The 277,047-nt window shown below is 41.7% G+C and overlaps 4 protein-coding genes across 14 annotated transcripts; 3 read left to right on the plus strand and 1 right to left on the minus strand.

Annotated features, from left to right (window-relative positions):
• The first annotated feature begins 45,110 nt into the window (after window positions 1–45,110).
• LSM6 (LSM6 homolog, U6 small nuclear RNA and mRNA degradation associated) lies at window positions 45,111–51,741 on the plus strand. Of its 2 annotated transcripts, none has more exons than XM_074867417.1 (4): window positions 45,111–45,155; window positions 46,371–46,483; window positions 49,950–50,063; window positions 51,565–51,741. In XM_074867417.1, the coding sequence occupies exons 2-4, from the start codon at window positions 46,390–46,392 to the stop codon at window positions 51,597–51,599; spliced, it is 243 nt and encodes an 80-aa protein (XP_074723518.1). In that variant the 5' UTR covers window positions 45,111–45,155; window positions 46,371–46,389; the 3' UTR covers window positions 51,600–51,741. The 2 variants fall into 2 exon arrangements, with proteins under 2 accessions (XP_074723518.1, XP_074723519.1); XM_074867418.1 differs by lacking the exon at window positions 45,111–45,155 and adding an exon at window positions 45,880–46,013.
• A 10,329-nt stretch (window positions 51,742–62,070) lies between these two features.
• On the plus strand, window positions 62,071–69,189 carry REELD1 (reeler domain containing 1). Its single transcript, XM_074865174.1, has 5 exons — window positions 62,071–62,410; window positions 64,005–64,162; window positions 64,888–65,188; window positions 65,876–65,939; window positions 68,585–69,189. The coding sequence occupies exons 1-5, from the start codon at window positions 62,103–62,105 to the stop codon at window positions 69,158–69,160; spliced, it is 1,407 nt and encodes a 468-aa protein (XP_074721275.1). The 5' UTR covers window positions 62,071–62,102; the 3' UTR covers window positions 69,161–69,189.
• A 10,716-nt stretch (window positions 69,190–79,905) lies between these two features.
• Window positions 79,906–236,757, minus strand: SLC10A7 (solute carrier family 10 member 7). 10 transcript variants are annotated; one of them, XM_074867420.1, is made up of 13 exons: window positions 236,499–236,738; window positions 234,976–235,062; window positions 232,712–232,794; window positions 227,811–227,947; window positions 219,662–219,737; window positions 181,447–181,485; window positions 134,069–134,104; window positions 120,489–120,572; window positions 109,491–109,656; window positions 105,849–105,900; window positions 104,235–104,308; window positions 86,870–87,015; window positions 79,906–83,619 (listed from the first exon to the last, which is right to left on the minus strand). In XM_074867420.1, exons 1-13 carry the CDS (start codon window positions 236,596–236,598, stop codon window positions 83,575–83,577), a joined length of 1,125 nt encoding a protein of 374 aa, XP_074723521.1. In that variant the 5' UTR covers window positions 236,599–236,738; the 3' UTR covers window positions 79,906–83,574. The 10 variants fall into 10 exon arrangements, 9 of the variants coding, with proteins under 9 accessions (XP_074723521.1, XP_074723526.1, XP_074723528.1 ...); XM_074867419.1 differs by lacking the exon at window positions 79,906–83,619 and adding an exon at window positions 84,319–84,395 and having other exon boundaries at window positions 236,499–236,747; XM_074867428.1 differs by lacking the exons at window positions 79,906–83,619; window positions 236,499–236,738 and adding exons at window positions 84,319–84,395; window positions 236,027–236,243.
• A 28,676-nt stretch (window positions 236,758–265,433) lies between these two features.
• Window positions 265,434–267,889, plus strand: POU4F2 (POU class 4 homeobox 2). The gene is made up of 2 exons (XM_074865175.1): window positions 265,434–266,303; window positions 266,809–267,889. The coding sequence occupies exons 1-2, from the start codon at window positions 265,995–265,997 to the stop codon at window positions 267,748–267,750; spliced, it is 1,251 nt and encodes a 416-aa protein (XP_074721276.1). The 5' UTR covers window positions 265,434–265,994; the 3' UTR covers window positions 267,751–267,889.
• The last annotated feature ends 9,158 nt before the right edge of the window (window positions 267,890–277,047 follow it).

The raw sequence follows: 277,047 nt of genomic DNA on the forward strand, positions 1-277,047 counted from the left end.
ATCATTCAGATGGGTTCCCAAAGACCCCACAAACAGCACCTCTAAAGCAGAAAACAAGGGCTGCCTACCACTGAATGGCCTTTAAAGCCGTGCCGGGTAAGACCACACACTTTGCCTGCAGTCCCCTAGGCTGTTGTACACTATTAAGCATTTCACTCTATTCTTTCTCCATGCAGATCCCCATCTCTTAAGAAAAGACTAACACCTCCCCCCCCCACCTTACTACACTGTTGTGACCCTAAATATATTACGTATCACGAGCTGTTAATGTGTATGTTATTGCATACGCTCTGTAAGTATGTACACAAGAAGAGCAACAGTATCAGAAGCCCACCTGCTAGTCTCTCTTCCCATACCAAATCTGTCCCTTCCAGTTGCTCAGCACACAAGGCAAGTTCCGCAAAGGTCTATTTGTTCACAAATTTGTTATCAGAATTAACAGTTACTGTGTTTGCTAACAATGCTTTGAGAGGCTTCTGTCGTAGATCAGACTTCTACAGGGAACGTACTAGACGCACCACAACCAGAAGGCCAATACTACAGAAACTTCAGCTGCCACGTCCAGTAGATTTTCGGGACCGATGAATCCTAGTAAATACTCAGTGAAACAGCTGATTTCCTCAGATAAGAAGAGCAGGAAAGGTTGCAAATATCCTAGTACGGTGTCTTGAGCAATTATACTTTCAGGTAAGATATTGATTTCTAGCCTGGTCCTGGAGGTCAGTTCTACCGAGCTTTAGGGTTTCTCAGGCCAGATAAAGAGGATGCCTTTACCCCTCTGCACCCCCAAGATGCAATTAGGTAACTTGCAAGTTTCTTGATTGGAATAAATCTATCACTGTTTCTTGCTGAAGAATCCTCTTCTCGCTGCAGCCATGCTGTACTAGCAGGCTGCTTCTACCTCCAGCAGAGATCAGGTAGCATAGCCTCACCCGTGAATTCCCAGATTATAAGTGAGATTATAATATAAAAAGGGAAAAAACAAACACCAAAGTGTTTCACAGGATGATGACTGGTACACTCAGCTATAGCAACCTCCTCTCAGACCCTGACACTAAGCCAAGGCTTAGTTTGGTTGTGATGAGCCTGAGCCTTCTGACAGAAAGGCCCCCACCAGTACCAGTGCCACTTGCTGCCCCAGAAATTCTGCACTGATCTGTATCTTTCTGCCTCATTTGCACAGCCGCAGACCTCACCCTCTGTTGTAACCTGTTACGCCACCTTCTGCTCCAGCCGTTCCATAACACTTACACAAGCTATTCTACTCCGTCTGGCTCTGCCGTTAAGAGCAGTTTACTTCTTGCATCAGACTCTTACAAAGACAGCTTTTGCTCCCTTCAGCCCCCCGTGGGGCAGGAGAAAGATCTGCTTCAGCAGTTTCCAAACTGGAAGGTCACAGGTCAGCTGAGCGACCTTGGAGGAGTAGGAATGTAAAGAGTAGGATGTTCTGCATCCATCGCACTGTATCCCCATTTACAGTTTCTGTGAATTCAGTTTGCCACCTGACTAAGTGCATTCCTGAAAGTTGCTAGAGCAACCCTCTCTGCAAATTAAAATGATACCTGTCACTAGCGATGAAGCTAAAGATAACAGAAGAGAAAGTAAAGGGGAAAAAAAATCCAGTATTTACATATTATAAATACTTTGCCTGTCCTTTTCTCCCTCATTTGTGTTACTACTTGTTTTGTGTTGGATTATTTGGCAAAAATTCTAGAGGGTCCTACATACCTTTCCCTGCTCTGATGAACTGAAACAAGTTGGAGGACTTAGTGTTCTACTAAGCAACATTCTTCACACTTTGGTGTAAAGCACATTTAGAGGAAATGTAAATAAGCTAATCAATACTTTATACCTCAGTTAAATTACCGTAAGACAAAATGTGGTTCTGATTCTCTTTCTCTTCAGCTTGGACCCAATCAGTGAGGAACTTAAGGCAGAGCAGAAAAAGCTTTGAGTTTTGAGTTTTTATATTGTTGGTTTACATCTTCTACCCTTCTTTACAGTGAAAGATTAAAAAAGAGGGTAGAGCTTGTTTTTTGCCGCAGTCTCTGGATGGTGTTTTGAAATGTTTAAATAACATACCATGCAAAACAATATAAATCAGACTGACCATCTGTTTTTCATTGGCTAAAGTAATGAAAAAAAATGTAATGGTAAAGATAATGAAGGCTGGGATTAAAGAGGCCTAAAGTTAATGACAGGCTGAAGTTCAACTGTCATGTAATCGAAAATGTTTGAGAATGGACAATAATAAAAGTCAAGCAAAGGATGAAGCCCAGATTATTATAATGAGATATGATATGTTCTTCAGACTATTTGGAGGTTAATGTTACTTGGTTTCATATGGTTACGGGTAAGTAAGTACTGTACTACTATATAGTAAAAATAATGTAACTGGATACAGTCTGCTTCACAGTGACCCAAGGTTAATGGTAGTTGCTCTTAGTATATTTAAAAGGTTTAAAAGAGATGTAACAACTTCAGCATTACAAATCTAGTGCAATGGCACTAGAAAATGGCACTGAACAGGCTAGTATAATACTGGTGTTCTTGGTTCCACGAAAACAGCTTCCAGTGTAATGTATGTTGGCTTTTATCTGTATAATCATACTGAAAATGTCCAGGAATTCTTTCATTCCTGAATGGCACCACCTTTTGAGTAATAGATCATTGGTATGCATCACTCTGATAAGGTATTACACTAATATATCATTAAGGCAACAGATGTATTAGTGTAATACATCACTGGGACAAAGCACTCTGATGATGAAGTATTCCTGAAAAGATGACACCATACAGAGAAGATGAGGCCCAGGAGAAGACTTTTGCTCAGTTTAATAGAATAAAAGGTATGCCTTCCTGGCACAAAAATGTGATGCTCCCTATAAAGGTATGGCACCAATATTAATTGTATTCCCATTTGTATTCGTAATTTGAGGATCATATGGCTTGGAAAAAAATTTACTGTGGTTGAGAAAAAGATATAATTTAAAAACATAACCTATCAGACTATTTCACAATCTTTTCCCATACTATTTGATCCCCTCAGCCTTCCAAACGCCTCATCAAAAACCTCACTGTGTTGAAAGCCTCAAGTTGTCTAGCCTGTTCTGGAGCAATGAGGAACAGTTCAGAGAGGTTGGTGATAACACGGCCTTGTGGAGTTCACCTGAGGAATGGGCTCATCTAGACAAACAGGCAGAGGCCAGGGAAATCCACTCATCTGGCTGACCCACTGCTTCTGAGAGGAGGGATTATGCCACAGCCCCCATGCCAGCCAGCACAGGAGTTGTACTTCAATAGTTAAGAGAGCCACATGCAGCTGAAGAGGCACAGACGGGCCAGTTCTGTTCCAACCTCTGTGTATGAGCCTGCCTCAAGACCTCCTGCAGCCAGTGAATCACATTCAAGCTTATGTAAAGCCAAGGTGCTTTTTGGGGTGAGTCAAATAAAAGAATACATACTTTGAAAAAGGTTTCGGGAAGCTAAATAGTAGCAATCCAGTCAATAGCATGTACAAAAAAATTCTCAGGATTCCAGAAGTCCCAGGTTATTTCACTTACCAGGATGTGTATCTGGGTAGGGAGTTCAGGGATATACTCCCTGGACCATGTTATTTCAAAGGAATTTCACATGTTAATTACAAAAGGGGCATGCTGATGTATGAAACAAGTTGAGGGCTATGAACAATTAGTCCTCTGAAGCAGCCATTCTTTGTGTTTCAGTCCATAAACTTTTCATACAAATTACAATTCAAAGATAAATGAATTAATCTGAAAAATCTTTAAAATAATTGTTTCAACACAAAGATCCAGATTGCAATACCTTTAGTCATGCAGAGTTGTGCTGTATTCCCTAGCTCTCGCAAGGCAAAGGAGTGTTCAGATTCAGTGGCGATCACAGCTGGTTCCTAAATGAAATGGATTCTAGATGTAATAGTGAGTATATTGGCTATTTTCAAAATAACTCTGAACAACTGGTATATTAAGGGGTAAGAGCATGGTAGCTATGCAGAAAGAAAAAGGAAGAGAAAAATCAGCATAAAGAATGAAAATAAAAGTGGTGTAAAGAAAGGAAACAAAACCTAAGAGAAGAGTTGGAGTGGGGAGGATAGAAGAAAAAGGGGCAGAATTACCTCCCCAATTTACACTGTTGACTTCAGTATGCAATTGTTTTACTGTATCAGTTCTAGGCATACACACGCACACGCACAGACACACACACACGTGTGATTTTTGATGTATAATAGAAGCAAATGGGCCCACTGGACCTGTTTTTACCATCTTACCTTGGTGGGGACACTAACACTTATACAAAGAAGGTATAATGTCTTACCAGATTAACACCACAAAGTTTTGCAGGGCCAAAATGACTTACTCAAGGGGTGAGGCAGATGGCAATCAGGATCATGAAGTTTTGGAAAACTTTATTCTAGCGGTGTGGTATTGTTTCTCTTGAAAGGTTTTAAATTCAAAATTATAAAGTGATAAGTCAGTGGAATTAAGATAAAAAATAGTCTAACTGGATGTCTCTCTCTTAATAGGACTGATATGTGATGGGACTATATGTTAGTGCTGTCACAGTCAGGCCTACATGCTCTAGTCGGGAAAGTGTGTGATGTAAAATAATTAATGTGTGGCATGTCTTCATATATTTTAGCTTTAGAGTCTAATATCTAATAGATATTAGATAATCGCCTATTATCTAATTCTTCTCTTCACCAAATGCTCTCCAGCAACCTTCTGTTATTTTATCAGAAATATTTGCATAGTTGATAGATAGCAAAAGATACAGGGTTGGTTTTGTCTGTTTGGTTTTTTTTTTTTGTTTTAAATGAAGTTCATTTATTTCTCACATACAAAATACAGCACCAAATTCTCACTCCCTTTAGGTGAAATTGTCTTTAATAGACCTGTGTTGATTTATTGTAAATTAAGATCTGTTTCACAATGTGGCATTTGATTGGTATCAGAGAAAGGGAAACAGATGCATTCGTTATTTCAGTACAGTAGCACCTGGGAATCACAAAAGATAAGCACAGTTATCCTTATTAGGTCCTGAAGAAACAAAAAATACAAAACTACTTCCTGACACGTAAGCCTCAACATCCAGGATTTTGGTTTTGTTTGTGACCCGCTTTCACAAATGATGACAACTCAGTGCCTTGCAAGTCTGAGCTGAACAGATGTACCCTGGGGGGAGATCACGTTTAATATTTGGAGCCTTTCCTCTGCTTTTCTAAACAGAGGAGCATCTGTCTAAAAACTTAAGTCCCAAAGTCAGCTATGCATTGTACAATTACTCAGCTCTATAAAAGAAATATTACTACAGCATGGTCATTGGTATTATAGTCTGGTCTGTCACCATGCAGATTTGCTCTTACCTTGCAGAAAGAATCTAGAAACAGGTAAGTTCCAAGATGATATCTTTTCTGTAGTGGTTATCAACCTGTGGTTTGCAGAACTCAGGGAGAAATAAGGGATCTGCAAAACGAAATTAAAGAAGCAAACTTAGTCTAAGTAGGTTAAATTTGCCATACACCTACACTGGAAATCAAAAAGGATTAAAAAGCACTGATTTATGTAAGATACAGCTTTACATTCTTATATCCATCCTAAATATTTCCCGTAGCAGTTTCTTCCATGTATTGCTTGTCTTCTATCCAATACCCTATACTCTCCTCTCTGTTGGAAACTGAGACTGTGCTTTAAAGGTTTTTTAACACAGAAACAAACTATGCAGTAACCCTCTGTAGAACCTGTCACAACTCTTTCCTTGAATTCCAGGATGGCCAAGAATGCCTCCAATAAAAGAGCATTCAAACGTAAGAAACACCCTCTGGGGTAAGACCAATGATCCATCCAGCCTGGTATTGTGTCTCTGACAGCAGGAAAAAGAACAGGGAGGAGGGGGTGTTTTGGCAACTGTTTCCATTTTTTCATCCCTGGTGCTCTAGTAGGCACACCTGGGTGCTTTTCTCCGTGTTTCCCTCCACTTCCTTATCCATATGTTATTGATACTCTGACCCTCATACCCCTTCCCTTTTTTTAGCTCTTGCACCATGAGTTGTCGTTGCATCCTGTCCTGATCCAATGTCAGGGGAGGTTTCGATACGATCCCAAGAGCAAGATTAAGACACAAGCGAGGTCAAATGCCGTACACCCAAAACAGGTTTTTATTATTAAAGAAGTGAAGAGGGGTAGCGATAGGACAGAATGGAAGGAAAAGGCAGAAATAAAGCAAGGATGTGGGATAGGGCTGCAAGAATAGCCACCACCATGGATCCAGCGGCGTCCCGTTGGTCCTCAGTCTTCAGTTCTTCGGTGGTGGGTGCACACGGACCTGGCTTCGATGGTGGGTGCACTCTGAGCAAAATATTCTGCTGCCTTTTTAAGTTCATCATATCCACTGATCAGCATATCTGCCCACCTTTAGTTTTTTTTCTCTGGTCCCACAGGTTTTGTTGCATCTGGCTTCAGGGCAGGAAGGTTTGCCTCTATCAGTTCATTAGCAATGCAGGCATGGGGTCTGGCCTACACAATAGGGCTACAAATGGCTACAGGATGGGGCCAGCTCAGTACACGTCTGCCCCTTTGAGGCTTGTCTAAAGAGTCTGGACAATGCAACCGCAAAGAAATGGGAGGGTGCATCCTTCAATACACTCCCGCTTCTCTGGGCGACATCCCCCCAGACCAATTCACAGGCCGCAGCAGCTGCTCTTGGAAGTTTGCACAGACACAGGCAAGCTCTGAGACAGTCATATGACATTGCAGTCTCTCACACATCCTCAAATAGTTTTGGTTTTTTTCACCTTTATTTACTTTTCCCTTAGATCCTTCTCCCTGGAAAGTTTTGGGGGGGTTTGGCTAATGCCTGGCCCACAGTGGAGAAGCAGCCAGTGGGTATAATGACAAAAGGAAAAGCTATTTAGGGAGAGCATATGAATTTCGCAACTATTGGCAATGCATTGCCCTTGTACTGCTCCAGCATCCGCTATTGTTGTAAAGATTTTAGAGGTTACCTTCCCATGTAGGCATTCTAGTATCCTTTCATGCACATCCTGTCCATGCAGTTGTCTAATTCCTTTCTGAGCTTTCTGATACTGGTAAGATTCAGCTCATCCATCACACCTGTGATTTTGTGAACCTTTATCACATCTTCCCTCACCCAACTGAACCCCAAACCTCTCCAAACTGAAGAATATCAGCTTTTTTAGTTTCTCCTCACAAGGCTGTTGCTCCATCATCACAAGCATTTTGACTGACCTTCTCTGCATCTTCTTTAATTCCACTGCCCCCTTCTTGAGATGTGGAAACCAGAACTGCACGTATGTGGGTGCATCACAGCTTTGTATGGTGACAAAATATCATCTCTTGTACTCAGTACTTTCCTTGGTGGTTGGGGGTTTGTTTTTGTTTTGGTTTTTTGTTTTGGTTTTTTCTTTTTGCTGGCACAGCACCTCAAGCTCATGATTTCAGAGAAGTGACAGCAATAACTCCAAGATCTTTTTCCTGAATTCAGGAGCTCAGCACCTCAGTTCTAAGTTCAGCATCATGTAGGTAGGGATTAGATTATTTTTCATTAGATCACTTTTATCTACACTAAAACCTGTGATGCAAAATCTGTTAATATCACTTGCAAACCCAAAGATTTCACTGTACATTCCCTTCTTCAGCTCTTTGATGAAAATACTGGATGAAACTGGTCCCAGGACCAATTCGTGGGGGACCTTACTGCTGTCTCTTCTCCATCCTGAGAAATGCCCACTAAGCCTTACTCTTTCTTTCCCATCCTTTGTCCAGTTTTCAGTCCATACAAGGACCTTTCCTCCAGTCTTACTGCAATTTACTTTCTTCAATAACCTTGGGCAGCTGGATCAGATGATGCAGGTCCCTTTCCAGCTGGAACTACGGAACTATTCAATTCTATTTTATTCTTTGGAACCTTGGCAAATGCATTATGAATATCTAAATATTGTCAAATGGATCCCCTTTATCCACACTCTTATTGTCATCATCAAAGAACTTCAGCTTAGTGAGGCAGGATTTCCCATTACAGAAGCCAATCTGACTCCTTCTCAACAAGCCAAGTCTATCCATGTGCTCACTGATCTTATTCCTTATCATTATTATTAGAGATTACCATTATGCTAGGAATCAGTAAGGCTCACTGGTCTGTAGTTCCCAAGATCCCACCCAGCACCCTTTTGGTAGATGGAAGTTGCAATTTTGTAGAAGGCCACACACCCGCCCTCCAGCATGGTGGCTCTGTGTTATTACATCACACATCACGGCCAGCAGTTCTGCAATTTCATACTGGAGTTCCTTTAGGATTCCTGGGTGGATGTTATCCAGTCCTGGTGACTTACTGACATTGGACTTGTCCATTTGGACCAATACATCCTGTGTATTGACTTCAAATTGATCTTTTTTTTCTGACTTACCTGCTACAAAGAATGCATCAGAACTGGGAATTGGACAGCTTCTGCTGTAAAAAACATCTCCGAGAGTTCACTGAGCTTCCTTCACCTGCTGCAGCCCCTTCTACACATTGGCCATTGTGTGGTTCCGCTACTCCTCAGCTGGCTTCCTGCTTTTGGTGTATTTACAGAATTATCTACTATCAGCTTCAGCATTCTTTGCAAGGCTCTTCTCAAATTCTTTTTAGCTTTCTTAATTTCTAGGGGGTTTTATGGGCCATTTTTATGAGCTTTCCTGTTCTTATTTGAGCAAGCTTTCCATTTCTTAAAAGCCTTCCTTTTTCTTTTGATGGACTACTCATTTTCACATTGAGCCATGCGGGGGATTTTTGGACTCTTTTGTTTTCTTTTTGAATTGTGGCACAGTTTTTACCTAGGCTTCTAACACAGTAACTTTTAACAGCCTTTAGGGTGCTTTTAGGTTTCTTGCTTTTCACACTGCTCCTTATAAGGTGGTTGTTTTTGAGAATGTGCCTCATTTTTATATAGTTCCCTGTCCTTAAACTGAAAATCTGTGTACTGAATTTATTTAGCTTTCTCTCTCCCACTATAATCTTAAGGTTGATTATATTGTGGCTGCAGCTATCCCACTATTATTTCTTGAATTAAGTGTTGCGTACACTCAAGACCAAATACAGAATGCCATCTTTTTCTTGCTTTCTGCTCTATTATTTTATATTCAACTTCTTATAACTTGACCAAATGTTAAGTGATTGAGCTGAAATTTTCCATGTCAGATGACTACCTTGTTCTGCTCTTTCTGAGAACGAGACTTGCAAAAAATATATTGCAAATTATGTTTGAGACTTTTGTTTTGAAATATTCTATATATCCTCAGGCTCTGGAACAGAAAATCATTATTTGCAAGGTAGAACTGTTAGAACTTAAACACCTAAAACCTCAGAAAATTCCAACCTCATTGCATGCTTGAAATTAGAGGGCTGACCAGAGAACTCATACTATGGAGTATATGACCACAGTGCAGCCCTAACACCTATGGCAGCCCAAAAGGACATACTTTATAATGGCCACTCTCAGCTTGCTGGACACCAGAACTGAAAACAGGCTCCTGGTCACATCACTGACTTATAGGAATCCATGTAGTAGATAAGAGGAAACTGTCTAATTAAAACACATATCAAAGACTAGATCCATAGAAAAATGGGGAATGGATTGGGAGAAATATGCCTGGGTGTGACAAGCAAGTGGGTGGATGTCAGGAGAAGACTCTGAAAGGAGACCCAGAAGACAAACTAGGTCTGGCTTGATAAAGAGACTGGGATTAGGATGACAAGCCTCAGAAGTTAAGGTTAAGCAAAAAGAACAGGAAAGGAGGCCACGAATGGAAAAGTGACAAGGTTGGGACAGGGACAACTTACAGAGAGTGAGACAAGCAGGGGCTGAAGTTTGTTAAACTTGCCTGTGTGCACTTTGGTCTGGTGCTGACCACTGCCCAGAGCTGAACTTGAGTTTCCACTGATTTCCACTGCAATATTGGTGTTCCTTTGCTGCATCCCACTGCAAAAAATAAGAACCATATAACTGAAGATTATCATAAAGCATACATGCCCAAGGGCCTGATGTAAGGTTGTATTGCAGCATTGGTACTGGCAATTCCTAAATCCTGAAGGCTTAATTCTGGACTCTAACTGAATATTCTTTTAACATAGCTTTCTGTGTGTTGCAGAAGTGGAAGCTGTGGAAGACTAAGGTTGCACTGCTCTACCTACTGAAATGAGCCAGACCAAGCTGCTGATAAAGGACCAGCTCTGGTATGGTTGTTGCTGAGCAATCAGCCATTTGAAGAACTGGGCTGTGCCTGCTCTGAAAGGGTCGCTCCCAGTTTGGAAGTGAAGTACAAATTTTAAGGCACAATTAGGCTTCTTGCCAAAGTTGCAGCATAACTGTCAGACTTCAAGATGGAAAGAGGAACACCCTGTAATTACACCAGTGCTTGCAACCTTGTTTGTTTTTTTTTTTTCTCCACCTGTCTTGAACCAACTGTTTCCTGCATGCTCACCTTCATTTACTTATCTTTAATTATTAATTTAATTTTTAACTAAAACTACATTATAAATATAAATTGCCACCTTTTTTTTTCTTACTTTGGCATGATGTGAGTATCTGTGTGGATATGACATCTTTACAGAGATCTTAAGTAATCTGTTGGAGGGCTTTCTTTTCTCTTTTTGATTTTTGTATCAGAAATGAAGTGAATTAAAATGAGAAACCTCCAGACGTTAGTTACGTAATTTTGAGGATTCACATATATGCACATACTATACTTTGTAAGTTCTGTTATAAATACAGTGCAAAGTTCATTCTAAAGTATGTAATCTTTCAGTGATTTATATTTTACTAATGTATACATTTAAGGCAATGCACATTAAAATGGGATGCCTCCTTGGTGAAGACTTGAGAGAAATAAAATAGCAGCAATGGTTCCTTGACCTTTTTTCTTATTTAAAGATTAAATAGAAACTATATTGCTCTTTTGGAAGCCTCTCTACGTCTTTCCCAGTGGCACAAGAGGTCAGTACAATCACCAGGACCCTGACATCCTTTCCTCTGTAATGAAAAATCCTTAATAATATGTATAGTTAATAAAATCTAATTGCATAATTCAACTGTAATTTCAGTCACGGTACTTGTCAGCATGTCAAACCCATCTTTCATAATATATGCTTCTATGACATAAGCCCCCCAACTCTATTCAGCTTCCTCATGAATAAGAGTATACACTTTTGAATATTCAGTAATTGTAGGTTCTTGTCTAAATCCAGCCAAATTTGGCACACTGTAATAAAGTGAAAGGTCATTTCTCAGTTGCTGCTTCTCTGAAGGTGACATTTCTTTGGTCGAGCTTCCTGACACTGTGTAATTCCTTCTTCTGTTTATTTTACTGCTCTGGTACCTCATTAGCCATTGCAGAAATGGGATTTCTTTGACTGTGGTTTGCACAGAGGACAGAACATATTGATATGCACTTAAAGAGTGTTAAAATGCAGACTATGTAAAAGCCAGTGTTTAGGGACAACCTGTAAATGTAACTTAATGAACCAACAGACCATAGCAGTTTCAAAGCACTGAAAATGTAAGAACAGAATCGATACTGTGACACAGGATTGTTAGTAGGTTACTTTCATTCTTCTGCAAGGAACACAGTTGATTTCATTACTCCTAAATTCTTCTTACTAGAGACATACCAAATCTCACCTCAACCATAGCTAAGACAGCTATTTCTGCACTCCCTTGACAGCCCCTTCTAGTTCTACAGAAATAAAGTGGGGCCAGAGTCAAACTGTACCTGCCAGATCTGGTGAAAACTGCCTCAGTCTCCTGTGGATTCAGAAGAAGGAAAACCAGGTAATTAGATTTTGCTGGCTAGGGACAGCTTTGGGGTACCAGCCCAAAAACCCCATGGCATGAGTGTTGTTCTCCTTCTGCCCCCCAAGCTGAACTCCTGGTGCCCTCCTTTGCCAGCTTGAGTTGAAAGACAGAAGGTGACTGTCTGCCACCACAAAGTCCTTACCCCAACACTCAACCTTCTACCTGGTCTTCTCTGGCATAACCCTCGGATGGAGCTAGCCTTAACATACCAGCTACATCTACACCTAGATCTACAGTTTAGACTGAACTTGTCCTGTTCTTCTTCACTGGTAAGACTGAGCCTGTAAGACTGAGCCCACTTTTCCTTATAACATCCCTTTTTAGTTATTTTAAAAATTATTATGTCTCACTTCAGCTTTGTTTTTTCTAGCCAGACCATGCCAAAATTTCTTAGCCTCTTTTCATAGGCCTCATTTTTCAACTTTTTGGTATTTTTGTTGCTGTCAGCTGAAGTCTTTCCAACATACTGAGGTAATTTTCAAACCTGGTGCCCACAACTGAACTAAACCTTGCAAATGAGGCTTGCACAGGACTGTCAAATAGAATAATTACCTTGCTTGTCTCTGTATATAATTCATTATCAAAACCTGTACAATAGTAGGCTTTTAATGACAATGTCTTGTTTTCAATTCATGGTTAGATGGTGGCATGTCTGCGGTATACAAGACCTTTAGTTTGTCTTTGCTTAAGTAAAATTTTAAAAGCTGGATGGGTGGCAGTAATAATTTCCTGTGAAAAGTGATGAATCTCAAGGTGCTGGAAATGTGGGCCAGGATTAGACGTTACTGTCTGCTTCAGCAATGTCAAGAAATGAAGCTGGTCAAGGAATATGCAGTGAAGGCGGTAAGCAATAGCCAGGCCAGAGCGGTGAAGCTGGAGATGCCTCAAGCCCTGGGAGGAGAGGAGCAAGCAGGCCTGGCAGGACAGAACCACAGCCGCAGTGGGAGATAGCAAGAGCTGCAGCCCAGAGCTTGGCACTCATAGGTGGTCTGAAAAGCCATGAGGCTGAAGGGGGTAGTTGACAGCCATGAAGTGAATTAATTCGAAAGTTGGACTCTCCAGCTTCAACTCAGTCTGATGTTTGACTTCCCATTAGATGCTAGGGGAACTGGGCACCACTGGCATGGGGCTGGCCAGTGCCCAATGGCCATCTCATAGCCGCCTGCAGAAAAAGGCATAGTTTTTACACTAGGGGGTGTCTATTTATAAAAAACACTGTTTTCTTGATTTAGCATAAATTTTCATTTAATTTTATCCTACTTTTTTGTCTCAATTTCTTTTCAAGACATGTCAAACAGTAACAAAACAATTATATCTTTAGCTCTTTTCCTCAGTAATTTTCTTTTCTTCTATTTCTACTCTCCTCTGTTGCCCCCCGTTAAGCCTCCCACATGTCTAACACTTAATCTCTACATTAATTTCACCTCCTGACAATATACAATGTCACATATAGAGTCAATGAAAAACATTGAAAAGGGAAGGAAAGCACAGTGGATGGAGTGGAAGAAAAATCACTATAATTTTCTGTAAACTTTCTGCAAAATGAAAACTTTCTTTTCCATTTCAAAATTGGGCAGGAGGGATAATTGAAGAAAAAAGTGATACTTCCTTTTACTTACACTTGGTTTTATTCAGAAAAGCAGCCTTTCCATACTTCTCCAGTGGGGGAAAAAGCTAAAAATCCAAACAAACAAAACACAGAGCAATGGGATTAAAAAAAAATAATCTTTCATGCTTCCATTAGAGAGAAACTCAAACCACAAATTTTAAAACTAGAAAATAATAACCTGTTAGTTTTTCAAATTTCAGGTCATATTAAAAAGAAAATATAAAGTTTTCCTCATGCACACCTTTTCCCTTCCAAAAAAGGCAAGGCAAAAAACCCCCAAACAAACAAAAACCAGACAAGAGGTCTGTTTAATTTGCAGCTGGCAAATTTTTTTTTAAAAAAAGTTACAAAATTTCAGTATTTCTTAAGAGATATTAATTTAGATTTTCTGGGTGGGATGGAAATAGGAAATGTAAAAAAACCCCAACATTTTGGTGGTCAAAGAGAACAACCACCTTGTCTTTTGTTGTTTAACAGAATAGCTTGCAGTGAAATGGAACTACTGAAGAATGGTTGGAGATTTATCTTTTATGATCTGATTCCTACATTGCAGGTCAAAGCTGAAGACTACTGTGTATCATTGCCTTTAAAAGTAAAATGGGGTCTATAAAAATACATTGTAATTAGCAGGCTCAGCTCTACCTATCTTGACTTCCACGACATGTCTATCATTGCAGACACCAGAGGAAAGCTCAAATGAGGCATGCCACCTTAGAGACTCTCCTATTGCTCTTTGTGGTTTGTAATAAGTAAAGGTTAATTGTTATCCTTTGTATTTCCCAAGAGAGACCAAAGAAACATAGAGACGTTCAGGTGTCTGTAAACACAGAAGTGTTTGGAAACCTATGGCAAAGGTGGTTATTTTGCTAGCCTTATCCTTTGTGTCCTGTAGTTCTTAGCACTGTCCTTCTGACAACAGCCCCTGAAGTATTCATAAAATTATTTCACAGGACAACGGCGTGTCACAGAGGCTAATTGACTTGTGCTGCTGCAATGATCCATGGCTGTATACATACAGACAGCATTGTTTCCAGCCAGATGTATACATACATCTGCAAGTGGAAATTGGGATTTGAATTCATAACCTTTAGCTCCTAAAATTCAGGTCTTTATCCAGAGAGTTAAAAGAGCTGCTGTAGTCACATGAAAATACTGATATTCATGACCATGTTTACTCTGTTGAGGTAAAGAGTAGCAGTGCATTTTCACTTCGGCCAAAGTGACGTATTTCCCAGGGAAAACTACTTCTGGAAAAATGCCATGGTTCCTTTACAGGTTTGGTTTTTTTTTTTTTTTATCTGTGCCTGGCTACTATTGAACAGACACTGGAGTCAGACTGAACTGTTTCAGTATTTGTCTCTGTGCCCCAGTTCCTGGTCTTTCCTTGTACGCCCTACTCTTCTACCCCCATGCCATGTTTTGTCTGGCTTGTCTACTAGCCAGAAATACAGTTTAAAAGTATATTAACACTGTTTAAATTTAAGTACAAGGCGCACTACTCACAGTACCATTACTAATATTTAGTTAATAAAGAGAACGTGTTCATAATTGTAACGTAGGTTCTAGTAACAATTAATTTCTGAGCTTTCTATCTAGTGTAATACTCCAGTCTAAGGATATCCTTTAGGATTTAAATATGTATTTAGAAGGATTTTCAATGCTTATACTTCTTTAATTATATAATTAGGGATGTGGAGGATGTGTTTGCAAAAACTTTCTGAAGGATTATATTAACATACTCTCTGTTGAGGCAAGATAGCCTCACCTGCCACACCACCTGAATAAGAAAATCCCTGTAGTTACAGAAGCAACACTGGTTACCTTCCGTCACTTTTTCAGAAACCAGGAGAGCTATTTCTACAGGGCAAAAATTATGTAAGAAGTGTTTCAAGAGTCTTTTAAACAACAACTCAAAGCATTTACTCCAGTTTTAGCACAACTATTCTATGGTTTGGGGGAAAACAGGATTACCATAAAAACGCCTTACAGGACTAAATGGCTGATGTCCAAGGATCTCCATCCCAGGAGCAAACAAGAGGCATTTGCTCATTTCAACTCATTTTCACCTCTGCGCACAGCCCAAGACTCACACTTGAAAACAAGATGTCCCCATTTCTTCACATGGAGGCACAGAGATGCAGGATTTTAGTGACCTGAATGACATCTGTTGTGGTGACGTGACCCAAGGTAAAACAAAATCCTACAGCCACTGCAAAGAGGTGGTGCCATTTCTTTCATGCTTTCCTCAATACAGTAGTTAGGGACGTAGTGGGAAAGAAAAGGATTTAATGTGGCTTTCTGATGTGAAATACTGCATAGCCAAACCAGAACACAGGTTGTGACACTGTAACACGACACAGAGATGTCAGAAATGAAGCATGAATCCACATCTTACTAACACTGCTGATATAGCCACAGTCATGCAAGACTAGTGCTGAACAAAAGAAAAAAGAAAATGAGGAAAGTAAAAATCAGCATAAATACAGACCCATCCCAAATAATCAAATCCTTTCAATATAAAAAATTGATTGTATGCTGATTTTTATATTTTGCAAACACAGAACAGCTACAGTTCTTTTAAAAGCACTCAAGGAGATGAGTCGGATTCCTTCAGAGTGTTGTTATTCCTATTTTTAATAAAAATGCCATAGCATGAAGTGCACATATCTTAGTTTTGCTTCCTCACAGTATAAACACAGAATAACAATCATGAAATTAAATTGTGCTTGCTAGCTTTTATTGCCTTTCATTTCTAAATAACCCAAAGCATTTTATACATCAGAAGGGTCAGTAAGACCAGGAACTCAGGAACTGTCAGTGTGAAGCTGCATGTAGTGACACAAAGCTGCTCAGGACAGGAAGCGCAAATGTCATAGTCAACCGATACTGAAATTCATGAAGATAGAATTTAATTACCTAAAAAGGCTTGAGAAGGGGTAGGACTGCTACTCTTACAAAGAACCTTATCGGCCCAAAATGACACCTCTAACAGCACAACCCACTTCACAGCTAAGACTGCCAGGTATTTGTTAATTCCTTTTACCTCCTGTTGTACATGTATATGTTGTGATGATCTACCATTCAAATACAAACCTTTTCCAGCTTAACAAAGTCCAGACTGACCACAGCACCAAGGTGGTGCCAGCTCACAAAATACAACTTTGGCTCTTTTTTCTTCAAATAAAGGGCAAAAGGCTCTACTCGTACCTAACACCAAATACCGTATTCAGTACTGGATCAGTTATTTTACTGAGGTATTTTCTGAATGCGATGCCTATCCCCACTGCATCATGATTTTGGCTTTTGACTGTTGTTTACAAGTAATGGTACTAATGCATTGCGTAGCTCTTCTATAAGCACTGGAAAGTGTAGCTAAATACCAGCTATTAGGATGTAACAAATGAAGTTAGAAATGGGGAGAAGGAGTGGGGGGAAGAAATTGCGAAAAGAAAAAAATAATCAATTTTAAGAATAGCTTGACAATTACAATTAAATAATCCAAAGCTCAAGCTGAGCATTTTTGTTACACACTGCATGAATGATGTTTGTACTCTGGAACCTTTAAAATATTTAAGCAGAGAAGAAATGAAATGAACTGCAACCAGTTAAGGTCATCCATTTAGGACAAAATTGATAAAATATTAAAATGAAAGAAATAAATTTTCAAACAGAGATACTAAGGCTTCATAGAGATGTATTATTCAAAGCAGAGGAACATGTGTGACCTCTAGGCTATTACATAATGGAGAGAGGATATGACAGTTCAAATGAGCAGGAACTATAGGCAGCAGAGACAGAGAGGGAAGATGGATTAACCATTCCGTAAGCCGGTGCTTTGCTTCCAGAGTACTGAGACTGGACCCCTGTATTCAAACATTACATTCTCAGAGCCAGCTCTTGGTCCCCACTACTATATTGGGCTTTAAAACTTTGGAAAGATCATGGATTTTAACTACAGATGGATTTTGCATCTAGCTGAGTTCATTCATTCTCAGAGGCTGGTATTTAAAGCAGGGGTGGTCCCAGGCTATTGAGTTTCATTGCCTCAGCTTCTTCCAATCACAACTTTGCCCTCACACGTCTTTTGTAGAACGGCCTGCAGTCAGGACGGCACAGGCTGGCCGAGGTATAGTGCATCATACTTCTCTCTTTCTGTGGTCAGCTTTGCTGGCTGACAGCCAACCTTCTCCTCATTCATCTCTGCCCTATCAGGTCTTGAAGATGCCCAGTTTATGCTTTGGACATCTTCAAGAAAAGTAGTCTTAAACTCTAGCCATAAATTCTCCTTTTTTAATTTAAGGCCAGGGCCAGTATTTATAATACAGATTTTATTATAAAATGGGTTTTTCCAAAGGATCCCAGCTCTCTTGTATCTGAGGTCCTTGGGATAAATCTCCCCTAAATGAAGAAGTATCTGCCTGAAACAAGAAGTATCTTGAAGTCCCAGTGAAATTTGTGTAAGAGTAGAGACTTTGCTCCTTTGAAAAATTAATTTCCACCTAGCAGAGGACCCTTGCCTCCAAGCTGAGTCTTCTGATGCAACTTCATTGCTGTCCTGTTGGCTAAAGGTATTCAATATTCATACAGCCAGAAATACTGTGCCTAACGTAAGGTTTTGAACTGCACATCAGGGGCCAGGCATCAAAAAGTTAGGTAACGTAATGCCAAAACTTTTTCTTGGATGTAGATTAGCCTCCCTAGAGGATATACAAAAAGCATCTAAAATATTAAGGAAAACAAGTGCCACTGACAGTCATTTGTGATCTAAATTTTTTTGACTGTCTTCCCATTTTTACTCAGTTGCAATTACTCCATGTGAAAAATAAATCTTCGCATTTGCAGAACAAGCATTTATTTCTAACTCTCAAAGCTCCTTCCAAAACTAAGTATAAATGTTATTAGCTTGATTTTATAGCTGTCCTAAGTGGAGAGATAGGGACCGTTTACAAATGAGGTTCTGTCAAGGATGTAGGCGTAACCTATGATACCAGTTTTCTGTTCCTGGCACTGCAGCAGGCTTCTCTAGTGACCCTTGGCAAGACGTTCAGTTACCTCACTGGAAAACGGGGATAATGGAATGGGTCTGACCTTTGGAAATGGTATGAACACAGTCCTCATAAGGCCTAGGGAGGATGGAGAATTTCAGTAGCAGAACTGAGACATGAGTTCTGGGCCTGGCCCTGTACCTCAGGAACATTTTGGAAGAGAATGGCCATCGATTATATCCTAGAGTTCTCTTTAAATTTTCAAAGATATTTTTAAAACTTTTTTTTTTAGAAGAAGAGATCAGCAGAGCTCAGTAACAAAACCTACCTTTTTTCACCATATTCACACAAATGAAGAGAGACCTACTCATAAAAATAACCACAATTTCTTAAAAAATCTCTACCCTTGCCCTTTATGGATGTCTTACATTTCAGTCTGTAGTAGTATAATTTTCAGAAATACAAAGAAATAGGAAGTGCTTAGGAAAAAAGTAAACCAGAAATCTTCAGGCTCTTAATCTGACAAAGTATTCCCTCAAAGAATGCAAAAGTTTCAGATTACAGTTTATTTGTCAATATTTTACCCTAGAAGCTGAAAATATGACCATGTTCCTTTTCCTTGTAATTGTCACAGAATCACAGAATCATTCAGGTTGGAAAAGACCCTTGGGATCATCGAGTCCAACCATCAGCCCGACTCTACAAGTTCTCCCCTACACCATATCCCCCAACATCTCATCTAAACGACTGTTAAACACATCCAGGGACGGTGACTCCACCACCTCCCTGGACAGCCTATTCCACTGTCTGACCACTTTTCCTGTGAAAAATTTTTTCCTAATGTCCAGTCTGAATCTCCCCTGTTGGAGTTTAAAGCCGTTCCCCCTTGTTCTGTCACTAATCACCTGTGAGAAGAGACCAGCACCAAACTCTCTACAATGTCCTTTCAGGTAGCTGTAGAGAGTGATGAGGTCTCCCCTCAGCCTTCTCTTCCTCACACTAAACAGTCCCAGCTCCTTCAATCGCTCCTCACAGGATTTATTCTCCAGGCCCTTCACCAGCTTCATTGCCCTCTGCACTCGCTCCAGCACCTCGAGATCTCTCTCGTATTGAGGTGCCCAAAACTGGACACAATACTCCAGGTGTGGCCTCACCAGTGCAGAGCACAGGGGGACTATCACCTCCCTACTTCTGCTGGTCACACTATTTCTGATACAAGCCAGGATGCCGTTGGCTTTCTTGGCCACCTGGGCACACTGCCAGCTCATGTTCAGCTGCTTGTCAATTAGAACCCCCAGATCCTTCTCTTCCAGACAGCTCCAGCCACACCTCCCCAAGCCTGTAGCCATGCATGGGGTTGTTGTGGCCCAAGTGCAGGACCTGGCACTTGGCCTTGTTGAAGCTCATCCCGTTGACATTGGCCCATGGATCCAATCTATCCAAGTCTCTCTGTAGAGCCTCCCTATATTCATGCAGATCAACACTCCTGCTTAATTTGGTGTCATCTGCGAACTTACTGATGATACACTCTATGTCCTTATCAAAATCATCAATAAAGATGTTGAACAGAAATGGTCCCAACACCGAGCCCTGAGGAACACCACTTGTGACCGGCTGACAGCTGGATTTACCTCCATTGACCACCACTCTCTGGGACCGTCAAAAGGGATTATAGAATATGAAGAATATAACAGAACTGTTCTGTGTATCAAACGAAACAGAAAGACTGAATTTCTAGTGTGATTGATTAAAAAGCTGTTGCCACAGTTCTAAAATCATAGAATCATAGAATGGTTTGCATTGGAAGGTAACTTAAAGATCATCTAGTTCCAACTCCCCCTGCCACAGGCAGGGACACCTTCCACTAGATCAGAATGCTTTTTCTGTTGAGCCAAAGTGATTTTTTTTGTTGACATAACCAAGACTGGCCATATTGACCAAATGAAAGGTCCATGCCACCTTTCCTCCAGCAGAAGCCAATAGCAAATGCCTAAGGAAGTGAGTAAGAAGGGGCAAACATACAGTGACACAGACTCAGTATAGTCCTATAGTTTTTAGTGATCTATGATTCAAGGATTTTTTTTTAAGTAGAGTTACTATCTGTGTATTTGAAAGTCCCTGATAGGTTTTTCTCTCATGAAGTTGTTTGATTACATTTTCAATATATACAAAAAAGTGAGATTCACAAAATCCTGTAGCAATGAGTACCACAGTTTGATTACAGGTTGTGTGAAAAAAATGCTCATGATTTTTCCAGATTTCAGCTAAGCAACATGTGCTGGTATTCCTATTCCTGCTAAATCCAGCAGAAAAAAATCCATTGATATCGGTGTGTGGGAGACTGGGCTCAGAACTACCTAGAATAAAAACAATAAATACCTTTTAATTGAAGCCAATCTATCTTCCTCAAAAATCCAGTAAAAGGGATTTATATGGCAAGACTGAAGAAGAAGTGAGCTACCCTTTTCAGTAAAACTGCCTAAATACCCTTTTCAAATAATGGAGGAAAAAACCTAGAATTGGATAACTTGAAAAACTCACACTAACTTTATTGAAATTTTGCAGAAACAATCTGCTATGTTTTCGGTGCAGACAGAGAAATTTTGTAGCCAACGTAATTTTTAAAACTGAGATAAGTATGTGTGTTGGGGGGAGGGGATAATAGAGCTTTCTATTAATGGAAAGCAGTCTGGCTGCAGCCTGAACCGTGGTGTCTTCCCTCCCCATAATCATGGCATTAATTACCTCATAGGTCAAATTATGTTTCTGTTTGAGAGTTTGGCCATCTACGTGAATCAGGGCATGCATATTTAGATCTACTGTATCCTCTAGTGTGGGCTTTTATTCTTGTTTGATGCATGTAGGCTACTAATTTAGTTTTCCATTGAAGATGGATCTCTTTTTTTCTCTCCCGCACAATGGCAGTCTGGTTCCAAAATATATAGAACAAGTCCACATTAATTGAATCTGAGGACAAGTATACTTCCTCCTTTGACCATATGGACAGGATTTTTCTTTAAAATAAAAAGGCCAAAAAGTGACTGGAACAATGCCCAAAGGGGAGAATAAAGACAGACATTTAAAGGTGAGCTCACTAGATTTATAATAGCAGGGGACACTATCATCCTTTCCAGCCAGCTACCCAGTTAGCAGTAATGCTTATATCACAAGAAAGGCCCAGGAGATTCTTCTTTAGAAAATAATGGATACAGCTATTAATATACTGAGGAAGCTGCAGCAATCCACTTCAGATATTGATAATAAATTACACTGTTCGGATATGAGATTACATAATCCAGGCAGACAATCAGAAGAGCATTTTTTGTGTATCAGTGTTATTTAGAAGAGCAGCTTGGAAAAGTTTTATGGAATTAGAGTGCTTCTGTCCAAAAAGAATAGCCAAGAGCTTTGAACAAAAATACTTCTCATCATTTAAGCATATGAAGAGCCTGGATGAGATAGTAGCTCAGGGTTCACAGGGAAGGTGTTGCTTATTACATTAACCTGATCCCACTGTTTGTGGGAACAGCTTGTGAAATGATTTTGAATGTATCAGAAGCAGCAGAGAAAACACCAACATATTATAACACATAGCAGGGCTTGCTCAATCGATGAAAGCCCTTCCACAGTAGGCATTAGTACCACCTCTAAGAGGGCCAGTAGTGATCCAGCAGCCTACCCACTAAGAACTATATCAAGACAAGCAGTCTTCTTCTCAGAATTGTTTAGAGGATTAGCTTATTCCCATGTGCAAAAAGATGTAGGAATTTTGTTGTCCAAAACTTAAACTAGGAAGCACAACGGGAAAAGAGGAAATAAGCCTGAAAATCCCAAGACGAGATAAATGGATTCAATGTTTTTACATTTTTCTCAGTCACAAAGGTTAGACATTTGTTTGTTTGTATAATGATAGCAAACATCCTTGCATTACCACAGCTATGGGAGCTGAGAGTTGTGGAAGCCCTTAAAAATCATGACCTTGTGATAAGGTTGTGAGTGTTGCCATGAGTGGACTCAAAAGACATTTCTGAACCCTGCACAAGCTCCCTCTCTTCTTCCGATTTCTGACTGAGCATATAGTACAAGAATTCCCACTGAAGCCAACAGAAGTTAAAATCCCTTTCACTTGAGATGCTTGGTGATTTGTAGGATCAGAGCATAAGCAAGGCTTACAAATTAATACAATCAGAGTGATTTTTTTTTTAAAAACTGTATAGCAATCTTTACCACCACCTTTTAAAGAAAGTCTGACTCTAAGAGGATAAGCATAATACAGCAAGTTTGAAAAATTCCCTGACTCCCTGGCACCACAGATTCAAGTCTCGGGGTCACTGAACCCTTCACCTTTCTCAGATAGATAAGATGACTACTGCAATATTTAATACAAGATAAGCCACACAAGCATTTGACTGGATTTGACCTCTCAGACAGCTTACAAACCCAAGAGCTTGTGTAACCTGAACCTCTGCAAGGAAATGGATATTTCTGCATTCTCCCATAACTCCAAGAACTGGTGACTTTGGAAACATCAAATATCATAAAACGTGCTAAAGTTGTCAACCAGCAACACTACTGAAGACATTTATTTAACTGTATCCTCTATTATCAACAGCCAAAGCTTCCGTTCACCCAGGTATGACCATCAGGCTGAGCTCTAGGTGTCCATACATCTGCAAAGCTCCATTCCAGAAGCAGCAGCACACCAGAGGTAAATGGTAAGTATGTAAGAACACCAGCCAGCTCTACTACGTCAGACCAAGGGCCACCTTGCCCAGTTCCATGTCCCCAGCAGTGGCCAAAGGGAAAAGCAGACTAATAACAGAGCTAACTGGTCCTTGTTACGGCGTGCATGCTGCCAGAGACTGCTCTGGCCTCTGACAATTTACGACTCATCCTTCCTGTGAGCCAAAGGTACTTTCTGCCTCCTTAACAACCATGTGCTCTCTCCTTTGAGCTTTCATTACCCACCACATCTGTGCCAAGTGGTGCCACAAAGCTTGCCTAGGTATCACATGAAGAATTGCCACAACTTCTTTGTTTTGACCTGCCATGTGTTGCCTTCCTTTGATACTAGCTCTTGTATTGAAACAACGATCAACCAACCCTTACTGGCTCTTCTCATGCCAGTCATGATTTTATAAACAGCTAATATACCCCCTCTCTGCCATCCTTCTTCCAGACCAAAATGTCTTAATGGCTGATGCTTATACCCTTGACTGTCACCGCTGGGTTTTGGGTATCTTCTCTGGCAGGAGGAGGCACTGACATGTCACCGACTGAGGCAGCAACCAGCTAACCATTGGTCAGGTGAGGGCCAGCAGCCAGAAAGCCAGCGTAAGCCTTGGGTGGGGAAGAAAACCAGCACGCCATGAGCAGCCAATGCTGACAGGCCCCAGGCTGGCTGCCCGCAGTGGCAGGTGCCTGATCAACCTGCTGCCTTGGGAAGTCACAAAACATGTGCTTCTGAGCTACTGGTAAGGGTAACAAGGACCATGCTGTGGTATCAAGCTTGCATTCAGAAATTATTTTGCATTCCCCACTTGCGTTACATCAGCCTCACCCATGACACTTCCTTTTCTAACAACCCCTCATGTGTAATTTGCCTTCTCTTTTTTTTTGATTTGCTGCTCAGCATTGAGCTGATATTTTCATTAATGACGTGCTATAGCCCTAAGATCCTGCTCCCAAGTGACAATAGGCTGCTCAGAAACAATTATTTTGTATGGGAAGTCTAGATGAGTTCTCTGTTGTCCCAGGTGCATCACTCTATTTGTATGTAACTTGGTAGTGTGGCAAGCACCCTTCCTGTTTGGTCAGATAGATATACAAACACAAAATTATTTTCTTCATTAGAAAATGAAACCAGAATAAACCCAGATAGCCAAGAACATCCATCTCGCGTTATTTTCCTGTCCAAGCTTTGTTCTGGTGGCATTTTGGGTAAACGCAAGCTCTGATCCACCAGAGAAGTAGGGCAGGAGAAGACGGGAAGCTGCAGGTGCGCAGCAGGACAGCCACAGGCCTGGCCATGCTCTCCTGTTCTCTCTTAACCAGTTGGCCAGGAGTCCTTAGATTTTCATACAGCTTCTGTACAAGTGTTTCTATTCACATGAAGTACATCTAGTTTTAGAGTACATTAACCCTGTCTTCCCATGTGACAAGGTTTCTCATAGTGGCTACTGTCACAAAAGCAATGCCTGAGGAAGAGAGGTACTTACAGCTTTGCCTGCCAGCTTAGCTCAGGCTACGGTACTCCTGAGGTACCAGCAGATGCTGTCATTCATATTACTGTGTCATCCAAATCTGCTCTGAAAAAGGTTGTTATCTGTTGGTAAAGGCACAAATGGCTTGCCTACAGTTGAGGCTCTGGTAGTGCTACATGTAGACTGGTAATAGTGGAAAATTCCCAAGTGCAGACAATCTAAAACAGTCACAGAAATAATCCACCAAATTCCAATAAACTTATGCAAAGCATTCTTATTTCAGAAGCAGTAATTCCTTATGAAAGTATTTCCATTTCTACTTTTGTACTTCAGGGTGCACTTCAAATGCCTCTGAAAGTTCAGGACAAAGATTCTTGTCTTAATCCAAATGTCCTCTAAATAGCAATGGAACTTTGAAGTTGCCTGTAAATTGTCAGAAACTTGGGGATTTTTTTTCCCCCTTCTGTTGTGGCATCAACAGAAACTACAGATGACAAAAATTCAAACTGCATAGTTGGAACTAACATTCTCATCCCTAACCAAGTTTTAAACAGCAAAGATATGTCTCTTGTTTAGCATGATTTATGAAAGCTTCTGGAGAAGCCAAGACCACTTCAAACCACTTTGACTAAGAAAAGAGGGGAAAAAAAAAATCACTACTAAAAAAATTTTAGGAAAAAGTACTGTATGTAAATTAATGAAGAATTTTGATGTTCTTAACCCTATACTTATAGGATAAAAAGAAAAAATAATTAGAAAATCTTTCATTTCCACTATTATAACATTTGTCTACACAAATAAATTAATTCCTGTTCCAATTTGGTCCTAACACAGACAGGACTGTTTCTACGAGCAAGAAGCAGGAAAATACATGTAACTGTTTGTGACTGAGGCTATCTAATCAAGGACATATTTCTGGTACTGAAAACAAGTACAGCAATAGAGTTTTATCTAGCCCACATTTTTTTTGTAAGAAGGGAAACTATGGTACACTACAGATCACATCTGGTTATGATGAACTGGAATAAACTATTCAGGTGTTTTTCTTTTTACTAAATGATTGTCAATGTAGGCTATTTTTCCTCGTTCTGACTGCAGTTGCATGAACTCTTCCATGTGTTATTGCAAGTTGATTCAAACATTTTTGTCCAAACCACTTCACACTACACAGCTCAACATTTGAAAGATCTGAGATCAAGCTAATTTATTGCTTTTGTTCTATTAAACTTGATGCTAACCAGCACAGTCCCAAACCTGAAAACACTTGACTTAAACCATGCAAATAGTCACAGTTACTTCAGTGGGTCTACTGACATACTTAAAATGTGTGGTTTCAGGCTCAGGAATCTAGCAAGTCTTCACCAGCTCTTTGCCTATGCATCCTGCAGGTGTATATTGGCTGCAAAACGCTCCTGCAGAGTAAGAGGTGAAATCCACAGGCTGGACAACTGCTTGCAAGATGGATAAATATAATCATCTTGCCAGAGGAACTTCCTTTGTGTCAGATTGTTGCACACAAAAAGGTTTGACAACCTGTGCCTTCAAAAACAACAATTCAAGGTGGCTAAGATCAGTTTCCTCAATCTGACATAATCAGGTATTAGGTATTATTTTCATGACAGAGGCAATGAGATGACCTAGATTCAGATGAAAAGGTTATTTATGTGTAAATGTTACATATATTACTAAAGTTACAGGCAGCTTTTAAAATTAAAATTAGTATTGCATAGTAATGGTTCCAAATATGTGTGTAATGAACAATAAGTTGCCCGTATGATCCACTGACCCTGACAGCAGTGACAGTAAACTGCTGCTGCTATAGTCCAGGCTGACAAAGGGACGAATATGATGTAGCTAGCAACAAGTCACCTGCTCTCTTCTTGTCACCTATAAGCCAGCACTAACTGGGTGTTACTGATGAATATGTAAATGCTGTGCTTTTTATAGAAATACATACGTGAATGTACATATATTTCATGTATATAATACACACACACATACTTACATGAAACAAAATATTCTAGATGAGGATTCCTTGGCCTTCTAGAATTTGCAGACCCCTCATTGCCTTCTTCCAGAACACACAGCTCTGAGTTCATTGCTTTCATTAATTTTACCCATGCAGAGCTTTTCTTTCACTTTTGCTTTAGCAATTTTTTGAGCCAAGCTTCTCAGTAAAGTTTGTTCCAGTCATGGATAAACCAGTTGCAGTTAAATATCTTACCTTTCCATGAGCTGCTACTGTACGGATTACTCATCGCATTGATCTTGGTGGATGGAGGCCAGTACGGTGACTGAGTTCCTGTGATAGCAGAAGACAAGGTATTACTGAGGTAATTTCTATTGTGCTCCTCACTGGAGAGTGGTGAACTAATGTTTGAGCTGATGGTGGTTCTTCTCCTGTAAACATATTTTAAATGGCAAGAGAGAATGCTTCCAACCCTTTGTTGCGACGGGCTTCTTACACTAAGGTTTCATTTTGAAATATTTCATATTAAATCAGTGACTGACATACTAGACTTCTTATTGTGTGGTGTTGGGACTTTATATTCTGTGATGTGCTATATTATCTTAAACCCTTTCCCTTTTGAGCAAGCTGGTTATGGAAATATTAATAAGCTGCTGACACCTCAGAACTGTGTCTCCTTTTCCCTTCTTACTTAGTCTGCATGCAACAAGTGGTATATATTAAAAATAAAGAAGAAATCCACTTTTAAACATTGCATTAGGATGTTCAGCTAAAACAATGTTTTTCTGGAGAAACTGGATGATAACTTTAATATGATGGCAAGATTGGAGGAAGTTAGTGATCATTTGATTTTACAGTGGCTAATAGTAGCTAAATATTTCAATGTAGACATACTACATTTTAATGTAGACATTAAATAGACATGTTTCCTGTACTGAGGTCATAAAACAGAGAAGGGAAAGACAACTATGAAGAAGATTTCAAAAGTTCAGAGTGACATTTAGATGAGCGGCTTTTGTGAATGTTGAATATTTTTGTACCTTTGGCTATTCCTCCCTTCATAAAATAATTGTGATTTTTTTTCAGGTATTCAGAAGTGTTAATAGTCATGTAAATTAATTTAAATTGGCATTTGCTTATTGAAAAATTAACATATGTAGTCTTGCTATGGTTAATAATATGCTCTGGGGAGCAAATTGAAGGAGGCAAGGGAAATGTTTGTGCAAAGAGGGTCAAGAGCATGGAAGTTCTCTTGGACAAGAGCATTCTAGTGGAACCAGCTCAAGCAGTCAGGAGCACAGAAGGAGACAACCTGATGTAACTTGTCCCATGTTTTCACTCTCAGTAAGAAGGGTTCAAACATAATGTGAATCAGTGAACAGAAGCTTCAAAATATTTACACATATCCAGACAGAGGAAAAAAGCTCACATCCATAATTAACAGTTATTTAAAAAAAAAAAAAAAAGAAAAAGCAAAAGCTGAAGCAGATTCTCTAGGCCAAGCTGAATTTAAACCAGAGCTGACTACAGCTGCATTTGACAGTTGAGTTCAAAAATTGGCTCACCTCTAGTTAAAGCATAATCTGACAGACACCCTCTTTTTATTACAACTCTCTGCTGAATCATTCAGTTTGGGGAAGAAGCTTGATTCTGGCATTGTATCTTAAATTTTGAAAATTATGAGACCATTCTTATAATGTAAACGGGTAATATCAGGCTCATTTATTTATCTCCACAGTTTGCCCAGGATATTGTTTGTCCAGGAAACATACATGTTACAATGCTTAGCATCCTGTAAGACTTATAGTAGTAGTACTCTTACAGTTGCCTTCTCAAAAAACTCTTGCAGGGTGTGTAACCTTGTTAACTTTCCTTTTTTACTCCATTTTACAGATGGAAAAACCTAGAAGGGTTATGACACTGACAAGCTTGTAAAGTGTTCAAACTTGTCAATGGCATAAAGGAGTGGTTCCCAAACTGTGATGCACATACAAGGAGTTGGACATAAACTACTTCTGGGTGGTATATGATGTAAAGTTGCCAACGAATGGATCCTCTGAGACAGTGGTCTCCAAAGTGGGGTGCACACAAGACTACCCATTGGAATGAGGAAAGAAATTTTTTGTGTGTGTCATTAATAAATAATAAAAAAAATTAATATCATCTATTTCATCTTTGGCTCATCCTTTTTTGATTTCTATTTTGTGTACATTTTAAAATGTACATAATATATTAGTACAGTAGTACATGTATATAATCTATAAATAAATGATTACACATATACTGGGGGTGCACACTCAAAATTTTTTCACTGATAGGGGTGCACGATCTGAAAAGTTTGGAGACCACCATTTTAAGGCTCACTCCCTAAGTGACCAAAGTGGGACACCAATAATTTGACAATTGTCCCCTAAAAAATTGCAAATGTCTCTTGGGACTTCATGCAAAGATCACTGAAATAAATGGAAGCCTTTCCAAAAACTTCAAGTGGGTTTGGATCAGGCCCATAGGAATTACAGCAGCAGAGGTAAGAGTAGGTATGTGGCATTCCTGATTCCTGTTCATACAGCCCTGCTGACATTGCACCCCATGTAGTATTGTATAGATGCAGAGGAAGGAAAAAGTAGTTATGTGTAATTCTGCATAGCAAGAGAGTAGTTTTATGGTGAATACGTAGATAAATATGCAAATCAAGTATTGATATGGGGCAAGAGGAACACTTTGTGGATAACAGTAAAGGGTATAGATAGCAGAACTTAAATTTAGCTGTTAGCTATGTACTTTTTCTAGTGTTACACAACATAATCATAAAAAGCAGAACACTTGACACTGCTATTGTAAAATAACCAAATACACAGCCCACAAGTTTTGACAAACAACTGCATTCTATCATCCTAAAAACGGATGCCATCTTATTCCTCAGCCCATGAGTTGTCCACTCAGGAACACGCATTGCTGCTAACAAGAGGCGCTTTGTGGTACGAGACAACAATCCTTTTCTGTCATGGATTTCTTTTATTATTGACGGCTATGTTTAGGTGGCATTGATCAGCACTGGTTTCTCACTGACCACAGTGCCACAGCTTTAACAGGAGGTGTGCTTATACTTGATGCCAATCACACTGTCCCTCAAGCAGTTCAAAGGCACGTTCTTTTCTGGGATCTGAATGATCAAGAAGGGCACCTGAAATATAGCTCCTGCTGCTGCACTCTAGAAATGTTGCAATGTAATGCACCAGAACACTTTTATGCAAAACACTTTTATGCACCAGAAACAATTCTATCACCATAAAAAAAGGTAGGCGCATTTATTCAAACATCTAAAATCAATCATCAGCTGTCAGGAATACATCATGTCTAAAAAGCTATTGCTTATCCTCCTCAGTTTAATAGTAACTCCACTGTAGGCCTGTCCCTAACTGGCGCAAGAGAATGGGAGGATCAGAATGAGGAAGCTTAGAGCATCAGCATGTTTTTCTTGCTGTGGACTTCACTCCACTAATGTAAACTTCTTTCAGGATCTCTCATCTGGCTTTCAAGCTCCACGCAGAGTTACTGCAGCCCTTCCCAATGAAACTTTGCATTGTTCTAGATGCAAAAGGATGACTGACGCTTCCAGAACATCCTTAATTGAATAAAACACATGGTTATTAATAATATTTAACTATAGGGGATATCATTTCAATTACATTAGCCCTGGAAGAATGCGCAAATATGAAACCAGGGCAACATTTTAGCACTGGCACTCCACTACTCAACTTTTGTTAGTATGATCAGTGGCACATTGACTGATGTGTCTGCGCTGGGCTGTTCTCTAGGTACTGCCACACTTGTGCTGTGGCTGCTGCTGTAATTTCAATCTATACACAAGGGAGGGACTCAAGCGATTTCAGAGGGTGAAGAAGGGCTCATTCATTAGTCTGGCCTTATAAAAGCTTACTCTACTGCAGACATGTAACTGGCTACGCCTATTTTAATGTAATTAAAAGACTGCATAAATCAATGTTGCAACAAGTATCCCGCTTTAGATACCCACTAATGATCTTAGCTCTTAGGAGAGGACTTTCCTTTCCTCAGTGTGAAGTCACAACATCTGGTGGGCCTTCCAGTACAGCAGAGGCAGCAGAAGCCAGTAGCCTGGACAGCCCAGCAGCTACAAGGGCTCTCTGGCACCACCAAGCTTTTGTAGCCTTGGCTGCTGCTCAACAGACCAGCTTGCTTCTGCATTCCTGGCAGAGCAGGCAATGCTCATATGCCTGCATCTCTCTGCTGTCCTGCCTCAAAGATCACTGCTATTGTTAGCATAGCAAAGAGGCCCTGTCGCTTCCTCCAAGCACTTTACAATGACAGTGTATTTTCTTAGGGTAAGTCCCATTATGCCTTTTTTATAAAAGGGGAAGCTGAGTCACAAAATGTTTAGGTGGCTTATCCACGATTACAAAGCAGCATCAAAGTGGTAATTCTTATGTAACTCTTGGGGAAAGCAGCATATTTCACTGAATCATGCTTCCTCCCGACCATAAATAATGATACTTAGATTCAGCACTTTCAGATCTCTGAGCTATTCCGTCCCTGACTGATGGCTAACAGAATCAAGTGCTTTCATCCTCCAAAACCTGAAGAGAAGTAGGGTATATTTCAAGCTTATTTTATGAGTGAGCCCATTGTGGAACAGATAACAAGGTGGTGGTTCCCAGGAAGCTTTGCATTATAAGCTTAAATAGGTAATTTTCTGGAGACATGCATATAATATTTAAAAACAGAAACCCCAAGGGAGCACAGACTGGCAAAAGCACTCCATGCAGAAAAGGACTAGGTCAAACTCATATATCCCCGTTCACAACCAACAGCCCTCACAAAAGCCTTTGGGCTCGCACATTAGGTAGGGCAAGGTTGCTGAGGCTTTTGAAGGCAGTCTGTCAGACAGACAGGCGGACCCGAAAGCACTCAGTATCCAGGTTCATCCTCTTCGCCAACAGCACCCCATGCGGCAGTTCACAGAGGTGAACAAGGGGAAGGGCACGAAGCCTACTGTACACCTTTGTAAGCTTTATGTTTATCTGAACATGGTTTCTATTGTTGTTTTATAGTCTGGAGCATGTCAACAGGAGATAAAGAGGAAAGATGGCCAAGGAATTAAATTATCTGTAGTGCTGAGCAAGCCTATTTTTGGTCCACTGTGGTTTAAATTTGCCACCTGACACGATAAGGTAGAAAAGGTTATGCTACTCTTCAGCTCAAAATGCACCTGTCTGGGAAGCCCTAACATCCCTCATTAAAAGGGATAGTGCATGACCTAGCATTGAGGTTAATACTAATATGTTCCCCTGGAGCCATGACTGTGGTCCCTCATTACCATTATCCTCTGAATGTTGTTCTAAACACTGGCACCCTAATTGATAAACAGACTCAGCCCGTTTCAGACCTCAGACAAGCAACTAGAATTTGAGATAGCTATCCTTTGAAACAGGCAAGGAGAGGAATCTTTTTTTTTTTTTGCATTAGGTGTCTGCAGAACTTTAATCAATCTTCATGTGATGCCAATAGTTCACAGATAGAGCTACGGTGCTTGAAGGAAATAGGTTATCTTTTCCCACTGTGACCTGCTATTTCTGAGGAGCATTTGATGCGAGTCTAAAGTAACCGTGCAATCTGAATTTGAAAGGACCATTAACCAGGAAAAATTAACAAAATACATAGAAATGACTGAGCTCGGATGGCCAGTTTCCCAGCTATGACCTTTAATTCTCCATAAAGAGAAGGTGCTTTAAAAAGTCAAACATTCTCACCAATCTGGTTATTTAAACAGAATGATGAATGATGACGCATGCGTGAAAGAAATCCAAAAGCAGTTTGGGTGAAAGAAAAAAATCGTAGTTATAACTCAGACTCATTTAAAGATGAAAAATTAATATTTAAGCACATGATATATTATTTCATGAATCTTATACCATGAGACTACTGTGAATATGTAATTGCATTAAATTACATATAAATAAAAACAAACTGTGAATGAAATCTATTTTTCTCCAAAAAATCTATCAGAATACCCAACATATACATATACACATATTTAGGGAGAGAGTGTAAGCATGCAAACAAGGTCTTAAACAACTTGCAAGCCATATTAAGTTACTTTTATGAGACTCAAACATCAAAAATTCAGCTCAAATACAGGCTTTATTCCAGAGGTGCATAGGGTCCAAACCGGTTTGCTTGTTTCAGACTGCCTGAACTGAGTACATGACAACTTTCAATACAGTATGTGCTCACTCAGACTAAACGTTTGCTTGAATCATGGCCAGAGCAAACAGATGAGTTGAACTTCATGCACCACCTATCCATGAACCAGTACTTACATTCATAGGCAAAAAAAATTCACCCCTACAGGAAGTGTTCTTTCCCTCCACTATCTAAATTTTATTAAACGCACAGAGATTTCTAACCCATCTGAGGGTACAATCCTCATCTCTGAAAGGCATCGTATGACTGCTGAATAAGTGAAGAACATAACTATCTTCCAAGTTTTCTAAAAAAGACGCTAATGACAACAAAACAAGTTGCTAATCATGTATATGTTTAAAACCAAGGGTTTTCAAAGCAGGAATTTGAGCGTTATACATTCTGTTATACATTTATTTTAAAATTGCATTATCATAGCACCAAGTCATGGGCCATCACTCTCTTCCACTTGGCACTGTACAAGCACACACAGAAGGAAAGTACATTCCCCAGATAGTTTAAAATTCAGTTATAAACAAAAATACAATAGAGGGATACCGCATGGAAAGCACGAACAATGAGATTGGTTGATGTAATGCAGTAGATTGAAAAATGTTGCTTTGATGTGTCTCTTCCACATTTCTACCTTCCAAGAGTTATTAAAAATAGCTAAAATCCCTTAATTTCTTCCCTAATAGTACTTTCCCAGGTGACCATATGCCACAGGGATACTACACGATCACAAATGGGAAAAATACCAAAGATCGTTAGGGGCATGACTCATGTAGTGAGACATGTTCTAAAAATATTTACAAATCCTTAGTTAGAAAAAAAGAGGCTGTTGCAAATGACACTTCTTGGGCAACAGGATTCTTTGTGTGGACAAACGGCACATGTGACATAACAAATGGCAAGCTTTTCATGTGAGACCAATTTTCAAAGTGCTTACAAATGTCTCTCTGCTGAATCTCTTCCTCAATTTTTGCTTAAACTACCCTGAGTCTTACATATGGAGAAAGAACAAGCTTAATCGGGGCAACTGTAAGCCTTTCATCAATTCAATTATCCGTTTAAGGACTCACTCATTGAACCTAGCCATAAAATGTTAGAGTTGCCGTGCTGCTCCTGTCTATCAGCTTGTGTGCCTGAATTCTTTGTACCCTTAGGGATGTTTTATCTTTTGAGGAATGTGACAGTCTGCCTTTTGAGACTGGCCTCAGCAGAGCTCCATAACCAATACATTGACAGACATAAGGTAGCACGGAAAGTGAAGCAGTTCACAACTTGTGTCTGTCAAGCTGCTTTCGTCTCCAGACACAGGATCTTTTAAAACTATTACGGGACCTTTCAAACCATTAACTTACATTAATGGCATCTGACTTTTATTTTTTTTTTTCCCAGGGATCTATGGATCTACAGCAGTATCACATCATACCTTATTTCCCAGTAATTTCACTTTTTGGAAAATATAGTTAGAATATTACCATATCTCCAAGCATACACAGGGCTTATCTTTGAAATGTTCCTTTGCTGTCAGAAGAACAGGCTCAAAATGGGGAGAAGAATTCACTGATACTGCCAATATTTCTGACAATTTCTACTGAAATGTGAGTTGATTATTTCTATATGTAAACTTGAATTTGCGGTTTATTTTCCCTCCATTTTGAAGAGGGGTGAAGAGAGACAGCTGTTTCAAAGTAAATTAAAACAAATCACGTCACCTCTAAGAGCATACTAATTTATAAGAATTAAATTCAGAACAATACAGGACTAGCTGTGAATATTACAGACATTTTCATGAGGTCAACCATCATTTCTGGTTTTGCAGGACACACAGATATGCAGTTGTATTGACATCAACACTGCCTTTTGGGGATAACACTATAGAGGTTGGCCAACGCCGTGATCTCCTCCTTGTTTTACCTTACCTGAATATTACTGTTTCAGTGCCCTGGCACCCCGGGTAGGAGAACATGATAGTTCAGATACTGCTGAAAAGTGTTTTCTTTTAAAATTAAGATTTCTGTAAAGACAATAGAAAACAACAGAATTATTTCTTACGTTGCTCTTTTCATCCCTTAGTACATTCCTTCAAGATCAAACCACCAAAATACCAAAAGACATGATATTCAAAGTGGATTTTCTTGAATTTTTGTTTAGAGGAAGTGAATTGCTTGAGGAGATATGTATCTAGATAGATACAGATATAGATACATAGATGTATATAATTTCCTGGTTTTAATCAAAGTCACCAGCCTAATGCTAACAAAAAATACTTTTTGGACCTTGAGATTTCTTGCCATTTTATGGCGTTTTCTTGTATGCAAGGTTTAAGAATGGTGCAGTTTCAGAATTACATCTTTCAGTCAGGAACTGGAAGAACATTCAAGAAGGGACATTTTAAACCAGACCTTAACATCACAGGCAAATATTTCCTAGACAAAGTAGTAAATTCATTGGTCTAATGTAGAATGAAAGACCCAGGATTTGGTACTGGGTTGCTGTCCTCTCTCTCAGTGAAATAATCATGTGTCCAACTAATGGTAGACTATATATTGCTGTCAATATCACTTTCAAGTTATTAGGTCCAATCAATGCTGGATAAAAGGAAAAAAGGTGGTCAACAGGCAATCTAGCTTTCAGTTTAACACTCCCTTGAGGATTTTCATTATCCTCTCCTTTTCTGTTCTCAAGGTTAGCTCTAGCTAGACTATTTCTAGCTTCAACTTCCTGGAGATAATGCACATCCACAATAGCCTTGCTCCTCCAACGTCAGTGTGCCCTTCCACCTGAGTAAGCAGAGTCCCGTCTTTTTTCTATTATTTGTGACCTTTTCCTGGGTTAAAAGGCCACTCCTGAAGCAGACAGGTTTCACTTCTTATGGTGATTGCAGTGCAAAAAGCAGGCTTCTACCTTGTTAGAAGTGACATCACTGTACATTAAAGACATCATATCTCCTTTCATATTAAAATGCCTGTCAGTTCTGCTGCTCGCAGGCTGTAAATCTGCCACAGTATCCTGTGCTTGGGAGCTTTCATTATGAAAATATGGAAGATAAGCACTCTGCTTTACTGTCAAAAGGAAAAAGTAGTCTCGTAGTAATGAGGTTACTTTAAAAATAAATACACAATTTCTTAAACACGGACTATTTAATGTGGGGTAATTTTTGAAAGCAATCCTTTTTATTTCAATTCCTAAAAAAATTCAGGCTTAAAACCTAGTATGAGTAAAGCATGAATACACAGTCCTGTAGAATTTATTAATGCATAGATTTTGCACTTGCTGTGCAGTAAATCATTAGATTTTCCCTTTGACTTTGGCCCTCCAGCCTTGAGAGAAATGACATACCAGAATTTAACCTGTTTTTCATCTTTTTATCATATAGATACAAAAAGACTTGTATGTTCTGAAAGAAAGTGACAACATTCAGCTGTTATGCATATGACTTTAGAAAACATAGGCAGTAGAAAATTACCTCCTAAACAGCAAAGAAAAATACAAACAATTATTAACAATTTTATCTCATGGTATTATTAGGATATTAATAATATCTTGCTATTACATAAAGCTTTTCATCCATTGACCTAAAAGCACTTCAGATACATCATTCTTCTTGTTTTACAGAAAAGAAACTGAGGCATGGACAGGTGAGATGACCTGTCTTATCATTTGAGAGCAGCTCAGCAGCAGAAGTGAGAACAGACCTTATATCTCTAGACTAGCCTGTCCAATACTTGATTTGCTTACTTCAAACTGAAAATTTGCATTCTTTGCTGGTGTACCCCTGAATTGTTCACACAGCACATGATTATTCATTTATTATTCATTATTCATTAATGGGCTAAAATGATCATATATATTTCTTTATTATAAAAAAAAAATAAATCTCCTGATCCATTTTGTGCAAAAATACTAATCCACTGCTATTCCTCATTCCCATTAGAATTCCCTCCAGTTGAGGAAACTTCAGCATGTGAGCATAGCATGTGTGTTTTCAAATTTCCAAATGACATACTCCATTGTTGATAGTCTGTCTGAAGAGCTGAAATGGGTGGCTCAAGAGTTATTTATGGACGATGAAGCCTTTCACCTCCAAGGCATTGATTTTAATGTCTGAACCCTACATCCAGAGACAGAATTATATTTATGCTGTGCTGTGTGCATTATGTGAAATCAATTGGTAGTGTCAGCTCCAAGTAGACAAGCATCCAGGTAAAAACCATGGGGAAAAAAAACCCAACCCAAAATGCAACAAAAAAACCCCAAACAAAATTATTTGGATGAGGAAGGTGAATGTACAGGAAAAACGTAGTAGCTGAGGAGACAACGTGGTTGGGATATGGTTTGATGAGGTGAGACCAGAGGATTCTGGAGGAAACTAGAGCATGTGTCACTCCATGGAGCTGGAAGTGCAATGAAACCGGAAACCAAAGAAAAGTGATGCATGGTACGAGCTCAGGTTGCTTCTTCACCTTCTGGTTTCTCCTGAATGCAGAGGGGATTTTCTTCCTCTTCTTTGTAGAATGAAGTCCTCTGTTTATGTAGAGCAGAGCAGAGTGAAGTAATGAGAGCTGTAGTTCTTTAATGATCCAAGTCATAAGGATTTATAACCCATTTTACAGCAATGTTGCCAACACCTTCCTAGTCACAAAAGCCTGCAAGGACTACTGATCAGGCTCTTGTATCACCTCTTTTCTCCTCAGAAGAGCCTTTTGAACCTTTTCAGTTTCACGGTCACAAGTCTTGTCTATGCTGAGTGTTTTCTTAGCATTCTCCATTGTTTCAACATCCATGCAGGTCCACTGGCAGTAGCAAGGGTGCAATTTTTAATGACAGGTGGTCTGGATAGCTACAGGCACTTTATGCTATTGCCCTCTAAATTTTCTGGGTAGGATTAGGTGAGTGAGGAAACATGGGTGTTGTTTTTGCCCTAAAGCTCCTACAATTCCTAGGACTAGTAGAGCTGCACTGATAGCACAGATGGCAGTTTTGCCTGAAAGCCGAAAAACAGACCACGGAACAGTGAGTCAGTTGCCCTGCATCATTCCCCTCTCCTAGAAGATAATATTTTCGTACCTGTTATCGCAGATCTGGAAGAGTTAGTATGTAACTTTCAACATTGTTCTACATAATTTTTTCAGTAATATATTTTTTCTTGTAAAAGCAGTCAAGACTAAAGTATATAAGAATATTTTCTTGCATGTGTGAGCACCAGGGAATCAGATCTGAACATCATGTTTGAGGTTATACTCAAGTGTAGGCCCTGGGGATTGGGTCACAGGCAGTCACACCATATTGACACATCTATATTTATAGGTAGCATCTTTATTTTTGCTAGCGTATCCACTGAAATTAAAATAAAGCTAGAAAGACAAGAGAGCTGTATAATGTACTCAGTTAAAAAATAACTTTTTACTTAATATGAAACTTTATGCTTTTGTTCTATTCCTAATGAAACTGTTTATCCTGCATATATACAGTTTCTAGTCCTCCCTTTTGATTTTAGCTGTTTTTGTTGTTACGTTACAAAATAATCATATTCCATTTTGTTCCCTTAAACTCAGAAATAATGATTTTGTAGTCAATGGCCAAGAATCGAGGCCACTGGAAAATACCAGCTCACAAATGCTCTAGGAGTGACCTAACACTGACATTAAATCACACTTCATTTCTAAAGAAATTGAGCTCTCCAGTTAGTAAAGGCACAGAAAGAACAGAGTCATTATACCACAATCTCCATTGTTTTAAATACTTAATTGTTTCACTTCCTGGATTAACAGTAGATTAAATATTTATGTTTAAAATTACTGAAACTACGAATATTTGAGATTTTTCTACATATATCTTCCCTATTTTCCCTCCACTTCAAGAATCATTTATACTAATAAAAATAGCTTCTTCCATCTAATCAAATTTCTGTTAATTGAATGTGGGAACTGAGCCACTGAGGATGTGATTCACCCAAGGTCACTCCAGAGGCCTCTGGCAGAGGCATATGAGAACCCAGGTATTCTGAGTTACAACAAACACCATCACTTTCGGCTGTTTCCAGTATCCTCACAACAGTAACATGTTTCAGCAAACACTGACCTGGCAGACTCCACATGTGCCACATGTGACTAATATACAGGAAGGTGCTCCTCACGTAAACAAACCAAATCATCTCTGTATACTTATTTTCTCTCTAACATTTGATTATTATCTCTTTATTTGCATTTCAGTAATGTCTAAGGAGGTTCTGCATACCATACAAATATACAATAGCAACAAAAACAAAGGTTTGCAAGTGCACAGCTTGAAACCTTGATCTCTTTTTTCATGTCTTCATTTTCCAGTATTTTTTCTTGGTATGTGTCAGCAAATGCTTTGAATTTCACAGAGTTATCTACACTTCTTTTTTATATAATGTTGTGGCCTGTGTCAATACAACTCAATTTGCTACTATTACAACTATTACTTAAACTGTGCTAGCTGCTCCATACAGTGAAGTAGCAGTGCTGGGTTCAGGCTTATGTCTTACAATTTCTGGAAGACCGAAGTGTGTGGATGGCAAAAAATACCACTCAATTTATTTTAGGCTTGATCCCTAATCCCCTGCTTGCTAAAGTCCATGGAAAGCCTCTTGGGATCTTTCTGAGGAGAGGCAAACGCAAATTTTCCCCATATATGAAATACCTGCGGAGGGTCAGATAAACGGAAAAATTGGGTTGAGAGGCGGGAAGAAGTCAGGTGATGGCAGATCCAGTCAGTTCCCAGAAAGAGACTTAATTGTCCTATGAGTCCAGGATACTTCTTCCCTAGAGCATCAGCTGGATCCTGAAGTGGAAAGGGTCAGAGCGGGACAGAAAGCTGGCTGAACACTTTTTAATCTTCCTTCTTTACTGAATTTCAGAACATGGTATGGATTGTTTTCACCACGCTACAAATTAGAGTTGCCTCATGTTTACTTCATATCCCCAGGTCTGTGTCAGAAGCGTTTCTGTGGAGCTGAGAACTCACCTTGCAGATGCTTTACACCAGCAGGTCAATTTAAAGTAACCACTTCACCCCGTGTCTGTGCTTAAACATGACACCAGAGTTTTCAACCTGAAGTACTGAATTAGCATCATTGAACTGGCTATGGAAGAGTTTGCATTGAAATGTCATCTGGAATTGATATTCCACACTGGAAAAAATAGGCAACGTGTGCTTCTTTGATGTAAATATTTTAGAAAGTCTAAACACAAAAGGCTGTGTCTGATTCCATTGTATTTTGGATAGACTCTAGGTAAGTGTTGCAGAATAGAATCAAGTAGGGCTTCCAGCCTTTATTCAATAGAAAGCACAAATTTCACATGATCTGTCAAACTATATTTTAACAGGACAGAAAGTAGGAGAGACAAACATGTGACAAAAGGTTATGATGTCACTTAATCCATATAGGAGGACATGAACAACCCAAGGTGGTGAGCACAATGTAAGAACTTGAAGAAGACAGAATTTTATTAGGCTCCTCTATCTAAAATCTGTAGCACAAACCCAGTATTTTTTGATTAAGGTCCAATTTAAAAATGCATTAACTTTTTAATTGAGAACATGGCTCAGAATCAGCAGTTCTGATGATCTTAGCATAGCATGGAAAATAATGTTGTATAACTAAGCCTGCATTTAAGCAGAAAAAAACCTTTGATCTTTTACTGCATAGGCACAGATGGACTATCATTCAAATGATGAAAGGCTTGAACTCTCCCATCCAAATGCATGCAAAGGGGGTGTCAAACCTCTCAAGGCTCGTGAAAAAGCTTGTCCCTTGGGGAAGCCAAAGAGAGCACTCTCAGGAACTCGGAGGGAGTTAAGTGAACTCTGAAAGCTTCTGGAGATCTTCCCTCTCTTTTGTACAGACCTGAAAGTCTAGGAGACAGAGAGAAAGCCTCAGGCTGAGTTCTCACATTATTCTCCCCAGCTCCCTGAAGACCTGCTGACAGCTCCCTGTTTACCAGGAAGTTTGCTGAGGAGGAAAAGGAGGGAGGTCCTAATACTTCCTTTCTACTGCTTCTTCCTGCACCCTTCAATTCCTTAATGTCCTATTCCTCACCCTCACAGCATCAGACGAAGACTTCTAAGAAGCACAAATCATAGCGAAAGAACACAGCTCCAGAAGAATAAAAGAAAGGGACAGAGGGCACGGAGGTTATGCCAACTCCAAGAGAGTCGCGAGGTCAGCTTCAGCGTCCTGTGCCAAAGTGCAAATCTGGCACCGATCTATTCTCTGAACACAGCACAGCCTCTGACACTGCAAAGAGAGACACAGAGCCCTCAGCAAATCACACCCACTAGATTGCTCTCAGACAACAGCCTGGGGGTCCACAGCAATGAGGGGCAGCTAGTCCCCACTCTTCTGGCACAGGAGTTGTTTCAGGACTGAAAAGCAGACAGGCCACTTGGGTTGCAAAAGCCTTCTTGTCCTGAGGTTCTCACTTAGGAATCCTGTGGGATAGCTGTGGAAAAAGCATGTATGGTGATTTCTCGATCCAAAGTGGATGGATAGGATCTGCAGCCTAAGAGTCTTATCCTGCATCAACTGGAGGAGTTTTGGATGAGGTCAGTGGGCTAACTGGTTCTTCAGCAGCTGGGATCCATTGTTGAGAAGTTTCTAAAACCAATCTGTGACAACTGTCACTCTAACAGTTATATTTTTGGTACCAGCTCATTGAGATGGATTTTTTTTTTTTTAAATTTCAGGTGTATTTTCTATAATTTATAGAGGCATCCTTAGTACAGAGAAGTAATTAGCAAAACTTCCACTGGCTTCATGGGAGCAGAATCTCACCTTCCACTTCTCAAACTCCAGAAATGTAGTATCATGTTTACTTCAGGGCCCTGAGGAAACCCTGCAATAACAGTGCTAATCTTGAATTGCAGAGCTTCTCCATCTCAACACTATTTCATGAGGCTGACATCTCCTTCTGCCCCCACACTCTCAGAGGCTCTGAAGAAGAAAAGTTATCCTGTATTTGGAACTTGTTCTTGGCCTCTTATTTCATAATTTTCAAATCTTTTTTTTTTTCCCCTTTTCTTTTTAATCTAGAAGGCACCAAAGTCGATTGCTAAAATCATGGGGTATGCTGTGATTGTGGCCAGAATGGGTTTTTCCTCTTTGACACAATTTTCAGGTGAGGATTGTTTAACATGTCTTCTTTATTTCATCTACTGGTTGTAGCTGGGGATTATTTAGGTTGAATTCAAAATCTGCCACAGACAATCTTTTGTCATCTGGATTGTTGTTCTTCTGCATTTAACTTACATAAATGGTGTGGACTTCACAAGAAATAGAAAAATTGGACACTCCTTTTAACACATTCTGTGTTATATAGCCACCTCACTCTATGGAAATGCTTTTATTTCAAGTAGCTGGGAGAGAAAAACCTTCCTAACTTTGAAGTGGTTTTTATTGCATTAAAGAGAGAGAAAGAGAGACTGTCAAATCCCATTTCATTTTTAAAGTTAACTGTAAAGTTTTAATTAGGTCCTCTGAACAAGGATTCTGCGATGCTTTATGTTGAAGAGTTAGCAATAGTACACTATCCACCGACTTCCATTATTAAGTTCAATTGACAAAGGCCAACACAACTCTTTTCTTTGTAACTTTGTAACCATTTATGTTTGAGGTGAAGATGTTAACACGGAAATTTTGTGAGCTGGGAACGACTACGAACTCTATCATTGTAATTTATGACCTTTCATCTAAGGCCAAATGTAAAGGCAATGGCAATTGTTCTATATCTCAAGGCCAGCACATAGCAGATGTATGAAATTTGGAGTGTTAGACATAAACTTTTATTACCAAATTATAAATAATTTCTACCACTTACAATGTTCACCTTTCAAGTTCATCTTGATTAAAACGCAAGGGCAGCATCTTGCTGATTTCCATGAGTTATACAGCTGAAAAAGCTCCATCGTAGTACACTGCGAAAGGATAAAGCAATGCAGTATTTAAAAGAATCTACTGATAGCAAGGTATATGACATTTTAGATCAAAATCCTTTTTCATTTAGATGATAAACAAACAAGCAGAAGAGAATCATTAGCCAATGATGCCTTAATTTCATTTTCACTCTCGAAGCTTTGAAATATTTAAGGAGTCCACTGAATGTGAATTACTTCAGTCCTTTGAAGACCACCTTCCTGAGGTCACTGGGTTTTTTTCACTCAGGAAATAACACATTCTTTAGGTTGTCTACTAACAGATGTGATGACATAATCTTCCTGAACGTACAAGATGGGAATTGTCTTCCCAGGTGTGAATCACACTACATTAAAGTGCTCGACAACATATGCCTTCCTTCATGAAGGTTAATTTACCACTAGGAACAGCACGCGAGACTGCTTTGAGACCTATGGCAAACCAAGGAAAATTACCTAAGATTTGGATTCATGACTTGGTCTCAAACCATGAAAGATGGGAGCTAAGGATACAAAACTTGCCAATCTCAATGCCCGTGATTCAAAATAGATGTGTTTGTGAGGTTAATAGGGTATGAAGCAGGAAAGTAGAAGAATTTTGTTGACTGACATCAAACAACCAAAATATCTACACACATAGAAACTGTAACTAAATATACGCCTAAGCTAGCTAGAAAGCAGCCTGTTGAGCAGAAGGCAAAATAGCTCATCAGGTTCTGATGGCTAGCAAAAAAAAGAAATACAAGCTACAAAGGCAAACTTGTAAGAAATAAAACAAAGAGGAAAGGTCCCAAGCCATAAAATATCCCTAGTTGGACTTGCAAAATTGTCATGAATATTTACTAGTCCAAGCATGAAAAATCTACTTGCCCAGTCTTCATCACAGAGATTGGTAATGATGAAAACCAGAATATTCCCTTATCAAAATATTACGTACTGAAGCCACGCGGCCAAATAAAACTTTGCAAGCCTGCTCCCTGGAGTAACTATTTTACGTTCCTTTTCTGCTTCAAGTACTAGGTATAATCAAGCACAGTTGGATGCTCCTGATTAACATGATGGTTGCCTGGAAACATGGGCACAATGTGGCCCAACTTTCCTGGCCGTTCCTGTGCTTGAACTCTGGGACAGTCAGGTGAACTTGGTCGGGTTTGCAAACCTCGACTCTTAAAGCCTTTTAGCCTAAGCTTGGGGGAAAAAAAAGTTACTGGGTACATGTTCAAAAAGAGAAGATAAACAATTCTGGAAGGAAGGAAGGAAGAATACAAATCTGTGTTCTGAAAAGCCATAGCACAAGAATTTCTTCATATCACAAGAATTAAAGAGTTTCAGCAAGATACTAAATCAATACTGGAAGGAAAAAATCCAGTCTAGAAGCTTTCACAGCTGATTAACTCCTGTCACGGTACTAAATCCCTTAAAAAAAATAAAGTTTCCAGACATCAGGGGGTAGCTGGGGAAAAGGGGAAAAGGTGGGTGAAAAGATGAGGAGAAGCAGAAGACAACAGTTTAGCTTCCTGTTGTGCCGTGTTCTTTCCAGGTGACATTTGAAAAAAATCTCTTCAATTCTATGTCCGCTAACCCACCTGTGAAACAAATTGAGCACCACTTCCCAGTCCAGCTCTGGCAGGGACATCGACACCGCAGCCTGTGAGACACTCATTTATTTCTCCGATAAGGCCCACATAAGACAAGATCAGTTTGGGATTAATAGGATCTCATTAGGGTAGAATATAATTACATACTGGATTGTATAATTGTTCCATAAGAAATCGATGTGACATTATTGTGGGTGTAAGTGTAAGCAAGCCATAAAAATATGCATTTCCGTGAAGAAATCGGGAGTTTGGCTAAGGAAGGGTCTGCGGATCCCACAGGTGAACCCCTGGCAGCACAGCCTGACAGCTTTTGGGGAGTCAGATGAGAAACCAATCTGCTTTTGAGTGGCCAGAGTGCCAAACCAGCCTCCCCAGCCCGAGCGCGGGAGAGGGGAGGGTGGCACCCAGCCACCCCCCCACCCGAAACCACGCACTCGCGTGGGAGACGCGACCCAGGAGCTGCGGGGCAGCGACCTGCACACGCCACCAGGGCCGGAGGGCGGAGGGCGGGCAGTTTGAGGGCATGGGGCGGGCAGGGCTGCGGCGGGAGGAGGCGGACGAAGAGGAGTAGGAGGAGGAGGAGGAGGAGGAGGCGGCGGCGGCGGGGGAGCGGCCCGCCCCGCCCCAGGCCCCGCCCTGCGCGTTCTCGCGCCCGGCGCGGTTTGTCCCTGCCGCCGCGCCGTAGCGGGGCGGCGCTGATTGGGCGCGAGCGCGGCGGGCGGCGGGCGCTGGGCCGGGGCAGCGGCGGCGGCGGGGTGAGTGTGGGGCGGGCCCGCCTGGGCCGCCGGGCCGGGGAGCGGGGGCTGCCCGGTGATGTGGGCGGGGGGCTCCCGTGTGGCGCGGGTGATCCCCCGCCGCCTGCGGCAGCTGTTGCTTCTGCCTTTTTTTTTTTCTTTTCCCCCCGTTTTCTTTTCTTTTTTTAAGCAAGCGGCAGTAAAGCTTCACACCGCGTCTGGGGTTTCTGTCAGGGGCGTTTGTCAAAACCCGTTTCGCGCCGTTTTAGCAGGTTTTGAACCGCAGCTTTCGCAGCGGCACGTGAAACCAGGGCGTGTTTACCTTGCGGGGGTGCGGGGGGGGCAGCCCCGGCAGCCTAAAACGTGCTTGTTTTTCAGGAAAGCTTAGGCTCTAAAGTGCTGCGCTGCCGAGCCCCGCGGTGTGTGTTGATAGGGACCATCCCCGCCCGGCTGGAGCGGCTTATTGCAGGTTGCCACAGAAAGCAAGCAACAGCAAAAAGTTGACAGTGTGCTGGGTGTCAGCGTTAGCACTGTATTCTCCCAGTGATTTAAAATGCAGGATATTACTTAGACAGAGGGACGTTAAAGCAGAAGTTAAGCTGTTTTACTGACTGAGGGAGGGTCTCATACCAAACCGGTATTGTGCAGTGTCTGCTGCACTGTGAGTTTCTAGATTGCAGCATCTCTTCAGCTCTCTGTACAGCTTAATCACAAGCCTTAATTCTAAACTTAATCTAATTTAACTGATTCACATGAAGGCATCCTTTCAAATTTGTTCTTTGCTCATATTTGTGAGCCAAGATCAAAAATCCTCTTGCTGTTCCAGCACAGACTTCTGTGTATAGAGCATGTACTGGCGTCTCCCTCCACCCGCTAAAGGTATCAACCACTTATTACGGCTTAGCTCTCTAATTTTAGTAAAACTATTTTAGCAAAATGTGTTACAGAGATGATGAGGCCTTTGGCTCTGTTGGAAGTTTACAAAATGCACAGCGTGGCAAACAAGGATTCTTATTTTTCAGAAGTTACAAAAATGCCAAAGGGAAAGTTGAATGCTATGGCTCTGGGAATGCTGTCTCTTCACCTCCACCCTTCAAGTTTTGCTTTTATTTCCTTCAATATTTTCTCCTACTGGAAGTATTAAGAGTCAGGGGACTGCCTGTCTATACTGAGTGTTTAAAGACCGTATGTGAGGGTGTTGCTTACCCAGATTTTTTTTCTCCCTTCTTTTCCTAGCTTACCAGACAAGATCAAGATGAGTCTACGGAAACAAACCCCTAGTGACTTCCTAAAACAAATCATTGGAAGGCCAGTTGTGGTAAAATTAAATTCTGGTGTTGATTATCGAGGTAAGTTCTCCATCTGTCTCTCACACTGAGTAAAGTAATTGTTTGGGGAGGCTGGAACAGATGCATTGCTTTTGAAAAGCAAAACAGCGTGATTCAGAATCTTGGAGTATGTAAATGTAGATCTTAGAATGGTGACATTAAAAATAGAAAATCAACTCTGGAGAAACTGATGAAAAGGAGGTTAATGGTGGATTTAGAGATTAAAATTACTTATCTAAATCACTAGTGTCCGTAGTCACAGATGGTTAGACTGGAGTCTCGGGATGATTCTGAGTTTCTAAACTGATATTTGTAAAGATTGGCTGGAATTACAATTCCTGAAATGGCCAGGCAGTCCCTTTTTCAGTGCTCTGATAGCAGCCCTTGTCGGAACTACCCTGTTCTTCACCTTCCTGTTCTCTGACTCCTAGTATAGACCTTGGTCCAGAAAAGCTTCAAACAGTGAACTGTGCCGTAGGTCATAAGCCTACTCTTACACGAGGGATGAAAGAGTTATTTACATTCTTGGTTAAACAACTGCCTAGACACTTTTGAATCAAGACTCACAGAGGTACAGAAGAATGCCTAGTCTGCCTTTTGCTGCTACATGCCCAGTTCATTTTAGCACAGTCCAGCAGTTTTATTCCAGAACTCTTCAGCCTATCTTTATGCCTTCACGCACTGCATGTAGGATTATAGGGGTTTTTAACCAGTAAATTAAATTTATCTGTTCAGCAAAATGTCCTGGTCCTACTCCCATTAGGATAAGACTCTCAGCCTGTCCAATGTTTTTAGCAGTATCTGAAGTTAATTAAAACTATCATGTATCTCCTAGTGTGCCCAATTTAGACATTTTATCTGGAATGACTTAAACATTATGGTTCTGCTCCAGATCACTGCTTCAGATAGGTTTAATTCCATTGGCTCAGCTTAGCACTTGTGAGAGGAGACTTGTTTGTGCTGTGACAAGGAATCTGTATTGTGACAGTTTTAAATTGTTATTGTTCACTGACAGAGCAAGAAGTGCCACCTTGTCCCTTCCTGTTCCTCTTTAGTGTCTCTCAGCTGACAGAATTTGCAAACTGTCATTTCTTTGAGAAACATTTTGTGAGCACTTCAGGTAGGGTTGGTGGCTTAAAAACTTCACTGCTCCTCATTGGTCTTTGGCCTCTGTAAATTCTTTCTTGCAGGAGAATGTAGCGACAGCTCATTAGAGTCAATTAAAGGAAGTCCTCATTTACCTAAAGGTACACTCAAGGTGGGCCAAACCAGATGTGGTTTTTAGATGCACTGTTTTCTTTGAGAACATTGGTACCTTCTGCTCGGTAAGATCCATTTGTAACTGCAGATAAACTACTCAACTTGCCCCTCAAAGCTAGTTTAACATGCCTACAGTCAGACCTACCTGAAATTGAACCATAGTTCCTTTGAACACCCTTATTTGTTACTGGATTTTTCCCCCTCCCTTCCTTATTTCCCTCTGCTCTCCTTCCTTCACACTTGATGTGATCCTGCTGTTAAAAACCTGTATACTGTTCTCCTTTGAAAAATATTCACTCAGTTCATTTTCTGCAGAAATTTGACCAGCATTTGTAAAAGCCAAACATGAAAAAAGCCAGCATCTCAGGCTTTTGTTGCAGACCTGTCTAGATCCTCCCTCTAGGCCGTGTTGCTAATTTTGTGTCTGTACCTCCATGCTCTGAGCCACCGTACACACAAACGTGGCCTAATACAAGTGTTGATGTGTAACTGTGAAATGTCTTGATTCGCTGCCAAGTGCTGTGCACATCTAAGGGAAGAAGCCCTGGGAAAGTATCAGTGATAAATTAATATGTATGATTTCTGTGTGTAGAGAGGGGTATGTACATTAAAACATCTCTACGTGTAGATCAAACAGATCAAATATTAGCCAGGATGGGCAGTGACAATATTTAATGCCACTAGCGGCCTGAGAGTAAACACAGAGAAAAGGAGGAAGAGAATGAAACGACCATGAATGCACTCCAGGAACAAGAGAGTTTGAAAATACTGCGTTTATGGTAGCTTAATAAAATCCACACAGTCCAATTTTAATTCTAAACAAATATTTTTTGTTTTCTATTGTTATGTGGAGCACTCAGGATTACTGGAGTGAAAAAGAGCTCTAACTTTTGTTTGGAATTTTTACTGCAAATTTAGTAACACTTTGTGAGTAGTCGGTTCTTCCTATTTGTGTGGAAACAGGGAAGAAAAACAAAGGAAAATAATCATCCTCAACCATTACAAGTTGGCAGGACAACTTGAATTCCTACTTATTTAATGGAAGATATTACTGTAACACTTCTGGAAAATGAGAACGTGTCCTAGAGGAGCTTTCTCAGACTGGAGTTTTCTCTCTCCCCAAGTACTGCCAGTACACTGTATTTCGAGTTTTAATGCCAGGTAAATAAATTAGGTGTTTTTCCATTTATTTTAGTAATATTGTCTGTGTGTGCAAGGATGAAGTCAGGAAAACACACATGCAAGGTGGAGATAATTAATACAGCTTTTTTACAAGTTGTTTTATGTGCATGATTAACAAATCAGATTGCATTCTCTGTGCAATTCTTTACACCTGTTAATCCCCACATTCAGTTCCTTACATGAACAGTCTGAGATGGCCATGGTTCTGATCTTAAGGGTGGGTGTAGATGCCGAGGAGTGATTTTGAATGAAAAAATGCCGTTGTGCCGCCAGCACACAGGAAGTACTGCGTGAACAAGGCACAGCCTTCAACCGGGGCTATGAGAAGCAAGAGCGTAAATATTTGGCTAAAATGAGTGCTACACAAATGTGTCTTTCCCTGATCAAAAGAACATCTAATATTACAAGTGGCAGAGATTTTTTTCTTGAGTCGTATTGAATAAACAGTGTGATTTTTATTTTTGTGGGAAGATTTCAGTGTCATTTGAAAACCCTTTGTTGAAAATGATGTAGAATTTTGTTTACATCAAAACAGCCAATTGCAGCCTTCTAGATCTGTAAGCATGAAGATAAATAGGAAAAAGCGTGTATGGTGTCCTCCTGTATTAAAAGGGCTGTTTTTCAGCTATATCCTTCACAAGTTTTGATGAAAACTCAATTTTCGTAGCCTTGTCCTTAGGTTATCCAGTTACACTTAATGCCACAGGTTCTTTTCAGGTGTGTGGCTTAAAACACAAGTGAGAAGGGACAACTTAAACTTTCAAAGTAGAAATTGTCAATCTTTTGAAAGTCATGACTTAATGATTTCTTTTTCCCCCCAACTTTTACATCAACTGATAAAATTGCTACCTGAGTGCCTGGGGTTCCTCACTCCCAGCTTAATTCTTTGAAGAATACTCTGATGTACTGACTCATCTGGCCAAGCCTGGGCTTTTAGTTTGTTCTGAAGATACAGGTTTTTTCAGTGCTAGTCAAACACAATGTGGTGGTGTTCATTTTAAAATAAGTTTAAGCTGATTCACTTTTAAACTCTCACTGTCTTCAGGTGTCCTGGCTTGCCTGGATGGGTATATGAATATAGCTCTGGAACAGACGGAAGAATATGTAAATGGACAGTTAAAGAACAAGTACGGGGATGCGTTTATCCGAGGAAATAATGGTAACTCCTCCTCCTTATGTTACGCTCATTAGAAGATTGTGTTTTGATATTTACTTCTGAATTTAAGGAGTGGCTGAGATGTAAGCAAGCTGCCTGTAAGAATATTAGTTTTAGGCTTTCTTGGAAACCTTAACATGTTTGCTTTTTACAGTTTCACTTCTCAGTGTCTGTGTTTTTCTGCATTCCTGTGACCTCTGAACTTGAAGTTCATTCTGAGGAGCATGCTCTTTTCTAGCCTTCCTTAGAGCTTATTTCCTGTCATTTAACACGTTTACTCTTTTGCCCTTACTGCCTGCTCAGATGGCCTCTGCTCCATAGAAGTTTCTGTGTTTTGCTAGGCAAACTACCACGTAAATTTATGATACAGTACAAATATTGATGACCCTAATATTTTCTTGTGATGTAATTGTCCAGACCTGAATGAATGCTGTTCATTAGTACTGGAGGCTATTTTCATCTTTATGAGTAAAGATTTTACCACCAGTCAAGAAAATCACTTGTACTTTACTATTGAGCCTTTGAATATCCCAGTGCAGTAGGTGGATTTTAATGCACTTCAAGGACAATCCCAGGCTCCTGAAATGACACTGTGGTACCAGTTAGGCTGTAATAGCAGGACATGCCAGGGAGAAGAATAGCTAAAAATAGAAAGGGTTCACAAGTCAGATGTGAAGAGACTTGTGGAGAAGGTAAATGAAGCAGAGTTTGACCAAGTTCCTTGAGAAGCAGATGGCGAACAGGAAAGAGGGAGGGCATAAAAAGAAAACAAGAACAGAAAGAGTCAAAGAAAACATGGCACCAGTGTGAAAGAGTGTTTTGGGAGGAGAAATAATCCTTGAGTGAGGCCAGATGCTTTTTGCAATGTATTTGGATTATTATGCTAAGGAGTGCAGTGACATCGCAGCTGGAGAATCAATTATGGAAATAAGAATCTATTCTAAAAGTCAAAACAAATGGATGAGAGGCAGGAGGCTGAAGAACAGGCTGAGCAGAGAACTTCAAACATCCCAGGTTTAGGAGCACGATGCAGTTTCATGTTGTGCGTGGATCTGTTCCAGGGATATCACCAGCCAAGCGGGTGGAAGGTGTCTGCTGCTTCATAGGTAATTGTTAGCTTTGCCTTATGTGCTTGTGATTTCCGGCTTTTGTTGAAAGATCTTAGTGCTAGTGTCTGACACCTGTAACTCTGCTGCTTAGAAACTCTCATGCTTCCCTCAGTAATGCTACGGGATAGCTGGCTTCATTCTCCCTCTGTTCAGCCTGCTGGAGTGTAGTTTGGCTATGAATACGATAAATACTGAACCAAAGTAATACCTAGTGTGTAAATTCGACAGCATTTCTTAAAACCTGGACTTAAGTGTTTTCTAACTTTGTTCATGCTGAATGGGATTCACTACACCATTGTTTTACAAGCCCTGGAAATAAGATGTTTTAAATAAACAGGCTCCTGCACGTTATTTACCAGGGCCCGCTCATGTGTGCCGCTTTCTCCTTTTCACAGTACTGTACATAAGCACACAGAAGAGGAGGATGTGAAGATGCCAGAAGGAGGCTGTTTTGTACTTGTGAACCTCTTCGAAGTGATAAGCCCTATTTGATTTGTATTTAGTAATCCACAGGTGAAATACACAAATGTTTAAATTTTTTTTTTTAAATAAATAAGTGTAAACTTCCTGAATGTTTTTTGTTTCCACGCATTGCTTTGTTCCACTGCACAGAAGAAAATAAATAAGAGAAGCATGTAATACTGCCGCAAGACTAATTCAAAACAACAGCTTGCTTAATTATGCTAACAGTTACAGAAATACCGATTGGAAAGTAAGCAGGCGTGGAGTAATTGCATATCACAGCCTTGTATTGATGGCAAAACAATAGTTTAACTGATATTGGGAAGGGAAATGCTAATGTTTTGGTGACAGTGATCTGTCCCTTTTGGAAAACACAGGGTCAGCTTTATATGCCAATCTAGTACGAGTCATGGGGTAAAAAGTTCAGCTGTCCAAAAAATTTTGAATTGTGGATTGAATCAAGGGCTGTAACAGTGACACCTCAACAATCAGGGGTGGGGAAAGAATTGAATCAAATGGAAGAAAAACCTGAGGGTGAGAAGAAAGCTGTGTGCCAGCTGGGGAAGTCAGCCACAGGTGAAAAGCTCTCAGTTGGTGTGCCAATGCAGCCAGTAGCTGCTGCACCTCCTGCCTCTGTACCCCCCACCCTACCCCAACTTGCAGTTACCCTTTTTTCCTGCATCTCTACCAAACACGATGGACTTCTTCAATAAAAAGCAGTTGTAACTAGTATCTAAATTACTCCTGAAAACAGACAGGGAATCTAAAGCTTTTGTACACGTGCCATACGTATCCTCTTAAGACAGTTCACTCTTTCTCCCATCCACTGCCCCCCCAACCTCGTACCATCTATATGTCCTCTTTCTTTACATGCTCGCCAGAAACAAGAACAAATACATTAAGCTTATAGTATGGGATATGTGTTAAGGGAGGGGGAACCGCTGTGCAGGCATTGGAGTCAGAACTTGTTTAATATTTTGCAACAATTCTCCCAGATAATCAAAGCCCAGAGAGTAAATCCAGCTCAGCTTACATGGATACATACCAATTTATAAAATATCTTTTCTCCTTTTACATGTAGTCAGGCAAGGAAAAAAAACCTGAATGTTCAGGTATCTCTTAGTCTGAGTGTTACTGCATTTAACATCCAGATACTCAGCGTGTACAAAGTTATAAGTTAGGGTAATGTACCTCATGGTGAGGTTATTTAGCAAATTTTTTAAATGAGTTTTCTGAAGCCCTGCTTTATTCTTTGGGCAGTTTTTAGTGCCTTCAGGAACAAAAATACTTGTGGATGGATGAACACAAGACAATTGTGTGAATGTAACATTGGCCTATTCTTCCCAAGTACCAGTAGCTCTAGTGCAAGCAGGGAATAGTAACATTTCAACTACCAAAGGGACAGAATGTGGGTTGCAAATTTTCAATTTTTTTTAAGAACAAAGAATAATTCTAAATTATTTTACAATCAGCAGTTAACCTTTCCACATTAAACACTTCAGAAGCCACGACAGAACACAGAAGTAGAGATGCTACTTTATAATATGCTTCAATAATTTATCATTTTATGATAAGGGGTGAGAAGGGTCTAAGATGTAAGTACAAATCACCAACTTGCTCTTCTGTAAGTGACTTCTTTTAAAAAAAAGCTGTACCTCCAAATGGAGCATGCAGTTTCTCCTTTGTCATCTATATGCAGCTGGCTGGTTATTGTGTGCTTTCATTCCTGGAGATTGTCTGGGTTTGGTTTTTTTTTTTTAATTTTAGTGTGAGGTTAGGTTTTTCCCCTCTTCCTTCACCTTTCTCCCCTCCTCCACCTACCCACCTATAGCAGCACATTTTGCACAGACTTTGATTTACTCTCAAGAGTTTTCATCGCTAACTTTTTAACTGCAGTTCTGTTTCTACAAGTCTAGTTACAGAACATTTTTCAGTTGTGATCTGCTACTTCAGATGGTCTAATCATATCCTAAACTCTGAGCTTAGAAAATACTATATGTAGTTTACATGCTGAAGGCTTTTTAATGTATTCTAAATCATGAAGTCACTATTTACTATGTGAGGTAGATAGGGAAATTTGCATTAAAGATGAGCTGTTGTAATTCACAGTCAAATTTCAAAGGTAGCTAAAGAAATTAAACATTTAATTCCCACGATCACTGACCTTTATGTACATTTTACAAGATTTTTCCTCCTTAATTCAGTTTTCAGCCCCTATGTTTAAATCAAGTGAACTTTTAAGCTCGACTTCAGTTAGGCAGTCCAGTGTTTGGATGTTGTCTGTTCTGAGTTGGATAAAATATTCATCTTGGATTTATTTTACTTTTAGATTTTAAGTTAACCATATTTCTGTAGGACAACATGCCAGTTGCAAGTAAATCTGGCACTGGCCAGACAGCTTTCAGAATAGCACATGGAATGCTATCCAAAGTTTTAAGTTTTAAGGTGAGGCATCCCATTATACATGTATGTAAACATCAAAGTAGAATGGTATATTTCACAAACTCTTGATGCTTAAAAATTACTCAACCTAATTTATAAGCTCTTTATCCCATTGGGAGATACAAATACACACTTACAATATATCTTCACAGTCAAAAGACTGTATTAGATACTAATGCTCATGTCCTTCATGTTACCTCATTTACCATATCGTAATGCTCTTGCCCCAGTACCTGTGTATAAAACAGTTTTACTTGTGGATTAAGCTCATCTAGATCAGGACTGACAATGAAACTTGAGCAACTTACAAGTGTTTGACCATCACTTGTCTTAGAACGCACCCAAAATGAAGTAATCCAAAACTAACAAATAAAAATGAATCAAATTTCAAAGACTAAAGCTGCATTCACGTACATAGTTCATACTTCTGTGCCATGACTTCATGAAACCAAGGCCCCTACCTCACCCCCACTCCCTTCCACACCTTCAATTCACAGACAGACTCTAAGAAGAGCAGTAACTTTGGATTTGCTACATCCCCGCACAGAAAGTGTAAGTTTCTTGCACTTGAAAAGCCAAACTAAGCCACATCTCCTTAGAAGCCTGTCTGGGAGCTGCAGCGCAGTGAATCCTGCAGAAACTAGAGAGAGCAAATCTGGAGGAGGGAGGTAAGTACTCTCTGCGTGCTGAGGCAGCCAGAAGCCAGGTTACTACTAAAGCCTGCAAGGCCCTAGAGTGCCCCTTTATAAGGGGAGCAGAGCATGCCAGGAAAGTTTTGCTTTAAAGGTGTGCACTGATGACCACGCTGTTTCACAGTTTGTTGACACCTGGTTCCCAGTTCAAAGGGAATCTAACCCAAACCACTCTGAATGTTATTTATTTGAGTTCTTTCTATCTTTCTCCTCATGTTACAATGACAGAACAGCTACCCAGAGCCCTCCTGGGTATGACTTGCCCGTTAAGTCCTAAGGCTCTTACCCAGCTCCGAAAACCAGCTCTGCCCCACAGCTGCAGGTTTTGGCTGTGTTGTTCATGGTAGTCAAGAAAGCATGAAAGTGTTTGCAGTCAACGACCTTCGAATGTTTGACTGATGGTGCCAAAGCAGTTCCACCAGCTCATCGTAACATCGGAGCTCACGGGCAGCTCCCACTTGGTGCTGTGATTGCACCACATGCCTGGCCTTGCCTTTATCTAACAGAGCAGCAACAAGTTCTCATGAGAACATCCTTTAGAAGGAGGGTTGTTTTCTTGTAAGGAAATAGTAAAATAGCTCAAGTAATGAAAAGGGAGAGCTGCTCTCCAGGGACGGGGTTGCACCTGCTCTGCGCAGCGCACCATGGGAGAATCCATCTGGGCTCTGGCCGATGCTGTGTGAATGTGGGGTGCCCAGCAGCGGAAGGGATGTACAATTTGCTTGCTGTCTGTATTCCTCATCTTATTTTGTCTGATTAAAGCAGTGATTAAGCTATTTGTTGCTGGGCCTTTTTTACTGAGATCCAGAAAGAGCCATGCACCATTTCTCTCTCTCCTCCACCCCCTCCTCTAGTGCAGAACAGCTGCCCAGCTTGCAGTAGTTACCAAACAAAATAAAGGGTTGTTTGGGATTTTTTTACTCTGAATTTGTAAGGGAGGGAGGCTCACATTATATATTGCACATGTGTATGTGTCAGTTCATTCCCAGCAGCCACATTTGAATCCACTGTCACACTTCAGAAAGTGTGAAAGGAATCGCAAGAATAGTCAACTGAATAGAAATGGAAGGACCTGCCAGTACTTCTGCCAAGCTTCTGCCTAACTAGACGTCAGTGAGACATCCTCTTTCCCCTGGTCTCCCCAAGCACAGAGCCACAGGCATGCACAGGTCAACACTGAGATGCCAGTTTGTAGGTATCATTCTCCATTCTCCCTGTGGACTACCCTGTGTTTTTACTGCTCTCCTGCTGTGGGTTTTTAGCCACTCTTCTTGCAGTTGGCCACTGCAACACTGCTCTTCTTGTTTTAAAGATGACCTGAAATAGTCTTAAATAGGATGGTGCTGCCAGCTTTGTTGATTTAACGATCAGTTCCTTGTGATCTGGACTCAACTAACTGTTGCCACCTTCAAGCTTTCTACTTGATCAACCTGCCTGCTCTTCTCTAACCCCACCCCAACGTTGTTCACAGGACTCAAGTTACTGCTAGCTGACTGGGAAGGACTTCTAATTCGTTATAACCCTTATTGTCTTGCCATAGCAAAGCATTTCTCACCCTGTCAATGAAGCAACCAGCTTGCTCCAGAGTGTCAGCTCTGCGTTGCTTACACCGATCTCCACTGCAGCCGCTCCACGGCTGCTGCGCCTCTTGTGCCCCAACCATGTGGAGATGTAGAAGCAATCTGCAAGAAGGAGAAAGTCACTGCATCAAAGGGCCTGGTATGTTACTGGGTTTACAATCTTTCTGTGCACTATGTCGATGAAATTTCAAGTTATATGGTTTATAGTCTATCTTAATTATCAAGCTATTACAGAGCATGCACAGTTTTCCCTAGTGCTGTTTTAAAATCCCAACTGTGGCATTTTTTTCTTCTACAAATCCACTACAGAAATGCTGCTGAGAAAACAACAGGCAGGGTGTAAGTTGTTCTCCTTGCCAGCTTCCTACTAACAAAGAAATTTATGACAGGAAAAAGGCAAACCTCTCTTTGATGACAGCAGGGCCATGTGGTCTTCTCATGTCTGCCTGGGCCCCATCATCAGAGTGATACGCAGAGCCTGGCTGAGCTCAAGTGACTCCAGCAGGTCAAAGCTCTGGCCAGAGAAGGCTGAGGCAATGCTGTCCTCGTGGGTGATGCAACCAGAGGCTATGGAGAGGGTTGTATTTCTTATTGGAAACATCTGCCTGTCACTTGGCATTTGAATGTGCAGTTGGAGGCTGCTGATAGGTGCTTGTGTCATGGTAATGACTGCGACAGGCTTTTTCCATCTCTAAAGAGGAGATGGTTGTGACATTTGGTTTGAGTGTGGTTTTGAAGTCACTGAGTTCCTCTGCTTGAGCGCAGGCAGCTAGGATGAACTGGGCGCAAGGCTGTATTTCCAATCAGCCCAGCAGTTAATGCTGTGTCTGGGCAGCACCGTGCAGCTATGCTGACTGGTGCTGCTAAACCTGCTCACAGCACCCCCCTCGGCAGCGCGTCCTGCCCTCCCAGAGACTGTCACCAGCTTTGCGAGCCAGCAGAGCCAGCTCAGCCCTGCGGTGTGTCCTATGCTCTTACAGATGGGCTGGGTCCGGGTCTTATTTTTTTGAAACCCTTCTCCCCATAGCTTTGCACCGCGCTCCAGGGAGCACCTGACACTGCTGTTTCAGGGGCTGCACTCTGCTGCTTTTCCCCTTTTTTCAGCCAGTGGAGAAATGGTCCTCACCGGAGCTGGCATAAGGAAAATGCGTGCCCACTCAATGCGTGACAGCAGCTGATGAGGACCGTGCAATTCTATAACACCGTGCCGTGATGCAAAGACCTATACCTACCTGGAATACTGTTTTCAGACCTGGCCACTGTGCCAGAAGGGCTGTGACATCTTTGGCGTTTCCCCTGAAGATTGTCAGAGGTCTGGAGCTGCTGCTTTATTACTCTGGAATTATAAGCATTTAGCTTAGGAATACGTTAGTAAGGAAAAGCCTGAAGAGACCAGCTGGTTTCAGGAAAGGATTAGTCATTAATATAGCATACAGGTACTTTCTTTTGTATATAGAGTATGGGAAATTACAAACTGGAACAGCAGCAATAATGCGAACTTTTCCACCCTTTCCCTGAACTACTCTCTGCTGCCACTGACAAAAGGAAAGAAAACTATAAGACTTACATTGTATCTTGAAATGCAGTGACTATAAAGCCTCTTCCAAATGCAGAGGAGAGCAGGCTACTGAGAGCCCAGTACCACCAGTTCCCATGCTTTCAAACCAGTTAAACAGATGAGAGCTGGGCTGTCAGCAGCAGTACCTCAGTGCCTGCCCAGCACCTTGTTTCACTTCTGAAGGACAGACTGTAAAGCAGGGCGGTCTGATGGGAACAGCACTAATAAGTGGGGCATCAGCAAGCCTGCCACCAGTTTCCAGGGGGCTCCCCGGGCAGAGGTCACCACAGTGCCCGCTCTGGACAGACTCCCACACTAGTCAGACCCCAAACAAGATCAAATGGAGCTGCAGAAACAGAACGCGACGGTGTCACCTATGTGTTGGTGTATCTCCTTTAGTCATGGGACAGGACAGAGCTTAGTGGTGTCCAGCAAGGAGAGTGGCCTGAGCACCAGCATGAACTCATTCAGCCCTCAGACACACATTTATCCGAGGAGGAGGAAGACTAAAGGGCACCAAGCGTTCTTTTGCCCCTCCATCTTTAATAGCTTTCCTGCACCACAGGGCCATCCCCGGGTCCCGATGGCCCTGGGACATCTGATGCTGCCTCTTAAGGGTCTGCTGGCTGAAGAAAAGCCAGCCAGTCAATGGAGTTGTTGCTCCATTCCTCTAGCCCTACTCGGGGCTGCAAGCTGCCAGCAGTTTGTTCAGGATTCCCTGATGGCAGCTCTAAATTGGACCCTAATTTCCATCTGTTGCGAGCAAGGAGCTGGTGTCAGGCAGCAGAATGAGCCTGGTGACAGTGGCCAGGGTCATCTGAGAGTCCCGATCACCAGAGCAGTCTGCAGTGACAAGGCAGATCTGAGGAGGAGCTGGGAAGCCCAAGGACAGGATCGGCTCCGTGGCCAGGCACCAGCATGGCTGTAGTGTAGCTCTGTCAAGGAGCAGGGGTGACAGCCTGGACTTAAATGCAGCTCCTGTGCTGGGGGACAGTCACGCATATCAGGTGTGTAGTCCCCTGTGCCAGCTCTGGTGGGTTTGTGGAGTGTTGATGGCTCCTCCTGGCAGGGCTGGTGTGTGGGATGCACCTTCCCAGCCTTTCTAGCAAAATTCTGCTTTTACTGCCAAAATAACTCCCACGTAAGTGTGAGAGACAAGGGCACACCGCTCGGGGGTCAGGGACTAGAGGGAGCTGATGTGGCTTTGCTTTGCAAATTTTCAGCATGGAAGGGGGGGAGTGTGGGGAGGGTAACAGGACAAGCAACAGTCTGATCCCCCTGCACCTCTGCAAAGGAGCCCCGGGGTGTCCCACCCAAACCCCACGGCTTGCTGCTGCCCCCCGCCCCCCCTGGTTGCCTTTGTTTTCATTGCAGAAGCTTGGAGATTAAAAAAAAAAAAAAAAAGTGGGTGGGATGTGAAGAGGAAAACTAATATGATTAAGGCAGGATTTGGGCACTGGCACAGAGCTGCCGTAGGTGGTGGGTATTAGCAGTAACAGCTGCTGCGCTTCCCATTAGAGGAAAAAGAGAAGAAGGTCCCTGAAAGGATGGGTCTGCGGCAGGCCGGGAGGGCAGTGGCGGCAGCGAGCCCGGCAGCATACGTGTCCCGAGGTAAGCGACGGCGGCACCGGCAGCCCCAGCCCGGGCGACCCTGGGGAGCACAGCCCCACATGCGCCCCGCACCCGAGCGGTGAGGGGCACAGGCGGGAGGCCGGGGGATGGATGGGAAACAGCGGCACAGCCTGGGAAACACCCCAGGGAAAGAGCTGCTGCTCAGGAGTCCTTCCACCAGCTCCTGCGAGAAATCGTATCCAGCAAGGGAGATTGCCCTCCTCCTCAAGGGGAGGCCGACTCCACGAGGAGGAGGCACCCTGCCGCGGGTCCTGCAGGCCCTGGGTTGTTTAGCAAAGGCTGCCGTGACTCCCACAAGCATCTTCTGGTGTGTAAGTGCTTGGAGCGGCACGATGGTCGGCCGTGAAACCTTAACTGCATCCGTCTGCTCCCTGCTTCAGGCTGGGCACGACCTGCTGCGCGTGCAGTGGTGGTTTGTCAGTCAGCTGGCAAGTTTCAGAAGTGCTAGAGATGGAGGTGTAAGCTAGACCTCCCCAGCCTCTGGTTTCCTTTGATTTATTTACATCTACTTATTGACTAAATGTAATGAAAGCTAAGCCAGGAAAAGCTGCGTGTTGAAAAGATGTTAGAAAGTGCTACGTTAAAAGCAGGCCTACCTGCCTTATAATATCCATTACAACAAATACTGCACGCTTCTTCTCCAGCTTCACTTTCATTCTGAAAAATCAGAATAACACAGTACTCCAGCTAATCTGGAAATGTGTTTTCTGCCAGCCACCAAAGCTGAGAGGTACTAAAGACACAGCATACCCAATATTAAACGTCAACCGTGTCAAGAAAAAGTACTTGCTTGGATTAAAAACTGTAGAATAAGGAGAAATCTTGGCATTAGCCAAAACGGCTGCCCATTTATCCCAGGCTTCCAATGCTGACTTCAAAGATAGCATCGCTGCCATTCTGTCAGCAACAGCAAGCCCTGACCGAGAAGGACAAGCCAAAATGCTGCTGGCCGGCCAGGGATGGGTCTGGTGGTCACAAACAGCCCAGCGTCTCCCAGCCGCGACACGTGGGCCACTAAAAGGTGCTCCCGCTGGCCAGAGCGAGGGGCAGCCACATGCTTTCCCTGCGGGGACACGACTCCCCGCCCACTGGGACGGGGCCTGCAGCAGCTCTGCAGGTCTAAGGGTAGATGTTTTCCCCCATTGATCAGGTTGTACATTTGGGCTGGGAGTGGTGGAGCGTGCTGAATGCGGTTGTACAGAGCCGCCTTCTCCTCCTAAATGTCACTTTTTAGAGCAAATCTTCCTCAAACGCCCTCTCCATGGGCAACTTCACAAGAAATGCATCCTCTTGCGGGGCCTCTCCCCTCCCAGCCTCAACAATTTACTTCAAAATGTGAAATGCTGCGGATTACCTAAGCCGCTCCACGTGCCACAGAGATCATTTATTCTCCTTCATTTAACGGCTGCGGGAAGGGCAGCTCTGGAGCTCAGCTCATTCAAAGGCACCAGACAGGCTCACAGGCTGCTGAAGCCGCTGCTTGGAAATAAACCTGTCTGTTGTTTTCCACCATAGGATGGAGGACAGCAGAGGAGCCCGCATCACTGTTGTGGGCTGGGCGTACACAACCCTGTGCTTGGTCTCCTCCGCAGCTGCCTTCTCGCACGGCGCGAGCCTCTCTGCCTGTGCTGACATGACGCCCAGGCACCTGAGAGTGCAGCTGCACAGCCCCAGCAACAACTACATTACTGTCCACACCAACGTGTCCTTCTACTCCCCAGGTGACAGGGTTCCAGGTAAGAAACAGCTTCTCCTTTCTGCATTTGAAAAATACAGGATAACTGATCTCAAGTGATGGTGTTAATCTTTGTGAGGGCTGGGAAGAAGGATAACTGCTCCGAGTGAGCTACGCCACCTCTCTTGTCATGAGGAAACGAATGTATTTACAGAAGGATTCTGTTTGCAGCACTTGACCTAAGGTTTCTTAAATAATGGCTGGCTTCAGGTTTTCACCACATTGCAGACCAACTGTTTGCAGCCAGTAAGTCTGGATGCTTTGGGTGGGATTCATTTCTCTCAGCTGTGCCTCAACCATACAGGACCTCGTTACCTGTGATGGCACATGAGAGGCACCTCCAGAGGGTGAAGTCGCCTTCCCTGCTCCTCTGCACTGCACAAAGGGGTCTGGGTGACTCGGCTGACTCTTCAGTACAGGTGGGCAGCATGTCCCGTCCCCAGCACCGTTGCTCCTGAGGCAGATGCAGATAGAGCTAAGAGGCAGCGCTCCCCAGCCTGGCTGCTTGTCTGCTCATCCCCATGCAAAATAAAACCCCTCCAAGGGCAGTGCACAAGCTTATGCATATGTACAGGGTGATACCCAAAGCTTCTTCCTTAAAAATGGCTGCATGCTGCCTAACGCAATGTGGTTAGCAGCTTAGAATCGGGGGGGGGGGGGGGGGGGGGGGGGCGGTGTGTGTAGAAAAGACTCAAGCAAATTTTGTGTGCAATCACACACTGCAAAGTTAAAGTCTGGCCTCCTGCATCCAGCATGTCCAAGACAGACCAAGTGAAGACAAACACAGTAAGATGTTTTTGTTGTTGTTGCACGGGGTTTTCTTTTAGTTTCAATGCTCACACTGGAAACTCCATTGCAAACAATTGACCCCGTAACTACAAGGCAAATCCCTTCGTGTCCCATGTTTTGTCTTGCAGTGACAGTGAGGAGCACCCGGGATTTTATGGGCTTTTTGCTTCAAGCTCGCAAAGTGTCTAACGATGAAATTGCTGGCACATTTGTCTTCATCCCTCCTGGTTCCAAGCTGCTGACTTGTTTCGAAGATGGTGACACTGTCACCCACTCAGACAAGTCACTGAAGAGAAATCTGTCCTTTGTATGGAAAGCACCAGACCAACCCATTGGAGATATCAAGTTTTTGTAAGAACATGCTGGTTCCTAGCGAAAATTTGTGTCTTCTCAGCCTGGCTTTATTTTTCCATTGCACTTGTCCAGCACAGTGGTTTATATATCTTGAACCCCATATAGCTAAACACTTATCAAATGCTGCAACAGTATCCCAGCTGGTATATAAATCACCACTTATATCTGCTGAGTAGTGCTGCTTTTTATTTACATGGTCACTATTTTCTCAGAATAAATACATTGAAAGATGACAGCCTAAGCACTTAGGAAATAGAAATATTAAGGCATAAAGAGAGAACTGTGGTCATGTTGCCTGTCTTTCTAAATAACATAGCCCACAGGACTTCCCTGCCTACAGAATAATCTTGTATATTACTCCTTAAAAAAAAAAAAAATTAAAAATGAGTGGTTTTAAAAACAGTTAAATGTAAACAGAATTATTCACAGTAGGAAGAGAAAGTGAGCACTGGGTCAACACTTGACATCTCTGTTTGCACCAAAGTCCCAAACTGTCCAAGCATTTTGGTTCTGATTTGGAATGAAATTAAACGTCTTCTAACTGGCTGTCTTAGAGGAAGCACAGCGGCTTTTCATTTTGGAAGAGATTATATTGTCAAGTTTTGACTTTACAAAACCACTTAGAAGCTGCTTGGCCAGATCCTTGGCTGCTTCCCAAAACATAAGCGTTCTGGTGAGTGCCGTGGTTTGTGCATCTCATTGTGATTCAACACAAATTCATTGAAACAGAAATACTGCTGCTTGGCACTTTGAATTTTTGCCCATTGTTTTAGATTGGGAAATACTATTAAAAACACATAAAACTCAAGCAACTGAATAAACCCAACCCAAACCCGACACCTATTCCTAGCTACCTGTTTTGAAGCGTCCTTCATCCTCTGGATTTTGCCCCTCCAAGCTGATTTCTGATAGCTTCTCCCTTTTCTCCCTACCACAGCACCCGCAAAAACTCCTTGTTAGGCTTAAAAATGGCTTATAAGGGTCATCTGGCACAGGCAGACCCGGGTTGGTTTCCCCTTAGCTAATTCTCAGAAGCAGCTGAGCAATCTGAACTGAAATTCTCCTAAAATCTCCAGCTTAAATAAGACTCTCTGGGTGAACAGTTAAAGGTTGGCCAATGCAGTTTTGGCACCTGACAAAAAGCAGAGGGTTAGGCAGGCTCAAATATCAGAGGGCTGAGAAGACAGACTTTTTTCTTTTTTTCATACCTATTCTGCTGTTTGTACAAGTTACATTGACTTGTTTTAATTAGTAAATACCACTGTTGTTTCCCTGCCTACGGAAGATTATAAGCAGAGCTAGTCCAAGTTTTCCAAATGAACGTCTATCCACACAGCAAATATAATAGCTTTTTTTTTTTTTAATTTAAGTTCCCACACTTTTTTTGGTTGATCTTAATTATGAGTGGTGACTCTTCACCCCATATTGGGACCTGGTATCTTGTATTTGTAATATAAAATGTGTGATGGTCTAATCCTTTAAAATACTTTTGCGTTGCTTCTGTCTTCAGATCCTTGTGATTAGCTAAACAGTTGGATGTTTTGTTAACGCTATAGAGCCAGTAAATTCTTCCCTAATTATGTTTTAACAGCATCTCCATAGTCCAGTCGTACTTTGTTTACTGGGCAAAGATCGAATCTGCTATCGTGGCTCAGCGAGGGCAAAACAAAACACTTGCTGGCAGCAGCAAGAAGCCCGACCCTGTAACCCCCGTGCCCTTGCAGGGACCAGCTGACCCACACCCCACAGGTACGGCAAGCAAAGGTACAGGTTTGTTACCGACCGCTTCCCACAGAGTAGTTTTACAGCTTATTCCAGGCAAGCGTTGAGCACAAGTGACCCAAGCAAGCTGGAGGGACTCATTTAACTCCTGTGGCCGTTGGGGAGATCAGCGATGGCTGTGGCAAACTCCTTGAAGTAAGGGCATGGGTCAGCATTCAAGGTGATGGAGCCAGCTCCAAGGAGGGTACCAGAAAGATAAACAGGGTTGCCAGATCTTATGATTTCAATGCAAACCCTAAAATGCAGCATACTTGACCTAAAACCTCAGCTCCTGAAGACAAGCAAGTGCAATTAGCAATGCTGTCTAAATAAATGAATACATTTGTTTCTAAATGTGACTATTGCCCATCACGTATGTGTTTAGTTGTATTTATGTGGCCTTTGGTCAGCAAAAGGCTCCAAGAATTTTCTTATCCCAAATCAGATGGGTGTCTCAGCATTTTTGGTATGGCACCAAGACTGAGTTTTAATTATCTTACTTGACCATAATTTAGGCAGTGGGCTTTGCTGCTTTACTTTCCATCTGGGTTCCCACTTCAAATTAAGTGGCATGAAAATAAAAAAAAAAAGGCACTATTACGATGCTTCCTGGCAAATGTTAGCACCAAGAGGGATTTGAAATAAACAAACCAAAGGCAATAGACTTCTGCTCCTCTCTCTCTGCTTCTTGTTTTGTCTCCCTGCTGGACAAGGTCCCACCTCACCCGCGGCTGCCACCGGCTCCCCCCTGCACCCCCCCATACCACCGGCCAACCCCACTGGCATCGCAGCAACGCCAGCACCAGAGCCAGGTTTCGGTGTCGGGTCAGACGCCCGTCTCGTTGCTGAGCTGAAGCAGCTGGCTTGGCCTTCGCAGGCTGCGTCCGGCGGGAGCAACGAGCCCAGAGGCCAGGGGCTGGAGCCATCCCTCCCCACCCGAGACCCCAGCACGGCAGACCCCTTGCAAGGTTTCCTCTCCCGAGACAACGCCTCCAGCTACAGCACCTCCAAGGGGTAAACTAGGCGGTGGGAAGAGTTATTTCTCCAGCCCTTCTGGGAATGGAAAATAGCACTGGTTTTCCTGCGGATGAGCGAGGGTCTGTGTAGGAAGGTGTCTGTGGCTGGGGGGGGGGGCAGGCAAGAGGGTGTTTGCTTCAGGAAATTTTGAGAAATAATCCTTTGGAGATTGTATGTGACAGACAGCAACAGGGAGAAAATCCGAAACACTTAAAAACCCGACCTTGTGCTGCTCAGCCTAGCAGAGGACTGGCCAGGTGACTGAAAAATGTGATTTAAAAACTATTTACTGCTACATTATTTTTTTAAAAGCGCACGCAAATATGCAGTGAAAAGGTGAACGCAGCAGACGTATTTCTCTGTCTGCAGGGAAAAGGAAGAAAGAATTCAAAGCAATTATGAAATCTGGGCTTGAGGATATCTGCTCAGGAGTCTTAGAGGGTTTGGGCCGCATGAGCTTTCATGCAACATTTCATATTGTGGGTGAAAATGATGGGGATAGGAATAAATGATCGGGTGTTATTAAAAATACAGCTCTGTACAGTCTTGCATTGACTGCGTGCATCCCGAGGCCGCTCTAGGGAGCAGGATGCTTCTCCAGTGGAGCAGAGCCAGGGATTCCTGCGTGAGCAGCAGCAACAGGCCTCACTTACTAACCCTGCCTTTCCTCTCTCCGTATCTTAGAGCAGAAAGCATCGCCAGCGCTGCCACCCCACACTTGTGTTTGGTGTGTAAAGAAGACCGGCAGGTAAGCAACAGGGATGGGGAGGATGACAAAAAGGTCTAAGAGAAGATGAGGATAAAACTGCTCTACTACATCACAGCGCCAAGCAGCCCACATAAGTCTCATAAGTGACTAAAACTACATTTGAGACTGTTAAAAGAGTTTTAGTTTTTTTACTTTAACCGGCAATTGGGTTTTATACCTCTTTTTTGTTTTCCTTTTGAGCCTGCTGCCTGGGTTTTTATGAGTCCCACTGTAAAAACAATCCAAAACAACTTTTCCGTATGGCTACACGGCTACAGGCTGCTGGATGTTACTGGGTCGGAAACACGTGGTTTATTCCCATGGAAGGCTGAGATGTTCCTCTGCAGAGGTGCTGGATAGGTACCAGCCATGGCATTCACCAGAGGTCGAAGACTTCATCTTTCCTGGGGACGGCCAAGGAAGCTGTGTGCTTCCTGAGGGCAGGGTCAGCCTGGGAGGATGGACCAGAAAGGCAGAGGTGGTGGTGGTGGTGGTGGTGGTGGTGGTGATGGTGGGGTTAGCCACAGGCGTCGGGTGCACCCACCAGAGACCACTGGAAGAGCGGGAGCTGGCAGACGGGATGAGCGGGTGGGAGCGCCTTTTGGGAAGGGGTGACCTCAGGAGAGGAAGCCCAGAAAGGTGTGAAAGGACCACAGCCTCAGAGGGGTGGCTGTACAGATGGAAGGAGATGTGGGAGCTGGAAAGGGCATGCGAGGAATTAGGTAGAAAAAGAAAAGGACAGCAAGAGGAGGGACAGCAAGAGGAGGGAGAGAAACTGGAGAATACCAGGGCTGCAAGGAGAGAGGAGAATGGTCAGGTGGGAATTAGTGGAGAAGGTGGAAAGCAGGGATAGCTTAGAGGCATGGGGTACAGAGTTAGCAGGGGAAGCCCCATACACAGGGGATGGAGAGAATTAAAATACAATGAAAATAAAGAACTAGATCTGGGTTGCAGGATGCCACAGGAGTAAGAGAAGTAATCTCACAGAAAATAAAAGAGGAAGGGGCTGTACAGCAGAGAATAAGGCAGAAATATTTAGGAAGGAGCAGAGGACAGAGAACAAGTAGAATCATGTAATGTAAGCATCTGGCGTAGCCATGGAGAGAAGTGGAGAAATGGTAGAAGATGGTAACCAAAGGAAAGGAGGAGTTACTGCACAGGGCAAGACCAGAAGAGCGTAACAAAATAAAAATGTTGAGAAATTAGGAAAGAAAGGAAAACAGAAGTACAAAAAGAAAGGAGAAATGAGGTGAGATAGGGCAAGGACTTGCGAGGCAATTCCATTTTCTATCTCAAAGTCCCAAATCCTGCAGTATATCCCTACAGTATGACCTTTGCATTTTGAGGGTAAGTGATCCAAACACATGCAATCCTAACTTTGCCAGCCAGCTACTTTACAGTTTGCAGTTCAGCCACTGAAAGTCTTTTATTTACTACTGTATTTTACTAGCACCTTCATAAACCGTCTCCTCCACAAAGGATGCTCTGACCCTCCCCTACTTTGCTTCACAGCTTGCCAGGGCTCCTACCTCAGCTTTGTGCTCCTGTCACACGGCCTTCCCAGCAAGCTTTATAAATTGCTAAGGATGGTAGAGGGTGAGAGTTTCTCTGGTGTAATTAATGGATGTGTGAAAAAGCCTGCTGGGCTGGACACGCTGGAGAGGTGCCAGCTACTTGAGGGCCAGATACAAATCTCAGTGGAGCCAAAGAAAGAACTCCAGTACATTTTGCAGGTTTTGGATGGGGATCCAGGTGCACAGTGGGAATGGAAAAATTCATTGGGGGCCTCCTAAACTGTATGATTGTTTCACAGTTAGCCTTGGATGATTTCTGCAGCAAAGCCTGGGCTGCAGAACTGGCATGGAGTGGCTATCATTTGGGGACGGGTAAAATACAGTGTGTGGCAGCAGGCAGAGCCCCTAGAAACAGGAGCACTCAACAGTCATTCCCACTAAAGTGGGTAGTCAAGCAACACTGAGAAGCAGCCAGTTTCAAACTGGCTGTGTAGACTGAGAAAGCAAGATGGGCTTTGGGGAGAGTTCACAAGTTGTACGTGAGTGCCCCAAAACCACTGATGTCAGAGGCCATCCCAAGCCTCCTGGGTCCCTCCACTCCCTGGTTCGATCCACAGCCTCAGCAGGGCAATACTGAATCCCAGCGGGCCCAGTGTGACCCTAAACATGAAGCCTGGCCAGGAAGAGCACTCCTGTCCTTTCACCATGACCCTGGCATCACTCAAGGTGGGAATTGTGATTATTTTCTGTGATAACGATGCCTGGGAAAAATGCCACCACCACCACCACCATGGGAGTTGCAGACCTTTCCTTAGGCAAAGCAGTGACCTTCCTCTCCGCCTGCGCCCTTCACCTCTCCCCCTCCAGCCTGCTCTGCCTTGCCCCGCAGGAACTAGCTCCCAGTGTCTTGTCCCTCCCACGGCAATTCCAGTACGGATGGAGTGGGGCTGAATCTGCCTCATTTTCTAAAAGCTACTGAGTAACCTGGGGATGGAGCAGGGTTATTCCAAGGCCAGTGGGACACCTGGGTGCCAGAAATACAGAGGTCTACCACAACACAGGTAGTGAGAATCTAATCGGCCCCCTTTCTCTTCCCTCACTGCACATCTCATCCTGTTCTTGCTTTTGAAGGCCAGTACTGAGAGCAGGGCTGTCTTGAAGGCCTCCCGGCATGCAACAGCGTCTCCTGCCCTGCACGTACATGCTCACCTGGGGGACACTGCTGCGACAATAGCCTGGTTTGGCGATGCCAATGCAGCTGGCAATTTGTCATCGGCTTCAAGGCAAATGGCAGAAAGAAAGCCGGCACCGCAGCCGGAGGAGGCAGGCGCCGGGGGCGAGGAGGCGGCGGCGGGTGGGAACACCCCGCCATGGGTGACCAGACCAGCTCCCAAATCTGCCATTCCCGGGAAAGGGGAAGACCCTGGCAGAGGGACTCGGCTCCTGGCAGCCCAACTTGGGATCCTCCTGGTCTGCACCGCCGCCCTGGGCCTGGCGCTGGCAGCTGCTGTGCGCTGTGTCTGCGCCCAGCATTGCCACAAGCGGACGGAGGTCTCCTTCAGCGAGCCAGACCCCGACGTCATCACCGTCAGAGAAAACGGGGAGGTGATGCGCTTCCGAAAGATCCGGGAGAACAGCTTCGTCCTGGTGCAAGCCGAGTACAACTGGGTCAGCCCCTCAAGCAGCGGGAAGAAGACAATCATCTGAACATCTGCGACGCCGAAAGCAGCGCTACGGTGGCCGGTGTAGGAGAGGATAGACCAGACTGCACAGCACAGGTCACAGCAAGACGTGGTGGAGTTCCCTTACGTGCTGCCATATAGGCAAACAAACTCAAAGCAGCCAGTTCAGACAGAGCTGTTAGTCAGAATTATCTAAGCTACAGCTGCTAAGAAAATAGAAGTTGATAGATCGTTCAGTGTGTTACACTCACCGCAATTAATATTGTATATCTGCTCATTAGCTGTCACTGCTGCCATGACATACGCTTCCTCTGTTGCCTTAAGGGTGTAGCCAAAAATAGAAATTCTTCCTCCGCACTGTAGCGTTGTATCCTGTTTAATCTCAGCAAAAGTTTCTAGTTTTATATTTCTTTCTAGGAACTACAAAACCCTGATATAAACCCAACCATTCTCATTTAGGAGCTTACAGGTTTGATTCTGTACTCTTGGTATCTCTCAGTTGACAAAATATTTGCCAGTAGATTTTAAGTTCCAATCTGAAAATAAAAAGCAATTAATTCATTAGTGGAGAACATTGATTCAAAGAACACTGAATTGATCTACGGGAACAAAACACAGGGTGGCGGACACAGCTTTTGGGGAGAAACATGCCTCCTCATCAGGTGCAAATGGATGAAAACCTTTCCTGTCCATTTGCACCTGATGAGGAAGCTTGTTGAAGCCTCACAGCCACCATTTACTTAGTCTTTTACTTCAAGTCAGCTCAGTAACACTCTGTGCAGAAACATGCACTGAGAAGTACCCTTCCCAGGTCACTCTGGAGATCCCCAGCAAAGGCTGCGTGGAAAGTTAACAGCATCCTCGCGCTCTGAGTTTGTGCAAACTTCTCTCCAACCATGTGGTTTTCTGCAGGAAGCCACTAAAACAGCCCTTGGAAAACATGAAGGTCCTTGACACCTTCTAAGAAGGAGAGGTGACGACAGCAAGGGTAAAGGTTTATTTTACTGCAGCTTTGAAAGAGCCAGAAATAGGCCTGATAATGATCCTCTTAAGATGTACGTTTTAGAGCCCTTCAGAGAGCAGGAGTCACCTCTTCTGGTGTCCTTTTCCAAGGTGAAAGGGCTTAGATGGTCCCCAAGCTGTGTAATGGGGAACAGACTTAAACTTTGGTGCTGCAGCTTATTTCACAGCCCACAGCAATCCCCCTTGAGCTAAGCCGATAATGATGGGACCCTGATGGCTCACACATCCTCCCTGGTGACAACTTCCCCCTCTGTCAGGAGGGCTCTGTGGCCACCTCCAACTAGCTGGCCATCTTCACGCTTGACAGTCTGCTCTCATGTCCTCCCTCACCTTGCCATTGACTTCAGAGGAGACAGGTGGGACATAGATGAGTTCACCTATTCAAGCCCCTGCAGCGTGATGAGCGTAGCGCATCTTTTGCTAACAGTGCCTTCTCTTAGCGTTCAGAAAGAGCTGGTTTCTGACCATTGTACTGTGATTAGTGACGTGATGCTTTGCACTACACCCATGGCCCAATTTCTGTCCAGTTAACTTCTAGGCCTAGTAAGCCTTGGGCAAAATAAATGAGTAAGAAGTGTACTCACAAATGCATCTTGCAGAGATGAGCTTGATGGTCTTAACCACTGCACTTTGATGAGAAGGGCGGCCGCACCATGGCCGCTCCCTTCCACTTCCACTCCCTTTCACTGCTGTAATTGAAAGGACATTTGTTTTAGGACTCAAACGGATGCTAGGTGAATGGTTTTATGTTCAGTAAATTGAGCTTAAGCACTACCTACTAGGAGGTCTACAGGTTTTTAAGTCCTGGTTTGTAAGTCTAGACACCTACAATGGAATTCCTCTCCTGTGTCATGTGCCTTAGAAAGAAAACACATTTCTGTAACCCAGTGTAGCTGAATTGTGTAGCGACTAGGGCAGACTGCATTCAAGTCATTGTTAATGCAGCCAAAAAAATCCTAATTAACTGAGAAAATAGGTCAACAAAATCTTAAATATTTAAAGAACTATCACATACTATTTTAAAAAGTGTCTTATGATGGCATAGCTGTTTATGAATAAATTACAAATATCTATGGCCCCTTCCACTATCTCTCTAGGTTTAATGTTGCCAGATTCTACAGCTATAAACCCATAACCTTCCCCTCCCCAGCTCTTGCCCCACGACCCAGCACCGCTTCTTGCCAGGCTGACAAGTGAAGGCCTCATGGAGGTGTCTGATTAGGATAGTGGCACTTCAACACCACTCTCCCTTCTGCCAGACTCTGCCTTCTGTTAAATTTATGCAGCTCCAGTATTACTAGTAATAAAACCAGTAACGGTGAGCTCTGAGGGACACAGATCCTTTGAATTAGTAATGAGTTTCTCCTACTTTGTGGACTTGGCCGAGACCTAAAGTGCTTCTGTTTTTTTTCTTGACTTCTGAATGATGTTTCGTTTATTGTAGTTGCCATGACAAGAGGGATGGAGGTTTTATCTCTTCTTAAGGCTGGTAAAACCATGAGCACTGATTAATTTATTAAAAGGCAAACCATTCAAACACCCCCTATCTTAAGTTACTCACTTTGTATGGAAATTCATCCGTGCTCATATTTGGAACAGATTTAGGAGAAAAAAATGACAGAATTAGGAAAAGAAAGGCACCAACCATTCTAATATTTACCGGAGGGACAAGTGAGACTTGCCTTGTTTCCCTCTCCAGGTGCATGGCTGTGTTGGGCACAGAGGTTCTGATGGAATCGTGGGATCTCAGTTCCTCCAGCACGGGTCAGCCTGCAACCGTCAGTGGCCCACGCTGGGCTGCCATCCCTCAGCAAAGGGACAGGGCTTTTTATGTTCAATAAGTTGAGCTTAAGCACTACCTACTAAGAAGTCTACAGTACAATTCTAGTAAAGTACAAGTCTAGACACTTACAGTTTGGTCACCATTACTGACCAAAGGTGTGGAAAGCAGCTCACATTGAGCTCTGATGCACACCTATCCCGAGTCTGTCTCCCCACCAGCCAAACAGGCATCAAACGCAGTTTTGGCAGTAAAAACCCCTATGGGTTAAATCCTCTGATGCCATTAAGATGCTCGAGCTATCCTAACTAAAAAAAAGAAAAAATTTAGAAATAACTAACTTGCATACAGACGTGCCTGTTCATCATGTCTTTACTTGCATACTCATTTTCCCATCTCACGTCACTGAGATTCCTGCGTTCCCTCTGCTCCACAAAAATATAAACCACTGCTCCATAACCATCAGTCCAGCATGTTGAGTGTATAACACCATCGCTGATTCTTACCACTTTCCCATGGTATCTGAAATCAGTTTGGTTTTGTCCATCATCAAGCCCTTCCATAAATCTGTTCCCCCTCTGCTTCGGAGATGTTGTCTCATGCAATGCTGTATCTGCTCTACTAACCCCAACTGCAGTTAGCAGAGGATGGCAGCCCTCTGATACATCAGTGGCACTAAACGCTATGTGGAGAGGTTGCATTAAGCGACGCCATTGGCCCAAAGCTTGGTTAACTCATCATGGACATTTCCTGCATTGGTTGAGTTACGGAATCACAGAATCATCCAGGTTGGAAAAGACCTTGCAGATCACCTAGTCCAACCATTAACCTCACACTGACCGTTTCCAACTCCACCAGATCCCTCAGCGCTGGGTCAACCCGACTCTTCAACCCCTCCAGGGATGGGGACTCCCCCCCTGCCCTGGGCAGCCCATTCCAACGCCCAGCAACCCCTTCTGGAAAGAAATACTTCCTAATATCCAGTCTAAACCTTCCCTGGCGCAGCTTGAGGCCATTCCCTCTTGTCCTATCGCTTGTTACTTGGTTTAAGAGACTCATCCCCAGTTCTCTGCAACCTCCTTTCAGGTAGTTGTAGAGGGCGATGAGGTCTCCCCTCAGCCTCCTCTTCTTCAGACTAAACCCCCCCAGTTCCCTCAGCCACTCCTCGTACAACATGTCCTCCATGTCATTAGCAAGCAAAAAAGCCAAACAGGTACTGATTTGGTCAGCTCCAGAATGGGTGACAATAGTCACAGGAGAAGACACAAGGGCCCAGCTCTCATGGTCAGCAGGGATGGGCAAGCTCAGGCTCTCAGCAGAGGCAGCGCTCTCCCCAGAACAGTGCGGGAGGAGGCCCCGGGCATTACGGAGATCTGGGTGGGTGGCTTGGCCAGCCCTTTTGGCACAGTTTCTGCAGCTGCTTAAGATCACACAAACCACAGGAGGCAAAGCAGCAAGGCCAGGAACCCAGAGAGTAAAACACTCAGCACATCCTCCAGCAAATTGAGCACGGAGAGATGACGCCTGGGTGCTTTTTTGAGGGGTGAGGATTCATCACCTCCCTCACTCCTTGAGGGTTGCCCCTGCTTTAGCCAGCAACTTGGCAGAGCTGCAGAAGCCTGTGGTATTTATTCACTTAAATTTAAACAACAATGAGAAAAGCCTGTAAAAAAGATGAGGAGATGCTCTAATGATTCCTGCAAGGTTCAGCTGCAAAAAGACAGCTGTTTACTAGAAAAACCAGTGACAAAACAGTGACCTGGCCTGCCGGGCTGGTGAACAGCAGAACAAGCCCTCTCGCTCCTCCTGGCAAGCCAGACCCCCTCCGCTGCCCCAGCCACGGTCTCAAGGCCCAGTCTGCCAGTCATCACGTCTGGACAGCTCTGCAGGGCTGCCTTACCTTCCTCCCCATCCTGTCTCTCCTGCCAGCTCCTCTGAGGCACCACATCACCTACGAGAGGGCAGAGAAGGACCTGGGGAGTCACGACTGCCCTTGGACCACAAGCTGCTCAGGGATCTCTCCCGGCTCCCCCCACCCCCACCGCCACCAAATCGTTTCCCCTTTGCAGGTCTCATCGCAGCAGCCCTCTTTCCTCATTAGCGCGTGTGCGACTCTCAATAAAGCATTTTGTTACATGATGTATGAAGGATCGTGTCTCAGACCACATTTTACTGTATATTTAAGTGCGTGTTTTGCTGATTTACTGCTGTTCTAGAGAACGTCTCCCTTCCTGAGCAGGGCAGGCCCATAAAGGATATATCAGCTCTGACTAATGATTATTAGTACATCCCAAGGTTATGTACCACAATCAAATAACGTGTAGGAGGGAAGAGAGACTCCAGCTTGCTCGGCTGAGGACAAAGATCACCGATAGTCTCTTTGAATCTTCAGATTGCAATATCCATTACAGATGGCCACCTTCTAATGTCAAAGTCTAATTTGTTGTTGAGAAAATGTGTCGCTATTTCAAAGGCGAGTCAAAGATCAGGCTGGCTGTATATCAGCGGGCGCTGATGTACATTAGGAAGCGACGGACAGGTACCGAGGACGTTCGGCTGCTGGTACGGAGGGAGAGGCAGGAGACGGGACTTGCTGCTCTTTATTATGCGAAAGTGGAAAAAAATTTAGCCCAGCCAAGCAGCGCGCCCCCAGGAATTCCCAGTGCCTAAAGCAGCCCAACACCGCGGGCAGACGCCTGAACCGCCACCCCCCACCGCGGCAAAGGCCGGGCGGGAAGGGTCGGGGGCGCGGCCGCAGGCGGGCAACGCCTCGGCGGGGAGAGGGCGGCCTCCGCCGCCGGCCCCGGCCCCTTCCCGGCGAGAGGCGAAATCCCGCCGGGCCGAGCGCGTCCCCGCGGCCCCCGCGCCGCCGGCAGGGGGCAGTCTTGCCCCGGCGATGGCAGCGGAGCGCAGCCCCGCCGCCCGGCCCCTACCGCCGGGGCTCAGGCCCGGCCGCTTCCTCCCCGCCGCACGGTCTGCCCGGGCGCCGCCATCTTGGCACGGGGGGCGCGACGCGGCTGCCCCGCAGGGCACGGCCCCGCCTGCGAGCGTCAGCGGGCCCGAGGGTCGGCGCGGGGTGGGGGGCTGGCACCGGTCACTCCGCGTGCTGCTGCCGGGGGACTGCCGGGGCTAGGACACACACACCCGGACAGACAGACACCCGGACAGACAGACAGACACCCGGGCAGACTCACACACCCGGACAGAAAGACAGACACCCGGACAGACAGACACGCTGACAGACACAACCTAGACAGACAGACACGCTGACAGCCACACACCCAGACAGACAGACACACTGACAGCCACACACCCGGACAGACAGACACGCTGACAGACATCTGGACAGACAGACACACTGACAGCCACACCCCCGGACAGACAGACACACTGAGACACACACACACCTGGATAGACACACATCCCCGGACAGACAGACATGCTGACAGACACACTCGGACAGACAGACAGACACAGAGGGACAGAAGCAACGTGCAGAAGCTGAACTCGGCTGGCGGCTGGTGGCCAGCCTGGCTGCAGCCCATCACCTGGGGCAGGGAAGAGCCGAGCCGTTCCTCGGTACGCACCAGTTACCTCCAGTCCCAGCTGCGGTCCAGCTGCCAAATCCCTGATAAAGCCAAGGGTGCAGAGACACGGCGAGTTGAAGGAACCAACTCACAGATCCCTAGAAGCGAAGAATCCGCGCTCACCAGCTCTTGTGTCATTTTCTGAACTGCAAAAAAAAAGGGCCCAACACAACCATCGGTCCAAATTTTTCAAGTCCAAGGCCTGATTTGACTTTTGATTTTCAGAGGACAACTATCATGTTTTTAAAGCAATAATATGCAGAAAAGAGGAATAGCACACTTGGTGATCTGCATGATTTATTTGGCCAAGCAAATTAATAATAATTTTTATCTGTTTGTCAGCGGGAATTTAATGTAGGCTAACAAGTCATTGCGAGTTTTCTTCAGATGGAAGCCTGTTCAAAACAGAACAAAAAAGATGAATTTGAGAAAAAAGCTTAATAAAGTCTTCTTTAAACGAAAACCGCTCAAGGCTTGGCTGTTAATCAAAAGAACACTTTTGATTACTTACCTTACTCAGCATCTTGAAACCAGAATCTGGCAGCAAGTTTTAAAAAGAAACCCTTTTCTCTTTCTTTACAGTCATCATTTATAACAGCTGAATTATTGGCTATAAATACTCTTTTCCTTCTGCTAATGTATTGTGCTTCTGGGATTGTTCAGAGCAAACATTCTGTTGCTAAGACAATAAACTCCTAAATTGGGGCTTCTGAAAAAAAATTTCAAGCACATTCCAAGCAGCAGCTATTCAAAGAATACCACTATGCCATCTTAACAGACTCAAGTTTTATTTTCACTGGTACTGAAAAATACTGAAATTTCTCACTGAATTTATTTTTTAAACATAGAAAGCTGCTGCTTTTGCAATACATGGGCACATATTTTTGTATATACCAAAGCTAAAAATTCAAACGGGATGAATTAGCAGAGAGGTTGCTGTTAGAAATAAAGAGCTTGACAAGCAAAATAGGCTTAAATGCACGTAAAATATTATAGAACATAGAAGATAATGGTTTAATATACATCCTGTTACACATGGAGAACAGTTTTTCTACATGTAATATGCACCTTAAAAAAAAAAAAAAGCTACCTAAAAGTCTTCCAAAAAACTAGTACTGGCAAGATTTGAGTTTTCTTGTTTAAACAATGTCCCGATAGATAATTTACATGAGATTATTTGGGAATATTGGTATGCAATAGTATAGCTATATACAACTCTTTACGCCCTTTATCATCACAGAGGTTACACGTTAGTGTTACGTATCACAAATACGTGTTACCTGATCAGCAACATGATAAAAGTCAGGCTCCACAGCCTGCAGTGCTTTTATTCTGTTCCCCTGACTCACACAAAAATCTCACGTATCACAACTCGGCTCTGTTTTTACATTGGAGGGGCCAGAAAGAGGGGAAGTTTGCAAGCACTGGGTGGCAAAACCCCCGGCGCCCTGGGGAAGTGCTGCTCCCACGCTGCTGCTCACACGGCTGCCAGATTTGGCTCCAGCTTGGGGAGAGATCTGTGCGCGACGCTTGTGGACAGCCGAGCTGAAAAGATACAGGCTTCCCGCATTAACACTCCGTGAGCTACATCAAATAGAGTTATCATATTAGCTGGCTGAAATTGTGTCATACTCTTTTATTTTTAGTATGCTATTATGCCTCTGGGATATATTTTATTTATCAGGGAATTGGACCTAAACAGATGTTGTAGCAGTTTTCTAAAGGGGGCTGGCTTTAGGCAACTTGCTGTGAGGTACCTGAAAGACTACACGTGTGTGTTTTGGCGAAGGGGCAGAATGAAAGCATGAGCCATGCAGATGTACACGCATCTTTTTTAGTCCCGAGCCACTGTTTGGAAATTACAGTTATTTTTTCAGACAGAGCGATCTAAAATATTTCACTGAAAAAAAAATTTTTGCCATAAAGAAAAATAGTGAGGTTCTCCCCAAATTTCTCGTCATTTAAAGCAATATTATGAAACAGAACAAGATATCACACAGCACTATGGGATTGCCCAAAGGACCAATAGCGACTATAATGGGTACAGCGGTGAGCTGCAGGCCCACGTGCACATGGGCATTCCCATCCAGGGGAGCTGCGAGTCCTAATGAGGAACACGAGAACTGTAATTTTCATGGGTAAAGTTCTTCAGTGTCAGCACAAAAGCTGACTTCTGCTTCCCCAAGCAAGCAGCATCTTGGAAAGCTGCCCTGGTTTCTTGGTCGCGGTTATCCTGTCATGCTGCTACGGGATGGGGTCTCTAAGAGATGCTCTCCGACATTTTATCACTTATTTCATCAAAGACTGTTGACAAGAAGCAGCAAAACTACATGGGGAAGGAACCAGGAAATAAGATAGAATTTTTTTAACGTCTTGGGTATAGGCTGTGCAGCAGACAAAGGACACTGATGGGGAAGGACCGCTGTCACAACGCTAAGAGATGGAGCTCAGAATTGCAAAAGCTTCTGTCAATAGAATTTCATACCCAATTATTGGCACGGGACTCCCAAATTTTATTTCCTGCAATTCTTCTGGCAAAAGGGCAGTTCTCACATGACCTCTATAATTTTTTTAATCCTATCAATGAAATAGTCTTTCCTTTGGGGCAGCCCATTTTCTCCGCTTTCAAAAGAGCTGATTTCCCTTAGCATCTGGAACTGTTTCATCGGAAAACTGACCATAAATAGTAAGTTTTCTCTTACAGAGATGAACTAACATCAGCATGTGAACATCTGCAAGCCTTTGATTTTGTTATAGTTATACTAGATGAGCCCACCCACAGAGGATGCCATCCAAACAGGCTTTTTTCCTTCTTAACCGGGCGAAAAATGGTCGTGCCAGGTGGCAAGTTTGAACACGCGTAAAGAGCGGACAATACGCACCAGCACAGGATTCTTGGGAGATGCATGCAGCTGCTGGGTATCGGCTGTCTCTCTGAGCAGGGATCACAACCAGTTTCTAATCTCACGCCTGCTTCTGGTCTGGGTTAGCAACACAGAGTCAGAGATGACTTGAACCTACCGGATAGGCTAAGAATTAACAGGTTATTTTATTATTTAACAAATCTAGGTGTTGGGAGCAACTCAGTGCAGCTCTTTTCTGTGTGAGAATGTCAAAGGTCTTTGATCTACCTGCCCTCCCTGCCCAGAACTGCAGCCAGTAGGGTAGGTGGGAGGGAGCAGAGCCTGATTCAACAGCAGCTACTGATCATTTTCTTGTCACTCTGTAGGTCACTGGCTGGCAGAAATCTCTGCAGAAACGCATCTAAAAATATTCTGAAAACTTGGCCTCTGCTGATGAGTAAATTGTGGTGACTCACGCTCCCATCAGCTCCAGACTTGATTACTGCAATTTGATGGACTGAGAAGCTGATATTCCACTGAGACTGCAATTTGCTTAGGGGAGCAGCCGAGAGGCCTCATTGGCACCAATTGCTTCCAACACATCTCTCTTGTTCTTTTAATCACTAACAAATTTAATTTCATTTCTCACTGAAGATCTCACTCTGCACCTTTCTGGCAAGAGAACAATTCAGAGGCTGCTTTCGTGACCTCTGCTACAGCTCTAGATGCCGGCATGAAGCAGACCCGCCTGTAGCGACGCCTCTCACCTGCTATTTCCCGGCATTGCTTTCTCTAGTCCTGCACATCTAAAGCCACTGGACAGTCCTTGTCCATGCTGCTCTGGAAGATTACTTACCAGCTCTGTTGAAGGAGAATTTTACAGGGACTGTACACATAAACTTCGAAGACTTTAATTCAAAATGCCTCCTGAAAGAAGCCGCAGTCTAATGATCACAAGTGATAATGTGGTTTAAGCAAGAAAACGGCAAAGAGGAGACAACCTCCCTCTTCTGACACTGTTCTGATACGATGCTGTAGTTTTGGTCTGGGAGACTGGGGCTACCCGTGGAAACAGGGACAAAAGAGATTCTGTTTGTTAGATGCTGGAAAGGGCAGGCCATCAAATCTAAAGTAAAATACTCTTCATTTACGCTCCTCATGTGCTACATTATCACCAGGCTTTGTTAGAACAATGGCAGGGCTTTTCAAACGGCTTCCCTAGGGAGACCCTTTGCAGCTTAACAGCCCTTTCACTGGAGATGTGCAAGTGTAACCAAGGGCAGAATTTAGTCTCTTGTCTATTTAACGCGTTTGCGAGGGACTGTGTGTGTTTCTGGCACTTTATAATAATAGTAATATAAATGCATTTGGATTATAACAAAATGGAGAAACTATGATTTAGCCCTTTACTGTGTTGTAATTCCCAAATGCATCAACATCTATTTAAGTGCAAAATAGTCTACAGTTTACAAATACAATGCTGCGATTGTCTGCTGTAAAGGTTCTGTATGAGATTATGATTCAATACAAAACACAATTCAGTGTCTGAAATTCCATTTTTAATGTCAGAATAACATCAAAAAAGTAGCTCTTTCTCCATATGCAGTCTTGAAAAAAAAATGTATACCAGAGACTTGGTCCTTTCTAGTGACTTCTACATACATAACTGCTCATCTCTTATGCACGTATGCACTTGCACAAAAATAAATGTGCTTGCAGACAGACAATATTTCATCTTGCCTTCTAACCTCCTGCTGTCAAGGTATTTCCACAGAAAACCGTACACAAATAAAACTAACAGCTCCTCTTTTCCTAACTGCCAGAATAACGTTAGGGGACTACTTCTGTAAAACCAAACTGCTGGATTACTCTCCTTTTGCTCTGTGAACAAGCACAACCGTGCAGCTTCTGCTGAGATTGCCTTTTCTGTCATATAACCTATTCACATTAACTAAAGGATCTGTAAGAAAAAACACAACACAATTTTGATTTTAACTACATAAAAAATTATTTATCTTGGACCTATTACTGGGGTCATCAAAAGCTTCTCAATTTAGTGCACAAAACAGGCAATAAAATGTTTGACTAAACACAAAGTGCTAAGATTCCCTGTGACCTCTGAATCTGAAGTGCTCTTTTATTGTCTGGGCATTTTTTTCCTCTGCTATCATTAGATGGGATTATAGATATGCAGAAGATAAGAAGTGTTGATAATCATTAAAACCCTTATGTTTTCACATGGGCAAAGTTCTCGTTCGCCATCGGTTTTGCCTGATGATGCTCAGTACCAGATATCTCTCAGTTAAATTTAAAGATAGGAAGTTGAAAAGATTCAGAACTGTTCTAACCCTCTACTGAAAAACTGGTAGAGTTCAATAAATTGATTTTCGGTTGATGACAATTTGCAATATTCTAGGACTTTCTTTCCCCAAGTTTAGTTCATAAAATATTTCCATATAGCTCACAGATTTTTTTTTTTTAAAGAACAAGCAAACAGTTTAAAAGCTTACCCACAAAAGAACAAAACATAGGTAACAGAGGATAACCTGGAGGATAAGTAATTTTATCTTGTTTTCCTATTAAAATTAAATTTAAAACCACTCTGTTTATTAAAGACATATAGGCATAATAACAAGTCATAAAACAAACATCTTAACAGTCTTTAAACATAACAGAACTGATATGCATAATTAATTTTCATTAAGTATGGATTTAACATATGTATTTCAGTTTTGCTTCATATTCCCTTTAGACCAACACCTCCAACACTCATACACAATATTTAGGCTGCCCCAAGCAATCAACAAGGACTTTGTAAAGGTTCTAACAAAACTCCATCTTAAAACAGTTTGAAATATTTGTAAATGTAGAAAAAAATTAACAAAGGAAAAAGGATGTGTTCAGTGGAACCTAAGCAAGTTGTTGGATGTACTGAAAGTCGGAGATTCAGTACGTAGAGGTAGCTCAGTAAGGGTACTTGCAGTGTTCTGACTATCTAGCATTGATGCAAGCATAGTAAGTTACTGTATGCTTGAATTCTTCCTATATATTTTAAAAAAATGAGCACTCTTTCTGGGCCTGTTGCTTTGCCATTCAAAACCAACACAAAGATTTATCGAATTCAGTGGGATTGGGATTAAGTCCTTATATACTCTGGAAGTTCAGGTTTATGGAAACAGAACGAAAAAAACCTGTCCTGAGTCTGAACTCTCAGCTGCAGGCAGGGTTTTTAAGCGCAGACAAAGGAATTTTTTCCCATGTGGAGCCTGTTACCAGTGAGCACGCTTAAGGAAGGGGAACCTTGAATTTGGTCCAAGAACACGCATGCTGTTCTCCAGTTACCTCGCAGGTTGGCCTGTTGGTGGATCTGACCATACTACCTAAGGATGCGCTGATCGAAACTGTGAGCTCACCGCTCGCTGCCCTTTGCAGAGCACAGCCCTGGGGGACATGGGTGGTGGACAGTGTCCCCAGCCCTCCTGCCTTCTCAGGCCCCTCCTGGGAATGAAAGAATTCAGCATGTTGCCACCTCACGTACCTTTGTTACATGGTGGTTTTAACGGTGATGACAATTCTGAGCAAGGTGATGCTGCCAGCTCCCAGGAGTTTCTCAAACAGAGCAGTCTTGCACTGACTGACCATCAGGTAAAGCACCCATGATTGGTACCAGACTACTTTCCTGTTGTTCACAGGAATAACAGGCTAGGAATAACAGACTAGGTAAACCAAACACAGTATTTTTCACTAAGGCTTTAAAAAGGATATGAATTTAATATGCCTATTGTCATACGCAAGATCTTTATCTTGTGTAAATGGCTACAGCCTTATCAGAGCTATGATAATTTACATCTGCTAAAGATCTGCTCCTAGGCATCTGCGCTCAGTTGCGCCAATGCAATGTTAACCATGGCACACATGAAACTTCTCCATTTATATTGATCCCAGTTTGACCTATTTCTTTCATTCAGTTTAATGTTTTAATGCACAATTGCCAGCACAGTTTTTGCAGATGGGTACAGAGTCTGGACTAGAGTACACTTCTGAAATCATAATCTCCCAGACAAGATGCAGTGCTGGCTCTATGTTTAAATACATGCCTGTGTTCCTTTCTCTTCGTCTTAGAAATAGTATTTTGTATTCCTTTTTATGTAAGTTTATTAAAAAGAGTAACATTTTATTTTTAAAAAAGTTGTGACTGATTGTCAAATTAGCTAAGAGCGTTTCTCTTACTATAACCTTTTAATTGGAAAAAAAATAATTGTCAACTTTCTTGTCCTCACAAGCTATTATTCACTACCAATGCAGCAATATAGAAAACATAGCTTGGCTTACTACAATAAAGGCTCTGTTTCAATATTAGCATCCTAAATTCTGTCACCGCAGATCTCCGTGCATTGCACCAGGGGAAGGAAAAGAAAAAAGAAAAACAAAAATCTGTGTTCTTCAGGGGTAAATTATAAAAGATCTCCTAGCTGCAAACACAAATACTTCACTCATAACCCAAGCACCAGACCATTTGTTTGAAGAAGCTTATGAGGCATTTAAGATATACAATGGCACAATATCATACAATGGAATTGAAAGAATTTTTTTGAGAAACCATTAACTTTGAAGGAATGTCTAGACAACTGTGTCAACAAATGCAAATAATTCATGCTTCTCAGCTTCTATCCAATGGATGGCCCCATGCTGAGTATACACAAACTCAGAAGAAAAAGGCATGTCACAGTCATATGACTAGGGAGTGTAACAGAGTCACACAGAAATTCAAGTCAATCTTGGAAAAAAAGAACCTTCAGAAAGCTCTTCCCCAGGGTAAGCCAGCAGTGGGATAGGCTTCTGGTCATTTTGGCTACTTTAAAACAGAGACTTACATCTGGTGCACCCTGGCTTCAAAGCAGGGGCAATGGAAGAAACAGCTGATAGTCATGACCATTCACTCAGTTAGAAAAATAAAAACTAAAGGACTCCAAAATACTGTACAACCTCTTGCAGTAACCAACAAAGTGGCTTCTGGAAACAATGCTTTTGCCAAAAATGTATCTGTAAGGCACTTAACAGGTATCTTTTTAATATATATATATATATATATATAAAAATAAAATATGCACTGAAGCAACATTCACAAATACCCAGTTGTCTCAATTGTCTGTGTGTACAGTATAGTACATATATACATTCACTGTGACACAGGCCATCTCCATATTTATACCTTCACGGGTGTTTTGGGCTGCCTGGTTAACTTCAGTGCCTGTGAACAGTAAACAAAACAGTCACTTTTTCATATTCTTAAAAGAACCAACAGCACAAGACAAGATTTATATTTACTAGGGGCAACAAAATGCTGCATGCACTTCTGGGAGGCTAAGTGAGGAGTCAGCACGCAGCTGCCAGGCCACTCTGGCGTTTGTGACGATGGTTTTATCTCTAATAGCCCACCATACCTCCTCACGTACAGATAGCCTTAACAGAGGAACCCCAAGGAATACGGCTGCAGCGTCAGTGAAGGAAGCAGAGGTGGATCTCAGATGTCTTTTAGAAAGCAACTATTTGGACCCCACTGAAACCACCTGTGGCACAGACACAAGAGCTTCTGACCCACTTAGGGAAAGACTGAACAAAATTTCTGCCAACCCCTCTGTGCTCCCTGGCCTCCTTCCCTGTGGCTCGAAGCCTGCTCAGAGTATAGTCACTGCTGCAGTGGTGAATGTCACACCCCTCTGATGTTTATACCTCCCTTTCTGAGATGATCTTTGTAGCTCTAGTCTACTCTTACTGAGGAGGAGAGGAACCACACACCTTCATTTGATGGCAGGGCCCAGCTGGCCAACTATGGTTGCTGAACTATCTATTCAGCGTGTGACAGAAGTCCTACTTGAACGATAGGTGATCACGCTTCTAGTCTGGCAGGAAGCAGCCTCTCTAACTTAGAGCAGGTAAATGTGACAGGCTTAAAAGCTGTTAGGTTTTCAGCTGCTTCTGTACAGCAATGCGGTCACTGTGAAGGATGCCTCTTGTTGGTGTGCTCTGCAACAAAAAAGTTCAGTGCTTTCTTGTGCAGAACAAATCGGCCTGAGTGAGAGCGAAATGAATGAAATTTGCAAATTCCTGAAATTTGGAACCTCTGTTTTCCTTAGCCTTTTGGGTGAAGTGCCCTGACAGACCAGCATTTGCCTGCTGAGTGAGAGACTTATCATTTCCAGAGGCTTGACTAAATAAACAATTTTTAGTCTGAGAGATGTTTGATGGGTCTTCTTATTGTAGATATTAACCTTTAATATTGTACATTTAGAGCTTGTAAGCACTGCTTGAAAAACACTCCAGCTACAAATGTAAATCCTTAAAAAAATCCAAACCTTTAAAAATAAATAGGCTATATTCCCCTCAGAAACACCAGCTTTCAGAAATACCAGCATTTAACTATTGTTAAATCTACCCATTTGAGATGAGTCTTTTGGATATTATTCAGCAGGAGACTTTGGAGAGAGGCATCGTTCCACATTTTGGGGAAACAGTTTTTTAACTTTGTAGTCTGGCAGATTCTGCTTCCATATTTACAAACTAGAGATACCTTAGTGTAGATGAACCTCTAAATATTTAAATTCAATTTCATACAACCAGATCACATGTACTATCATAATTAAGTAAGAATGTCACTGCAGTTGAGTGCTGTGACTAGGTAACCGCCTCCCCCTGCAAAAGAGATGCCAAAATGAAGCCAAGGTGTTTATAGAAAATAAACATCAAGGGTGATGATGACATGTTTATTTTCAAAGCGGGAGACCATTATCGAGTCACAACATTCACTTCTATTATACTTATTGCAACTGTACGAGACCCAACCTCATTGATTTTTTTCAAAGAGTAATTAAAATAACATTTGTGAATAATACAGAAGACCAACTGAAGAAACTGCTGCAACAGAACAACAATCCCCCAAAGTGGTTCTGCAGTAGCATTACAGTCTGATTAACACAGGAGGTTTATCTGATGCTTAATGAATAAGAAACTAGTGCTGATGAAGTGTAAATCTCTCCAGTAGTGGTTGACTTTTCTGATGCCCTGTTTAAAGGCTGTGTTAACTTGCAGTGACTGACAGCAGCCCCTCAAGGCCATTACCACCCCTGAGGATCAGGGAGGTCTGGAGGAGCTCCAGCTCCACCCCTGGTTTTGGCAGCAGAGAACAGTTAGACGCTGAAGGGGAGCCAGCACTGCATGGATCATTCTGTCACTGGTAGTGTCAACTTTAGGCTATCTTTCTGCAGGAATAGCACGGAATTTTCTTTACATAACCAGCAGTGTCCCCTGATAATTTCTGATTTAAAAAAAACATGACTTTCAGACTGATGGAGAAATGACGTATGATTCTCAAATTTTCATTTTTGGATGCTAAGTTTGTCTTAACAAGGTCTGATTTCTGGACTCAGTTCCTGAAAATTGAGAATTGTAAAAATCCTGCTTTTTACTATTCACGTAGCCAAAAGTGGAGCCACATACAAATCACTGATTTGGGGAATTTTAGCATTTAAGATAGCAAGGTGATTTCAGTGGAGTGAAGCTACTAAAATGGCAGCCTGTTGGGTTTTGCTGAAAATTGGAAACATGGAAGTTATCAAAAAAAATTTCTCCACTGATGAGTGGAGAATGCAGGGTACTGGTGGCGCTGGGCTTCCCACAGTAGGTGCCAACCTTCACCTAAAATAGCTGTCAAAGACTGCTTCAGTTGCCACATCTTCTTGATCCATATTATCTCAGAACATTAAACGCAGCATTAAAATCAGTTACATGGACTAGCTTTCTGCAAGGTGGTTACTACTGTTCCGAGTACCTGACGAAAACCATTGCAGTTACTTCATACAGATCACAGAATGGCTGTCAGATGTCAATAGCTTCACTTCATACTGAAATAAGCATAATTTGAATCACTGATGTCAATGTAAAAACCTCTAGGTTACAGTCTATAATCCTACAAGCTATCCCATGCCATAATTTTGGCATGAAATGTGATGCACCAGACTCGTGTAGACTTCTTGCTATTGTAAAGGGTGACCCAAGCAGAAAAAAATTAAAAAGTTTTCATCCTGCTTCAATTCAGTTCAGGAAGTGCCCTCATTTTACCTGATTTCCCCAACTCCCATGCCAGTGGACAGATCTTTGTCACTTCTCTATAAAGGAGATCCAAAGCTGTGATTATTAGCTAAAGATGGAGCCATTCTTATTGGGCATAATCTGAATTAATAATTTGAATGAATTCATAATTTGAAGTAACCATAGAGGTCTAACTTCAAGATTTGAACCTTTCCAGAGCCAAGGGGGGATATAGTTCAGCATTTTTAATTTGATACTACTGTGACTATCGCTGTCATAAAGGAAGTAAAGAAACAGAAAAATCCCTACCATGGGATCTCCAAGAAGGAACCTGAGGAGTTTAAGACATGTGTTTAGGTATTTTTTTCCTCATAGCACACTTCCCATTATAAATCAAAACCAGCAATTCTTACCTTTTGCCTAGAAACCATCCAAGATTTTATTGTTGGTACCAACAGACTGCCAAGAAGAATCTGAGCAGGATGATAGATGAGTAAGGGGACAGAAATTAAGGACAGGTGCTCATAACCCGCAAATACTATCTTCAGCATTGGAATCCCTGCAGGCAGAAAAACAGGAGACAGACTCTCACCTCAGACTTTGAACTCCAGATAAAAACAAAGCATTTTATGTTGCATTGACGTTTCACAAAAAAAAGAAAACCAAAAGAAACAAAATGAAGACTCAGAAGTTTTATATAAAAAAAATCAACCCAAATAAACCAGCAAGGACATGAACAAAAAAATACACAGCAGAGAAAGTTCTGTGGCAGAAAGGAAGGAGTAGGGGAATGCCATAAAAGATCTTTTCTAATTATGCTAATAGCTGTCAAACTCCTGCTGAAGACTTCATATAAAATACATTCTGCTATAGCATGACTGTTCGGTTGCTGAGCATAGCTCTGTGCTGCTCATTTACTGCTTCCTCTCACTGTGCTCTGTTTTGTGTTTTCATGATTGTCCTCCATCCAGCTTGCCTGACTCCTGCTTGTAACCCTTCTTCAGCCCATTCACTGCTGGAGGAGGGTTGCGTTTTCCTGGCATGCTCCCTGCCAGTTGGTGAGTCCCCAAATGACAGCCTTTCCTGCTTGCACTGGTTCATGCAGTCATGGTAGAGAGTCAAGGACTCTGCAGGTGAGCGCTCATGTGTTAGAGAACAAAACTCTCTGCTCAGCCTGCATGTTTCAGAAGAGATGCAGCATGAGAGAGAAAAGGTTCAGTGAACTGAGTGAGCAATATGAAGTGATCGTGCCTATGAAGAGTTAGGGAGCAGCTGGCGTACAGAAGTTGCTAAATGCTGGAAGAAGTGAGTGTTAAGAGCTAGAGATGGCCCATTTTTCCCAAGAGCTGGAATTCGCACTCAAATTTGATGATGTGACATGTAAAATTAAATTTGATTTCGTTTTGCAGTAATGACACCCATGATGTTTACTTTGAACATGTTATTGATCAAAATTATCCATTTACATCTTGGAACTTTGCTACCATACTCCACAAAGCATAGGGGTGGGCAAAACTTGCAACCATCTCCGTCTTGCCCGACCAGACATTTGCACAGTTGCCAACAAGAGCAGCTGCGATTCCTCAGGAGCCCCCTGAGAACATACATTATTTTCTCCCTCATCTTAAGTGTCATTCTAGGAATCTTCTGCCAGCATCAACCTTGCAGAGAAGCAGACTACACAGAGCTCATCTGTGTGTCTCCTGTCTTAGCAATGACAAAAAGCTCAGCTTTGTGTCACATGCCCTCCATTCCCCCATCAGTAGATGTTTCAGGTCAGCCAAAGTTGCCATGTTTACATAAACTTTTCTCTATGTCTTGGATAAATTGCCGTTCTCAACCTTTCAGGTTTTCCTTAATAAAAGCTGCCTCCTCCCTATGTGAGGAAAGAGCTTATTTGTTGAGTATGACCGCTCCACCCGCTATTGCTGACCCATGTCTAGGCTTCCTGAAATCTTCATGATGTTTCCACAGCACCATTTCTTGTATTATTTTGATTAGCTTCATCACATTACACCACTAACAATCTCATCCCCATACTAGTAGCTTTTACTTATGTAGATATTTCCAGGGAAAGATTAAATCAAATAAATAAAGGCTTGCATGCTTAATTTCAATATTATAATTACCTTCAAAACAACATCACGGACCTATCACAATAGAGCTGCTTATTGTTAATACTAATTTCTGGGGTTTGGGAATAGATAGCATTTGGTTAGAAATTAAATGGGCGTGTACATTGCATTAAGGAGTGTAATTTACTTCAAATGCCTATCATACTGGTTTTGTAAACAGGTAAAGGTTTTATTGCCTGTTTCCAAGTCTCAATCCTTGCGGGTCCTTCTCTGTTCTCTAACCACAGAAAAATAAACTAGAGTCCCATGCTATGAACAGGCTATATTAACGTTCAGTACCTGGTGTTTTGGTAGTGCAATTTCATCCATAGATCCAAAACACTTTAGTAAGCTGAACAGGACTCCTACAGAGAATCAGAGAACACTAAAATGACTAGCCTAAGATCACACAGAAAACTAACAGCAGAGACGTGAACAGAATGGATCCAAAGTGACTGAGACATGCTTTAAATTACTGCACCTTTTCTGAAAGAAAAGATGAGAAATTCCAGCCTAAAAGGTAAATTCTCTAGAGGAAAGCTATTTCAGTAAACTAGGAAAAGAAAATTAAAGTTGTCAAATATAAATACAAAATACTATAATTAGTGTGACAATATAATTAGATCACTGGGTGGAAAGAGGTTCTTAATTCACAGCTTGTTTAAATACATGTCACAACAATAGCTTCCTGTAAGCGACTGATGTGCAATTAAAGTTCCTGTTATTTATCGGGAAAAACTAACTGGTGAAAAGAAGAAATAATACTCATTTTTGCAGGTAAGCATTACTTCAATGGAAAGAAAAGGTCCTGTTGCCTTTTTCTGCACTTTCTGATTTTTATACTTCCAACTTTGCCAGTATGCAACTCTCTCAGAAAATATTTCATGACAGAAATCCACAGACTACAGTCACAAATGCTTGTGTCAGCAATATTACCTACCACAAAGCTAAACAAAACAGCAGGGGTTTTATTTATTTTTTAAAATGTCGTCTAAACTTTTTCTGTAGCAATACATAGTAACTGCAAGCATCAGTGTGACTGCTAATGTTTTCCAAATACATAAAACCCATGCAAATTCCTAATTAGGAAAAACATATTTTAATAGCTACTTTTACCTCTCTCAAAAAAAAACCAAACCAAACCCTGTATTTTCAATACAAACATATAAAACACTTGGGGGGGAAAAAAAACCCAAACAAAATTAAAACCAAATCCTAGCCAAAGGAAGAAAAGTGACGTTAAAATGCCTGGGCTTCTGCTGTATGCTGAATCTTAGTCTGTAATGCATTTTCAAAATGAGATTATGAACTAGCGCTAAGAGAAGCTGTAACAGAAACACTGACTGAAATGGTAGTGACATGAACAGGTGCAGTTATAATAAAACTAATACAGTGAGTGAGATGAGTTTAAGTCTTTCAGATAGATAGCAAGGGATGAAGGTGGTAAGCAAAATGGATATGGTTATCTCTATTTTGGGCTGTCCACTCCTCTTTTCCTCATCTTTGATAGCATATAGCTTCCGGTGCTAATGCAGTATGATAGCTACACTAAGTCTAAGATAAATAAAATTTTGCACAGGATCAAATCACAGATATTAAAACCCAGACCACTACCTTAGTCTTAAGTTTCCTCAAAGGACACAGCAGCTTCTCCCTCTCCCCACCCCCCAATATTACTAGGGTATTTATTTGCCATCTGGAGGGAGCATTAAGGCTTCACACATATGAAGAATAATGCCTGTGAGGATTTTTCGTTTTGTTTTCATGGAGCCATTAATCATGCTTTTCTGCATTTCAGGGTAATTGGACTGACTTCTATGGGTCTTCACCTTGATTGACACTGGAGGAGGAACACTGGCATTATCAGTTTATAGACAATCTTTTCGTTAAGTTTTAAGACTGCTGTCATGGTCTGAAGGCTCATGCCACAAACACCCATTCACGTTGCTGTGGTTTATGAAGTTACAGGCTTCCAGCAGCTTGGTTCAACTCCTCTGCCAAAGACCCTCACTCACTACCTATCATGAAAACTGAATGACAAAGTGCTCCTCTGTGGTTTGGTGCCAACTTGGGCAGCTTTGCTCAAAGTAGGGGTGTAACACTGTCGAGTTGCCAAAAATCTTTCAAACAGCTTTACTGCATGAATGTGTGTCCAACTCCTGGATCAGAGTTGACCAGACACTGCGATAGGTGCAAATCAGGGGTCTATCCCATCCTCCTCCAAAGAAAAAGGGAATGTGGTACCCAGCTGGGTGAGAAAACAGCACCTCACCTGGCCAGGACTAGAGGGCTGTAGCAGAAGGGAGGAAGCACTGAGATCATCCCACAGATATCCCTTACACACAAGGATCACTGCTATTCCCAAGCTTTCTACCCTGAATTTCCCTTTTCTCCTTTGTTTGGCTACGTTTCTCCTACCAGTGCTCCCCTGTGTTCCAATCTTCCTCCTTGCTTTTCGGCTTAGGTATTCAGAGGTTATTTTTCTTTTTCTGTTTGTATTTTCTCCCTTCCTCCTTCTTCCTCCTTTTCTCCACTCCCATGACGCTTCTAGCCTGCTTGGTTTTGCTTCCCAAGACCTTTGATTCTGCTCACTTGCAGCAGGGTAAATTTTGTGTACTTCCACTAAAATCACTAAGCTCCAATGTGGGCACTAAAACCAGTCCGCTGAAACCGAGAGAAGTTGAGTTAGGCCTGTGATACAGAGTACATTTCATTTTTTCTCCCTGTTTGCATCCTCACTCAGCCCATTTCACGTGAGACCTTTGCAAATCTGAGGAAGAGCTAGCAAGAGAAGAGCTGTTTATCTGTGACCTTCAACAATGACAAGGAAGAGTGAGAGGACTGCTCTCACAGACTGGTATAGGAAAGCCCTGTTTGCTCTCCACTGCTCCAGGGTATTCCAGTTTGGCTCCAAGGCTGGGGGTTTATCAGCCCTGGTCAAAGGCCAGTGTTTAGTAGCCTGCAAAACTGAAAGCTATTTATCCTTCCTCCAGGTTTGCACCCAGTACAATCTCCCACATCCTCCCCTTTCCCCTTTGCCACTTTCACATTTCGTAGTCACCTTCTTAAAAGGCCCATGAAAATATTATGCTGCACTTCACTACATTTACTTAACTGTAAAATAATAATAATAAAAAATCCTAAAACATTTGAAGGTATTTTTAAGAGAATTTAAATATAGGGCTCTTTTCATCTAGCTATCACTGCAGTAATATAAATGAAGCAAATTAATTTTAATGCTCCAAGGTACTGATTCTGTGTCACTGTCACTGACAGGATCCAACTAGACTTTATGAGATGGCATTTGACTTTATGGAAGTGAGCACTGTGCACGCATTTACAATTTTACAGGGACTTTAAGCTGTCATGCTGAAAAATGTTTATAAAACATTAATCAAAAAATGCCTCTTTAATACAATGCATTGTCTGAAAGATGTTAGAAGGCACATATTGTAAATGGATTCTTTTTCTGACTAAAGTAATTTCTACCAAAAGCCTTTCCCCACTGCTATACAAGTACACAGTGTGGAGAGATAAAGAGCACTTTCTCAGCACATTACTACCTGATCCAAACACTTGGGAAATCACTAATGTACAGCATGCCATATTTCCATGTCACACATGACACATTTGTCTAAAATTACCCAACAGAGTTTGACATTGCAGCATATTCCATAGCAGAGCTTTCAACTGACATCTGCCAAGTAAGAACTTCAAGTAGGAGCTTTCTTCTTCTAACAAGCAAGTAAGAGTTTTCTTTTATCCTATACCCACGATGGAAGTGATAAAACAATAAGTACTGAAAATCAGGGTTTTTTTCTATTTTAGTATGTTTATTTTATGCTCACTGAATGTGTAAGCTCCCCTTAAAGCACTGTTTCATCATTTGCTGTTTTCTATCACATTGCAGTGGGTTCAGGGAACTTAATAGAACATTTTTATTACCACCGAAACATAGGCCATTATCTCTCACACCCAAAGCAGAATTATTGCTAGATGCTCTACTTACATACTTTACTGTATAGGTTTTCCCCCTTCAGTGTCTTCATAACAAACAATTTATCCTAAAACTTTATTGCTTACATTACTGAAACACATTCCAAATCACAAAACACTGCAGCATTTCTTCTTAGGAAAAGAGGTTTGGGGCAAAACAAAGAGGTCATCACTAGGGCTATGGAACCACCAGGCATTCAGGAATCAGAATGCCAAACAACCCTCACACAGAGGCAGTGGAAATACTTTGAAGAAAAGCCTTAGCCTCTGGATTTTCAGTTCTCCCGGCTACTCCTCTATACATTTCAGAACTCTCAATTGGCATAATCTTCAAGTGCAATACACAAAATGAATCAAGTGTATGATGGTAGCTTCTCCGACACTCTTCATGCTACTCTCTTTCTGAAGGATCCTCTCAGGGGTTGATGTGAAGGCAACATTAGTAGGTCAAATAACTATTTCTTTTTTTTCAACTGAGAAAAGGCGTGTAAGAAGGGGCATATATTGCATTAAACCCCTCCTAAGGTGCCAGAGCAGGGGGTTTCTGAGCTTATCCCTGTGAAGACAATGCCAAATGAGCACCTGAAATTTTACCGCCAAGTTTCAGAATAGTATCGCACGCAGCCCAGTGACTGCACGGTGGGAAGGGGTGGTGAGATCTAGGCAAAATCCAGTTTAGAGGATTAGGAGAAGGCTGTTCATGCAGACAGCTACCAGAATGGTAACATGCTGCTAATCTCTTGTTTGAAAACTTTCTTAAGGGTTTCCCTGTTTCTTCCCAGGCAAATCACATTGCTGTGGTTAGTTTTGAGGAGACAGAAGTCTATATACTATGCCTATCCTCAGTGAAGGCTAGCCAGGGATAGGAGACGTTTCTTTCCCTTTTTCAGACTCTGTTATGACATACTGAGATCACAATAGGAGATACTTTCAACAAATTAACTGGTTAAGGATTCTTTTTCCTACCTGCATGCCCTTTCCAAAGCATGCACTGAACTCAAGTTAAATGCTCTTCCATCAGGTCCAGCTTTTTTCAGGTATGGGAGTAGCTGAATGATATCTGACAACCCCTAACAATACAAATATTCACTTGCTATTGAGTATTCCCATTTCAGCTGAAGAAAGCACCTTTCAAAGTAATACAAAATCACATTACATTGGAGGGAGAACAGATTATTTGACGCTGAGCCTAAAACAGGCAGCCAAGCTCTTCCCCTGGTGAAAAATTCCTCAGAGGAAAATTTGGTAGTTCTTTTCCAGCCCCACTCCAGTTTTAACTTTGAGATTTCTTTTGCTCTTAGCCCTAACCAAAAGATCCTAGACCTTACAGTCATTTTGTACTCTGCAAAGGAATCAAGGCTGAGAGAAGTAATAGACAACCTTTGCTACTCTCTTGTCCAGAAGGAAGTAAGTGTCAAGGTAAGATTCCATCTGCAGTGGTTGGACAATGGTTTACAACGGTACAATGGTTTGTGGCACTTTTGGTTCAATCACACCTCAGTGACAAAGACTACTATTACCATGGAAATTTGACTTTTGCCAGTACGCATAAAGAGATCATCCATCAGCACAACCACAACTGCCTCCAGGTGACATGACAGTCTCTGATTGGGAAGGATCTGCAATGTTTGCAGCAGTTGAGACTACATTCCCCTTGCCTTTTTGCCCACATAAATGCTGTATGAAGACTTGTGCTTAAAATATTTTCAGGGAAAAAAGACAATTTTTTCAGTACATTTTCACATTTCAGGTCAGTGATAAGTGTAATGGAAAGCAAAAAACAGGCTCACAGAGTGGTGAAAACAAACATCTGAGGGGGAGGTTTTACAAGGGACTGGTGAGATGTTAAGGGAGTCTGGAAGAGCTGCAGGGGAAAACTGCAAAATGGAGGGCTATGGAGGTCTGCGTGGACTCTAAAATCTTCAAAGACATTTTCACTGTTGTCCCTCTTCTTGGGGAAGAACAATGATTTACCAGAATATTCAACAAGCCCTCGCTTCAGACTAAATGACTTACCTGAGGACTAAAGCTATTGGGAAGGCTCTGTACTGAATCAGAGCTGTGTGGTCACATATTGGCCATATAGTTATGCTAGGACACAAGAATTTTGCTGAGACCCACACTATTGTTGTAAGAGACTGGACTGGTCTAATATTTAAGTAAAGAAGGAGAAGGAGGAAGAGAAATGAATGAGAAATAAGATATTGCTTTTGCCATAACTCTAACAAGAATAAAAAAAGAAGAAAACCTAATATGCTTTGAATGCTTTTACTAATTCTTGTTCTTCAGGTAACTGGCTCACTATACTCATCACAGAAATCAGTAATTTAAGTGCAATGTAAGTACAGTTACTAGGAAACAGCACATCTTGATATTATCAAAGTTTTAAGTAAATAAAAATGTAAAAGCTGTGAGGAAAAGAAAGAAAGTACAGTTTGTCTACTTCTGGGTTTTCAATGGGTGCATTCAGATTGGAAGTGATGTTTAATGAACAACATAGGCAATCTTACCAGCTGCTAACAACGAAACATTTAACACCAACAACTGAAGACTAGTGCCTTAGACACCAAAACACCTCCACCTGTCTGACAATATGGTAGTAGTAATTAGTTAACAGGGAATTCAAGAATGAATTGAACCACCATAAGTCATATTTTAAATGTGACTTATCCTTAATTTGACACCACAAGGCAGGCATAGCAATGATGTAAGCTGATCCTCACACTTCAGTGCTTTTTTTATTGCTTGGTTATCAGTTCACTCTTCATTCACGTAACATGCTCAAGGCGCAGGGTAAATTCTTCCTTGTAATTCACTAGCAATATCTAAGCTATAAAGTTTAGATATTAAATAAATATATCTTATTTAGATAAGAACGGAATTTAAACACTTCCTTCCCTTCTCTAGAATTCTTGTAGACAACACTTTTTGAAGGTTTAATTGGTTAGACCTACCAACAAAAGAAATTCTGGACAAAGAGATTGACAGATGTCCTAAGAACATAAAACTGAGATTTGATTATTTCCTTGAACATTACTGTCCTTTCCACACATAACTGAGGCTAAGATTTCTCAGCATTAAAAGTTTTAATTGCATGGATCTTATTTACACATATTATTAAAAAAGACATTATAAATTCTGGACAAAGAGATTGACAGATGTCCTAAAAACACGAAGCTGAGATTCGATTATTTTGATTATTTCCTTAACATTACTACCCTTTCCACACATAACTGAGGCTAAGATTTCTCAGCATTAAAGTTCTGATTATGTGGATCTTATTTACACATATTATTAAAAAAGACATTACAAACGTGGTTTATAGTTGTTCTCACTATATTGGTAAACACAAGCAGGAAAGGATTATTCTCCAAGCTGTTTCATACTATCTTTTAATTAGATTTTTTTAAATCTTTTTTTCTCCTGGAACCTTGATGTAAAGGAAAACATGATACACAAATTCATTATAAATGGTAAAAACAATGAAACACTTCTTTTCATAAAGAAAAAAACATTTGTTAGCAATACTAGCATAATTTTTCCTTTATTCCTCTCTTCATCTGATTTCTATGGCAAAGAAAAGAAGATATGAGGCCAGAAAAGCTTCAGTGCCCCACTTATTTGGGAAGGCATTTTGAGAAAACAGCTCACTACCTGGAAATACTAGGATACTATTTCCTATTCTAAAAGTCTATGGACTAGGGCTATGTGCTTGTAGTGGTCATGGCAGCTTTTAGAGGATGATCCCTCTTCCAGATTCCCAAGACTACCCTGTAATAGGAGATTTCTAAAATTTGCTGCTGCTGTTGATTTTTCACATCTTTGCACCCACCGTTTTAGAAGTGTCTGGAGTCAGCAGCTCAGACTGGCTGCCAGAAGGTGCACTGAGAGAGCAAATGTAGATGCAACTCTCTCAGGGAGACTCAACATCATCTTCAATACTCGCCAGCTTTAGTATGGGTGACACTTGTAGCCTCTGCCAGCTTGAGGTAAAAAAAAAAACCCAACTTGAGTCATGTCCAAACGAGGATCTTCCCAAGGGTAACCTGTCAGCTGTCTGCTGAATATAATGATGTTTCTTAAAGTAGGTAAATTAACTGTAACTGGTTTTGGTGGGGAGGGAGGGCTCTTGTGTCATCATCATTTTACAGATGGGTATGTGTGTTTATTTTTATTTTTTTTATTATAGAGAGGTATGAGCTCGCTGTCATTAAAAACCTGCGATCTGGTTTTTAGTGTCTGATCCAATTACGTGTACATCTGGGAAGACACACAACCAAATAAATAATTGGAGAGGTGCAACTCTGAAATGACAATTGTTATTCATCGATCTCTTTCTGCAAGTCGAGATTGAGAGATGTAAACTTCAAGTGAATGAGATCTCCTGGGTGAGATTCTTCAGTTCAAACACAGTAAACAACTGTTGTCCTCTGATGCACATTTTAGTACTGCTGGAGGCAAACTTTCTAAATATTAATAAAAAACCTACTACTGGCAGAGTATACAGATGAAAAGGAAGCCCTGGGAGCTGGTACAGAATTTCTTGCCACATTCTAGGTCTAAGCAAAGAAATGTTTCAGGTCAGAAAGGAAGGGAGATTCCCTAATTTAGTCTAGTATTTTGGAATCACAAAGAGGTCAAAATTGAGTAAACTGCAATAGATTAGACATGCTATATTGTGAATCTTGTGATTAAAAAACAAGGGAGAATCAGCTACTCTGTGTCCAAAAGCCACTGTAACTCACTGAACCATTTCCTGCTTTCAGATTGGCCTGCCAGAACATTTCCTTCCTGAAAGTAGAGTCCCTAGGGATGCTCTGGTCTGAAGGAGACAAACGGGGTGCTTGCCCAGCCACGTATATGAGTAGCAAGGGAAAATAAAAGAGATGCTCTGGCACAGACTATCTCAGTGACCACAGGCTACGCAAAACTGTCAGTTTGACTTCTTGTGGAGATAGACCCTTCACGTGAGCGGTGGCCTCAGTATTATAGAAATGTTTACACACATGCAAAATGGCATCTCACCTTGGGTAGGTTTGTCTGTGCAAGAAGGAAACATTCATACTATTCCCAGTTACAGAAATCTTCAGTCTATGTTTGGTTTTGCTAATATTCTGATATGGCAGCTGTACAGGAAATAGCAGCATTTCCCAGGCATTCTTTGGGGTCTACTGAGAAAGAAGCCATGCCAATCACGTGGTAATAACCTGACTGATAATGTTGTTTGGTAAGAACCAAACATTGGCTCTAGAAGACTGTCAAGCTATGAAAGGCGATCCACCTGCCCCCTCAAGTTTGGCTACAAGAAAAGATGCTAACATGAGAAAAGTGCAGTAGATCCAGGTGCTTCTGCTCTCCCTGCTATCAACTCACATAATACGAATCCCTCAGTTCATATTTTCCAGAGACAGAGGACAAAAAGAAGGGGAATCACAGAGCAGAGGAAAAAGCCCAGCCAATCACTTGCTGCTTCTTTCAAGCAAATGCTGGGTGAAGACTGAAGAGATGAGAAAAACTTCATTTTGGCCTAAAGAATCACCATATCAAAACTCATTAAAGGTTCCAGCAACCACTAAGCCCCCTGGGATCTCAGAAGCAGGAATGGAAGAGAGTTTCTAACGCTCTGGTAGCAGTGAGGGGTACATAGTGTCCCAGACACAGCCTCCACAAGACACACATTCTTTCAAGCATATTCTTCCCATCAGCTTCCCTTCTACCCCAAGGGTCAGCACCCACCAATTCTAGGCAGAGGAGTAGTCAGATCATTTGTTACTTACATCACTCTATCAGACACCTGGGGAAGAAATGAGACTAAAACTCGGTAACAGGCAAGAAAATACACAAATTCAAGCACTAATAACACCAAGAATTATGACATGATACCAGCAGTAATGTCTCCCGTTCAACACTCATAGGAAAATTCTGAAAGTAAAAGAGACAGTATCAAAAGTCTTACTCTTGAAGACTTTCAGAGAGCAATTAACCAGGATTATTTTCTAGATCTTTATGTAAAAGTCAGAGGAATTATTCACACATCTATAGCTAGTCACAGTTAGTACCTTGATGAATAATTGCCTTAGAGGACAATTCTCTGCCTGGAGCAGAAAAAACCCACCACATTTCAAAACCACTGCAGAGTATAGCCTGAATACTCACTTAGGGCAATGCTCCCGATTTTACCATCTTACTTTCTATTACAGAATTATTAAGAGATGCCTCCTTTTTAAAATCAAAATGATCTACCTTTTATCTTAACACAAGTTAGAACATTTTGGCATTTTTCTATATAAAGGAGAAAGGTGATTATCACCACACAATAGGAAGAGTCTGTGCTTGATTAGCACTGCATTTCACAAAGTTTGTGCATAGGAAAAAACAGATGAAGCAAAAACCCAGCTAATATGAAACAGCAGTGGTTTAGGCTGTGCAAATATATTATTTATCTCTGAAAACTCTTGTAAGGAGTATCTGTAGAAAACACGAGCGAACTATAGATAGCTGTGAGCAGATTGGAGCTATACATGAGCACGATGAACTCTGTCACACTGTGCAGCTGGGGAACTCGGGAGAAGGCGTGGGCTGATTAATCCGTAGCTGAGATGATTCACTCACAGACAACTGAGTTGTCTGTGAATCTACTACAGCAGGCTTTTAAGAATTGTTCAGATACAATTAGTTCTGTACTCACGCAGTAAGAAGCCGAGTATTTAAAAAATAAATTTGAATGAAATTAAAACAATACAAAAGAAAGTTAGCACTTTGGCTTTTATTTGCAAATCAAACTCTATTCTTTCCTGAAAGTATTTTGTAGCCTAGAAACTTTGATTGCATTACTTTAAGAATTCCATAGTGAAAGAACTGCCACAGTGATAAATCCAAATGAGGAAAAATGCACTCTGTATCATAAACAATACCTTGATTTTATTAAGGTGGGGTTATTTTTGTTGTTTTGGGCTATTTTTACCAATCTGCTGTTCATCATACCTACAGCACTAACATTTGCACTTGTGGTAGCCAAAACAGGTGGCAGTACTCCCATTTTTTGCTGATAAAATAATTTTACCTAGTAAATACAAAGAATTAAAGTGAAAATATTTTTTGACAATCCTGCATTTTACTTTTGGAGTTGTAACTTCTAGCTAGCAATTCGCTCTCCGCAAAAACCAAAATAATGTTCTGCACTTGGCTGCAACTTTTGTGTAAATGCAAGCAACAACTGCAGTATTTTTTTAGATGAGACACACTGATAGCTTTGCACTTCCTTGAGGCCTCTTCTCTTCTCGCTGAATGAACTCCAGGGAATGGCATCATGTCGGGCTTTCCAGATGGATTATGTGAAGCCATAGCTCAATGTCATTTTCAATAGCAAGGCTCATAATTAAAGGTCAAATAGTCACTTCATCTGCAATCAATCAATAGAAGAAGTACTAATACTAAGTACTAATCAATCAATGGCAAACGCACTAATAAAAGCCATGCATCAAATGTCTGCATATGTGTGTGCTCACATGTACTGTGCATATATGTGAGCAGGGGGAAGGAGAGAAAGAGAACAAAGTGTGGGTGAATATGCCAGAGGGCATTGTGAATACTATATTTATCTTTGCTCCTTGTAAGTTTATATCCTGTTTCACTCATTAAATGACATACAAATAAACATTAGTTTTTCTACAAATGTGATGCACTGTATTCAAAAAACTGCCAGAGCACCCACCTCTATGCAGAAATATCGGCTTGTGTTCCTAACTAAGAAACACAAAGGCACCTACCCTGTGTAATTTGTCCTTACACAAACATGCCCTGCACTCTGATCTTTGAGACAAAAAGTGTGTCAACTGTTCTGTCTACAAAATAAAACCCAGCATATGGGAACAGCACTCATCTCCGTGAAGAGCAAGCACTTATTCATGGATTCAACAGTGGAAGTGGCAGTTGGCCTCATGAGCATGCACTGCATGGGAATTAGCTGGTTTCATAATATGGTGTGGGAGAAAGTGACTTATAAAAGTCTTCTCATGCCTCTCCTATTACCACTTCTAAAGCTTTAAAGCTGTCAGCTCTTCTCCCACTTTAGTCGGTGCCATTTTAAGCTCCCCAGGGAATGGGCCAGACATACCTATTTGGAGTTTCACCTGCCAAGCTGAGAGAAATCAGTTTCAAAGCGAAAGAACAAGTGTTGGGGGGTCATTTATACACTACCACTGGAATCTTGAAGACAAACAAAGCAGAGCTCCACAATGCATGGGAAACCAGACCCTGAGCTGTTTGTGCTTTCAGGCATTGTAATGACAGAGGGAGAGGGAAAAACTCTCTCCGCTACAAGAGAACAGAAGGTTTCTCATTGCCTGGTTTATAGTAAACACCTCTGGACAAGTAGAAATGTGACAGAACAACAAAAGAGTAAGGGCCAAAATGCCAATGTCTGGTCCTGTTTCCGCTAAGATCAGGGTGGACAAGACTGTGGTGTGGATAGATTTAACCGTCATTCAGAAATGGCTGATCCTTAAAAACAGATTAGATCTACTCTGCTTCCACCTTCAGGGAGGGAATAAATGCTAGCTGCTCTGGTTAACATTCCTGTTTACATCATCAGCTCAGGGGTATGCCTCATCACACTACAGCTTTATAAAACTCAATCCTCCCTATTTACATAGAAATGTTTATGCAGCTCCATCTTATCTGGACCTGGTACTAATACCGAACAGAGTAAAATACCAAGTGGTCTCAAAACCAGCCAGCTTGAAACTGATACACAGCAGGCACGCCTGCGCAGTGCACACACTCTATGGGGTGCACACAAGAGCAGTGGGGCCCCCAGGCTTACCAAAGACGGGCTCCCGGGGATTGCCAAAAAGAGCATTTCCCCATCAGGGGTGGTGCTTAATTCAGGACACGCTGATGCTGGCCCCATGCAAGACAAGCCTGGGAGCCTTGAAAAGAAACCTTGGCAAAGCTGAGCCCCAGAGATGGAATGCAGCAAGGGAAGCACAGGTCCCAACCACCCAGCGATCTCAACGCGGGCCCTGAGCAGTAAGAAAAGGGACCATCCAAGTGCAAAGCCTAAGAATGAATTACATCTTGTGACTAGCCTCCTAGGAGGCAAACTCGCTTGCCATGAGACACTGGCTCTTCAACAATGAAGGTAGTCTGTCCTGAAGCTGACAAACGGAACGGCCTGTAGCCAAGAAGTAGTGCCGCAATACTGCGTTCCACCATCTACCTACCTGTTTCATCTCAACTTGCATATTTATCCATTAGACATCTGTATTTGCAGAGTAAAAGTATGTATGGCTGGGGAGAAGCTCTAGGAGTCCTTGAAGTTGAGGTGGCCAAAGTATTTTTGTTTGTGTGCTTGGGCAAAGAAAGCTGCAAAATTCGAGGCCTGACGTATTGCGCTGTGCTAATGAGAGCAGTAACATGGAATTGGGAAAATGCAAGCCAAAAAGTCAAGCAAGCTAGGAACCTCAAACTAAGTTCTTCTAAAGGAGAAACTGAAATATAAAAAGAAGAGTGTACTAGCAGAAGAAAAGTGAACCGACTCAGCTGTGTGATAGGGTGCAGGTCAAGACAGGCTGCATGAGAATGCTTGATAAAGTGGCTAAAAGAAAGGAAGAGTCCTTATTTTATTCTGGGTGATGGCAAGCCTCTCTAGGACTTAATTATTAGAAAAAGGCTTTGTGCTTATTTTCTTAGTGCCATGGAAAGCTGCAGAAGCATTCAACAGAGCATATATAAAACTGTTTTCACTGGGGAGGGAAGACGTACACATTTGTGCTGTTAAATACAATCAGCTTCTCTTCTGTAGTATCACAGTTGTGTCCTAAGTTTATGTGCACCTCCAAGTAGCAAGTACAGTACTGTGTTATGACTTACGTGTGTCATAAATACAAGTGTAACTATCCTCCTAAACACAAGCTCATTTATTAGTTGAAGCTTCAGTTTCATAGAACATTTGGCTGAAAAAGACCTGATGTCATTTATTCTATGTTCTGCTCCAAGGCAGGACCAACTCTAGCTATCTAATTCCTGTCTGAGGCTTGTCTACAATGATAGAAGATTCAGGACATCAATAGGCAACATATTCCAAAGCTAAAATGTTTTATATTAGGCAAGTTTCCCCGATTGTTAGCTTAAATCATCATCATTGTAACAAAGTCCTTCCCTTTTCAAAGTCCACTATGAAAGATTTACTTTTTTCCTTCCTTGCATCAACCTTTTATGCATTTGAAGATCACTACTGTTTTTCAGCTGTCTTCTCTCAACATTCCCAATTGTTTTAACCTTCCTCCGGGGTCACATTTTTGAGATCTATGATCATTCATGGCACTCTCCTCCGATCTCTTTCCAGTTGGGCCTCATAATTTTTGATTTGTGAAGCCCAAAACATCATGCAAATGTCAAAAGCCATAAGGCTCTCAAGCCATACAACTTCTGCTACTTCTCTGCAATCCACAGGACCTTGTGTGAAAGGAAATTAAATTAGTTTGGTATGATATACATTTGACAAATCTACGGGGCTGTTACTCATTTCCTTGTTTCTTCCTAACTGTTAAAATTATTTATTTATTTATTTGTTTCAGTAGTTTTCTACAAAATGAAGTTAAACTCACTGATCTATAATTCCTCGTCCCCTCCTCGTTTCCACTGTGAGAAAGAGGCATTATGTTTGCCTTTTTCTTGTCTTCCAGGAACTCCTTCACTTCCCACAGACTTTCAAGGGCACTTGCTAACAGTTCTGCAGTACAGCCCTGGCTGAAGCAAAGAACCCTGAGATGAGTTTCGCTATATCAAACTGACTTGGAAAACATCTCACCTAAGTCCCGATTTGTTCTCCCCCTGTTTCAGGCTGAGTTCTTACCTTTGTTATTGACACTAGCTGTGTTTCTCTTTGACAGATACAGTCTTGAAAAGTTGTATATTCAGTCACGTATGCTTTATCTAACACATGTTTTCATATTTTGAAAAACTGAAAATATTCAAGTACTAGTTGTTTCACTGGCTGAACATAATGGATGAAGCAGTAGCAAGCGGCTGTAAGCATAACTGATTTAGCAGTATTTTGTGAATTTCCATCTGAACATCTTATTATCACTAAGGGGTCGTAAGTGACAAATATCTCAATGATGTTTTGATAAATGAATTCTAATAAATAAAACTATCCAAACTATCTGCAGACTTAAAACAAACACATACATTTTGCTCATGTTAAGCAAAAGACAGTATTGTCTATTTGTGGTTTCTGAATACACTGCGTGCTTTGATTTTCACTTGTACATCCCAGCTTTTAGGTGTAAGATTTCACTGTGAGACTGGGCAGACATACCTTACAATCTTTTCAGTAACAAACCTGAAATTTTATCAATATTGGATTAGGCAACAGAACAGAATAAGAACAGAAAGAAAAATCCAGCTTTCCATAAATAAGGTGGTCTTACTGTATAACCACTAAATTCTCATCTGAGAAGACTGTGTTTTCTGTCCTGTAATAAATATTTTATTTGTGCAAGAATATTATCCGACTATTAGTATCATACTGGTAGCATTACTTGTCACACTAAAACCAAAACATTTAAGCAGAAAAGCCAGCAACCAACAACATTTTTTTTTCCAACACAGCACAGTATGAATGTTACTGTTGTTTTGCTCAAAAGCTTATCTCCTGACTTACCCAGGGTGAGGGATTTGTGTGTGGAACAGAAGATGATAGCCACTGTGTCTGCTGGTGTGAAACTAGAGTTATTCCTAGAAAAGAAAGAGTTTTAATAACCTCTGATAGCAAAAACCTTCTTAAAACATCATCAATCAAATATATTACTCTGAGGATCCATATGCACATTCACATCACTTTGATCAGGTCTAGTGACAGAAATAATTCTACCCACAAATGAACAGTAGCTTTTTTTTTTTTTTTTTAAAAAAAGCAGAATTGTTTCTCAGTTGTGGCAAACTCTCTAATGAATACACTCCCATGTGAAGGAAAGGAATTCCGAACACATGGTATGTAGGACACAACTTTATTCCAGCTGAGGTTATTTTTGCAAACATGTTCTATCACAGCAGTGGTCAGCTTGCCTCTGTAAAAAAAGAGAATGACCTACGATTTCTTTTCCTAGTATGTAATGTTAACAAAATGCTTGATTTAGGTAGTACATTGAGACTACACTATAAACACTGCTTAGAATATGTAGTCATCTTCCACTTCAGAGAAAAACTGCATCTAAGTGTTTACACACTGGGAGTTAAGGCCAGGAAGGGTGGAAAAATAACATACAGAGAGAGGCATATGACTGGCCAATGGATCACCCTTTGGTCTAAATCAGGAATCATTTTAGGAGATTCTAAATATTTACATACTGTCCAAGTTGGTTACTACTTACAGCATTTTAGATTTTACAGTTGGGACATACCTTTCCCCCAGGTTAGGTTTAGCAGTTCAAAAGTTATTTAAAAATGTCTTCTAAGGTCAGGGCATGATCTTGCCACAGAGAAGTTTTCTTGTGGCACTAAAAAAGCATAAGTAGCTCTAAGACGTTGCACCCTTCTTTGTGATTCTCACTTACAGATATTGTATAATTTATATAAAGTATATATATACAGCGTGAAGTCTGCTGTATCGTGGCACTTCCCATTCAGCAGTGTTGCTAAGGAAAATACTCCTGTAGGCCTAAGGAAGAGGACAATAGTGGATACTCTGACCAGGTGAAGTGATGCACTAAGCCGTGGGCTAACACCATTTTCACGGTACTATTTTCTGAGAAGTGAATGTACAACTGTTCTTCCTGGTTGATATTTAAAAAGAAAAAAAACAGCTCTACCAAACATTAGTTCAGGACAATTGTCTTTTAAGAATCACCATATAAACATAACAAATTTGACATATACAGAGAAGAGCGAATTGCCAGCCCAGCAAATGTATCTTGAGATGTAAAAAGTCAAACTGAGTTCTCTCTCTCATATGTCATCAGCATGTCTGCAGGGCAAATTATACCTTCAGTAACATCTGTGCAAATCCATTTTTTTCAGTGGCTGAGGTATAGCAGTGATTGATTGAGATTTAACAACTCTGTAATTAACACACAAGAAAGGACAGAATTCAGGTCCTGCTCTCTTAGCCTATGAAACTCTAACAGAGAAAATGCAGTAAGAACAATATGAAATACCAAAATGAGGTCACCCCTATTCAGAAACCTGCCCTTACACATTTGCATTAACTGTATCACCCAAACCAAAGATATCACACAAAACAAATATTCAAAGGCTCTGATTCAGCACATTCAATTACCTTGTAGAGAAGAGAAAAGTCAAAAACATGAAGCTCATCTGAACAGAAAATACTGGAAGAGAAACAAGTTAAAATTAGACTTAAATCACAGAAGTAAAGATCACTTAAATCTCTTCAATTGCTGTCTACATGCCTTTTGCCCCCATACAACAGATCAGAAGCTAGTCTGGACCAAGTCTATCCAGCGAAATCCAATGACAGACAACCTTTAAAGACTGTCTGGAAGAACAATACATATCATTACATCCAAGAAAGCTAGAGCTGATACTGTGGCTACACAAGTTCTTTCTGAGGTAACTCTTCTGAATCAAGTATTTCTTGACACGATGAATGGCAGGGAAGTTCACTAGTGCATGCTGCACATCTATTTGCACTAGTTTTGCTTATTGGGTTCAAAACATAAAATCTCTCAGACATGCTCTGGTTGCCAAGTGTTTAAATTTAGCCCCTTTCTATTTAACAGGAGAAGGTACAATGTGTAAGCGTGATCACAATAAATATTCTCACACACTGGGTATATTACTCTCCCGATAAATGATCACTATTAATAGAAGATCACCATGGATGTTTTAATTCCCTCTGAGACAAAAGCTAATTCCTGAATGGGGCAGCATACATCAGTGTGGTGGTTTGACCTTGGCTAAATGCCAGGTACCCACCAAGTCGCTCTATCACTTCCCCCCCTTCCCCCTTTTTTCTCAACAGGGCAAAGAGGGGAAAGAAAATAACATAGGAAAAAAACCCCAACCCTTGTGGGTAAAACAAAAGCAGTTTTAATATAAGCAAAGCGAAGCAAAGGTTCGCACATGGAAGCAAAAAGAAAACAGATTTATTCTCTACTTCCCATTAACAGGCGATGTCGGGCCTTCTCAGGAAGCAGGGCTCCAATATGCATAGTGGTTGCCTTGGAGGACCAAGGGTGACACACACACCCCCCCCCACACCCCCCCCCTTCCTCCTTTTTCCCAGCTTTATACTCGAGCAGACAGCATATGGTCTGGAATATCCCTTTGGTCAGTTTGGGTCAGCTGTCCTGGCTGTGTCCCCTCCCAAGATCTTGCCCACCCCGTCCCACTGTGGGGGGGAAATGTTGGAAAGAGTCTTGGTGCTGTGTAAGCACTACTCAGCAGTAGCCACAACACCAGGGTGCTATCAACACCCTGCCAGCTCCCAACATAAGACACAGCACCATGAGGGCTGCTATAGGGGAAAACCAATTCTGGCTCAGCCAGACCCAGTACAATCAGACAGAGCAGCTTTTGTTCAGGCTCACTCAGCTTTGTAAGTACGGACTTACAAAGTTTTTGAGCATCCTGAGGGGAGCTCTCCTCTCTGCCAGCTCTCCCAACATCCGCAGGGGTTGTGGGGTGCACAGAGCCCACCCTTGGTCTGCGGAGATGTGGGGAGAAGCAGGCGGCTTCCCCGCTGTGCTGTGAGTAGCTGCTAGAGCTACAGAGATCGAGCATCATGCTGGAGCGCAGGAACTCCCCTCAGAGCTGGAGAAGAAACCCTGTGACCTGCACAGACCTTTTCTGGGTGTTTGTGGGTTATGGGGCTTTTACTTGCAGCAGAATCTGGGATGGGTCCTCTCCCTTTTCCTTGCAAAACTTGTGAATGCAGTAAGGCTAATGTGTCCCATAGGGTAGTGCAAACCAAGACAATACCTTTGATTTTGACCCCAGTTTACAACTGGGAAACGTGGCAGGGATATTAGCTATTACCAGTGACATTTTCCATTCTCTTACATACATTTCCTAGGAAGCATAAATGTCACCTTAGCATGCACTTAATTCTTCCTTCATGAACTAAGGAAGCAATCCATTGTTCCTGAATTACAATTTTTCTGCAAGTAAGTACATTAATTTAATATGCACAGAAAAAAAAATCCCTTAATACGTATAATTCTGTAAAGCGATAAGCATGGGTTGCTACCAATTATCCCTTGTGCATATTTTGCTGTGGCTAGAATATTAACATAAAAACATTAATCATCAGAATAATAAATGCAGTTTCATCTCAAACTCCTCGTGCTAATTTGACATCCTGGTATAACACTATGCACACATCCAGCCAACACATCCAGTGGCAGTACAGAAACTTTTTCTGTAATATAGTGTGCATATCCATTTCCACACCTTCCTTTTTTTTTGTTTTATAAATATTTAAGAAAAAAACAAATGTCGAATATGTTCCAAGCGGTTTCAATGATTATGTTAATATTCGTACTAATAAACTCCAGTTATGCACACTGGCAATGAAAATGTATATATAATGATTGTCAGTGTATTGCACCGCAAGTGGTACATATAATTACACATGGCACAAACGCAGAGTTGTCTCGCAGAGAAATAAAAGAAAGAACAAGAAAGGCAATGGAAGCAACCACTCTGTATCAAGTGTTCAAGGAAGAACGTGCCTTTTTAACTAAAAAAGTAGCAGCCAGCACAGTAACATAAAATTATTTCATTCTGAGTTTCTCTGTATGTTAAGTCAGAGTTGAAAATTTCCATATCCCTCTCTCTTGCTGACAACTCTGCACTGACTTAAGTGCATCTGGGATGTGGTCCTTCTCAGGTGCCTACGCGAACAAGTATTTCCTCCATTTTGATAAAAACCTCTTTAGCATGGCTTCCTTTTTCTTTGCTTTCAGAATAAAGTATTTATACAGTACCTTTTATAATTTTACACACGTATAGTGTTTCATAATCCAAAAAACTGCCACAATTAGGACAGAATATGAACTGACTCACAAAGGGCAGGGGCAAATTTCCTACTGACTTTAGTGGAGGTTGGATTTATAGAAGATACATTATTTTTATTAGACAGAAACATGTGCACATACACACACTCCAAGGTAGGTGATGTATTGATTTCTTGAAATCTAACAGTTTTAGAGTGTATGAGATGTGATTTATACTGTAGTATACTGTAGTTACCTCTCCCCCAAGCAAATTGAAACTCCTGGCTCTGGACAGTCTGAAGCAAGATGGAATTCCCTACTGGGAGAGGAGACAGTGCCTGTACACCACTGCCTTTCCCTGGGAGGTAGTGATCTGCAAGTGTGTTTTTAACTGATGGCAAGGATACCAGCAGTCTATTCTCATGTGTATGTTATTTATGGCTGAATGACTAGAGTGCTTCTAAAACAAACTCTGCAAGAAATGTGTTCATCCACAGAAATATATCAACATTCAAACTCCCGACTAGTTTCCAGGTTTATAATACGGTAAGGAAGAACTATTTAAAAGTCATAACAGTGCTTCTGATGTGCAGCTGAAACCCAGATCTTTCCTTTTTGTTTGGAATGCAACATCTGTGCCTTTATGGTTGCTTAATAACAAAGAAGCCAAAACAGAATGGTTGTAAACAGTTGGAAAGTAATACCATGCCCCTTTAGAAAGGAAGGGCCACTGAGCAATCTCAGGCACACCTAAATAGAAGGGTTCATCCCCCTCTAAATGCTTACTCAAACATCTGAAAGCATCCAGCCCCTAAGAAGTCTGGTAATCTGATTTACCAGACGGATTAAAACTACAAGCTCTAGCCCCATGCCAGTATCCCGCAGCCCCACCCTTTCCAGTACATACAGCTCATTACACACCCAAAACACAGATAAAAGAGATGCTTTAAGGCTGAACTTACTTATGAACACTATTATAATCAAGCTAAATTTATCAAGGTCAATATTTGGATTGGCGAAAGTATCACAGAACGTTGTGTAGATGATCATCAGGAGCACAGAGCTGCTGATAGCGCCAAATGGAGGCTTCTTCCTTTCAAGCCAGTCCTTGATGTATCTTCGGACAATCTGAAACACAGAAACCAACAGGTTGCCTCTTTTCAAAGATGCAGGGAGCCAAGTTGGGCATCACAAAGTGAATGTGACAGCGGAAAGACACAAAGAGAAGAGAGTAATTTGGATGACGGCCACAGTGGATTTCAAAGCTTCCCTGCCACACAACTCTTCTTCTGGGGAATTTAACATTTGTAGTGCAACTTCCACTGGGCGTCCATAATGAGAGTATATTTTCAAGTACATTCAAATCCATCCTTAATCATGCCAAATGTTCTTTGCTAGCTGTCACTGAGACATGCCCATTAAGCCTCCCCAAAGTTTATCTCCTCTGCTGATACTAATGGATGTATGTAATTATCACAGTCCCCTTTGCATCAACAGACAATTCCAAGTGCAACTTTGGGAATCTTAAAAATCTGACATCTTCAGGAATTTCATGACGGTAGATAATCGAAAGTGATCCATGGAACATTTTAATATTTAAATAGCTAGCGATGCACCAGAAGTTTTTAATTAAATTATAACTCAAGCTTGAAAAGCAAAAGTGCATGTGTTGTGGGAGTTTAAATAATTCAAACTCTGAATATCTAGAGTTTTTGTAAATCCAAAGACAAATGCCATTTGCACGCTTTTAGAATACCAGAATTAACACATGAAAACAAGGAAACCTGCTGTACTTAGCGGAACTTTTGCACTTTCAGGAAACAAAATCTGAAGTTGTTTTTCAAGAATTTTTAGAAACAACGATAAATTTTAAAGTAACTTCAACTTTCACATTATGCCAAATGCTACAGGACTAAGCCTCAGCAGATACAATGCATCTATTTCAGCCCTGCCTGGGGAGTTGCTTTTAGGTTTTTTTCTTTACTTTATACAGTTTGAAAAAACTTTTTAAAGCTTTTATCACACAACTGCGACTTGTGTTAATTTTTCAGCAATCACATTATCTTGCCTAATTTCTCCCGAGACCTCCTGATGCTCTGTTACCATGCTCTTTCAGAAATAATAGCAAGAGATCCTGAAACATTTCTACCAGAGGGCTCTAAAGGTGACTCGTTACCTTCCCATAGTGGTACCATTAATAAACATCACCACTATGGGTTTAATAATACAGAACATTTTAGAGGTGTTCAAGATTGATATCAAAGCAGCATCGCCAACGCTACCATAGGACCTTTTCACACACTTAACTGCCAAAACTGTGGGATTGACCTCACAGCTGTCAGTTTTCCTCACTGCCTTCCCAGTTTGTTTGCAAATCTCTCAGCAGGGAAGTCCTAGAAGCAGCTATCCCACTCACCACAGCAAACAAACTTCACTGGCCACGTGGCAGGGCACATCCTAAAAATTTGGCACACGGGTGTCACGCAGAGCTAAGCAGGCTGAAGACCAGCACTTACCTCCCGGCACTTCTAAGCTTCCCACTGATGAACAATAATAGATTTACAGGAAACCATGGAAAGGAATGCTCAACACCCCAGTGAAAACACTCAACTTTAAAAATTTCACACTTGTCAGATGTGAAAGAGGGAACACAACTCAGAATATACGGCCAAACTTCTGAAAAAGCATACAATGGAGCTCCTTCAGCCACCTCCTTATAAGCCACTGGGTAGGAATAAGCCACAGCACTGACGAAAGAGAAGCAAGAAAGCTGAGTGAAGACATTTAGTGTGCAGTGTGAAAGACATCAAATGGGAAGACCAGATTAGTCTAATCTGAGCAGATTTGGGACTTTGTTATTATGAGAAGCAAAACACAAAGTTTTTCATCTCTACAGTGAGTGTTTTCAAAGGAAGTTTAAAAAAAATCCTATTATCCCCTAAATTAAGGTCACATCAGGGAAATAGAAAAGCTACTTAAAAACCACCTATTTATTTATGGTCCTTCCAGAAGATTTATACTGAAAGTAACAAGATATTGAAAGAGAAAAGTGATGGTTAATTACGCCACAGTACAACTTATACTGGAGGTATTTATTATAAACACTATAACCTTGTGTCTGTGCAAGGTATAATTATAACATACATGACAATAATAATTTATACATATATTTATCATGGACTGACATATAAGAGAAAGAAAAAACATTTTAAAAATGAAACTGCAAGCTGTATTTCCTCAAAATTTTCAATCGGCTGATATCTTCTTTAAATATCTACCTCTATCTAGTCTGGAACTATTGTGAATCAACAACCATAAATACCAGTACGGCTTCCTACAGCACATTGTGGGGTTTTTTTTAAATGACATAGTCAGACCCTGAAGAACTACATTGTGGCTTCAGGAAATCTTCTAATCAACCCAGTGTCATGCTAAACGTATACTGTAAAACCACAAACAAAATACATGCTCTCTAGCACAGAATGCCATACACTTTGATCTTCTCTCAAGGTTCAAGAAGATCTGTAATTTCAGAGGTTGCTTCAGCCTATGATCATTGATTCAAGGTAATCTAAATTCTTGCATAACTTAAGAGGGAAGAAATATAACCCTACAGGTTATCTTTAAATCTCAACGAGATTTTTCACAGGGAAGCTCATATCAGCTGATTCATTTTGACTGAAAAACAATCCATTTGTTACTTATTCATGCCCTGAAGAGTTGTTTCAGGACAAGGATGCTTTGAAAGCCTTTTAATTCTTAACCCAATTCTCTAACTTTTCAGGGTTAACACAGAACTTTAAAAAATTGTGAAGATTTGTAGTGAAATAATAATAGTGAAATAATAAAGTGAAATAAATCCCACAAATACAATAAAGACAACACACAATAAAGTACAGAGCCAGTCAGCCAACGAACCTTGTTTGTTCTGTGGTGCCGGCACTCTCTGACAGAGAGTCTAATAGAGGTTGAAAAGCCATGAGCAACACAGATTGAAACGATTAAATAAAGAATCTCATAGGTAATTCGGAGCCTGGACAGAGATATTAAGCTTCATTTGTCTGCACACATAGCAAAAGCTAACAGATTCATTTTTTGCATGTTACGACCTGTATGAGGGATGCCAGACTTGGGCACCATACCTGTGTGCCACTTCTTAGTTGAAATAACAGAGTCCAGTATTTTGAAGTACATACCAGCACAAAAGGGGACAAGGGAGGGATAAGCACCAGAGAAACAAGCAGTTGAAAAAACGTCTGAACTGATACTCCTGTGAAAAGATGAACTGGGGTAGAAATATGAACGACTGACATCCAAAATAGATGCATCAGACTGGCACACTGATGGAAAAAAGCAAAAAGGGGAGTACTCTTCAAATGCAATAATTCCACAGTTCCTAGTGAAAGGGAATTCCTCACCCAAAAAAATGCAATTAAAAATACCATCTTGGGGGGGTGGTGTAGGGAGAGAGAGGCAGAGATGTTGGAAGAATAATCATGTAAAACATAAAAGCACTTTAAAATGTACTTTACAGAGGGAAATGCTGCAGGATGCTACCATGTTGCAGAGAACATATGCCCAATTTTTAAGGTACAAATCTCAAGGTACAAAGACCTCGCAACCCGTATCCCTGCTGAGACTCCTGCAGAATTACTTGTGCAAGGAGGGTTTTGGGGCTTCTGGTCCTATGATAGTGATCACATTAAGTACAATGAACTGTAAAGATTTTCGTGCAGATTTAAATGCTAGCCTCAAAGAGCAGGGAATTCCTGATGGCTGACCTGGAGGTTGCACATGGAAGAACAGTGCATGGTGAATCCTTCCCTCAAACTGTGGTTTAGTGGAGAGAAGAGAGGAAGAGAAGCAAAACTTTGCAGTAGGTGATTATAAATAACCTGCGTGATGAAAGATGCCAAAAAGTTATACAATAAAAGAACATGAACATGTCCATCAAGCAACTACTTCCTGGTGACTACATCCTGGCAATCTCCAGAGGTTTTTGGAAAGGCATCAGCTCAAATTTTCTTCAAAACACAGTTCCAGGCTCAAACTTTCCTCTTGCACAGGATTTAATTTTTAACAATGAAGGAATGTAATTACACATGAATTAACAGTAGTGTTGCCTTTTCAATGCAGTTCTTCTACCAGACCGGTTACATCCAGAGTATTTTTCCTCCAGACTGCTCTGTATCCTGCCATAACCTCTTGGTCTCAGCACCATCCTCCCTAAGCAAATGGGCTAACTGCTCATATGCTTAATTCATTTAACATCCCCTGTACAAAGAAACATGATCTGCTATTCCAGGAATGCAAGGAAATAATGCTCATCTGTTATAAGATCATACATCAAAATAGCAGAAAACATACTCCAGAAAAACAATTCACTTATCTAATGGTACCTTCGTAACAGTCACACCATATACCCAGAGAAATTGGTCAGTAAAATAGAGCAGGCAGGTGGAAACCTGCTGGATATACAAGATAAAAAATGTAATAAACAACATATTTCATTAATGTTCATTATTAATTATAGGGCAAGGAGCTTCCTGCCCGCCATGTATATGGAATGATTTCTGACATTTGTAATATGGTACATCTTTTGAAAATTATCTAGATCTTCAATTTAACTTTTTTTTTTTTAAAAAAAACCCATGAAGTGAAAAAACAACAGGTGGAATGGTTATGAAGTCACCTTTTCTGTTTCCATTACACACATAAGAGTATCTCTTGGTATTTACATCTTCACTCAAAGCAGATTTTTCCTGGTTCTATAAACTCTTTGGGACTGATTTAATCCTTAACAGAATACACAATGTTTTTACTGCATTTCTGCTCCTCTTGTTTATTATGTATTGGTGTGTAATTCTAAATAGCTGGAAAAAACACCTGGGGCTTTACCATTTCAACAAAGAAACACAAGTCACTTTTTCCTTATGTTGAAACACACAGGGAAAGAAGCTGAAACTATGCTGGATTATCACTATAACTAAATGCAGCAGTTACCTTATCTACTTTGTCTTTTACGGTAAGATTCCTAACTCATTCTTAACTAATATTATTACTACTTATAGTAACAGACCTTTTGCAATGAACTCTGCAATGCAAAGCTTTCTTTTGAAAAGCTTTGAGTCAGGCTAGATATTTGCAACAATTCAATAACTTCTCAGTATCTCTTCTTAAGCAGTGATGGCAAACCAAGAAAGAAGACTGCATGGAATATTGGGAACTACTTCAGTGAAGCTTGGAAGACATGAAAGAGGGAAGAATTAGGGAAAAAAAGTGAACTAAGATGATAGTGACTGTGAAAACCAGTAGAAAGAGTCAGATATTGGGAGGATTATGCCTCGTAGAAATGACATAAATAAGATGGAATGTGCTTCACAGATTTCTATAGCATAACCACCCTCCATATATCCAAGGTAATATCTGCATATATCTGCAATATCTGCATCGCAGTTCAAATGCACAGACCCTCTTCCAAAGCAGAGCTCATATCACTTCAACCAGACCCTGCCGTGACAATTTTATAGGGACCATACCTGTGTGAAGGCACGCATGCTCGCCTGTTCCCGTATAATGCTATGAAGTCCCAAACATTGTACTGGTTCACCTACCTTTCTATTCCTTCTAGGACATCAAGAAATGTCAAATCTATCCTTATTCTGTGGAGTGTGCAATCTAATATTTCTTTTCTAAAGATGGGATTGCAATCTGGGAAAAAATCTTTCTTACAAGCATCTTGTTTTCTTTCCACAGCTTACCAAACTCCCCTAAAAGCTATCTTACTCCATTATGTCAGTCAGTTTACTCCCAAGAGGTAGCTCCTGGCACATATACACCTTTCAAAGAAAGCTTTATAAAACCCACACGAGGCCATTTTCAAAATTAACTTTCACATTTTGGGGTAATTTACGACTGTTGCTTTAAAACCTTACAAACAGGTGCAACATGGCAAAAATGTAAAGGGAGCCTGTAGCAGCAGTACATGTTTTCTTCATATTTTGTATTTCTGTGGAGACTAGGTTGTGTTCCCTGTTGGAGTGAAGCGTCAGAAGGGAGCGAACTGTGCTCTGAAGGCTGTTTATCTGCCATCTCAGTTTTCTGCAACAAGCTTCTAGAAGCACTCATCTCCCAGGGTACCACTCCTCCTCCCCGCAGCTCCCCTGGACTTTGAAGAGAAAGCAGGGCTACTTTTGTGTGGATTTAAGTTACAGGAACGAAAGGATGTGACACTTCCCTGTTCATAACAGTTTCTTCAACTATTGTTTCCCCCACCCACCCACTATAAACAAACATTAGGCTTAGGTGAACAGTACCTTCTACTCCCCAGCAACTGGCACCTGCCTTTCTATTTCTTATTCTTTAAAAATAAATACATTGCTAAGCTTTAGTTTCAATTTCACTGACAACTTGTATTGCAACATAGCACCCTTTTAGAGTTGTGTTTATAAGCACACCTCCCAGATGCTGATAGGGTTCCTCTGGAACATTTTGGGCAACGATGCAGAAGGCATTTAAAAATCATTTACTTGTAGGACATCAAGATTTTTTTTTGTGTGACTCGATACAGTGAGGATTTCTGTAAAACTGGCTTCATTTTATAGATTTGGGAAGAAGAACTATTTAGAATCATAACATTAATTTTGGTTTTAGTTAAGGTCTGTTTAATGTGAAGTGCCCACTTTAGGCTGGCAGACAAATTACCAATGGGGCAACTAGAGAATGCATGAATGATAATGTACAGACAAGCTTTTTATTATTTATTCATAGAAAACAGTGGGTTTTGGTGTGCTGCTTTGAAAAATGTTCAAACTAGTAGAATATAATGAAAGCACAGTGAAAATTCTATTTCATTAACATTTAATCATAAATCGCTCTTTAATATAAAACATAAAATAAAAGTCTGTCATAAGCACTTAGGTGTAGAGAATGGAGAAAGTCTGCAAAAAAGAGGAAAGGAAATATTGCCGTGGTTTTCACTGTTCCTGTTATCTGTCACTTCAGAAGAAAAAAATAAGCAAAGAAACAACAGTCTTCAGCCAAATCTCACAACTGGTCATGAAGAAACTGCTTAGACATTTCTCGAAACCTTACATTTTGCTGGCTAAAAGTATTACCAACATCTATAGAAAAGGAAACAATTATTTTAGCAAAATCACAACAGCTCAGGAGCAGCAACCTTCATCAAACTCTGCTATCCAGGAAAAAAAATAATCAGAACTTCAAGCTGCCAGAGCAAATTCAAAAATCTTTTCCATGAAATATCTATTACCATGTTTATTGTATAACAAGTGTTCTCAAATTCCCCTTAGAGGTATACAAGAGTGGTGCACAAATAACAAGCTCTTACAAACTACAGACCTTCAAGGCTTATAGAACATTAGATCTTTATAAAATACTATAGATTATGTCTCTTTTCAAGACCTCTTGTCAGAGAGGTGTTACTCGTTTCTCTGTAAATACAAATGCAATATTACAGTACCGATACTGATTTGAGTAACATCATACTGTCAATTAGCAAAACACATCTGTAGACACAAAGGATGCAGGCCACAACATTTTTTTAGGTTTAGACAACCTGCACATCTCTGACAAAGAACAGAGCGATTCTCCTTATTGAAGACAATCTATCAGTAACTGCTATCTGTAGGACACAGTGCCTGATAACACAGTATCTTCCTCCTCCTTTCACAGGCAGTTCTTTCTTTACCTAACAAACGGCAGCCACCACCTGAGCAGAGCCTACACCTGCAGCCCCTTACACATTTCATTGTCAGTGGCTAGAAAAGCGTGTTTGACTCCTGTCAACAGCAGTCTTGCCACACCGAAAAATTGTTTGAGAAACAGTAGAAAATAAGCATCAGTTACACTATTGTGACTTCTTTCTCACAACTATCATTAAAAATTCTGACAAGTCAGCCAAGCAACCAAAACTCTCGATACATTTTGCCATAAAGCAAACAAAAAACCCCAAACAAAACAAATCTAAAAGCACCTTCTCATCTGCTTTGCTTATATCCCAGGGGCTTCTCGAACAGCCAGCTCTGCAGCCTGCTCAGGAAATGAGCGTTTAGGCAACAAGGGTTTTCCCAGAGGCGAGATTTTTTTTTTAAAGGAAAGTAAAGCCCTTCGAGAACGCTTCCTTTCTCTGTTTTACAGTGATGTGGATCGAGCATAAAGCCTCTTGATCACAGCTGAGTTAGGAAGACTGAAGAGAAGCAACCCTCCAAGTAGGCAGGTTTCAAGATCGTTTTTTTTTCCCAATCGAGCTCTCTGCTACCAGGTAGCCTTACCAGGCATTCTTCCTCTGACTTTTCTGCTGAACGGTATGACTGTGCGTGGTACAGAATTGACATTGTGGGCATGAAATGATAAATTAGAAGTAATTGCTGAAACCGTCATTCATGAATTGTGGGCCGTTATCTCTTAATGCATCTGGAATCCCAGAGTGAGCAACTTGTGATTCACAAAGCAATATTATGTTGCTGTGCCTCATGTTGTGCAACAGTTCAGTGATGAGTGAGTAGTGGTCTATGAACTAAACACAAAACTTCCCATTTAATTGGAACAGATCCATGTCACCTCCAGATGAAGGGCAAGCAGACCTATCACTGTTATCTCTTGGTGTCAAGTCCTTTCCTTGCTTATTGTCTTTCCCTGAGTACTGCACGTTATTTTTTGATATCCACCTTCAAAAATGGCTTTTATGCCTATCTGGACAGGTTGGTTTACCTTTGTACAGTTCTACCTAATCAAGACAATCCATGTAAACCGCCCTTGTCATTTTTGATCTGTAGCTATCCTTAGCATTTCCTCTCTTCCGTATCCTCTGAACAGATATAACCAAGTGCAATAACTTTAGAAACAAAGTCTTTATGCTTAGAGGAATGTAAGCTATTTCTCCAGAAACTGCTTCAAACATTTTTAAAAAAGAATCATCCTATTTCTTGTTGAAGTGTACTTATAAAAACCAAGCTCTTAAATAAATTTGCAATTGAGTTACACAAGCTTTAAGATTCTCTATTTTTTTCTTTCAGTCTTTATCAGAACTCCTAAATCACATCTGTTCTCAGTTAAGTCTCATCACAATTCTGATTTTGAATTTATGATCATTCAGAGCACTTATTTCATATGCATACTGCTCAATTCATGTTACTTAGCCTTATCATTTGGTTCAGCCAAAAAAACCCCAACTCCACCAGTTAGCAATTTCTTGTAATATCTTTCCAAAGTAACATGCTATTACGTATATAGATTAAAGTCCTCTTGAAATTTTGCAATCACTTTGTCCAGCAATCTACCATCATCTTCAGACTTACTACGTTGCAATACAGATTGTTGATACTCCGTCACTATAGGTTACTTTATTGCTAGATCTGCTGCCATGCTATTTCCTTCCTAGAAATTTCCAACTAAGGTTTCCAACTAATAGCTTCCAGTTTTTGGACTTCTCAGGATGAGATGATTTAAGTTTGCTTGTCCACTTTTGGTGTAGACAATTTAATTTAGATGAGATAAGAATGTGATACACAGGTAGCTTAATCAGCAACCCTTTGTGGTCCTAATTAATAAGGAGATTCTTAGGCATTTAACTCAAAGCACGTGAGCAATTCAATAGTCTTCAGGGACATGTCCATTTTCCACATGGTATGGCTACAGCCAGGTTATGCAGGTACTGATGCTGGTGGCTACTGTCATGCTTATGCTCATCTTCTTATTAGACTTTAATGGCAGGTTTTGATCCTATCAGAAACAAACTTCACTAGGACTACAGTAAGTTGCAGTACATGCCAATTTTGAAATGTGCAATTATAGTCTGATACAAGACTGACTGCCTGTTCTACATAGCCGAGGTAATAACACATTTTTGTAACCTTGTCCGGGGTGCTCCTGGACTCCACTTTCATTTGCCTACATTTTAACTATGCTTTCCATTTCAAAGTCTGCTTTAGGCTGGCAAAATTCGTAACATTACAGATGAACCCAGAGTCAAACTGGATGCTAGAATCAGCCATGGTAGCCCTTGGGAATGAACTGCAAATTCCACTGATATTCCCTTCATGCATTCTGAATGCCTGAAAACAATGAATACTTACAAGTATGTAAGAAATAGGCTTTGGGTGTTCTGGTGTCCAAGAATAATGGACACTTCTGACAACTTCTGGTCTTAATATAGCAATTTCCCACCATGATGTGAAGAAAAAAAAATAATTAACATTTGTGAAAAAGTAGATACTACAGAGACAAGTGTCACAGAAAATCTTATACTGCAATTAGTATCTTTACATTCAAAGATTTCTATCATATGCCATGAAAAAGAAGGCCCTGAGTTACAATATGAACAATGAGTATAAAATGAAATACTGAACAGCTGCTCATTCCATGAATACCCTCCATCCAGTGTAACAAATGATAGAGGAGTCATGCAGAAAGAGTAGTTTGCAGTTGTGCAATTAAATCCCTTATTGTAAAGCATATGCAAAATGGCTCAAGCAGCCTTAATTTTATGATTTCTTAACTTCTGACTGCTCAGTCCTCATACGTTTTTTAATGTTGAGAATTTTTTATTCCTGTAATTAGTAGTAGATACTACACAGCGAGAACTTCCTTCATCATCCAGGCAAAGGGCATGTGACAAAAGGACTATATAGTATTCTCAAAGCTCATTTGTATGGGGCTGGAATTTCTCACAGTCTGGGCTGCCATTTTCCCCACTTTATGTTCACAAACTCCCTTCTCGATATGCAGTAGCGTATGTTTGTGGTAGTGAGGGACAGATGCTCAATCTCAACAAAGATCAATGTGGCTCCGGGGAGCACTGTAGCATCTTTTCTCTGATATTAGACTTCACTATCCCGAGGCTGTTCCTATGTGGCAGCTTATCAGGTTGCCAGTGTGTCTTTAAGATAGCTCTCTTTATCTTATTTTTTTAAATAAGAATGTATATTTAAAAGACATACCTGTCCAATAATAAGGGGGACTACAACAGTCATAAACAGCTGCGAGAATATAGATGTAAAAGGCACAGAGGAGGATGATCCAAGCTACAAAATAAAAACATACCATTAATATTGCACTTTTTCTTAGTATCTGCAAATTTCATACACAGATATCACACATTAGTATACATTTTATTTTGCACATAAAAACTTGGAAGTACGTGCACATGTTTAATTGTTAAGTCCCAACAAAGCATTTGGTATTCCACAAGAACAAAACTAAAACAATCTCTGGTTGATTACTTTATAACCTAAGGTAACAGTTCCATCAATATTCATTTAATTGAAACCCTGCTACACACATATACCAAGTAAATTATATAAGCATTTGTAGGATAATAGTCTAAAAAGACAGGGAGTGAATCTTCCTAACTAAACAGTTAGCTCAACTAACCTTACCATCTATACAAATACCAAGCAACAAAAAAGAGTGTAGTTATTTCAGTAAATAAATAAAAATAATAAAACAGTGAAGACATTCACATCTTTTATTTCAATGATGTTAAAAAAGCGATCTACTGAAAGCATGTAACTATTCTTTCATTCAGACAACTAAACTGTGACAGGATTAGTCTTCAAATAGGTGATCTCTTTAATTATGACTGTAAATGATAAAAGTATTTTTTTTAAAGATGGAGGTAGAAAAGGTAAACACACAGAGTCAATGGGATTTTTGCAACCTATTTCAGAATGCTTAGGAAAATACGCAGTATTTTTTACGTTCTGATTTGTCTTGTTTTATGCTAGGTCATTGAAAAGTTTCGTTTGATGTAATTCAACATATCTTTAACAGCAATAGAATACGCATTAAGAAATACATAGTAGGAAGGCTGAAATAGCATTGTCAGAGCTTCCACAGACAACCGTTTGCTTCATGATGAGGGTAGATGACATAACATTGAGGATTTCACAGATCCACATTATTTTATATTTTGCACTTCACTTTAAAGATCCTCAAAACCATGACAGAATTCAGAATCTTTTCAGCTCCATCTAAACGATGCTGATTTCCTAAAACATTCTCACATACGTCGTTCTCATAAATTACATTCACATTACATTATACTTTTGACACTTATCTTCCTTTCAAAGCTACCTACAGGCATGATAGACAAGGTGATCATACAATCTAGTCGCTTTCTATAACTCTGCCTAGAAAAATTAACATATGGCCATAAAAATGGGTTTGGCATAAAACCAGATTCTTCAGAAATTCAAAGAACAGAAAAATCACAAACTTCACATATTGAAGGATTTTACTTTACTCAGAAATGTACAACTGCAACCTTTACCTACAGAAAATAATTGAGGCGAATATACCAATTATACCACTTTTGGAGTGGTTTATGTTCATATGCACTGCTTTTTGTAAATGCCGTTTGTATATGCACTGCTTGGGAAAATGGTGAACGTGCCTGCGGGGCTGCCTGTATGCAAGTTGAGCTTTTGGTGCACGCAAATGGCATCAGAACTAGGAAACAGCACAAAATGGAATTAAATTCTGACACTAGGAAATCACGGGACTTTGAGTGTTGCTTGGCCAGTTTAGAGTTTAAGAGAGTGGGACCAGATCAAATTATTCCTTATTTAAACATACTCCACCACTTGCTTTCATATGTCCTTTTCTGAATACACTCTAGGTAGAAAGCTTTGGGCAGAACATACGGAATATGGCCATTTCCTACGCGTTGCCTTAACCGGTGAGATGAGGTAAGACTCAGTTTGGCCATTTAATAAATCACAGCATCTCGTCCCCAGTCACCTCCAATTTTAACAATGTGAGCACAGAAGATGGTTGGAGGGGACCTGAAGATGATGTCATCACTGAGACTTCTGGTCTGCAAGTAATGTGCAAGTGAGAGCACCAAGATGAAGGAGCCTAAATTTCCCATGGAGTCGAGAGGGAGAAATAAAGGCTTGCAGGGGAAAATTCAGATCACCCACGCCAGTACCTGAAGACAGGCAGTACAGCTACTCCATTCCCAAGGGACATGGGGCTCTCTGCATGATTCCCTGCAGAAAGTGGAGCAGAAAACTCCATCATACCACTCATGATCTCCTTGTTGTTTTAATTCTTGTAAGGAGCTTCTGAAATTTTAAAAGGTTCATAGTTTTTCAAACTGTATTTGGACTTATTTTTTGCTATGTGCCAAGGAGCTAAAAGCATTACTTACTGTGTATTCAAGGAAGCTTTTTCAAGTGAAAGTGAAGATTTTTAAACTTTAAAATCTGCCTGGGTCACAGAGGAGTGAATCTAACCAAGCAGTCCGCATGACAGGACCCTCTGCATAGCTTCACAAAACTATGATGCTTTGGCAGTGGCTCTTGTGCATTTTTATAAAACCACTGATTGGACTTCTCTCGCTACTTTAAAGTTTTATGCTCAGTGGATGCGTTTCTAAGTCAGGAATGAAAAACTGTTCAACAAGATCACACTGCTGAAAAAGGCAGCCATTCAAACAGCAATAGTCTTGCCAGCTTTTTAAAATATTACTTTAAATGTAGTGTCTTCAAGCTGTGGTAGATTCTTAAGCATATCAGGAAATGCTTTGGCTTGGATGTGAGGTTTTTGTTATTTTTGTGGGGGGTTTTTTTTGTTTTTTTTTTTTTTTACATAATTAGAAACTGAATTACAGGTAGTGTGCTGAGATGCTAAACCAATTTACATAGGAAAAGTAGAATTATTTTATTCAAAGAAACAATCTTCTACACCAGGCTATCAGGGTATGGTTCTTCACCTTGTCAACTTCACCCCACCCATCCAGGCTCATCTCACTGTCATCTGGACCACTAAAGGCAGACATTTCAGGTAACCATCTCACCCTGACTACATTTTAAATAGAACAGAAATCCATATATCAGTCCAAAATGTCAACATGAATAAATAAATAAATGATTCAGCAACGCTACTTTTGCCCAGAGAAAGTGAGTTCTTAACTACATCTGGTTTGTAGGAGAAAAAACCCCTCTCCACCTTGTAAAAAACGTCATGTTTTTCTGCTTCTAATATGACTCCTCTCCTGCATGAGCCTATGACCACACTATTTTTGATCCTGTTTCAGTTGTATAGTTGAGAATCTTTGTTTCCCTTCTGCATATTATGACCATAACTTCAGTGGACTAGTTTTATCAGAATCTACCTGTTAGATGTGTATAAACTCTTCTATTGATCTTAAATATATTCCCAGAGAAAGACACAGAAGGTAAGATGAAGGCTGAAGAAAAGAGAAGGCAGGAACTTCTCAATCACACAGAAGAACAAAACCATTTTAACCCAGACTCTGGACATACAGTAGCTAAACATGAGGAGTCATAAACGTGAAAAGACCCACAGCTAGCGGATGCATAACTTGACCAGGACTGCCTCAACCTCTGTAGCATGCAAACTCATCCAGCTCACAAACCTAAGTGTCTCATGGACTCTCAGTCCAGACTTCCTTTGAACTTGGATATGTTCATCAAATTCATTCTGACACAGAAGTGAGAACTGAGGAACAGAGGAAACAAAAAGATTCACATAATGTTAATCACACCTTCCTACACATTTAAAAATGCAAATATTCTGTCTGAACAAATAAATATGATTTTGCTCAGGTTTTAGTTGGATCAAGCTAAGTTTTGTGCTCCGTTTGCTGTCATGAAACAAAATTTTTTTAAAAACCACCTAGATGATCTGTGTTGCACCAAAATTAGCATTATGCTAAAATGTCTGATTATATTTGGCTGCCCTCCTTGTTGTAATCATCTCCATGCCTAAAAATTAACCTTTCTTCAGAGTAAACTAACAGAAGTACTGTAAGAACTATGGTGTAAAAACATCATAGATTCAAACTGCTGATTTATAGCTATAATAATAATCTGATTGGAATCTCTTATGGAAGATAAAATGCACCATTTAATGAAAACATTATCACAAATTTTCATGTCAGCATACTGTCTATGCTTATTTTAGAACATTTTTTAAGGAAAAGTTTGATATTGTAAAGTGATCATTATGTGCTACTCTGGATAGCAGCTTTTCAGTTAAAGGTTTATTAATAAACCAGGCCTGCTTGAATAGACCCACTATTCAAAAAAAAAAAAAAAACCAAAAAACCCTGAAAATTCTTGCTTACAGAAAGGCACTTTTCACTTAAATAATCTGAGTGATTTCAGGATAGCTCAAGATGAGCAGGAACTGCACCTTCTGCAAGTGTTTGCTGGATATGGCTCTAATGAAAGAGAATTCCAGGCTAATCTTTCCAAACAATTCTGCCACTAGTACTTCAAACCTGATCTGCACATTGTGGTTTAACCCCAGCTGGCAACTAAGCCCCACACAGCTGCTCGCTCACTCCCCCCTGGTGGGATCGGGGGAATGAATCAGAAGGGTAAAAAGTGAGAAAACTTGTGGGTTGAGATAAAAACAGTTTAACAGGGAAAGCAAAAGCCGTGCAGGGAAGCAAAGCAAAACAAGGAATTCATGCCCCACTTCCCATGGGCAGGCAGGTGCTCAGCCATCCCCAGGACAGCAGGGCTCTGTCACACATAACAGTAACTTGGGAAGACAAATGCCATCACTCTGAACATCCCCCCCTTCTTCTTCTTTCCCCAGTTTTATATGCTGAGCATGATGCCATATGGGATGGAATATCCCTTTGGTCAGTTGGGGTCAGCTGTCCCAACTGCATCCCCTTCCCAAATCCTTGTGACTCCCCTCTCAGCCTCCTCGCTGGTAGGGTGGGGTGAGAGGCAGAAAAGGCCTTGACTCTGTGTCAGCACTGCTCAGCAGTAACTAAAACATCCCTGTGTTATCAACACTGTTTCCAGCACAAACCCAAAACACAGCCCCATCCTAGCTACCCCGAAGAAAATTAATGTTACTCCAGCCAAAACCAGCACACTGCAACATTCTTGCTAATTTACTTCTAGACCTCTCTTCTCAAGAGACTGCCTGTTTTAAAAAAACTCCTGGCAAATTATTTACTGGGTTTCTTTGTGAGTGTGTGGTAGAAACATTGGCTTATCTTTATTTGATAGGCCATATTTAATTTGTGGTAAAAACAAAGAGCAAAAACCAACCAACCAAAAGAAACCTTCCTTGCATAAACACAAGACAATTCCACTTCCCAGCCTAGACTGTCTCCAGAAGGCAGATGCTCCAGTCTTATCTTTCTGGCCGATCAGGCAGGTATCACCGCAGGTGTTCCCACATCTACAACTGCCACTGACTCAGAAGAAACATACCTCCCACCAGTCACACCAAATTATAATCCAGTGCCACATGTGCTGCGCATATTGAGTCCACTTTGGAGGCAGCTGCCCTTTGGGGCCTCACTCTTCCAGTGGTCTGCAATTAACATGTCATGTCTTTGTGCTCTTCATACACCATCAGCCAGCTTCAGCCTCACCATTTGTTGAACGCAAACGAGGAAGCGAAGCAGGGGTGAAAACAGGGAAGCACTGAGGGGGAGGGTCACTGCCTGCTCTCTCATGCAAGATGTTTAATTTAAGCTTTTCTTTTTCACCTTCAGGTCATGTTACTCTGATACCCGTCTTTTTAAATTTTGTGTTCAGTGCTGTATCGTCACTGCTTCTGGTTATTCTTGTCCAGGCCAGATTCAGCTGCCTTCAAGGCCTGTCTGGACCACCCCATGTGCTAATTCCTTTATGTTGTGTTGTGGATGACAGATCCATTACAGACAGGACATGGAAGGTGATGCACTTTCAGAAAAGATGTGGATGGGATCCAGTTCAGTAATGAAGGACAACAAACAAGAGTAACCAGCTGAACTAAGCCCTCCCTTGCTTTGGCTCTTTCCAGAACCCTTATCCTGACCCATTCACTGCGGTATGCTATGTTAGAGCAGAAAAGCATGCACATCACCCTCAGTCACCCAGGTACTCAGCAAATGGAAATGCTCTGCAGTGAATACACTGCCATGGGCAGTAACTGGAATGATGCTGAGGCTCTCTGCAAAGTAGGAAGCATCCATGCTACTCCACAGGAACAGCGCTGACGGGTGCTTATGAGTTCCACGGTGCCTGGCTCTAGATTTCAGGTAGAAGGTTGAAAGAGATGAAACGGTCATTCCTACGTAACATTCCACAGCAGTCTGAACAGAGCTGGCAGGCCACTGGGATGTTCCTCCTACTCCACTGCTTTAAAGGCATTCACATGCAGAGTGTTTAGATATCTCGATAAGTAAGGCAGAGAAGCTGTGTAAAAGATGCCAGCTCCTGGCGACTGACCAAGAGTCACTGGTACTGAAACTGTCCACCTCTAATGGGCAGCAGGAAAGGGAAGGGGAGGCCTATCACTGAGAACAGAGCTTCTATAGAGTGCATTCAAATTTTTAAATAAAGCTTTTAATTCTGCCTATCAAAAACTGCAAGTTGTCTCTTGCCTCAGAGAAAGGGGCTAAAGGTATGACAGAGAACATGTTCAACAGTTTGGCAGTCACGTATTTTAACAAATAGATCTTTCACTGTTATTCTTAAAAAATGAAAGGCAGACATACGTCTCTAGTTCTGCTAAAGCACAGAGATGTTCTGGTTTTATGGTATATTTTGCAAATTCTTGCATATTCTGTATGCTTCTGTGGCCATGGGAATTGATTTGGCACAAACATAAAAAACTAGCTGTCTACATATACCCTCCAGTTTTATTTAAAAAAAAATATTAAAAATTCAAAGTTTCATAATCAGAAGTATGGAAAAAGAAAAGCTGACAATGTGTCAACTTTATTTTTTTTTCCCTGGCTTGGGCAAGGAGACTGTATATTTTGGGGTTCCCTTGTTAAAGTGATCACAGATGCCTAATCCCATTTGGGGTTCCCCTATGACACATTAATTACCAAGCCAATCCAAACAGACCTGTCGATTTTAAAGCCTTTTATAGAGCTGTAAAAATAACCATAGGTATTCTTAATCTGCAATATGCCAGGACTACTCTTTACCACAGTACAATGATCTTGAGGGCTAATGTAAAGAAATGAGATCAAGTGTACAACCCAAAGGCACCTAAATGGGAGTTAGATGACTAACACCATTGGAAAGCTGAGACCTAAGGACTAGTATCCAGAATTCTGCTGCAAACAAAGGGGGTGACTAACTAGAAAGAAAAAGATTAGTAAATACAGGATAATTAAGAACCATGAATATCATATATCCATGAAAAAGGCAGCTGTGATGTACCAGAAGAAATCAATCAGTCAATGTAAGGGATACTTGTGACATTGCACAAGGCCTGGATAAACCTTTGCGAAGAACACTGTGCAGCTGGGCACGATTCTTATTACCTGGGCTGAAGAAGGAATTAAAGCTGGAACAGCTACACGAAACACATCAGAATAAAGGATTTTTTATTTCTTTGGTATTTATGTTTTAAAGATTAGAAATGCATGGCTTGTCTAGCCTAGCTGACTGAAGACTGGGAAAGAGAATAGGATTGTAGAGTATGTCCAAGCCAGGGTGATAAATTTCAAAGTGCTATTCAGCTGTATGATAACATTGGCAACAAAGACAAATGGGTAAAACACCTGTCACAAATACTTACTGGAAATTAGGTTTCTGCTCAGAGACACAAGTTTCTAGTATTGCAAGGGTGGAGAGAGAGCCAAAATCCTTACTTTTAAGTTGGATCATGTTCAGTTTTGAGGTGAATTGCACCGCATGGAAAAGAGGCAGACTGGGTGAGTCGGGACAGGAGCCTCCAGGTATCCTGGTTCTATGATCCTGTTAAGCTGTGTGGTTAGCTTCTGCTGTGTAGAAGCAGGATGTGTACTTAAAAGGCTCTCCTAGCATTGTAGAGATGAAAATTTCAAGAGCAAAACGAAGTAGAAAGGAAAGTCCTCCACAAAAACATTACATATTTTAGAGTCTTCTACCTAGACAAATTTACAATATTTTGTGTGTGAGTCAGGAAGAGGGAGGACCCCTGTTATTCTCTATTATTCATATCCAATTTATATAACAAAGCCATACAAGGTGAATTTGAAAAAGGAATAAAATGATTAAGCAAATCTTTTACGGCAGTCATCAAAAAGTTCTGGTTAATTGTAAAGAGTTTGGATCAGATCAGAGAATTTTGTCTTCGCAATGACTGAAGAGAAAGGAAACAGTGATGTAAATAACCAGGTAGAAATAATGATGCCCTTTAAATCTTCTACATGAATGAGTTGATCTGTTAACAGCTAATGCACTATGCTGCTTCCCCTAGCCACCTCCCACTGTAATCAGCCTTTTGTCACATACTAGTGAAATCCATTAGCTGCAACTTCCTGATCAACTTCCAAGGCCTTCCAGCTACTAAAATATTTGCATATTTAACGATTCATTTGACTGGTATCAACTCTCATTTACCAAGTGCTTGAGAGGAAAAACAAGTCATACTCTGTAGAAATCCTGTTTAAAAAAAAAAAAAGTAGTAACAGCTCCTTTTAATAAAAAGATTTATCTAAAATACATGCAATTGGAGAAGACTTGGCAAAAATTTGAGAAGTGTCAACAACTTTTAGAACAACGTTTTAAGGATTGTGAGTATAGGGGAAAGCTTTTAACTTCAGTATTTCAATCAGTGTCTAGTTTCATTCACATCCTTATTCACCAGTCATTTTATTTCACTTTTCTCTGCGATATTTGCACAGAATTTTCTTCACTCCTGAATTCTTTCAGTAGTGCTACTTTCTAGTACTTATGGCATCACCACTACAGTGCCACTATAAAAATACCTACTATAAAATTCAGAAATTTGAAAGGGTACTAGAAAAGAAAACATCGCTGAATAAACCAAGAAAAGGAGCAAGCTGATACAGCCTTGAGAAGATTCCATTTTGAGACAAATGTCATGGTAGTCGTCTTTGGTAAAACAGCAAACATGGGAGCAACGCGTGACAGTTACATGGAGGTTTTTTGCCAAGTGTATTTTTAAAAACACACATGAATTTTGCATTGGCTCTTTAACATTCCACGTTAACTGGCTTGCATGCATGCTTCTGAAGAATGTAAAGTACATAAAAATGTAAAACGCTCAGTTATCTCTAACATTTTCTTTGATGGCTTTCAACAAAAATACACAGATTCACACACCTTGACTTTTGTACTTTGATAGCTAACCGGCTGTACTCCCGACAACTGAAGAGACCACATCTGTCAGGCACTGAGTCTCAGCAGTAAGGGTAATACCAAGCAGAGCTGGGATGCTGTACCATAAGAACCGTAGCATCACATTTGGCTCCAACAGGTGTGCAGATGACTGACTTCTTGTATTTTGATACCAAATACAATCAACAAAATCATAAGCTTGTGTGGCTTGGTAAAATTGCCAGCCCACGTGCTCAGTCGACTTTAAGGATGGAGAGGGCAACTCTATCCCAATGCAGCTGGAAAGGAACAGAGCTACGTTCACACGAGGAAGGTCACTCTGCATCACCCTCTTACATGGTAGTACAGCACCTATGCTCGCTCTGCTTCCAGGGCAAATGCAAGAGACATGACCTTGCTGAGACATCAGGCTGGCCTCCATCCTGTGCAAAACAAAGGCATATGAAATCCCCCCATGAAAATAAACCTGCATTCATACATATTCCTGTTTTTCATGACCGAAGTTACAATCTAAGGTCATTTAAGTGAGATGATACAGCTACAACTGTTGCAGAGTGCAGTGCTCCTGAAATTCTGTCTTTTAAACAAGACATCATAAAAAGGTGCTGACATCTCAAGGTTATTAAAGAGATCACAGGACTGTTATCTCCACAGTATGACGACACCTTTTGTTTAACTGTCTTTTAGTAATGTGCCCAAATGCAGCATACTTAAGAATTCAAATCATAAACTGTTATTACAAATCATAAAATGTTATTAGCATTACTAAAGGAAATAACTAAACTGAACATAGAAAACAAGTCATATGATAAGTAAAGATGGACAGTCATACCCAAGTGACTAACTTCCTCAGGCATTACTTAACCTATTCGATAGTTATTTCCAAAAGCAAAATTTAGTCTACACTTCAATTTCTAGTTGGTGAGGTTTTTTTTTCCCCAAATGCCTCTGAGAAAATAAAACTTATTTTCCTGCTTTAACAAATTTCATCATTAATCTGTTACCTCTGGCTTCAGCTAAGTATATGACCTGACAAGAGGAAGACGGACAGCATCCTTCTCTGAATGCTTTGGTACACAGCCTCCTAATCATCATTAATGAAACACTGTCGAATGTTGCAAAGAAATGTGAACAACATAACCCGGTTTTAACTTGAAACTGATGTATCCTACAGCACTTTGCTTCAACACTCCTGCTCGCTACATATATGAACTCTAATCAATTATATATAGTTCATAGGACATTGCCCATTTATAACATCTTTACCAGGAATATAACATATTAACTGTTAATAATAAGAGTTAACATGAGGATGATGATATTGCAGATTAATGCATCTGGAAGTCAGATTCAATAGCTTCTTATTAAGTAAAATGTTAATCAGAGGTATCTGTGATGAAGACAGCTATTCTTAAAGTCTAGCTAGGCATCCTCACAAGGATACAGTCCAGTAATTACATGCACAGTATTAAAGGTTTCATTAACTCAATCAGAACCTCTTAGAACACTTTTTTTGAGTAAGGTTTACACCAGAAGTTTCATAGTAGAAATACACTTTTCAAAAATGTAACTGGCGGTCTTATGTTCAACATCATTCATTTAGGATAATAAATAATTTGCATTAAATGCATTATTTATTATAAGCTTCAACATGCCTTTATCAATGTGGTTTAGACAATTTATATTTACATTACGAGGCAATCATGAACAGAAAAGGCAGTTCAGAACATTTTATTCTCTGGTGCACACGGGGCAAAATTTAAACTATAACCACTACCACAGGTTAAGCTATATAACAAAAACAAGCTAATGGACAACAACATATTTTATTTCTAGCAGCACTAAGGGTATTTTATGCACCACACTGCACTATAGTGCAGGAAGACTAACAAATAGGATCACTAATACAGAGTATGACTCTGTGGAAGAGTTAGTGCTTGTGAGTACCAAATTCAGGAATTAAAATTCACTGAAGGCACTGACTTCAAAGGTCCCTGGAAGGTATTCAGAAGCTACTACTGAGGTAAATGAGAGATTTATCCCGAAACTTGAAAATTCCCCCCTTTATTAACTAAGCACTAAGGCTAAGTTGCATGACTAAACTAAGAAATGGTCCAGAAAGGATAACCAGGAAATTACTAGTCAGCATTTCTCACTCCACAGTAGCTACACAGTACCACATGAAATGATCAAGCAGGAGGTTGTAAACAAGGAAACAGAAGCATGTGAACTGTGCGCTTGAATCCACTACATGTTGAGCAGGCCAGATGTATCAAGGAAACCCAAAGGAAAATTAGAGAGGTTCACAGGAAAAAAAAAAAGGTTTCAGCAGTCCAAATCAGACTGCCAGGGTACAGGAGCAGTGCATCTGGGTGTGCACGCTTAGTTTGCTATCCTAAATACCTGACACTGGATAAACTAAACCTTCAGAGAAGGTGGACGTCATCTCAGCAAGATGTGCTGCTGGGCTGACCAGAATGGCTGCTCTTCATGTGTCAAGTCCTTGGCAAAGATCTCGAGGAGTTTCAAATATTTATATACCCCAAGAGAAGTCCTCAAGTTTTTGGCTTTGTGACAATAAAATGCAGCTTTTGTAACTCCTCCCATTCCTAGACTAGTTTATCACTCCAATGAAAAAATAATTCATGTGTGTATTTTCCTCAAGAACAGCAGCTCCCGGTCATGTCACAAACCGCACAACAATTAATGTGCATTTTACACACTTCTCATATAAGTGTCTCCAGGGCTGGCAGGAAGAACAGAGACATACGCTTTGCCTTCCTGTACTTGCACACATAAAGTTTTACCACCTCTTTGGAGAAGTAATAGCGAAAACTGCAATTTATGGGACAGAGTATCTTGTTATCTGCCCATAAAGTCACCAAAGGAAAGATCTTTATCTTGCTTGAAAAGGTATGCAGATCATTCCTTAACATTTAAATTTCTACGTAAAATGTCCCTTTTGGCTATGTAGAACCCCAAAACTCAGTGAGGTACAGCAGGGTGAAAGTTGCAGTGAGCTAAAGTAAAAAGAGCTGAAGTTTCAGTCACCTGTAAACAAAGGCACAGGTCTCTGGATGAATACCTGTGAAGAAACACATTCCATGCAGGACGGAAGAGGACAGTAAAACAGTGAGACAGACCATCTGGAATCAATATATTGATTCCAAGTGCAAGAATAACAAAACACCCATTTTTCTTAGAACAGTTACCTTTTCCAACCTACAGTAAGTCTACGGTCCCAGGTATATCAAGAACGCTTTGCTGGTGTGTATTGATATATACGATGTGGTCAAAGCAGTTCTTGTGTAAACATAGCTACATCAGATGAATTACAATTTGTTGTAGTAAAACAAAACTCTTCCCACACAGCTTTACTGAAGCAGTAGTTGATAATGTTACAGTCACTCTCACAGCACTGTTCATCCCTGTCTAGTATACACTGCTATATTTGTACACAGCACTGTGCTGCTTAAGCATCCTTACTACAAACAGGGTGCCACTTGCATGCCACTTACAAATTTTTTCGGGCTAACTTCACACTCACTCCCCTTTCCAGGGTTCTGGCTTACATACAATGCAATTAGTAAGATAATCACAAAAGACACAGTATACCTCTCTCGGAACCTTTTAAGTGCTTCAGCCTATTTCCCTGCTCTTCATAAAGCCACAGTCTTCAGTAACTTGTACCATACCATACCATTTATGCCAGCAAATCCTCAAGCACCAAGCCCTCCTAACTGACAAGGGACTTACTAAAGCACCACCACCCATCTGTTAAAGCCTTTTCACTGTACACTGTCTAATACCCATACCTTTATAAAACATCAAGATAAACTTGGTCTTCTCCCTTTTCTTCTACCATGAACTGCAAGGAACCAAGGCCCTAACTGAAGACTGACAATTGAAAAAGAAATCTTGAACTAACAGCAGTGAAACAGCATCACATTTAGTGATACGCAGGAGTTCCTGTAATTTGTCTTGCTGCTGCTGCTCTCTCACTAACCTCTACCACAAAAATACCCATGGGCTTAGTTGCCCAGGAGTGAGGCTCTGTTTATCTGAAGAGTGCCTTCCCAACTGGCCTGGCCTCCATTTTGAATCAGTACAATCTTGTCCATCTCCTGCATGTGAAAGCTCTCCAAGAGATCTCCCAACTGAGTATCTCACTTGGCAAGCATTTGTATTTTACCCAGCCTGACTAATAGCATATGGCTTTGTAATTCTGCAAGAACACAGGGCTTAGTCTTCTTAGAATGAGGTGCAGGTAGTGTTTGCATTCATTGTGATACACTTTGATGACCTTTCTGGGAGGCAGCTTATTCCAAATACTGACCAGAAAAATCTTCCTCGTTATTTAAGTGTTGTTTAATCACCCAAATTTATATTTTAAATATATAGGTCTTATAGGTGCAAGATTACCCAATGAAAAGACATCTTAAGATCAAGATACTTACAAAAAGCAGAAGCAGAAGTGGAGTTATAACAATGCCCTGGAAGAAAGAAACAAACAAACAAAAAAACCTTGTTAGTCAGGGAAGCAGAATAGTCTTTACTTCCTTGTATTTTAGTGCATGGAAATACACAATCATCATTCAACATCATAAAAATTAAGTAACAAGAAGTTCAACTTTGCTCTTCGTTGTGTATGTTCTTTATCATCTGTACGCCGATCATTTTATAAACTATACTCAGTACAAAGTACCTTTTTTTAACTACTGCTTTCCCCATTTTGCACCTAAGCCCCTCTATTCTATAAGATCCAATATACAGAAATATAGAACGTTTATTTTAAAAAACATATTAAAGCTCTCCCCTCACTGTGCTCTATCTTAACTTCACTACACTGCTCCTCCTTAGGGGGAGACTTGTGATTGTGTCCCATGCTACCCAATCCCAGGTCCTCTTCTGAGCAAAAGCCGCATCAACCGTGATGAATTAGGTGTCGTGACTGTGTAATGTAAACTGATATTCCCCAAGGAAATGAGCTGAGATCTCAAAACTCATTTCACTTGATTAGACTTCGTGTCTCACTGGTAGAAGGCAAGTCTTTCATCTAATTTAATCACACAGGACCACCTCAGCTTTCCACATCCCCCAGGCAGATGCAAGCAAAAAGATTTGTTGTCTTCACTGACAAGGAACAGGTTTAAAGCTGATGATTGGACAAAACAGAGGATTTTAAGTTTCATGAGAGCAAACTTAAAATGAGTTGTTTGGGTTGGGAGTTAACATGACATGCATCAGTTTCATAGCTGCAAATAGCAATTCCCCATCATCCTTCCATCTGACTTCAATATTTTATTATTGCTCAATAAAACGATTCTATCATTTAATGCATGCTAATTCACAAAGCTTGCTCAGAACCTCTCTAAACCAAGACTATTCTTCATCTAGATATGTCTCAAGAATAACTAGTCTTTCAGCTATTCACAAAGTTTATTACTTAAAGGACAAAAGTCCAAAACTTGCTCACATCCATCTCCAAGGATGCTTATTTTATGTTTGTTTTTAGCTCCAAGCGAAAAACAACTGAACAAAAAAAGCAGTCGTCCCCTGCTTTTCGTTTAACCTTAAGTAACAGAGCTTTACTTCTATCTTTTGGAAGCTAATATGAAGAAAAACCTTATACGACTAGTTTTGTATTTGCTTTCTGGGTCCAGAAAAAGTCACAGATCCAGACAGCTCATTAGGCACAGAGAGTTCCTATTGTGCTCTTAAAACAAAACGCAACAAGTAAATGTCACAAATGATAGCAGACAGGAAGGATTGAGGTGGCAACAGTTAAGCTGTGCAACTTGAAGGCTCTGCAGAATTAAAAAACATATTTTGAAATAAATAATATATGCCATTTCTGACTGCCCCACAGCCCAGCTATCCATAATCATTTATCTTTTTGCAAATGTCACAGCTGCGATAGATCATAAAACACTAGAAAGAGAAGTAGAAGCAATAAGAATTGCTTCAGGGAGTCACTGTTTACAGGGAGGCCTAAACAAAAATGCAGGTAACAGTTATGAAGAAATATAGGTGTTCAAGTATACCAGCTGTAGAGGAAGAAACAAAAGTTGAGGAAGGGAGAAGGCACCAAGAGCTGAACTGACACCTGCACACAGTAGCATCTATGATGCTTAGAATGCAGAACTGACAGTAAGATCTATATAATGTATATGCAACAGAGTCACTTCATCAGGATGACCAAACTTCAGCTTTTATGTACTACTAAGAACACGTGAGCCAGACTTTCCCCTTCTTCCCCTTTCCCCATTAACCACTATGCTGCACAGCTCACGTATTACTAAGTGCCTGAGTATTCCCTAAGCATCCCGTAATTTTGGGATGGCAGAACACCACTGCAGCAGGGTTCCACCTTCAGACCTTCGCATGACCAAAGAAGAGCACGGATGGAGTGGGGCGTGATGCACCAAAAGCATCCTGTATTCCAAATAAGCACTGAGTGTGGGGAGAAGAGCGCACACTGCCAGCCAACTCTCATTTAAATCTGAAGGAACTCATTGATTCAGCACCATTAGTCATTTCTTATGTGCTTCATGCCTCAGTACATTTCACAGCACTTTTATACACTACAAAAAAAAGCAAAGGTAAAAAACCAAGCAAAACAAAATAACCTTCCCCTTTATCTTGTTGATAAAGAAAGAAAGTGCCCTTCCTCTTTAGGATGGGACCTGTGACTTGGTATATATTTGCTTTAGAAGCTTGGCGATATTAACACAATGGGCAACAGCCACTGCTAATTCAAAGCATATGTCACAAAAGGAAACATTACCTCTGTGACAGTAACACTTCATAATTCTGTAAGCAGAGAGGAAGCAAACCCTGGTGTACATCATAAATAGATTCCTGACTGAGCTTGTTGAAAATCTAGCATTCAAAAGGTCAATTCTAGCAATTCTTTACAAAATTTTGCTATTAAACCTGGTGATCTTAATAATGAGAAGCAAGTTTCCTGTTGCCTCACCACAGAAAAGATTTACAAGGTTGAATTTTCCCATTTGCAACACAGATGCAATTCCCTGGGAAGATAAACAATTACCTGCCAGAACAGACAAGTTCATATTAAAAAAAATAGATGCTGAATCAGAGTAATTTGATGTTAATGTTTTATTTTGATAAGGAGCACCGGTTTGAAAAACCACAGGGATTACATTAAAACCAAAGGGGTTTTTTTAGTCAGTAGTACTGTGGTGACTGTGATAGTTTACAGGTGCAAGCAAGACAAGATTTGTTAGGGGAGAGAACCTGTTCCTAGACTGACTGATGGAGTTGGTAAAGAACAAACTCTGGGCACATGAAGCCCGTTTATATATTACCTGAAAACATTGGTGTGCTTTTATGTGCAAAAGCTCTCTCTTCAGGTTTCTGTTCCAGACGTGAAGAAGGGTTTACATGACGATGGTATATCTGTCTAACAAAAGATATTACCTTTCCCTGCACACACTGCCTTGCTTCAACACATTACCCCTTCATTAGAAACGTGCTCCTCAATATGCTCATAAGCATTATGTATCTCAACTCATACCCACTAAATAATAATATATAGAGTACATCAAGTCTAAAGCCTACTGATAGAAAATACAGACAATTATTTAGTTTTTTGAAGGCAAAACCAAAATCTGATTCACTCAGAATAAAGAAACAGTGACAGAAAACAGTTATTCTACACAGTTCAGCTCAGGCACTAGCAGAGGCTTCACAAAGACAAGCACATTCTTACACCGGCAGTGTGGCTGCTCTCTAAGACTACAACAGGCTGAAAAGCACAAAGAAAACTAAAATTTGAAATAAAGACTATCTTTTCTAAGTCCATTGGACACTAACACCATCAGAGAGGAAAAAGTAACTAAATTTGACTACGCTTTTCCCTGCCTTGCTTCCCAGGCAAGTGCTGTCAAATACATAGTGTATGGAGATAAACAGATTGTAGATTAGCACTTCCAGCAGAAGCTGAGCATCTGCCCTTGAGAATCCAAGGTCATTACACAGTTTTAGCATCTTCGAAGTTTGGGTGGAGTGTTAAGCTTTCCGACTGCTGCCCACAATGGAGCCAAAGTTGTAAAGTGACTGCCGTTTGCTATCAGCAGAAAAACTTTCAAGAAATCCATTTACACCTCTGATGTGAAAGACTGACTGAATATATTTCAATGATTTTAGTGGAAAAGGAAGAAAAAAATCTCAGACTGCCCTGAGACACTGATACAGCGTAGGAATCTGAATAGTCATTTACCTGCAAACACATTTCTTTTTACAGTGAAGATCATGAAACATGTCTTAATTAAGAGTTTAAATACAGGTTTGTGTGTGCAAGCATTGCATAAACACACACTTCAACAGCAAGGATGTACTTGGAGATCCATTTAATGTTATTTGCCTTGTACAGATAAAGATTTTAGGTTTTCTGTAAGTTTCATCCAGTACAGCACTGCTGTAGAGCAGATATTAAAAGGTGTTTATTCTCCAAAAGAATACGTAGAATCAATACATGTAATTTGTTGCCAAACTGGACAGCAAAAGGAAATAACGCAGTGGATTTGAAACTATGATGGCAAATCATTAAGAAAGAAATTATGCAAATAGTAAGAGGAAGGCGGGCACAGATCCAGAGGGACACATGGTAGAAGACGAGTAAGGATTATTGTAATGAGGCATGAAATACATGTGAACTTTCCTTCCTTTCCTTTACCCACAAATTTCCCAAGCAATTTTTCTTCATTCTTACAGGTCATCAGTATGACACGCATGTGGCAATTACTCGTGGAAAAAACCTTAACCAAAGTCGCATCTGATTTGTCTTAAGAAGTAGTGCTAGAATGGAAAAAAAAAAAAAAAAAAAAAAGTTTTCGTAATCAAGGTTCTAAACAAATGTGTATTTTCTGAAATCAATTATCTACTCATGCTTACTGCTACAGATGTTCCTGAATGCTTCATCAGAGCAGGAAACAAAAGGAGCAGAAGTGTAAGCAACATTATGTTATAAATTGAGTAAAGGTTAGTAAAAAGTTAACTGGGCAGCATTTCCATTGCTCCTGATAGGGTAAGATGTAAGAAAAATGGCTATAAACTCTGGATAATTTCATCAGAAGACAAGCAGGAATGAGAACTGAAACTCAATCTTCATCTGTGTACAGCGGTATTTCTCACATGGTTTTATTTCAAGAGTCACTGGCACTTTTTGGAAAAGAAAGAACAACCAAATAAAACCCAGTCTGCCCCCCCTGCTCCCAAATTAAAATCTGTGCAGTTTTTCCGATTACAACATCAGAGATAAACTTAACCTTGAAACCTCTATTATTTCTAGTTCTTACGTCCTTTGTTTCCTTACTTTTGTGCTTGGAAGTGTGTTTTTAAAGTTTTTTTTTCTTTGTTTTTGAGAAATTTGCAGACAACTTTATGTTTGACATTTCAAAAAGAGAACACTGCTGCTAGAAAAGTACTTCTAGGTCTGAATTAGGTGTGTTTGTGAGCAACAGACAGCTAGTACCAAAGTTCTACAGAATACAGATAAACAGATATTCTCAAAAAATCTGGTACCTTCACAATGGAAAAAAAAGTGGGTTCTCCTAAAGGCCAAAAAGCTTATTGTTCAGTGTTTTCAAGAACATGATAGAGATTTGTAAAGACCATGACAGCACGCAAAGCCAACTCTCAGTCTATTCAAATGAAGTAGTGTAAGACTTCCCTCTCCCCTCACCCCCCAGGCTTCTCGCAGCTCCACAATTCCACATCACAACGTGACACCTGTGTAAAACAATACTTATTAGCTGCAATACCACATTATGCATCCTCTTGAATAAACTGATTTAAAGTATAGTCCCATGCCGAACTGATTTGCAGTAATTTAATTTTAGACATCGTATAAAGAATAACTCCTGCTGCTGAAACAGGGCTTTCACAAACCTGGGTAACCAGCCAAAATCCTCAGAAGTAAGTTGCCTTCTCCCTCCTTCCACTTGTCCCCACTTACCTTCTTTGGAACTATGTAGAACCTCTTGACAGACGCCACAGAACAAGATAAAAACCCCTGTGCTAAATATACTCACTTGGTTCCAAACCAGAAGAGCAAAAAACACTAAAAGTCAGGTTGGGACTAGGCAAGTTCTTGTGCAACCATGAGTATGCACTGAGTGAAGAGGGGTCATAACAGAAAAGGTTCTGATAACAGGGTTGCGTAGGCAACTCAGTTTTTGAGTACTAAACAACTTTAACATGACGGTTTCAAGTCTGTAACTGAAATTATTTGGAAAACATTTCAGTGCATTAGTATTTGGATCAAATGGCTGCAGGAACCTATTTGAGACAACCTTTTTCCGGGTTCTTTAAACAGTTTTTAATATTTGTGTAAGCATGGCTATATGAACTATGCTTTGCATTTGTTCCTACTTAAAGACTACACTGGAGAGGACAAATTTTTGTTGAATGAGATTTTGAACTAGATTTCCACAATAAAACATAGGTTTTCCCCCCTTTCAAACTTCACATCCTCATAAGTGACATAAATGTTTGGTTTTACCTCTTGCAATCTCAGAGATTAACTTAGAACTGCACTTTCTGGTGTGCTTGTAATTTCAGTCATTGTCCCATGATGCGTCTTCAACGTCCCTGTGTTGCTCCCCTGTGGACATCACAGAAGCTCCTAATACCAAATAATCTCTTGCCTTTTGTGTTCCAATTGAATCATTTTCAAAATTATTTCAGATGCAAAACACGGGCCTTTAAAAGTCTCCTATCATACATCACGTTTCTGTCAGCTACTCCAATGACATTGCTGGTTCTGAGAAGGTTTATACAACTATAGGACTACAAAATAAAATATGTAATTTATCTCTTTTTTGTTCTGTTTTATAGCAAATGACTGATCTGAATTCTGGGAAGAACAAAGGCCTATGAATTGATGCTTTTTAGGATGCTAAATACACCCATTCTCCCCATAATAAATAATAGGAAAATCTGAAAAGATATGAAAAAAGCATGAAGTTAGTCACACATTTTTGTTAAATTCATAAACACTGTAGAACACCAAGGCAATGAACTACAATACAAAACTGAAAATACAATTCTATGCAACCTTAATTCAACTATAATTATAAATAAGTACCACAACAATAGCTTCAACTCATCCAATTAGGTCAATATTGGATTTTTAATAACAAAACTGTAAAATTAGAAGCGATATGACAAAATGGCTTTTGCTTTATCAGAGGGGACAAAACAAACCAGACTTCATATCATCTACTACATTATGCGTAGTACTTTGTGAATTGTTCCAGACCTTGTACCACCTGTTCTGTTGTGTCAACCTAGTGGCCTCTACTGTGGGAAGGGAAATTTTAAAAAAAAAAGAAAAGAAAAGAAAAAAATATATTAAAAGACATACTAGCATCAGATAACAGTAGGAATCAAAAGCATTTCCACTATTTATTAATAATTACTAATTGCAGATGTTCCCCTCACACATTTTATGCAAGTATGAAATCGAAAGGGAATCAAAAGGAATGTAAGCAGACAGAATTCGGTTCTTCCAACACAACCGAACCTAGAAACTGAAAAACAAAGTGATCTGAACTATTGGCAGTAACACTAACTACATTTGTCACAGATTGAGTGTAAAGAATAAAGCCAAAAGGAGAAAGCATTTTTTTCAGCAAGGTTGAGGTTCCAGTATCAGATTGAGAGTTAAGCCAAGAGTAGGAAAAGAGGATTTCAGGAAAGTAAAACTCCATGTAAGCCTAGTTTGCCTGGCTTCCCAGCAGAGGGCATCTTCAACACATTAGAAATTTTCTTCTTACACAGCAACAGAATAGTTCAGAACACAGCAGTAAGGATCCTGAAGTTTTAAAGCAACTATAAAAACTTGGGCTTCACAGGTGATACTGGGATAGTGTCTGGAATGATGCATAAAATACAACAAAAGTCTGAATCAGAGCTGGAAATGAGTGCTTCCATCAAACATCCTGAAACATCAGAACCTCTATATTAGCAATATTTTAAGAATAACTAAATGAAATTCAGTTAGATGGGAGCTGTCTGGCAGAGTGTGGAATAGCTCTTACAATAGGTGGAGGGTTGCTGCTGGGGTAACTGCTTCTGGCCATACTTCCCAAGTGCTGCAACCTCCTGCTACTGCGGCAGCTCCGCAGCGCTGTGTGTGACGGAGGAGATTTTGGTGGGCCTTTGATCACATATCTGGAATGGGATCAAGCCATATTCCCCACTCAAACTTGTAACACCTTCCTGCAACTTTTTGTTGTCTCTCTCTTGTGCAATACGTTCAAAGTCAGCTGTCTTGTTAACATCGTCAGTGATGATACTGCTGAGCCTGTAACTCCGTTTCCCATTTCCTCTTCAGTTGTTTTTGCTGGCCATTATTCCTGGACTCAGGACTTTCTTCCTCTCCTTTACCTCCCACTTCAATGAGAATCTTTTAAAACTTCCTCATACCCACAATACTTTTCCTAATTCCAACTCATTAAACCATTTTCTGTTCCTATTCAAATTTATTTCTCATGTGGTGTCAACAGAGAACAAGATCAATATAATTCTGTATGTCAGCATAGGAACTGAATTCATACACTGTCATTAGGTGGGCCTTCCCTAGAAGAGGCATAAAAGGGAACTTCGCAGTCATTGACACCCATGCATTTTTCAGAATGATCCCCTTGTTTTTGAAAAAAATCACTTTGATACAATCCTGTAATTTCTACAATGCAGGCAGGTTCCCACACCATATATCATGACCTCAGTGGGACTGCGGAGGAAAGACGCACAGCTTGCAGGATTAGTATGTCTGTAGGTGTAAGCATGGCCCTTTCTTGAATAAGAGTTTAATGTATAATAAGGATATAATAAACTTACAGTTACGTGCTTTGGGGTGTATGTAAAGTGCAAGGTATGTTAGTGCAGTGTGAAGGATGCACCACCATTTCTCCTTTGTTTCGTATGTAGAAAGCAGACATGCAGTAACATATACATTTTAGAAGAAAAGTTATTTTTCCACCTAATCTTTAAGTCTGTTTTCTTGCAGAAGACATTTACAAAGGATCTGAGTTTCTCCTGTATTTGGATCAATGTCGAGTAACCAGCAAATGCTAATTTTAATTACTAAGAAAACATTACTAGCAAACCGTGCCAGCCTCAGCACCCGTGCTATCACAAAACATTTGGCGATGTGAAGGGATGGCACACTAGATGGTGCTGTGGGACCTTCCAGGGAAAAGAACCTCCTAAAACAAGTTGTACTGTTAAATTAGCCATATAGTTGATTCCGCATTTTGAAACATATTAAAAAGTCCTGAGTCACAAGAGAAACCAGAACAACAGAAATGGAAGGAATACACTAAGCAAACATTCCGCTTTGACTGACACTGCTTTATAGAACAGCTAAGTGCCCCTCTTCCACGGCAATGGTTTCTCACCTCTCCTTCCCACAGCAAGAGAAAGCAGTTTTTACACTCTCCACCAGTCTTACTTCACAGGGTTCTACATGTAAAACAGAATTGCACCAGTGATGTCTGAAGTCAGAGATGTGACCGAGCAAGGCCTCTATGTGAAGCCTTTTCCATCCTTCCTTGTGAGCTGGACTTAAACACCCTCTGTAGCACTCAGTATTTTATTCTGCTAAATGTTTAAAAAAATATTTTAACTACGAATTAACTTTTCCTGCCATGACAATCAGTTGTGTGAAAGAAAATGGACGCATGAGGGAAAAATTACAGAAACCTGTGAGAAAAGCTATGACAAATACTACAGAAATGAACAGTTATAAGCAGTTATCAAAATTGATTCTACTTATTTCTTTCTATAACTTTCCTTGTAACTGAAAAATATTTAAGTAGAACAGTTTCTGCATAAACACACCATCAGTATATGAACCAAAGCACGTTTAATTTTGTTAACATAAACACTATATTTAAATAAACTCCTATCTCCCTCTTTTTTTTTCAAGCCAAGAACCTCATATAGTGCAAGTATAAAACACTGTACAACACCTCTTCGACATATGGAAGAAAATAGAAACTTTATAATGGGCAGGAGTGTTGTGCCAATAAAAACCTATAAGGATTAATTATGAAACAGTAATAGTAAAACACTTTCTTAGCATTGCAAAGGTTTCTTGGGACCTACTATTCAGAAATACCACTTAAAACATCACTGAAGTGCTGACATAATTCTCACATTCACCCAAACTGTGGGTTTGATCTGAAATGAGATACATCCCCCCACCCCGCCCCAAATCAAACCAACAGAATAGTTTGTCTATAATTATTGTTATAGATAAATTAGACAGTTTACACTGGTTTTGTCAGGAAAATGTCTCATCAGCCAAGGTGCTAACTACACTCCTTAAGGCAAGAAATGCCCTCCAAATCCCCCGGGGTAAATGATACTCAGGAGCCTTCAGGATCATTTCCAAGTCTGCTGGAAAGTTAAGCTATTAATAATTAGTTTGAGAGTGAGCTCACTCATACATTCTTCTTTTCCTTTAGTCTAAGTGCCCTGAATTGTTTTACTAAAATGAATCACAAAGCTCATTCAATCTGTTTCCACTATTATTCCCAGATACGATTTCCTCTCAGAATTGAGTATTTCAAAGGCCAAATCCAACCAAAATGCACACACGCATGTATGTGTGCGCAGGCGTATACACAACCCCCCCAAACCCAGCCCCCAATATGGTAATCTATATTGCTTGTGTTCTGTGCTGCCTGCCTGGCCCCAAGTCATCAATAATGAATAGAAATGTACAGCTACAGCAGTAGCCTGTGTCATGGGCTTGTCAGGGATTTTTGAAAAGGAACAAAAACACAGGTTTGCCATTTGATTGTGCCTTCTTTTGCAAACACAGGACAGACAAAATAAAGGGGTATTTAAAAAGGGGTAATATAATTAACCCTTTTTGTACTAATTGACAGTTTCTTCCACCACACAGAATGGAAAATTATTTGTTTGCAGTGAAACCAGTATTCTCCTAGGCCCGGGAATTCAACAATAATGTTGATTCTGAGAACAGGGAGGGGAGGTTGTTTCTATTTTAAGATAATGAATACATATGCTCAAGAGGAGTCAAATACCATGGTTTAAATAGAGGGAGGAAAAAAAATGGTTTTGTTTTCCTAGGAACCCAGCAAGTTCAGTCTCACATAAAATTGTTCCTGAAGAAGAAACTTAATGCATGCAAATGCATAAACACATAGTTAATGAAAGTAACATCATTATTAAAAAATATGCAGATCCTAATAAATTAGTGCTTAAAAAAAGAAGTGGTTCTTGCTGCTATTCTTTCTTTTCAATGTTCACAAATACATTTCTACAGACATTAGGACTGTAGTCTTACAGGAGTGATTATCTCACGTTTTACAAACAGAACACACCAGCTGGTATACTACCAATCCACCCCCTGGGGAGGGTGGGTGACAGACTACAAAATGTCTACAGGACACACACAAACTGAACTGATTGAAAACCCAGTTGTAAACCCAAATCTTTCCTGCTTTTCACATCTGCATAAATTCCAGAGTAAGTCCTGCATTAATAAAATTAATTAACAAAAACATTAACTTCCATAGTAACTTCTGTAGTAGATGAGTAAAATATTCTCCACTTTGAAAGATGTAACTGAAGATGCAGCCTTGTCTTCAAAAAGCCTGGAACTAGATAATCTGTGTAAGAAATTAAACTATATAAGCACGTACTTTCAACGGGGCATCAAGAGCAAGACATCTCCATTCAAATTATGTTGCCAGGCCATCTTTTCTAGAAGCCAGTAACAAATAAAAGCACATGGTTTAAACACAACTGAGGAAAATCTTCACAAAGCAGCAGTCAATAATACTATTTAAACAGCCTACTCTGTGTTCTGACCTAATGTTATCTTGTGATAACTGTTTTTAATGGTTAGAATGGGATATTATAGTATTCAGCTGAATTGAACTGTGCATAAATCGCAGAACGTTCATGGGTTGAATATGTTATGAATGACTGTGAATAACGAAAAAGGAACATAAACCACCTTTCTGTGGCAGATAATAAAGTAACTGCCTCAAAAATTACAAGTACACACTATAGCACGCTAAGATTAAAAAAACTCAAACCACAGAAATGTGATTCTCTTTAAATTGACTGATTAAATTAAGGTAATTTACTAACAAAAGAAACTTTATTCTGTTTAAAGAGTTACTGAATTATTTTATAGCAGAAAAGTAGTTTCTCAATTCTAACTCCAAATATACTTCAGCATGACCGGACTGATTATTATTCATCTCATCAATTCTATACAATCAGTAAGAACTGCTTCTTTTCTCCTACTGACGTGTTTTTGCCATTTTGCAAGTGCTCAACCACTTCTCTTCTAGCCTGCTGTCCAAACACAGGGTTGAGAGCATAAGACTTCTGCGTTGTTTTGGATATCCCCACAGAGTAGACAATCTGCTTAATATACATTTTAATGTACTCAATATGCACATCTGCAACAAGAAAATGCAGAGGTTTATTCATATGTAGTGGAATGGGCCAAACCCCCTGTTCTTGTTATCAATGCCATACGAGCCTCAGACTCAATATCTTGAAATTTTTTATTTTCTTTTAACCATCTGCTTCAAAGATGTTCATTTTTTATATGTTATCCACTAGATACAGATGCAGATCTTGTATCCAAGACAAAAGAATGGTGCATTTGTTCAACTGCAAGCTATCACTCAAGTCACAGATGACCTACTGGGCCAAGGTATTGCTTATAGCAGTCTGTCCCTCAGCACAGCATCCTAAATCACACATTCCACCTGCTGAAGAAGCTGACAACCGCTTTGAAGCATGCAGGAAACCGGTTGAATCTACAGTACTGTCACATCAAAAGAGCTCCGTCTACACTGATTTTAAGTTGGCAGGTCCAAGGAAAATTCACCTCCCTGAAATGCACCTCCACAAGTCCATACTGCCTGGCTCACATCTACCATCTGCCCTTGCCAGGAGACAGGAGTGCTGCCTAGGGAGGCTCTCAGGCTGCCCAGCGCTGCCCGCATCACCCGAGCACTGCAAGAGGCAGGGTACTGCCGTGAAGTTGAGCACAACAAGAAGCACCAAAGTCCAAGTCCACTGCAGCGAGCTTTTTATAGTGTCCTCTGACAAAGATGGCACGTCACGGTTTACCTCGGAAGGGTAACATCAGCGCACTCAGGACGTACTGAGCAGGTAAGTTGTAGAAAGGTAAAAACCCAGGCAGAGGCAACCTAAAGAACTAACTGTTAAGAAAAAAAAGGGGGGGGGGGGGGAAGAAAGAAAAGGGGGGGTGGCAAATAAAACTTGGCTTTGTACTTCAATTTCCTGTACGGCTTCTGCTGCTGAAACTTGTCATCAGAAGGAGCCTGCTTTTCCCCTGTCTGATATGAATACTGGTTTTGCATTTAAATCATCTGCCCTGAAATGTGGATCTTTGATTCAGTAACATAACAGAATATTTCCAGAGGGGGAAAATTGTTTCTGAAAACAAAACAGTCCTAGTCTAGCAGAGACTGCCTAGGCAGGGAAGGGAGCTGGCATGTGAGACTGGAACCAAATGAAGAGAAAATATTTCCCTCACAGCGCCCACAAGAAAGACTTTTTTTAATTTGAGCTCCCAAGAGCTCAAATGGCAAGACAGCATTAACTTGGAAGGTGTTTCCTGCTTTACAGGAAGCAAAACAAGGGAATAACTAAAAGATGTTATCCAAGATTTCTATCTTCCCCTTTTCAGGGCAGGAGTCTTCAATCTACTCTGTGCTCAGGGAATCCCAGCTCCCTAGATAGCTCCTTTCTGACTCCTCCTCAGGCTTTGATCCAGCTCTTCCCAAAGAACCACTGCAAGGCTGGAAGTTCACAGTATGGCATTAGACCATTTGTGTACTTAAATTTCCAAAGACCCCAGTCCTCTGTATCCAGAATAATTCTCATTCCACACGTAAAATACATTCCTTTTAAAAGTTAAAACCCTTGTAATTTAGTTAAATGACATGTCACACATTCACAGAACCTCATTAGTTGAAAGGACAAAACATATCCCTAAGGCCCTTAATTTTTACTGGCGAATTCTATGATTTTCTAACCAAAAAGGGATTTGCTTGTGTCTGTTTTGTGTGCGTAACACTCTTCATAAACTGCTTCACTTGGTGGGTGTCAGACAGGGCTTCTCCACAGAAGTTGTAGAGTAAGTAAATCACCTGCTATTTCTAGAGCATGGGAATTGTGGAGAGCGCAGCAGGATTTAACCCATCCTAAGATTAACAACTGGCCTGATCCACCGTTTGCCTCGTTGATCTAACAGAAATCAAGATATGCAACCTAATACTTACTGTTACACAACATTGCGATCTACCAGCTGTAACCACTTGGAAAACTACAAAAACCAACCCATCATCCATCTCACTATTAGCTGTTACTAACTAATAGTTACCTGCTACAAGGCAGGGTTAAATAGCCTCACCTTGTTGTTCAATACAGATTCAGCTCACATTCTGCAGACAATACCTTACAAATAAGAAATACAACAGCTCCTGGCTGCTTAGGTATGAAAAGTATGTTTCATCAGAGGGGATCCTTACCCACCCATTTACTCACTACCGGTTTATTATCAGACCTTTTCATTCTAAGGGTAACTTCTGTGTGAAAAAGACATAATTTCCTTTTTTTTTTCTCCTGAAGTTTTGCTGCATACTCTCATGCAGGTAACAGAGTCAAAATAACTGCTTTGTTTTTTTATAATTACACATAAGTGTTTCTCTTCCGTATAAAGCAATTACAGGCAATGCAAATGCACGTAATGTAGGTTTGCATAACACTGCAGTGGGCAAATCATAATGCTTGTTATTAAAAGGCAACAATACCATCATCCCTCTCATTTCTGGATCAGACACAAAGGACATCAGCCTAGCTCATTCACAGAACAGAAATAACCATCCTGTAGGCTAAAAGTAACGAGAACTGGGGATGGTCATTCCCGATATTGGTGCTGTAAATGAGCTGCAAGCTATCTAAAGACTTGAAAAGTTTTTTTAATCACACTGTTTTACTGAGAAGGTACACGAACTAAAGAGTTCCAGGATCAGTTTGCCAGATGCCTACTGGGGGTTTATGCACACACACCAAAAAAAAAAAAAAACAAAAAAAAGAGAATGAAATAAAACTGCTGGGTTATTTTTGATATATCTTATGTAAGGCTTTTTAAAATGTAAATATTATATTTAAATTAGCATTTCTGGTTTGCCTACAATCAAAAGCCTCTAACATCACAAATGATGACAATGAGGTGGCCTAGCAACCTAGACAGACAGACACAGGAAGTTCAGTCAGTAATAAAAAGCTCTGGCTGTCTGGCTTCAGGGAGAAGAAAATTGCTTGGATGATCACTTCAGTACTCTGCTAGGTGATGCACTATTTTATTCTTTCTGATAGCTGCAGTTTAAAAGAACTCAAAACAGGAAAATGTACATGTAAAGGCTGAGCAAAGATGTGGACTGAAGCTTTATTTTGTTTGGTTTCAGATTCACAGTTTTGATAGAGCCTAGGGAGCCAGAGAGAGAAGAAAGGAAAGTGTCCCCAAGCGCCTGACAGTATCAAAAGTGAAAACAGCAGCTTAAGTTGCAAGCTACCTGTAGAGTGGGTCTAGGAGCAAGGGGCTCTGCTGGGGAGGGGGGAAAGCCTTTTTAATGTTAGCAGGTGTCACTACAGTGTACTTGCCGGCAAAAAAAAATGTATTTATCAGGTCATGGTCACAATTCAATTTCTTATCATGATTCACCACGATATAAGGAAACGCACTGTTGTTCTACTCGCCAGCAGTTTTTTGGTAAATTTACACTGCTGCTCCTTATGAACTCAAGCCTGAATGTGCTGAGCATTTACAGCTCCTCCCAGAAAAAGGCAGCATTCTGCACCTCGCAGAAAAGTATGTTTTAAACAAGAGGTTGTGTCACAGCTGAAGATTGTTTCTCCATCCCTCTTCACTCATAATTATATCTAGGCAGTTGCAGTGCTGAACTCTGCTATTGAGAAGCTTTAACTTCTATCAACATGACTGGCTTTTCCTTAGTCTTCTCAAGGCTCTTTCCTTTCTGTTCCTCTCTTCTTTTTTTCCCTCCTCAAAATTTTTTCCCAAAAGACCAAAAGTATAATCCTCCAAAGAGCTAACTTCCAAGTGCACCTAACATTTAAGCCTATATCCAGCAGGACGCTGAGGTGCCCTGCATTTTTTTGTCATAGATATGTTTTTTGAAGAACTCTTAATGATGAGACCAAGAAACACCTTCTAACTTCATTACTAGTATCAGTGTTGAAAAAACTCCAAATATTAGCTTGTCATCAGTCCGTCACAACTACTGACTACTTGATCAGACCCTGAGCTGCAATGATGATTGGCAAATAAATCTGATCTGGTCATTTATCCAGCAAGCACAGAGCATCAAGATGAACATTTCTAGATTTGACAAGTAATTGCTGTATTAAATACCATACATGTACATTTCTCAGAAGTTGATGGCCCATCCATAGAATACTTATTACTACCAGCAATAACCATTCTGGATAAGCGACTACTCTCTTCCAAGGATAATAGCATCTGCTTACATAAAGGGTTATTTTTGGCACATTCTCAAGGTCTTCTTTTTCTGTCCTGCTGTCAGAACTCTAAATCAGCTATGCACAGCACCTACAGTGCTCCTGCATACTCCAGGTAATTAGCCTTTCCACTAATCAGAGAGCATCTCTCATCACTGTAAATGTACAGTACGCTGCTTGTTCCTTAACCCTCAGGTTTCCTCTGCTCATTTCTTAAGGAATTGACTGAACACAGGTTACCTTGAACTACTCTTTCAACGCACACCATTTAGATCTTTCCAAATAAAATCATTTCTGAGCATTTTGCTGGGAGCTGAATTTAAAGACATGAATTATCGATGTTTCAGCTAAAACGTATCCCTGATCTTTCCCTTTTCTTTTAGTAGTTAAGAAAATAAAAGCTCACAACGTGTTTCCTTGTGACCATCTTCACATGCCTCTTTGCTTGAAAAATTGATCACCTCAGATAAAAACTAATTGATGTATGTGATTTATTAAGACAAGGAACCTGTGTTTAAAGAGAAGAAGGCTGCGGTAAGTGTCTGTGCTCTGACAAATGGCAAAAAATACAGCTGATTTAACAAATGAGTGCTCAATCAATGATGCACTGAGGCACATGACAAAGGGAAGTCAAAATCCATTACATTCAAGAACCTCCTTTAAATTCCACTTCAGTGCACTGACCCTGTTGCTCAATGCTAAAGACTTTACAAGGTTTTCGGAAACATTTAGAAGAGCTTTTGTTTTGGCATTCACTCAGCTGCACCTCACAATTAACACTGCCAGACTCCTTTCTAATCAATTATTCATTAAGATTACTAGCATATCTTTTGAGCGCCTTAACTTCACATCAGAAGTGTGTGAGGGATGACACATCCATGTGTACTTTGCAGAATAAAAGGCAGACTCTAAGCAGGTTTTAACGCTAAACGAGAACAAGGCTAAAAGAAGCGAAATCAACACTTTTAGTCAAAGTTGAGCTTCAGGCGAGCTGCAGGCAGTGCACAGCATGAGAGAATTTGGCTCCAGAAAGTGCCCATGTGTTGACAGCTGAATAGAGTTTGAAGGCTTAATGGTAAGAAATGTTCCGTCAATGATAATGTTACACATTACTTACTTAGTTAACTACTCATCTTCTGCAGCCCTGACAGCTAATGACGCAAGCCTCATTCAACAGAAGTTTTACCATTCGATATACAAACATGTTTATTGCAGTTACCGTGGCTAATATTTTTTCCAGTCAAACAAAAAGAGGGAAATAATTTTCAGGAAGTAACTATGAAACACAACTGTGCTGAGAAATTAAGAATGCAGAAAAATCTGAAAAGCTGCTCAAACTATACAAATTAATTTGAGCCTATTTCTACAAATCTAATAATATATGGGCAAGATAAATTATTATTGATTTATATTATGGCAGAACCTACTCTACTAAACAGTGTGTTGGTGGGGAAGGATATTTGACCCCTTAAGACAAAAACAACGTAAATGTAAGAGGTTAGGAGGGCTTTGTAGTTAAACTCCGTCAGAAACATACCTTGGGCACTGAAGTTAGATGGTGTAAATGCTTCTCCACAGAGTATAGAGAAAATCCCTATTATCACAGAATCATTTAGGTTGGAAAAGACCTTTAAGATCATTGAGTCCAACCATAAAGTTGAAGTTACGAAGTTTTCAGTCCTAGTTTGCAGCCACCTGTTTTTACCTGGGTCAGAATGAACAGCCAACTAGGACACTAGGCAAGAAGAGCCTCACTAGCGTAACACACACAGGGGATACAGAAGCACTGACTGTGCAAGACCTACGTACAGAGTTGGCTGGGGGGGGTTGTGTTTGGCTGCATCATGCAATGTACATGCAAGCATAGATCTTCAGACAAATATGGCCTAATTGCCTAGCATTTGCACATTTTCTAAACACCACAGCATGAGCAAAGTCTAAAGAAAAAAAATAAAAGAGAAAGAATAAAATTACCAAAGACAATCAAAGTGTAGAGCCGTAACTGTTCCAAGTGCCTACAGTGCTACTAGAGAGGAACTGTTTCCTGAATCTGAAAGTTGTATTTGATAAAATCTCATGATCTAAGTGTGAACCATCTGTAGCTGCCAAATAACATGTCAGTAATATGACAGAGGTGCCTAATATTCCTCTGTTCTGCACGCCCACAGCTTGCCCGAGAAGAGCACCTCTGTGTTGACTTTCTACACTTAGTGGTGAGCACTTGTCTCATCAGGACATTTATCAAAGGGTGGACATCGTGTTCTGGTACCTGTTTTTACATTACAGAACCAATCAAAAAGATTAAACAGCAGTTGGAAGCAAGAGCCAGGGAATGCCTCTGAACACCTGCCACCAATCCAAGCACTTCAAAATGAAGTGAAATGATACTCATCATGACCACACCTAGCTCCTTAGATTATCAAGGATCAAGTGGCTTAGATGCATAACTCCCACCAACTGGATGTTTTGAAGCTACTTAGTTCACTAAGGACAGACAGAGATGACCAGAAGCATTTAAAAAAAAAAAAAAAAAAAAGAGAGAATAAAAGGCTTAGGAGTGAAAAATCTCACTGAAATCAAATTAGGTACTTTGACAAGTTTTTACCTACCTTGACTTTGCAGAGCATACAGAAAGCTACTAATGCATGCTTAAAATGACAACTGTATTCCTCACCTAATATTCATTATTTCACATGCTGTAAATATCTGCAGAAAGTCTTAGTGTATTGAGAAGTATGCTTGAAATCTTGACAGCAGAAGAACTTACTGTTATTAACTTACTGTTATCAGACCAGCATTACTGTCCCCAATCCAACAACAAAGAGATTTAAATTGTCCTTGGAAGAACCAACACTTCACAGAATTATTTAACTGTTCAGTTCATTTTGAATGTACTTCAGAAAGAGAGGTACACAATTAAAAGACAAGCCCAGCCCTGGAATTACTATTCGGGGCTCCCACTGGAGTCAGTAGGCACCATTCATATATAGCTATGGGTAAAGAAATGAAAATGTATGTTTCACTGTTGTGATGTTCCAGCTTTACAGCGCTGTAAATGTTTATAATAGGACTGTATTTGAATCACGGAGTGCTGAAGTTAGCCCTGTCAGCAACTGCACCAGTCTACCAAAAGTTATGAATTAGCCATGGTTCCCATCATCGGGACCGTACACAATACCAGTTTTTAAAATGTCTCTTGTTTCTGTTAAACTTTCAGTGATTTCATAGGATTTGGCTACTCAAAAATAATTGTTTGAAGCAGAAATAAAATATTATGATATCTTCCACCAAACAGACTGGTATTCCAATTGAAGTACAGTCTAAATCTTGAGAGGATTTCCTCTACCATCTTAATTTGTTCAAATCATTCAGAGGTAGCACTTAACAGTAGTATGACACTTGTTCAAGTTATTTCTGCTTTTCAAAGAGAAAATAATAGTTTGGATTTATATGTAAATTCCATGTTTCTTCATGAATCTTCACAGCAACATGTGACAGACTGTACAGTATTATGATCGAATATATAGTATCTTAAAAAAAAAAGAGAACAAGACAGAAAAAAAAATCCTCATAAAAGCATTATCAGTATTCTGTTTAGAATCAGAGGCCTGAACACAAACTACAGCTCTGCAATGTAAAGCACAACCAACCAATAGCCCTTTTGGACTGTTGTGTGTCATTTATTTCTGCTGTAACACAGAGGTCTACTTCAATGACCAGTTTTACAAATGTTCATTGTCGAGCTCACCATCATCTGCAAAACATATCAAATGGTACCACTAAACACCCCCCCACTCTGTTTATAACTGTGTATGGAACCCTGTCCTCAGGGTGTATATGAACAATGTTTAAAAGAAAGCAATATGCACAGCTGATCAGACCCGCAGCTGATCAGTATTTAATCACCAAATCCAATAAGGAAACAAATGAAGCAGAGCACAAGGGTGGAAAACAAAGGTAGATGGAAAATGTTAAACGAGCCACCAATTTATGGAAGATAAAAAACACTCTCAGAAACAATTTACAAAACAATTTTCTTTTTACACATTTAATAAACATTCTGTCAGAGTAAACGAAATCTCAGAAGCTGGAAGTTTAAAAAAAATCAATTAAAATGAAGTCACAGGGAATGGTGGGGAATTGTTCCTGGCAGTTATTTGATATAGTATGGTTAATATTTCTAGTCAGACAAATTAACAGTTTTGCTGCTGTAGACTTGCACTCGCACAATGGATAACCTCTGAGGGTTTGTTCTAAAAGTTACAGAAACATATGCATAAATATTTTTATACAGTGACATTTTAGATGTACAGTAACAGTCATTTACTCTACAAACTTTTTTATGGAGGAATTCTACACTGCTAAAACCAGCTGAAAAGAATGTCTGCATCTAAAAAAGTAACAAAATACACAATTCATTCCACGGGGTCCCATTTCACTCAAAGAACATTTTGAGAGCTCTTAGATAAAAACTTGTTTCTCTAGCCATCTGTATCAATAGATAAGCTTTTCTTTAATACTGTTCTACTGTATAATTTGTACTGTGCCACACTCCTATTGATTGAAAAAAATTCAAGTGAGGCAGTGTCACTTTCTGTTTCTACAGGGAAACCACTGAGCTGAACAGCAAGGCACGTAAGGTCAAATCAGGATGCAACTTGCTGTGTTGCTACCTTAAAATTATACAGGGCTAATGGAGAAAACAATGGTAGGCTTTGCAGACACAGTATAAATACCAGTAATTAAACTTTTTCTTTTCATTACCTTATTAATGTATCCTAAATAACAACATAAATTAAGATTTTCACTTTCCATACCATTTCATGTATTAAGTCATTGAAATTTGCAAGCAGAAGCTGTATTTTCTTTGTATGCTTCAAGCCAAACTTTGCTTTCTCTTCTGGGCTGTCAAGTGTGGCCACAGAAAGAAGTTCAAGTTTATTTAACTTACCAGCTTCTCTTGACATTCTGCTTAGGGGAAGCTGCTGTTCCTCAGCTTCTGCAGCTCATGTTTGCATTAGAGATTTACCCACCTGGACTTCAGGTGCAGGAAGGAAGAGAGAAATCAGCTTATCTTTATCACAGTGCGCTTTGCAAACACATTCCATTTCACATGGGTGGTGAAAGTATGGATAGGCAAACCGATGTAACCTTGCCTTGTTCAGAGGAATGAAAAGGGAAAGAAACACGTGTCACACGCAGAGTTCGCTTTCATTTATGTTTGACCTGGACAAGCTGAACAATGTATTCTCAGCTGTCATGGGCCCCTACCTGCAGATACCAGAAAGTGGAACACAGAGTACCTCTAACCAATGTGTTTGGACACCCAAGTGAGTCAGGAAAAAGTGGGAGTTTTAGTTCTGCCCAGACTTCAGAAAATAAGACTCCCCCTATGCTGAACCTCAGGCCCTTGAAGCCACAGCTCTACTGCGATGCTTGGGCATCCCTTCATCCCAGTCCTTGACCTGACTGTATACACGGTAGTTACCTACTCTTCGGGATCAAAACACTGTGCTAATCATATGATGGGGTTTGCCCATATTTCCTGAGTCTGGCACCGCCTATCATTGACACTCTGACCTTAACCTGCAAATATCTCAGAACTACATACAAATATTCGGAGCCAACCAACACCAGCAAACAACCGACAAGCTTCCTTCCTCTGAAAAGCTTCCTTCCTCAGTGTAGTACTGTGCCATACATCTGCTTACACATACTCAGGTTTTCAAGCTCTGACATAATGTTATGAAAACTGAGCTGACAATACAATGATACAAGAAAGGAAACATATCAATAAAAACAGTTGTACCTGAACTAAAGAATGTGCAGATTAAAGAAACTTTAAGTCGGCATGAGGTATTATTTCATGTAAGTCATACTCTTTTTCCCCTCTACAGTTCACACAAGACATTTATGCAAGTCTTGTTAGCACACACATGCTCAAGATAGTGAGCATACACATTGAGAAGATTTTTAAAAGATTTTTAATAAGCACTGTGCTTAATTATTTCTTATTTTTTTAGTGACTGCTAGATAAAAAAAAAAAAAACAACAAACAAAACCAAAAAAAATTATCTCAGCTTGCTTATAGTGCTCTGGAAAGACTAAATGAGCACGAAACTGAAAGGCATCTCCCCTCCCAACAACAGTAAGAAGAATGTCACAAGTAACGCAATTAAAAGAGGATCCATGTATCGAAATAAAACCTTCTCTGAACCAGTTAACTTTGATTTAAAAGAGCAAAATCATTTAGTAGAGAACAGTGCACACTTGCTAACCTTTCATACCATGTTAACAGGTAGCAGCGCATTTTTCTTTGATGTTTGTTGTGAAGTGAGATTCAAAGAGCCTATTTTGTTATTCTTTGTTACATTTGTATTGCCCTCTTCTATCAATAGCTACAGTAAAAAACAAAAGAAACCCCCCACATATTTTTAACCTTATGAGATAAACCTGTCAAACAGTGCACACAGGCATCTGTAAGTGCACACAGGCATCTTGTGACTTTTTTTTTTTTTAAGGTATAATTGAGATTACATGCTTTTGACTACTAAAAGATACTGTTTTGCACAGAAGTTTTGTTTGCAAAATCAAGGTATACAGTTGAAATTATCAGAAGTGATATATTCAAAGCAACAAAAGGAAAAAGCAGAGGAAGCACAGGTTACATATATAAGCCTCTGCCCAAACAGTTCCAGTTTGTTCCTTATCCCAAAAGCAAGTTGGACCGAACTCCCAAAGAGAATGATCTCCTTAGTAGATGACAGTCCTAACCAAGCAGCAAACAGACACAAGTTTTTCTGATGCCCATCTCAAACCAGGTATTAAAGCTGTGCCTTGTTCCTGCGGGCAGTATTTTTTATTTATATATATATGCTATATATAGCATTCAAAGAGCTATCTGTTTTCCATTTGGTGTGTGAGCCACTGAGATACCAATGCCCTACTATTTCAATAAAATACCTAAAGTAGTAGCTGGTAATCACAGTCAACATATGGAGGAATGGCAGAACCTTCTGGTTAAACCTAACAGAAAAACACTGATCCCAGACATTTCTTTCCTTAAAACCATTTATCTTTTACAACTGGATGCATGTATGTGGGTTGAAGAGAAAATAGGGCAAGCTCACTGAAGATAAATCTGTTGAAATTTATTACATACGCAGAAGTTATAACTAGCTCAGGAAATAGAGAGCTGGAGAGTGTAAGAACTTCAGCAGAAGTGTCATATATGACTTCCCTGAACTTTGAATACAGTGTTCCTTAAATATCTGCTCTCGGCCACTGGTAGAGAAAGAATATTCCCTCAGTCCCAGTATGGCAGATTTTATGCTTGCTGCAATACAGTCGCATCCATCCATGTATAAACTTATTTTCAGGAAAAGAATATATTCTTTGTTTCCACCCAGACTCATAATACAACCGAACAGGCTCTGTTGTTTTATTACCTACACAGTAGGAGAATTTTAGAAATTATGAAGACAGATTAATTACACTGTACAATTTGATTAAGTCTTTGAAGAATAATGGATCCAACAGACCAACAGAAAGCTCCCTAATAATCTGCAGACAGAGGTATGAAAGAACAGGGAGTTCAGAAAATAGACTAAAAGGCCAAAGTGGCACAAAAACTCCCTTTCCATTGAAGTTATCTTCTCAGCCACTCAGGCACAGAACCTAGAAATAAATAACCCCACAGTACAAGCCTCAGTGAACGTATCTGCAGCTACAACCTCCAAGACCGCTCGGTCAGTCTAAATATTATTTGAGATATGTCATCCCTGTTAGCAATTAGACGCTTTCTGCCAATCCGCTGCCTCAGCACAGTGCATCAGCTTCTTACACAGACAGCTAAGACACCATAACGGACACTGCTCTCTTTCTGAGTGAACATTTCCAGGCTACAGAGAAAACAAAGCCTACACATTCACTGTTTTCTAATGAATCAAGATGTACCGCTGGTGGCTGAGGGATGTAAAATGTCCAACAGCTAGAAGAATAGCCCCAAGCTCTTGCCAAATTATGCACTTCAGTATTACAGATCTGCTAGCAAAATGTATCAGATTTTCCTGCAACATGATATTTATTCTTTTGGACAAAGAGGACAGATAAAAATAAATTGTTGAACAAAATCTGATACCCAATGGAATAATAAGGTATTCAACAGGGAAAGGTTTTCAGGCACAGCAAAATATTACAGAATCTCAGATGACCGGGACATACGCACAGTAAATGCAAATGCATTCACTGACACAAAGTGTGGAAAACTTAGAAAAACAGAATTCATTAATATAGAATCTTGTTCCATTGCTGAATCTGCCTGAAAAGGTAACTATTCAGTTAATGGGTAACAAGGCAAAAAATACAAACTATCATAATTCTAAAAAATGGCATTATGAATCAGACATGATAAAAAGCACATTACTTTATTGAAACTGTATGACCATCTGTGGTAAACAAGATACACAGAATGCAGTCAGCTGTATATTTTATTTGCTTACCCCCATCTTGGGACATGCTCAGTCTCAAAATTAAGGACAGTAATAACTGGTTTTAAAAAAAAAATCAAAACCAAATGAAAAACAAAAAAACAGTTCATAAATTACAGTATCAATTAGTTCTCCATTAGTGCATCTGGATTAGGGGAAATTCTGTAGGTGAATGTAGGTGCGTTTGTTTTACTGACATCAACACGATCCCATCTGAAAACAGGATTTCACTTATCACATACTTGCAATCATTTGAAGGGAAAACCTGTGAAGAGTTCTCTAGTAGCCATCTGTCCTTCTTACGCCACTACAGTGTAGACAATTATAGCGGTATTCCTTTCAACCTCCCGAACAAAGTACATTAAAAAGGTTTGATCAAATCCTCTTTATGCAATATATGTCTCATTCAGTGAATACAAATTGATGACCTTGCCCTTTGCCCTGGCAAACTCTCTTTGTCTTTCCTCTATGAAATGGCATATTTGAACACAGTATTTTCTTAAATGTTGCCTTGATTGGATATGGAGAGAACACAGGCAGCTAAATGTTAATTAAAGGAATGAACGTGGTTTCTTAAATGCTCTTCTTGTACACAATTTTAACACTCTCTCACCTCAAATATTATCTGTATAATGAAATGCCAGAAAGGAATATTATCCAAGTTGGTTAAACAAAAAATGGCACAACCTCAAATTATTTAATGGCACAGTGAAAACATAAATCCTCCTTTTTGTACCAAAGCACAAACAGATTATCTTTAAAGGGAATACAATAACTCAAAAAAACCTCAAGTACAAATTATGTTTAATAACTTACATAGCTATGGACAATTCATTAGGCTGCTGTGACTGAAATAGACTAAAGAGCACCTCTCCTTTTTGTTCAGTTTAGTATGCAAATGGTTGTCAAACAGCCAGAATAGCTGGTTTCACTGATTTTTCTACAGTGCCAGTTAATCAGTCTCCTATTTCATCTGTATGCAACCTTCATACACACATACAGGAGAAACAAAAGCATAAAAAGGAAGATACAAGTGCTTACCTACAAATTAACAGGGGACTCTCAGCACTAGAACAGAGTTATTTGCATTATTTGTTTTACAGTAGTGCTAAATGGTTAGACAACCCAATGCGCAGTGAACTGTACGTATTTATCAGGCAGTCTCTTCCTCCAAAAGTCTATAACCTGGCTTATGAGACATACATTAAAAAATCCCAGAGGACAGAAAAGAAAGCCAAGAGACAGATAGATATATGAGGGGGTTTGTCTGGTTTGGTTGCCTTTTTTTTTTTTTTTTAACTGGATTTTTAGCAGAAATCCCTAAAGAGTCACAGAATTTAACAGTAATGGCATGAAGTGAACAAGCGCACCTAACAGTTCATGCGCTCCAGAACAGGATGGATTCAGTAGATATTTATATATCGAGTCCAAGTACAAAGTATTGAGATCTAGCACAAGATGAGACTTTGCAAAGTGCACGCCGAAAGCATTCAAAGCATTTAACATAAAATTGTGTGTAACAGACTGGCAAAGACGATGGATTAAGGAGTTGAATATGCGTTATTTTTGTGCTGACTGCCATTGCTTGAATAGTAGGAAGTTAAGAGCTGGCACTTGATAAAGGGCTGGTTACTAGAAGGGGAAACAAAGAACACTCCGTCAGTGTCACATGCATGTCACAGTCCATATTAACAATGAATAATGCAGAAAAGACTGTTTTTTTATTTACCTTTTGTGGGATAAGACGACCTCTCCCTAAATAAATGAGGACTCAAGATTCCCCCACTTTGCTTCATCCAGCAGCAGGTAAGATAGAGGTTCCCTCTGGAGCAGCATAGCCCACACTCCACTGATACGACACTGCTACTCACACAGGGCATTCCTCTGATTTCTTGCAGAAAAGCCAGAAGAATTCAGGCTCCATATGATTCGAGTATTCTAGCAGGCTTTTTCCAGACCCCTTCCTGTAATATCCATGTCCCTCAGAAGCATTACCAAGGCTTAACTTCACTATCAAACTGCGTGACATATCTCACAGATAATTAAAAACACAACTGGAAGATCTTAAATAACTAGGGGGAAAAAAAAAAAGGCAGTGTTGACAATATATTAACAGCGCTACTTATATTTATTTTACCATTTGGTACTATTTTACATCTCAACTCTTAAACTTCGGCATTTGAAAAGTAACTGATTTCATGTACCCTTATCTTAAAAATATTTGCAGATGTTCCATTCTAGGAAAAGGGGTTTGAAAGCGGGAACATTCCTCCAGCTGGACAGATATTCATCCTAGTTATAGAAAGACAGAATATTATGTACATGATTTGTCATGTGGTCCAGGGAGGGAATCCAGTACAGTCATGAGAAGGACATCATCAGAAAGACTGTGTAAGAGTAAGCGTATGAGCTTATATCATTTCCATTTTTCTAACCACACTCTGATCTCATGACTGGAATTAAATATCACAGAATTATTTAGGTTGGAAAAGACCTTTAAGATCATGGAGTCCAACCATAAACCTAACACTAAACCATGTTCCCAAGCGCTGCACCTACAAGTCTTTTAAATACCTCCAGGGATGGTGACTCAACCACTGCCCTGGGCAACCTGTTTCAATTTTGAGAACCCTTCCAGTGAAGAAATTTTTCCTAATATCCATTCCTAACCTCCCCAGCACAACTTGAGGCCATTTCCTCTTGTCCTATCGCTTGTTACTTGGGAGAAGAGACCAACACCCACCTCACTATAACCTCCTTTCAGGTAGTTGTAGAGTGCAATAAGGTCACTATAAGCGATAAGAGAGCAATACGAAGCAGAAGCATGCTTAGTTGTTTCTTCCTGGCTATAGCTTGGAGCACTTCAATAATTGACAAGATAAATTTCAAAATACACTACCAAAAAACACAGACCAAAAAACCCCACCAAAAAAGCAACTTCTCCTCCTAACCCTTCTGTTTTGCAAAACATTAATTAAAGAAACTTTGCACTTTGGCACCAGAATAGCCCTTTCTATTGATTTTCATCAGGACAGAATTCTAGCTTTTAAGTTTACAGAAGGCACAGCTTCTCTTCAGTCTCCTCTAGCAAAGATGACTAATAAATTGTTATCCTTAGCCTCCTCTCCTTGGGCACAGCTAAACATCTCCTCTTCTTCAGGCATACATGAGACCACTTCTAAAACGGATCACAGACCAAGTGAGGGAAATAAAACTCAGGTTTTTACTTTTAAGCTCAGCTCATTTCACTGTACTGGTCTAAAACGTGGCCCGAGAAACCAACATGCTGGCACCTTTTTTTTGCAGCATGAGAGGAGCGGAAAGCAGGGTTATCACCTCTTAAACTGGCTTTGTCACCAGAGAAGTCAGTGAGAAATTGCACCTCAGATTAGGGAAAAAAAAAAAAGAAAAGGGAAAAATCCATTTTGCTGGATCACACTTCCCTTTCAAAAGTGCTGCAAGAAAGAAGAAAGAAAAGCAACTGTAAAAAAACCTGACAGTCGCTGGACAGAACATTTGTCATTCTGAGCACCCTGCCTCTATCTACCAAGAGAACCCTCAAAAACAGGGTAACTTGGAGTGAACCAGTAAACACATTTAGGAAAAGATATCCTTTATTTGAAACATAGTATAATCCCACACAACTGCAGGATTTGAAGCACATTGCCTGCTTTATCAAAGCAGCAGAGCAAGCAAAGCAAGAAGTTTAGCGTTCTTCAGTGTTGCCAGGCAGGAGCAATCAACCGTGAACAGCTGGGATGTCATCACCAAAACACACAAAACTGCCTGATGCCCATTTTGAGCCACTTTGGAACCTATTTTCCCGCCCCCATTTTTTTTTCCAAATGAGATTAGCTCCCAAATCACACCACCTCTTTTAAAAGTTCATTTTTTGATCTGTGTGATGTGTTTTCACTTTTGTAGTTCCATTCACCTAAACAACCTATGGAAATCAATACATTTCTAATGATCCCAAATTCATGGTAAAATGACTCTGGTTTGACTTACTATAGAAACTCTATCCAAAACATCCCACCAAATACCCCTCTCCCAGCCATTTCATCATTGTTCAGGGCTGTACAAAACAAAACTTGCACGACTCAAGTCTCCTGCTGGACCCCAAGATCTTACTGTGGCAGGTACCACAAAAACCAACAGTCTCTGACCTAATAGCTTATAGTTCTACTGACAAGCAAAGGATATAACCTCAAACCTCATCAACTTGCTTCCTGAAAAGGCTAGCATATCTTTGTTAGACAGAAACAACTTTTAATCACTCCACAGTTACAGTGAGAGGTTTGACAGCTCTCTAGAGAAGACATGAAACATCCCAGATGTTTGGTAAATTTACTAACTCCACTTGTCACTTATTTGGAAGTGTTTCTCTCTGGTCACATAGTAAACCCCTGCATGCTTTTCACACTCAGTTTTACCCTTTCAGACATATTTTTCAGTCCTCCTTAGGAAGAAAAACTTCCATTAACCAAGAAAAAAAATAATTCAAGTGTATAAGCTTCGAAAATAAATTTTCTTCCAAATATTAAGTTGTCATACACAATAACTCTCCCAGTGGTTCTGTAGTCCTTACGATAAACTTTTTTGCCTATGCATTAGGGATGATCATGAAGAGAGCTTCAATTCACTCTCCCCAGTGCTACCGCCGTTACACTGACCCCCACCCGCCTTCTGCCAGCACCACCAGAAACCTCCCCGTGCTGCAGAGGCCTGACAGCAAGCGGATGGCGTGGTCACAGGGCAAACAAGACACGCCAGTGCAGAAGGACTCCTCTCCAGTATGACCATATATTTTCCACTAATTGTGGTGTGGACTTTGAATTACATAGAGGTGGAAGGCTTGGGAAGAAAAATACTGGAAATCAAGATGTGAACTGGGAGCTGAAATCAACACCCAATTTGCAACACACTGACTTGGGAACCAGCCAGTTTTGAAAGGGCTGGTTCTTCTGTAAGCAAGAGAAGCTGAACAATGCCAAAAAATATGCCTGCTGAGCTGAGAAGGCAGGAAAAACTGTCTGGCACAAATGCAAGACTCCCAGAAGCAGTGACAGAAGAACAAAGGAACATGAGCCTGTGGTTTTCCAGGGGTAAGTCTTGTTGCATAAGACTTGTGAATAAGAAATTCATTTTCTGAAGTCCATGATTCTTTGCTTTCCTGACAAGTGCTACCTGCTAAGAGAAATTAGAAAATTAAAGCCTCAACTCATCACTAGATAAGGGGAGGGGGTGTGTGAGATAAACTGAAAATAACCAACACAGAGAACAGGTTGGCTAAGTCAGGGCCAAAATCCTTGTAAGGCTGTTCTCTCAGGCTGCATTTTCACTTTTGAAATCAGGGGCTAAGCCTGCTCACAGAGATGCAAGTCCATTCAGAAACTTACCAGCCCAGATCTGCTCCTTTTCAACAGCAACATGCTGATAATCCTATTTCTGTGTGAGGTTCTTGAAATTTCTACTAATTGTGAGTTCAACTAGGAAACAGAAACCATGAGCTGTCACTTTTCACAGACAGCTCTTAAGATGCTGTGCCTCCCAGCACTTGACCTTGTGTGTGCCACTCACATTCTTCTTTAGCACCCATGTTGTGTATTGTTGATTCTGGACTAAGATCCTGGTTCCATGCCTGAGGGCCAGGTTTCGTCTACTCAAGAAGAAGATCAAGCATAACCTAATGTGTAACTCAGAGGTCCTCTGCTAGGAAGTAAAACTAATCACAGTCTTCAGCCAGAAGTATGTAAGCCTGTGGGATCCAGAGACTGGATCCAGTCACACACAGTAGGCTGGTGTCTGTCCGTGGTAATTGCAACCCAGAGCTGTTCCATTTCTGTCATAGGCATAGGTCAATCAGCCTAAACAGCAAAACACAAAACACGTTGCGTGCCAGTCACGCACGTATTTATGAACCAATGCCAGAACACAGGAAAGTAGGATTTTTGTTTTCTATTACTAGTCCTAGGAAACGCTTGTTGGTTTATGTTTAACCGGGCTGTTTGTATCAGCTATTATCTGTGCACTTTTGGTTGCTCAAGTAGGTCCAAAGGTATGAGCTCAAATGACAGAAATCAGCCTCTGCAATGCTTCCGTCATAAAGCATCTGCATACACTCAACACTTTGAGAAGGCAATGACACATCACACTAACAGAATGACAAATTAGCCCTCTAATTTCACAGACTCCTTCTGAAAATTGTGCCACACAATAGAAGAATTGGCTCCTTCTACTGAAGACCTGAATTGACTTCATGAAAGCTTTTCATTACCACATTAGCAGAATTAGCAAATAAATGTGAAGTATGTATAAATATTAGTAAAATACCATGAGACTTAAGGCTTCAGGGTTTGTAAACCACAGAAATAAAGAAGTATATAGACAAACTTTCTTATGGTCTGATTCCCTAAGTGTTGTCTTCAGCTAAAAAGGAGTTCCAGAAGCTGCCATTCGGCTGTAAATGCCATTCCCTTTTCTCTTCCATTCAACCTTTTACTTCTGTTTGCACATCCTGGAACATCATCTTCCCACTTAAGACAGCCGTATGATAAACCAGACTGCTGCCACAGTCAGGATTTAAAACAGAACAAAGCACGAGAAAGCCACAACAAACAGAAAGGGTTATTTTAATACTCAGACCAGGTCTGTCTTCCAGCCTAGTCCCACTGCTAGTTGCATTAGGACAATGGAAGGCACAGCAAGCTGCAGGGGATGTGTAGGAATGAACAGCTGTAAGTGCTGTTCTCTTCTTTTGTTTCCCTGGCATTACAAGAAGGCTTCACTTCTCATATCAGACTGCCGGCAGCAGGAACCAAAGCAAATAAAGATACCCCTAAGCCCCTCAAAAACTAGTAAATGAAAGTGAAAGTGGATAAAACTGGATCTTTTAAACTGCCTCTTCCTCACAAGTGTTAAACTGATCTTTCAGTTATTGATTTCTCACTTTCTCAAGTGAACACTAAACTAGAAGTTGCCCAAATTTTTATCTATATTTAAAGACAATAGTCAATGAGAAGTATACTCACAGCCTTGCTTAAAAGAAGTGAGCAGGCCCCGTGCAAAGCAATTTTGCAACCTGGGTCTGCAAGTGGACTCACTGTTTTCCAGTATACTTAATCTAATTGAAAACTGGAACAAAGCTTAAAGCTACTTCTATTTAACATCGACAGCCTCATACCAAAATGTCATTTATACCAGTACGTTAAGAGAAAATGAAGCTTTTGTGTTTTTCCTTAACATGGCAGTGACATATTCAGTGTGAAGCAGAGTTTTATCTTGTTATATAAAACAAATGCAACTTGTATAACATCACTCCAAATACTACATTGCTATGAAAAAGAACATGTGAATGTGCAGATTTGAATTCAGAAATAAAAAACAGTGAAAAATTGTATTTCCTTAAGTTAAATTAACTGAACAATAATTCTCTGTGGCTACACTTCAGCAGCGTCACCAGTCAGCCTATCAGTTGTAAAGGCTAGGGGGAGGAAGGAGAGATATTGCATAAAGTGAAAATAAAAGTCTTCTCTTGTAAAAGTCAATACATCATCTTAAGCTAGAAACAATGGTCCCTAAACATCCGTAACTACAATCAGTAATTGTCATTAAAAGCTCTCATTATATAGAGTAAGTGTAATTAGAGCATCTTGCCCGCACAGGGTGCAGCACACAGAGAATGCTAGAAGGATTCATAAATTAGTGCCAAATCAGTCTCATTCCCATCTACCACACAATCTGCTGTAAAAGAGAAAAATTGTATTTACACACATTAAGGCAAAGCCCACTGGCCTCCACAAAATTAGCCTAAACACGAAATGCAGTTATTTGAGGGACTCCCTATTTCATTATGTGTCTTAGGAATAAAGGGATAAAGTTTGCCATCAATAACGTTGAACATATCTGCTGAACCCCGCAGATTCCAGGGCATTAATAATTTAAACTCTTATGGGAATTTTGTCATGGTGGAGATAGGACTTGTCTGCAAACGGAGCTCAGGGGATGTTCAATATGATCTATTCTAGTATACACACACAATTGCTACATTTATCATGATGCAGAGGAAAAGAATGGTTCTTTCTTAAGGACTTCAGGAATGTTTCTTCTGTAATTTACACAATAAAACCTCTGAGTATTTCTAATAAAAAAAAACAGGTTCTAAAAAGATACTGTCATAAGACTTACACTGAAAAGGTTTCTTCTCTCCCCATCCCTATTACTCAGGTATGTACAGTGGTGTTCAGCACATTATAAAATGGGATGGGAAGTCAGCAATACAGCTCCTGATGTTGTCTGTGTTGTCCTGATGTTGTCTATGATGTTGTCCTGTGTTGTCTATGCAAGATGCTACTGTAAGCACAGATACTGTATGAGATTATGGCCTAAGCAGATAAAACTGTACGCTTGACTCAAATATTTATACTCTTAAGTGCAAATCTAATAGCTCTGTATGTAAAACAGTCAGTTATGTGCACAACTACTAGATCACAGTGCAAAAATCCCCTTTTGCACCTGCCAGTGGTAAGCACAGAAAGAACACATCCTTTTGAGACTCTCGTGGTATTTGTGTAATACAGACTAAATTCAGGCATTTGTGCAATACCTAATCCAAGGCAACTCTAGGTATGGACGCATTTACGCTGTAACAAGTGTATCTGTGTTCTAATTTAGCATAACAATTTTCCACACTTTTGTTCTAGAATGGAAGTAAGCTCAAATGGAGTTCAAAACAATCAGGCAAGAAAAATCTTCCTTTCATAACCAAGCCCTAATTCTTAGAATGTAACTTGCAGAACAAACTTGAAAAACATTTCTGTCTGTATGCTTTTAATATGCCTACATTGCACCTTCAGTATGCCAGGCATGCACAACTCAGCATGCATCACAGCTCCTGAGTGGCAGAAGGACCGATGCTCCATTACAAAGCTAATGCAGTACTTATAAACCCAGGAAGTACCTTAAAATATTTCTTTAATTTGCTAAATCTCCATTAAGATAATGTTTCAGTCAATGAATGATCAGAAGGAATCTTAAACGGCACAAGGCATGCCTCAGCATCTTAGCCCTGCTGATTAGCTTTTCACCATGATTTAAGATATTCCCTGTAAAACCTGGAGGATAGGCTCTGCAAGATTACTGCCTGATTATCCATGAAAACTGAACTCCCTATGAGTTCAGTTCAAGAACTTTATCATATAATGTCATAAAACAATTATTTTTCTATTGGGATATTTGTAACAGAATCAGTCTGGAAAATCTAATTCAAAAGTTTACCACTATAACTGCTTTTTCTTGATGTTAACACCCTGAAGAGCTATGTTCCCATCTCAGTTTAAACGCATTATGTTAGTGTTGGCTCTCAAACGATTACTTGGACGAGGCCTCCCATATTTCTGATGACAAGAAGAAACCACAGGAGCGAGAACACCGAAGAGTGCAGAGGGAATGTGCAGGACAGTTGCAGTGTGTGCAACCTCCTCCCGAAACAGGAGCTCCCAGGCACCAGCTGCCTCAGGGTAACCCCAGTCCAGCCTGGCCCAGAACTTGCTGATCTTCCTCCTGCATCGAAGCCAGCACAATCCAAGCACTCCCCAGAGATCTGCCAATCCTCTCTCGCTTATGCTTCTTCAACATATCATCTTAATTTAGATGTCCCACTCTCCAGGGCTCTTCTGTCCCAAAACCCTTCTCTGTCACAAACCTCTTTTTAATCTGCTTGGACATGTCAGTGCTTGACTGAATTCTGACGACTGCTGGATCTTCCTCTTGCGAGTTCTCCAAAGAGGAAGAAACTCCTCCTTAGTCTCACAGGACTTTAAGAAATCCATGCACCAAGTATATAACCAAAAATTTATCTGGACAGCCCAGAGACAGTGACTACCACTGCAGCAAAACGTACACCTAGAAGTTTTAATATCACACTAATCTAGGGTGCTTGAACAGCTTTATGAAACAGATTGATAAGACCATAGCGTTTTTTCTGTCAGTGACAGCCTTTTCTGCCCCTAAAAGAAAGCACAATAATTATCTGGGAGAGGCTGTTTTTAATAGCTTTAAAAATAATTCCAACAGCAAATAAAACAAATTATACCTCCTTCCATATATTACAGACAATATAATTTTCTTTGTATTATTTGATAACACTGGCTTGAGATGTTCTCAACACAAGTTCAGCTGGCACTGGACTGTGCTGCTGTCTGAATTAGCATAACAATTTTAATCCCAAGAGTTAAGAGAAATCAGATTGAAAAATAAAAAAGGAGCCAGCATAATGCTTTCCAAGCATTTATGGTACAATAATTATGCCACCGTTTGATGTAGTAGGACTCCGATAATATATTTTTCCAAATGTCTTTGGAGTGACGTATCCCGTTTTGACACCCTTTTATGAATGAAGGGAGGAACAGCCCCCCACTAACTCTGCTTCAGGGTAAGCAAACTGAGATAGTAATGATAAAATTCTATTTTAGTTCTCTGACTTGAATACGTATACACATTGATGGGATTTTGGAACTGGAAGACAAAACGGCAGACAAGCCAGCTTTGCTAGAAAGCCCACACTGTAATTAGGAGCGGCCAAAAAGAAAAAAAAAAAAGCATAAAAAAAAAGCATGGCAAAACCATACTTGTACTTTTATTAACTGAGTGACTAAACTAAGCAATAAGGCAGTACTCTATAAATATTAGGCTTCATCTAGATTTTATTATTTTGCAAGCTGTTTATGTTACAGTGATGCTCTTAGCTTGTATTTTAACTACCTACTAAAAATATGAAAAGCAATAGTAATAAATACATTTTACACTTGAATTCATGTTACAGTTCTTTGTTGGGGACACCACACAGTCTATAATATTAACTATCTGTAGTCTTTTGCTCTGCTTTAATTGGCCTGCAAAATAAGGAAGAAGGATAGAAGTTTCTCGAAGTCAACGGCCGGAGAAATCTTACTGAAATGCTATACATGAGTTAAGGCTAAAGTAAAATCTACGTTGTTATTTTGCTAACTACTTCATTATAGTGCATTATCTGTATTATGAATGCACCAAATGGTCTTTCTGGGGACTTTATATGACTTCATAGGATTTTGCACTCACTGCAGGGAACTCAGTTCTGTTGCACAGGGAAAGATACAATGATTGTCACTTAAGGAACAAAACCACGTGTCTCTAAGCACCAGTTAGCAGAAATGAGAGAGAAATAGAGCTAAGTCTAGGTGCCTATAGGTGCCTATGGGTATATGTGCATGGAAAACAATGAAACATCTGGGATTTATTTGTTCTTCTTAAGGAAAAAAATAAATACATGCAAACCACATTCACTTATAGCCTTTTCAACATTTCAAATGACTGGTTTGCCAGTTGCATGCTGTCTATCTCCCAGGAAGCATTGGACAGACGGTTGAATATCTGTTCCACTCCATACAATCAAGCTTTCTCAACCATATACAGGATATTTACAGACTATGGACTAGCTCCCCCAGTCAGAGCAGAACTGCTGCCAAGGCAAATACCACACCACATGAGCTGATGGACAAAACAATATTGTCTATTTTTTAAAAAAGCAGTTCTTTCATGACAACAATACTTCTAGAACTAGCAGATTCAGGGGCTACTTACTAAGAAAAAATCCTGCAAAAGCTGTCCTTCCCTGGCAGTCATTCTAGGTGATGGAGGACCATGTCCCTGTTATTGTCTCCCCCGCTAGCCAGATGTTAGGCTGTTGCAGGGATCCTACCACCCTCTTCTCACAACAGTCCAGAGTGAGAAGAAAATTGACTGTCCCTCATGCTGAGCAAGAGCCTCAGTACTGCTCCTCACTTTAAGAGATTCTATCTCCCAATCCATTTCCAATTCTAATTTATCCAAGAATTAGACCTCCTACAGATTGATTACTAGCTCCAGGCACCTGATAAGTCATGACAAAATTAAATTCACAGGCTAGTACAGTTTATTAGCAGGTTACTGAGTTGCTGGAAGAAAAGAAAACACCCTCGCCGCTCTTCCAATGCCCTCCTACCAAAACCCTAACAAGCTTCACGCACCACCCACACCAGTTAGGCACCTGTGTATCATGAAGCATGATGTCCACACCAACCCTATGAAGTCCAGAAAAGAATGACCTGTAAATTAACACCTTATACCACTTTTACAGGAACGTGCTGAAGGATCAACCACAAATTCCCCGGTGTCCGTGTTTTGTACAGTAACACTACTAATATTCAGTCTCTTTCATTTATAGAAATCGTATTTACCCACATTTGTGTGTTTGCACCGCATGTTCCTGTAAAACACGTCATTGGCAAACAGACTAATATTATGGAGATGTATCTATCTCTCTCACCATATTATGCACTCTCGTTCCACAGCAAAACTTACACAATGAAGCAAATTGTTAGCTGCTCATCATGTACCATTAAAAAGATTACAGGGGAAAAAAAACATCATATATGCACAAGGACCTTCTCCCTAACTGCTGCACTCTCTCACACAATAAAATCAATAATTTAACTATCTGAAACTTCACATGTGCACGGCACTGCAAGTATACCAGTGGCATTTTCACTTCAAATTTATATAGTCTTTAGTCAGTATACTTAATCTGCATTTCTAACACCTGCTTCAGTCGGATGTGAAGTGCAATGTTATCTATAAAATTTTCTTTCATCTTTGTACTGTCCATCTAACAAAAAATTATATGATGGTGGATAATTATTTGACTTTAAAAGGGATATGAAACTTTTCACATGTTTTTTGATCATTTCTTGAAAGACATGCTCATATATTTGACATTCCATTTTATTAAAAGGTTTGAGTTTTTTAAAAACCCTGGCTTTCACATTATTCATGTTATCTAATCCTATGTAATATATTTCTCCTTCAAATAGTTAACATTCATTTTCCATACAGTAGTAAAAATGTGGGAAAGAAGCTAGACCACAATTAAGCAATGAGGCACGACAAGGTGTGCATTTTCAGGCTATTAGCACATGCCTTAAATGCATGAGGAGGAAGAAACTAGAATGACTGTTCCACTCGGGTGGGCATCAACACTAGCACCTGTATCATACCACAGTACAAAGTGATATATAAAGAGTATGCAGAAGGGGTGAAACCACATGCAGCTTTCATCCAGTGGGTTTATGTCAGGCAAAAAAGCTGTTCCTAGTCAAGCACAGTCTCAGTCAAGTTAAACACTAGGAGAATAAAGGTATCCAATGAAATTCTCCAATGTTGAGCTTTCAAGACAGTGGTTGAAAACCAGAATATAAAGCATGGTTTATAAATGTAGAAACAACATTCCACCTTCACATATTAATGTGCAAAATTTTCTATTTGACATGGAGTGATCACCACATATAAGTAAAAAGAATTCTTTTTATTGGGAAGTAAAAAATAACAATTTTTCAAATGCTTCACTCTGTCAGAGCTCACACACAGTCTTTACAGGTTGTGACCCCACTTTGTACAACGTACTGAGTTTTTCATAGATAAAGTCAGATGATCATCTAATCTGATCTTCCACCAACTGCCAGCGAAAGGACATCACGTAACCATTCTTGCAACAAGCCCTTAGAACAGAGTTGACCAAGAAGGTACCTTCAGAAAGTATTTTAGAAAAGGAATTTTGTGATACAATCTTTTTTTTAAAGTAGAAGCAACAAATAGATAATTTACTTGTCATTACAGGAAAGTAACCAGGGGTAGGTGGATAGAGAATCTGAATGACAGAGGAGGAAGGAAAATGGTGGGAGGTGCCTTTGCTCACGTGTCATGCCAGAAAGGTGATAAACTGTATGAGTAAGCCTGAGCCTCAAGGCAGGCAAAGGAATTATCGCCAGGATGGTTTGGGGTTTTGTTGGAAGTCGTTTTTTGGGGCTTTTTTTGGTTGATTTTACAGTTAGAAGCTGCCAGGTAATGACAGATCATTAATTAAAATACTTCCTCGCCTCCTTCACAATAACCAGTATTTCCAAATATGTGCCATTAAGGATGAAAGCTGAGAATTGTTTTGATACTTTGAAAGAAGCTAAGAAAAATAATAATGAAGGGAGCCTCTCAGCAACAACACAAGCACAGCCATTCAAAAAAATTCATTAACTATTGCTGTCTCATACTGAAGGGTCATGATGGTTTCCCAAAACTGCCTTTTAAAAGGCCAACAATAATTAATAAACACAAATTTCCAAAGGAAGCTCCAGTTTTATGATAACCATGCCTTCTTTGCTACTTGAATGAAGACTTTGCAAAAGCTTTTGACCTAACCTCTGGCACTTCCATTAAGACAGTATTTGTCACCCTGACAGCAAGGAGGATGGTTTCCAGCCACTCAGCTTATAGCAATAATGATATCCCTCTTGTTTTTATCCCAAGAGACTGAGGACTGCCGATTCGCGGACTGTTGGCTTTTGAATCAGCTACGTCAGAGAGAGAAGGATCACAGGAAAAAAAAATCCAAATCCAGAACGAGCTGTAACCTGTTCTGGGCCAAAAATCAGGAAGCTTAATAAATTAATGTGTTTGGGATATTCTTCCTCCCCTGCAGAGTCAACTTAAGGTAAAAGAAGGTTTGCATAGAATGACACGGCACTGGTTTTGCTGTTTGTAAAGGGATGTCATGGAACATGCATACTGCTTTCTAAAATTCAACTCTTGCTAGCTGCTGAATCCACATCTGGACAACACGGAAGGAGAAAGAGCTCAATGCTCCATTATGGATTAGTGCATCCATGTAGGTGACTCCTCAGCACACCAGATTGTATTTTATAACAAACACAGATGCCAGGTGAAAATACTCCTTGCAGCAGCCCCAGTTCAAAGTGCTGATGAAGCAGAAGACAGGTGTCTAAATACTCCTGTTCCAAACGGGAGGATGATTTTTCACCACCCCTCCTCACCCCAACACACACTTTTCTCATGCAGGTGACTAAAAGCTGCAGCACAGAGGAAAGATCATTGCTCTATTTCAATCATAAGCTAAAACTTTGGGGGAGAACATTAACAGATTCCAAAAACATTTTCATTTCCTTTTGATGAATTTTTTAAAAGAGAGGGAGAAAATTATATATTTTGTGCTTTTCCAAGTCTTTCTGCAGGGAACATTTACCCTTAAATCAGGCCAAATGACTGCATGTTTGTGTACAACCACAGTCCTAGAGGAATGCAGTTTTGCTTCTTCTAGTATTAAAAGATACTACAGAGAGGGCAAAATAATAACCAAATTGTCTTTCATAGTACCTCTCATCAATTTCTCTATCATGCACCAACTTACCTAACTTAAAGAACCAATAAATTCAAACATTTGGTTCCCCAGACACAACTAATTATTTGCAAGAATTTTAAATCCTTGTTTTACAAATTAATCGTTCGAAGTTTTGTAGTATAAATTTTCACTTTTAAACAAAGCATGCAAATATTTCTCCAGAATTTGTCAGAAACAAATAGACTCGCTTTTGAATGCAACCATTTTTTATAACTAATTTCAAAGAAGTGATATGACATCATCCCATGATACAAACTTCAGTGATTTAACTAGAAGTTGGACATCTTGATCTTACTTTCTAACAGAACCAGTGATATTTCTTCCTGTTAATTTTACCTTCTTTGTCTTGGACTAAAAAGACAGGAAACCATTGCAAAACAGAAGATGAAACCATCAAAAACTAGCACCATGAACTTTTCGACATTATGTTCTGCACACAAGTTCCACCCTAGTGCAATTGTTTTTTTCAAGTCCTGACCGTTAACAAAAAGTAAGCAGAATCCGAAAAAATAGCCAAAACAAGTATATTCTTTTGACAAAAAGACTATATTTTCACAGTAGAAGGCAATGATGAATTTTAAAAATGACAAAAGTAATCTTAGACAAAAAACTGAATTTATACTAAATCTGTGTATGAGCACAGATGTGATTTACACACTAAGCCAACAAACTGTCTGATTATATAATATAAACACATACATTGCCTCTTCTAGATGTTCTCCAAACGATAGTTACCAAAGATACATACTCTTTGGACTGTTATTCATTAGCATTCATTTAATACGGAATCAAGCTTTTCATAAATTTCCAGTATTCAATTTCCATTAACAAGAGACATGACTGTACCACAGTCATACAGGCACTTTCATTTCCAGTTTCTCCACACTATGTGATCAGAAGAAATATGCCAGATCATAAAATTTAAGGTACTTTGAATGCCCAGTTTTAGCTCCTGAAACTTCACTCCCTTCTACTTTGCAATTCATAAATGACAATTGGACTGGAAGAACAAAGCTGATTGAACTCTCACGCTATCTTTCCAATTTGCAACAAACACCCTGAATCCTGCCTCTGAATTTTCTCCCGCAACTTCCACCTTTGCTGCTTGTTTTACTAACTCAAGAAATGCTACTGCACATAAATCCTCAGCTATTTCTTTCCCTGAGAGCCTGTTAATTAATAAAAACAGTAATTATGAGAAAGGTGGGGATTCAATGTACTGTCTCAAAAGCAGTCACCAAGTACCACACGCCAAGCAAGAGCACTAGATGGGGTTGTTGAATCCTACCTTAGCTGTCATATGAGGAAGTAGAAAAAGCAGAATACCCAAATACATTTATCTTTATAAAGATAGTAGTCGATTATTTCGGGGCTGCAAAGAGAATACAAAGAGATTCATTTAACAGCCTACTTATTGCTACCTTTAAATAAACTTTTTTTGGAAGAACTGGCTGTTTGAGTCCCATAAGACCAAGGGAGACGAATTAAATGCTCAGTAGCAAAAGCTAATGAGAAAACTAAGAAAGCACTGAGACCAGCTACAGCCCACATAATTTCTAAACTTTTAACAGCTATGAGCTTCATTTTTTGTTATTATGTAGATTTCAATGCATTTTCCTCTTAACCACTGGAAAAAACAAAATACAGGGACTAATCATTGGCCTTCTAGAGGATACTCTTTTCTGAGAACTTAATAGCACATTTTCTTTCCTCTTGGTTATTGTTACCAACCCTCCTCCTTACCATTTCAAAGATAGCCAACAGTAGGGCTGTTATTTGTTGGCTGTTGTTTGCCACCCCTCAAAGTAATCATCTGTATCAAGGGCTCCTTTCCTAATACGCAGTAAGAGTGCAGGCCTACACATTTTAAAATGTTACTTGGCAGATCCGGAAACAGCTGATAATGCCCAAACTTACACTGAGATTTCAGATCAAGCTAGCAGAAATCAAAACGAGGATGGTAAATAACAACAAGAGAACCAAGCACCAGCCACACAACAAGAGAAAGTTACAGTAAGGCAACATAGCTGGCTCCCAAGATTATTTAAATTCCACAGAATCCAAACTGTTCCTGCCATGTATGTATAATACCTGGTCCAAAGACTCAGTGCTGCCGAGATCTGTCATCCCCTTCCACTCACGCAAAAACCCGTCCTTCAAGGCGGAGGTGGCTTCCCAAGTGGCTGATTAACAGGGAGAACTTGCTCAGGATTTTGAGAACTACCCGAATCAAATTCGGAGCACAGACTAGCAGCACCACTGTACTGCTTCACAGAGGAAGAGGAGACCACTTCTAAGAGCAAGGTGGCACACCATAAAGCAGCTCCACTTTGAAATTAAACAAGACTGAATCTAGAATTCAGCACCTGTTGTGAACAGACTTCCTGGCAAGATTTTCTTGTAAACAGCTAGCACAGTAAAAAGGGAATCCCAGATGACTGTTCTGCCCCTACTGCAAAGACACAATTAAGAGGGAACAAAGGGGTATACAAACATTTGCCTGATTTTAGAAAAATATTTACAATGTTTGTGCTACAAATAATTAAGCCAGATAAGGATATTTATCCTAGAAATAACTAAGATAAAAAAGTGATAATAAAACCCCCCCAAAATTAACTTAAACCATTCAACATCCATTAAGGTAAAATAAAGTAAATAAATTCTGCTGATTGGTTCTTTCCATACGGGTGGATTTCTTTAAATAGTAATGAAATCATTGCTAAAAAATCCATTGTTATTAAAATAAAAAAGTTGGCTCAGCCTACCAAAATTAGATTTGTAAGTTGCTGGTCATTCCCATAATTAAATCTGTGTCACAAATTTGCAAGAAAAATGGACACTATGACTAATGCATTTACTTGCTGCACTAGTGCTGTCAGGCTGTGTAAATCATTATGCCTGCTAAAGCAGAGCAGATAAGAATTCCATACATTTTCATTAACCAACTAGGCTTTGTGTATATGTGAGAAGCTAGCTTTCATATTCCCTGCTAGCTTTAGCTTTAAGTTGGAAGACAATGTAAATAAAAACACTACCCTTGATTTGATTAGCCAAGTGGCTGCTCCAAAGATCGAGTTTTTGAATGATATGAACCAGCTCTGTCCCCTCTTAAAGATGGTCAGATAAGATAACAAAACCATATATACTTAATTTGGACAAAGGAGATTAATGAAGTGATGGGCACCTGGAAAAGGCTGCTTCTTCAGACTGACTTATGTAGCCTAGACACATGCCTTGTTTCATCCTATAGGTTTCAACAGAGGAAGCGAAGCTAATCCAAGACAGCATCAGAAGAAGTCTCAATGAACACTTTCATTTTTTTGGCTGCCCTTTGCTCTTTCTCAGGAGTGCAATGGTCACCAGGGCAGAGTCCTCTGAATCCTCTAATTTTCCTCTTGATTTCCTGTCACCACACACCTTCAGATCTTAGTTACAGTTCTTTGTTAAAGGTGAAGCTGATGGCTGTTCCTTTTTCACACTTACTGTTCATAACCCCAAGGCACCAAAGAATAAAACAACATTGACTCACGTCACAATCTGGATATTCTCAAGGGTTTCCACTGTCTCAAGCGGAAAGGAGATCAATGAGAGGTAGAAAGAGATTAGACAAGACTGTTTCTGGTCTATCAATGTAGAGCATTTTGTGAGGACATCCTCTTCCAGATTGTAGGCCCTCTCCTTCTTCCATGCACATGGCATTATATTGTCACTGCAAATTGAGTTTAGCTCTCAACCGAGCACGTGTCTCCACTTCAGTGCAAGAACAGCCTCAGTGACAGGCTATGCCTTGGTGAACTTAGAAGTCGAAGGAGCTGAGCCACCCAGGCAAACACCACAGAACAACCACCAGCACTCCATGTTTTTCAGTATCCGGCCTATTGCTCTGTGTTTTGGACGTTAACAAGCATTATTTTTCTGTTGCAGCACAAGTTTTAGAAGCAGAATAAAATTGCTTAGGAAGCATGGTAATGCATATAATGTTAAGAAACCCACACTTAACATCCCAGACAGTTTCTTTAGCCTTTAGGTGAAAAAAATATCCTCTCCTATAAGTAGAAGCAGCTACCTCAGTGCTTTCTATCTCAGCAGATCTTAGCATGCATGTGAATGCTTTACAATAGCAACCTTGCTGATAACCAAGCACCCAGTATTAGTAAAGCGCTATCAGATTTTATTAAAACCCCATTAAGAGGAAAAACTGAATTCACTTATGTTCCATAATTATTGTAACCAAACTGCTTAAATGAGGGGAGGAGATAATGATATTAACTACCCAAATCAAAGCAATCCTCTGTGGTATGATTCTAAATATTCTCTTGGCTGAAATTTATGTAAATTGAATTCATCTAACATTAGTTATTACTAATCTAGCTACATAAAAACACTTTTCTGTAACAATTAGTTCTTTAAAACATTGTGTTTTAATTAGACCTGGGACATTATTAAACTAAGTGTAAATATGTACAGTATCATTCCATGCATTGTTTTGCCTGCATATTTATAGGAATATGGGCTTTGGTGGAGTTTAAAAGGAATTACTTTGCAGTTGGTTGGTAGTTTTTATAAATCTACTTACCAGTGAAAGCACCTCCAGATGCTTAATCTAAGTGTATTTCTGCTCATCAAGATGTATTCGGCATTTCTACATTTTGCCTATCACAATGTGTTCCTTTTCATCTGAATAAGCTCATCTCAGTATCATATCTAACATTATGCTGAGTCTTTTCCTGCAGACATTTTGTTCCACGGTTTATTTTAATTTAACTTCTCAAGGACCATTTCCTAGTCTTAAAATAAAAAAAAAAATTTAAAAATAGAACAAGAGTTAAAAGCATAGCACATCTTTCAGCCCTTTTAAATCAGCTTGCTTCACACTATCACACACAGGCACTGGCCCACAGGGCATAGTCTGAGAACAGACAACATACTGTCCTCCTGGCTTTGTCAGGGCTACACGTAAGTGCAGAGACCCGCCCATGTGCTACACACTGTAAGACAAGGAACAGAAGAAAAACTGCAGCCTTGCCAATGGTCAGATCCTTCCAAATTATCTCCAGGACCCATATATGGTTACGGTCACAAAGGTATATAGCTACATCTAAGCCTATCCACAGACAGCACATCATCAGACACTAATAAGAAAAATGCAAATGTGATTTAGATTCATCATGAATTAAAGATAAAGGAAATACGATCTCCACCTATAGCTAAGTCTGTAAGTTAGGCATCAATATAAACTGATGGATTTCCAGAAACACCACCAGGACCATCCATAACCTTCTCAGAAAGAGGCCACTTATTTTCATATTTTATAGAAGAGTTTCGACTTCAAACAAGTATATATATATATGTATATAATTAATGCTTCACCAGTTGTTCACAGAAAACTTACAAAGTGACCACATGCAGTGACATCCAGGAGCCACTCAATTAAAGGCCATGCAGACCTACAGCACTGTGAAACTGGTAAACTGGCTACTTATTACAGTCCCTGGCCCACTATCATCCCATTGCATTTTCAGCCATAAGGTTCATTCCATCATCTTCATAACCAGAAAAGTTTGTAAGAGCAAAGCTTTCAGTAAACATATTTGTGATTTATTTTCTGTCATACATACATATTCCCTGCACAATCATGATTTCAAACTACGGTATCACAATAAGCATCTAAATGTGTGTATATATTTGTGACTTAAAAGTGGCCACTTACTTTATAATTTTATTTTTTAAAAAACAGTAATTAGAAAAAAACAGCTGGTACTGTGGTTTGATTCTAGGCAAACTTCAATATTTTTGAAAAGTCTTTCCTGGGAATTTTTTTAACAAGAATGTTTACTGCAATGCTGCTCCAAGATTTCAAAAACAATCTGAAGTGAATAAAAAGTGAAATGAGGTAATTATATGTAAATGAAACCTTCCAATGATCACTTCATGGAACTAAGATCAAAACCAAAATCAGGAGTATTACATGAACACACAAACTAGCTCAGCTTCTTTAACTGAGATTTCTTCAAAGAGCTACAAACAGGTTCTAGAAATTAAAATATGTTTATGTTGCTTTACAAGGAGCTGGCATTGTAGTCAGATGCTCTGGGGCCTAAATTCTTATTTGAAGTCAAAAGACATTCTCCTAATGACAGCTGAACTGAGGCCTTTGGGTATTCACGGAAACCTCCTGAACTGAAAGCCAGGGACAGGAGAGAAACTGGAGCTCATGCCAAGCAACGACAGAAAATGCCACGCACATACACAGACTTAAGGGTTGCTCTAACACTGGGGTTCCACGGTTTGAGGCAGAAAGTACCTTCTTCCCATGGGAGGAAGACATAATAGGTGACAAACAGGAACAAGTACTTGGGAATCGATATTTTAAAAACTGGAGTAGTTGTCTATACCCACAAAACTTACATTCACACTCCTAACTTTAACCTAGTCCCTCAAAAAAGCAGCAGCACAATGCATAACTTCAAAATGCCATACAACATTCTCTCCTGGCAGTACAGCTTTACATACCTCAACTCCCCAACTCCAGCTTTTCATAAAACAAATATGCATAAAGCAAGCTATTTTGTACTTGCAGTTTTAATTTCCTAATTCGAATTCTTTTGTCATTCATTCATTTTATACATCATAGTCCTCTTTATGGGGACACAGGATTGGAATCACAAATGCACACTTCTAAACATGCACAAATCTTAGTCAAGAAGAACAAATTCAATTATTAGCTGGTAAATAAATTAAACAGTCACAGTAGCTTGCCTACATATAAAATAATTTGTATTTAATATTCGTTAATGTCCCTCTAAACGACGTATCAATAGAAGAAATCTATTCTTCCTTTCTTTATAAATACATGTACTTAGTGCTCTTTACCATTTCCTTCTGAATCTTTGTAGACTATCAGGCCACAAATACTGGCTTTTTACAGAAACGGTTATATTTCCAGCTGGATTGATTGCTTTCCCATATCTAGCTATTTTAGTGTGTTCCTCAGAGACACTGAGTGGCTTCACTGACAGTGAAATATGCTAAACAAATGACAAGTCACTGAGTAAATTAGCATCTACTCTCTGATCAGCTGGGTCATGTTTTCTTTTCAAAATCCATGGCCTCTTGATAGAAAATAATGAGTATTTGATGGGCCTTATTAGAAAAATCAATATATTGATGCCCATGTCTGAAACATCTGCATAATAATAGAATCTGTTAACCCATTAAGGAGAAAATTAAGATGTGTTTACACATTATTAATTTACCATGAGCAGAGACAGTTTATTCACTATTTTTCTAAAGAGTTTAACAAAAAGAAAAGAAACTGTAATATCTGTATTTAATGGCATGGTGACATAAATTGAAAGAGGATTCAAATTTTTGCCAGCTAAATGGCACAATTCCACCAACACTAATGTGAAAAATACAAACACACCAATGATACTGTTAAAAATAAGACTATTAAAGCACTTGCTATAAATACTGCATTACTTACCAAAAAACTTCCAAAAGCAGAATTAAATATAGCAGCTGCCTGAAGAGAGAAAAAGATAAATATCACCAATGGTAAAATAGCTATAGTACAAGAACAAAATGTTATTCCCCTGTCCAACAAGCTATTAGATTCTCCAAATACACACATACACAGAGACCATTATGCAGTTAGCCACTGCTTAAAAAATTGCCAGTGGCCTGTAACTTATGAAGACTGATAGGTTCTAGTTTATGCATTCATAAATAATGTGCTGAAACAGACAAAAGCAGGAGGAGAAAATCCTTGCCGGTAGACTTAAGAGGAATATCCACAGGAACTAAGAATATTACACAGAAGCTTGGTCTCACTGCTTTTGCTCTAATTTGCCAGGAACATTTTTACATATTGACCTATTAATTAAAATAAATATAATCTGACTTAACTAAAACACTGCATTTTCATAGATTTTAAGCAATTTTTAATGGAGTATTAATCAGGCAAGCAAACTAATTTAATTGTTCATCATAATAAAGTTTTGACAAATTCAGGAGTTTCTGTAGTTTGACCAACTAATTTAAAACAGTAACAACAAAAAACCTAACAAAAACAACCCACAACAATCCCACACTTCTGAGGCCAAAATGTCCGATCATTACTTTTTACTCGACAGTCTTTTAAAATAAGAAAATAAACAATTTTGATAATGACTTTAGATGTGTTTGTGCTTACCTAATATCCAGGAAATATAAGGTAGTAGTATTATTTCTTAACATTAACTCATTAAATTCCAGGAAGTTAAAACTTGAGCCTTGCATAGCTTTCCCCAATTACCAAGAAAGAACAGAAACTCTTGTATGGCAGCCAGTCTGATGATGAAAAGCCACACAGCAAAGGTAAGAGGAAAGGGAGGAGGGATATCTACCATTTACATGAAGATTTAGAGCAGAGTCAAATTAATCACCCTGGACACTTCCAGCCGCAGATTAATAACAAGTGGATGCTAGCGAGTTTAGCAAGTTTGAATAAAGTCCAAAATCAGGGTAGGAGCTGTAGCTGAACCTGCCTTCTGCTCCATAAGAGGATGCAATGAAAATGAATGGGTAATGAGATCCTTGGCTCTAGAGAGCTTAGCTTTCTTATTCAAGTTCATAATTAATTCAAAGCTTTGATAATTTCATTAGATTCCTCCTCTGCTGGCCCTATCAATAAAAGATGGCACTGGACCGCAGCTCCTCAGTGGCCCAAATACAAAAACAAATGCAGACTGGGAAACCTTTGCTGACTTGCTTACTAACAGGGACAATGGCATATGGCACTCCATGTTGCGGAGGGAGCATCTGAATAGATACAGCTAAATAAAACATTATAGTTGACAGTTGTAAACTACAGTAACATATTTTAACACCTCTTCCTCATCAGCATTCCTTTTTTGAACATAAAAAAAGAGGCACAAGTCCAAACAGCTCCTCTTGCCAGAGATCACAGCAAGAGTGAGTACTACTTAAAACAATCTTCAACAAGTGTGAATTAAATCGGGATTTTCTACTTGTATTTGAATCTGTGTAGCTGGTACTTTCATGTGGCAAGAGAGACACACATTATACCCATGCACAGAAACCTACTGCAAGGGATCAGTTAATATATCCCTCTTAAAGTTCCTATTATCATTATATTAAAAAACTTGTCAGGTTTATCAAGTCTCTTTGGTATTTGTTGGACATGTGCCATTCTTTTACACAAATTGATTGTATTTGACCACTTCAATCTGATAAAGATGCACAAAGATCCCTTTTATTACATCCTGCCCCTGGATCCATGAAGGAGGATCTAGACTTCCATTTTTATGCACACTCAGAGATCTTTTTCTTGCAAAACAGTCTTTGCTATATAAAACAGTGTAAATCAACTGTTAAGATCTGAAAGACAGAAGCATCTGGGCTCCACTTCCACACCAGAAGGCTGGGAGGAAACTTAATGGTCCCCTCCTCCCCATGCAGATTTTGTGTGCAGAAGGATAGCTACATTTCTGCTGCTACAAAGAACTGTATCACTCACCTTCTTCAGGAAAGATGGTGAAGTCCACACGAAATGGATAGAGAGCATAAAAAGCAGCTCTTCCCTCCCCACATGCTAAACTTACCTCTTCTTGTCTCAAAAATATCTGGTCCTACCAGAAGTTGGTTTCAGGCCAGGCTCTGCTTACAGTGCAGGTGAGCCTGCCAGACCACATCTACTGATGCAAGAGAAATAACTTTAGTGCTAGACAGCCCTCAACCGTTCTCCTGTCATTTCAACAATGCACAAAGAACAAAGCAGTAGCTGGCAAGAACCGATACACTCAAAAGGACACTGTGCATCTAGTTTTAGCCACATCAGTGGCTACCAATCCTGATTGGAGGATCATCTAGAGACATGACATTTTTTACTTAAAATAAGCTGCAATTCCCCTTCCAGGAGAAATTCTGTACCTGGAAAGGTGGTAAGGAGAGACACTAGATGGTTCTATGGTGTTGATACTAGATGGTGATATTTTTGCCCATCGATAAACTTGTTTTCTTTCTTGCTTCCTGATCCACCCAGAAGATTTATGTTTGTTTGTTTGCTTTAATATTCTCAAGCATATAACAGGTACTAGGATAACATTCTTAGACAAATTTTATGCTTCAGGTATTAAGCCAGTCATGTGCAAAAGTCATAATTCAGGACTGGTCCAAGGGTACACTAGTTTGCAATTTTTAATTCCCTTTCTCCAAAGTGTCAGAAACAGTCCATGGCAGATGATTAAACACTCATTACAAGCAAAAGAAAAAAAAAATAAACCAGGAAGACCACAAATTAAGCTATAATCATTCAGATGATTTGCCTCAGTAAGGGAAGACTTATACATGTCAATTACTCTATTTGCTGTTTTCTTTATAAACATTTCTCCTGCAAAATAAACTTAGAAGTAAATTTTTCTCATACCCACAAACATGGGGCTTGTATTTGTGATTCTGGTTCAGCTTAAACAAACTGGTAATAAACTGAATCAACTGCTCCAATTTGTAATTAGATGTACCTAGTAGCATGACCCTGTAGAATTTAAACACTTTGTGCTTCCAACTCCCTTCTATCAAGAGGGATAATATTGCCTACATACCTCACAGGGCATTGTCAAAATTAATTCATTGCTTAAAAAGCACTCTGAGATCCTTAGAGGGATGATACAAATAAACATTAGTGCTGACACATGATACAGCTAGGCTCTTCATTTTCTATTTGAAACATTTATTAGTCACTATTATTGAATAACTTTTTTTAGTGTTTGCTCCTTTTGTGCTTCAACAGATATCAGACTATCTGCAGTCAGCTTAAATGAAACACTAAAACATGAAAACATTTAGATGTCCTTATAATACTCCAAGTTCAGATTTGCATGTTTGCAAACCGTTCATTACACTTACCATCAATATGAGGGGAGAGTTCTCTATAAAATCGATGGTAAGATCCTTTCAAAAGGTAAATGCATAGCCACGTATTGAAATGCAAGGTCAGACCACATTCAAAAGCAGCAGTAGTAATAACCAGACCAATTATTCCAGTTCACATCAAGTCAGATGTAAAGACGGAAAGTCATTGCCAGTAGTCTTTACAGAAGAGCATGTACATCTCCACTGGAGTTTAAAATAGTACACACTAGCTCCACTAAACAACAGATTTACTTAATAGTAAGTAGGTACAATTTCAGTCAACTCTGTATGCCACTGGGCTCGAGGGAACTCTCTCGCTGGTCTGCATTGCTGGGGAGGATCAGCTGGCCTGGAGCACTTTCAAGTGAGAAGTAAGCAGTCTGCCTCTGAAGGAAACCTATCTGGCAGTACTTGGCAGAAACTTTCCTCCTCCCATACCTGAGCAAAAAGCTTCAGACCTTCACTGCCCACCTTATCCTGGAATACATATGTACGGAAAACACTGCTCAGGTTTGTAACAGTGACAGCAACAAGATCCAAGACAGTCCTCATAGCAACTATGGCTAGTAAAAGACAGAAGAAAAACGCAAAGCCACAAGCAAGGGGCTAAGCACTTCCCCATGGGTGGGTACCCAAATTCAGTGGCAAGTACACACAGCATGCAAGTACATGTGACTGGGCAGCAAATCAAACAAGCATGTCTTGAGGACATCAAATACAGAATAGAATCTGAATTCATTCCATTTCCTTTTATTTTGGTATCAAGCCAAATTATCTTGGAATTTATTAGACTAGATATATTAAGATAATAATGTAGCAGGACTACATTAAAGAAGAGGAAAAGATACACTGGCAACATTTGGAACACCTGGGTCAAAAACCAACCAATTATATCATTATCAGCAGGATTCGAGTTCCAGCTCAACTGGAACTACAATTTCCTTTACTGCAGAGTCACAGGGAAACAATGGTGCCTCACAGCTTTATACGAGGACCGTACCAAAAAAAAGTAAAAGGCTTTTTTGCAAATGTGTATATCTTTTTTTAACACTAAAATGTTTGATTCTTGAGTGTCATTTGGTAGCCTTTAGGGAGATAACCTTCCTAACTGTACTTAACCCTAAGCTTACCCCCAGGCACCCCACAGCTGAGCGAGCACATGCAATGCACACTAGGACCTGTCTGGCCCCAAGTCATCCCCACTCTGTGGAAAGCACGTTCCAGGGCCAAGGCTACAGATGCAGAGTAATGAAGCTGAACGGCCTCAAAACATCTCAGAAGGAAGCGGCTTGGGCATCATACAAAGCTGCTCTGTGTATGCCTGCAATTAACTGCAGTTAAAACCTTATCATTTTCAGACATGCACTAGTGGGATATACAGCTCAAGTACCAGGCATAAGACTAAATATCCTATTTAACACACATGGCACAATGAGAAGAGAGAACAACCCAGGAGAATAGAAAGCTGGAGAAAGACAAGGACTCTAGCAGTACTACTGCAGGATTATGCCGTAGAGGGCAGAGAACACAATGTGGTAATGTACCATATTAGAGTGTACATTCAATAGATCTAGGTCTCCTATTTGATAGGGAGAAGAAAAAAAAAGTAAAAAAAAAAAAGACCGAAGGAAGTGATGGAAATGGTTTGACCAAACAGGACAGAAAAAGAAATTTTATCTACCCAAAGAGATCAGTGTAGTTCGAGAAGGTGGAGGAAGAAGGCAGGACGTCAGAAGTAGCTTGAATGAGTAGGCAGAGTCCCTTTAAACAACTCCTTCAATCTCCTATTTAAAAATAAAATCTCATGTGAGTGTTACCGCAGCTCATGTCTTAACTGCTGTTTGCATTAATAAGATGTTACAGCTCTGTAGAAAGCTATTTGCCATAGCACTGTTACTGCAAACAGAATATAAATATACCTAATAAGGTTTAATCTGTGTTGCTGTTCATAACTATTCATCTGAGTTCAGACAGGAAAAAAAAATATATATATATTCAAGTTCCTGGTTTTGAGCACTAAATTGAATCAGGTGTCCTCTTCTCTTAAGAAAATTAAGTTGCTTTTGTGCAAGAGTGTTTTAATGAGAACAGAGCCTGCCGACATTGATAAATGGGAATGACACCAGAGAGAGCATGTAAGCAGGACAATATGTGCATGTTACAGTCTTACAGGCTATTTTTCACTGACTATCCTGAATGACTTCGCTGTTTCTTAAGGGGCCTATTAATCTCAAATTTAGTTATTACACAACGTTTATTTGAACATATATTCTGTGGATGATGACAGTTAATAAAGGAAATCTTTTACAAGCTGTATTTTTACATATTGTTCCAACTGCAGCTCCCAGTCATTCTACTGTATTGATGGAATAACCTAGTTATGATGCAGCTTTAAAAAAGGCACATATATTCAGATTCTTTTCTAAGCATATGGGGACTCTTAAATAACTGTTAAAATGCATATAAAAATCCTGCTACAGCATGGCAAAAATAAAAGAGGTAGAGTTAACTGCTCAACAAAATCTCTAGCTGCACAGTCGCCCTCTCAAAGGCAAAGCACAGGCCTTTTTAACACTCCAGCATCATCTTTGAGAAACAAACAGGGACTAGATTTGACTCTTGGAGATGTACGCACATGCCATGTTGAATTCAACAGAAGCTGTAGTACGCATCTGACACATGAATTTGGCCCCATGTGTTGTATATGTGATAGGGCACCTCAACAATGGTATTTCATTTAAAAAAAACCCAACTAAACAGACAAAAAAACCCAAACCAAAACCACAAAAAAAGCCACCCCCCAAAACTAACACAAAACAAAAAAAAACCCACAAAACCAAAACACACAAACAACAGACTTTGATAAAAACTAAGTTTTTAGTCTAAAGAAATCTTATAAAAATGTGAACTCATGTTCAAAAACTCTCTTAAAAAATACAGAATTACTTTTAATTTTTTTAGTGGAGTAGAACTGTACACATAATCTTATCCTCTTAAAAAAACCCAAAACCACCAAAAAACCCCTACACTCACCAACCAAGGAAACCCCAGAACACCAGAGGAAAACCCACTAAGACATGGAGGGGATTATGTTTTTATCCACTGCTGTGTTCCCTGTGGTCCAGCACAATTTGTTGACTGTGAAAAAGATACCACCTAATCCCCAACCTGCCTCTAGAGCTGTGCTGACAATATGAAAACATTTCTTTATTTCAACCATGTTCAATAACCATCAGTTTTATGGAAATGACACTGAAAAGGCACCAGAAAATGAAAACAGGATAACTAATATGCTATTTGTTCGCATTTCAGCGGGGGAACGTCATCCAGAGAATGATGTCCTCTAAAACACCTCGTTGAGCCATGGATCCAAAGCAGCACACACTACAGATTTGTTCTGGGCTGGCAGAGGTTGCCATCACCTGAGTACAAGTTTGTGCTGCTTCAGCCAGGCTCAGCATTCTGCCACAAGCAGTGCACGGAAACAAGCTGGGAGCTCTGCTGGCAGAGAGCTATTGCCTCCTGCTTCTTACTAGCCAAGTTCTTTCTGCTGAAAATCAGTCTTTCACTCCCCCATTTTTGTAGTTCCTTATAACCATCACCGCCTGGTGGTAATAATATTTACAAATACAAAACCATCCATCAAAAGGATGTCAAAAGGCAGGCTTTTTAGACACACTTACTTAGTGTACATGGTGCTCTCCACTGAAGGATTTCTCTGTTTCACCAATAGTTTCAGCAATACTGAGACAGAGAAAGAAAACTATCCCACTTTCTTTCCTCTCGTCAGAAGTGGCAACTTCTCTCTACTGTGAGTGACCGCCACGACTCAAGGGAGTTCTGGAGGGCAGTCCTTGACCAGCCATACCCCGAGCCCAGTGGTACACTGAACCTGTAGCTTAACCTTCCTGTCCTTCTATCAGCTGCAGCACAACACACAAAATCACACTCATGAGACACAGGGCCTTGCAGTGTTGGCTCCTACGTCACCCACCCCAATGGGGCAGTAACCTCCACATCTACAGTGGAGTTTTGAATACCAACATGAATAAACAGAGGCAGTTTCGCTTTTTCTCTCTACTTAAAAATTGTAAATGCAAATATTAAGATTACTGCCCAATGCCAGTGTAAACATTCAAGCAAGCAGTGATTTAAAGCTGACAGACTTGTAGCCAAACATGCTTTCTCATGCTGGGTACATACGTGCATAACTATCAGCAAACTTCATGCTCTAGCATCCAACCTACTCCTCCACAATGTTCATATGGCTCTGTCACACCAAAAAGCTCTGGGTTCCTGGGAAGGCACACAGCCAAGCTCTTCATATGTATTTTTCCTCAAATGGAAAGCCCATTTCCATAATTCTCCTAGACATGGAGAAACAGAAGGCAATTTCCCCCTTCTACCTGCGTCCTGTAAAGTATAAGCCTTAGCAGCCATACATTTGACCTGTGAAAAAAAACGTGCTACACTACACAATTAAAGGGCAAAAAGGAAAGAATCTAACCAGTCACTGACATTTTGGTATGAAAACTACCCACAAACCTTATGCACATCATGCATTTGTTAGCGACTCAAGGCTTATTACCTTAGCAGTGAAGACACTAGCTCTCGCACCAGAACCAATGGACTGCTGAACAATGATTTAATAAAGCAGGCTCAGCTGAACAGCGGTACACACGTAACTCTGTCAACTTGATCCTCTGTTATGGTCAAACACTTCATAACTGTAAGTGACTTTCTCTCTAAAAAAAAAAAAATTACTGTAGAAGGTATCCTCAAAAGGATACAGAGCAATAACAACCTCCCAAACATACTTTTATTTAAGTTCACATTTTCTGAGATCTTAAGCTGTGATAAAAACACTTAAAGGTCTTGTCCCCTGATTCTCCTGGAGACACATCATCCATAACATGATTAGAGGTCTAGTTAAACAATGCATCCCACAACTCCAAAGAGTATTACTTCCCTGCTGAAGTGAAAAGAAAGCACAAGGCCACTTTTTAAAAGGTGCCCTTTGCATTAACTGTAAGGCTGTGCCTGCACCACTATTTTTCTATAAACATCCCACCGTCATATTGCTTTCTGGGCAGTTAGTAGCAGAACCAGACATTTTAACGGCTATGCCATCCAAACCAGCTCAGAATGGCATTGTTATTAAAGCCCCTGCCACCACTACCACAGGGAACAACTTCACTATTAGTTGTGCAGTGCCAGGAGATGGGAAATAAAACACTGGTGCAAGGAAGGTCACAGCATGGGAAGGCTGGCTGAAGTACCAGCTTTGTCAAATGAAAAGTGGCCCATTGCCCAGATCCATGAGCCCCAACCTCGTGTCAGAACGTGTCACAGGTCAGTTAAAAAAAATGAGATTTTCATCTCATCAACAAATGTCTGTCCATATCTCAAAGAAGTACAATTACTTTTTTTTTTTTAACCTAGCCCAAAGGTTAGGCTTTAATATGAGCCAGTATTCTATGGTACTGGAAATTCCCTTTTTATAAATCCAGCCAAAGCTCTTCATGCTGCAATATTGTGGCAGAGGTAGAAAGAGAAGGTAGCATACGATAAAGAAGAGACCAGCACTATAGCCACTACCTGAAGGTACAAAAGGAACAATCTTGACACATGCAACTGCATTCTTTTAAATGCTGCTCAGATACTTCTATCATGTAAATTAGCAATTCATATGTTATATGAATTATATAGAAGTTACACATACGCAGAGTAAGAAAGTGCATACATGCACATCTTTACATATTACGTATCCCCAAAATTTGCCCAAGGAGCTCAGCAGTGGATCAGTAACCACTAATGCTCCAAGCTTTCTTTCTCTGAAAATAAATTAACTACAATAATGGTATTTACCACCACCCTTCTTTTGAAGCATGCCCAAAACATCTTTAAATTCCAATCAGCTAGTTGCCCCCATTTTCCAAGAGGACTGCCATACCCTCTAATCCAAAGGGGGTAGGGTAGGGGGGGCTAATCTTCATTAAAGTGCAAGGATTAATATGCAAATGCCAATCAAGTCTAGGTCAGGGACTTGATTTCGCAACTACTTGGTTAGCAGTAGGAGTACGTCACGAACTACAAAAATGCCGAAACTGTTCTTTGGAATTGTCATTCACATATATATATTTATTACATAAACATATATATAAAATACATAGTGACTCAACTAAATTAAAGATATTTTTATTACTTCCTTGAAGTAATTTACTTTACTCTCTAACACAATAAAATACTATATAACCACTACTTCTCTGAAGAAAAGGTGGAGAGAAAACATTAAAACACCTATGTCTTTCATGTACAGAATTCTACTCACGTTCTGCGGAGCACAGAGTCTCACTAAGAGCTGTGCTGGGTGCGAGCCTAAGAAATGCACCAGCTTGTTTTACTGCAAAAGGTCACAAACTTGCCGTCTGCGTTGAACACGCTCTTTGTGGCAGCATTCACTGAGCTTGTACAGTTTCCATTTACATCCAGAGTTGGCTGAAAACTGGAATATCCAACATAAGGGATATTCCAGTATTTAAACATTTGCTTTAAACCCAAGTTCCACCCACCTCTAGATTCACTGTTTCTCATACAATGAAGGAAATTTTCTTTTTTAACCATTTCATTTTGGTATTTTGCTGCTTTCAGCTGAATTGCTCTCGTGTCTAGTGGAAGATGGCCTCTGTCCATGGTAGTCGCTGCACAAAGCTTTTCAGCTGGTCCACAATGCAGCAGTTATTAAATTCTTATGATGCACTGAGAAGACACAGCCAGTTTATCAAGATAAATTAAAGCACAGAACACCTAAGTTACACTGAAAAATGTGGTTGACGTAAAAATTATTTGTTTGCAAAACTGACCAAACCTGATCCAAACCAAAATATTTACATACAGACTTTCCTGAAAGAAAGTACAAACATTTCTACAAAGTCTAAATTGCATACACGGGGTGGCGGGGAAGAATGGAAAAGCTCCCAACTCAACATGGTTTATAGCCCAAGTTCCGTATTTCTAAAGCAGTTACGTAACAACTAGGTTACAATATGAAAGAAAAATAAAAACGTAATTACTGGAAAAAACTCCTTCAACCGAAAAATACTTATTTTATAACAATGTGTCTATCGTCCAGCATTTTGTAGTTAAAATCATTTCTGATCTTACTGATAAACTGTAGAGACAAGGCCAATGCATTCCAGTTTGCCCACAAAGAACTCCAAGTAGAACTCAATAAAGAAATCAGTAATTTTGTGTTAAGTACAAAAGCTCCAGCCGAACAAGATACTGCTACTACCTTTTCTGTGACAGTTATTCATCAAGGGCACCCAATGAGGCAAGAGGCCTGGAAGCAAAATTGTACTGTTATGCCATTTAATCCCAGAACATCCTGTATCTACACAGTCAGACGAAACTAAATTTGCAGAAGCAATCTAGACCCAGAATTCTTTTCCACCTTAAAGTACTTTGGGTAACATAAGATGCCCTATGATACATAAGTGGACAAGACTGCATAAGAAGTACATTCACGACTGCCAGGTCAAAAGTGGGAGAGCTGTTAACTTTCCTGCACAGCAGAAGGTCCCGACGCCAAGAGGACACACCTTCTTAATAGCAATTCAGAGTAGCAATACGTGTGAACACAAAACTAAGGAATGGAATTGGGAAATGCAAACAAACGTGTGAAGAGTAGAAAAAGCCACTGTATACACTAGAAGCAATCAGAAATCACATCTTAAACACCAAGTACCAGCTAAATGTACAAGAAAAGCACCTCACCTATCAAACAACTTTACATCTGACACACTAGCTGCATTTCATAAAAACAGCTCTCACTTTCAAAAGTTTAATTTAGTTTAACAGCTATTTCTTTGAGGAGTCTTTGATCAGCACTTTGGGGGTAAAACAGACAAATAAGGATGTTAAAAATCACGTCTGGCTGGCATTTCAAGTTTTGCCACTGATAGAAGCTTGATAAAAGGTAGAGAAACATTCTGTATACCAGGTCACATCATCAAGGGGCGGGGGGGGAAAAGAAATCTGTTTATGGAACAGATTTTCATCTCTCACATTCATTCTAGAACCAAGTCACTGTTTACTCAATTCTATTGCAGAAAGGACCTCAGAAAAATATCACAACATAGTCACCATCTCGTTGAATCAAAGTTCAATTTGCTCTAACACCATAACAAATACATGTCTGTAATCTGTATCTATCTCCTACTCTTGTGGAAGTATCAACAAAATTCAGAGTGATATACTTATCTACAATATATAAAAGAATCATATCACCACTGTAAGCTGTAGTGTAGCAATATAGCAGCAGAGCATGAAACAGTAATCAAAGTCCTGAAAAATACACCATTGTCAGCATTGTACACTGGTACCAGTGTATTATAGCACCTTGGTTTAAAATAAATCAACTTAAGTGCCTGCTTTGGTAAGCACTTCAAATTCACTGTACATCAGCATTAGGGGGGGTAATGCAGAAAGAAACAAATCAGGAAATGGGACTTGTAAATAACAATTCAATTAGCAGATTTATATTACTCATTTCCTAATAAACTTTCTATCCGCACCTACGCGCAAACCCTCCTACGGCCTTCCCCCCTTCATTTACATATCTGTGCAGGCCTGCTCTTTTTTCTTGCGAGCCCCTTTGCCCTTTCAATCATGAAGTATATTACTCCACTGTCAGAGCAAAGCAGTTCCTAACAACAGGGAGCCCAGCTGGGATAGGAAGAGGGCAGCAGGCTCAGGCATTAACATAATAATCCAACTGTGCTCCCCCAGGCCCTTAGGGCAGACAGCATATTAGGTAGGCCTCCTGCGCCGCCCGGGTGGAAGCCGCCGGATCACCTGCCCATCAACCTGTGGCAGTGGCCCCCGCCACTGCTGTACAGGCTCCTGCCAAGCCCCGGTGCCCAATTACCTTCCCACAAAAGACACGCATCCATTTTTCCATGTCTGCTTAATGTACCTGCGGCACATCCTTATTTACGATTTGAATGTACCTTGATGCGTCATTTCCAACGGACTCGCTCCTTGCCTTCTTCACTTCTGGTGAGTCTAGGGTTTTTAACAGCACCTACGGCTGCTGCCAGCAGGAACCAGACCTTGAAACAAAATTGCACCGCTCTCCAGATGCAACTTTCAGCCCTACCTATCTCCTCTGGGTTTTTCCCCTCAAAGAAAGAGCAGGAAAACACAAAAAGGGAGACACATGCCTTTGTTATTTCTGTGTCGTGCCATCCACAGAAACCAATTCAGGGTTGCCTTGCTTATCCTTTCTGGGGTTGGCAACACTGGAGGATTTTCAGCAGCAAAGCTATTTTACAATCTTTGGTATATGGCCTGTCACCACTGGCTACTGATTAAGGAGTAGAGTCCGTGACAAGGTTTCAGCTGTACAAAGACAAATAGAAGAAATTTCCAAGAAACACCATATAGTACTGATTTCAGATGCAAGACCCATGAAACCATCCAATTTAGAGAAGGCTTACAATTGTACTACTACTCTTCCCAACTAACATTTCTTAATATCTGAGAAATAGTCCCACATGTCAAATGCTTTGGGCAGCAAACTACAACTCAGAATACTAATTTGCATGTCCCTTCTGTTGAGCCCTTAAAAAAAAGGTTCACATTTAGTATGCAGTGTATTTTATTGCGGTTCTCTTACAAACCCTTTTATTTACAGTATATATGCTGTTTGTACGGAGTACAAGCTCAGGTACTTAACAAGAAAGAATAATAAAAGATAATATTTTCTTCATGTTAGACAAGACAATTTCAAAGACTACTAGGAAAAAAGCCTTTGCTGCTAATGCAACTTTTAATTTCATTAAAAAATACATATTCTCTAATTCCCCTTAACAATGGAAGGCACAACAGAAATGTAATACAGTCTTATTAAAATAATATTTTGCAGACTGTGCAAAGCCAGATTTACTTGATCACTCGTGAAGCAAAATTTCCCTAACCTCATTAATTTTCATTTATCTAGCCCTCTCAAAGAAGGAAATACTCAGAAGCAATTTCATGTTTTATTTTAAATGCTTGGTTGTTATGTTACCAGTACAAAGAAGTGTAATGCATAGCAATCCATGTCACAATAGTCTGTCAGAGAAAGACCATGTAAAATAATGCTAGCTATATAATTTAAATACCTTAGAAAGCAACCGTTACAGAAGTTCTGCCTATTACTTTTCCTTGGCTACATAATGGTAACAAAAACTATACATTATGAATATCATGACACATTTTTTAAAAATTGCTTACAAGCAATTAATTTTCACAACATAGACATTCTCTTCTGCCACCAGTCATGATAACTTGTTAGCAGCATGCCCCTCTGAACTGGGAAGGGGGGGTGCAGTTAAAATAGCCCTTTGCATTGAATTTATTCTAGGTCACAGGGTCACCAATAAAACACTAGGATAACCTAGGGGTTTGCAAAATATTTTAATATAGTCAAGAGTCTTCTTACACAGACACAAGCTCATATATCTATTATGGCTTGACTTATACTTTTAGGACCTGCAATTTTGAGAGGAAAAAGCTTTGTCAAATATCTCATGATCCTTCCAAGCATCTCCTTTAGCCCCACAAGCCAATTACCATCACATTGGTGACATAAAATTGAGTAGCACTTGGAACATTAACTACAGTTTTTCTCCTTCAACACCTCTAAATATAAATGACTAACCATAAACCAGGAAAAGGGGCTGACATTTTTAATTACAAGAGATTAGAAGAAAAATCCTTTGAATACTCTGAGTTTTCTAGAGGTTTGTTCTAATTCATTACTTTGCTTCTCCAAATTACAGGTCAAAAAGTAATGGCAAGTCATACCAGACCTGCTGGAAAACCAGAAATTCAATAGCAAGAATTCTATACCAAGAATTTGAGTATAAGCAAGTCATGAAGTAGCTTTTGCTGTTGGAGGTGAATGTTTTGTGCTTACAGACATGTTGCCAGCGGATGACAACAGAAAGCTGCAATGTTACTTACATTCATCATTTTTCTATTAATTCAAATGTTGTGAATAGAGCACGTGAATGGAAATAAACTTGTGAATGCAAATACAGATTTTTCTATTTATTTCATGGCATGATCTTTAGATCAGGTCCATATCTAAATTAAGTCAATTGGAGATTTTTTAATTTGATTTTACACAGCTCAAGGTCAGAACATTGCAATGGCTCAGATAAGTAAAACGGAAGCTGTGGCTTAAGCTTCTGATACAGGGTGTGCTCTGGTTGTGAGGGGCTGTCTAAAATAGCTAACAGACCTGAAATTACTAAATATAAAAGTTGCAGTATGGAGGAAAATATAGACATGTTGTTTAAAATATATTTCATATAACAATATCACTATAAAAAAAACCCGTATTTCCTTGAAGTAACAAACTATCAGGTCCATGCTGATGATGTATTTTAATCTACTTGATTTATCCTTCAATTCAACCACAATTTTATTTTCTTTTGCAAGACTCGCTCTTCCTGACTACTTATACAGCCCTTGCTCTTTGACAGCACAGTTCCTATGGTTTTATCACTAAATACCAGAGAGGAGTACCTTCGTGCAACAAACAACTGTCTTCTTCCACTCATAGCTCTGCCAGCAGAACAAATATGACCCTGCAGCCTCTAGGTGCCCATCAGCCCCAACTAGAGAACACTGCTCCCACAGATTTGTAGCAGGCAGCCCCTTTAGTTCCTATGTTTTTTTCCTTTACAGAAGTTATTTCAAATTCATAAAGACTCTCTTGTAATGGAAGTACCCAGAATGAAGCAGTATTCATTAATATGCAATATAACACCTTAATGTACTCAAATTTATTCAGCTTGTTGTGGTGGGTTGACCTTGGCTGGACGCCAGGGTCCCACCAAAGCTGCTCTATCACTCCCCTTCCTCAGCTGGACAGGGAAGAAAAAAATATAAAGAAAGGCTTGTGGGTCAAGATAAGGACAGGGAGATCACTCACCAATTACTGTCACAGGCAAAACAGACTCAACTTCAAGAAAAAAATTGATTTACTTTATTACCAATCAAATCAGAGAAGGGTAATGAGAAATAAAACCAAAAAACACCTTCTCCTCACCCCTCCTTTCTTCCTAGGCTTAACTTTATTCCCGATTTTCTCTACCTCCTCCCCCACAGTGGTGCAGGGGGATGGGGAATGGGGCTGCAGTCAGTTCATCACACATCGCTTCTACCCCTCCTTCTTCCTCACACTCTTTTCCTGCTCCAGCGTGGGGTCCTTCCCAAAGAAGACAGTCCTCCATGAACTCCTCCAACATGAGTCTTTCCCACGGGCTGCAGCTCTTCATGTTACTTCAGCATGGGTCCCTCCCATGGGGTGCCATCCTTCAGGGACAGACAGCTCCAGCGTGGGTCCCCCACGGGGTCACCAGTCCTGCCAGCAAACCTGCTCCAGCGTGGGCTCCTCTCCCCTCGGGGCCACAGGTCCTGCCAGGAGCCTGCTCCAGCGTGGGATTCCCATGGGGTCACAGCCTCCTTCGGGCACATCCCCCTGCTCTGGCGTGGGGCCCTCCCCAGGCTGCAGGTGGGTCTCTGCTCCATCACAACCTCCGTGGGTGCAGGGCACAGCTGCCTCACCACGGGCTGCACCACGGGCTGCAGGGGAATCTCTGCGCTGGCACCTGGAGCACCTCCTCCCCCTCCTTCTGCACTGGCCTTGGGGTCTGCAGGGTTGTTGCTCTCACATATTCTCACTCCTCTCTCCAGCTGCAATTGCGCAGGTGGTTTTTTTCCCTTTCTTAAATACTTTATCCCAGAGGTGCTACCACCATCGCTGATGGGCTCAGCCTTGGCCACCAGCGGGTCCCTCTTGGAGCCAGCTGGCATTGGCTCCAGCGGACACTGGAGAAGCTTCTAGCAGCTTCTCATGGAAGCCACCCCTGTAGCCCTTCTGCTACCAAAACCTAGCCATGCAAACCTAATACACTTGTATAAGGTATTTACACCTATTTCGGAGTTTACTAAAGCACTTGAATTGCTCTAAAGCCTGTTTTTCCCTAAGTCCAAATAAAGAATCATTTTATAGGTCCCTAAGACATTTTGTGGTACAGAAAGAAACCATGCTACATGAACAAGAAACTGGGGGACAATCTAATTGCAGAAGATATCAATAATTTCACCAGTTCCAAACACCAATTACTGGTTTAATAACCCCTAGCATCTCATAACTTCATCCCTCAACATAAAAAATAGCTGGCATCTGCCAGGGAGAAGTAGTTCTGCAGTGCTTTTCTTGGCTCCTGTATTGCATTTGAATCTACCACATCATCTCAGATCTAGACACTTTTTTACTTAAACTGAAGAGGTGGTACTAGTGATCAAAATCCATATATGAGTTTTACCAGCCTGAAACAAAGAAGGAGATGGTAGTGCTTCTACTTCTACACCTAATCTAGTATTTGCTGACCATGTCCCATTCTCGCTTGTCGCTATGGCATGGTTTCCAGAGTTCTAGGCAGGTAACAAAGGAGAATAACATGAAAGGCATTTCCGTACCAGGTATGTTGCAATTCCATCTAGCAGTGCTCTCCCAAAACCTCAGCTATGGATTCAAGACCTGCACAGGAAGCACCTTGCTGCCTGCATGAGGTAACTCAAAAGAAGGTTATACTGGCCTCTGCAGACACGACTTCACGGACACATGGATTTTACCTATTCCAGTTCTGACTGTGACCTTCAACAGAGCAGTGCAGACAACCCAAACTGCTGCAACACCTCCCAGAGGAACAACTGAGAAGGAAAAGTAAGAAAAAAACCAACCCACAAGGGTTGCACAAACCAGAATCCAAATGTTATGAAGAGCTGATTTCTTCACAGCCAGCCAGAATCTTTTGAGCAGCATGTAGCCCCTGTGCCTGGATTATAGCACTAGAATGGCAACAAATGATCCAAAATCCAGAGTGCAAACACTCATATGGAAACAGCTATTTCCTGCCTGTGAACCGCTCCTACACAGCTCCTCCTTCCCTTGCATCTCTGAGAAGCACAGTACCTGTTTCTATCCTATGAAAATTTTAATGAGGTTCATAATATTAATAAGATGATCAGCTACACCCAGTAATAGCCATAGGGCCTGAAAGGTTAAAAATAACCCTGCATCACCAGAAAACTTTACCCTCGCGTTTCTTTAGATGCTGACTTTTTTTAAACACCGCTTTGGATGTACAGCAAGACTGATGAGGTATGCAACTGAACAGGAGTGGGGACAATAGAGCAGCAGTCATGGCCAGATGCAGACAGCAGGCACACCTATGTCAAAAGTGAAAATGTGAAAACACAATATACTTTCAGGCAGGTCAGCTTTTGGGGTTTCTTGCTCAAATAACATGTTTTGAAGAGAGACTGTCAAGACTGAAAGAGATAAATCAATTCAGTCTTTTAAATCACTCCAGGGATCTTTTCCTCACTCACTACTCACTCAAAAATGTCTCTTAGAATTGTTAAACACATGTAATAAAGGCAATAAACTGCAAATACATTCAGCGTGACCAGAAACTCACACCCTCCCACTCAAACATGCACCTGCAGTATTTACCACACAATGTTACATCATGTTAAAGAAAGTGAAATTGTAGCAGTCATAAACAACAGGTATGTCTGATAACTACAGTTTATTATTCAAGAGCTAGGAAAAATTGTTCCAAGTCTTCAATTCTACAACAGCAGACAATGTTATCATTTAGTAAAACAGACATTCCACTCAAAACCTTGATATTTTCATCTGGACAATAAAAAAAAGCACAGAAGGCTGCAATCAGGTTTTTCTTTCACCAGAAGCCCCTCATTCTAAAAGCACTACAAGAATTCAGAGACAGCACTTACAATCTTAGTTTGTTATTTCAGAGTATATAATACAAACAAGCGTTGATCACTAAAAATATTAATTAGCATTTCATTAGAAATATCAATATGGGGAAAAAGCAGTGATGTGCAGACATCCTGCCTCTGGGATTAGATTCTAATTCAGTTTAGATTAGGAAGCAATGAACTAAAACCACTACCCTGACAAGTTAACTATTCTTACTGACACAGTTCTGGATAGGAGTAACACAAGTGCTAAGGATGGCACAGTAAACAAAAAAACCCATGCTAATTTCTGACATTTACAAATGATAAAAAGGATCTGGATGGGTTACATAAATTTGCTACTATGAGCATATTACATTTAATTTTTTTTTTTTAAACATGTACTTTTGTAACAGTACCCAAAAGAACAAATAGTTATTACAGACAGGACTGTACTGGCAAGGAAATTTAACCAACAAAAGGGTTAATTAGGGATACAAATTTTCTCAGACTGTTAATAATGGGAATGACACATAGTATGTGCCCATAAGTAATTCTCAGGTATCTTTGATCTTCAGCCCCAAGCGGTTACTGTTGCCTACCATACCCTGGCCTCTGGGACTCTCTCAGAACCAGACATCTGGCTACTTTGTTGTTTTAGACTAATCTCATCCCAGGAGAGCTCAAGAAATGACACCAGGCAAGGAGGGTCCTGGCAAGGGAAAAAACATTACAGTATCAGCAGATTTTTGAGTGGACTAGAGTATCAAAATTGTCTTCAAATTTCTATAGGGATCCTGTGGCTTCTCTGCTCTCCAGTTCCGCTTTCACGCGCAACACCAGAATGCACATGATCCTGTTTTAAGGAACTGTTAATCTCTTTGGAGAAGCTAATGAATGATAATCCAGGAAAGAACGTGTGACAAAGGCAAACAGAAGTAAAAAAACTGCAAGGAATGGGTGGATTTAATGAAGATTTTATTGAAAGGTCAACACACTGCATGATCAATGTTTTTAAAAGCCTACAAAAAATGACTCCAACACCCAGACACTATTTTTGACTAATTCATGGGGTTTAGCTGCCAGCAGTGTTATCCCTGAAGTATGACCCTATGACAACTGCAACAGATTCAGCCAAGTGCCCGACTGGCTGCTCTGGGCTTAGAAACAGGGCAGTTCACAATGCACTGAGCCCACAGGAGTGAGATGGGCTGCAAACACTGAGAAAGGCAGGTTTAATTCTAAGGCCAGGCTCTCCTACCATCAGACGCTACCTGAGTTTTGCCACAAACTCTGGTCCCTCAGGTTCCCCTCCTTCCCAAACCACTACAGGGTACATCAGATGTGCCACTGGCAGCTGGACAAGAACTGCTGCAGGCAGCCCTGCTAATGGTCCCTTTCCTATACTGATGTTCCTATGTCCTTCCTACAGCTGTGCTCCTACGTCTTACCAGTGCACACTTACTGACTGCGCTTGCCAACAGAAAACAACAGGGCGCTTAGATCTGGCAGAAATAAAAATCTCACATGTATTTTTCTGAGGGCAGTAAGCACACCCATACTATGTACATTATCCCAGCCACGTATTTCCAAGCAGCATCGTTATTAAAACCCAGGGGTGGCACACAACAACAGCAGTAAGAGATCACTTCTGCGTGAGTGTCCTTTTTGTTTCAAATCAACCACCACACCTTTTCTTCCCTTCTATTGGCAAGAGCAAATTAAAAAGAATGGATGCTAAATAAATTCAGATTATAACCCTTTTCTAAGGGCACGCCCATATAATTTAACTTTGCCTCGTTTCAGGGTATTTTCAAATTGTTCAGAACAGAGCTTTGGAGAAACCTCTGAATAATCTGCTGTATCACACCAGCTCCCAAAGCAAACAAATCCCTGCCAAAACCTTTAAAAAGTGCTACAGACAGAAGCAGTTTGAAAATTGTGCACTAAACTTTACTAGGGATCATGCTGTCACAGAGCATCCTACTTTCTTTTTCTTCATATTTCCCACACCACAGTTATCCTGCTTTCTTCCAGCCACAACATTCTCCTCTCAGTGGGAGAAATGATACTAAAGTTACCCCAATGTATTTTAGCAGTTTCTTAATGCACTGGAACAGTTGGATTAAGACAAAAAGAACCTGTGCTTCACTAGCTTTAGTCATATAAACAGTAAAAAAATGAACGATTTGGCATAGTTCTGAGATATTCAGAAAGATGTTATGCAGTTTTTTTCTGACTATGAATCAACCAAATTCTCCTTTGCTTTCTCACCAAGCAGGTACGTTGATAGAGTGAACATGGATTAGTCCAAATAATTAAATTTTAAAATACCAGCAGCACCAGGACAATGTAAACTGCTTTGTATGCTCTCTATATACAATGCATGCTCAACAAATGTTTCTCCTAAAAGCTTTGCTATGATATCAGCCTGTTACATTTTAATTGATGACTTCTGCGACTGCTGCAGCTTGCAAGTAGCTATGCAGCTTTACACAACAGAAACAAAAAAAAGTCATTAAAATATTCCATACAACCAAGCCAGAATTATATTGCATTTATTAATACATCACCTACTGCAGTACAATCCAGACCACTGTGTAGTAAGAAAAGCATTATAAGGTAGAACGGGTCTAACTAATGTGTTTAAAAAAAATAACATGTGATTGCATCAGTGGAGATGGCATTAATACAAGTAACACAAAAAAAGTAAAGACTAGATGGAATTTTAATTTTGGTATTTTATGCACTGTAGATGCTTAATTATACACCCTCTGTCTTCACTTGCCATAGAATCTGAACAGTGCAACCCACACACTTACCTTTCCCCCTACTCCGTTTAAATCAATGACAAACAATACTCCACATATGAACATGTAAGATCTACTTGACAAAACAGACAGGAAAGAAACAGTCAATAAAGCAAACAAACTCCACACTAATAGAAAAATACAAAGGATATAGATATAGATTCTAACAAACATTTCTCACAATGTCTAAAAGCACATTTTTGTAGGATTGTCTTAAATATAACAGTTACAGCTTGGACAAACGTATTACGGACTTATTTCTAAAGTCATATGCATCACCAGGACTCCAACAGCAAATAAGCAAATGCTTCAGAATGTAAATACTCCTCTGTTTACTCTAAGTATTGATTAATGTTCTATGGGTATCCAAACACTAGTAGCTAATGCTGCCTTGCACTATCTATTATGAAATTACAGCTATTCGGTGAGGTTTTGTCACAGTAAATAAAACTCCCCACAGCCATTCTCCAAAAACTCAACAGCTGGAAGAAGCAAGCCCTGTAGCATGACAGGAATGCCAATACATCCATACAAAGGCAAATCAAATATGAAAACAAACTCCAGAGAAAAAAGGTCTTCAAACAAAATCCATGTTAACACCTCTCCTAATTTGGAAATGGAATTAAGTAGCTCCCATTATCTGTCATTACAGTGGAACAGAGAGAGGAAAAGCCATTTTGGACATTAGTAACAACACCTTGAACAACATCTGGAACTCCTCCAAGAACCTAGTCAGTCCATAACAAAAAGAGTTAATGAACAGTATTGTAAATGACATAGAGTTCAAGCATTGAACTCACTGCAGAACCATTAATCCTGCCCAAGTACTAAATTCTAACTAGGACTTCTAATTTCAACATATATTTATATATATGAAAGGCTGTATATACAACTATTACATCTTCTTTCTTTCCTAATCAAGGACATTTAACAGCATAGCTCTGTAGTTTGCTGATGACTGTATGTATAATACGCAGTTCTTCATGATTTAGAGATTTTATTTCTGTATGTATGAACAAACCTAGGAGAAAAAAAAAAATCCATAAACTACTATGATTAAATTCTCCCAGGTTTTGGAGATTGTCTTTACCTCCAGTGAAGGCTGGAGGAAATAGGATTCTGAATGTGCTTCTGAATGCAGGTGGAAGAACTCCGCATTTCTTCCATTCAGCAAAGATCTGTTTCTTATCTTGTAATTAAACAACTTGTCAGCTAATAAAGTAACTTTATACTTCTCTAATATCTGCATAAGGAGATAGCAGAGGGAAAGCTTAGGGATGTTTCCTGATGAACACACTTCCTAAAGAAAGATAAGTACGATTACTCTAACTCCAAGATAATGACATACACTTAACCCACAAATAAAGCTCCATCTTTAGAAGCATTTATAGCATTAACAATACTCATACTTGTCTTCACTTCTCTATTTTAAATTTACAGGCACAGTTTCATTTATTTGAAACAAAGACCGTATTTTCAAAAATACGGTAATTAAAGTATGAGAATAGAGTGGACAAAAATGCACTACCGTACTTATTTACGTATCTACTTAGCATTTTATGTCAACTGTACACCTTTGCATAAGGAGACCAGCTAAGACCAATTACTGCTTCTGGAATCCACCTTCTACAAATCATACAGACACAATTTTCATTTGTGACTCTTACCCAATCCATGGCTTTGTTTTCAATAGAAGAATATCTGATTTACCCTAGGATAAAGGAAGAAAATCATGCCCAAGTTTCCAGGTACCCTCACTATCAGCACAGGTGTTCTTTTGCTGGTAGCAGCTGGCATGTGCTAATTAACAGGAAAACCAAATTCAACTATTTCCAGTTCTATAAAAACATCTAAGGAGATAGATGGTTCAGAATAAAGTCTCAGCATATTACAATATGCTCTCTCTACATGAGGAAATAACCTGACAAAATGAAATTTTCCATTGCCTTGCATCACACAATTTAGAAGGAACTTGAAGCCTGAAAGACAGTAAATCTCCTTAAAATCTGCTTGTATGGCAGATCTGCATTAGGTTGCAAAAAATTATTAGAGATTATGAAAAGACACTCTTGCATCCCACCACTCACAAAACAAAACAAAAAAAAATCCCCACAAGAGCTGACAAAGAAACCACGAACATAGCCTGCTGGAAGTGACGCTAAATGAGCCATTCACCTCACAAGATACTGTATGCTAAGTTATCATAACAAGTGATTCACCCAAGTAAAATAATCTCATCAAAGTTAGAAGCACTGACTGTTACTAAGACCAGGCAGTCTCTGAAATGGAAGACTAATGCAGATTTCGGTGTGGTTTTGTATTAGTAAGGAAGACCACATACAACATGCTGGAACTGGCTGGTGATTTGAAAGAGGAGGAAATTAAAATCAGTGTCATCGCTTTAAGAGACATGACAGGATGTTTACACAATGGGCACAGTGACTCATAACACGCAAAAATACCAGAGGGGGGAAGAATTGGGAGGGTGGTAAGCATAACTATACTGCTAAGACAATGAGAAAGAAATTTTATACAACCTAAAGACAAAAATGCACATCTGATTCCTGGTCACAACTCAGAGAACTCAGCTGTCAGACTCAGACTCAAAGTACCTGGGTTATAAAGTGTCATTACGCTCTACAATTTTGTATTTATATAAAAGAAAGCCATTTGGAACTAGTGCAGAGGCTACTATTTTGAATGTATACATATCTAAAAAGAAAGAAAATTGTTACCTATAAAACTGAACTAATTTCAGTGTAATACTCTAAATAAAATTGAAAAAGAAAACGCTAAGGAATCAACTAAAACAAAGAAATCAAGGTTACAAGGTAGGTATTTTGTTGCTACCTGCAGAAGATGACTACTCTTGAGTTTTATCAGCTGGGAGCACCAGGAAGGTTCAAAAAACCAAATGTAGCAACATAGGCATTTGTTATTCAAGGGGTCGTGACAGCAGACCCCTTATGAAGCAGAGATGTCTCAGAGCGACTCATTTTCAAAAGGGATTTGAGGACAGTACTTTACAATACTGCATATTTTTCTGGGTATCCCATACTAACAAATAACATCTATGGTTCTAAGTTTCTCGGATCATAAATTGCAGAGAATCAAGCCATGCAGAAGACATCGACATGGGTGGTACGAACAGCAAAAATGTCCTATATCAGTAGGTCACAGACGTTTGTGATTATGCTTAGAAACAGAAATGCCTTACAACTGTACAAAAGAGGTTGCACTGCTGGTTGAAGAGAAAATGTATAAGAGAGGCCATTGACTAAATTATTAAAATATACACCTTAGAGAACATAACCTATATATAAAGTCTCACTCAATACAGATATTCTGGACCATTTGGATAATGAAAGTACAGCAAGTATTTTTGAGATAACACGTATGACATCAACATTACAGAAAAAAATGTTATAGGATATATTTTCTAAATTGCATGATCACATGCCATTTTAAAACAGAAGCATAAAACACATCCATAGATCAGAACTGAGATTTTACATCCAATTTAATGTTGCCATTTCTTGAATTACAGGTAACCCATCAATCCAGCTCATGCTTCCTCTTCTTGTAGGACCTTTACGAAATCACACATATTGAATATATGAAGTGTTTCCCTAAAAACACATTCATTTTGAAACAAAATACTTTGCTTAAGTAGAATAAAACCCTACAGCCACTCTTAGAGCTGACTTTCTCTACAGTTATAAAATCTTCTTACTGTAGAATCAGTTTATATTTTTTATATTTTCAAAGAAATTAAAATATCATTTGCCAAAAATAGATACGTACTTGTTATTTGTAGTTGTAACTCAGGGAACAAATGCACCTTTTAACAAATACCTCTTCTTAAAGTAGATGGAAGGATTTAAGAAAACAAAACACCAAAACCTTAAATTTTATCTAGAAGTGAAATGGCATGAAAACAGGATTAAACATACTCTTCCAAATAAAATCACAAGAGCTGAAACTTTCCTGTAAAAGCAAGAACCTTCATGTCAGTGAAAGCACAAATATGAAGGGATTCACTTTTGCTGATGGTTGTTTAATGCTCTATTTTTAAATGCAGCACACCACTGGCAAATTTCAACACTTCTACAAGCAGACAGACTGAGCACTGTAAACTCCGTGAACAAGTGAGTGCTGTTATTGGGAGGGATATTTGCAAAACCATTCCCAAGATGCAGGCACAGAGTTCAGACTCTACTACTGAGCAGATTTCTATTGCTCATTGGTACCACTGAAATGCATGCATGTACACATGCAGTCTAGCAAAATGTGAAAGTCTGTTGAGTAAAGAGACAAGTGAATATCCATTTCCACTGACAAGATAATAGTCTGGGTCACTAAAACCCTTAGTTCTACTTCTACATTTCTACCCTGCCTCCCTTCAACATTTGTTCTTGCTGGTTTACATGAACTATCAACAAACAAGGACAGAGACACCATATCACTGCATGCACGTTTGCTTTCATTAATTTATTAGGGACTGAAGATCATTCTAGGTTTACTAAATTATATTTCTATAGAAGGGTTACTGTGATTAACAAAGGAAGGTATTGCCTGTATGCTATGACAGAGACTGACACAGCTGAAGAGCTAGGAAATTTTTCTAAAAGTCTTTACAACATTACCAAAAAAAGAGGGGCTTTTTTTCATGTAAAAAGGTTGAAATAAAGCCACAATAGATAAAAATAATTACAATGATTCTGATCTTCAGTATCCAGATTAGAGGCTGTAAACTCCCCATCGATAATGTGAAAACCTCAGTGAATGTTTCATGCCCTAGTATTATGTCTCAGAAATAACTTTTCAGACTCCATTATGTCCGCCATGAACTTGATCTTTCACCTCTAGTGAAAATCCTCTTATTCTAAAGTTAATGATGAGAGATTTCATTTGCTTTCCAAGCACAGATAAAACCTTTTTGAAATACACTCTCACTGCCATGACCTTGGTCTATGACTTGAGAGTTCACCACATGTAATAATTTACTTTGCCCCATGGGGCTCATTGAGATTTCCTTTTAAAAGGTTTTGGATATGCAGTTGGAGCTGAAACACTCACACGGTATGTATCAAAGTATACATCCCTGTATACATTACAGATATTTTGCAACAATATCAACAAACAAAATGAATTTAGATCATTACAAAATATAACAACAAAAGAGTCTGGCTAAGCAAAGTCATCCACACGCTAGAAATTCAACATTTTGGGAACCTTGCTGCAATAACCCACAGTACCTGCTAGAACAGGGAGTTTCAAAATTTCATGGAAGTAATATATGTCAATTGACAAGTTAATTCAGAAAATATACTGTTACTCTGGACTTACCAGCTCAAGCACAATTCAGTTCAAGCACAGTAATATTCTCTTTAGTTTATGTGCCACATAATTACCAGAACTTTTGTATTAGACTACCTAGTTAGTCTATGGCTGCTGACTTCTTTGCTGATAAGCAGTGCACTAGCTTCTTTGTGTGCTCATGTATTTCTTACTAAACCACCCTTTATTATTAAAAATAAATAGAGGAAGTCAGAACTACCATATCCACCTCAATATAAGGTAAGTCTTTTGTTCCCCTGAATCTTGGGGAAAATTCCTTCAGAACCGTTATTTACCTTAAATTCAAACGCTGACTTGCAGCCCTAGTCAAAAAGTACATAGCTACTGCCTCACAGTGTTAAGTGCACATCGATGAATGATAACACGCTGCCAAGCGCCACCGTGGCTCCTACCAGCTCCCACTTCACCTCTGCCTCGCACCGTCTCGCAGAGCGGCCAGGCAGCTGGTGCCACCTCCCAGGGGATGCGCAGAGAGCCACAAGAGCCTGAGGCAGGGCAGGATTCGGAGGCAGCCAGCACGGACCTTGAGAGGTCAGGCTGAGGGTGGTGAAGGGACCTGAAATGCCAGAGAAGCAAACGGTCTGGAAACGTGGCTTGCGGTGGGGATATATATGATGAGTTACTGAATGGGTTGACAAAGATTGTATTTAATGGTAAAACTACTTCCCCCACCACCACACTGATGAATAATCAGGGGCTTTTGTGCTTTCAGGGCACCTATAGTGGAGTGAACACACTAATGCTCCTTTGTCAGTCTCCTGCCCCCCCAAATTTCCTAAACGCTACCATCTTCTCATGGGGGCTTCCCATGGGAGTCCACGAGTCTAAGCCTCTGCTACAGCTACTCCAAGTGGTGTTGTTTCCCCTCCACCCTTGTTAATTTAGAAGTGGCAGCAGAAGTAGTGGATTTCACACCGAAAAGGCCATATGCACAAGGGAACACCTGCAAAAATCCTAGCCGAGCAGGAAAGCACCTGGCTGTGGGGAGTGTATGGCTGAAAAAGGGTTCCCAGGAGGCATGTGGCTTTTCTTCAACACGTCCAGAAACAGTTTACCAGCAGCTTGCAGTTTTCAGACTTCATAATAGGGCCAATATTTTCCAAAAACAAGCCTAAATAATACTTTGAAATCAGAGAAAATTTGCTGCTCTGCTGCTCTCCACATTTTTTGCCAAATGCTCTAAACAAATGAACAAAAAGTGAGTTTAACAGAAAAATATAAACTGAAAGCCCTTCTAAAATATCCTATCTTCTCATAAGAGTTCTGTAAAAAACATTTTAAATAAATCTGGGCTTGTTTATTTTTATATAAATAAAGGAATCTAGAAATTTGTTCTGTGTCTTCACACAGATGAGGTTTTCCTCACAGAATGTAAGACACTTTTTCTTAATACGTATTGAATGCAATCATTCGACAAACAATTTTGAAGACAAAAACCTACACGATGTTCTTTCGTAATCATAATGATGAAAAAAAGGATAATAAAATCAATTTAGTTTCCTTGAAAAATAATTAAATTTAAAGATAATAGTAATTTTAACTGAAAATCCTGCTTCATGTTTTACAGCTATAAATTCCACAAACCAAGACTTCATATTGCACACGCAAAAAGAGAGCTAAAGAAAACAAATTATAGAAATACTGCAATTGCAAGCCTGATTGCTTTCTTTCCTATATACTATTACTAGCCACTAAGCAAATATATTCATAGCAGACAAAAATGTGCTTGGATAGAAACACTTTCCCAAGTGAAATACTCTGAAGCTTTGATTTTAACACACAAAGGACAAATTTAAGAAAGGAGAAACAATGTAACATTATCCCTTTACAAGCCAGTGTTCAGAACTTGCACATTTCAAGAACAGTAATGCTCTCCTTGACTAACTCCACTAAAGATATTCCTAAAGGGCATTTTGTCTTCTCAACAGACACATTTAATTTTATCTGCAGCAAGCTGCAAACAGTTATATATAAAAGGTATTTCTCAGATTTCAAAATGTTAGCAATGCTTTACACATTATCATTCCAAATGTTCTTTTTAGAAAGAAATACTGAATTAATTCCATTTTTGACAATCAATACTGTTGCATATTAGCTTCTGCTAGTTTTATAAATACATGTTTTCATTCCCAGTCACAATGCTGGGGCCACCAACAGCCATGCTAAACTATCTGCAGTAGTATCCCCTCATGCAAGAGGGTCCAAGTCCACAGAGACAGGTGAACACAGGAACAGATGTCAAAAGAACCATCTTTATTGTTCACAGTAGAAAATAATCCACCTACAAGCAACAGACAAAGCTGAATAGTTTCTGTGATTTAACACCAATCTGAACCTATGGAATGCTTAAACGCTTGACTTACTATTAAAATTCATATTAAATTAGCGTTTGCTTTGCAAGCCAACAGGCGAGGGACAGCAGAACCAGAACCCAGCGTGTCGCTGGGTTTCAGTGCCAGCAAACAACCCCACTGCTCTGACAAAAGAAAGCCATTAGAAAACAACCCTTATTACAGCGAATGCTGGCATCATGCAAGGCAATTAAGACTGCATAAAACACTCCACTGTAAACAAATCACTTGTAACTTTTTGAAGCTGTCACCTTCAGAATAATATTTCCCGTCTTCACAGCTCTCCAAAAGATAGCCTTTCTTTTCTAGGACTGAGGTAGGCAAAGTGAGTAACACACTTCCTTCGCTAGTAAAATACCAGCAATCTCTCTTTCAAAGAGCCATAAAGGTTAAACAGCAGAGAGTACAGAAGCTGAATTTTAGGGGGGCAGTAGACCCCACTCTCTGCAAACATCTTTACAGAAGTATTACTGATTTGTTCAAACAGTTAAAAATGCTTGCTTTGTTTAGGCGATGCATTTCATACAGCACTCCCTGCTAAATAAAGGAAGCTCTTGCACACTATAATTTTACACTGAATTAAACTGCAGACCAAGACAAATGCAAAACCACCTTGCTTTAAAAGGCCATTTTTGTCAAGCGTGAGAGCAAGACTCTTCTTCTGTCCTGGCTTCTTTATGCCACAAACAGCTTTCAGGGTCACTGAATGTCCCGTAGCAGACAAACTGATCTCCTCAGCCAAGCACTGCAGAATAGCAACAGCAAAGCCTCTGAAAGCACTCCTGTTACAAAGTCACATCTAGGAGAGTTGGGCAAACACAGCTGTAAAAACACAAGGCTATGATGATATCAGGTACTTTCCAGCCATAGCCCAAGCAGTTTAGAATAATTTAAACAGGCAATTTTACAACTTCCTAGATTATGGCAGAGCAGCTACAAGCACCCCAGATTTGGGAAGGCTGAACATGCAGGAGGCTGCAAGTACTGTGTCATACATATTAGAGTAGATAAAGTTGTGCAGTTAAGAGATTTAATAATATATTTTCTTGCACTTCCCTAATTTCTTACGCTCCCAAGAGCATACAAGAGGGGCTTCTTCCACTGGACATCTTATGAATCATATGAGAGACCCTGAGTTAGAGGTACTGGCAACCAGGGACAAAATTAAATCTTTTCTTACAAGTCTACTCAACCACTCACCACTGACACCTTAGGTAAGTAAATCAGCTGCTTTTCAAAGGTGTTCAGAAAACCTGAAACTTCGTACAAACTAAGTAAGGAGTTTGGAGGTGAAGCACTCGAATATGGGGATTTCAGAAGCCTCACTATTAGCCTGAATTTTGCTTCCACTGAATTGTGAGCAGAGCTGAATGCCAGTGAAAATCCCTTCCATTCTGAACCATTTTAGCAGTGGATTTGTATTAGAACTACCAGTGATAAATGAAAGAACAGTGAGAGAGGAAAAAAAAAAAAAAAAAAACCCAGAAAATTCCACAATTGCTTTGGGTTATGGAAGACTTGAGAAGACAATGAGGAACTCTAGAGATATCTAATGGAGCTGCATGACTGGGACACATTATAGTGATGAAATTCATACTGTAAGTAATAATTTGGGCTACTCCTATGCATTGATGGATATAAAATGCTCTCACCACTCAGGGAAGGAAAAAACCCTAAGTGTCAATAAATAGTTCAATAAAAACCATCTGCTCAAAGCACAGTAATGGTAAAAGAAAAGTAAACTCTTAGGATACATAAAAAATTAGACTGCAATACTAGAATAGAGTAAGGGGAAATTTAACAGCACAACAGCTCCTATGTACATACAAGGCTTATGCTGACCCAGTTAATTCTTTATATTTGTACATGTGAAGTACAGACATCTTCCCTAAATTTGTCCTCTGACACCCACATACATTTCCCAGAGACTTCAGTATAGTATCTAATGATAGAATTAGTTACATTTTCATTTAGAACTTTTTAATCTGTGTGGGCAGACAAAATTTATTACTTAAGAAATAAAAAAAACATTTTCATTATAGGTTTTTTCCTTTTACAGTATCAGATTTAAAAACAATAGAATGAAATTACTTACCCTCTCATAAACAAAATCTAAAAATATGAATATTTTAAGTGCAATTTGGAAATCAAATTTTAGACAACACTACTGCAAATTTTCACTTATACTTAGAGAAGAAATAACTATATTATAGAAGACAACTAAACATCATGACACACACAGTTTATTTGAAGATCTTAAATTATTTTGTTTCATAATATTCATGTGTTACCTTTCAAGGGTAAACACTCTTGGTACACTGGTGCATCAGCGTATGAATCACAAACCATTAGAGCTTGTATTCTTATTCATTTTATTTTGTTTTTTAAAAGGTTAATGTACATGTATACACGGTTCAAAGAACTTCAGATATTTTTAGAGAAATCAATATCTTTCCTGTGACTTCACAGTAGTGTTAGGGTTCACTTTTTTGTTTTTACTTAAAAAAACCACCACTCAAACAGAGGAATTTTCCAGTGTTCATTTCCTAGTAAGTACTCATATGCTTTTTATTTTAAAATGTCAGTTGAAACTATTGCATATAATTTGTTGAGAAAACGTTACTATTCTTTTGCCAAAAGGCTAACTGTAGACCTTGCAAATTCGGTTTTATGTTCTACATCTGCTTCAAAAACAAATCTAAAAACCAATACTAGAACTCTGTATCTTATTTTGTAAATACCTTTCTAGCTTTCTTCATTATAGCTTATTTTATACTTCAAACTCCTGTCTCGCATATGCAACAGCTTGTTTTACAAAAGGCATAGCAGATCCACATGAAAGTTGCAAAAAAATAAAACAGTACCTTGATTAAGAGGTTTTATACAAGCTACAGCTTAACTGAACAAAAAACCCTCAATGGTTTTGTTGTGTATAAGACAGAAAAATAGCCAAAGTATTCTTCAATAAAATGAACTGTCTGCCACGATTTATCTGTACAATTCCATCACAGCTCTTGCCTGTTATGTTACAATTTTCAAAAATATGTCATTAAGCTGCCATAAAAGTCATTGCAAATTGTTTTTTCTCCCAAACTGATAATAGACTTATAGATCTAATTTTCAATCTCTTTTCTTCATTACTTTGATTCTTAAGGAGAGTATGACATTTGCTGTCTGAATACTTTGTAGTAGTATCTGGCATCTCTACAGCACTTCTGTCCGAGGATCTCTGAGCTTTTAATAGGTTTGTCTTTACAGCACCTTGAAATGCTCTTGTGTCTCTCTCTTGCAGAAATGGATAGTTAGAAGCAGACTTTTAAAGAAATGGGTTTTATAATTTTAGTGAAAAACTACAAGACTTCTTAGAGAAAAAAAAAAAAAAAACACACAAAAAAGCGTTCTGTGGCACTACAATGTCAGTAAAATCCTGACCCTTCATGGCTCGACAAGAGCAAAGAATAATTAAGTGAGGCCTTCTGTTTTTCATTCCAATTTTTTTTAACTACACAGAATGTCCTCTTCACAAATCAAGACACTTCGTGTTACTGACGATGGAAACAATTAACTAAGTGAGAAAATACCACCAAATTAAAAATTAAATTTTGATTTCTCATAGTGATATCTCCTTAATTTTTGCCAGTGTACATATGAACATGCTTTTGTTCACGTAGGGCTTCATATGCATTAAATTAAATTCAGTACTTGAAACTGGCTTTGCTAATTACATGTATTTGTGACAAAAGCTAGGAACAGGTTGTTTTAGAAAGTTATTTGCAGGATTAATGGAAGTAACATCATATAGGAAGAGATCACAAAAGGAATGATGGAAAAATCAGGGTGAAGAGGTGTCAGAGTCGGTCAGAAGCTCAGCATTGTCTCAACATTATCATCAGGGACATGGACAGGAAGGTACCCAACAATGGCCTGTTTGGAACACAGTTGCCAATCCCAAGAGTGGAACACGGTGCAAAGGCCCTGAATACAGAACTGTGTAGCACAACGAGTGCTGTGCTATTCTCCTGAGTACTGAACCATATGGTGCAGTGCTGTTCTTCGGTACCTGAGCCGTGTGGTACAGAGTGCTGTGCTATTGTTCAGTACCTGAGCCTAACCACAGAATTACAGAATTGTCTAGGTTGGAAAAGACCTTGAAGATCATCCAGTCCAACCATCAACCCAACATTAACAGTTCCCAACTACACCATATCCCTAAGCGCTATGTCGACCCTACTCTTAAACCCCTCCAGGGATGGGGACTCCACCACCTCCCTGGGCAGCCCATTCCAACGCCCAACAACCCCTTCTGGAAAGAAATGCTTCCTAATATCTAGTCTAACCAGAGCCGTTAGAGATGACCACATAGCTACTGTCAAAAAAGATGGATCGCAACTGTTGCCATAACATCGATGGAGAAATCATGAACTTTAGACGAACTTTGCTTCATTATAATACCAAAACACACTTCCTGGTTGAAGGCTACCCGCCTCTAAGACCGACCATGCCTCAGACACTCCCCCTCGTGCATGCGTGGTAGCCTCGTTTGAGAAGGGCGGAGATCCCTGAGGCAGAGGAGGAGCAAAGTGTGTCACTAAGCATAAAAGATGACTTCTGGACAATGAAAATTTGAAGCTTCCCCACCAAGGATCATGACGATCGACAACGGAGCATTAGATGGACCCGGGACCATTAGGATGTCTGGAGATCAGCAGTGGTAGCTATAACATCTCCTTCTCTTCTCTCCTCTCTAAACTTAGCTTTACTTTTCCCCTTTCTTTCACCCATCTCTAACTATCGCGTGCTGCTTCACAGGCAACACAATAAAGTTTCACTGTCTGATTGATGTAATCCCCTTTGGTGTTGGTCGCCTTAATTTTGCGCTTTCAGGATCGTAGTAAACAAACCATCACAAGTCCACCAAGTGGACCATGACAAGAGGGAGAAACAGACAGACGAAACATGAGTTGCAAGAGAGCTGAGAGAACAAACCACACATACAGAGACCAGAAAGAGGAGTTGAAGAAACCTAAGAGTGGGTCACAGAGTGAATAGGTGTGAATTTTTAGCCCTACTAGACAAGTTGTATTTCTGCTCATTGCATCAAGGACAGCTACTTTCACCAAAACAAGAGACAGAATAGCCATAAATCATCTTTGCCTCCTCCAAAAGCCAAGCTCTTAAGAGAACACAGAGTTTTCCTCTGCACCACTTACATCTCTCATTTGCCAACATCTCTCTGGATAGAATGATACTAGCTCCTAGCTAGTCTGAATTATATAGGCAGATCTTTGGACATAAGTTTTTATCTCCACTGTATCTTCTTCCAACAACCATGGGTAAATATCTTACAATGCCACATATTAAACGTTTTCAAAACATAGTACCTGTATCACTACTAGTACACAAGTTATTCTGCAGCAGTATACTGTCTTGAACAGCTGAACACCTCTGCTGCTGCCATCAATGGCGATATGTAAGGAAATGAGATTTGAAAAGTCTGTCTTAAGTCTCTTGTAACAAGCAGTACTGAAAGTGAAATAGTGACTGCATTATCTTCTTTGCAGCTAGAATCTTCTGTTCTTCCACTCTGCTAATGCCAACACTGGATTTCTCCTCCATTGATTACAGAAAAAAAAAATAATCCAATACTCCTATAAAATCTGTTACTGGTTTTTAGTCTGATTATCTCTTTGCTGTCCATCCATTTCTTTCTTATAAAGCTACAGAGATCTTTTCATCCTTACAACTCCTATGACTTGTGAAGAAAGCTCCTTCAAGTCCCCTAAAACAAGCCACCAAACCACTCATGCATCAGAGCTAAGTGAAGAAGTTCATTTTTACCCTCAAACACCAAAAGACTTAGAAGCCTTTTAGCTTCCAAATATAATGCTTCTCTCCACCATAATGCCACAGCTACAACAAGCAAAGGTGCTAACTGGCTTGATTGTCTTCCCTTATTAATGGAAGGCTACTGCTGAGAAAGGGCTTTTGATAAAGATTTATTTCTTCTGGAATGCCCAAACCATCAAAACCAGCTCCCACCTGCTCATCTATCAGGCATACCGCAAAGTAACATAAATGGCTAACGTGGTAGAGTTTGGAAGGCACGTCTAGCAGCTGCTAAGACTAGAAATTTGAAAGCAGTATAGATCACAGGGTTGGTGTACAGGAAGAAGGAAGATTTTATTTTATACACTGTATAGGAAGAAGGAAGATTTATTTTTGCTTTTGTAAATTTTACATTTACACTCTTGAGTAACTGTTCAGCTGTTGTACTCTTATACACAGATCAAGAGGACTTAAAGCTTAAATACACTTTTTTGATATACCATGTGTTTGAACCATCAGGAAAACAAACACTGGTAGACTGTATAGTTGCTATTAAACACTGACAACTAAATAATAAAGATTTTTAGCTTACCTGGGTTTGCAAATACAATCCCAGAACATTAACTTTTTCAATGATGAACACAGTTTAATCAGAATTCTTACTATCAGCCTTGGTGACCACACCTTCCTCAGACAAAAAAAGCAGAACATTTTATTTTGTGCGCTCAGGCATGTATCAATTAAAAATACCAGATCCTTGTAAGATGAACAAAAACATCTTATCTCACAACCACATTTTCCAATTGATATGCAGCAAAATCCTGCATCCAAGACCTTCTAATGATGTAGACTCTCTTTCTAAGCACTTGACCAAATACTTAATCACCCTGTCCCAGAACAATAAAATACAGCTCTTACATAAAGCTTTTCAGCACTGATCTTCAAACACTTCAAAGTTGCCATTACCCATTACTGCTAACCCCAGAGACAATATACCCCACTCGGTTTTACCCAACAGGTTAATGACAGAGCTAAAAATAGAATCCATGTTTCCTCAGCCCCAGGTGAGTACTCCTTCTACCATGCCACAGCACTTGATATTTCTTTGAGGATAACCCAAGTCCAAACCAACATTCAACAGTCATTTCTACTTAGATAAAGAAAACCTAAAACCCTCTACACTGTCACAACACAGTCAACTACCACAGCTCTCATGTGCTGTGTTTCAAGAAATCCAAAGAGGTCTTCAGAGCACTTATTGAGGGTGTGCCTGTACTCTACAGCAGCAGGACACTTCTCAGACTAATTAGCTCATGTGGAGCTTCCTCACTATATTGCTTCTGAGCAAGCTCATTTATCTTCATATTACATTATGCAGTGTAGATACACCCTCAAACAAATCAACTTCTCCAGGTAAGGGATACATGGTTGACGAGGCAAAAGCAGTCTAAGAGACATTATTATGAACAAATGCTCTCACAGTACAATCACTTATATTTCCAGTTGACTTCCAGGTTTAAAATCTTCATATATCAGAATGGATTTAAATTAAAGTGGGAAAAAAATGCATTGTTCTGCTCATGTCAGAAAAGGAACTATATCAATAACAGCTTAGGTGAAATTTGGCAAGGAGAGATGCGAGAGGGTCTTCTCCTCTAGCACGAGAGATATGAGTTGCTGTTCTTCAGAAGAAATTTAACAATAGTCTGAGTGACAGGGAAGCATCAGATTCCAAAAATCAGTTTACATTGGAAACTTGCTCAAGTTTGGCAATGAATCTGCCACACACTTTGTCTACACTGAGCGTGCTTCTCTTTTGCATACCTTCCTAGAGCCTGACTGAGAACTCTCAACTCCCAAGACCAAATTCTTGATTCACCCTGTCTCTGCTCTCAGCAACTACCTGTAAAAACCACTAACAATTTTTACATTCCTCCAATACCAGGTTTGGTACAGAATTAGAGGTTTAAGCTTACTGTGTCAGTGATTTATACAATTATTTACACATGCCTCACATGATAGAAAGTTTCTGGTTTTCAGCTAATATAAAATACACACACCCCCACCACCCCAGAAGAAAACTACCATAAAAAAAGTGAACTTTAATGGTCAAGAAACTAAAGCACCTCTCTCTCTCTCGTGCAGACAAATGCTGTATATCACCTTTGACTAACCAATCACACCTTATTTTTTTCCAGAGGATCTTTTCCTTGTTCTAAGGATAGGACAGACAATGCTAACACTGAATGAGCACTCATTCAATACTTCATATCATCCTCACTGCTCACTATGTGGCATTTTTGTGTAATTTATAGCACCTACATCTAGAATCGTAACTAGAAAACTTGTCACTTCTCTGTTGATCTCTATTATGTACCTGAATTATTTCCTTATACCAATCACTCCACAGCACCTCCATCAGACAGCTTTATGATTCTTGTTTTCAGGTAGCAAACTAGGAGCCAGTGATTGGACATCAGGATTGCCCGTAATTAGAGATGCTTGACTTGAGATGCTTTGGGTCTCTCTTCAGAGGGTAGAGCAATTAAACAGCATTTTGTCAGTACAAAGTACAACTTCAATCTATTTCAGTGCTATCATGTGTTTTTAAAGCTGACATTAATCGGTCCCAGGAGTTTGAAGTCAGAAAATGAGAAGTACACAACTAATGGCCTTATTTTAAAAATGTGGTTGAAGTGACTCACCCAACCTCACACAGAAACTCTATGGCTGAATTAAGATTTGGCCTTAACCCTCCAGAACAGCATCTCAAGAACCCTAGCTTTAAAACCAATCTCTTTTAGTGTTATTCTCTCCCTTCCTCACCTACTAGGTCTCATCCACCTTCAGCAGTTATGAGGAAGCCCATCTAAATGAAACAACCTCATTCATTAGCACACCTGGATTTATTTCCTAAATGCTGTCTACCTGGTCTTCCTGAAAAAAGCAAGTGTTTTGTGCATAAAGAAAGAGTCTGAAATGAGTCAGCAGATGCCATATAATGTGATCAAACCAAGTTTGCACAAACAACTTCAGTTCTGGCATTTCCTATCTGTTGAGAACTTCGCATTGCATCACTGTCAGAAAACTCCCATGTTCCCAGAATTTTCATTTCATGCAGTCTCAAATAATAACGTAAGATTTAAATTAATGTTTGTGTCCCCATCATCTCGCTTGCTACCTTTGCGGCTTCAAGCTTGAGGAACTCCTACTATAAGCCCTCTTAACACTAAACACCATCCAAACAATCACTGCAAGGGCACACCTTCACCACAAAGCTAATGGGCTGAGATAACCAGTACACAGCATACCAACATTATACAGTTAGGAATTACAGTGCAGCAACAAGCAGAAATCTCCTCACACCAATTTCTCTCAGAAACCTTTCTACCACCTCAGAACACTCAGCTTCTTTCAGTTTGATCAATGCCAGCAGGTAACATATCACTACTTCCCTTGTTTGACACAAGCAATACCCAAGCTTTAATTCTAGAATTTTTTACAAACCACAATCAGCACCACAACTGCAGTCAGGGTTTCGCCACATTAGTTTACCATAAATAGATATTTGTTTGAACTTAAAGCATTCAAAAACAAAATGAAAACTCACCTCATTTCCACCAACAGCTTTGGTTAAAATTACTGCAGAAGACACAGGAGGTGGCATGCAGCCTACTGTCTGCAAGCTGAAAACAACAAAAAGAAATGTTACATTCCTCACGTGATGCAAACACTATGCAACCTAAAACCTTAAAATACAAATAGCTGAGTAGAAACAATCATCTTATCACCTGCACAACCCAATCAGTTTGTGTTACAGTTACGGCCCTGCAGCAGCTGGCAGGAATTCCATGTCATCTCTCACCAACCATAGGGAAGAGTCATGCCACCACTTAAAAACCCAAACACTTAACTTCTCTGGGACTCCATTTCCCCATCTGTAGCACTGTATCTACCATCCACAAAGATATCTACACATCTATCACAAAGATAACTGCATCATGTGTCCTGATGTAGTAAAGTTTGTAGTGTATTTTGGGATACCTGTACCTATTTGGAAAAAAAGAAAATAAGGATGTAGACTCCTATTTTCTTGAAAAAGCTGTTCAGTGATAGAAACATTTACTGCTAAGTAGAAGAGTAAGAAGAACCATGCTCACTATTTCAGGTTTCCACTACACTTTGTTTTCCATCAACCCCTACCTAAAAAAACAAAACAAAACAAACAAAGAACCACAACAATTAAGCTTTTTGTTTCCTGAACATTAAAAGGCCATCAAATATTTCATTTTTATTCAGGTTTTCGCTTCTTGGTAAAATCACCTGTCTTCCATTAATCAAAACATCAAAAGCTATCTCCTGCATTTTAGAAGTCTGAAATACACTATTATTGTTATCTGTCATTTTTTCCATTGTTTGTGCAGCAAAATTATCAATGTAGATAGTAAATGCAGTTGCAAAGTAAGAAAAAAAGTGGTGAACCTTCCTTTGTTTTCAACAACAGTCCACAAAAACTGGTTATTACAAAAATTAGTTGTATCAAATGTGTGTTTAGAAACAAGAACATACCACAATAGATTACAATTAAATCTGGGGCTAAGTAAAATGGAGTTTCTGAAGAAAAACTGCACTGATTTAGAAAGAACAGTAAGGCGTGGAATAAAACAGTCTGCAAAACCCCCAAAAGCATGGAATCTACATATGTTTTCAAGTACTGGAGTTTGAGACAGTGTTCCAGTTCAGAACAACCAATTACTAGTGGTGAACTACTTTGCACTTGTAATTGCATTAGTCCATCCTCAAGAAACGCAGTGTCAAAGCGCTGTAGCAAACAGAAGTATTAAATCCAAGCAACAGGGAGCATATTACAGTGCAATTGATACGCTGCAAATATACAAAAAAGCTTAAATAGAAGAAACAGGTAAATGACAATGACAGTTCAGTTTGTCAGCTACAGACACTGTGGAAAAGGAAAGAGGCAAGCAATGTAAGCATTATATAAATCCAATCACAAAGTGCCAAGCACCACCTTGGAAGTATATAGTACCTTTAGCTTACAGTGAAATAAGCTATGGAAGCAGAGAGTTGTCAGCACCTAGCAGGATAAGCTGATATTGAAAAGAAAAGAAATACAGGAAAAAGAAATGGTGTGGAAAGTTTGGAAATAGGTATGAAAATACACAGCAGACAAAACACATGGCGAGTCTGATGTCCATCCCCTACATCGGTTGGGGGGATTACTGTTATCTCTCTTCTATGTGGTCTCTTGGCAGCCAGCTCCTTGAACTTCTCACCTGCACTAATAAGGGGTGGATTAAGTTCAACGTTATCCAGAAAGGTATGAAATGTGTGCCAGGACATTCATCTCAGCTGTCAGGGATTTTCCACACTATAAGGGAAAGGTTTAATAACACAGTATCTGTTAACCCTCTCAAATTTAACATAATACAATTGGAATTAAAAAAAAATAAGAATCACTATCAAGCTATGGTTTTAAATATTCTTCATATGAAAATACTAATCTACCAAAAAACTGGTACATGCTAAATGGAAATACTTTTGATCACAGCATCTGTGAACTTTTTTCTTGCTTTGTATCAGTGACACACAATACTACCAATATACAAACAAACTGCTCTAATAGCCAACAGATTACTCCAGATACCAACCAACAAGCTCAAACGTTCTACTGGTTCAGGCCATGCTATAAGCACTAATATCAGGGGTCCAAACACTTGCTGAAGAGTGATAAATACCTGTTCTGTTGATACATTACAGACAACTGAGTAGTAGGGTCTGAAGCCCCGTATTTTAGATATGGAACTCCCAAAGTCATATCTGCTACCAGATCTTTGCATCTCATGCCTTATCACCTGTGCTGTAAATGCTATACGCCAAGAGTGGCAGAAGAGGTGAAATCTGTGCAAACATTAATAATCTGCTACATGCTCCTTTTCAAAGGGATGCAAAACCTAGTCAGCTAACAAAAAAATAACTTAAAAGATGCTTGGGATGATGTCAGTTTCTCCTCTATTTTATATATTTTGAAATAACTGCAGAGCAACAAATCTCCTAATATCACCCCAGACAGAGAGGAAGAAAAAAAACCAACACTGTAGAAACACAGATGAAAAGCTGGTAGCATCTGAATCTGCCTCTCAAGTAACATTTACAGCAAAACAGACCATTATAGAGGATGGGAGAAACTACCATTCATTCTGAAGCAAGACAGGAAATTAACTGCGGGCTTGACTGTACCCTTTAGGTATAACCTTGTGTAGAGAGTAGCGGAGCAATACAGTCCCCAGGGGAGCTGCCCTGCCAAAGGGTGCTGCGTGCCCTGGGGAGCACCTGCCTATTTTTCCAGGCCTTTGTGAGGACTATCAACTAGCTCCCAGGACAAGCCGTGCTAAATATGCGTGATGAGGAGAAAGAGTAACTTTGCCAAAGCCTGTCTTGTTCCCGCGCTGTTGTCCTTAGGGTACTTCAGCATTTCTAGGGAATAAAAACTACAGCTGTGGGGCATTCGGATGAACTTCTGGTTACACAGAGCAGCCAAGACACAGGCAGTTCTTCACATCAGCTCCTCACTCTCCTTTCAGGTACCCCTATAGGGACATGCAAGTACCTGCTTTAAAATGTCTTATCCGAGAATTAGGACAGAGCTCAGTATCTTCTGCACCTCCACAGGACTGAAAGTACAGCTCCCATCAGGCTCCCTTTGCAGGGGATGCCTTCAGAGCCACACCATGGCTGCTGCTCCGAGCATGTCCTCAACAGCAGTATTTATCAAGAAAGTACCTTGAGAAAACAAACCAAAACAAAACCCAAACAAAAAGAAAAACCCCACCTTCATTAAACTCCTCAATCTGACCATTCATTGAACGAAGTCTCAATACAACGGAGTTCTGAGGGGTGTCGAAGGCCCAATATGCAGACCAGACCCGCTTCATAGGGAAGTCACTGCCTCCCTGGGACCCAGGTCAAGGACCTCACGGCAAAACTCCCCGCTCTAGTGAGACCCAAGGACTACTACCCGCTCTTGGTTTTTCAGGTAGGTAGCGATGACATTACCAGGAGAAGGCCTAAAGCAATGAAGAGAGATTTCAGGGCCTTGGGGAAACTGATTAAGGTGTCGGGGGCACAAATTGTGTTCTCCTCCATCCCTTCAGTTGTGGGGCTGGATGAAGAAGAACACAGGAGAACTCAACAGATGAACTTGTGGCTCCAAGACTGGTGCTACTGTCAGGGCTTTGGATTTTTCAATCCTGGGTGGGTATACAGGATGCCAGACCTTTTGGCATTGGATGGGATGCACCTGTCCCAGAGGGGGAAAAGGATCTTGGGGCAGGAGTTTCTGGGCTCATTGAGAGAACTTTAAACTAGATGTGAATGGGGAAGGGGGCGAAACATCAGCCCATCTGAAGTGCATGTATACCAATGCACACAGCATGGGTAACAAACAGGGGGAGCTTGAAGCCGTGATGAAACAGGAAAATTATGATGCTGTGGCTATTACAGAAACATGGTGGGATGTCTCCCATGACTGGAGTGTGCCAACTGATGGCTACAAGTTCTTTAGGAGGGACAGACAAGGAAGGAGAGGCAGTGGGGTGGCGCTGTATGTTAGGGACTGTTATGATTGCTTTGAGCACAAGTGTAGTGAAGACAGGGTGGAGTGTCTTTGCATTAGAATCAGGGGGAAGGACAAAGGGCCAGATGTTGTAGTAGGAGTCTACTATAGGCCACCCACCCAGGACAGAGAGGTGGATGAAATATTCTATAGGCATTTAGGTGAAATCTCACGATCGCTTGCCCTTGTTGTTGTGGGAGACTAACTTCCCTGACATCTGCTGGAAATACAACACAACAGAGTGGGACCAGTCCTGGAGATTCCTGGAATGTGTGGGAGATAACTTCCTCACACAGCTGGTGAGCAAACTGACCAGAGAAGGTGCCCTGCTGGATCTCCTCTTTGTGAACAGAGAAGGACTGGTGGATGATGTGGCGGTTGGAGGCCGACTAGGGCACAGCGATCATGAAATAATAGAGTTCTCTCTTCTGAGGGAGGCCAGGAGAGGGGGAAGCAGAACTGACATCCTGGACTTCCAAAGGGCTGACTTTGTCTTGTTTGGGCACCTGCTTGAAAGGATCCCTTGGGAGATGATCCTGAAGGGTATAGGGGTCCAGGAAGGCTGGGCACTCTTCAAGAAGGAAGTGTTAATGGCTCAGGAACAGGCAGTCCCCAGGTGCTGTAAGAGAAGCTGGCGACAGAGAAGACCACCCTGGCTAAACAGGGAGCTTTGGCTGGAACTCAGGGAGAAAAGGAGAGTTTACAGCCTTTGGAAGAAGGGGCTAGCCACTCACAGTGATTACAAAGATGCTGTGAGGCTATGCAGGGTGGAAATCAGGAGGTCTAAAGCCCAGCTGGAAATTAATCTGGCTTCAGCAATCAAGGATAACAAGAAAGGTTTCTATAAGTATGTGAGCAGCAAAAGAAAGATCAGGGAGTCTCCATCCCCTGCTAAATGTAGGAGGAAACATGGTAACAAGTGATGAGGAGAAGGCTGAGTTGCTTAATGCCTTCCTTTGCCTCAGTCCTTAATAGCAAGACTAGTTGTATTGGGGGAATCCAGCCTCCTCAGCCAGAAGACAGAGACTGGGAGAATGACCCCCCCGCATTCCAGGAGGAGATAATCTTTGACCTACTGCATCACATAGACACACACAAGTCTATGGGACCGGATGGGATACACCCGAGGGTGCTGAAGGAGCTGGCTGGGGTGCTCGCCAAGCCGCTTTCCATCATTTACCAGCAGTCCTGGCTGACCGGGGAGGTCCCGACAGATTGGAAATTGGCCAATGTGATACCCATATATAAGAAGGGTCAGAAGGGTGATCCGGGAAATTACAGGCCTGTCAGCTTGACTTCAGTGCCCGGGAAGCTGATGGAGCAGCTCATCCAGAGTACCATCACACAACACATGTGGGACAACCAGATGATCAGGCCCAGTCAACAAGGGTTTATGAAAGGCAGGTCCTGCTTGACAAACCTGATCTCCTTCTACCACAGGGCAACCTGCTTATTGGATGAGGGAAAGGCTGTGGATGTTGTTTACCTTGACTTTAGTAAGGCCTTTGACACCGTTTCCCACAGCATTCTCCTGGCAGAACTGGCTGCTTGAGGCTTGGATGATCGCACGTTTTGCTGGGTAAAAAACTGGCTGGATGGCTGGGCCCAGAGAGTTGTGGTGAACGGAGTTAAATCCAGTTGGCGGCCGGTCACGAGTGGTGTCCCCCAGGGTTCAGTTTGGGGGCCGCTCCTGTTTAACATCTTTATTGATGATCTAGACGAGGGGATCGAGTGCACCCTCAGTAAGTTTGCAGACGACACCAAGTTGGGTGGGAGTGTTGATCTGCTCGAGGGTAGGGAGGCTCTGCAGAGAGACCTGGACAGGTTGGAGCAATGGGCTGAGGCCAACTGGATGAGCTTCAATAAGGCCAAATGCCAGGTGCTGCACTTCGGCCACAACAACCCCCAGCAGCGCTACAGGCTTGGGGAGGAGTGGCTGGAGAGCTGCCAGTCAGAGAGGGACCTGGGGTGCTGATTGACAGCCACCTGAACATGAGCCAGCAGTGTGCCCTGGTGGCCAAGAAGGCCAATGGTATCCTGGCTTGTATCAGAAATAGCGTGGCCAGCAGGGACAGGGAAGAGATCTTACCCCTGTACTCGGCACTGCTGAGGCCCCACCTCGATTCAGTTTTGGGCCCCTCACTACAAAAAGGACATTGAATTACTCGAGCATGTCCAGAGAAGGGCAACGAAGCTGGCAAAGGGTCTGGAGCACATGTCGTATGAGGAGAGGCTGAGGGAACTGGAGGGGTTTAGTCTGGAGAAGAGGAGGCTGAGGGGAGACCTCATAGCCCTCTACAACTACCTGAAAGGAGGGTGCAGAGAGCTGGGGATGAGTCTCTTGAACCAAGTAACAAACGATAGGACAAGAGGGAATGGCCTCAAGTTGCACCAGGGAAGGTTTAGACTAGATATTAGGAAGCATTTCTTTCCAGAAGGGGTTGTTAGGCGTTGGAATGGGCTGCCCAGGGAGGTGGTGGAGTCCCCATCCCTGGAGGGGTTTAAGAGTAGAGTCGATATAGCGCTTAGGGATATGGTAGTTGGGAACTGTCAATGTTAGGTTAATGGTTGGACTGGATGATCTTCAAGGTCTTTTCCAACCTAGACAATTCTGTGATTCTGTGAGTTACTGCACTAAAAGATAAAACACAGCCAAAAAAGAAATAGTACTCAAGAAACAAGTGCTTGCAAGGCACCTTGAAACATACAAAAGTATACTAGCTCACTAGTAAAACACAGACACACCTTCATGAAAAATGAGAGTGGTTTAGGCTCCATGTTTAAGGAGATACACGTAAAAGTGTTACTTTTAAAAAAATATATATGTGTAGTTTTACACACAGTTTCACAGGTGTGTTATGTATATATATACACATATACTTGTGCATGTAACAGATCATGTTCCTTAAATACTAAGATCCAAAGTGGCATAAGAGTCATAGGAAAGAAGGGATGAGAAGTGCTGCAAGGAACAAAAACAACAAAAATCACTTACATCTTGCACTTCAGAAACTGAGACTTGCATGGATTAGGAGGGAATTTTGGCTCACTGTGTAAAATTATGCCTCTGTTCAAGCTGAGGAAAAGCTTCAATGATTTTACTTTAAAGAATAACCTTTGCTATGAATAGCCAAATGCAACTGGACGTTGTATAGCAACCTCGTTATTTCCTTGATGAACTAATACTATTAAGCAAACCAGTGCTAACTGTTAAATGATGTCATCTCAGTTTCACCTTCTCAGTATCATTTGGACCACTTCACGCTTAGAACACAAGGAGAAGCATCTTAAAAGCAAAACAAAATGCTCTTTGAGGTTTAGGCCTTGTAAAAACAAGCAAGAGCAGCTTCATCATTAAACTTTTAAGACAGGGAACTCTCCCCAAGCAGTGTTTCACCAAGCAGTAGAAACAACAAGGATTCTTTAAGCAGTCTTCTAAAATAATTGATTTTTGCATTCAAACATTCCAGTATAGCTGCATGGCACTAGGTACTGACCCTTGATTTTGAAAAAAGCTTTTTCGTTTTTTGATTTTTCATAACATCTATCACTACCACACCATCAACGCAGCTTTGGAAGCACATGTTGGCAGAGTACACCAAAGATTTAAAATACATTGTTTTCATGGTCACTGAGCTTCTGCTCATATCAAAGTTCTCCTTCTATAAAACTTTACTCCTTTTTTTTTTTTTTTCCTCCATAATTTAGCTAGAACCTGATACTGAACCCCAGTCTGGACACATGCAAGAGGTGCTCAATATAGACTGTTTAAAAACAGAAAAGAACACCAGTACGTGGCATACACAGTATTTATTCATTGGCTTATGTGTTTCCTTCAGCATTGCTTTTCTTTCCTCCCCATCCTCCTTGAGACCCTTGTGAAAGAAAGCTAACCTGTTGCAAGCTCCCTACATACGAAACTAACTGACCAGACTTCCTAAAAATGAGAGGAGGTTCCTGAAAGAATAGTCTTGTGCATGTACTGTGTTTTCAACAGTAAAGTGCTGAAGCACAATAGCAACCAGTAAAATCTGTTCACAATACAAGTCTTAAAACACCCATTGCAGGATAGGCATCCCTTTAAGACAGCTACAAATATATTTCACTCCATTATGCTTAAACATACCCTTTTAAAAGCCATTCATTTATAGGTGTGATTGATAATAGCTGAAGAAAGAGCCATATTGCTGTTGGGAAGAACACAAGTGTAAAAATCTGGACAAAAAGGTGTAGTTTCACATGCATCAAAGCACTTGTCAGCTCCTGCAAAAGAAAAAGAAGAGAGGAAGTTGCAGTCATAACAGCTGAAGTAAGATCACGTTTGTGCTTTTAAAACTAGGATCATCTTTATAATACAAAGAGAGCGCATGTCAAAAAGGCACCTTTAGGGATCATCTGATCTCCTCTTTAATAATGAAGTACATCCAGACAACATAAAAGCTCTGTCTGCTCCTGGGCATTTTTCCAGAAGAATTGTCCACCGCTTCAATAACAGTGTAGCTCTCATAACAGTAGCTTTTCAGCAGGCAGCCCTAGCACTTTGTCACTGCTTCAAACCCTGTGTTAACTATGCTGACAGCCTGTTTACTTTATTGACTGCTAATATCAAGAGGAAGGGAAATTTGCAGTGTCCACATGATTTCAGGTTTCTCTAACGAGAGCCACAAACTGTGATCCTCATTTATACCGTGAAAAAGGGATGTTTACATTACAAACAGTCATCACTTGTGGTGGGTGTTTTTAAGGAAATACTAGCAAATATAAAAAGCAATCTGTATCAGATTTTGATTATTTATGGTATCAACAGATAGGAAATTCACTGAAAAACAATTAGGCTGATAAAGAATACCATGACCATAAAAAGCTAACAACAGCTAAGCCATAAAATTTGAGAAATAAATTGCAAAACACTGCTGGGGACTGAGAAAAAAAAAAAAATCATTTTAGATAGTGTAAGAGCACTCCAGAGAGGTGATCAAGTATCCTTACACCATAAACTCTTCAGTTAGCTCTGTGTCTCTGTTTCTGTCTTCTCGGGCACTCCAAGGATCTTCTACACAGTTTTCAAGTACAAGGAAAAAGCTTTGTACGTTTCAGCTCATTACAACTCTCATAGATTGAGAAGAAAAATTCCTTTTCCTCCCTCTCAAGATAGCTTGCACTCTTTTCAAGTAAACAATGCCACAAGAAAAGAACTGATGGCACTTTTATTCAAAATCTAATTTGCTAGGAGTCTCCAGCTATCTGACACCCCAGATGTATTAAAAAAACCCCTCTCTTAATAAAACTACCTCCTAAATTAGGGTTAGGGGAAAAAACCTTCCACAAAAAAAATGCACATCAGTTCATATCTTATTCTTAAAGTAATACAAAACATGGACTTGAAATGTACATTTTGATCCAGTTTTACCAAGAAATATCATTACATTCAGTGCTTGGTTAACTGACTGAAACATTTTTTTTTTAAATAAGGCAAGCTCTTAAGCAGGCTAGTATCACCCTGCATGAAAAAAACAGGCCTTCTTCACACATAACCTGTCACAGTACCTATGGCATTATGAACAGCTTCACTGTAGTACTATTTCATCTTGCCTCAAAAAGAAAGCAAAAATAAAACATCTAGTAGTAGAAACGCATCCTGTGCAGGAGGAAAAGATACCTGGAAATACTTACATAAAAGTGTACGCTTTAAAAGTAAGTAATACAATTAAGAAAAACCAAAGCAAGTGACTTCTTTCAGCAAAGCTGCTAATTCCTTCTTTCCTGACCAGTTATCTCCAGTCCTGGATTTCCTAGTGGACCAATCTAGGCACCATCACACATACAGAAGTGCCCTTTCAATTTAATATTTTTACAATTGGAAAATTGTCTGAAAAACAGGTGGTTTGAAGAAAAATGTGTGATACTTTCAAAAACAAAATCCAAGACAAAAACTTGGGAAAGACTGGTTAGAGCTTCCAGGGAGCAAGGCAGGTGATTACAAAAGAGCCAACCTAGTGCGTGAAGGAATCCTGTATCAGTGGAACAGGTCTTTCCAGATCTGAATCACGTCTTTAAAATGTCTCTAGTGACTGCCTTTTAGAACAGTTATTCCTTAGACTGTATCATCACAGAACAAACACTCAGGCAAACAGCTTTCACCTTCTTAGAATCTACAAGGGCTTGTCCCAAAATACATTCATCACTGTAGTCCTCAAAAAATCTGAAGTCTCAGAAAAGTTACTAGAAGCTGCTCGTTATGACTGTTTCTGCACACCAGGCAGAACAGGTTACCTTGTCTTTCCCAGTATTTCAGACCCTTTAGAGAGCTTATCCTAGCCTCTCACCGGTCAGCGTGGGTCCCCATTGCCGTCCAGCCACACTTAGGTGGTACAAACACCCACACAGAGCAAACAGTGTTTTCAGTAGCTTGCCAAATTCCTCACTGAAATGGATAACTCAGGTAATGTGATTTAATTTCTGGGGCCCTATAGGAGGTATTTGCTTTAAAAGAGCAAGCTATCCAGTCACTGAAAACTGAAAGAGCATTATATTAAGGTGGAATCAAATGTTCTTGTCATTCCTGGAAAAAGACTATTTCTACAAATGTAAGAGGACCTCAGTCACCTCTACATTTGAAAATGTAACAAGGCCATGCACAGACAGGCTCTCCCTGAACACTGCCAGTTACTTTGTAAAATGCTTTCTGCATGCATGTTAGCAAATTTTTTTTGAGCACGCACCTTCACAGCGGATAAAACCAGAAGTGTAACCCTAAAAGAGCAACAGCTACTTCTAATTTTGCCAGATTTATCAGAAGGCCTCTGTTAACACACAACTTTTTATCGTTGCATAAAGCATACCAAACACTAGTTTCAATCCACTATATTATCCAAGGTAGAACAGCCAACACACGCGTCAAGAACTAATAGAGAAAAACAGAAACAATTTACTTTGCAATCCAATAAACAGATATATTAACAGACTAATAATAACAACTTTAAGTTGTACCTTAAAGAATTAAAGCATGCCCCAGAGTATTTTAATAAAATCATGACCTGGCCTCCTAGCACATTTAAGGATTGTTTTTAAAACACATTTTAGAAAGTAACAGCACAAGGTACAATGAGTGACATGTTTTTCTTCCTCTTTATCTTCTACCCCTATGGCAGAAATTCAGAAAAAGCTTAACCTCTTCATGGAACATAAAGCTGGATGTACAGCACCAGTCCTAACCGATGTTTCCAAAACAATCCAAGATCAGATACCTGGACATAAACATCAGCTCCTGTAAAATCTTCATTTACACCAAAATATTGCTTTTAGAACCACAGATGAAAAAAGTTATGCAAGTTCAAAGTAGGACATGATACATTGCCCAGGAACCTGTCAGTCATGTCATCTAACTGGAAAAAGTCAGATGCACACTAGCATTGAGAATCTAATCAAGACTTTGATAATGCTGATTTCACTCTCTCTCACAGCTGCTTTACAAATATAAAGTTTCAAGGATAGAAACTAGTGAAACAGAAAGAAGTTTTACATTTTTTTTCCTCTGCATGCAAAGATTCCTAACCCTGAAAGCAGAAAACTCCACTCCATCAGTACTACTCAGGCTTTGCATTTTGGGTCCTCTTCTCTGTGGAAGGAAGTGCCTCTTCACAACCTGTTTCCATTAGGATTAATTACTGTCCTGGGCAAACAGGTAACATGGTTCTTCCTGCTTCCCCGTAAGACCACAAGGCTCTAGATAGCTGCTACAGAATTTACTAAAGTTATTCACTTCACTTACACTGTGTTCCAGCAGAACTAGAGGCCCTAGTGCCAGAACTGGCAGCACACACAGGAGAGGGCTGCCATCACTTCAAACACCACCTCCATTTGAAACTTTATCACTGTAACCGTGATACAGGTACAGAAACTTTTTTTTGAATGCATGCTGTTCATCCAAACCCCAGTTTGCCCAGAAGATAACTGGACAACATCATGATGATTCTTTTAGGCATTAGTATCATGCAACATATGAATGACAATCATCTGTTTGCATCAACAGGATAAAAGGAATCTGGAAACTAGACTAGCAGAGACATGCAGTTTTTCACTTCAACTCTGGCTGCTCCTTCTCTTCTTGGCAAGCAGCCATCATTTCCTTTCTCCGTGCCTCCCTTACACATCACTACAAGGTCCTCCCCTTCATCTCTTCCTGCTCCCAGATTGTCCCTCTTTGAAAAAATCTGTGACACAATCTGAAATGAGTCTCAGTGACTGTGATATGCAGCAGAGCTTAGGCACTTCAAGTCCACTTGTCCACAACTAAATCCTATAGGAAAAAGTTGCCAAGACTTTGTACCTGTATACTAGCCTTGCATCTGCAGAGGAACCCTTTTGTGTTGATACTAGCTGCTCTGCTGTGCCTACCAAACGTGGTAACTTAACCAGACCTTTGCTAGCCTAAACTGTTTTAGTGGGAAAGCACACCAGCAGGTGAGATGAAGGAGAGAGGCACAGAGAGCTCCCACCTTCTCTTAGTGTTCTACAGAGGCATGGAGACTCCACATAACCCCTCTCTGCCTCGTTCCCTACAAAGTTCTACCCTAGGATTCGCACAGTTTTCTGGCCTGTATCTCAGCTGAGCAGCAGGGAAGCCAAAGTGCAGAAAGGGTGGCAACAGGCAGGTGCCAAAGTGTCCTAGGCCTCACCCTGATTTGGGTTTGGGACACATCCAGGGTACACATCCAGCCTCAAAATTGTGCTGAGCACTTCCACTTAGTCAAAGCCCTGCAAAGTCAAGCAACTCGCCCTCTATGGATGGGTGAAATTTATTCACACTCTCCTACTCATCATGTTCCTACTTCGTGAAGAATTTTCTGAAATCAAGGAGGGGTTATTGCATAAATGTCTAATATTTATCTTCTCTTGTTAGGCATTCTCCCAGCATCAACACAACAGCATAATAATTAAATATTCCAATTACATTCAAACCTGATCAAAACCAACACAAAACTTTTTAAAGTAAAACGGGAGTGAAGCAATGAGAAATTACAGTACCTCAGTTTTTAAGGAGAGTCCACTGTTAAAGAATATAGCTGAAACAGCAATGTAAGTTATGGTAATTTCTGGTTTCAAGGGTCCTAAAAAATACAGACATAAAGAACAAAGTGAACTACAGTCAAAGAGATAAGGATATGCATATATTACATCAAAGTAAATGAGAACACTTAGAAAAATACCTGGAGAAAATCTAATCATTAAAGTCTCTAATAAAAAGAATGGGGTTTCTATTAAGTTACAGAAAGCATGCTATTCATTTTTAAATAAAAGCAAACCAGTGAGTGGAGAATGAGGTATGGTGTCATACAAATTTGGTTCCTGTGATTACAGGCCACTAGGAACCAATGATGAAATTCTGCAAGTGTGAAAACAGGTAATTTTTCACAGTTCTATCATCAGAGTATCCCTAGAGCGTCAGCAAACTCAAACTGTACATTCAAAAAATATTAGCTGCTCCCTCCACAGGGTCATCGATACCATTCACATACCTACCTCTCACTTCTTCCCCCACAACACACACACACACCTGTCTGGCTGCCTGCACTGAGGAAACCAGATTAGACCTTGCAATGACTTCCTTGGGGCAATTCTACATTATTCCCCCACAACGGGGCTGCAGGAAAATGGCTCATTCCAGCCCTTCAGTAACACACTGCAGACACACTGCTGCAGTGAGATCAGCAAGGGCAGATGCCTGCACCTCCAAGGGTTCCGCTATATTAAAGGCTTGCATTTGTATATATTTATATACTTTTTTTTCAGGGAGTTTACAATAAAATACTTTTTACACTACTATAAAAATGATGAATTTTCTTAATACACTTTGCCTTCAGAGCAAAGCACCAAGCGCAAAATGTATATACTCATTTTTTCAAAAGCATTCAACCAGTTATATTAGAGAGAAAATATCAGCAGTCTACTTAGGACCAAAGTAATATCCTAACTCTAAAAGTGACAGTAAGTTGTCATGAGCAAAACTGCAGCAGCAAACAAGCAAGCCTTTACTCGACATTCTGGAAGAGAGGATCCTTTCTGCTCTCTCGGATGAATGATATATTGATGGTCACACTCTGGAGCAAGGTCAACAATCCTTAAACTAGAGGGATTTGATTGTACACTGAGCCTAATCAAATTTGCAACTCAAGTCATTTAAACCCAAATCCTACTCTCAGAGAGGACTCTGTTGATGAGACACTAAAACTGTGTGTGTTAAATACAAAGTATAAACCAAACGACCTATATGAAGTGTAAGGTAAAACTAAACCAGGAAATGCAAGAGTTAAAAGTTGCAACAAAGCACATGGCTAGTTGTAAAATTATGGCATAATTAACTGAACAGCCAGGAAGGGAAAAAAAAAAACACAGAAAAATTATATAAATATATATATACACAGTTACAGTTACACAGAAGACTGCATTTTATAGATATAGTATTACACAATTTTTCTAATCTTTTAGCAAATTATAGCATATATGTACATGCACATAGACACTGGGCAGACAGGCAGTGGGCTGGTTAGTCTGGCTAAGAGAGGAGCTCTTCCAGGACTCAGTTTTTCTAATTTAGGGTTTTTCACTGGGCTATCTGAACTCCTTTAGACAGGAGAAGTCTCTTCCACTAGAGCAACCACCCGTTCTTGGAGCACAGGGAACTCTGGTCAGAACACATCCCCTGCATCTCTTGTGCGAAAGACTGGTCAGGAAGGAACTAAATAGGCTCATTCATCAAACAGGAAAACACAGAAAAAGGGCTTGGCTTATGCCCTGAAGGTGGCAACAGCACAAATCTTTGTTATTTGTGGCACAGTGTTCCACTAGTATGGATGCTGGACCATCCATACCATTCAGTAAGGCCCTGCAAATTACAGTGCATGGTTTTGCCAGCTGGAAGATGACAAACTGTGGATTTTTTCATATGCTGGCATTTCCCACCCTCAACCTCTTTTTTTTTTTTTTTTTCTTGGTTTTAAAATGAGCACTGAGATCACGTAGTTTCAGAAGAGAGATACCACTTCGGGGAACACATGCTCACAAGTTTCAATCAATGCTTCCAAGATTTTTCAAGCAAGTTGTCCCAGGAACAATACCACATCAAAGCCTGATATCTCTTTGCAGTAGGATAATTAAATCAAGTGCTCCATCACAGCACTTCCATGCAGGAAGTAAGCTGAGGAAAAATTATCTCGTATTCTAGTTAAAAGGATCTCCCGCGTTGCTGCTAATGATTAGCATGACAATCAAACCAGAAAGGGACAAACCACCTGATATTATCAATTTAAAGTTGTCTTTAAGGTCTGCTGAAGACACAGCATGGATCCTGCAAGAAGCTCCATGTGGGTCCAATTCACCTATGCAAAACAGCACACAGATGTTAGAAGGGATCCTTGCACAGCAGGAATTTGCCTACCCTAAACTCCATGAAGAACCAGAGCCTTAGTTGCCACAGCAAGTGTTCAGAGTCATATTTTTTTAAATCACTTTCTTTTTTCCCAGAACCTAAGGGGGGGGGAAGGTTGGCTCCTCAGTGAGAAGCCATCTATCCTCAAACTTCAGTTCTGTTAAGAAAATACAAATCCATGTGTATAAAAGCACAGCTAGATTCTTCCTCCCCTCCCACAACATGGAATTGCCAAAGTAATTCTGTTCAAATGTTCTACATGCCTTTTCTTAAATCTTCAGAGATCAGTTAGACTAAAAAAAAAATATACAAAATTTAATTTGTTCTTGAAAACTGTGAACATCTGGAATTGGAAGTTACAATGGAAACCAACCAGAAGATGCTGACAGCATTTACACTTAAAGATATGCCACTGTTTATTTTAAAATAACAGGAGATATTTCATCAGCTCTTGTTACAAGAAGCATACAAGACCTCACTGCTTCGAAAAGGACAGATCTGTCTTCCAACTTGTTTACTGCAAGCCTTTGACACCATTTTGCACAGAATCATTTTCTCTGCTTTCCCTCATCTTTCACGATGAAGAAAGAGGAGACAAAAAAAACCCCCACCTTTAAAATACAAGTGCATTATTATAAAGTAAAAAATCTCCTGGCTGAAAATACAGCACCTGAGATTTTAACGCTATAGGCGTTAAGCTACACCCCTCGAGAAGCTCACAGATGGCAGCCATTCATGCACTGAACTGCAATGACTTTATGCCCAATCTTAGAGTTCTGGAAGTTATTCCCTAGTTTAACAGGACATTCAAAGTAAGTTGCTATCCAGTTTTCCTCGCGACTAGTCCAAAAAAGAGTAGTCTATTACTCGAGCAACCGGTGCAGCGCCTAGCAAAGACACACAGAGGAACACACCTTGAATTCCTCCTTGGGGACCTGACGAGCAGCGACTAATGAAGAGGCGGAGAAGGCGAGCTGCTGGCGGTGCAGGGACCGCCGGAGGGAGGGCCCGGCGCCTTCGGCCGTGCCCTTCACCCCGCGGCCAGCCCAACCGCACCCCTGGCCACCTCGAGTTTCAAAGTTTCCGAGCGACGCCCCGATGGTCGAGGGGCCCCCGAGCAGATCCCCGCCTCCCCGGCAGCAAAGCGCCCGGGGGCCCGCAGAAAGGCCCGCGGCCCCTCCCCAACGGCACCGGGGCCCACCCTGGGCAGCGCCGAGCCCGGCAACGAGCCGGGGGGCGAGTGGGATTGTGGAGGGGGGGCAACGCCAGCCGCCGGGAGTTGATAAAGTACCGCCGGGCCCCCCCTCCGCGGGCGGCGGCTCCGGAGGCCCCCTCCGGCGCTCCCCGCAGCGGAGCAGAACGGGGGGGCAGAGCGGCCGGACTCACCCCCTTTGACGCCGACGGCGGGCTCCAGCCGCGCCACCGCGATGACCAGCACAATCCCCAGGATGAACCACTCCTTCCGCAGGCGCTCCAGCAGCCCCATGGCGCGGCCCGCCGCTCCCCGCCGCCCGGCCCGGCCCGCCGCGGCGCAGCACGGCCGGGGCGGGGTGCAGCCCCGCCGCCCGCCGGCAGGACCAGCCGGATCCGCTGACAGGGAAAGGCTCACCCACCGCCGCCGCCATCACTACCACGCACCTCCTAATAGGCACGCAGCCGCCGCCCGCCCGTCCGTCCGCCCCACTGCCCGCAGCGACGACCCCTCCGCCGGCTTCGGCCGCCCTGCAGCCCCGCGCCGAAGCGGCGGCCACCACCGCGGAGGCGGGACGCCGCCGCCGCCGTTGCTGCTGCTGCTGCCGCCGCCGGGCGGGCCGGGGAGCACGGCCCCCGGTAGCGGGTCCCGGCGAGCGCGGGAGCGGGCGGGCACGGGGTGGGGGGGCGGCGGGGGTGTGCGCGCTGTTTTGGTATATTACAACGTCTGCGTGACGCCCGGCGCTTGACGCGCGGGAGGGCGGGCGCGAACTGGCGGCGCCGGCCGTTGCGCGCGCGGGAGGCGGCGGCCCCCACACACACCCCCCACACAGACACACACACACCCCCACACCCCCCTGCCCGCTCCCAGCTGCCTCAGGCAGGAACCGGCGGCCGGTTGAGGTGGGACCTTTCCGTGAGGGCGGGCAGGAGGCTGCCGGCGGCGGAAATCCCCACAGTTACAATCCCGTAGCCCGCGTTGCGGGAGCGAGGGGCTCGGGACCGGCGGTGGCTGCTGTCACACGCATACCGCCTCTACCCACCCCACCCCCCCACCCCACCCCGATTGTTCGCCGCCGCCGCGGGTTCCCCCGGTATCGCTTCGCTACCGTAGGAAGGCGCCGGCCTGCCCGCTCTGGGCAGACAGACCCGCAGACACCTGCCCTGCCCGCAGATCTATCGCGACCGGCCGACATCGCCGCTGCCTGTGAGCGCCTGCTGACCCAGCCACCTTCCGACCTGGAGACGATGCCCTCTGCGGAGGTCGGCGGGTTTATTTCACTGTTAGATACCTTCCCCTTGAAACAGAGTGTCATAAAAACCTCATTCTGCTGCTCGACCCGCGCTTCCCATTGCCTATTCCTCTCCTGTCTCCGCTTCCCCGCTGGATTCATTAGCCCGGCCTCTGCCCGGCCACGACCCCCTTGCCCTAAATCAAATTAACGAGGAAATGATAAAGTATGAAACGCTCCGTCATCGCAGCTGCTCACACCGCTGCTGCCACGGCTGCCTTGTTCCGGCGGCGTTCAAACACACAACGGTTCTGCGCTGTGATTGCTAAGTATTTAGGTAACTTCACGGCCTCTGTGGCTATATTCAGGCTTCGAAGAATAGCCCTGCCATATGCTTTCCGCTCCTTGCCACCAAGTAAATAAATGTTAAATAGCTCAAAGCCGTGATCTCAGCTGCTTCGGGAGGCGTATGTTGCTGTATGGGGTTCGCTTGTGTAAACGTGTGTACATCATAGCTGATTTTTTTTTTTAACATGGAGGGAACGTGCCTTCTCCCACCCACAAGGGGATCCAAAATGTGCAGTTTAAAATGATCATACGTTTTGCCACTTCCCTAAAGTTTACGGGAGTACACGTAGGTCCTTGCTCTCTTCTCAGATACAAGGGCCAAACTGCAAAACCTCACTGCATTTGCCTATGCAACTGCTACAGGTTGGCTGTTTTGGGAGAAAATAAATGCCTAACAGCTGTTCTTCTAGAGCAAGCTGTTATTATAATGAGCATAGGATTTGATTACTTGGAGGATTTGATTACTCCACAGGAAGGATAAGACGAATCAGCTAAAGATGTGAAGTCAATGTTTATCATATAAATTATATTAAATCTTTGTGTGGATACTCATTCACAGGTGAGGTGGCCCCAATTCTATGACACGGTTTTTATCTGCACTGTTCATAGATCAGAGCACTTAGATCTTTTCCTCCATGGTTCTGACAGCACTCTAGCAAGCGCACAGACCCTCTGATCTGACCACAGCAGGAGACCAGGCAGATGTCCAGTGTTTCCCGGGTCGTTTTGTTGTGAATACGCAGTGGGAGAGGACCTAACAGAAGTGGGCAGGAGGCTTTGCACCCTCTGCCTGGCAGTTCTGGCTCGGCTGGTTCGTCACACAATGCAGAGGCCTTGCTCTGCACCAGCAGGACTAGAAGGCATGAACAATTTCAGCACAATTCAGGAAAGCATTGTTACCGAGGAAAAGCAAAATAACATCTCTTGAGGCTGAAAGTTAAGCCCTCGGAAGTTAGAAGCAGCCAGATTTCATAGTGAATGAAGCTGCTGCAACATTAGTTGCTGCAGAAGCTGTAGACAGGAGGCAAAGAAGTGGCAGATATGGAGGATGCTTGGTCTGGTGGTAAAATCCAGTCCTGCAGTAGGCAGCGGTCTCTCCCTGCTTTTGCACCATAGTTTTTACGTGGTATTAATCCTGCCCCTCACTCTTTGCAGGTGGATACTAATTATGAATTTCTAATCTTGTCTACTGCCCAAGTAAATTCATTTTTGTTCATTTTGCCAACAAGTTTCAGATGTTTGTTCACAGCAGCTCTAGTTGGCAAAAGTTAGAAACCTCAGGTTCAGTCCCGGGCTCTGGAAGATTCTTCTCATTTTCCCCTCTAATGGGTCACTCCTTGGGCGTTGTCCGAAGCCTAGGTCATCTAGAGAAGGATGAGCTATCTCCCTGTGTATTAGATTTAGAACAGTCAAGAAATATTAAAAAAAAACCCTAATCGTTTACCAATGGTCATCAGATATAGGAAAAGTTTGACTTTTGTCCATGCTCAACTAAAGAAAAAGATAAACTTTAATATGGCTCTGTTGCTTTGAGTGGATGCTTTGCCTGGAAATCTGTTTCCAAGAGATCTGAAGTTTGTAATAAACGTCTTTTGCCAACTGAGTTATAAAATACATGGATTCCTGTGGCTCTTCTGTAATCTTTAAGATCATATGTAGATATTCTAAACTGTGTATCGAAAGCCTCGTACAAAGATATTTTAGCTGGTTTTGTTTAAAAGCCATTCTTCGATTATCATGATAAGCATATAGGCCTGTTAGATGAAACAGATTAAATCATTCCTGACTTTAAATAAGAGCACTCTGTAAGCCCTGCCCTGCCCCACCAGCACGGAGCAGGAAGGAAGAAAACACTACAAGTGTATTGTATAATTGGCAGGATTCTCACGCATCTTAAGTCTGTTTGCAAGACAGCCTCAGTGTTGCTACAAGGCAATTTGTCATACATATTGAGGTATTTGGTCAGTATTAGAGAGGGAAAACTCAGTGTCTGTCATCCAAAACTACATCCTGCAACATTTCACTTTCCTCATCAGGTTCCCATACAGATAATATACATATCCTAATTAACCCCTGGGACTCAACCAGATCCCAGAATGGTCTGACACACGTGTACATGTATTCTCCATTAACATCGTACAAACCCATTTGGGAATATATTTAGCTGTGCCTTAGACACAGTACAGGAATGAGAATTTAGCTTTTCTCTCATTTCACATGACCAAATTTTCCTTTTTGTTCAACTGCAAACATACCTCGGGGTTTCCAGATGCTTTCTTGCCCTTGTGTTTCCTTCTGCATAATACAAAAGCTTCATGACATGCGTAGCTACGTGACACTAAATCTTCGTTGTTCACCGGTCATCTGTTGAAATCCACAGGATTGTTTATGTGAGCAGCGACCGGTTTTCATGTCTGCAAAGATGCAGAAGCAGACTGGACGTTTCGGGACTTTGCATTATGAACAATCAATCAGTCTTACGTGGTTGGTAACTGATGCCGAGACGTTGGCTCCCCTTTGTGCCATATGGAGCCTCTTTCTTTTGTGTACCCAGTCCTCTTATCTGCACAACATACCTTGCTGTCTAATAACTACACAGTTAAGTTATTTTAGGGAATGTGCCGGGATTTTTAAGTTCCATAGTAGCAGATGTCATCTGATTATGCATTTAGACAGGAGAGATTTCAATATAAAGGAAAGGGGATCACGAGATAAAGGGAGCTTTAAACGAGAGGAAGAGATAGTATTAAATAATTTAACTTGCAAAGAACAAAGATATTCAGAATGAACAAGATAAAGAGAGGTGTTAATTATAAATAGGAAAGTTGAGGAGAAAAAGTGGAAATATATGGGAGACAGTTTACAACACATTTATATTTCTCACAAGCACTTAGTGGCATGATCTCAGATTTTCTCAGGCGCTTGAGGAGATTGCCATACTGATCCCGTTAGCTGGTTTTCCTTACGGAAATGGAGTTCACAACTCTCATTCTGTCCTGGCCTAGGTGCTCACACTGTTTCAGGCATCTGCAAGGCATCTTTTGGTTGTTGCTACCAGATATTATTAAATGCCTGTGAGTGCTTAGGTATTGCCAGATGCAGGACTTACTACCATTAGCATAATGCAGTAGTGGGAATTATGTACAAGTTCAATTTAGAACAGCACTTCATGGGACTTAAACACATTTACAGGTATGCTTTTCTAAATAGAAGCTATAAGATGATAAAAGGTTTTGTGAATATTTAGTTTTATTTCTACAATGGTATGATCTTTTTTTCTCCCAGAGACTTTAAATGCATGCTTTTTTTTTTTTTTTTTTTTTTGTTTTGACTTCTAATAGAGGGTTCTCTTATATATTTAGGTATCCAACAAATAAACAGTTTTTCTTTTACTTGAGACCTGGTGTGAAATTTTCATGCACTAATCTTAGGCATTAGGAAGAAAATTTAAAAGGCAACAAAAGGGGCTTTGCTGATCCCTTGCCTAGAACCTGCTTGTTCTAACACAGAAACAGAACCTGGCTTAGTGCTGCTCCACTCATGATATTCTCTTGCCTTCTCCTCCTAGACCTAGACCATATAGATTAAAGAAATTTTTGTGGTTTGCACTTTTTCCCAGTAGACAGCAAGGCTGTAATGCATCCAGAAGACTGGATTTAAAAAAAGAAAACCAAAAAGCAATTGGCATAATAAAGCTGGTTCTCGAAAGAAATTATGGGCTTCTTTAACTGCAATTTTAAAACATAAAAAAATATTTTTTTTTAAAACCATGAAAAGATGTACATATTTAAACCTGAAAAATGAAAGCGAGAACATGAAATAGTTCTCTGGACGATTTCACAGTGAACAAGAACTGGATTAAACCTGTTCAACAAGACATTTCAGAGATAACATGGTGCTAGTTTTATGGTTTTTTTCTCCTTACACTTAAAAAATTAATCTTGTAATATTACAACAATCATACCAAAACACTCAAAATGAGCAATTTCAGTACAAAAACCTCTGCTGTATTTTATGGGGGAGGAGCAGCAGATCTGTTCCTGTGTGTGTATGCACACGTGTGCAGATGCAAACGGTTTACAACAGTTTCAGAGTATGAACCACTTGTAATGGAAAGAGCATGCATATCACAGAAAGCAGGAAGAGGAGAGCAGCCATCCCAGCTGTGACACCTGTCACAAAGGGCAAGTTTGGAAGGAGCAGCTGTCGGAGAAGTCAGAAATACATGAGTACATATAGGCGTGAGAAAGAGGCAGTTGCTAGAAGAAGGGTTTGTCTTAAGGTTGCTGAAAGCTGGCTTTTAGAAGCTTACGCTTTATCTTCTAGAAGAAGAAATAGCAGGGCTTGTCCAAAAGAAAGGACAGCCCATGCTCCAAACTTTGCCTTCACTCAGCTGGATGAAAGGTGGGACCTGATCTCTCCCGTGTCTGTCCCTTTTGATTTTATCATTACCAAAGAGTTTAAAGGTTCAGAGAAACAGGGCAAATTCACTAGCTTACCTGAGGGAGAACCCCAGAAAAGTTGTCTTTAGACTTTCTTAGATTTGTCAGTTTGACTTCGTCATACTACAGCCCCTGTTGCTTCATACCTCTTGGATCTTTGCACATCGTTGCCATGTTCTGTCTTCACCGTGGGCCAGGACTCAGCTCTCCATCACTCTGGAGAAAAGCCAAGTGCATTCCCCAGACAGAGCTGTGATGAACTCTGACCGTGGCCGATTTGGTTATTCAGGAGGCTACAGTCTCATCATCAACATGACATGCAACTGAGAGATGAAAGTGTAGACACGTCCCTTGTGCTTAGCTTGGCATGTTGACTTCTGTTGACTATTTTGAACATCAAACCATGTTCATAACTCACAGCCTGACCATTCAGTCCTCACCAGCCACCACGATTTCCCCCTGCAGGATGGAAACCAAGCAGCGTGTTATGCATACTAGGGTACAGATTTACAAAGGAAGGTTTTACCTGACCTCCCCTAAACAAACCAGGCCAGGAAGTAATAAACCGAGTGCCAGGAAATAGGGGAGGTTACAGTCACAGCTTGACAGTGTCATCATTTACCTGCATTGGAGTAAATTCCACATTATCTGCAAATCAAGTTATCTGATGCCAGCCTTAACTAGCCTTTTGATTTAAAACGAACTAGGAAGTGCCCGTGCAGGAACCTAAGTGCTTCTATGTGTGGCGTATGTCAGCCTGAGAGGAAGGTGCGTGTTCCCACCCATCCATGTGGCACTGGGCCCCTTTGCAGTGCTGGAATCAGGCTATTCTTCTTTTCTTCCTTTTTTACTAAATTGTTGTTTATACCAGGGCAGAATTCAGAGATCAGACTGCGAGGCTTCTTTGTACCAGGTATTGTGCAAGCATAAACCCAGGCACGTTTACGCTACAATCAAGTAACTGTGGTGCGCATACACACAATGGACCTCACTTTAATGTAGCCCTTGTTAGTACCACCTGCAGTGATTAATACCATTGGTGCCCCATCCCTGGAAATATTCAAGGTCATGTTGGATGGAGCTCTGAGCAACCTGATCGAGTCCCTGCTCATTGCAGGGGGCTTGGACTAGATGGCCTTTAAAGGTCCCCCCTCAAAAAAAAAGTGGAGTCAGGAAGGAAGATAAGCTAGTGGAAAATACACTAAATAATTAGGAAAAAAAAAAGATAACCAGAGAGGAAGAGATCCTTTAAAAACTATTTAATAACAAATCGGCTATTACATCTATCAATACAGAAAAAACGAGAATGCTGACAACAATTCATCCCACGATCTGCAGCATTAATAAGTGATGAAGTATTAAAAAAACTGGGACGCTTTGTGCCTAAAACAATATCATATCAGGACAAGGGAATAAAGCTGAACTAAAACAAAGGACATGATGGTGTATTGCTGGCAAATAATGACATAAATGAAAAACAAAAACATGGAAACAAGTACAGCCCCTCCAACCATCAAATATAAGAAAAACATGACTGACTCATTTTTTTTGGCAGCAATCAGATACAAATCATGAAGTCAGCACTGTCTGATGAACGTTTTTCATGCAGTTGTTATTCCAGGAGTGTCCAGCCCAAACTGCTTATTTAAACAAAGAGAGTGCGATGGCACAGGAACCAAGGATTAAAGTGATGCTGAGGTAAGAGTTTTGGGGTACATACCATCCCAAGGTAAACAGCACTGTGAAGGACACAGCCTGGAGGGAAATCTTGTTTGATCCAAGACTACTGTCGTGCCACTCTTCCACTGGGATTTCGTTTCCCTTCCTACTGCCTCACTAACCAGAAGGCAAGACTTTTGCACCTCTGCCACATCCAGTGCTCGAACACCCACCACTTGTTTCTTTGGCAAAACCAACACAGTTGCTAAACCCCCTCACTCCTCCCTTCTCTCATGCTCAACATCTGCCCCGTGCGTTTACTGGGACATTGCTGAAGAGCTCTACCCCTGGGACACTCTGCCCTCTCCTTCCTATTCCTGAGGAAAGGAAGAGTTATTCTTTTGTGAGCTTGAAATATTCCTACAACATAATCAGATTTCACAAAGATTTCCAAGCAGCACTGTCAGCTGTCTGCCATCTATCCAGTCTATACAACACAAGTCATCTTAGGTTGATTTTGTATTGTTCATTTCAGGTCTCATCCAACCTCCCCCATTTCATTCCATGTAAGTGGCTTTAATGCCAGAGCCTTGTGCTGTAGTAACCGAGAGGAAGAAGTCACCTTTTTGTAGGTGCAAGTCAGTTAGAAAGAGCAGTAGAGAAGCTAGAAACAAGAGCAGAGATGGGGAGGGATCATTGGGGTTGGGGTTTTTTTGCAGCAGAATCTAAGGAGGCTGTATTAAGTAGGGCCTGATATTTCCTTTAGAGGATGTGCATTAAGCAGAGTTCTACCCTGATCCCTTTAGGAAGTGGGAGAGTTACGATGGTGCCTTTTCCCTGAGAGCATTTCTAAACTTTCCTCATAGGAAGCTTTCCTTGTGGTGCATTCTTAAGTAGATCAAATGTAAAGGAAAATCCCAATTCAGAATTAATTGGCATACATTTTTTCAGGAGCTGGAGGGATTTTGAATTTCTTCCTTCTAGATGAACTTACAACACTCCTGCAATCCCACATTTGAAGTTCTACCTGTCTGTGGAAGCATACAAGCACAAGGCCTGCAGCAAAATACATCTTTCTGATTTTACCTCTCCACCCTGTTACTCAGACAGATGCTTTCCAGCATGGTGTTCATGGCCCATGTTTACTCCAGCTTGTTCTTGAAGTTTTTCTTCCTTTGGTGATGTTCTCACTGTGGACACGGTAGCACAGAAAGCAAGCTATGTTTGGAATTAAACATTTCCAGCATGCCAGTGCAGCAGATGCTTTGGTGGGGTAAAAAGACTCCTTGTTTGAGGGGGTCCAGAAAAGTACCTCACTTGGAAATGCTTAGCACCTTTAGTTTAGGATCATCCACACCGTGAGCTTGGCTTCCATTACTTTATGAAAGAAAGCAAAGGTGTTTCTACCATGACAGACCACTGTCCCCTTGAGTCATGCTTCTGCTCTGAAAAAATAGCTCACTTCTAAACACAGCCAACGAAATAGCACATCTGCTGCCTAAGTACCACACAGGTATTCACTTTTCATCTCCTGTCCAGCAGCTATCTTTGTCTATAGTAAGCTTCATCTGAGTCACGCAGTAATAATCATTGCTTATATACAAGATCCCTTGTGTACTGTATATTAATGTCTGGCTGGTAATTTAATGGCACCTCTAGGCATAAACAAAAGTTTATTAAAACAGTAAGTAAAATGTTCCCAAAGACTGGCCTGCATTTTTAATTTTCTGTTCAGCATCCCAAAATACAGAGCCAGCCTTCTTATACAAAAAAGAAAGCTATGGAGTTAAGACCAAGTAACATCATTTTGCACAAGTTAGACATAGCACGGCCTAGAGCAATAGGATGCATCATTTATATTCAGAAACCCCTTCTTCTCTGATCATCTTTAACAATGACAGCCAAACAAAAATTTGGATTGATTATTAGGAAACATGTACAACTCCAGGAAGCAGCAGCATATTGATTACTACTCAGATTACTTGTCAATTCTTAGAGAGGAAACCACACAGCAGTTAAAACTTTAAATTCCAGTCAGTAGTTGGCAGTGCCCTCTGTAGTTAAGACTGAGTCGTGCTCTGAACATTGGGCACGTAAAAGTGACACCATTCCTTCCCTCTGCTTACTTCTTCATTTGCAGGAGATGTTTATTTTACAAATGATTTAGTGCTTTAAAGACCAGCAGGTTTCTTCTTCTTTTATCATAAAATAATTCCTTGAGCTCAGTAAAATGCACATAGTACATGTGTCAGCTAGTACATATACTATTACACATTTACAGTAAGTAGGTAGACACATTTTTTGACAATATTTAGCAGAAACTTGGACTGACTTTCACATTTCAGGTTAAGTAATGGAGACATGAAAAAATTCAGTAGAAAATCTGTCCATGGAGGAAATTCACTGTGGAGATGCTGACAAACAAGCAAGGAGCTCTGCTTTTAGCAAGTCTCATTTCAGATCCCAGTCACATTTCCAGAGTGCAGTGATGTTCCCCCTCCACTCCTCCACTCTAATTTAGCATACGCTAAGGACCCAGCTCCCAGGGCACATCACCACCTCTCTCCATACTGAAACACGACCCAGCGGTGCTTGACTGGCCACTGTACCACTTGGGTTCCACAGAAAGGAGACGAGAACATTCAGGCTGAAGAGGAGGTAGACAGACGTGCTCCAACAGGTCCCATCGAAGCGATCAGAGCAATAGGATTTTGGGAGCCTCGAGGAAATACAGATGTAGCCAGCTCTTTGCTCAAAGCCTCAATGCTTTTGTCATAACCTAGAATATTTACCTGCTTTCCACCATCAAGGGACTCAGGCAACTGAGAAGTCTCTTGCAAACAGCACCAGCAAGAGTTAGGAAGGAGGAGAAAGACTAAAGGTATCTTGGAAGAAAAGCTCCCAGAATAAATCCTTTAATGTCTGTACAGAATAAAATCTTGGCTTGTAAAAGATAAAAGCATGCATGGTATACCAATGGCTTTTTTGTGGCATTCTTCAGTGTTACGCACAGTTTGGCATTTTATTTTTGCAACACATTTTTCTTATATTTAAGAGACAGTCTAATATAAACAGATTTGCTACTGCCCTGTTAGCCTCAACCTGCAGAGACTGGTGTCCTTCTTTATTTGCAGCAAGGCGATTTTAGCTTTTAAAAAAAACCCAGACTCTTGTAGTTTTTACTGGTTTGTTTAAGATTAGATGTCAAAGCTTTGAGCATTCAGCACCAAGCAGAAGATCTTAAGTCTTGCACAAATATCTCAGGGTTTTTTTGTCTATCAGAAATCGGTGACACTGCTCATGTGAGAAAAAACCAAAAGGTAAGGGTCAGGCAATAATGCCAGGGTAACTGTGGTGTGTACTTTGTGGTATTTCACATTTACAGTTAAAACATCAGGGCCAATATGTTATCTGTCATAAAATGCCACCATGAAATATTCAGGTATAATAGACTATATATGCAAACAAGAGCTTGCAGGATCTGGCCCAGAACTTAAAATCAGGCAAATTAACACTGCCTTTGGAGCCTTCAGACCCGATGCACCAGTAAGTCTCTGAAACCCTCATGGAGGTCAAGGGGTCTTCCATGTGGGAGGGGAATTCTTATTCAAACCACACCCTCACATGGGACATTCATTATAAGGCTCTCTTTTCTATGTTTTTTTTTTCTAGAAATGAGGATGACTGTTTACGACCCTCACTATTAAAGGCAAGAGTTTGTTCCCATTTTAATATTTTAATCTCCGTAGCTGTGATTTAATAATTTTTTTAATATTGCACTGTCTATGCAAGGTCCACTTTTCACCTCCCCTGCATAACAGCTGTGCAGATACAAGTGCTGAAATTTTAGCCCCAGTTCAACAGAGCACTTACACACATATTTAAGGTGCTGCAGCTGGTGAAGAGGCTGATTTACTTAAATACTCTGCTGAGTGCATAGGTCTGACCTATGACCTTATATCATATGCAACTTTAAGTTGAGTTAATAACAGTTATATGTATGCAGTGACATAAACCACTGGCTTTTTCATTCCAGGAATAGAAAAGAATAAGAAAAATGTTGGTCAGAGTCTGGAAGCTTTGCATATTCATAATTCTCACAGTTGTTAAGTGTTTGAAAATTCAGGTAATGAGCATACAATACTCTGGCTGCCTTTGTATTGCTTGGGGGTTTGGTATTCTAGTAATATCTCTACAGAAACCATTCTATCAAGTCAGGTTTTTTGCCCTCAAATTGAATTAGCACTTGTACATTGAAGTTTCCAACATCACCCATAAGATTTTTCAACTTGTCAAAAGAATCTGCATGGTCTCTAACCATGAATAAAAATGATTTCAGATATCATCTTTATTTCAAGTTTTATTTCCTGGGATTAATTTAATTGATTGTGCTGGTGGCTTGTTAAACATCTGCCAAAATAAACAGACCATTTGTCTTTCTATGTAAACATATGGGTACCTGGTTTAATTATAGTTTGTACTAGTGTTGAGAAAAAAAACCCCAGAAAGCAAAAAATACCCTCTGTTTTCCAAACTGACACCATAGACCTGAAATTGTAAGAACTCCCTCATAGCAACAAAACTTGTCTCATTTTCCTCTTGCTGATTTTAATAAATCTTTTATCATATGGATGAAAAAGAATAAAGTTCAGTAGATTATATATAACCTCATAACTTTTTTTTTGCATATATCCATGTGCTTACACAAGACATCCATGGTTTTCTCCTTGCCTGATATAACTAGAAGTAGCCCCATAAATCTTTACTTCAATGCAATTCTCATTTTATGCTTAGCAGACCTAACCCTGATTTGTGTGTCTGTTATTACAATCACATTAACCCTGTTTTGTGGCTGTGTAACAGATCAGGGTCTAAACCAAGAACTGTAGGTAAAATACAGTGGAACACACACCCCTTTGGCTTTAACACATTTTTACTTCCCCCAGACAGCTCTATTAAAGAAAATAGCATTGCCAACAGGAAATAAAAGGAATAAGTTGTTCCAAATAATTATTCTTAAACTCTTTTGTAAGAATTATTTAGTTCCCTTAAGATCTTTAGACATCCTGATTTTTTTAGCTATTCTCATTATATAATCAATAAATCATGGGCTTACATGGAGATAAAGCAAGCAGAAGCAAGGGGAGCCTCTAGCACTTGAGTGGCAGTGGGCAAAAAGAATCACCTCTGTAATAAGATTCTGGAAACCCATAGGTACGTATAGGATCTGTTATTAATAGCCTTTTTATGCCTAGATAAGCACCATTTGTAGCAGTGTGCATGTGCAGTACAAATGAAATATTAATAAGCAGCACGCAGTTGTGTTCAAACAGAAGGAAGCTGCATAGATAAGACTTGTTCCATTACACAGAGCCTTAGCTTCTCCCTCTCTACTCTCCCCCTCCAGCCAGACCACTTCACCAGTTTCCTGTCCCGAGCTTGCAATGAAATGGAGCACACGTACACGCAGCGCACCTCAGGTCGAGGAGGGGAGCGAAGCTGAGACAGCTGCCATCAAACACCCAACAAGAGTGGGAGAAAGCAAGTGACAAAGTGGGTACTTTATGACTAGCTCCAGTTTTGAGGCTTTCAGAAGACCTTGGAAAGAGAAGAACAATGGCCACGTTGCTACGATATGGAAGGTGTGAAGAGCCTTTGGGAGCCAGACCAGAAGAAAAGCAATCATTGTCCCCACACCACCAAATGGCCAGCTATTTCAGAGCCAGGAAACCAGGGTCCAGAGTCATCTGTGTGCAGCCACCACTGCTTAGATGACATCGTTTAGTAGTGGGAAAGGAGCAGGTCTCCAGCAATATAACCTAGCCTTGCAATTGCTCTCAAGGGGAGAAAGAAAAGAGGAAAAAAAAAAAAATAAAGGCACAGTAGGAGCCTTGCAATTTCCTTACACAGGAGATATCTGATCACCAACATGATCTCTAGATGAATTCAATAAATATTCGCTTTGTCTTAGAATATCCTGGTCCATCATTGTTTTCAAAAACAAAAGTTATGCTCTAGAGGCTGCACATCATGTATCTACCCAGACACATTCAGATGGCCAAACTTCAGCCCAGTCTCCTCAGAGTTCAAGCTCTGTTCCTTGGGAGAGCTGCAGAGGAAATTAGGATAGCCACATTATGTCGTCTCTCTGCTGTTCTCAGTCACATACTAGATTCAGAAAACAAACCAAAGATTTGCTTTTAAATGATACATGGATGAATATGCTGCTTCAATTAAATAGAATCTGGCATTAGAAAACTTATCACTAAACTGCTAAAAAATTCAGAAAGGCAACAAAAATTCAGAAGAGGCGCAACCATGTCATTGGCACTGGTTGCTGAAAGCAGTTATTCATTTAATGACAAAAGTAAGCTATTCCCCTTTTCTCAGATCAGTATATAATTTGGGGGGCTGTCTATCTTGGGATAACCTATTTTTACCCTTAACGGAGGAACATAAAAATTCTAATCAGTTTTCAAATCTCAGGAGTCCAAAGAGAATTTGCATTTCTGCATAAAGAAGGACCCAGTACAGAAGAATAAAACAGGAACGATTTGGATTAGATGAACTCAGGTAGGATGCTGCTGTGGTCAGTTCCTCAACAGGATTTATCACGGTTGGTAAGACCTACCTTCCTTCAACCCCTCCTCTGGAATGATGCCAGCTGTAATTATACATTATAATGAGCAAGAATCTTGAATTCACAGTAGAGCAGTGAACTTGTTTCTCCTCACCTTCAGTAATGTATTTCTGCCCTCCTTCTTCATCTTTCCTGTGTTGTTTTGTAGTTTATGTCAAACAAGTCTCATTCTTCTCATTACAGACAAAAATCTCTGCTTGTTGAAGTGCTGAGCGTGCTAATTCTTGTTGTTCTCACTTGTTACAGGAAACCTCCTGCCAAAGGAACTGTTTGGCTTAAAATATTGTAAACAACCTCTCCTCCTTTACCCACCACCACAGCTTGCTTTTAAGAAGTCTGTTTTCGTAAACAGTACATCTTGTCTGTTCAAAACAACATAACTAGGAGTTGCCATATGAAATACATTTATGGAAGTTAGCAATAAAGAAATACCTTGACAGACTAATGATGACCTCCTGCAAGCCAGGCACTTAAAAGGCTCGCTTTCCTGCTTAGCAGATTAAAAAGTGATAGCTGAGTGGCACGGTTTCCACTCCCTTGTCAAGTGTAATACCTGTCCTATGGGCTACAGTGAAAATAAAAATCAAACTTGCCGTAGAGATAGTTACCGGATAAGTCAGTCTGACTGTACAGGTCATGAAATAGCCAGGTTAGTGTCAGCTTCCAGTGGACACCAGAAGAGACTGAAGATAACAAGAAAATACGGACCTTCCTTTTCCGTCGCTTACCTTGCTGAAGCCTATGGATTTCTATAGCATTTCTTCCAGTTTGAAACCAGGGTGGGAAGAACCAGACTTCTTAAGGAGGAGGGTCTGGCTTTGTATCTACCTGGGTATTTTGCCTGGTGCCTAAGCATTTGTCTCTTGCACACAGCTTCCTGTCTGAGCAGCAAAGGCAAGTGTAGAGACAGAAATGTAAAAAAGGGAGAGTAGTACACTCTTAGCAAGGGTGGAAATGAAAATTTAAATAGTAAGAAAGGCTAACTTGGATAGCGCTTCACGGAGGAGTAACACCTGGACCGGTGCTGAATTGCAAGTAGGACTTTGCCACCAAGTTCACTGGGTTTGTGACAATCTGTGTATGAGTTCTACAGTCTTGTTTGGGTGGGCAAACACTGGCCTGCTTGCACTGGTGCCGCCGGCAGGAGGGAGCAGTCATACACTGACCGCACGGCCAGAGTCACGGGCAGTGCCCGCAGGCACCCATCAGGTCCAGTTTTGCTTCGTGGTGTTTCTTTAGGAGTTCACGTGCTGCAGAGCTAAACCTGGGAGGATTAGGGGTGATGCTCTCTCCTTCCACATATCAGCTGTAACTTCTCATTTCCCCGTGTATTATATTCTGTAGAGATCCCATTGCATTTCACATCACATAACATGCAAATAGAGAACACCGTTCTCTAATAACACAGCAGTTTCCTTTAGAATTATTGACAAGCACGATAAACAAATACAACTTAAAGCTAGCTAGGTACTAGACTCTTAAAATACAAATGCACACAAGCATGAAAGCTATTAAAAAAAAATAACTGTAATCATTATTTAAACATGTCTATGTAATTCCTATTGCAAGAAGAAGGGGCAGAAAATGCCTCATGTCCATGACTTAGAAATTCACTGGCCTGTAGTCTTGCACTAAGATTACCATCGCTCAGCCCAAACATTCAAACTGGAGGCAAAATGAAGTTCACTCTTTGAATTTGATTTATTCTTCCAGACTTCAAAGCTGGGCAGAAAGCCTTTCTAGAAAAAGGTGAAGAGTGAAATCTCGATTCTGTTCAGGCTAATAAAGTGCTTGTGAAGGCCTGACCTTTCTTAAGTTCAATTAGCATTTCTGAAAGTAGCAGAGACCGATGCATTTCTGCTAAAATAACCTCTGCCTTTGAGCACATGTGTTTCTCACAGGGGTTCCACACCCACCGGCTGACCCTGAGGTGGTGTCGAGGCCAAATTAAATTCTTAGTTGAACAAAAAATCATGCTGATGCCCATTGAGCTTCTACTCCAGGTGGGAGTCAGCAAAGCCATCTACAACAGGTGGAGTCGGGGCTTTTCCCCAGAGATCAGGATTAGTGCTTGAAAATGGGAGAGCAGAAGTCTTCCCCTGAAAAGCAAACAGTTTTACCACTAAACAGGAAAAAACTACCCCAAACCAACTGGAATGATGCTAAACCAAACCATAACTAAACCAGTGTTGTGCTTGCTATCTAAGACACTTGCGATGCCATTAGCTTCCAGATACCTAGATTTTGATAGAAGAATTTGTGTTTGTTGTTTATTAGTAAGAAAAAACTTTTTGCCACTTTCTTTTGAGTGAGATACATGGGTATGTCCTAGAGGTTTGGGTTTTTTCCACTAGAGTGTTTTGAGAGGTTCCCACCTTTGTTTTCTACTTTACCTGCTGTATCTCCGTTCACCTTCTGAAGTTGCGTGGGATACTATTTATTCATCACTTTGCTTTATTAAGCTGAAGTTCAGGTTTTCACCTGTGTTGTATGTTTTGCAACCATGAAATATGGATCCAGGTTTCAAAAGACACAAGAGTGTAAAGAACCTTACAGATGCTTTCTGAAGAAACTGCAGCAGGTATAAGAGCAGTTCAGTAGTGCAGAGCTATTACCTCTGACCTAAAATAGCTTCTGAATTATTTTAGATTTCAACATTGTTATGCTGGAACAAATACAGAGCTCCTTCTACATTTTCATCATGTTCTGATAAAATCCCAGGTCTGACAGCGTATCTTGACGAAAGAGTCCACATGAAATATGTTGCTAATTATTTATACACCTCTTCAAAGGCTCAGTGCTTCTACTTGTACTTCTCTCTACTCTTACCTACCCAGGCCCTAAAGCTGTTTTTCAATCACTGAACTGAAACCCCTTAGAGTAACAAGTTTATAATAGAGGTTCATAAACCTGGCAGTGATTAACAGCACAGGTTAATCAAATGAGTGTAGAACAGGCTTTTTCCCCCTTTTCTTTAAAGGAAACTGGCCCCAAGTGTTTTTCCCTTATTGCTACGTGGAAATAAATTTGCAATTAACTTTTACTTATTGGTGTCGTAGCAGACTCTGAAGACCCCAGCCAGAAGCAAGCACGGTTGTGCTTTTCAGCACATAAACGCATACCAGGAGACAGCAGTCGCTCCGAAGAGCTGACAACCCAGCACCCATCGCCATCCCACAGGTGAGCCCCAGCCGTGCCCAGGGGCCAGGCGCAGGCAGAGCCCGGCTCTGACAGGACCCACCCCTGCCTGAAAAAAAGCAGGCAGCCTCATGCTCATGTGTCGTCCCACTTACTAAACAAGCTGCTTAATGGTTTAAAATAATTAAGAGGAATTATCCTCCACCAGCATCGGTTGGTCAGCTTCGTATGAAAATAAAAAGGATCAAGGCCACCTACTGCCAAACCTACTGTGTCAAATTTACTCCAGAACCAAAAGGACGTGTCTCCAGCATACTCTACACAAGGGATTAGCATCTGATTTCAGCTGTTTGCAATCAAACTCTCACTGAATATGAAGTAACAAAGGGAAAGGTGGGTCTGTGGCGGTTACCAGGCTGGATGGCAGCCGGGCCTACACAGCCTGAACTTCCCAAAACTTGGAGCCAGCAAGAAGCTTCAAACAGAAAACAGCTTTCATTTGCTGCTTTCTAAACCCTGAGCGCATTGTTTGTCAGTCGCTAGCCACGGCATTTTTGTTTAGAGCTTTCTAGGGCGTGCTCTTGAAATCTTGATTTAATTCAATTCTGATGGGGAGAAGAAGGAAATTCCTGGACTGAGTTAGCTAAGTGCAGAGATGAAAAATAACTTTGAATAAGTACTGAAATGTGTGGTATTTTGCTTCACCACGCTGAGTCGGTGTTTTGTTTTCTTGTGTTAATTACTTCTGAAAATTTCTGTGCTCCCTTTACCCTCATCCCAACCACTCAGGATATACTTTTCTCCTCCTGCCTAGATTTTTATGTTTCCATAGCCCTCTCTTTATTTTCTTCCATTTCAGCGGTGGGTATGAGATTAGATGCTTCAGCTAAACCCACACACAGAGACATCTTTGTATCAACAAGTCAGGTTAAGTGTCTGGGACCTGAGGTAGAAGGTAGTAAGTACCAGTCCCCGGTTCCTGGGTGTGTTCCACACCTTGGACCAGTCCTGAAGGAAGATTTTCCTTTTGCAGAGGCAAGGACTAATGAAAAACAAACTTAAAAACCCCATCCCCTACAGCACTAACTTTCACCACACCAGAGGAGCAGAAGTCTTCATCCTGAAGACATAGTGGTCTGCTTTTCCCCCTCTAGCACTAAGTTCTTGCTCTCCTCTACTGCTTTTCCTCTGAAACATAGACCTCACTAAATAACAAAAGTTACCCTCAGAAGGTGTGTGATTCCTGCTCACATCCTGTGATTCCACCATCCTCTGCCTGCCTTAAAATGCTGTTCCCGCTACTCTCTTCATGACAGATTATAGCCATTAGGGGCAGATAAAAAGACATTATTTGCACAAGCATAAACTACCGGTAGAATTCAAGCAAATTCTGAACGAGCACAATTTTAGCAATTGGAAGTAGACATAGACAACTCAGACCAAAGTGCTTCTCTTTCAGTTAATCACAGAATTCATACTAGCACGTGTTTTGGAAACACGGTATAAGACCCATGAGCAGATAAAGACTAAATTTCTCATTTTTTGCCTCTCCAAAACCATGGTGGGTGTTTTACCCAAAAGGTGATGCGAACATCACCTAGATGACCTGTCGAACAGGGGAAGCAAGCAAACTCGTGGCTTCTACACCAGAGGAATTGGCAAGAACACCACAAAACCTAAAATAATTTCTTTGTTGACCTCTAGTTGGGGTTGTTTTCTTTACTACTAGGAGTGGTTCGAGAATTCACATTATAGCCCTGAACTGAACAATTGCTATAACTTGAAATCTTAATATTTTGATGTGTGCCAGTATAGTATTTAAGGTCCAATTCATACATACATTATGTAACAAACTAGGGAAGTGCTAACACACATAGTCATTTCTGGTTGCATAGTATAAAGAGGGATGATGATTTCAAAAGGTAACTGCATACACTAAGAAACTAACTTTTTACGGTCTCTGGCTTGTCAGTTATTTCTTTAACTAAAAAAACCCCCACAAAACTAACAAACCACCAAATGAAAAACCCCACCAAAACAAGATTGAAAACTAGTAGTACTAGTACAGCCTGTCTCTCCTCGAGATTCAGGTGAAAATCTCATTTGATGGCTGGTCTTTGACTTGGCAGGAACTCTGCCATAAATAAGCATGCACCAGACCAGCTTTTGTTTGTCATGTCCTCGGCTTTTGCTTTGAAGATGCCTGTACCACCTTAAGTGCATGAAGTCCCTGACTAAGGGGAAAACCAGTCACTGTTCATAGAGATACAAAGATCTGTTGTCTTCCACCGTTTTATGTGTAACAGCTTGATTTGCGCAAAAAAAGTTATCATGATTACAATGAAATAAACAGGTATGGCAATACCACGCAGAATCCAATAGTGAATGCAGCCTGTCTCAAAACCATCGGTAACATTGAACTGCCTCTTTAAAACAGGCAGTCTGCCAAACAGCAATACAGGAGGCAGTGTATCTCAGCTCTCAGAAGCAAGCTACCCAGCTATTCCCAGGTCTGGTTGAATTTTTTAAGAACGTTGAAATGTTTGGAGCATTCACACGTGTATTAATTCAGCAAAGAGGCTTCCAAGTCACTCAGTTATCTCTGACTTAAAGTGGAATAAATAAAAGCAAAAATCTAGCCATGTAGCTTTGCATGACTATTTCTTCCCTCCCTCTTTGTCCAACCTTACTGCTTTGTACACGCATAGTGGTCTTGACAAGGTCAAAAGTTGACACAGCAGCTCCTACCATTGCCTCTCACACCACTATAACACACATGTAAAATCATTATCAAAATGTTACCAAAAAAGGTACTGTGTAGGTACGGGAGTAAGTCTACTATTCCCCTCAAAGATCATCCATTTTTATTATGCCACATTATAAATGACATTTTTCATCATGTATCTTAGGCATAGAAAATAAATGCACCAACCTTCTAAAAATAAGATCCCTCACTAAAACCCTCTATGGAAGATACCAGTCCAGAGCACACATTTACAGTTATATCATAAATCTTGGGTAAAAATGGGATTTATAAAGGCTGTGCTGACACAGCTTATCTACAAGATCGTGAAAACGACAGCTGCATGTAGAGAGCTCACCCCTGCTAAAACACAACCATATGAATATTGAGCATCAAACCCTACACAAGTCTTCTGACTTTTGCAGCAGGTCCCTAAAATATCAGGATTGCAAACCAGCCCTGCCTCCTTCCCTTCCCAAGCCAGGGTTCACCCAGCCCGCAGAGCACAGGCTCCCTCCTGCTACTGAAACACAGCTTTGAAGCAGATAAAAACTCTTTTCATCACCTTCTTCCCCTCATTTGTCTGCAAGAAGATATTCTTTCTACCCACCTGTTTTGGTTTTGTATCTTTTCCATCCCCCCCCACCTTTTAGTATTTTAAGCAGCTGGGCCTTGCTAGCTGATGAACGTCAGTTGGTTTGGCCTCCAAGCACATAACCCTTACTTGTCAGGTTCCTGAGCTTTTCTGGTCTTTTGGTTTATTTTTAAGTATTCTGAGCAACTGATGAGTACAGATTGAACCATCTTCTTTCTAGACTGAGATGGCTCCTGCCTTTGGGGCATTTTTTAATAAAATAACACACCTGCTATTCCACAGAAATCACAATATAGCATGCTGCAACATACTACGGCACGCCATAAGACATCATGCTAGGGACATGGACAGCGGGTATATCAGAGAGACAAAGTAAGAATTAAATGGTGTTTCATTCCAAGACATACCTCTCTCATGCTCCTCACAGTGGGTGGGTCACAGCGCTCTGCTGGGAATCTCGAGGGGGGTTTGCTTTTGACTCTGGTTGAGAAGAGAGGGGAGTTTTCCCTATTCCTTGGAAACCATCAGCGGGGCCCAGGCTGGACAGTGGGGAGATGCCTGCCCCAGGGAACCCCCACCCAGCCCTGGGGCACCCCAGCCATCAGGAAGTGTCTCCTGGGGTCATCCCTCCCAGAGCAAACTTCGAGCAGCTCCCCAGAGCCTGACCTGGGTTTTACCCACAGAAACATGGATGAGCTCCAGCTGTCGCCAGCCCCCGCTGTCCTAAAGCATCACCCAGGACCACTGCACCCCAGAACCAGTGAGGGGGTGAAAGGGGCAGAGATCCTGTCCCTGAACCCATCTCCCTGGTATCTGGGCTGCCCTGACAAAAAAACCCAAAACAACAGGGGAGCAGTCCCTTGCAGCCACAAGCTGCCCTTAATTTCCTCTTGTGTGGCCCCAGGGTGCCTGGGCTGTGTTCTTACAGCAGCAGTTCAGCCACCCGCATCCCTCCCCACCCTGCGGTGGGGACACTCACGGGGTCCCCCAGTCACCAGTATGGATGGACGGACAGACAGACGGATGGACGGACGGACAGACAGACAGACAGACAGACAGACTCCTGAGTTCCTCCCTCCTCATTAAGAGCCACTCCACAGCTGTCAGCACTTAAATCAGGCAAGTTTTAAAGGTTGTGAAAGCTTTGTCAGATCCAACCCCTTCATCCAAAAATAGCCACAAACGTTATTAAAAATGGTATCAAAAAAACTCCAAAGCCAAAAAACAAAACAAAAACCACAAAAATCCCCCCAACAAAAAAACCCCCACACTATTTTGGCTTACTTTGGGACGCAGCAGGGATATCTTTGGAGGCAGGCAAGCATGCTGGGAGCCCAAGTTACTGGGAAAAACAGGGATGCTGGGACCTGTTAGTGTTGCCTCCGTCTCACTGGTGTGCAGCAACAATTTCACTTACTCTGAGGAAACATGCTGGCCTACGCAAGAAAAACAACCTGCATTTTACTCAAGTATGTTCACTATGTCAGCGTACCTACCAGGGGTTAATAAGTAAAAATATGATTTGATGCTATATTTACTATATATACACAGCAACAGACACATATGCAGACATACAGAGCTTGACGATGATATTTGAAAGTTTTAAAGTGACAGTCTCTTTGGGTTGTCCCAGGTGTCTCCCCTCAAAACAAACAGTAAAGCAGTTAAGCACAAGTTTAGTTCATCCCAATTCAGCAAAATATTTAAAGTGGGATGTGTGGGTGAGAGTCCTTCCAAGCAAATGCCTCTACAGAAGTTTGTGTTACAGGCTATAAACTGAGTTTTCTGCATTTAAAACACTGTATTGGTTTGGCTATATATGTCTGTTCGTTACTAATCTGCTGCATTTTTTTTTCTGGGTATCATTTCTTCTCTGTCTGTATTTTTTCTTTATCTTCATAGTCCCATTTTCTGATCTGTCCCGTTTTCTGTGGGTGTATTTGCAGTTCTTAACACAGAACCGTTTCATCAGGTTTGATGTTACTGGCAAAACTTCCATTGATTGACTTGATTGCCTTTGGTAAGAGATTTCACTGGAATTCGATTGCTGTCTCAGGACTGCGAGAGATACATGATAACATAGTCCTAACAGGCTGTTTCCAATAGGAAATGTTGATATGAGCTGCAGAGGCATTTCACAATTTGATTTCATTATATTAACAGTCTCCAGAACATACAATATTTCATTAAAAAAAAGGGATAGGGGAACACAGGCAGTTACCTGCCCGTGCTCTGTGTGTGAAGGGAAGGGCTTTGATGCATGCCCAGAGGTTGTAGGAAAGGTGGAATGCATTTCTCCTGAATTCTAACAAAAAAAAAAAAAAAAAGAAAAAGAAGAGAGGGGAAAAAAAGTTGCATATTTGTGATTAGCTTTGAATAAAATGTCGACAAATGTCTATGTCCACATGTAAGGTGGACCCCTCTCAAATATCATCATCGCTCTTATGCACAGATGTATGTTTTCGAAAATTAAAGTCTGGTTTTCAAGAAGGATGAGCCTGTAGACTAGGTCTGAGCTCAGCATGCCTGGTCCTATCAGGATATATCTAATATTTCCAGCAGATGCAGGTCCAAGTGGGCCCTCCTCACCAGCTGGGGTGACGAGTCCTGTCATGCTGTGATTGTGTGGACATGAATCAAAGGGAGAAAACAGAATAATTCAGACATTTTCCACTAATTCATGGACATTTTCCACTACCTATTCACGAAGCAGGAGGAGTCCATACAAGATCTCACCAAAGCTGTGGAGATCGTGGAAAGCACAGACCACGCTACGACACACCACAGCTGTATATTACACACCTCCCATGTGGGGCCGCAGGACCCTCTCTACCTAAATAAGTATTTTAGCACACTATTTAATGGCTGTGAGTTACAAACGCTGATCCAGTGACACAACTGTTAAACCATTTTTTAAAATTGCATCTATCCATTGATGACAGCCTTCTCAAAAACATGAGATTTTCCGTACCTTTTTCAATGCTTATCACCTGTCAGAGTTTTTCTTTCCAGCTGAAAAGGGAAAGCTGCTCTGTGGTGCCTGGTGAATCCTCGGGACGTATAAAGAGATCAGCCAACACCTTGCATGGTGGAAGGGGGGGAAAAGGAACTCAGATTTACCTTGAAAACACTGCAGAAGAAGATGGAGGACACTGAAAATTTGTAAGGGTTAAGAGCTCTGAGCTGAGAACATGCCCATGTTAATGACCAAATGGAAAAGCAAAATATTTTCTCTGAGTTAGAGCAAGTCCCGAAAGATAGCTGACGTGCAAGCACCATCTTTTATTGCCCCAACTGCCTGCCACCAGCCTCCGGGTGCCGGTCTGAACACGCGCATTCTCATTGCTCCATTTAAATGACATGCGGAGGTGGAGAGGAATTTTGTGCTTAATTAGGGGATGTGTTTGGAATATGATTTGTGATAATACATCTATAACAAGGGAAATTAATGAAAATAATTAATGAAGGGTAATCTGAGATACCAGGGTTTTGTCTAAATCAGCAAGAGCAGAGTCCCAAGGACATGCACAGTGTGATTTATAGGATTATTTTTTTTAATGATCCATGAGATCTTAATGTTTTCAGTGCAAGGAGCAGTTGGGGAAGCGATTAGGAAGGGATCCCACCTGTGAGGTTATTTGTTAGATAGGTTTCTGTGAGAGTTAAATCTGAATTTCTTATCTGCTTTGCATTGTCCAATATTTCTTTTCCTTTAGAAGCCACTTTATGTCTGTGAATTTCCCTCTTTGCAATTTTATCTTCATCTATAAGGAAAAGCAGTGAAGTTTGCCTCGGATCCAGCTGCCTTGATTTTACAGTGTTTGGACAGCAGGTGTATCTCAAAAAAAACCCCTACACGAACAGGAACACAGGCAAAATCATGGCCTGGCAGGATGCTCAAGACCCTTGAGCTATAAGGCGTACAATGGAAACTTGAATTAAAAGGAATGCATTAAAAATAACTTTTGTATGGAGCCATGGCGAGCCACGTGGATGATGTATGTTGCTGATACCAGCGGTCGTTAAATAGCATGGCACCTGGTGTTAGCCAAGGCCGTGGCTGGAAAAGGCCTTTTCCGACGTCTCTGAGGCTGGCAGAACTTCAGGAGAGCCGAGGGAGGCGTGAGAGCATCCCTGGTGTCCCTGCCAGACTGGGCCCGCCACAAACAGCAACTCCAGTGGGAAGGAGGGGTTGAAATCCGTGACAAAAAGCCCTGTACGAAGGCAGGACCAGCCCTCCCCATCCAGCCAGCTTTCGCCCTCCCTCCTGGAAAAGTCCTTTTTGGATGGTGCCCATGGGGAGCATGCAACGAACACAAGCAGAGGAGAGGCCGCGCGAGCTGGATGGCTCCTGCTTAGCAGTCCGCTCACATCTTTCTCCCACGAAGAATATTCAGCTTTCTTTGTCTAAAATGTTGAGTGGTTATGAATAGTAAGGATAGACTATCTGTAATTATTTTTAAATTATTAATGGTTTTGTTAGATCCCTTCACTTTTACATTAGGTTTCTGTTAATGTAAGTTAAATCAAAATGTACTTCAGTTTCCAGGCAGCTCCCAAATGTATTTTTCATTCTTTCATAACATTACTTCAACTTCTCGATGAGGTGTCTATGATAAAGTTTGCTCCCGAGCCGGCAGACTCCCAGTCCTAATGAATTCGGCACAAGGCTCGCGGCGCAGGCTCTCATCAGCCGGGCTAGATGGCAAATGGGGGGGCCACGGCCGCTTTGCCGGGTCACAGACACCCCCCCCCCCCCAGCACGCAGGTGTCACACCCAGTGCGTGAGGAGGACCGTGGGGGTGTCATCAAAGACAAGGGGGGAGTTGATCAGAATAGGTGGGTGACTTTATCGGCGCTTTCCATTAGGCTCAGGAGACTCGGGTTGTTATGCCAGACACTCCTGATCAGAAAATACCTGCCGGGTGCCTGGCTCAGGGCTCAGAGCTGGCGGACGGGGAGGGGGGGGGGCACCGCACACCGCCCTGCCCATGCGCATCCCTGCCCCGGCAGATGCTCCCCGACAGGGCGGGGGATGGGGGGTGCGCTCAGCACCGGGAGACCCCCAGACAGGACCGCGGTCTCCTCCGGAGACCCCCCCTCGTCCGGGGGGTGCGGGGGGCCCGGGGGGGCCGCCTTTCGCCTCTGCCGAAGGGAGCGGCATCGGGGAGAGGAGCGTGCGGAGTTCAACGCGCGCGTTCGACACAAACGCCGCGCAAAAATGCCTGGATAAATTATGCAGAGGGATTTCTGGATTTCTTTCAAGTAATTAAGTTTCGATTTCTTGCATTTATTTTAGTGCCAGGAAGCACGAGGCGCCACGGACGGCAAAAGTCTTCATTGATCGTTCCGGGCTTTAAGTTTGACTTCGTGACTTGACTTGGCTTGCGGCGGCAGCGCGGCCCCGGCGAGGCCAAGGGGCCGGCGGGGTCCCCCAGGGCCGCCCCCCCCTCCCACCCCCACCCCCCCGGTGCCTGCCCAACACCACGCATCGGCCCCGAAACTAGATTGGGGGCGCGGGGGGGGGGGAGGGGGAGCAGGAGGCGGTGCAGGCAGCGATGTCGGCCGCGGGGAGCGGGGGGGAGGTGCGGAGGCACCGCGGGGATGCGGGGCTGCCCCGACGGGGCGGCCCAGCCCGGTGGCTGCCGCGGCTCCGCGGGTTGCAGCTGTCCGCACCCGCGGTACCCCCGCGGCGGCGGGGCCGGGTCCCCCCCCCGGAGCCCCGGGGGAGCGGCCCGGATGCAGCGGGGGCCGGGGGGGCGGTGTGGGGCAGCGGGTCGCCCCTCCGGCAGAGCCGGGGCCGGCGCTGCCCCGCGCTCCAAAAAAAGGTAGAGTTTGCTCAAAGTGTAGCCCGCATCTTAATGGATTAAAAATTCATAGGGCGCATTAGGTTCGGTAAAATATGAATGCGCGTCTTTAAATTTTAATCGTAAATCAGAACGTGGATACATGAGAGGCGACAGTGATTTCTCCCCAGATGTCTGCGTGGGTCAGGGCGTGGGCGTGGGTAAGGGGCTGCGGGGGGGGGGGGGGGGCTCTCCTTTTATTTAGGCGGCCCGCTGGTGCGCGGAGACGGCTGCAGGGCCCGCGGCCCCGGGGAGGGGGGGGGGCGGGGGCTCCGCGCCTGCTGCGGCTCCCCGCGGCGTCCCTCACCACACCGGTAGGGGGGTGCAGCTGGGCATCGCGGCGTCCCTCTATACATTAAAAAAAAAAAATAAATAAATAAATAAAAAGAAGAAAAAAAAGGAAAAAAGGGGGGGGAAGGGGGGGGAAAAGGGGGGGGGGGGGAAACGGAAAAAAGGGGGGAAAAAAAGGGAGGGAAAAAAAGGAAAGGCGGCGTTTGCTGGGCAGCGGTGCCGCGGGCAGGGCGCTGCCGGCAGCGGGGTGCGGCGGCAGCGCGGCGGGGCCGGGGCCGGCGGCCGGTCCCTGCAGTGCGGGGAGTCACCGCAGCGGCGGGCGCAGGCTCCGCGGGGCCCCGCGGGGCGCGCCGGGGTCAGCCCCCGGGCCCGGCCCCGAGGAAAGTTTGTCCATCTCTTCCTCCGCGCTGCCCCGCACCCCCCGCGGCGGTCGCGCAGGAGCGGCGATAAGCGCTCAGCGTTTTGGAGATGGGTTGTCAGTTGCTATTAAAATCAAGATTAATTCATATTAACGATATGCATTCTCAATTCTCCCGTGTGACAGCATACATTAGAACAACTATTGCGAGTAATTAAACTCAGTGCGGGAGGGGTTAAACGTACAGCGTGGAGAGGTTTCCTCCTCGCCCTTCTCTCCGCCAAAGTTCCTCCGGCGCCGGGCGGGCAGAGCCCCTTCCTCGGCTCCGCGGCCGCGGCAGGCTGCCTGCCCTCGGACCCCCAGCGCCAACGAGGTATTTTCTTTTTTCTTTTTCTTTTTCTTTTTTTTTTTTTCCTTCTTTTTAATTTTCAGAAAGCGGAAGATTCTCCTCCTTTGCCCGCGCCCTCCCGGCCCGGCCGCGCCGAGGCGCGGAGAGCTGCGGCCGGCACCGCGCAGGCGGAGGGGCGCGCAGGGCGGGCCGGCGCGCTGCAGGGAGCCGGCGGAGGGGCCGCTGCTTCCCCGCCACGGGCGGGCCGCGCCCCGCGTGGACTCCGCCCGGGATTCACGGAAAACACGCACAAACGGTATTGATGGCTTTTTCTTGGGCGTTGGAGGTGCTCGATGCTTTAGACTAATTAGACAAGCCAAAAGCCTTTTGAAGATTAAGCAAATTGGACAACCCTTGTTAATTAGAACATAATTTAAAGTTTGAAATTATATCACTCATGAAGTAGCCTAATTAGTATGACGATATGTTAATAGCCTACTGAGACACGAAGCGCGGAGGTTTGGCATGAACTCCTTAAAGGCTTGCAAGAAAATCCTCTTTCCTATGTTGTCATTAATAAAAGATTTCTATAGACTTCAGCCTTTCAACGGTGACATACAATTTATAGTACACACAATGCATTAGCCCATAGTGCTGCTCAATTTTTTTACTATTATGAAAACTAATAAATTCGTCAAGCTGAATTAAGCATACAAATCAGATGAGGCATAACAGATTACATATTGAAGCGCTGTGTCTCCCGAGCCTAAATGAAATTTCAATCTAATAATTCCTTCCTGGCCCGGCCATAATTTGTTTAGAGATGTTGTTCTACTTCTTTCCAAGCGCTATTCGCACCATAATTAAATGATACTCAAGCTTTTAACTTTGATTTATTTCATTTCTCCGAGCTGGCGACAGTGAGAGCTGATACAATGTAATTTTTTTTATTTCCCCTAAAATTACCAAGTCTGCTGTTTAGGTGAGAAATTAAACACCTAAGCACTTATTTTAACCTTCCTGCTGCAAAGTGAAATTCATGGAAATAAACCCGGCCACCTTCAGTAAATCCGACTTCCCCGATTTCTTTTCTCCCTCTCTTTTTTTTTTTTTTTTTTCTTTTCCCCCTTTTCTTCTTTTTCGACGACGGAGGCAGGGGGAAGTTGGCGGGACAGCGGTGCGCTTTTGAAGGAGGATCCCTCTGGCTCCCCGCCGGTGGGGGACGCCGGGGGAGGGGGGGGGGACAGACCCCGGCCACTGCGCAGCTCCCGCCGTCCCCTCCGGAGCGGCGACCCGTGCCGGGACCCCCTTTGCCTGTGGGCTCGTTGTGAGCCCGGACGGGGCTTTCCTCTTCTTTCCTTTTAATTTTTTTTTTTGTTTTTTTAAATGGAAGGTGGATTTGGGGCGACGGGTCCCTTCCCCCCCCCCTTTTTTTTTTCTTTTTTGGCTTTTTCCCTCCCCTTTCCGGGAGGCGGCGGGGCTCGACGCGGCGGTGAGTGTGGGAGCACGCGTGGGCGTGGGCGCGGGGGGCGGGCAGGGAGCGGCGGAGGAGGGGGCCAGGGCCGAGGAGGCAGGCGCGGAGGGCCCTTCCCGAGGAGTTGGGCTGTAGTGACAGGCGAGAGGGGAGGGGAGGGAGGGGAGAGAGTAAAACCCACCGGCGCGGCGGCGGGGAGGGCACTTCGCGAGAGGCGAGGGCCGGCGCCGGAGCGGAGGCGGCGGCGGACGGCGGCGAGCGCCCGGGCGGAGGGCGGGCGGGCGGGCGGGCGGGCGGGAGGCAGCCCGCGCATCCTCCGCGCATCCCCCGCGCATCCCCGCGCATCGCCGGCTCGCCTCTCCCGGCCGCGTCCTCCCCGGCGGGGCTCGGGCAGCCGGCTGGGGGGCGAGTGGGAATTTTTTTTAATTTTATTTTATTTTTTTTTAATCTTTTTTGGGGGGGTGGGGGCGCGGAGGGGGCGGGGGCCGGGGCTCCTGTGGCTTTTCCGGGGGGTCCGGGCCCCCGGCCCCGCGCCCCTGCCCTCCTCCAGCGGCCGTCTGCCGGCGGGCCGGGCGGCGGCGGCGGCGAGCACCCACCATGATGATGTCCCTGAGCAGCAAGCAGCCCTTCGGCCTCCCCCACGGCGGCGGCGGCGGCCTCCACGAAACCAAGTACTCGGCCCTGCACACCGCCTCGCCCTGCCCCTCCGCCGCCGCCCCCGCCGCCAGCTCCCCCAGCAGCACCGGCAACAGCGGCTCCGCCGGACGCGGCTCCGGCTCCGGCCCCGGCTCCGGCTCCGGCTCCGGCACCGGCGGCTCCGGCTCCGGTTCGGGCTCCGGCCCCGGCGGCGGCAGCGGCGGCGGCGGCGCGGAGGCGATGCGGCGGGCCTGCCTGCCCGCCCCTCCGGTAGGTGCCCGCCGCCCGCCGCCCCTCTTTAAGGGGAGCCCCTCGGCGGCCCCCCGGATCCGCCTGATGATTTTTTCATGGCCGCGCAGCAAATCACCCGGCGCCGCCGGGCGCTCGCCCAACTTATGCATGCGGCGGCTTTTGCCGCCCGTATTAATTTTTATGACCTGGGATGCTGCGTGCGGCCGGTGCGTGTGTCCGTCCGTCCGTCCGTCCGCCCGCCGCCGGCTGCCTCCGCGCCAGCGGCTGCGCGCCGCGCCCGCTCCCTCGCCCCGCTCGCTCCCTCTTCTCTTCTCCTCTTTTCCTCTCCTTTCTTCCTCTCTTCCTCTCCTCTTCGCTCCGCTCCTCTCCTCTCCCCCACCCCCCCACACACCCCCCCCCCGCCCTCCCCTTCTCCCGGATTTCTCTTTTAACATGCTGGGAAGGTTTTAGTGGCACGGCGGAGTGCGCGGGGAGGCGAAATTCCCTGCTGAGCGTTATGTGTGCCTTCTATTTGCAATTGCAGAGCAATATATTCGGCGGTCTGGACGAGAGCCTGCTGGCCCGCGCCGAAGCCCTGGCAGCGGTGGACATCGTCTCCCCGAGCAAGAGCCACCACCACCACCCGCCGCACCACAGCCCCTTCAAGCCGGACGCCACGTACCACACCATGAACACCATCCCCTGCACCTCGGCCGCCTCCTCCTCCTCGGTGCCCATCTCCCACCCGTCCGCCCTGTCGGGGACCCACCACCACCACCACCACCACCACCACCACCACCACCAGCCCCACCAGGCGCTGGAGGGGGAACTCTTGGAGCACCTGACGCCGGGGTTGGCGCTGGGGGCCATGACGGCTCCCGACGGCGCCGTGGTCTCCACGCCGGGCCACGCTCCTCACATGGCCGGCATGAACCCCATGCACCCGGCGGCGCTGGGCATGGCCCACGCCCACGGGCTACCGGCCCACATGGGCTGCATGAGCGACGTGGACGCCGACCCCCGCGACTTGGAGGCCTTCGCCGAGCGCTTCAAGCAGCGCCGCATCAAGCTGGGGGTGACCCAGGCCGACGTGGGCTCGGCGCTGGCCAACCTGAAGATCCCGGGGGTGGGCTCGCTCAGCCAGAGCACCATTTGCCGCTTCGAGTCGCTCACCCTCTCGCACAACAACATGATCGCCCTCAAGCCCATCCTGCAGGCCTGGCTGGAGGAGGCCGAGAAGTCCCACCGCGAGAAGCTGGCCAAGCCCGAGCTCTTCAGCGGCGCGGAAAAGAAGCGCAAGCGGACCTCCATCGCCGCCCCCGAGAAGCGCTCGCTGGAGGCCTACTTCGCCCTCCAGCCCCGGCCCTCCTCCGAGAAGATCGCCGCCATCGCCGAGAAGCTGGACCTCAAGAAGAACGTGGTCCGCGTCTGGTTCTGCAACCAGCGCCAGAAGCAGAAGCGCATGAAGTACTCGGCCGGCATCTGAGCCCGCCCGCGGGGGAGAACCGGCCGCGCCGCCACCCTCACACCCCACCCCCCCCCCCAAAAAAAATTAAAATTCGATCAACAACAGCGACAACAAAAAAGAAAGGAGAAAAAAAAAAACCAAAAAAAAAACCACACCACAAAAGGAGGAAAAAAAACCCCAACAAAAAAACAAAAGGAGAAAAAAAACCCCAAACAAACAAACCAACCAACCCCACCCCACCGCCCCCAGCCCGCCCCACCGCCCAACTTTCGGGGGGAACTTCCCCGCGGAGCCGCCGCCCGGACCCGCCCCGGCAAGTACCGCTGGTTTTTAATTCTTAACGGAGCTCGCCTGGGTGCAAGCGCGAAAGGTGCCCTTCGCAGCGGCGTGGCCGCAGGGTCACGGTTTTCTCGGGACCCAAACTTGAATCTAGAGTTGAGGCTTGCGCCGCGAGAGACGTCTCAAAGTATTTTGATTTAAATAATAATAATAATAATGATTTAAAAAAAAAAAAAACAGATGGCAGGGTTTTCTGCATTTACACTGCGTATTATAAATATATAAATATATATATATTTTTACTGTGGTTATTATCCTTTTCCTTCTCTGAAGTTATAACGCTTAGGGAAAGAGCTGATCCTGCTGTGTTCACTGGTCTTCAAAAGCTATTATTAGATTACCGCCAAACAACCCCTTGTAAATTATTAATTTATCTCTCTAGCAACTTCATTTTGTGCTCATTCTAATTAATTACACCTCTTTAATCTAAGTCTTGATAAAAGTAAAAAAAAAATGGATAGTGAGAATCAAATATTTTGTGTTGGTAGGATTTATGAACGTGAGCTTTTCTCTTCTTCTTCTGAACGTCCCTTTTGGCCATCTGTAAATTGTCACCTGAACCCAAGGTATTTCTCTGGCGAGTATTCCTATTCGTACGGCGTCGGCACCCTGTAGTAGATGTTCTACATTATTTGTGTAGCCTGATTCACTGTCCGAGCTGTTTGTTTACCGCGTTACATATTTAATGGGGATTCCCACATTGTCCCCACCACACGCTGCTCCCGAAGCGAGAAAGGACGTGGCCGCGTAGGTGACAGCGTGGGAGGGGGTGGGGGGTGGGGGGGGTGTTTGTCGCTTCGGGTTTCTTGCCAGCACAATATCCGTCTTTCTCGATTTCAAAGCTGTATCGCGACGGTATTCAGACCGGCTCGGTTATTTATCTTTCTATCTATCTATCCGATTGCTTATTTATTTATTTATTTTTGGTCGGTCGGTTATTTATTACCTTTAATCGCAATACTTTTCCACGGAGGAAAGTCCCTTTTGGAGGGCTGTTTGTAGAAAAGCCACATTTAAATTTGTAGGAAAGGGAGCGAGCGAGCGAGGCTGCACTGCTTGTAAATTCACAAACGGTTTGGTACATTTCTTTTGGAACAACAACAATAAAACCAGGGTACTCGGTTGGGTACCTGTATGTATTGTAAATATTTCATTGGCGTTGACGCACATATAGATATATTCTTACAGATTCCGCTGTATCGCTGTTCTATCCGAGACTGTTTGAAGTCTTAAGTTCTGTACATGACCCGATTTCGTTGGTTTTTGTTGCCTTTTTTTTTCTTTTTTGTTAATAGGAGGTTTATTTATTCTAGTAATGTACTAAGTTATTTTTAAATGTTGTTATATCGTCTTTCATTAAAAAAAAAGAAAAAAGGATTTTAACGTTTTATTGGCAAAGCGCGTTTGCTGCTCCTTGTTTTCCACCGCAAACCTCTGCCCGAGCCCAACGCCGCCTCCGGGGCGCGGGATTCGCTCAAACCCCGCGGCCAAGTGGGGGTCCTGCCCTCCCCCCCCCCTCCCTTGGGGCGGCGGATGGAGGGCGGGGGGGGGAGGCCCGGCTGCGGCCCCCCGGGGGTGGGAAGGGCTGGGGGGGGAGCAGCGCGGCTGGCGGCAGCACCACGGACAGCTCCGCGCCTCTCCGCACCTCTCCGCGCCCCTCCGCGCCCCGCGGCGATCGCGGGTGATCGTGTGCGTGGCTGTGATTGCGCGGGGGGGGGGATGTGTGTGGGGGTGCCTCCGCCGAGCCCCCGCTACCCGAGCCGCTCTGCCGCCCGGCTCGGGGGCGGGGGGGGGGGGGGGGGGGGGGGGGGCAAAGGTGCCACGCACGCACACCGTAAAAAAAACCCAACCCCAAAAAAAGAAAAAAAGGGAAGAAAAAAGTAAATTCCCCGCGTGGCGCTCACAAAAGCCGGGGAAACCCGACGGCGGCGGCGGGCGGGGAGCGGAGATCATACACGAACCGCTATTAAATATTCATATTTCCGCCCAGCCACCAGCTCCAGCTGCATCTTCAAAGCCGCTCGGGCACGCCGAGGGGGCCAGCCCGCTGGCACGGCCGGGGCGGTGGCTCCGCGGGCGCGGAGGGGCGCGGAGGCAGCGCCCCGTCCCGTTCTCCCTCCCCCCCCCGGCTCCCGGCTTGGCCAGCGCTTGCCCCTGTCGCTACCGTCATTGCTACCGCAACGGCGGTGCTGGGCGATCCCGCGGGCGCGCAGGGCTCCCGCGGGCGCGCAGCGCGGCTTGTCTTCTCCTTCAGCCGCCGCCGGGGCTGCCGGGGCAGGGCGGCTTTTGGGGAAGGGGTGGCACTGTCCTTGCGCGGAGCCTGCGCGGCCCCTGCGCGCCTCGCAGCCCGGGCAGCCCCACCGCGACCTCCCCCCGCGGGGAAAGGTCTCCCTCCCCCGCTCCCGCCGCGGCCTCGGCTGCCGCGCAACTTCCGCAGGAGCGGCGGACGTTTTAAGAAGCGAGAGGGGGGGCAGAAAGGGGGCGGCAGGCAGCGGGGCGGGGGGCGGGGGCCCATCGGACCCCTGGAAACACAGAGAGCCCCCCCAAAACCGTCAGCAGGCGCAGGCAGCAGGCGCCGAACAGCCCCTGAACTGCCGCTTCGCCCTCTTAAATGAGCCATTCACTTAAAGGCTATTACGGGAGAATTAATAAATTACACAGCGAATTATTAAATCCAGATAATTACAAGGAATAAGTAAGTAATCATTAGTTATCTCAGCTAATTACTGTGGGTCAGAGCGAGCGAGAATGTGAAATCCTCCTCGGGAATTGAAATTAACTTTGCACAGTGAGTCTCTCTGCTTGACATCCCCAGTCTGTAGGCACATGGCAGCTCCCCTGTGAGCTCGGATTCCTATTTAACTTGGAGAGAATGGAAATAAAATTAAGTGGCGATGTGATAATAGGAAGCTGCTTAGAAAGCGAACGCGGTGGGTTTTCGTTTTTTACCTTTTACTGCCTGGAGATAGGCTGCTCTCTAGTTTCCCAGATTAAAAACCTGCGGCAATTAGGCTCGTTCTCCCAGTACCCGCCTGTCCCACACGTGCAGATTACGGACAAACGAAAAGGCACGAAAGATCCGAGGTGGGGGGGTGTGGGGGGGGGGGGACGGCGAGACCCGGGGCGGGCACCCGGGCAGCCCCTCTGCGGCCGCTCAGCACCGCTGCGCGGGCCGGGCAGCGCTGAGCCACCGGCGAGCTTTGTTTTGGGAGACAATAAAGCTGCCGAGCCCTAATGAGGGTCCCTGTCTCTTCCGTTGATCTTTCGCCAGATCTCGCCAAGAGCTGATGTCCCGTCGTCCCCCCCCCCGTGTCCGTCCCCGCCGTCCCCCCCCCCCCCCCCGCTATAACATCACTTCCCGGCTTTCCTTCACGTGCATCTTTTATAAACAGCAGATCTCTAGGTGCAGACGCTCACGCTGCCCACGCCGGGCTTTGCCCGCATTTAAACAACAACAACAACAACAACTGCTGTGCGTGCACTGCGAGGAAAAAGATCTCGGCTTCTTTGCCTTTATCAATTGCAATTAGGTGGACAGTCTTCCCCCTCTTCCCTTGCTCCAGTCTGGGATGATAATTAAAATTTAATGAAGCCTGGGAGTAGCAGAGCTCTGTCTGGGGACTGTGGAATAGAATATTTTAACTGTACATTTACACCAAGTGTCTGGCTTCAAAGACGTGACTGCTTTTAATCTCGAATTAGAAAACCACAGACCTGAAATTAAATATTAGCCACCCCCGGCTCCCCTTCCATCCCGCCACACGGTCACGCCTGTGTTTGCCTGCCTTGCCCCACGACACGCACGCACCCACGTCTCGGGTCTCCAATTACCCTCGCGTTAATAATAGATGGCTTTGAGAAGGTGCGGATTTTTCCCTCCCCCCCCCCCCCCCCCCCCTTTTTTTTTTTTAAATAGGGTTAATGCAATATTAATTGCTCGTAGCTGCTATAAGAATGCGCCGCCTTTTTCCAGGAACAAATCGATGGATCGGGGCAGAGAGCGCGGAGCAAGAGGCGCAGCCCCGGGGCCGCCCGGGTGAGTACGGCCACCGGCGGGGCCCTCCGCGCCCGCGCAGCTCCCGCGCCCCTTTCCGGCCCGCGGGTCGCTGCACGGGGAGGAGCGGGAAAGGATGGGAAAGGATGGGGGGGTGGCTGTATTTTTCTCCCAAAATCCCCTTTCGGGGGGGGTGGGTGGGGGGTGGGGTGGTGGTGGGGCTGCTCGTCGCGGGGGGGGGGGGGGGGGGCCCTTAACGCGGCGGTGGCAGACCCCAGCAGCCACCCTTCTCCCTGGGCAGCCCGGCTGGTTTGCGGTCCCGGCGCCGTAACCGGGTGGGGGGAGGACTTGGGGGGGGACAAGACTCCCCTCCCCCCTTTCTTGTTATTGTTATTTGGGCAGGTGAGAGCCCCGGGCCCCCCCGGAGCCCGGCGGCGCAGGATGGGGAGGGGGGAACCTGCCCCTGCGGCTGCGGCTCGGCGCGCCCCACCAAGGTAAATGCGGTTTTGGGAGGGGGGAGGACACCCCGCAAGGAAGAGGGGCGGGGAGGAGAGAAAAAGAAACCCAACCCCACCAGCCCCTCAAAATTCCCCAAGAAAACTCCGCGGGTTCCCACAGACACCCGGGATCCCCTTCCCGCGGGGCGGGGGGGGGTGTGGGGGGTGTGGGTGCTGACCTGCTCCCACGGCTCCTCCGTGCCAGAGGCATCCTGGAGGCCGGGCAGGGCTGTGCTGGGGTGGGTTACGCCTTACCGCCCCGCCCCCCCCCCCCCCCCCCCCCCCCCCCAGCTGGCACTTGTTGCCAAAAAAAACGAAAATCAAGAAAAAAGCAAGAAAAACCCACAACAACCTGCCCCAAAAACTCAACCACAACCCCCAAACAGAAACAACGGAGGAAGAAAAAAGGCAGCTGGGACAGCCCCGGCACCGTGTGTGTGTGTGCGCCGGAGTCGGCTCCGCAGCTGGGCCGCCCCCCTCCTCCCCAGCCAAGGCTCTCCGCGGTCATCCGCGGCCGCGGAGCCCGCGGGCCACCGCGCTGCCCCGCCGGGGCGGGCTGGGCCGGCCCCGACCCCCGCGGGCCTTTGGCACCGGCCTCCCCGGCGGGCCCGACCGCCCCCTCCCTCCGCAGCCAGCCGCGGAGCGGGGCGAGCCTTCGGCCTCCTCCTCCTCCTCCCGCAGCAAACCCGCTTGGCCGCCGGGAGTTGGGGGGTGGTGCCACTGCGAGGAGAGGAGGAGGAAGGCGGAGGGGAGGGGGGGGCAGGAGCAGGCGCGGGGCTCCGCGCAGTTTGCGCGCCCCGTCCGGCTGCGGCGCGTCTCGGCAGCGCGGCGGGGCTCGGCTCGCCTCCCCGTTTATACAGAACGGGATCATTTACATAAAGTCCTTAAGGCAAATAACTGTTGGGGCTCTAATTTATATCTGATCGAAAATTAGCCGTCATTATGCGCTCCATTAGCAGCGTCTTTAATGTGCTTCTAAGCACCATTTGTCAAGCGGCTTGTTAATATCCTTCAAGTCTTTAAAGTTGAGAGCTCATTAAAGAGTGCGCTCTGTTATTGATGTAATTTAGATGAGTTTGGAAGAGCGAGCGCGCCGCGGACAACCTGGATGAGCGGGGAGAGGCTGGGGCTCCCCCCGGGGCTGCGGGAGCTGCACCCTGTCGCCACGGGCCCCTCACCGTGGCCTCGGGCCCCGACCCGGGGGGGGCGGCCCGGGGCTCGGCTCCGAGCTACGGCTGGGGCATCCCCCAGCAGCGGGGGGCCGGGGGGGGGCTTTTGGCTGAGGCGGAGTAGAAACTCGCCTTATGATGTGCAGACACGATTCCGTCGTCTCTCCCCCGCTCCATCGGAAGAGCATAAAGGCCAATAAATTACCTCCGCTGCTTATCTGAAAATCCATCTATTCTGCCGTTTTTTGGTTTTCTGTTTTTTTTGTTTTGTTTTGTTTTGTTTTGTTTTGTTTTTTTCCTCCGCCGGTGCAGGTCGTGGTGCAACACGATGAAGCCGCCCCCGAAGGAGGGGGGGGGGTGCTGGGGAGCGCCCCTCCGGCTCCCCCGGGGGGGCTCCCCCGGTCCCCGGCGCGGCAGCGGTCCCAGCCGCCTCGAAGCCCGAAACCCGGCTGAAAACCCGGCTGTGAGAGGGAAGTCCCGGCTGAGCTCTGTGTCCCCCTCGCCCCCCGCCTCCCCCGGGCGCTGCGGAGCGGAGCGGGGGCTTGCGGGGAGGGTCCTCCCCTGCGCCGCCGTCCCCCGGGCTTCCCCCGGGCGAAAGCAATAAAGCGGGTAATTAGACTGCTAAAGACGGATGTAAATAACGGGGAGGAGGCGGCGGTTGACAGCCGTGCGGCGGGGATGGCCCACCCCCCCCGGGGGAAAGGGGGGACACGGAGCACCTCAGCGCCCGCCCCGAGGCCGCGGGGAGGGGCGGCCCCGCTGCTCTGGCGACGCTCGGGCCGCGGTGGAGGGGGGGGCGCCGGTAATTCCTCCCTGCAGGAAGGGGCTCTCACCACGCACTGGAAAGACCCCTTTACCCCTGGACCGCCCCCTCCCCCCCCCCCCCCGAGCACACGGTTCAGGGGTCAGGCAGAGGGGGCTACCGGGGCTGGGAGGGGGGCGAGTGGGTGCAGGTACCCCCCCGGGGGTTCTGAGCGGCTTTCCGCACAGGGCTGTGTCAGGGGGACATTTCCGTCACCGCAGGGTCCCAGGGACACGCTGCCCCCCGCGGGAGCGTTTATCCCCTCCCCGGCAAAGGAACGCGATGTGTAAGCAGTGGCTGCATCCAGCCCTCCCCACCTCGCGGGCAGCGAGCCCGGGGGAGGGCGGTGGGGCGCCCCATCTGTGCGGTGGGGTGCACACAGCCGCGGCCCCCCCACGGCAGAGGGCTGCTCCTGAAGAGCTCTTCTGCAGATCGCAGGGTCATCGCCAGCCCTCTCCTCGAGACACCAGCACTATACTGGCCCCAGATGCCATCTGGGCAGAGGAAAATACCTTCAGGACGACGAGCCAAACCATCACCCCGGGTAGGCAAAACCCACGAGGCACAAAGAGCCACCAGAAGGCCCGAGGTGGATGGGCTGGATTGCACTTGCAGACAGGCTCATCGTTATTGCCACCAGGAACACGGAGGAGATGGAGCACAGTGGCACGGTGCTGGGCTGGCGTGGGGTTTTCCTTCTCCCTTTGCATGTGGCATTTGGGGATGGAGTTCCCTCAGGGTGCGTGTGGGCACATGTGCGTGGCCTGGCGGGTTTGAGAAGGGCTTGCTGCGTGGTGGAAAGCCCTTTCTTACCTATCTGCTCATTTGAAGCCCCCGTAGCTTTTCTTTTGCCTGTGGCACCACATTATTTTGGAGGGAAAGCCAAGGAAGTAGGTGGGATAAACTTAACATTGAGAACATAATTTGGGGGGGGGGGCATTTTACAGGGAGATAGCTTTGTCTGTATTTAACAAAGTCATTAAAAAACATCGTGTCAAATGTAGCTGGGCAAGTCAGCCCATGCCAGATGGGGAGGGAAAGCCATGGAAAAGTCTTGTGTTATAACAATGACAATATTTTACCGGTCACCGCTTTTAAGCAAGTGAAAAGCAGTTCAGTTTCTTGCCTTATTTTCTGGGCAGAAATGGTGGAAGTGCAGCAGCGAATGAGCTGTGTCCCATTCCCACCCCAGTAATGGCTGCGACTCTTGTCGGGGGACTCCAGGCAGTGACGTGCATGGTGGTGCCCGCTGGGCAGCAACACGAAGCCCCATGTGCCAAAGAAGAATGTGATGAGGAGGGCTTGCATAAACCTTAGCATAATGAAAACCTCTATCCCACAGGTGCACACAAACACACACACACACACCCCCAGATGCTATGCAAAAAAGAAAAAAAAAAAGGCAAAAGATGTCACCTTTTGAAACTGTTTTTACATCCTGAGTTGTAGAATTTCTTTCCTGATTGCTCTTCATTTTAGAAATGCAGATTCTTTAAGAATACATTCTTAAAACGCAGCATCTTTAAAAATGACTGTGAAGGGACACGCCTGGTGCCTTGATATGTGACTCTCCCAAGTTTCTTGTACGTAAATCCCTGACGCAAAGATGCCCACAAAGCTTTCCTACTGGCACTTCCTCGCGGAGAAGGGAGATGGGGGCCAGCTGGGATCCCCTCACTAACTGAAGCAGCTCACCCGCGACGGCTGAGGTGGCTGCCTGCTCCCTGTCATCCTCCCCCTCTGATTGCAATTTAAACCCCTCTTCGTTTCAGCTTCCATCGATAAGCAGACACAAGGTGGAGGTCAGCAGCGGGCCGACCGTTCTCCCAGGATAGCTGAGGGGAGAGTATCGGCTCCAAACAGGCAGTTCAGTTGTGCCCACATGGTTTTGGGGAGGGGGGGGGAAATTAGCAGTCACACGGTGCCACTTGGCCCCAGGGCTGGTGAACATCCCCAGCTGGTTCTGCAGACTGGCAGGGGCGCCACCACCAGAGACCACCCACCACTTCCCTGCAGCTCTTTCTCTTCCATAAAGCCCCTTCCCCGCTGGGGAGGTCGGGCTGCATTTGGCTTGGATATGAAAACCCGGCGCCTCTCCCCTCAACCTGCTGAGCTGCTTTGTCCCCCCTGAATTAGCCAGCGCTAATTTTAACTCATTGAATAGTCTGGATCAGAGCCAGCCAGCCCATGGGCTTCTGCCCAGGACCAGGTTTGCAAGTCAATGGCCCCAAGCCTCGGTGAGGTCCAGACCTTGCCAAGGATCTTACTGCCCATCCTTTGGAGGAGCCCAGAGCCGCCCCACGTGCCTGGTGGCCCCCGCCCGTGTGCTGATGAGCAGACATGGGGCTGGAGTGGGCTGGAACCCAGCGGCCACTCTCCTGGGTAGCCCACGGGGATGGTGTACCAGGCAGCCCCGGGAAGATGGGGAGAGGGTTTTACTTTTTAGACAGCTGTTAAAATGTTTTCGTTTAATCAGCCACGGTACGTACGCCTCAGTTAAACAGCTGGCAGCCG

This window comes from Strix uralensis, chromosome 4 (genome assembly GCF_047716275.1).
Source record: "Strix uralensis isolate ZFMK-TIS-50842 chromosome 4, bStrUra1, whole genome shotgun sequence".
In the NCBI taxonomy this organism is placed as follows: domain Eukaryota; kingdom Metazoa; phylum Chordata; class Aves; order Strigiformes; family Strigidae; genus Strix; species Strix uralensis.

What these genes read in the sequence shown, in the direction of transcription:
- REELD1 (XM_074865174.1), top strand. Translation starts at nt 62,103, where the DNA reads ATGCTCACACTGGAAACTCCATTGCAAACAATTGACCCCGTAACTACA. An exon ending in AGCTGACCCACACCCCACAG is followed by an intron (nt 64,163 to 64,887) that starts GTACGGCAAGCA and finishes CTGCTGGACAAG; the next exon opens with GTCCCACCTCACCCGCGGCT. An exon ending in TGTGTAAAGAAGACCGGCAG is followed by an intron (nt 65,940 to 68,584) that starts GTAAGCAACAGG and finishes TTGCTTTTGAAG; the next exon opens with GCCAGTACTGAGAGCAGGGC.
- POU4F2 (XM_074865175.1), top strand. Translation starts at nt 265,995, where the DNA reads ATGATGATGTCCCTGAGCAGCAAGCAGCCCTTCGGCCTCCCCCACGGC. An exon ending in CCTGCCTGCCCGCCCCTCCG is followed by an intron (nt 266,304 to 266,808) that starts GTAGGTGCCCGC and finishes TTGCAATTGCAG; the next exon opens with AGCAATATATTCGGCGGTCT.
- LSM6 (XM_074867417.1), top strand. Translation starts at nt 46,390, where the DNA reads ATGAGTCTACGGAAACAAACCCCTAGTGACTTCCTAAAACAAATCATT. An exon ending in TTCTGGTGTTGATTATCGAG is followed by an intron (nt 46,484 to 49,949) that starts GTAAGTTCTCCA and finishes CACTGTCTTCAG; the next exon opens with GTGTCCTGGCTTGCCTGGAT. An exon ending in GTTTATCCGAGGAAATAATG is followed by an intron (nt 50,064 to 51,564) that starts GTAACTCCTCCT and finishes TCCTTTTCACAG; the next exon opens with TACTGTACATAAGCACACAG.
- SLC10A7 (XM_074867419.1), bottom strand. Translation starts at nt 236,598, where the DNA reads ATGGGGCTGCTGGAGCGCCTGCGGAAGGAGTGGTTCATCCTGGGGATT. An exon ending in CTGCTTTTGGAAGTTTTTTG is followed by an intron (nt 134,105 to 181,446) that starts GTAAGTAATGCA and finishes TCTTTCTTCCAG; the next exon opens with GGCATTGTTATAACTCCACT. An exon ending in TCCCCCTTATTATTGGACAG is followed by an intron (nt 109,657 to 120,488) that starts GTATGTCTTTTA and finishes TCTGTGTTTCAG; the next exon opens with ATTGTCCGAAGATACATCAA.